At 32.7% G+C, this 288,358-nt stretch overlaps 11 protein-coding genes and 7 long non-coding RNA genes across 26 annotated transcripts in view; 4 read left to right on the top strand and 14 right to left on the bottom strand.

The window, feature by feature from the left end:
* Positions 1-996: 996 nt before the first annotated feature.
* LOC117685622 (uncharacterized) lies at positions 997-4,460 on the top strand. Its single transcript, XM_034460069.2, has 2 exons — positions 997-1,480; positions 1,880-4,460. The coding sequence occupies exons 1-2, from the start codon at positions 1,058-1,060 to the stop codon at positions 2,546-2,548; spliced, it is 1,092 nt and encodes a 363-aa protein (XP_034315960.2). The 5' UTR covers positions 997-1,057; the 3' UTR covers positions 2,549-4,460.
* A 4,384-nt stretch (positions 4,461-8,844) lies between these two features.
* Positions 8,845-31,632, bottom strand: LOC105345717 (fibropellin-3). The gene is made up of 7 exons (XM_034464355.2): positions 31,518-31,632; positions 24,189-24,255; positions 22,757-22,870; positions 12,894-13,004; positions 12,527-12,640; positions 11,041-11,154; positions 8,845-9,580 (listed from the first exon to the last, which is right to left on the bottom strand). Exons 1-7 carry the CDS (start codon positions 31,539-31,541, stop codon positions 9,285-9,287), a joined length of 840 nt encoding a protein of 279 aa, XP_034320246.2. The 5' UTR covers positions 31,542-31,632; the 3' UTR covers positions 8,845-9,284.
* Positions 31,633-45,121: 13,489 nt separating this feature from the next.
* Positions 45,122-56,076, bottom strand: LOC105345668 (receptor-type tyrosine-protein phosphatase epsilon). Of its 2 annotated transcripts, none has more exons than XM_066065898.1 (22): positions 55,675-56,076; positions 54,814-54,979; positions 54,034-54,276; positions 53,065-53,171; positions 52,784-52,866; positions 52,583-52,632; positions 52,186-52,475; positions 51,630-51,717; positions 51,334-51,398; positions 51,198-51,234; positions 50,070-50,167; positions 49,865-49,993; positions 49,435-49,583; positions 49,051-49,186; positions 48,690-48,836; positions 48,437-48,518; positions 47,489-47,562; positions 47,131-47,265; positions 46,926-47,045; positions 46,691-46,836; positions 46,208-46,343; positions 45,122-45,520 (listed from the first exon to the last, which is right to left on the bottom strand). In XM_066065898.1, the coding sequence occupies exons 2-22, from the start codon at positions 54,857-54,859 to the stop codon at positions 45,416-45,418; spliced, it is 2,466 nt and encodes an 821-aa protein (XP_065921970.1). In that variant the 5' UTR covers positions 54,860-54,979; positions 55,675-56,076; the 3' UTR covers positions 45,122-45,415. The 2 variants fall into 2 exon arrangements, with proteins under 2 accessions (XP_065921970.1, XP_065921965.1); XM_066065893.1 differs by having other exon boundaries at positions 54,740-54,979; positions 55,675-56,075.
* Positions 56,077-56,318: 242 nt separating this feature from the next.
* On the bottom strand, positions 56,319-69,933 carry LOC105333420 (receptor-type tyrosine-protein phosphatase epsilon). Its single transcript, XM_066065889.1, has 24 exons — positions 69,915-69,933; positions 69,224-69,295; positions 68,608-68,838; positions 67,904-68,155; positions 67,629-67,766; positions 65,598-65,713; positions 65,080-65,192; positions 64,663-64,739; positions 63,105-63,409; positions 62,653-62,740; positions 62,456-62,520; positions 62,321-62,357; positions 62,136-62,233; positions 61,914-62,045; positions 60,075-60,223; positions 59,391-59,526; positions 59,020-59,163; positions 58,756-58,843; positions 58,534-58,607; positions 58,316-58,450; positions 58,061-58,180; positions 57,613-57,758; positions 57,128-57,263; positions 56,319-56,926 (listed from the first exon to the last, which is right to left on the bottom strand). The coding sequence occupies exons 1-24, from the start codon at positions 69,916-69,918 to the stop codon at positions 56,870-56,872; spliced, it is 2,913 nt and encodes a 970-aa protein (XP_065921961.1). The 5' UTR covers positions 69,919-69,933; the 3' UTR covers positions 56,319-56,869.
* A 24,134-nt stretch (positions 69,934-94,067) lies between these two features.
* Positions 94,068-100,751, bottom strand: LOC136269970 (uncharacterized). The gene is made up of 5 exons (XR_010707586.1): positions 100,633-100,751; positions 98,495-98,566; positions 96,955-97,182; positions 96,252-96,503; positions 94,068-96,114 (listed from the first exon to the last, which is right to left on the bottom strand). It is a non-coding gene; the product is annotated as an uncharacterized lncRNA (long non-coding RNA).
* Positions 100,752-110,456: 9,705 nt separating this feature from the next.
* LOC136274165 (uncharacterized) lies at positions 110,457-113,114 on the bottom strand. Its single transcript, XR_010712480.1, has 2 exons — positions 113,048-113,114; positions 110,457-110,529 (listed from the first exon to the last, which is right to left on the bottom strand). It is a non-coding gene; the product is annotated as an uncharacterized lncRNA (long non-coding RNA).
* A 9,954-nt stretch (positions 113,115-123,068) lies between these two features.
* Positions 123,069-130,902, bottom strand: LOC109620907 (uncharacterized). Its single transcript, XR_010707556.1, has 6 exons — positions 129,507-130,902; positions 128,996-129,140; positions 124,804-125,023; positions 124,180-124,372; positions 123,862-123,930; positions 123,069-123,739 (listed from the first exon to the last, which is right to left on the bottom strand). It is a non-coding gene; the product is annotated as an uncharacterized lncRNA (long non-coding RNA).
* Positions 130,903-134,066: 3,164 nt separating this feature from the next.
* LOC117687581 (uncharacterized) lies at positions 134,067-146,096 on the bottom strand. The gene is made up of 5 exons (XM_034464354.2): positions 145,960-146,096; positions 143,530-143,760; positions 142,301-142,555; positions 141,393-141,527; positions 134,067-141,064 (listed from the first exon to the last, which is right to left on the bottom strand). The coding sequence occupies exons 1-5, from the start codon at positions 146,033-146,035 to the stop codon at positions 140,907-140,909; spliced, it is 855 nt and encodes a 284-aa protein (XP_034320245.2). The 5' UTR covers positions 146,036-146,096; the 3' UTR covers positions 134,067-140,906.
* Positions 146,097-154,565: 8,469 nt separating this feature from the next.
* Positions 154,566-158,088, top strand: LOC117687124 (uncharacterized). The gene is made up of 2 exons (XR_010707580.1): positions 154,566-155,252; positions 156,535-158,088. It is a non-coding gene; the product is annotated as an uncharacterized lncRNA (long non-coding RNA).
* A 1,985-nt stretch (positions 158,089-160,073) lies between these two features.
* On the bottom strand, positions 160,074-162,565 carry LOC109618836 (hypothetical protein). The gene is made up of 4 exons (XM_066065913.1): positions 161,626-162,565; positions 161,253-161,512; positions 160,957-161,084; positions 160,074-160,659 (listed from the first exon to the last, which is right to left on the bottom strand). Exons 1-4 carry the CDS (start codon positions 162,563-162,565, stop codon positions 160,074-160,076), a joined length of 1,914 nt encoding a protein of 637 aa, XP_065921985.1.
* On the top strand, positions 160,369-163,721 carry LOC117686413 (uncharacterized). Its single transcript, XR_010707590.1, has 3 exons — positions 160,369-160,501; positions 161,316-161,937; positions 162,143-163,721. It is a non-coding gene; the product is annotated as an uncharacterized lncRNA (long non-coding RNA).
* A 9,250-nt stretch (positions 163,722-172,971) lies between these two features.
* Positions 172,972-216,323, bottom strand: LOC105345670 (uncharacterized). Of its 4 annotated transcripts, none has more exons than XM_066065866.1 (10): positions 215,805-216,323; positions 189,245-189,466; positions 187,803-188,057; positions 180,491-180,628; positions 179,496-179,633; positions 178,315-178,421; positions 177,896-177,993; positions 177,721-177,776; positions 175,567-175,619; positions 172,972-175,468 (listed from the first exon to the last, which is right to left on the bottom strand). In XM_066065866.1, the coding sequence occupies exons 1-10, from the start codon at positions 215,914-215,916 to the stop codon at positions 175,439-175,441; spliced, it is 1,209 nt and encodes a 402-aa protein (XP_065921938.1). In that variant the 5' UTR covers positions 215,917-216,323; the 3' UTR covers positions 172,972-175,438. The 4 variants fall into 4 exon arrangements, 3 of the variants coding, with proteins under 3 accessions (XP_065921938.1, XP_065921933.1, XP_065921944.1); XM_066065861.1 differs by lacking the exon at positions 215,805-216,323 and adding an exon at positions 214,972-215,741; XR_010707558.1 differs by lacking the exon at positions 215,805-216,323 and adding an exon at positions 214,972-215,737 and having other exon boundaries at positions 175,430-175,468; positions 177,721-178,017.
* An 18,333-nt stretch (positions 216,324-234,656) lies between these two features.
* LOC117687586 (receptor-type tyrosine-protein phosphatase T-like) lies at positions 234,657-252,564 on the bottom strand. 4 transcript variants are annotated; one of them, XM_066066009.1, is made up of 21 exons: positions 252,253-252,564; positions 251,304-251,543; positions 250,588-250,830; positions 249,181-249,560; positions 248,978-249,039; positions 248,576-248,865; positions 248,011-248,098; positions 247,716-247,780; positions 247,588-247,624; positions 246,483-246,580; positions 246,278-246,406; positions 245,848-245,996; positions 245,465-245,600; positions 243,508-243,654; positions 243,256-243,337; positions 242,307-242,380; positions 241,949-242,083; positions 241,743-241,862; positions 241,509-241,654; positions 236,041-236,176; positions 234,662-235,357 (listed from the first exon to the last, which is right to left on the bottom strand). In XM_066066009.1, exons 13-21 carry the CDS (start codon positions 245,525-245,527, stop codon positions 235,307-235,309), a joined length of 954 nt encoding a protein of 317 aa, XP_065922081.1. In that variant the 5' UTR covers positions 245,528-245,600; positions 245,848-245,996; positions 246,278-246,406; positions 246,483-246,580; positions 247,588-247,624; positions 247,716-247,780; positions 248,011-248,098; positions 248,576-248,865; positions 248,978-249,039; positions 249,181-249,560; positions 250,588-250,830; positions 251,304-251,543; positions 252,253-252,564; the 3' UTR covers positions 234,662-235,306. The 4 variants fall into 4 exon arrangements, with proteins under 4 accessions (XP_065922089.1, XP_065922081.1, XP_034320248.2 ...); XM_066066017.1 differs by lacking the exon at positions 241,949-242,083 and having other exon boundaries at positions 234,657-235,357; XM_034464357.2 differs by lacking the exon at positions 245,465-245,600 and having other exon boundaries at positions 234,663-235,357.
* On the bottom strand, positions 239,884-241,498 carry LOC136269975 (uncharacterized). The gene is made up of 2 exons (XR_010707597.1): positions 240,750-241,498; positions 239,884-240,593 (listed from the first exon to the last, which is right to left on the bottom strand). It is a non-coding gene; the product is annotated as an uncharacterized lncRNA (long non-coding RNA).
* A 245-nt stretch (positions 252,565-252,809) lies between the features above and the next one.
* LOC105344922 (receptor-type tyrosine-protein phosphatase T) lies at positions 252,810-269,456 on the bottom strand. 2 transcript variants are annotated; one of them, XM_066066005.1, is made up of 23 exons: positions 269,402-269,456; positions 267,058-267,121; positions 266,595-266,822; positions 266,174-266,305; positions 265,881-266,018; positions 264,871-264,988; positions 264,356-264,429; positions 263,308-263,609; positions 261,622-261,709; positions 260,854-260,918; positions 260,712-260,748; positions 260,527-260,624; positions 260,293-260,424; positions 259,373-259,521; positions 255,992-256,127; positions 255,638-255,784; positions 255,378-255,465; positions 255,163-255,236; positions 254,944-255,078; positions 254,696-254,815; positions 254,262-254,407; positions 253,629-253,764; positions 252,810-253,447 (listed from the first exon to the last, which is right to left on the bottom strand). In XM_066066005.1, the coding sequence occupies exons 1-23, from the start codon at positions 269,402-269,404 to the stop codon at positions 253,391-253,393; spliced, it is 2,667 nt and encodes an 888-aa protein (XP_065922077.1). In that variant the 5' UTR covers positions 269,405-269,456; the 3' UTR covers positions 252,810-253,390. The 2 variants fall into 2 exon arrangements, with proteins under 2 accessions (XP_065922077.1, XP_065922073.1); XM_066066001.1 differs by having other exon boundaries at positions 266,174-266,425.
* Positions 269,457-274,402: 4,946 nt separating this feature from the next.
* On the top strand, positions 274,403-277,123 carry LOC117688478 (uncharacterized). Its single transcript, XM_066066028.1, has 5 exons — positions 274,403-274,620; positions 276,084-276,188; positions 276,313-276,378; positions 276,519-276,585; positions 276,909-277,123. Exons 1-5 carry the CDS (start codon positions 274,410-274,412, stop codon positions 277,078-277,080), a joined length of 621 nt encoding a protein of 206 aa, XP_065922100.1. The 5' UTR covers positions 274,403-274,409; the 3' UTR covers positions 277,081-277,123.
* Positions 277,124-277,825: 702 nt separating this feature from the next.
* LOC136269976 (uncharacterized) lies at positions 277,826-281,131 on the bottom strand. Its single transcript, XR_010707598.1, has 4 exons — positions 280,860-281,131; positions 280,395-280,665; positions 278,960-279,030; positions 277,826-278,044 (listed from the first exon to the last, which is right to left on the bottom strand). It is a non-coding gene; the product is annotated as an uncharacterized lncRNA (long non-coding RNA).
* A 6,499-nt stretch (positions 281,132-287,630) lies between these two features.
* LOC117688688 (chitin synthase chs-2) overlaps positions 287,631-288,358 on the bottom strand; it is a 21,572-nt gene continuing 20,844 nt past the window's right edge. Inside the window, exon 19 of the mRNA XM_066066032.1 lies at positions 287,631-287,861. Coding sequence (XP_065922104.1) covers positions 287,654-287,861 — 208 coding nt within the window. The 3' untranslated portion in view covers positions 287,631-287,653. The remainder of the gene's footprint in view (positions 287,862-288,358) is intronic.

Below are 288,358 nucleotides of genomic sequence, written 5' to 3' on the forward strand. Positions count from 1 at the left end.
TCCACCAAAAATATCCCGACTACGTCTGTCAAAGGAGAAAATTCATCACTTTATTGAATTCATTTCTGCTCCATGTTATCTTCAAGTTGTTGGATTTGGATCAAAAAACTTGAAGTTATCCTCAGGCCTTACAGTGAAAGTTCCAAAGATGATTAGAACAATGATAGCTTCTCGACTTATTACAGCATATGAAAACTACTGCAAGGAGAATTCTCTAATTTCTCCATCCAGGGCAACTCTTTACAAAATTATCTAGGCATGTGCAGCCTCCCAGCTTCAATCTCTTCATGGTTTGGACAACTTTGTTAATGATGGTCTAGAGGGCATCGATACCTTGAAGAGGATTGTGTCAAATCTTGCACTGCCAGAGATTAGAATATCTGAACTTAAAGGGAAGATTGACACTTTGAAGCTGCATCTAAAGAGTGGGTTTAGAAGTCACATCAGACCTGAAAAGAACTGTGCTCAACACTGTATACAATATGCATTGTCGGAAGAAGAGTGCCAGCATGCTCACACTGGTACCTGTGAGTCTTGTGACATCATGTACAGTGTTAGAACCGAAATTCATACCGTAATAGAGAGTACAAATTTTCCAAGCATCCAAGAAAGGGAAGAAGTTAAACATGACTTTGGGGTGTCAGCAGAGAAAGTTTGGGCGTGGAGGGATCATTTAATCAGGAATGTTAATCAGGACTTGTGTAAAAGGAACATTCTCCAAAACTTGAAGTCACATGAGGTGTTGATAATTGCCGATTGGGCCATGAAGTACTTGCCCCAGACTTTCCGTGAGACACAGAGTGAGTGGTTTGGGAAGCAGGGCATCAGTACGCACATGATTTGTGTTGTTATCTGTCACCCACATTCAGATGACATTGACAACAATAACAAGTTTGACATCATTTCTATGATTCATCTCGTTGAAGAAGGAAAGCAGGAATGGGTTTTGGTGAGTCAGATCTTTGGTGATGCTTTCCAGACCTTAAAGTCTCTTCATCCACATCTTAGGGATGCATACATTAGATCAGATAATGCTGGATGCTATCATGCATTGCCAATGCTGTCCTACCTGTGGAAATTCCGTGATGAGCTGCCATTATCTATAAAGGAGTACAATTTTAGCGAAGCTCAATCAGGCAAGGACCTGTGTGACTCTAGGACTGGAACATGCAGACTTCACATGCTGAACTATGTGAATGAAGGTAATGACATCCTCAATGCTAAACAGATGAAGTTGGCACTTGAAAGTCATGGTGGCATCAGAAACACCTACATCTCAGTATTAGATCTCTTAGCTGAACCCCAAACACCAGTGCTTTCTGGACAGCTCAAATCCTTCCAAATATCTCAGCATAACAATTTTATTTTTCAAAATGATGGAATGATGGCATATAAAGCATATGGCCTTAGAGGAAAGCTTATTTCAGCAGAAGATATGACTAGAATTTCAGAAAAGTTGTTATTGAAAGATGAGAACTTGGTAAGTACATTGTGATTATTTCAATCATTTTACAGTTATGAATGATGGATTGCATCAAAATGACACATTTTGTCAAATTGCAGCATATTAGACTACATATTGTTACTAATAGTAGTCTAATATGCACAGCTTAAACATTTCTAGAAAAATATATATCAGTGTTAGTAATTAGGGTGAACTCAGTAACTTAAAAACTGTTTATAGGATGTGCCATTGCAAAATAGCTTTAGAATTTTACTCAGGAAATTGCGTTTACATGTTTATTTGATTCTTTTAACAAATATTGTCAAATTTTAAGAATACAAAACATATTTTTAATACCTGGGGTATATGTTTATTTCCGAGTGTAGGTATAATTATCAAGTTTATAAATTACTATATGCATTTGGTATTCTTCAGGTCTTCTCTGGAGTGAAACAGCCAGACCCAAAGCCAACTACCATTCAAGGAGTTAAACAACAGGACCATTTTCCTTGCATTGATCCAGACTGCATCAAAGTATTTAGGAAAGAGAACCAACTTGTCCAACACCTTTCTGTCGGTCAGCATGTCTATGATGAACAGCAGTTGGACACCCTTGAGGACAGGAGTAAAAGGCTTTGGTCAGCACAGTGCAGTGAACTTCGACTTAATCAACAAATTCTCTCATCTGTCCCAGTGGTTTTTGAACAACCAACAAATTTCTGTGAAAGCCATGGCTACGCTCTAAAACGAAGAAAAAAGACATCCCGCTTTTCTGGAAAGGTGAGAAATTACCTCACTGCCTTGTTCAGAAATGGAGAAGAGACGGGGAAAAAACCAAGTCCACACACAGCTTCTAGACAAATGCGATCTGAAACAGATGGAGAGGGAAACAGAGTGTTTTCTCCAGATGAATGGCTCTCTCCTCAACAGATTAGAAGCTTCTTTGGAAACTTATGTTTGAAAAAGCAGAAAGTATCCAACATAGTTAAAGGCGAGGAAAGTGCAGAAAATGATGAAGATCTTCAAAATGTAATCAGTGATCTTGTTGCCGTTGAACGTAGCCAAGTATTATCCAGTATTGTCTCTGAACTGACACTTGGTTAAGAACAATTTCATATAGGAAATACTCTTTCACTTTGAATGTGAGGGTGATTACTTCTGATATCTGTTTTTCTTGAAATGGTATCCAATTTCCTGATACTGTCACACTGGTGTAAATGTATGTATACATGTTGATACTTTTAGTATTGATGTATAGAAAATCAGAATTTGTCTTTTTAGTTAAGTTTTTGTTCAAACTCTTGCCAGCTAGAATTTCAATTTAAAGTTTCCAATGAAGTATCACAGGCACTTGATGATATTATTTGGTTAATTGTGATACATGCATGAATTGATGATGTTAGTCCTCTAATAGCACTATATGTTTATGAATGATGTAAGTCGTCTAATAGTGCTACAGGTATAAATTGATTATGTTAGACCTCTAATAGACAAACATGTAATAAATATTTATCAATTGAGGATGTAAGCTAGATAATAACACTTCATTAATGTTTTTATGATAAATTTTGTCTAACGTCACTTGTATGAATGGATGATGTTATTTGGCCAATAGTGTTACATGTATGAATGTTGGTTAGGAGGTCTACATGTATGAATTGATAATTTTGTTTGTCCAATAGTGCTACAAGAATGAATTGATAATGTAAGTTTGATAAAAACTTGATGTTGTCAGTTCTTTAATAGCATTTCATGTATGAATAATGATGTTAGTCCTCTATTAACACTACATGTACATGAATTGATAATGTTTGGACTAATAGCTCTACAGGTATGAATTGATTATGTTATTTGGCTAATAGGGCTACATGTATCAATTAAGGATGTATGCTAGATAATGGCATTTTATGAATGATTTGATGATAAAAGTTATTTCATAGCACTTGTGTGAATGGATGATGTTACTTGACTAGCTTATTGTGCTATATGTTTGAATTGATGATGTTTTTAGACTAATGGTGCTACATGTATGAATTGATGAGGTTATTTGGCTAACAGCGCTACAACAATTGGTGATGTTATTTGGCCAATAGTGAAACGTACATACATAAATTAATGTTCATAGTTGTCTAAAATTGCTACATGTTTAAATTGATGATGTTATTTGGCAAATAGTGCTTCATGTATGAATTGATGTTGTTTGGTTATTAGTGCTACATGTATGAATCAATGATGTTATTTAGCTATTAGTGCAACATGTATGATGATAATAGTTGTCTAATAGCACTACATGTACGAATTGATGATTTTATTTGACTAATAGATAAGTGCTACATGTGTGAATTGATGTTTTTTGGTTATTAATGCTAATACATGTAGTTGTCTAATAGTGTTACATGTATGAATTGATTATAGATGTCTAAAAAGGCTACATGTATGAATTAATGATTTTATTTTACTAATAGCACTACATGTATGAATGGATGTTGTTATTTGGCCAATAGTGATACATGTATTAATTGATAATAGTTGTCCAATAGCGCTACATGTATAAATTGATGATTTTATTTGACTAATAGCATTACATGTATTATTGATGTTGTTATTTGGCTAATAGGGACACATGTATTAATTGGTGATGATAGCTTTCTTAATTTAAATTAATTGAACATCTCTATCTATTATTCTTAAGTAACTGAATAATGAATATTTCAATTCACAAATTTGGTATTTTTTATTCTGAAATTGAAATTCTCTATCTGATATATTCATTGAAGGTTGAAATTTGTCTCTATTGCATATTTTATTGCATAGCTTTGTAAAGAATGGCTAGTCATATTTCATGTAAATAACTGGTCAGGAGTAATTTGGTCTTTGTTTTTGCTCCATTTGAAGCAAAGGCTCATTTCAAGTATTTCTTGTAAACGAGTGTTACATGTAGGCATTTTTGTTTTCATATCAGGTGGTTATATTACTTTTTAACATTCATTACTGTACCAAATAATCCATGAATATTAAACAGGTTATATATTAAGTTAAAAGATTGTTATTTGTTGTGTTTTTCTCAAATATCATATGCATCTTATCAATATACTAATGTTGTAAACTTTGCTTAAAAATATATGATAATAAGAATCGTTTTATATGTACACTCATTAAAATTTGAATACATGTAACATGAAATCCATTGTTATTGTACAGTTTTATGTCAAAGTGGATACTTATATAAATTAAGGTGGTATGGAACATCTGTCAATATTGTTATGGATTAATGTATGTTATAATTCAAATAGTTCCATCGGTTTAGAATTTTCAAATTTTACAATATTTAACTGGAAAATAGCTTTTAAAAATATTTGGAGAGGTAAAAATTGTAAAAGCCCAAGCAGGATTTGAACTCATGACTTGCAGATTCGTAGTAAACCCTCTAACTCACTGCGCTACCCTGTTAAGTGACAATATCGGGAAGGAAACTACTTAATATATAATTACACATCATTTTATTGTTTATTTCGATAAACAATATGTAACAACATGGAAGTGTCCCAAACCACCTTAAGGATAATATCTCTTGTAATAGGATAGTGCCATTCATAAATTGAGAAACCAATCTTTAAATTATGAAAGTTAATATTTGTCATTATCGAACAACATTCATAATGAAAACATATAATCACATACCAGTAAGTTTTCCGAGAAATTTATTTATGGGTGAAACACATTCTTGATAACAAATTATAGATACATTTCAGCACAAGGCTTATAATTGCATGAGTGAATTAAGAAAATAATTCAAACAAGACAGGGGCAATATTATTTAGAACCATTTACAATAATAGAGCTCTTTTTCCTGGACAAAATGATATATGACATGTATATACAATACTCAACAGATTCAAATTGTATTGGATTGCAAGTTCTACCTTAATGGTCCAAGTTTCCTTTCAATTGCACCCCCCCCCCCCCTCCCCCCCCCCCCCATCCCAAAATGACTGAGGGCAATCCATAGTAATAATGAGTGTTTAATTTTTAATAGTTGTTTTATTTGGCGAGAAAATCTAAATAATTATGTAAGAGCATTTTACCTACTTTAAGTGTTAGTGCACCATGTCCCCCCCCCCCCCCCCCCCCGATATTTCCACTGAATTTCATTTGCAACCAAATTCCATCAAACAGATTAAAGACAAGTGAAGACTCTTTATGTTGACAAAATATAATATTAATTGATGCGTTTCTTGGGCAGTTATGCTGGTTTTAGTGCAAATAGGTCAATTTTGGTAAAATTTCAGTATTTTCATGAAGTTAAGGCCCTCATATCTTTGTGTATTGTGTTTAGAAATTTAAATTCATATTATTTAGAATTACTATGGGTTTTCACAATGTGAATAAATTAGTTTCATTCAATTGCAGTGTGTAATATTTCCAATAAATTAAAAAGAATTGCATACTGTCTGATTTCTCAAAAGTTCTATAAATAGAACAAGGGAAAACCCAAGTGCCATCCGTTTCCATGGTTACTGATGTAATGAAATCAAAATCCTTCTCATCATAATCAAGTTAGGTTATCATGAGTATTTGTGCCAAGTCTCATGAAATTTCGATATACTTCCATTGATAGCCATTTGCATGGTTCTACCGTAGACTGCCTCTTCAGCTGGTTATAATGTTTTTTGAAAAGGAACGTAAGAAACAATCAATATATAGGAAGGCTGATTTTATCTTATTATTTTGTGCAAATGTTATACTATTTATTGCAGATCATTTTAGTAAAAGTTGCAAAGCGAAATTAAGAACTTTAACAGTACATGATGTTTTGCCTTCATTGAAAATAAGAAAACTGATGATATACTTTTTGTCGCATTAAACTTCAGATCTGTTTGGATGAACAGAAATATATCTGAGTGAAAATCACAAGGTAAACCTGAGCGAACTTAAATGATAATTGAATGGTCTGGAATCCTAAAGGTTGCCATTCAGTAACATTTTAGACTAAATTGTTGTAAGAGTTTTATCCTGTAAGTTATTAGAAAATGTTGCGCTAAAAAAATTAAAATGAAAAAAAAACATTAGAGCAGACAAGAACAGTTTTATTACCACAAAAATTTGTTTATAAGAGTACAAATAGCATTTAGAATTAACAATATTGTAGTGCATTGTTAAAACATTCTTAAGAATATCGGCATAGAGTAGGCTCGATATCCTGTTCCATATGTTGTTAAATAGTACCCATTACATCTAGCAAAAACTTGCCATACACGTGTATATTGTTTATAACAGTATGATTGAATCTACCTTGTCTTCAACGTGTTTACCTGAAAAGGTTCTGAGAGATAATGATGCATCTTTTAAGTACGATTCTTTAACCATCAGGTTCAAATAACAACATTGAAAATGTATTATATTTCAATAAAGCAAAGACTACACACAGTCTATAACCATGTGTATATGGAAACAGGATTATTCTATAGTTTAAACCCGAGAATAATGATACTTGAAATAAGAAGCAATTGATTCAGGAGTTTAACACTGAACTGATCATAAATCATGTATAGGTGGGATATAATTTAATGATTCTGAAATTTACAATATCTTGGTAACTTGACTTTTTTTTTACTTTGTTTCATTCATTATGAACGCGTGCAATTATTGTTTAACATAAGACATGTTAAAGCAATTGTTGTACTTTTTGACCTGGTTAACGTGCAGATATAGCCAATTGTAATAAACATGTTTTTTTTAAAATCTGGCTTATCTTGAAAATACTCAATTTTTCGCAAAATATTTGTATTTAATTCTGGGTAATAGCATTCAAGAAAAAAAGATACAAATTAAAATTGGCCATTCTCTTCTCCTTTTGTTTTCTTTCTCCTATCTTTTTTCTCCTCCTGTACGTCCCTATATCACCATTCTTATTATGAACGTACCTAAGTATCTACAGAACACATATTCTGACATTTTTGATGCCCAAAATAGAGTAAGCAATGCACCATTTTAAAAATGATTATGTGAAATGCGACCTATAGTTAATTAGTTGCAAAAAAAAAAAATTGGACTTTTTTGATTTTGCATGTAATTAAACTTTGATGTATGAAATTCCTTTCCAATTCAAGTAAAAATAACATGGGAGACATAGATCATTAAGAAATGAACTCAATGTCTACCCAAGTTATACTCGTATAACCTGGGTTGGGGCAATTTACGCTTTATAATCCGCGAAGCGGATTATAAAAAAGCGTAAATTGCTCCAACCCAGGTTATACGAGTATAACTTGGGTAGATATTGAGTTCATTCCTTATAATTTAATTTTCTGGAATTTGCTGTACAAATTGAGTCCGTTTTACTTTTAAAAATGATATAAATCTGTTTAAAATTCAAACGTAACGTCAAGTGAATTAGTACGTTGGTGCATTGTGACGTGTCTTGTGACGTGCAAACCAGGTTATACAAATTTAACTAAATTTTTCTATCCAATCAAATGCCGCGTTACAACCATAATTAAATTATTAATTAATAATGGAAGGGGTAAAGTGTTAAATTTAATCCCTGTAGACTTTTAGCTTTGCCCAAAATCTGAAAACCTTTAAAATACACTAGAGCAATTAGGTAGATTTTTTTTCTCTCTCAGCTAGTCAACTATTTCTGTACAAATCAATCTCGAAATAAAAGGTGGAAAAATGTGCCTAATTTGCTTTCAAATGTAACTTTTGAAATATGCAAACGTTCAGTTGGCCTTTCCCATTATAAACTGATGTTGTTTACATTCTGTGAACTTGCTAAGTATTTCATAATGTTACCCGTATTTACATGTACCACCTGTGGCACACTGAACACAATTCAAAGGAAGTATAACATAAACTTTTATTAGAGCGAATACATGCTTTTGAACGGGACTTTATTTGTTGTTTAGTTTTCCCCTGAACCATCTGAATTTGGCGATAAACAACGCCACATGACGTTAACGAGTTATGTCCGATCTGCTTATTTTATTCATATGCATATCCTCTATTGTACCGAGATTCCAAGTCCATCCATTCTGTTCATACATTGAAAGGACTTGGTCGCAAACCAGAACTAATTAATTTTACTGCTACAGGATCTACACAATTATCGATAATGTGTCAATTATTGCAATAAAACACGATCTAATCTCTAAACATTTTTCTTCACTCTCAATTTTAAATGATCAAAATTATGTTAGATTTTCAATCATTTTTTGCATAATAAGGGATCGCTGGTGTATGTAAAATAATATCATAAACTACATCGTTTTATTAATTAAATAAAATGATTTATAATACAATGCTATGGAGGAGCCGATTTTTTAAAGATATTAATCAAAAACACAACAACACATACTGCAAAGGTTATTTATTTAAAATAGGTTACAATATAGTTTGGATTATTTTTCTATGATATCACTTACATAGTCGCATATCATTGCTACAACTACTTTTGAAATCTGAAAATGATGTACAGATAAGGATTTTTAAAGCAATAAAAGCTTAATTTCTAGATTTTTATTTTTGCTATAAAATCTGGCTTTCGGATATTTTGTTTTTTTATTAATCCGATTTGAATGAATCATTTAATCATATAATAAGAAGGAAATACATTGTTAAACAATTGTTTCACAAGACGACATTAATGTACATGTAGTTTGGCTTACATGAGGGCCTCTTATTAGCTTTTCAACAGAAAAATGATAAAACAAAGTTATCAAATCATTTTTGTCGTTTTAGTTAATATAATGTCACAATTGACATTTCCGACCTAGAAATTACAGTTTATATTGCTTTTAAAAAGAGTCTATATTATTGGCCTGTATCAGATGTTCCACTGCTATACTACAACGCATGTAAACCTCACTTCTAGATACTTAGCCGTGCCAGGACAAGGATTTCCACCGAGGGCATTGCTATTAACTGCTATACTGCATCTTGCGTTTCCATCACATTTACCCCTGACAACCGCATCTGACTGTGTGGATATGCACGGTGGCTTTGTTTTCCGTTCTGAATCAGGACAAACAGCGCTGCCTTCTGTTCTGCCCCAGAGGGCTTTCTCGATTTTAATTACACCAGCTGGGCAATGCAGTTCCATCCTTCCTAGCCGACACACGATGACAGTTTCAATTACTAAAAAAAGGAAAAGGACTCAACCATAGACTTAAACACATTTTGTTTTCTATTTATACTCCTATTTTTGGTAAATAAATGGCTATTGTTTTTTAATGCTTACCATAAAACAATAATGACCTTATCTGGACTAGTTCATAAAAAAGTAGCTTGATTACAAAAGGTTTACTCTAAATATCTACGAAATAAATGTTTTACTCGTCTTCAAATTTAACACTTTAGAGAAACAAATCTATTTGTTGAGAATAAAATTCCAATAGTGTACATCATTCTGTTCTATTATGGCAACGTTTTACAATTTTATTTCTCTAAATCCTTACGATAATTTATTTTTATGTGTAGTAGAACTCGACAGGAATATATTCTGATTTTGAACTTAGATATCTTTAAGAGAAAACAATTTAATAAAGTTACTTCATATTGTTATTTATTCCGTTTTGTAACTTCACAAGCCAATTCCAATTTTAAAACTTTTCATTTTCTCTAAAAAAAATAATTGCACTGTGGCCTAATAGTTTTGTTTAGCTAGTGTCAAGTTTTAGATTCTAAAAGAAGCTGATTTATAATTTATACATCAGGAAAATAAATATAGAAATGTTGGAATATGACACTAATTTAAAAAAAAGTAATTTGTTTGTGTGACAGAACTATGGATTATGGCGACATCTGAAATGTTATAATTGGTTAAATTATGATGTGATTTTTTTTACTTTTCCGATATTAGCTAGACATATATTATGTCCTATTACTTCCTATTCATAGGATGTTCGACCACTTAATATTAAACAGGGTGCCGAGAGACATATGTTTTATCATCTTAGTTCACTGGTTTCATTTCAATTTCTCCATTGCTTTGGTGTAGTATTAATCATCGATTCTTACAGTGGTTGGTCGGACATTTTGATACTGAAATCAAATTTCCACCTAATATTAATATGTGAAATGAATTTATGAATATGAAAATGTATTTGAAAAAAAAATATCGGCCCTTTTTTATGATCAAAACACCTACATGTAATAAAAACCTAATAATAACTACCCCCTTAAATTTCTTTTCCGAAAAAAAATAAAATAAAAATTGAAATCCTAATTGAAATCAACTTATGTTCTCTATAAAAAAAACAAAAAACACACAAACAAATCATAAGGTTATAAAATATAATATAAATAGTTTATACTTTCAGGGCCACCAATTTTGTTTGATTATATATTAATATAACGGACAATAAACGCACCAGTCCAATATCAGTGTATACAAGTACATGTAATTATCCATTATACGTGTATAAACTCCCTCCAGACCAAATGAAAAATGTTGATTTAATGTGAAACAAAGTGTCATGAATTGATATCAAAGGAAAATACTATTTACTGCAGTCTTACAGAGTTCTCCTTCTAACTGAGATCAATATAGTGTTTATTTAGCAACGAAAACCAATTCTTTTTAAACAACGACTTACCGACTTCGCACAACGTCCCTGTCCATCCAACATTACACGAACAAGTGAAAGATCCGTCATTGTTATTACAACTACCTCCGTTTTTACATGGATTAGTATCACATTCGTTGATATCTTAAAGGTAAAATAATTTAAAAGAAAAAGGTTAGAGAAAAAAAAAATGTTATAAAACTGATATATTTTTGTAAAAGATATTGATATTGTCATACAGAAAACATTGTTACTGCTTTCCGTAAAAAGAATAAATTCAAAAGGAAAAAAAAAGTTTTTGGATTGCTTAGAATTAATACACGAAATCGACATGCTTGCAGTTTAAAAGAAAGTTATACTTGGTAAAAAAAAGCAACAACAATCCGTTTTGGTTTATTTTTGAAGAACCTTTTTTTGGGGGAAGGGGGTAGAAATGATAACAAAACCTGCCTTATATTAAACACTTCAAAAATATAACTTTGAACAATAAATCTTTTATATATGCACACCTTCCTTTAAAAGACATTCATGCATACAATTGAATATATAGAAAAATAGTTTGACACACTTTACCTTTATCGATCGTTCATAAACATAATAAAAAAAGTTTACATTAAGGAGTCTCGGGGAAAAATGTTTCAAACTTACGGTTTCCTTTAAAAAAAAATCCAGAGAAAACTCAATTTATGAGTAAACTATGTGCCAAATAAAACAAGTTAATTGACCGGATAGTTTATCTGTTTACCGCGCTTAGATTCAAGTCGTACGTCCGTATAATCCCCGATTTTTTTTTATATAGGATTATATAGGAAAAAGGGGGTTTTTCATATTCAATTTCATGTGTAAAAAATAACAAACATGCAATTTTCTTTTGATTTTTTTAGTGATGGAGGGTTCAGGTATACGTAAACTTTTTGCCAAATTAAAACGAAATTGACCAGATAGTGTTTATGCAATCCGCCCTCATAATTTGGACCTATAAACGTGTATTGTCAGCCATTTTACAGACAGAATTGTATAAAATTAAAGGATGTTTAGTAATCAAATTTTAATTATTTGTAATAGACAAAAAAATAATTTTCCACTTACACAGAACATGAAAAGATCGCGCAAATGTTTTTATTTTGCAAATTATATTTTCAATTTTCATTATTGACGCTGCAATAAAAAATGGACGACTTTTATTTTTGTTAATTGTTACGTCAGAGTCTCAACTGACGTCATCGTTAGACGTTGACTCCGACGTGGATAACGTCGATTTTGAAGAAGCTGCGAAATGATTAAAATACTTCGATACATTTCTTTTTAGGATTCATTTCACTACAAATAATTCTTATGATAAGTAATTTTATTTAATCAAAACGTAACATAATAACCTGTATATTTGATCATTTCACTCTGCATTTGCGTCAAACGACAGTAACGCGCAACATTCTGCGCAAAAGGCGCAACATTTTAAACCCGCGACCGACATTAAAAAAAGAGGCATTTTCAGTTCAAGCTAATTTTCATGTACCTTGATCACAGAGAGAACCTGTCCATCCCGGATTACATGTACAGGTAAATGATCCACGTGTGTTGGTACATGTAGCTCCGTTCTTGCATGGATTTGGCTTGCATTCGTCAACATCTTTAAATAAAGACAGTACATGTACCATGAACAACTTGTATATTTGTGAGATAATTATTCTGTTTAAAATAACACGTTTTGTTATCAATCGTATTTTATTCATTTATGAATTTTAGATGATTTTCTCTGCTTGCCGAGTTTGTTATGTTAGATGACTTATTGTTGTGTAATATAAAAATTGCATATACCAAGAAAAAACTTGTAATTTTTTTAACTTTATAATCCATTAGTACATGTGTTAAGCTTAACTTACCGTGTTCACAGTAAGTGCCCGTTAATCCCGCTGGACATGTGCACTTGTACGAAGCATCCGTGTTCGTGCAGGAACCTAACCCACAAGGTGAATTGACGCATTCGTCTATATCTGCCAAAATAAAGGGTTAATAACATGTTTATTATGCTTCTGCATATTTTGCTATATAATTTGCTTTTTTATCAAGATAACGTTTAGTGGGAACGTGTTTATATGCCATTTACCCACGGTGAATAGTCAATATTTTTTTTGATCGGCAGCAAATAATTTCCTTCGGAGCTCCTCTACAGTTATCAAAGTGACAGCGTAAAATGTCAAGTCCGTTAATTTTAGCTTGTTTACTAGCAACAAGCTCAGCATAGCAAACAATTTTAATGACAATGTTGGTAATAACAGCTTTTTGAACCTCCTGGAAAGCAGCTATTTCACGCATTTTTGCCGCCCCATCGCAACTTCTCGGGCCTTTCTGGCAAACTCGGAAAAACACCTCGAATGTATTATCATCACCGGATGTTAGAATTTTATACAAAATGGAGTCGCTTCCCACTTAAACAAGTATCGGCTAGACAGCCTTGTATGTCGCTTCTGTGGTATATTTTAGGGTATATTATTGACAATGAAGTCTAACTCACATTTCAACAGATCGTAAAATGTGTTAAATTTATATAAAGTTTTAGAAAAATAAGGGGGGGGGGGGGGTTGTTGTTGTTGTTGTTATGGAAGCCTAGATAATACATTCGAGGTGTTTTTCCGAACTTGCCGGAAAGAGCCGAAAAATTGCGATTGTTTTGCTGTCTTGATTTATATGGAAGGCCAAAGAGATCATTATTCTGTCTATGTAATTATGTTTTTGTGTTTTTTAAATGTTATTCGTTTAATGTAAAAATGATCATTTTTAACTCTGTTACATGTATAGAGTCTCCGAACATTGTATATCACCATTTGTAAATCGTCATTTGAAAGTTTTTTCGTGTTTTAATGAATTGGTAATACATAATCCGCTCGATGCAAGTTTGCCATTAGTACTTCGTCATCGTGATATGCAATTCTAGATTTGTAAGGTAATTAACCAGTATGAAGACCAAGTCTTATTTTATGGGAAACGGACAACAGAACCAAGGTATTATATTAACATGTACCTACGATGAATTATACCTGTTATAATGAATTGCTTGCCTATATAAAGATTCCTTTTACATTTTTTTTTCAGTAGTAGTACAAATTAATGAGAAAGAGTGAAAAGAAGATCAGAAACAATGCATGTTAAGAACAATTCAATCAGCATCTTAATACATAGTTATTCGTTTTATAAGCGAATAATGAAAACTTTTCCTGGTGGAGGGGTTACGAAAAGTAATCTAAGTTTTCCGTATGATTTTTTGGAATTATTTGGCTTTGTAACTTTGATACAAATAATTTTTTTTAGGGGAGGATGCCCCTACCTGATCCCCTATCTTTGGAAACCCTAAATATTAAGTATTGTCTCTGATATTTAACTACTCCAATTATAACAGACCATGTTTATGAACAGTCAATGTATATAAATTATAAGAGAAATGCAATGCAATGATATAAACATGACTTAAATATTCAAATGTAATTTTTTTTTATTCTACGCTAAAATTTGTCGACTTGCTAGCTAACAAAGATTAGCAAATCATTCCTAACCATGATTCTGAAACTCAGAACTGCATTAACAACAATTAAGTGTACTAAATTATCAAATATTTTGCAGAAATACATGTATCTCCAATGTATTGCAGGTAACTGTATGTAATAACATTTCGAAAAATTAGCTGAAAGCTGAAAGCTCAAGTGAGCTATTCTGATCACATCTTGTCCGTCGTCCGTCTGTCCGTCCGTCCGTCTGTCTGTCTGTCCGTCTGTAAACTTATCACATTTTGAACTTCTTCTCTAAAACCACTTAACCAAATTCAACCACATTTGGCTCAAGCATTCTTATGGAAAGATGAATATAAATTGTAGAAATGAAAGAAAAGTTTTCATTGAAAGCGGAGAAAACCCCAAAACTGTAAAAAAAAAAAAAGAAAAAAAAAAAGGGGGGGGGTTACATTTTAAAATATCTTCTTCTCAAGAACTACTGAGGCAATTTCAACGTAATTTAGCATGAATAATCCTTATGGAAAGGAAAATATAAATTGCAAAATCATGGTCTAATTCTGTTACAAATCTGAGTTATTACGAAAATAATAAGAAAGAAACGGCGTGTTTCAATCAATTTATAGCATCCATGAGTCTTGGTAAAATGGGTAGGCATGACCGGGCCAGGGCAAAACAACAGATTGACAGTTATTAATCTGCCAATCTTATTAAAATTTCAAGATATGTACTGACCCGTATATTTGTATTCGCTGTAAATATTGCTGCAAAATAATGCGTAATTGGAGTTGACGATTGCCGATCTGCCCCGGCTTTTATTTTACCCCGTCCCGGGTTTACTTAAGAGAGATTGTTATAGATAAGTTTAGAAATCTTCGATTTTAAACTTTTAATGTAACAGGTTATCCATTCAAAATTTACAAGCTGCTATAAGAACTTTTTTCTCTCAAATTAACTATGCAATTTAGTTTGTAACAAAAAAAAAGGAAATAACCAAACAAACAAACGGAGATGATTTCATGTGACAAAAATGTTAATCCTCTTGACACTAGTCATTGATATATTCTTTACTTAATCTTCAGGCAAATTAAATAATTGTTGGACAATAGAAGTGTGAAATTACGTAAAAGCTAGATGTGTGAATGTTTATTTTTCTGGCATTTCATTACCATCTCTTTGTCATAAAAAAAATAGCAATGCCTGTCAAAAAATAGGTGTAAGAGTACTAGGAGAGAGTGTTTTAAGATCTGGAAGAAAACGGTTGGGCTAACTGTGCTGGAACTCGTGAAAGTTGGGTAGTATTTATAGTAGAAAGCCGAGTGGCATGCTACCGGGCTAACCGCATATTCATGGAAAATTTGCGATAGGAACTTTTACATCTAAAATTCATTGGTGAAATTTGTATATATGATTAACGGGTCGATCTGACAATGATGAATTTGTTTGTTACGCAACAGTTCGTGTACGAAGGGAATCTCTGAAACATGCAAAATACATTGGTGCCGATTTTGTGAAGTAAACTGAGGCTTAATATTTCAATGCGTTGACAGTTTTCACATATGACGGTGGTGTAAGCTTGTTGTGATTTTCGTTTCGTTTTCATTTATGCTTTACGTATTAAATCAAACAGAGACTTCGGTAAATCAAACAGTTTACCTGCGCAAATTAAGCAACATCTGATGTATTAAGAGAGAACTAGAATGCAATTCATTCAGGCTATCGGTAATTCGGCATTATCTTTTGCGTAATGATAGAATAATGCAATATGTTTTGTTGAGATGCTCGGCATTTTCTCGAGTTTATTCAGTTTAAATAGAGTTTCATATCGCTGACGGAAATATGTAGGTATATACATGTATATGATTCATTTTGAAAAATAAAGTGTGTTCTTTATATGTTATAGTGCATGTCTCTTGTGTTTAATTGTTTACTATTTACGTACCATATTTGAGTGTTAAGCTTCGAATTATAAGCAAGATACAGAAATTTGCTCACAATTCTATGTTTGATTCATTGTTTTCCATTTTAAATGCCGAATAGGAATTACCAAGTTAAAAATATTAAGCTGAATGTGATAAACTCATGTGAACAAAATATGACTCAAACCTAGCGATATTTTGAGCTCATCTTGCTTATAATTCTACGATTGAAATTTTGGTTCATCATTAGAAATTCTATATGAATTAGAGTATGTTAAATACATGTATACAAAAAAATTAAAGAATGATATGCTGTTTATAACTACTCTCTGGGGCTCCGTCTTATACAATGAATAATGTGAAATGTGCGTAAATAAAAACGACATCGTTAAAACAATTGCCATAGTTCTGACACATTTCTGTTGCGGGGTGAAAAGAATTATCGCTATTTCTAAGAAAATATTACAGCAGAAAATTATCCTGGTTTGTAGCCATGTTTTTTTTTTTTTGAATAATAATGAAAAAAATGGGTGGGCTATAGTAAATTAGAGTGATGTACCTGTCAATACGGGAACATTGATTTTTATAGCTCCCTAACATGTCACGTGACAACATTTTTTCATTCCAGTGTATTTATCAGTGAAGTGTGAGTAAAGCTATAAAAGTCACGAGTTTACGCGGGGTAAACAACAGTCATTTAATTATAATGGAGGTCATCACCCTCCACAAAAACAAGGGAGAAAGAAGCGACTGCAACAACTATAGAGGCATCTCCCTCTTAAGCATAGTCGCCAAAGTGTTGGCTCGAGTGATCTTGATTAGATTGCAGAAGCTGGCTGATCATGTATACCCAGAGTCACAGTGCGGCTTTCGCTCAAAGAGGTCTACGATCGACATGATCTTCTCTCTTAGGCAGCTTCAAGAAAAAATGCAGAGAACAACAGATGCCGCTATATATCTCCTTCATTGACCTGACCAAAGCGTTCGACCTAGTCAGTAGAGATGGACTCTTCAAGATCCTCCCGAAAATTGGATGCCCTCCAAAATTACTGAGCCTAGTGACATCATTCCACGTGGATATGAAGGGGACAGTACAGTTCAACGGTAGTTACATGTACTCGGAGCCATTCAACATCAATAGCGGTGTCAAACAAGGCTGTGTCCTCGCTCCCACGCTGTTTAGTATCTTTTTTGTCATGCTCCTCAAACATGCATTTGGTGCATTGTTGCAACCACTATTGAAATAAAACCACTATTGAAATAAATTATTTCAATAATGGTTGGGAATGCATTTCATTAGAAAAATCACTTTGCAACCACTATTGAAATAAAACCACTATTGAAATAAATTATTTCAATACTGGTTGGGAATGTATTTCATTTGAAAAATCACTTTACAACTACTATTGAAATACATCCACTATTAAAATAAAATATTTAAATAGTGTTCAGGGATGTATTCCATTTTGAAAATCAATTTACAGACACTGTTGAAGTACAACTACAACTAAAAGGTGTTTTTTCAATCGTAGTTTAGAATGAATTTCTTTATTAATATTTCTTTGAAAATTTATATTTTTTTCTTTAGATTTCCATTTTCTACAAACATATCATGTCCTATGATATTATTGTGAACATCTTTTAAATTGCCAGAGCTTCTATTCAAACTCCCTGTATATTGAATAATTATTTATTGATAAATATTATTATAAATATCACTATTAATATATTTTTTTCAATAGGGGTTGGGGGTGCACTTCACTACGACCACTATTGAAATATATTATTTCAATAGTGGTTAAGGGTGCGATTCATTTCAACCACTATTGAAATAATTTATTTCAATAGTGGTTGTAATGAAATGCATACTTAACCACTATTGAAATAATTTATTTCAATAGTGGTTATAATGAAACGCATATCCAACCACTATTGAAATAATTTATTTCATTCAATATCGGTCTTAATGAAGTACATCCCCAACCATTATTGAAATTATTCATCTTAATAGTGATATTCATTATTACATAAATCTATAATGATATATAAGCTATACATTATTTTTTAAAATACAGGGGTTTAAAATAGAAGTTCTGGCAATTTACAACGTTGTCTTCTAGTAGAAATAATTTACAATTTCCATAAAACATGATATATCTATAGAAAGAGAAAGGTAAAGAAAAAATGTGAAAACAATTCTATATGTTAATCTGCGAGGATGGGTTATTTCTGCACAACAGTGAACATCCTAAAATGATTACATTTATACATAGTCTTCATTACTATTACCGTAAATATGCATGCCATTAGTACCTTAATTGTGTATTTGAATTGTGTTTTAGATAAAAAAAATGTATATGCATGTTTATCTGCGATAATTGGTTATTTACTTCTACACAGCAGTGAAAATTGTAACATAATTGTGTATTTGATATTAAATAGTTTGCAAATATGATATAAAACTTTTTTCTTTCCAAATGTGTTACAAAATAGTGATTACATAGTTATATTTATTAGTAATTCATTCCCATCTACGATTAAAAATAATAAATTGAATAGTAGTTGAACTTTAATGGTGTCTGTAAAGTAGTGTTTATCATGAAATACATCCCCAACCTCTATTAAAATCATTACTTGGTTGTATTTCAATAGTGGTTACAAAGTGATTTTTCTAATGAAATACATTCCCAACCACTATTGAAATAATTAATTTCAATAGTGGTTTTATTTCAATAGTGGTTGCAACAGCGCATCGACTGAAGGAACCTACCTACGTACCAGGTCAGATGGTAATCTGTTCAACCTCTCTCGCTTTAAAGCAAAGACTAAAGTCCGCGATAGACTCATTCGGGACATGTTATTTGCCGACGATGCAGCAGTTGTCACCCACACCCAGGAAGAACTGCAAACGTTGATGAACCGCTTTTCAATGGCCTGTGAGGATTTTGGCTTGACTATTAGCCTAAAGAAAACAAACGTTCTAAGCCAGGATACTTCCACAGCCCCAGCTATAGCCATCGACGACTACCAACTGTACGTCGTCCACCAGTTCACGTACCTGGGATCTACCATTACTGACAACCTTTCCTTGGATGTTGAGCTAGATAAGAGGATTGGAAAGGCTACATCCTCTCTCGCTCGACTTTCAAAAAGAGTTTGGACAAACCCCACACTGAAAACTAGTACCAAAATGACCGTATACAACGCCTGCATAATCAGCACTATGCTGTACGGTAGCGAGTCGTGGACAACGTACTCCAGGCAGGAAAGAAGGCTCAACGCCTTTCATCTGCGATGTCTGCGCCGCATCCTGGGCATTTCATGGCAGGAAAAGGTGCCTAACACCGAAGTCCTGTCTCGGGCGAACCTTTCAAGCATGTTCACTATGCTTCGACAGCACAGGTTACTCTGGCTCGGGCATGTGCGTCGAATGGATGACGGAAGTATTCTCAAGGACATCTTGTATGGAGAATTGAGGTCTGGGAAACAAAGCACCGGGCGCCCACAAATTCGATTCAAGGATGTCGTAAAAAGAGACATGATGGCCCTTGATATTGACGTGCGATCCTGGGAAAACCTAGCAGCAGATCGACCAAGATGGAGGTCCACACTACTTAGACAGATCAAGTCAGGGGAAGAACAGCTTGTGCATGCAACAGAAAACAAACGCGCACAACGAAAGCAGCGCCTAAATCCCGAAAGATCAGAAACCATTCACAGATGTAACTCTTGCGGAAAAGAATGTCTCTCCCGTATAGGACTTTTCAGCCACAAACGTTGCGCTCAGAGAAAAACAAAATAGGATACAATATCCCATGGTCGTCTGCGACCGATGGAGGCCTACTACCTGTCAATACGGTAACATTGATTTTTATAGCTCTTTAACATGTCACGTGACAACATTTTTCATTCCAGTGTATTTATCAGTGAAGTGTGAGTAAAGTTATAAAAGTCACGAGTTTACGCAAGGTAAACAACAGTCATTTAATTATAATGGAGAAGACAAATTAAATTGTTGAATATTTTTAATTTGAGAAATTGAGCGCAATTTTCTTCTTCACATATATACATGTAAGATTTGCTTTATAAAATACAATAACTGTTATATTTCAAAAAAAATACAATAACTAGTAAGTAGTTGAGGAAGAAAATGTACCTATATGCTCTCATATATTTTGATCGCTTTATTAAGTGGGGGAGGGGGGCAGAACGAAATACAGGGAATTAGAAGTTATACTGTATAACAGTGTACCCCTACCAAATATTTAGTTCTATATCTTGCGAAAGATTTACCTTCAAAGGTACAATGTCAAAGATTACGTGTATGCAAAAATAAGTGTAAAATTCGAATACTTTACACTATTTATTTTTTTTGTTATTTTACCGAGGGCCATATGACACAATATCTTTTGATTGCCCATTGTTGCTCAGGTGAGCGATATGACCCCAAGGGCCTCTTGTTTAAACTAAAAATATATGTAAGTTCATGTCTAATTTGTATATCAAATATATATTTATTTACATCACACAATGAGGACCTGGTCCGATTTTGTTTTCTATATTGGCTATCTGTCATACATCCGATTTTTTTGTTGTAATATTCTTAAATATAAACACATATATTTACATTCTACTGTGTTTTTCTATTAAATTATGTGGTCTTCAAATGCCTCTAAATGCAACAAGTAGTCAAAGGTCAAGTTGACGAGTTTTATTATGACGTCACACACGTTGAACGCTGTAAACTGCAACGTCACAAGCGAAAATCAAAGTTCACGATTGTGGCTGTTACTGTGGCTCTTCCATTAATATTAACTTACCCTTAGGATAAGATAGGAATTTTAAGGTATGAATCACATTTGCAGACAAGGCAAGAAGTTAAAAAATGTAAATATAAGCATTAAATCATAATATTTGGAAGTATAGACTCTCATAACTGCAGCGGTGTGCATACAAATTTTCATAACGCGCTAACGCGCGTTACTCAATGTACACGTATGCACACACCGCTTCAGTTATGAGAGTGTATATTTTAAAAAATCATGATTCAATGCTATAGAACGTCTGAACTAAAATAAACATGCATTATGTTTTTATTATATATTTAAACAAATATACATGTAGATCGGGAAAAACGACAGATATATTTAGTTTGAGATATTTGATGTTTTCCTGGAATTTTTTTTTTTGACGATTTAATATTTTACTTGCAATTTGGTTTCTGAAAATTTGCATTGCTTCTATACTGACTTAGAGCATATGAAAAAAAATATAATCTATGTATATATTGGTTTATTATTCCTAATAATTCCTAATTGTTAACTTTGATTTGTTGCCATGTCTACTAATTACAAGTATTTGTAATAAGTAAACGAACTGTCTTTTGTATGATACTATTTTTTAAAGCAAAATTTTGACGAATGCACTTGTTAATTTATCTACACAACGTTTACTGCTGAAAAGTTTCCGTGTCATTGGGTTATGTTTAAAAGTGTTCGAAACAATTCAGTTCCACGTTAAATACCAGTACTTCTCTACTGGCGTGCGACAAGTTCTCTCGAAGTACCATTTCTCGTCAGTTCATTGTTACGCAATGTTTCGTTTATAATTTTATATATTTACATTTGCAAATATCGTTCCTTATATGAAACTATATAATAGCGAAAACGTTCAATTCTGTGTGAACCTTTTCATGACGTCACAATCATCATAGCATGCGCTTATCGCTTGTCGCTCGAATTATTATTATAAACACAAAATCTCGGTAATTTTAACAGTTCTGAACGATTTGTCTTCTTCAAACGTAAATGTAAGTAATAAACAGCAATGTTAAAAAAATTCAACGGGATATGACGTCCATTGATACGTGATCAGCTTTACTGAGAAGCCCTTCGGGCTTCACAAGATTTGATCTCGTGACCAACCAACTTCATATCCCGGTGAACTTTTTAAATTGTTGTTTTTTTAAACGTTGTTAAAATGACGTAACTATGCACCTACGAGAAATGTTACTCGGCGATACCTGGTCGCACACCAGTAGTGTTATTTGAGTCGATCAGGCGAATTAAATGTTAGGTAACTCAAAACTATTCAACATCAACAAACTCTTCCTATCCGACAAGTAATGCTGTTATTTGTATAATGGAATACCCTTTTACTGCCTTTGTGCACCATAGCTATTTGTCCAGTTCGATCTAAAATATATATGTTGCTATCTTGAAAGAAAAAAACAAATTATTATCATCCTCAGCGCCAGCAAATAGGTATACACTATTTGTTATACATGTATAAATTGCATATATAATATTTAGGTATATCACTAACCTTCATCACAATCGTCACCTTTCCAGCCGGCAGGACACTTACAAATGTAACCTCCACGTGTGTATCCACATGGTGCGTCGTTTTCACAAGGGTTACTTTTTTCACAAATGTGTCCTAAAATTTGAGGAGAATATTTTCCAATAAAAAAAGATCAAGGCAACGATTTTTTATGAAGTTATCTTTATTTTGATATTTTAAATTCTGACCACCATATACTGCCAAATGTTCTTTACTTTGTCAATTGAGAAGAATTTTTTTTAATAAAAAATGTTTTATTCAGATATTTTCAATGATGACCATTGTATATATATATATATATATATATATATATATATATATATATATATATATATATATATATATATATATATATATATATATATATATATATATATATATATATATATAATTTAAAAATGATAAATATCCAGAATAAAATACACAACTGCCTGAAGAGCCAGGAATGGCGAAAACGTTTGCGGTTAATAGGATCAATTTGTGATTTTATTCTGGATATTTATCATTTTTAAATTATTTAAAACTGTGCCGATTTATTTTTTGTTGTATTGGGAAATTATATATATATATATATATATATACAGTCATTTCATGCATATCTTTTACAATTAAATGCTATGGTATGGTATGCGATTTTAATGATATGCTATGAGATTTGTATGGTATGCTATGAAATTTGTATGGTATGCTATGAGAAATTGAAATGAAGGGCTTAATGATATGGTATGCTATGCTATGCTATGGTATGCTATGAGATTTGAACAAAAACGCCTCCATACACAGAAGAGTTCAACACATTTCGAAGTGAAATAATAAGAAGCCAAAGTTTACCACAAATCTATCATGTAAACATTTATTTTTTCCAATAAAAACATTTAAAACCCAGTTAAAATAATGTTGTATGCTATGCTATGGTATGCTATGGTATGATATGACGAATGCGATTCTATGAGATTGTGCGCTATGGTATGAGATTCCAATGATATGCTATGAGATTCCAATGCTATGCTATGAGATTTCAATGCTATGGTATGCTATGGTGTATGTTGTTAAAGATATGCTTGAAATGACTGTATATATATATATATATGGACTTTAAAAAGGAAGATGACGTTTGAGTTACAAAAAGAAATCCCATCATATGACATTTCTTAACAAAGTGTTGAAACTTTTGACGAAAATTAATTTGAAAATTTGATTATCAAAGTAATCACTTAACAGGAAGTTGTCGTCCACTTGGAACACAAATGGATCAAAATATATGGCTATATGACATACCTTAACAATGAATGTGTTAACATTTTAACCACTTGAGTTGTATATAAGCAGCGAAATATACCACAGAAAATTTTGTTTCGCACAGACAGACACACAAGGGTAAACAGTATACACATAACGCATGCTTATGAATTACCTATCCCATTATTCTGCTGCTCATTATTTGGTTTGGCTTCAATTGCTGTTGATATGAACAACACAACCTAAATAAAAAACAAAACAAAAATAAACACGATATCACACCTGAGATGTTAAAAATTGTACAGACTGAAAAACGTATATATGCTACAGTTGAACTTCGGTATCTCGAACACCGATATCTCGAATACAATGGATATGCAAAGTGATTTTTAGGTCCCAAAAACTTAAACTTTAAGTATTTTATACTTAATATCTCGAATACTATGGTATATCGAAGTTTTTAACCAGTCCCATCTAGTTCTAGATAACGAGGTTTGACTGTGTATTTATATCATTTAAATTGTACCCCACATGATGAAATACCGTCAATCAGGATAATGAATGTTTACAGAAATGTTTGGAATGATGACCGATTGCCAGAACGATGTCAATCAATAGACTTTACGTTACTGTTGAGAATCAGTTCCCACATCACGTTGACAGGTGCTTCATTTTATGTTTCCTAATGTATTTTCCTCACTTCTCTTTTAAAGAGTATCGTGTGCATTATTTTCATCGAACGATAATTTAATATACATAACGGACTCAGTTTGCATATATCTGTGTAGTTCTTTAAGGCTTCGAGTGTTTTTTTCTTAAGTGTATTTCAGTCAAATTATATCAAATATATATAAAACTAGATACGATCTCGTTACGAGTAACGAGTAGGTCTTCCGTTAAATTTTTTAAACGATTCGATTAAAATATCAATGACATTTCAGAATTCTCCCTCAACCACCTCCTTTTAGATAATGTATACGATTGTCAATATCCTTTAAAATGCTTAACAAAGAGTTTTGCTTTTTAACATACAGCACATTAAAGATTTAATATTTTTATCCCCTAAAATCTCTAATTACGTCATCAATGGGTTTGGAAATGAGTTTTACAAACAGATATTGCTGCTATCAACAACTTTGCTTCTATAATGCATTACAAAATCTTGATCATTTTAAGGTATGAGTAATAGAGTTTAGGAGTCTATTGGCCCCTAATTTAAGGGGCCAGCCCCTTTTTCTTGATTTTATACGAAAGGTCTCATGAATACTAACATTTTTTGTTCTTATATCCATCTAAAATTGTTGATCACTTTTGAGATACAAATGATTGAATATTTTAGGGGCCAGCCCTCTAGATCCTTAATGGGGACAGAAATTCGTCTTTTGATAAGTGGAATCAATTTAAATCATTTTTTCAAACATTTTCTCTTCTATGATGTCTAACAAAATATGTATACTTCTCTAGTTATTTTTCGTCAAAGTTTAAGTACTTTGGCCCCTAAAAATCCCTAATTACGTAATAAATGGGCGTGGCAATGATTTTTTCAAATAGATATTGGTACGATCAACAACTTTGCTTCTATAATGCATTACAAAATCTTAATCGTTTTTAAGTTACTTGTAATAGAGTTTACGAAGGCCTTGGCCCCTAAAAAAAGGGGCCAGCCCCTTTTTCTTGATTTGTGTGAAAAGGTCTTAAGAATACAAATATTTTTTGTTCTTACACCCATGTGAAATTGTTGATCATTTTTGAGATACAAATGATTGAATATTTTAGGGGCCAGCCCTCTAGATCCTTAATGGGGACAGAAATCGTGTTTTGATAAGTGGAATTAATTTAAATCATTTATTCAAACATTTTCTCTTCTATGATGTCTAACAAAATATGTATACTTCTCTAGTTATTTTTCGTCAAAGTTTAAGTACTTTGGCCCCTAAAAATCCCTAATTACGTAATAAAAGGGCGTGGCAAGGATTTTTTCAAATAGATATTGGTACGATCAACAACTTTGCTTCTATAATGCATTACAAAATCTTTATCGTTTTTAAGCAATTCGTAATAGAGTTTATGACTGTCTTGGCCCCTAATTTAAGGGGCCAGCCCCTATTTCTTGATTTTGTTGAAAAGAACTTTTGATTATCTACCACTTTTGTTATATATGTTTTAACAAAATATCAACTCATAAAAAGATACAGATCAAAACGTATGAAAAATTTGATTCGAAATTCGTACCCAATTTTCGAGCCTATGCGAGCTCATAGAAATGGCGCCACTGGCGCAAAAAACTACATTGTGCACAACTTCAACCTATAGTCTACCTATCCTGAAAATTTCATATTCCTATCTCTGATAGTCTCTGAGTTTATGTCTGCACAAAATTAGTCGTAAAAACTTACAAAATCGGCCGTAAATCGGAACCGGAAGTGCCGATTTCAAAATTTAAAAAAACTTCTAGAATTATGACCACTGGCAATCATCTGAGAAAAAATGGTCGAAATCGACCGAATAGTTTTCGAGAAATCGCGTGCACAAAATTTTGTGGAAAAAATGATAATAACTAGATACGATCTCGTTACGAGTAACGAGTAGGTCTTCCGTTCAATTTTTTAAACGATACCATTAAAATATCAAAGAAATTTCAGAATTTCCACTCAACCCCTCCCTTTCAGATAATGTATACGGTTGTCAATATCCTTTCAAATGCTTAACAAAGAGTTTTGCTTTATCACATACAGTACATTAAAGATTTAAGATTTTAGTCCCCTAATATCCCTAATGACGTCATCAGTGGGTGTGGCGATGGGTTTTACAAACTAATATTGTTACGATCAACAACTTTACTTCTATAATGCTTTACAAAATCTTGATCGTTTTTAAGGTATTTGTAAGAGACTTTACGAGTCTCTTGGTTCCTAATTTAAAGGGCCAGCCCCTTTCCCTAGAGTTCATTCAAAAGGTCAAACGAATACTAACATATTTTGTTCTTACATCCACCTAAAATGGTTGTTCATTTCTGAGATAAACTGATTGAATAATTTAGGGGCCAGTCCTTTAGATTTTTAATGGGGACAGACATTGGTGCTTTGATTAATGGAATCGATTAGAATCATCAATGCAAACATTTTCTCTTCTACAATGCTAATCAAAATATTTCTCCTTCTCTAGATATATTGCGTCAAGTTTAAGTACTTTTGCCCCTTAAAAACCCTTATTACGCAATAAATGGGCGTGGCCTTGAATTTTTCTGAGAGATAGTGTTACGATCAACAACTTTGATTGTATAATGCATTAAAAAAATCTTTATTGTTTTTAAGTTATTTGTAATAGAGTTTACGAGTCTCTTGGCCCCTAATTAAAGGGGCCAGCCCCTTTTTCTTGATTTCTTTGAAAAGGTCTAAAGAATACAAACATTTTTTGCTCTTACACCCATCTTAAATTGTTGTTCATTTTTGAGATACAAATGTTTGAATATTTTAGGGGCCAGCCCTGTAGATCCCTAATGGGGACAGACATTGGTGTTTTGATAAGTGGAATCGATTTAAATCATAAATTCAAACATTTTCTCTTCTATGATGATTATCAAAATATGTATCCTTCTCTAGATATATTGCGTCAAAGTTTATGTACTTTGGCCCCTAAAAATTCCTCTTTGCGTAATAAAGGGGCGTGGCCTTGATTTTTTCTGATAAATATTGGTATCATCAACAACTTTGCTTCTATAATTGATAACAATATATTTTTCGTTTTTAAGTTATTTGTAATAGAATTTACGAATGTCTTGGCCCCTAATTAAAGGGGCCAGCCCCTTTTTCTTGATTTCTGTGAAAAGGTCTTAAGAATACAAACATTTTTTGCTCTTGCACCTATCTTAAATTGTTGTTCATTTTTGATACACAAATGTTTGAATATTTTAGGGGCCAGCCCTTTAGATCCCTAATAGGGACAGACATTGGTGTTTTGATAAGTGGAATCGATTTAAATCATTAATGCAAACATTTTCTTCTCTATGATGTCTAACAAAATATGTCTACTTCTCTAGATATATTGCGTCAAAGTTTAAGTGCTTTGGCCCCTTAAAATCCCTTATTACGTAATAAAGGGGCATGGCAATGATATTTTCTTATAGATATTGGTATTATCAACAACTTTGCTTCTATAGTAGATAACAAGATCTTTATCGTTTTTAAGTTATTTGTAATAGAGTTTACGAGTCTCTTGGCCCCTAAAAAAAGGGGCCAGCCCCTTTTTCTTGATTTCGTTGGAAAGAACTTATAATTATCTACTTCTTTTGTTCTATATATCTTTACAAAATATCAACTCATAAAAAGATACAGATCAAAACGTATGAAAATTTTGAATAAAGATTCGTAGCAAATTTTCGTGCCTAGACGAGCTCCAAGAAATAGCGTCACTTGCGTAAAACAACACAATAGTGCACAACTTCAAACTATAGACTACCTATCCTGAAAATTTCATAGTCATATCTCTGATATTTTCTGAGATCAACTCTGCACAAAAAAGGTCGTAAAAATGTGCAAAATGGCCGATAAATCGGTACCGGAAGTGACGACAGGAAAAATCTCAAAAAAATATGAAGTTAATATCAAGTCTCATCTTCTGTAAAAAAAATGGTTGAAATCGGTCGAATAGTTCTCGAGAAATCGCGTGCACAAAATTTGTGGAAAAAAAAAATATTAAGAAGAAATCGTACGAAAACTATAAGGTATTCCGTTGGAAACGGAAGACCTTAATAAGAAACAGTACGAAAACTATAAGGTCTTCCGTTGAAAACGGAAGACCTTAAATATATATTGAAAAATATATTGTTAACCCTGCCATGCACTAGTATATATTCTAAGCCTCTTGATATTAGGGCTTTTTTTCGATGAAGTTTATCCAAATGTTTGAAATATTAAAAAAAATGGAATTTTCAGACTAAGCATAAACATATAACACACCATTCTCAAATGTTATAAACCCTTAAACATGAAAATAAACTGAAAAAAAACCCGGAAGCATTTAAGGGTGTTAAATCCTGCTGTCAAAAGTTTTAATTTCTATAAGTATTTTTTTAAAGTCTACACACATAGCTTAACCAAACTTTAAAACAAAATTTGGGGTCTATATGCTTCATTTGGCAGCACAGTGTATTTAATATCACCTTTCTGCATCAAAAGTGTAGATTGCACTAACATCGCTTGTCCCTCTATATTTTATTATCGGAAAGAAGCAGGGCACCAAATACAGATTTAAACTATTTAAAATAAATATAATTAAAATTATCATAAAGAAAACTGTTACAATTTCTTCATCTAATAGATATTTTGACCTTTTTGCACTGACAACACGCTATTTTTATCCACTACCAATTCAACATGTAATATAATTATGTAAAAGTATCAAACTTTTTCTTAATTTATGATACACTTGTCAGACAAATCTGAAAATTTCAGAAAATAAAACAAAGCGTGTGGGTCTATTATGTAAAATTTGAGATATGGCATGACAAAAGCTGATTTTAGGGAAAAAAATGAAAATAACTTAATGCAAAAAATATCTGGAAATTTCGTTTTCACTGAAAATAAGGACGCTTAAGTGACAGCACAATTAAACAACTATGTTATGAAATATGTAAAATGTTCTTCTTAAAAACATTTCGTCACAAAATATAGTCACAAATTAATCTCCGTAAAAATGCAATTTTCCCGTCTTTTTTTGTTTAAGATAGGTTAATTGGCATTTTAAAATTTGAATTGATGGGTAGAATCAATATATGATGCATAATTTCTAAAATAGAGATGGCCCACAATGACTATCCGAAAACAGAGGAACGAACCTCTTTAAGAGGTATATTTTTGTGACGTTTTAAAACTAAGTCATTTTGATTTAAGACTTTGATTGATGAAAGTCGTCAAATAACCAAATAATTCGGAAATGTTGATTTTTGTAAGGCGTTTCCAGAATGTGACCTTTAGTCATAAGGTCAAATGATGGAGAACTTATTAATGATTATAAGATAAATAATACAACAACTGTGTGTCCAATTTTAGAGCATGTCTAGAGTATGAACTTGTTCTTCGACCTACAATGATGTTGACTTAGGGAACAGAAAAACATGAAAATCAAAGCATATCCTACTCTTAAGTACAGGCAATGCCATGCTCTGTTAAAAGTCGTGTCCCATATACTGCTTGATGGCCAAATTAAAAAAAAAAAGATAACATCCTGTGTAAATGGCAATATTTAAGCTTGGGAGATTTCCTTTTAAATGCTCAACGATGAATATATTATACATAATTTCTTGTGATCTATCATGCATTAGCGATGTAAACTTGATGAATGTCTTCTTGTTATTGTCGCACAAGTATTAACTTTTAAACATCAAACATCTGTTAAAATAGTTTGCAGAAAATTATTTAAATGGTTCTGAATAATAAAAAGGATCAATTGCGTGACCATATTTTGACTAAACAAATCCCCTTGAGAAGGAGAATTCTACATAAAGATATAGTATAATACATTTTTTAGCTTAATTAAATTTACTTTTTTTCACTTAAGATAATAAATGGCTAAAGATATCATGTCAAAACTAAGTCAAATTTGGTAGACATAATGTTGACAATGTAGCTAACCTATTGTAAATAACAGATGATCAATTTAAAAACGCCCTCGATTGACACATATCAAGCAGGAGTACCAGATTTCAGAATGACATTTAATCTTATCGAGACAAACTACTATTTCTTTTTTCATAGTTTGTTTACAATTATGTTTTACATCAGTAAATATGTCTCTTTTTTTTTTTACCGTTTATCGACTTCCAAACATTTTCGGGGATGCTTTTAACAATATTACTTTATTTGTTTCATAAGTTATTAGATGAAAAAGGATTTAACATTTTTTTCTACTTATTTTGAATACAGTAAAAATATTCGAATAGGTATTTTTAATTTATTGCATTTTTCTCGTGATAAATACTAATTATTCTGGACTTGGGTATTTACGCTAAAAAAAAGAATATTACATGATAATTTTTATCTTAAGAATCGTGAAACACCACATCGGATGCAACCAGTTTAATGGTTTGATAATTTTGACATTGCAATTAAAACCCATCAATATAACAATATAGCATGTATTTAGAACTAACGTTTGTAATATTATATTTTGACGTAAGGATATGCCAATAAAAACAATATTTTAGAGACAGATTATCAAAAGATTGCCAATCTACTAAAAATAAGATGAATAAACAATAATATTTAGACAATAATATTTTGGATTAAGTAGGGTAAATATATATATATAAATATATATATATATATATATCCCTAAAAAATGCCACGAACATGTCCACGTTCCTTAAATAAGATGGAACAAACATACATAAATATAAAACATTCAATATAGAGAGTTTCTTAGCCAAAAAAAAATCATAAGAAAACAATTAACAATTATAGACATAATTATATCCATCTAAGAAAAAAACAACAACATATATTACCGTCATCAAATGTAAGAACAACATAGTGGCTGGTAATCGGTCGAAAAACGAATCGAACTAGTTTATAAATATTCCATACCATCTTTTATAAAGAAACTGTCTTTCAATCAAATCGTAATATGTCACGTGGACGGAGTGTTGTTCGCCAATCAAAATCATTCAACACCAAAGATAATTTTCGTAAACGCATGAGGGTTACTTAAAAAATAATGTTACAAAATACACTTCACCTGTTTCTGACGCAAAAGTACAAAAAAATTTCTTCACATACAACAATCTGTGTATATTTAATTCCTTTTCAGACATAACTTCATAGTCAACATATTCAAATTTAAATGATTTTCAAAGCAATTTAGAGTTCTAGATCTGGCAGTATTCGTATTATTTTTATTTCTTCAATGTACTTTTCCGTTCCGGTTTGATTGCAGCAGATATTGAAAAGATGACATTATATTAGTGTGAACCCAAAATTTTTGCCGTGTCATTTAACTCTTAATAAAATTGTTTATCTGTGATCCGGTTAGAAATCATCTGGTTCCTAGAAAATATTAAAACCTATTGTAGCATTACCCTTCAGTTTTAATTGGATGTGACAATTTGGATTAATATTGTCTGATTGTTATTGTTTCGTTTCACTCCGACAATCTACATAAACAGTTTACATAACAAGTCATATTTATATTTTTACTAAAACAGAAGAAGGATTTTTCTCTTTTTTAAATAAGTAAGTTTTAGATTGACTTATTGAACAATTAGCAATCTTTAGTTTAAGCAATGTGTGACAAATTGTTTATTCCCTTTTTTAAAACAATGCTTTATGTATATACGTAGTGGCATTTTTGACTGAACATACACTGCAACCTCTAAGGGTGTTCTTACTTATAAACAATTGTTCTAGCCTTTTACCGGAAATGTTCAACCCACTAAAAGTTGTGCATGAAACGTCATATTTAATAATTTTGTATCTTAAACACAATTAGGACTTTTTCCTTACTTGGGGTCATTTAAAAGAGAATACTAAAAACAATTTTGATACAAGATCATGTGAAATAAAGTCATTTTTAAATATAATTTATATAGATATACAATGTCGTTGTGTTTTCTTATGTTCATCAGAGTGTGTATGTTTATGTTCATCAATAACATTATTGTCAAACTCATATTGTCACTATAAATACATTTCTTTTCATAAGGAAATTCAGTCACATTAAAGTGTGTTTCTTCAGAACTGGTTAAATTAGTCAAACATTGTAGATTCCTTATTACACACAAAGAATTAAGATCCGCGTAATATAGAAAGTAGAAAACTCTTGCAGAGGTGGAAATCTCCGGTGTGGCATTTTCTATGAATTAACGTAAGATTGTAAATATATCATAACAATCTAGGAATTATTTTTGTACATGCTCAATATTAGCGTAGTTCCCGCCATCAAGGAGTCGCTGTATAATTGTAATTGTACTATTCTTGGCGATGCTGATATAAATTGTGTGGAAGATGATATTATTGAAAATTCCCGTGCGTGATTAAAATGTACTAAGATCTTCTCAGAGTAGGGACAGAGTATCATTGGTGTGGCAGCATATATTCGTCATTTTACTATAATTCAATGAGAAACAAAACTAGGGCAATGCCAAATACCATTTTAAAAAAATCTTTGTATATTATATTTCTTCTCAGACATAGATTTAGTGTCAACATACTGAAATTTAAGCGATTTTTAAAGCAATTTACAATTCTATCAATATTCCCAAATTGTGTTTCTTCAATGTACTTTTCCGTTCCGGTTTGATTGCAACAGATATTAAAAAGATGATACTATATTAGAATCAACACAACATTTTTTGCCGTGTCATTTAATTATTAAGGTATGTAGCTCCCGGTCTGAAAACATTCGGATGGACGACCTGGGAGCTATAGTGCCTCCCATTATAAAAAAATCTGCAATTTACGGCTTATAAAAAATGCGCTAGTTTTGGACTGATTAATCTCATTTATTAACACATTCTGTACAAATATTTGGTCAAACAAAATCAACTGACATTTTACTACAGATATCGTTACTTTACTTGCCTCTGATAGTCTTTTAAACACCATGACCAGCCCTGTACATTGAAATGATGCAGTTTTTTTTTACATTTGAAAATGGCGACTCTCGATCTCGACGTGAATTAATAATTTCCAAGGTCAGTTATCATGTCCAAGAGAGATTGTGAGGCAAGTAAAGTGACGAAATTATCAACCCGCTAAAACGTTTTGCCTTGAACTTCATAATTTATCATTTTTATATCTTAAACACAATTAAGACTTTGTCTTCACTTGCGGTCATTTAAAAGAGAATGATGAAAACAACGTTGATGTAATATTACGGCGTTTTGTTTCTATATATTATGTATTGAGATATACAATGTCGTTGTGTTTTCCTTATGTTCATCAGATTGTGACTTTTATGTTTATCAGTAACATTATTGTTACACTTATCTTTTTACTGTAACACATTTTTGGGAGTTGATTTTATTCAAGTCTCCTGTGCAGTTACTCAGACAAACCAAAAGTAAAACAGTGTTTGGACCTCAGCACAAATCATTGCTGCTGACAAGACTTAGTTCTTGAAAATAATTGATTAATTTGATGTTATGTATGCTAAAGTATTGTTTTTCAAGGACATTTACTTATAAATATCTTGAAAATAGTCAGATTTTAAAATGGTACGAACAATTAAAGTATGTTTTTTAGTCGCATGTATTCCTACGTCATTGTTCAATAAAGTCTAATTCAACTCGATGCTCGGCCGTCTCCGTAAATCCTTGTCGGAGATTTACGGTATCAGCTGAGCGTTTGGTTGAACGAGACTATCTGCAGGTGTGTAGCTCCCGGTCTGAAACAAAATTCGGATGGACAAACTGGGAGCTACAGTCCCTTTCATTGTAAAATTCTGCAATTCACGGCGCATATAAAATGCGATAGTTTTGTACTGATTATTATCATTTATGAACACATTCTGTACAGATATTTCGTAAAAAAAAAAATTGGACATTTTACTACAGATATCGTTACTTTACTTGCCTCTGATAGTCTTTTAAACACCATGACCAGCTCTGTAAATTGAAGTGATGCAATTTGTTTACATTTGAAAATGGCGACTCTTGATCTCGGCGTGAATTAATAATTTCCAAGGTCAGTTATCATGTCCAAGAGAGATTGTGAGGCAAGTAAAGTGACGATATCAGTAGTAAATTGCCTGAAGAATTTAATGGTACTTATTGTTTTCGGAGAGTTTGTGTGACAAAATGGTTAATAGGTCCAAAACTAGCGCATTTTTGTTCGCCATAAATTGCAGATATTACTAGGAGAGGCACTGTAGCTCCCAGGTCGTCCATCCAATCTTTTTCAGACCGGGAGCTACAGACCTGCAGCTTGAACTAGACAAGAGTTCAATATTGTTTGGGTCCATATTATTTTCGAGAACTTTTTCTATTACTGATACATAGTTTAATTGAATTAATTTTATCTTTAAATATTATTTAACATGATTCATATGAGAGTCTCTCGACATTCTTTTCGAAAAAGTCCAAACAATCATATTATGTGCGTAATTCAAATTAGAAACTACATGTACTTGTCATGCAAAATAACATATCATTGATTTTAAAATAAATTAATATCGACAAAATTAACTCCCGTCAGTTCATCAGTACTTTGATTTATACATGTATGTTGATTCAATAGCATTTAAGTGTGTTTTTTCAGAACCTCGTAGAATTATCAAATACTGTAGTTTTTTCTTTTAAAAGCGAGGGATTAATATCCGCGTAATATAGTCAGTAGAAAACTCTTGTAGAGTTTAAAATATTCGTTTCTTTTTTCCAAGACAGTCTTAAACTATATTAGAATTATGACAAAGAAATGTTACTCGCAATTTTATATTTTCGCGATTTGATACAACTAATCGGAATTGCAGAAGTACGGACTCGCGTAAAATAAGAAATTAGCAAAATAAATGGTTTTAAAAATTAAATTTATATATTTAATGATTGTTTTATTATTTCTGTAAAGGACATGCAATTGTTTGTCTTAGTGCACTCATTTTATTTGACTTATCATTTCCTCGCTTGATTTTTAAAATTTCTCAGACGGAACATAATAAAATCGTCAAGAGAGGCCAGCAGTGTTTGTGGCACAAATACCATACACCCAGATAGTGTGTTACATTATTAACAAATCATTAGTTGTGATGTTTAAAACAATGCCAATTTTTTTATTATTTCAATGTAAAGAAATCACCTTATTTCTTTTTGAATATCTTTTTTGTTAACTAACTAATGACAACATATCATTACAATCTAGGAATTGTGTTTGTACATGTTCAATATTAGCGTAGTTCCTACCATCAAGGAGTGGCTGTGTAAATGTGGTACTTTTCTTGACTTATGATGACCAAGCTAAGAATACGTGTATGCATTGTGTTAAAGATGATGTTATCGAAGATTCCCATGCGTGATTAAAATATACTAAGATCTAATCAAAGTAGGGACATAATATAATTGTTTTTATTTTACAATTACGTTGAATTATGGGCGTGGACCGTATATTCGTTTTTTTAATATAATTTAATGAGACAAAAATCAGTGCATTGCAAAATATTATTTTTAAAAAAGTCTTTCTATAATACATTTCTTCTCAGACATACTGAAATTTATGCAAATTTTAAAGCAATTTAGAATTATATCAACATTCTAAATTTGTGTTATCTCAATGTACTTTTCCGTTCCGGTCTGATTGCAACAGATATTGAAAAAGAATCCACTGAACATTTTTGGCGTGTTATTTAACTCTTAAAAAAGATTTTTATTCGGTGATCCGGTTCGAAATTACCTGGTTCGAAGAAAATTCATTGTAGCATTACCCTTTAGTTTTATTTGAATGTGACAATTTTGTTTAGATTTGGTCTGATTTTTATTGATAATGGCGTCTTTCGTTTCACTCCGACAATCTACATAAACAGTTTACATAAAGAGTCATAATTTTTTTAACTTAAATAGATCAAGGTTTATTTAAAATTAGAACGTTTTGCATAGACTTATTGAACATGTAGATATCTTTAATTGAACCAATGTTTGACAACTTTTTTATTCCCTTTTAAAAAATAATGATTGAAGTACAAAGGTAGTGGCATTTTTGACTGGAACTACACTACAACCTCTGAGGGTATTCTCACCTATGAACAATTGTTCTAGCCTTTTACCCGAAATTTTAAACCCGCTAAAACGTTTTGCCTTGAACTACATAATTTATGATTTTGTATCTTAAACACAATTAAGACTTCACTTGCAGTCATTTAAAAGAGAATGATAAAAGCAACTTTGATAAACGTTCATGTAATATTAAGGCGTTTTGTTTTTAGATATTATTTTTTTAGATATACAATGTCGTTGTGTTTTCCTTATGTTCATCATATTGTGTACTTTTATGTTTATCAGTAACATTATTGTTACACTTATATTTTCATTGTAACACATTTTTGGGAGTTGATTTTAATCAACTCTCCTGTGCAGTTACTCAGACAAACCGAAAGTGAGACAGTGTTTGGACCTAAGCACAAATCATTGCTGCTGACAAGACTTAGTTCTTGAAAATAATTGATAAATTTGATGTTATGTATGCTAAAGTATTGTTTTTCAAGGACACGTACTTATAAATATCTTGAATAAAGTCAGATTGTAAATGGTACGAACAATTTAAATATGTTTTGTAGTTGCATGTATTCCTACGCCATTGTTCAATATAGTCTAATTCAACTCGACGCTTGACCGTCTCCGTAAATCCTTGTCGGAGATTTACGGTATCAGCTGAACGTTTGGTTGAACGAGACTATCTGCAGGTCTGTAGCTCTCGGTCTGATAAAATTCGGATGGACGACCTGGGAGCTATAGTGCATTTCATAGTACAAATCTGCAATTCACGGCGCGCAAAAAATGCGAAAGTTTTATACTGATAAATCTCATTTATGAACAAATTCTGTACAAATATTTGGTCAAAAAAAATCATCGGACATTTTACTACAGATATCGTTACTTTACTTGCCTCTGATAGTCTTTTAAACACCATCACCATCCCTGTGAATTGAAGTGATGCAGTTTGTTTACATGTGAAAATGGCGACTCTCGATCTCGACGTGAATTAATAATTTCCAAGGTCGGTTACCATGTCCAAGAGAGATAGTGAGGCAAGTAAAGTGACGATTTTAGTAGTAAATTGCCTGAAGAATTTAATGTTACTAATTGTTTTTGCAGAGTTTGTGTGAAAAAATTGTTAATAGGTCCAAAACTAGCGAATTTTTGTTCGCCTTAAATTGCAGTTTTTACTAAGAGACGACTGTAGCCCCCAGGTCGTCCATCCGATTTTTTTCAGACCGGGAGCTACAGACCTGCAGCTAGACGAGACTTAAGTTCAATATTGCTTGGATCCATATTATTTTCGAGAAATATTTCTATTACTGATACATAGTTTAATTGAATTTTTTTTTATCTTTAAATATTATTTAACATGATTCATATGGGGGTGTCTCGACATTCTTGTCGAAAAAGTCCAAAAATTGATATGATAAAAAGGTGCGTTATTCAAATTAGAAACTACATGTACTTGTCATGCAAAATAACATATCATTGATTTTGAAATCAATAAATATCGACAAAATTAACTCCCATCAGTTCATCGGTACTTTGATTTATACATGTATGTTGATTCAATCACATTAAAGTGTGTTTTTTTTTCAGAACTGTGTAAAATTATCAAATACTGTATTCTTTTTTTATTACAAGCGAGGAATTAATATCCGCGTAATATAGCCAGTAGAAAACTCTTATAGAGTTTAAATTCTCCGTTTCTTTTTTCCCAGACAGTCTTAATTTATATTAAATTATAACAAAGAAATGTTACTCGCAATTTCATATTTTCGCGATTTGATACAACTCATCGGAATTGCAAAAGTACGTACTCGCGTAAAATAAGGAATAAGCAAAATAAATGGTTTTAAAAATTAGATTGATACTTTTAATGATTGTTTTATTATTCCTGTGAAGGACATGCAATTGTTTGTCTTAGTGCACTCATTTTATTTGACTTATCATTTCTTCACTTCATTTTAAAAATTTCTCAAACGGAACATACTAAAATCGTCAAGAGAGGCTATAGTAGTGTTTGTGGCACAAATACCATACACCCAGATAGTGTGTTACATTATCAACAAATCATTAGTTGTGATGTTTAAAACAATGCTAGAATTTTTATTATTTCAATGTAAAGAAATCACCTCATTTCTTTTTGAATATCTATTTTGTTAACTAATGACATTCTCTACCAACTAACGTAGGGTTGACAACATATCATAACAATCTAGGAATTGTGTTTGTACATGCTCAATATTAGCTTAATTCCTACCATCAAGGAGTGGCTGTGTAAATGTGGTACTATTATTGACTTATGATGACCAAGCTAAGGATATGCATTGTGTTAAAGATCATATTATTGAAGATTCACATGCGTGATTAAAATGTACTAAGATCTAATCAACGTAGGGACGGAGTATAATTGTTTTTATTTTTCAATTACGTTGAATTATGGGCGTGGAGCGTATATTCTTTATTTTGATATTATTTAATGAGACAAAAATCAGTGCATTGCAAAATATTATTTTTTAAAAAAAGTCTATATTATATTTCTTCTCATACATACTGAATTTTAAGCAATTTTTAAAGCAATTTAGAATTCTGTCAATATTCTAAATTTGTGTTATCTCAATGTACTTTTCTGTTCCGGTCTGATTGCAACATATATTGAAAACATGATATTATATTAGAGTCAACTGAACATTTTTGGCGTGTCATTAAACTCTTAAATGTTTTTTGTATCGGTGATCCGGTTAGAAATCATCTGGTTCGTAGAAAATATTAAAACCCATTGTAGCATACTCTTAAGTTTTAATTGAATTTGACAATTTTTATTACATGTCTGATTTGTATTGATAATGGCGTCTTTCTTTTCACTCCGACAATCTACATAAGCAGTTTACATCAGCAGTTTTACTTAAACATATTTATGTGGTTTTTTTAAATAAGAAAAAAAATACAGAGACTTACTGAACAATTAGCGATCTTTATTTTAACCAATGTTTGACAAATTGTTTATTCCCTTTTTAAAACATTTTTTTTTGTATATAGGTATTGTGGAATTTTTGACTGCTAACTACACTGCAACCTCTGAGGGTATTCTCACCTATACACAATTGTTCTAGCCTTTTACCCGAGATTTTCAACCCGCTAAAACGTTATGACTGGAACTACATATTTTACGATTTCGTATCGTAAACAAAATTAAGGCTTCGTCTTTTAAAAGAGAATGATTAAAACAACCTTGATAATGGATCAGGTAATATAAAGGCAATTCAGGTTTTTTAAAATGATTTATTGAGATATACAAGGTTTTTTTGGAAAATTATAAAAGAAAAGCAACGACTAAACCACGGGAATTGCTTTCGGAGTCAACTGTACGCACTGAAGTGTGAAACAGGCCCGTCTTTTATCTTACCATCTTACTGCCTGTAATTCCTGCCCCTTGTATATTCTGAATATACATGTAGCGTCTGCTTTCAGGGGTATACTTCTGGTCGGGGTTTACACTTTGGGTTTAGTCTTGGTCCACTCTTGTAAAACCGGAGTAGAGCCAGAGTAAACCCAGATAGTAAACCCAGGATTTAGTTGGGGTTTACTTTCTGTTAGGTTTGGTCTGATCGCTAGTGTACATACACGCAGTGTAATTGATGGAGGAGAATGCATACAATATGTACTTATATATTAATACTCATTTACAATGTTTACATTTCGCTGCTTTCCTTGCTTTCTCTAATCCCTCTTAACGACGGAGATGCGATATTTTAACAATTTTCCCACTTTTCGATAGAGCCTTTACTATTCTAAAACATTCGTTGTGCGCCACTTTTAAAGCCCGAAATTTAACAACAAAAACAGGGGAAAAAGTAATGAACGGAAGAATCAACGTTTCGTAGTTGGATACGGGAGTTATTTTACTCATGAGACAGGATAGTTTGATATTTTTACTTTTGCCCCGCACGCGTCGTGAAATAACATTCATATCAGTTTCTTTGGAAGATAAATTTAACGTCTTTTTAAAAACAAATCATCAGCATTGCAAACGATCTGTGTTTCAGTTTTTCGATGAATTAACTTCCTTATATATAATGAGAAAACTATAATGGAAGTGACTTAAATGTTTATATCTTCTTTTTTCAATATTGTTGTTCTTTGTGGAATCAACGGACATTTAAAAAAGAATTTTAGTGTTATGAATGTATAAGAACTTTCATATAATTCAATTTTCACAAAAGTCATCTTAACCCTTTATTAAATTAGATATTAAAGTTAGCGTTATCTCTCTGAAAGTGAGGTATGATATCTAATAACATAAGTATGCATGTAGTAGGTTTTTCATTTGTATAGTGTATAAAAGCGATAACGAAACAATATAATATATAATATTTTCTTTAATCCCTTGAACAAAGTTGACGAATAATTAAACCAATATGGGTCATTGGTCGACTTGTGTTATCTCTCAATACATATGCTGGACTTAACATAGTGTGTTACTTTACTATGATTCATGTGTCATATGATATATATTATATTATGTGAGTATTATATGAAAATATAAAAAAGTTCGATGGTTCAAGCCCTGGTGTTGCCACTTGCTGTGTGGTGTATCCTTGGACAAGGCACTTTATCTACATTTGTCTTAGTCCCCAAAGATAAAATTGGGTCCCGGCTCAGTCTGGAAGTTAATCTGAGATGGACTGGTGTCCCATCTAGAGGAAGTCTATGATTTTCATCCGATTAGTACCACGGAAACCAGGAATAAAATATTGACCCACATTAGTTGGAGAAAGAATGAAATTACTATTATTGTTAATGCAAATACTTCCAACAAGCTTTCTCATCTCTTAACAGAACATAAAATGCTTTGATTGTGCTTTCATACCGCTGAATCGGAAACTTTCTTTTGTTTTAGAAATCATAAATCTGTAACTAATATATTTCTTTCCAAGTTGAAAATTACAATTTACTAATTATCTATAAAAAAAATAAGGCTTAAAAAACCAGAATTTGTACGAGTGTGAAATTAAACCTGGTAGTTGCCGAGACCTAAGCTTTTCCTTCACATAAAATGAATTTAATGGACTTTGCCTCAAGATCGGTGTGCATTTCTGAGTCAATGATAAATTTGTCATATTGTGATTTAATTTTGTATGTATTTAACATTTCTATATATGGGCGTTAAATTCATGTAAATGTAAATATACGAACGTGTATTAAGCATATAGATGTACATGAATGCTAATGTTTATATCTGTAACCTTTCAATCATACAATCTTTTGGATGTGTTAATTTGACATTATGAATGTAAATTATACAATCTCCTTGTTACTCCTTTGAGGACCCTTAATGATCAATAAAGAATTCGATTTAAATTTTGCAGCTTTAAAGAATTATTGATTTTATATGATAAGTAATAATTTTGAAGACTTTTTATAATTTATAAAAAAAAGTAATTGCTTATCAAGATGTCGGATAATTTTGACACTCAGTTTCAAAACAGATTGTACGTGCCTGATGCACGTATAAACAATTTAGAATACATGAGGACTAGGAATATAGCGAGGACATCACTCCAATATTTCCTCAAATGCACGCAAACGCTTTGGATTCCTAAGCGAGGTGGTAGTGGTTGTAGAAGAGACAGATATTTATAACATCGATATTGATTCAAACAAAAAATGCAACATTAATTAAGATCAAGAAATAAATATTTGCACACCATTTTTTTTCTTACAAAAATATACTTTGGTATGTACAGCGTTGGGGGGGGGGGGGTGTAATCAAGCCACACCTTTCCTGGATTTGTTATATACACATATATGCATACATGTACTGAGTATTGATAGTTATACAATAGCTGCCGCAACTTACGTTAAGTTCTCTTAATCTATCACATTTTTGCAAGTCGATAAAGATTGGGAAAAAGAGAAAAGAGCGGACGTAGCGTATATTTAACATAGATAAAACCTACTACATGCATGGATTTAGAGGAGAGAGTCGCACACCCCTGCCAAACAATTTGTTTTCAGAGCCCCCTCCCCCACGGAAAATTTTCTGAATCCGGGCGTCGTCCCGTACAGTAAGTGGGCATTCCACACATGTGTATTCATGGTTAATGCGTTGGTATAATTATTTAGAGCGGATGCCTTCATCATCCAAAAAAATTCACCCAAATAGAGGGTGCTGAAAAATAATTTTGTTGAGAAGGGGGGGGGGGGGGTCCGACCCCCTCCGTCTAGATCTACACATATAATTGCCAATTCTAGGTACATTGGGGTTTTCTTTGGTACATGTATCTATAAAAATATATGTAATGCTAATATACTAAATGTCATATACACACCGCCTCCTGAACATAAAATGTTGTAAACCATTGAGTTAGTGGGCAAAGCAGAGGCATATTCAAGGTGCTTTTGGTAGGGTGGGGTTGGGGTCACTGGTGCTTAAAATGAATTGTATCCGATGCATAGTGTTGATAAAGAAATAAAAAAAGATTAAGCATTTTTGTCTCCTGCGCATTTTTTTTTCTAAATATTGAAGGTGACCTTGACTTTTATGTCAATAAACTGATACGCTTTCTTGTTTTGTTTATTTGGTTGATTGCATAGGGCGGTTTAACAGAAAAGACCCGGTCAAGCTTTACAAAAAGGGATACAAATGAGGTTTGGGTAGTTATTTGAGGGGTAAAAATTCCTAGAGTATTTATTTCTATATTTTGTTGATAAAGGGGCTTATTTCTATATAATTGACATATACCACTTTAGGTGCGAAACTCTGCCCTCAATTTTCACTTTCGATTTAAAAATGCAAAATGAAAGGGACGGTGTCAGAACATGGAATCTCACTCGTATGGAAGGTGAATGATTTCAAAACATTTTTTAAATATGTGCATGAATAAACATTAGGCTGCAAATCTTTTCGTAGTTTATCGGAGTCGCCCGGGATTAGAGAGTATAATTGGACCTACATAAATATAAAAAAAAAAAATAAGAGACAAGTCTTCCAAAATTTTTAGGATCGATCCTAGCTATTCTAATAAATGTTTTATGTAAGTTGTACATTTTTTATTCCACAAAGTCTGTATTGAGTCCTGATAATGTCTCCCCTACATGTAAACGAGTTGAAACAAATTTTAAAAATCCACATAAAACAAACAAAAAATCAGAAATGCAACCAGTATCTGCTTTACCTTTCCTTTACGGATAGAAACATTTTCATTTTCAACTTTGTTTAATATGAATGAATATTTTGCGATATATTTTATTAAAGAGTGAAGAAATAAGTAGACATAACTCTGAAGTTAATGAATTTTAAATTACAATGCCACATGTTAAATAAGGTGTATATTACTAATTTTAGATCTATTATTAATCGTTTCATCCCTAAAAGACAGGACTGTCCCGGGGCCCAATCCTCACCAAATATGAAGGCCCAAATATGAGATACAGTGTGTTAGACGAAATGTCGCATTTTCGCCAGGCTAGCAAAGCCTATTACTGGTCGTGAAAATTATGTCAATGTTTAGGTAAGGTCAGCAAGAAAATTTTTTTTTACTATATAACTGTTTTTCATCAAGTAAAAAGGGAATTTTATATGGAATTTTGAATTAACGTTTATGAGCATGTTTACGGAATTTTTAATAGCGAACCAACCACAAAATTCTATTCGCTATTTGAATAGTAAATAGCGAAAAGCAAATTGATCTCCAACTTTTGAATGCCATAAAAATTTTTTTTTTTAATTTCTGTAATGCCATAAAGTAAAACAAGACAAACATATTTTTCTACAATAACAATACTGCAATCTTGAAACTACAGAAATTTATGTATACGAATATTATCAAAAAGGCACGGTACACTTTTGGAGGTAAATCTTATGATTATTCTTTTTGTTTGTTTCTTTTTTATATTATTATTCAGAAAAAAACATATTTCATATTTATTTTTTAGGTCTCAGTTATTATCGTTTTTTTAAATTATTGTTGTTCATGAAATATAAAAAGATATATCATATTAACAAACCATGTCAACAGCCACTGGTAAATGAATATGATATGTGTGATGGCTGGAGACAATTAACGGAATTTTTATGGAAAAATGTAGTTAAGTGATATATAAGGACTTGGAATGACTCAGATTTATGACGAATGCACATCTTTGCCCCTCATACATTTTAAAAGCATTTCTAAAGCAACTCTAAAAAGAAAAAAAAAACACTAAAAAGATGATGTTTCCTGATAAAACTGCTTACAGTTATATTTCGTTTTTTATTACAGCTTGATGACAGATTGATACTGAGTCATGTCAGTGCCTATAATTACATACAGATATAATGTTTATGTGCATACAAAGATTTTAATGGGAAAAATAAAGACGTTTAATTTATATCATATTTCATAGTTACTGTGGAATCGTTAGAATTCGAGGTGGCTCAATTTTAGAAGAATTAGTTTTCCTACTGAAACTGAAAACTGACGCATCTACGAAATTACATCCCCACGAATAAGGAAAATCTCACAATCCACGGAAATTGACCCCTCGCGAAATTAAATGATTCCACACTATAGTTAATACTGATGAATCATTTTTCAAATGCAAGACTTTTATATGCAGGACCGCAAGTCGTACTGGTACGTTTGAACTACGTGTTTCAAGAGTTTCTCCGCTTTTTGTGAATTCTAAACACACTTTGTATATACGGTTTTAAACATGTGCCGTCACTTGCATTAAGCCTATCTAAGCACACCAGTCCAACGTTCACTATTGTAGTAGGTATTTCCGCTAGTATTTGACTCTATGTATGTCATCAGGGCGTCATGTATCATGGCATATTCTTCCTGTAATTAAAATACATATGATACGATTTACCTTGTTTTTACATTGCAAATAAAAACCAAACTATTTTATTTCATGTTATGCTCGATTTTAGCTCTTGGTAACTTAAAACTGTTCATAATCCTATTTTTGTTAAAGAATATATCGTCAAAGATAACAGAATTCAAGCAAATAATAAAACAATATTGAATTCGTAGGTCCACAAGAAATACAGATTGTTTTCAAAGTGAAGAATAATAGAACAATATAGGTTATCAGGATTAAATATATTGAAAACAAAAACTAATTCAACCACATTTTTTTTTCAAACAATAAGTTAACCAGCTTTTATTCGCGTGCTGTAAATTTTTGCGATGTTTGTGATAGCCTCATCGTCGTGAATATTTTTCGCTGCAAATCAGTCCTTGTTGTATGATTGTTATAACAACACGGGTCTGGATAAGGCTTGGTTGCAAAAATTTGCCGTCGCGAGGCAGTTGTTCGGCTTAAACGCTGAATAAAGTTGCCGTGAACAACAGTTGGAGTACAGAATTCACAGGGTTTTATCTGTTTGCTTCGAGTATGACAAAAAAAATATTTAATAACATAACATTATAATTAAATTGAATAGATATAAACGATTGTTTTTATCTTACATCTACAACATCAGCATTTGTTTACAGAAAAAAATGTATGTTTATGTTGTTTACCAAGGTTGAGCACAGTTCAGGACGTCGTGTCTGTAGGAGTCTGACCACAGAGAACACGTCTATCTCCTCGTCCATTGTCAGTTGTTGTATCAGGTTGTATACAGCACAGAACACACCGCACAGAGCAGCCCCATCTCTAGCAATAAAAAATAGAACATTGCAAATTTAAGGTTATTTTTTAAATATTCATGAGACCAAATATTAGTAAAAAAAGAATCGCCTTAAAAGAATACTGAATGCATTGGAACCTTCATTTAAGAGATAAAAAGTTGACATGACTAAAATAAACACATCGTTTAGATCGTTTGTCGCCTTTGTAACAAAGGCTAAACAGATTAACAAATTATAATGAATCATGGTGCTTTCATGCTTAAAAGAAATGCATGTTAGGCATTAAGATTTGAAAAGAATGTTATTGACACACTTTCAATTATGTATGGATATGGATAACTCTACTAAATTAATATACGTTGCACGCATTACCTGCTGACAACGGTGATAGGGTTGTGCGTTTTAACACTTTGTACAAAAGACACTAAACTAAGAAATTGTGAAGCTGTTTGGGAATAATCCTGTGTGAGGGTCAACCTCGGCTCAATTATTTCAATAGACCATGGTCCATCAGAAGACTAGAAAAAACCGAAAAATGGACTGTTAAGAATTGTCAAAGAATATATGTGTTAACATTAGATTTCATAGAACAATAATACTTATTAACCTCTTCTTTGACAATCTCAATTTCGCTGCGTTTAATTTCCGTTATACGTTCTTTGTATAGTTGAATTGTATAGGGTGTCACAGTTCTATGTTGTGTTGCCGTCGGTAGCCATTCATATGCCTGTTTCATAGAAAAATCAACCCAAAGTTAGTACATGCATTTCATCCGGTCAAAACAAATTTGAAATTCCCCCCAAAACACTTACGAATTCAACATTGCGGAGGGGTTCCATACAGACAACTATATCGGATTCGTAATCAGTAATAAGTCGTATAAAGTCTACAGAATTTCCTGTTGTTTGATAATGGGTGATGATAAAAGCGTTCGAATGGATAAAAGACTAAAGAAAAATGTACATAAAATGTAAACAGAATATCGACTAAAAAGTAAATACATTATGAATAATGTAATGACATGTGGTGATAACAAACACTGTTCAAAATCAAAAGCCTTCAAATGGGTTAATGCCTTAACATGTAAGGGAAAATGAGTTTTTTAAGAAATCGATCTGTATGAAATATTCTTTGCAACTTTTATCGTTTAAATCAAATTAGTAAACTTACCGGCAAGGGTATGGCATTGATGTAGTTTTCACGTTCTGGAACACTTGACGTCAGGAACAAAGCGTATTGGTCAACTAAAACATTTAAATGATATCTCTTAATTTGCATGATTTTTTTTTACTCAGGTGTGTATTTAAAAAAAAGATATTCATGTACATGTACATAAAATATCACCACAATATAGACTAAATACATTGTATACAGATACAGATTAAGCTACACATGCATCTTATGATACATATTTTTCTTAAAATTAAAATTAGAGACATGAAAAGACTACACGTTACAAAAGGTTACAACTCGCGGTATACTTGACTATTTTCTAGAACAAATATTATAGCTAAATTTTTGCTTGAAACCTGGAACTTTGTCCTTTAGACTATAGACTTTCAATCAAAACATGGATGTAAATATCTGTTATTAGACTTAAAAAATACAATAATTAATATCCTCTTAATCTGCGCCTAATGCTTTAGATATGCGACAAATCTGGACGGGGGGTTGCATATAGTTATATCAAAATACGGGTTATCAATACCGAAAAAAGTATTGATATGCATATTAAAAAGGCCTCACTTTTTTACGGTCAGGAAACATGCTGAATATCTACGGCATAATAATTAACATTTACACAGCGTTTATCAGCATGTCATATAATATGAAATTACTACATATATATCCTGTGCAGTCGGGCTTGAAATAACATTATAACTTTTCCTCTCTTTAGCTCTTTGCTGAACTATTCAAGCAAAAGAAAGAGAACTCCAAATGAAAATGTCATTTTAGTTGAATCACTTGAAGGACCAACTACGAGACAAAGGGAAAGAAAAATGATTTAACTGTTTAAAATTAAGTTTCACGCATCAAGCTAAGCATACAAACATATTAAAGTCTTGATGTAATCCATTCGATAATAATTTTAATGCAAAATGGAAAGATTTTACTTACGAGTCCGAATTGACGTAGATGCTTGTGTTAGTGCCATTTTGTAATCGTTTTCTGAATAACAGTGTCGAATTGAAAGAAGCTTCTAAAAATATCAAACCAGAAAACTTCTAAATATGCACATCTTTAAAATCATTGCTAAACAAAGAAACGTGTATCGCTGGTGTCTATTTTTCATGACTGTTCTTGTAAGTTATCAGAATTTAATTAACGAATATACCGGAACATACCGGATACAATTCAATCATTTACAAACCTGAAACTCTTTTTTGACTGTTGAGACAAACGCATGATGATCACGTTTAGCTAATTGTAAAGATTTTTGAAAATTGATTGCTTTTTGGACGCCAACTGGGGCTTTAAACATTTCGTTTAAAGTCAAAAATATTGTCTTGTATTGTTCCTGTAAAAAAAAAAATCCAATTGTAATAACCTTTAAATTTTTATCAAAATAGAAGAATTTGTTTGCTGAAATGGATTATAATACCTTAATATATAACATATATATATATATATATATATATATATATATATATATATATATATATATATATATATATATATATTGATTGATTTGCGTAGACAACATGCAAATAATAAAAAAAAGGTATGTTTACATAAGTCTGGACCATATTTATTCTCTTTTCTCTCATTTTCCTCACGTATTCTGCAATGTTTATTTTGGATTGATATTGACCTTCTTCATTTAAGGCATCGATTGCTATATATGTTCCTGTTCTTCCAATTCCAGCACTAAGATTATTACAAAAAGGATGTTATAAGGAAGTCTGAGAAAATACATAAGTAGTTTGCTATTCTGGACAACAATGACAAATAAAGTTGCCTTTCTCTGTATCTATATGTCATGCAATATTTTTTTATGTTTCGGTTTATTATAAGTGAAAAAAAAAATTAAGAATTAATAAAGTATTGTAATATTCAGTTTTTACACTGCAATGTGTCACATTACTATTTCAATTTCACTGACAATAAGATTTTACCTGCAGTGAACTAAAGTTGGAACCTTATGGCGGGTAATTTTTGTTCTCGTCACGTGGTTATGGAACAATAAAAGACAAAGCGGATCGGGTGTATCGTGATCCGGCCAGGCGGTATAATGATACTGGGTGACAACTCTGTTTTCATTTATCTGAATATCAATTTGATGATTTTAAGTGTTGTATTTTAAAAAGATATCTTAAAATATATTATTAATGAACCGATTTGCTTATTCACTCTGAATAGTTAAAGTTGATCATTACATGTGTTTCGAAAACAATATATGATGGATCAGCTAATCTTTTAAATGATATTTCCAACATCAAATATACAAACTATACAGTGTTGACATAAATAGCACAAAATAAAATAAGGGTATTAATTTGTAGGATTTTATATGAAAAAACAAACAAACAAACAAAAACTACTGACCGTTGTGTGTGTAACATTCAGCTTCCGTATGACGTAATGCGCATAATGCCTTTCATCAACATTTTTTATTGTAAATATGTCAAAATTTGCGTCTACCTCTAATTCTGGCCAATACTTGAAACATTTTGCCTAAGATGAAAGCATGATTAAAAAACTGGAAAAATGTACATTTAAGTAAGTCGACTTAAACAAAAACATTAATCACCTTAGATCCTTCCATGACATTGGTTAACATAACGACCTGCGCCACCCTTTCTTGCCAAACCATGGACCAAAAGTCAGAAACTGTGTTTTTTCGAGGGCCTTAAGAATGAAAAAAAAACAACTAACATTTGTTTATTTAATTGACAGGTTGGTGAAAAAGCGAAAATGTAGCAATAAAACTATACGTAGGGTTCGTGGCCATAAATAGACTTTATTGTTCTTCTTCAGTATAGGAGCATTGCATGAATATGTTGGGAAATGGTCAGCTTTAATATAAAATTTATCGCATTTTCCTTCACTAAATACTTAATAAAAGTTTTAGCTTAACAAATCATATTTTTAAAATTCTAGGTACATTTGATGGGTACATGTATTTTATTGACAATCCAACCACCTTACGGAGGCTTGGGGTCCAAAAAAATGTCTTCAAAATTCACCAAATTTGCAGAAATGTTTCATATAATCTTAATTTACATTTTAATATGAAAGACCACATCACAGTCATCGTTATTTTTTTTCATTTTTTGCATCTGAAAAAATTGCACATTATGTAAAAAGAAAAATTATTAAAAAGATATGAAATATAAATAAAGGCAAAAACATATCAATAACATCACAAAAAATGAACACAATAAGAAAAACTTAACATTATTTGGTTTAAAGAAAAATATCACAATTTCACCAAAAACATATACGTCATACAAATGCAAATATATAAAACAAATTAAAAGTAGCCACAAGATTATTTCCTAATTTTCACATAAAAATAATCAATACATGTGTAATAAGGATTGAGCATTTAAAAAAAATTCGATAGCGAAATTATAAAAAAAAAACAAATAGAAGGAAAATATCATAACAAATATTAGGAGTTTTACAAGTTACCTCCCTTTGAAAAGTTAGAAAATGCTAACAAACAGCTGAAATTATATTTTTGCATCTTGTAACCCTTGGTTTACCATCAATTCAGTCTTTAAATAATGCTTCAATACCATCATATACATTTCTTTCAAAAGACAATTTCAGTACGATGTAAGAATTATAGAACATTAAAGTTAAAATCTTTTTTGTATAGAGATAAAAACGCTTTAAAATGGAAGCCACCCCCAGCCTCGTTAAAACATTTTACCTTGCGTTGCGATGTACACTTTCTCTTGTCTAACTCCCTGTGGAATGAAGAAAAAAATCAAATACAATTTAATATGCGTGTTTTATTATTAATTTTTTTTATTTTCGACTCATGTGCTTTGGAGTACTATACTCACATCAATATAATTAGCGTTAATGTAGTCTGGACAGTTGGCAACCAGTATAATTCTTGAGTGATCATCTAAAAAATTAATGTAATGATAATAACATCGAACAGGTTGCATTTTCATACATGGATATTTAAACATTAGTTCATCCATATTTAATGGTTCATTAACTCATAATATACATTTTTCAATCAAATAAAAATTGCTTTGTATTTTTTATGATATGAGAAAAAAAACCAAGGTATTTGTGTAACTGAAATGTGTTTTTCTTCATGATATAAGTTGTTTGTGAATTTTATACATACAAGCAACAGTGGATTTGAATCTGTTCTTCTTGATATTTTCCGGGCGTTTTCCTATCTCACACGGATATCTTGGTCCGCACAACAAGGTCTATTGTAAATTGTACCAAAATAGTAGCCACTAATTTTAGCTAATCATAAATGCTTTAACATGATTGAATTATTATACAGAAGATTTTCTTTTATGCCCCTTGTTTTCATATATACCACTTCTTTATATTATTCATAAATGATATGTATGATAAAGCTAGATCATATGCAAAAGTCTTGCTGTTTGGTTGTCCAAATTCAGAAGGTTATGTCGAATATAATCTGAATCATGACGTAAGCAAACTATATTTTCCCCAATTTCATCGAATTAATGACAACATCTTCCCCTTCGCCCCTAAAGTAGCATTTCAAAAGATTGGCTGACAAATTCCCGACTACGTTTATATTACCTATTAATTATATTTCCTTTATCTAATATGTGTATATCTTGTTTCATGCATTATTCAAATGTTCTAGGAAGCAAAAATATAAAAGAGAAATGCACAGTAATTATATACATTGTACATACATGATATTCTTTTTTAAAACCATCGTCTTCGTTTTCTGATTTTTCTTCAATCATTTTTTCTAATCTGTTTTCTAAAGTAGTTTCTTTTCGATCAAATTGGTTTTCGTGCATTATGATATACCCAATAATATCAACATCGCTACATGTTAATTTTTCATTCTCTCTCAACATATCCGGCTGATTTTGAAGTTTACTATGTGGTGTGTTTATCGATTCGGATGAATCTTCGTGATCATCTGTTTCCTTATTGTTATCAAATGTAGATAAATTCAGCATTGTGTTTGAAGAAGCTAAAAAAAGATAGAAAAAAGGTATCATATACTTATAGATTTGTGTAATGTCAGATATTTTCACTTCCTGCTTTTCTCCAAATAATCAATGATCTTAATATACTCACTGTATCTAAGAGTAATGTTTGTCATATCAATTACTGCGTGCTTGCTGTTCCTACATTTGTCACCACAATATATTTATTAGGATTTTTGAAGAGCATTAATTTGATATCGATACTAAAAGAATAATACAATGTTAATAAAATATGAGTTTGATTAATTATCTTTGCCTAACAAAACATGATTAATAAGGAAAAAAAATGTACCTTCTATAGAGCATTAAAACGACAAAACCAATGCTTAGAAGAACGGCAACCGTGGTAATTCCAATGGATAATGGAACTGTTTGCTGTGTTTCCGCCCAAAATTGCAAAATATTTACAATTACCTTTATTAAAGCATGTTTATGTAAACAACAATATAATTAAATTTCTCAAAGGGTATATTCAATTTTATGCCAAATTTATATATCACCAGATAACTTCATGAACAAATTCACATATTTTTTCATTCAAAAATATCACACATCATTAAAAAAAAAAAGTACCGTTCGGTAGGAAATACATTTTCCAGTTTCCGGATGACACATTTGATTAACGCAGCTTTCATCACATTTTTGTGTGCAATTGATTCCATAGAAAGTTTTGCTGCAAACTGCAAACAAGGAAATAAATATTCGATAATATAATGTTGATGATGTATAATGACAGAGTTGACAGCTGTATTGGTAAATATTTCTTATGAGATATTTTAAGGATTTTATTATCTATTAAATATGCCTCACCATTCCAATATATTTCAATTTAATATCTATTTTGCATGTAAAGTGTCTAAAAATCTACTGCATTTACAACACCGTAATACACATAGAGTAATTTAACGTTAAATGATGAGTTGTATTATGACGTCACAAACGATGAACGCTGTTAAAGTGTAACGTCATAATTCTATGGCTTTTACACTGGCTCTTCTATTCATTTGAACATACCCATATGATAATACATTCATTTTAAGGTAAAGATCACATTGCAAGTAACGCGCGCTATTGAGTTTATATATATACGCGAATATAATGCGAAAGTAGTGGAAACTATAATCGTATTTAAACATTTCGAATAAGCAATTTCCGGTACAGTGTTCATCATTGTTCACTGAGATAATAATCTATCTATCTATCTATCTATCTATCTATCTATCTATCTATCTATCTATCTATCTATCTATCTATCTATCTATCTATCTATCTATCAATATATCAATATATCTATCCATCTATCTACATGTACCTATTAATTTTCTAATGTCTTTCTTTCTGTTTTAACATCTGCATTTCTTAGTGTATTTGTCTGTTTAACAGCTCAAAGAATCTTTTGAAGACTTAAATTTAATATGAGGAACAGACACCATCCACAAAATGATCATAAATACCTGAAATTAATTTAAGTAGAAACCAAATGACGTTTAAAAGAATATCCTTTATGATGCATTTTCTTAATGAAACGAAGGGAACACTCACCATATACCTCAACCTCACACAACTCGCTGTAAGCAAGACGTGAATTACTGCCTTCTAACAGTATGTCGTTGTAGTAAATTACATATTGTCCATACACAGGGCAGGTTGTGGTGAACACAGCAGGTATGGTATCTTCTGTAAAGCTGTTGTCCTTAAAGCATAAGATCCCCTGCAATCTATCTGTTGTATTAGACACATACACAGAGAATCCCAGAAAATGGTTTGTGAAGGTATTTGAAGAACCTATATCAGAAACAAAATGATATTTTCACTACTAATAAATGAAAAGTTTGGAATTTTGAAATATTAAAAAAAAAGTAAAAAGATTACAAAATGAAAAAAAGTAAGACAAAAAGAAAAACAAACATCCAAACAACTAAATTATAATCTCTCTGACGAAATTTATGAGCTAAAAAAACCTTTAAAAAATTCAGGTGTATCTGTGAATTTTTTTAAATATCAAACTTACGGACCTATGATTCTTTCACAGTGCTAAATGACACATTTTTTTTGTTTCTTATAAATGTCTTTTCTATTTGCGGTTTCTTTATTTTACATATTCCTTCATCGATTTCTTTGTTTATCTTATTTAGTAGATATAGTCATAAAAAAGAGAAAAACAAAGTTTTAAACATTTAATATGTCATTTCATTTTTAATTTGATTATAATCAATTAATCAACCTTACAGTAAAACACTAATTTTACCCCATGTTCTATTATCTGTCATAAAATAGATGGTGATGTGATGAATGCTGTGAACACTTGTTAGGTTCACCCACCAGGTGGCGGTTTGATTGCCATTTGAAAATGAACACTGACCACCATCCCAACTCAGGTCTGATCTTCGACCATCAACAGCGTTTCTGGCGTGGAATTTGTCGTCTGTGCCGTTTTTCGATATGTAAGGGGACTTTTGGTATGCTGGTTTGTTGAGCGCTACATTAACTGCCAAGACATTACATACTCAAAGCGCTGTTATTCCAAAGTGTTAACTAATTTTCGAAAAATATTACATCTAATGACAAATAAGTATTGTATACATGGCTTAAACTAAGAATATATATGAAATACATATGCCGCAAAATTGATCTCTTACATTTATTCGATGCAAATAAAATAAGAAATAATTTTTAAGTTCAAGATTTACTGCAGTAAGTTTAAAAAAAAAAAATTTCTTGTAAATTATAATACTGTCATAAAAATAAGGAAAGCACTAAAAACTCAACCTGTAAGACGTTTCAAAAACAAAATCAGACCAACTGCTAATTAGTCATATTAAAATGTTTTTGACCAACTGTGTTTTAAATTTTGGAAAACATTTCAGCTGACTACATTTGAACCTAGAGTGACATATATTTTATGAACCCCCCTTTCTTTGGATTCTGAGGATTGGGGGATTCATGTAAGTCATCCTAATCGTGAACTTTGAATGTTATTTAATCATATACATCACTTATTTTTAAACGTTGCATCGTGACCCATTATTTGTGTACATGTAACTAGCTGGTCTAACTAATATTTCATGAGAAACTAATCAGAATGTGATCTATACAGTGTAGGCAAAACTATTTCTAAAATATCAAAACACATGCTAAAAACGTGAGTACTGCATTTCAACTTAAATTCGCAATTCAACTTACCATAAGATTGTGCCACTGCAAACTGACAGCAACACACAATAAAGATGTAAATATACCACAGAATATACCCCAAATATAGGAGCATACTAGCTCAATGATCACATATGACCTACGTTCTTCTAAAATCACATAATATAATGAGGGCTTATAAAATCTCCTAATTTAGTTGTTCACCAGGAACTCCGATGAACAAGGAACATTTTTTTTCAATGTTACGCAAAATAAATATTGAGTATAGGCAAAGCCATTTGCAAGCACTAGTGCACGGAAACAGATTAGAACTATTTGATATAATACTTTTTTTTAAAAATATTTAAATGCTTTATTCTATTCGTTTTTTAGACAAGTAAAGTATGAGAATAAAATGTTTGTTAATTAACTATTTAGTAGGTATGATAAGGAAGTTGTTTTTTTTTTAACTAACTTCCTACATAATTGGATATAATTAAAATTGTGACTTAACGTTGGTGTTGTGGTTATTTGCAGAATGTTACCGGAACTGTTTTTCCCGGAAGAGTGCCGTACTACAAATAACATTGAACGGCCCGATCCTTAAATTTACAATTAAAAAAATTTTCTCTCTTCTTTTATTATCAATAAAAATAGCATTGAATAAAAAAATTATTAACATGACAAAAGACAAATAAAACATTAAGTATTTACTACTGGTATATAAATGCATGTGTTAGAATGTTGTTATGATTTTTTTTTATTTTATGTAACTCGAGGAAACAGATTAAAGATGCGGGAATTACATAGTATTTGTTCTGTTTGTACATGTAGCTACAAACAAAGACAAAAAAAAAAGAGTTCATAAAAATATATCAAACTCATTGTAAACACAAATTAACATCTCTCTCGAGTTAATATAAATAATTGCATAAAAAGAGTTCATTACAATAATAAAATAACATGCATGGCTTGATTGCAATAGCACTAAGGTAGGCAACATATTAATAATAAATCATCACCAAAAAAACCCAACAAAAAACAAAAAACAAAACCAAAAAAAAACCCACATGCATTTATCATGAAAACTGGCAAAGTGAAATCAAACTGTTTACTACATATATTAAAAGTTCTTTTGACTTAAATGTTTGTCTAAACAATGTTTTGAAACAAACAATAGCTCTTGGTCTCTGAGTACATGTAACTACTTGTATCAGAAGCACATTACTGGTTGTGTATGGTATGTTCACTTGTTTTTATCTAAAAACTTCATCAAAGAGTCGTGTACCATGATGTACTCTTCCTGCAAGTAATGATTTTTTTTTTAAGTAATGAATTTATGACAGAAACGTGGACTCTTTTTTAATGGTAAACATAATTCATCATAAAGTAATAAATGGTGTAGATACATGTATTGACATTGTTTTTAATGAAATCTTTATCACTTGTAACAAATTATAGGAAAACAGTGAATAAAAATACAACTTGTAACATTCTTATATACCATGGTTGAGCACAATTCCGGACGCCGTGTTTGTAGGAGTCTAACCACAGAGAACACGTCTATCTCCTCGTCCATTGTCAGTTGTTGTATCAGGTTGTATACAGCACAGAACACACCACACAGAGCGGCACCATCCCTTAGAATTAAAGAGAAAATGTAGTTGTAATAATAGTTTTTATTTCATAAGGTCAGCGGATAATGTGACAGAAGCTATAATGATAAGATACCAATAAATTACTGTACAAATAAAAAGTCAGGTCGATTTGATTATTTTTGCATTTGTCACAATGCGGAAAACCTGTTCATCAGACACTTTGTGGAATAATCAATTGTAAAACATACCTTTCTTATTAGATTTATACAGATTTGGCATTTTTTGTGAATACAGAAAAAAGATAATTTTGACGCCATTGGTATACAATTTACTCAATTAGGGATGTGGATAACACTCATCAATTGATTATACATCATATTTCGCGCATTACCTGCTGACGACAGTAACCGGGTTGTCTGTTTTAACGTTCTGTACAAAGGATACTAAACCAAGAATTTGTGATGTCGTCTCAGGATTGTCCTGTGAAAGGACGCCATTTGGTTCAATTATTTCAACCACCCAAACTTCATCACTGGACTGGTAAAAGAAAAATCGGGTATTAATATAAAATAAATAAAAATACCAACACTGAAAAGGCTTGAGGAGCACCAAATTACCAACCAGTTCTACCCTTCAATTTTAGATATGATATGTTTAGCTTCAATATTTTAGTTAGTAAATGAAATTACTAGTATATTAGCAATGCAATTTATTTAAATATCTTCCTTTATGACACAGATATGTTCTCTAGAAAATGTATAAAGTCACAAAGAAAAAAAACCACCACGCAATCAGGCTTTCTTACAAATGTTACAAAAGAAAGAAAAGTTGCATGTTACCTTTTCTTTGGAAATTTCAAGTTTCCTGCATTTAAATCCCGTTGACAATTCTTGTTGTTGTTTAATTGTGTAAGGTGACACAGTTTTAGATTCTGTTGCAGTCGGTAGCCACTCATTTGCCTAATACATACATCAGATAAGTCAATATTTCACCATAAAATCGAATATTATTATTTAATTTCTGGGCAGATGTAACTTTTTGGTAAACGAACAGGGAAACGAAATTAAATAACTGATGTTAAAAAATTTTCTTACGAACTCCACATAGCAAAGAGAATCCATGCAAACAACTACATTAGATTCATAATCGGTAATCAGTCGTATAAAGTCAACAGAATCTCCTGTGGTCGGATAATGGGTGGCGATAAACGCGTTCTGACAGGTTAAAGACTACAAGAGAAAAATAATTGTTTAGTATCATGTTAAAATTCATGTTTGCTAATTTCATTTTTAGGGTTTGTTAAATAACTTACAGGCAAGAATATTGCGTTAATGTAGTTTCCACGTTTTGGAACACTTGAAGGCAAGAACACTACGTATTTGTCAACTAAAGCATAAAAATGGTATCAAATGTACATTTTTAGAAAGCTATTAATAAAACAAAAGAGTAATAATTTATAAATGATGTGAATACTCTTTTTTTATTACATCAAAATAAAAGAACCAGTTTCTTTTTACAAAACAGTTTTACTTACGAGGGAGAATCGACGTTGATAATGATTTGTACTGCAATGCCATTTTGAAATCGATTTCTGAGTACTGATGTCGAATCGACAGAAGCCTCTATAAAACGTTACAGTAACTCGTTTAAGATGTATTGTTTATAAAAAAAAAAAACTCTTATTGTTTAAATAGATAGATGCTGTCATATTCGAATGATTTAAAAAAAAAACTAACTATGATTGTTTGTCGAATTTTTTTTTTTAGCAAAATAACAAAAAGCGTATTTATTTACCCACCTGAAACTCTTCTCGTAATGATGACACATATGCAGGATGATTACTTTTTGCCGATTGTGATTTTAGGTAGTCATTTGCTGTTTGAACGCCAACAGGGGCTTTAAACATCTCGTGCAGAGTCAGAAATATTGTCTTGTATTGTTCCTGTAAGCATAGAATACTGTTTTTAAAAAAAAATAATGAGAAAAAAGTTTCATGGATTAATTTTTTAAAGATCCAAGAAAATAGGTGTATAGATATTGTTTAATATGCTCATAATTTCACACATACACAATATACTTAAGAAGATTTATAACGTTTCTATCCGCAAAGATGTAGAACAGAACAAATGTTTTAAATGATATACACAACAATGAAAAGGTTATGTTTACATAAGTTTGGACCATATTCATTCTCTTTTCTCGCATTTTCCTCACGTATTCTGCAATGTTAATTTTGGATTTCTGTTGGCCCTCTTCGTATAAAGCATCAATCGCTATATAGGTTCCCGTTCTTCCAATTCCAGCACTACATTGATATAAAAAATATAATATTCGATAGAAGTACATTTGGTGCACAAACGTCAAGCACAGAATATAGGTATGTCATTATGTTATTGATTTGAACATATTTTATTGCATTATATGTTGCAATGGGATTGAGCACAAGTTATAAAAACTTAAATCGCCCTCTCCCATTATTCTATTGAATATGTATATAAAAGAAAATAGGTTTCCCTAAAACATTTTTAATACAGACCCTTGTCAATTTGGAGGATATGATTGAATATAGTATGTGCTAAGTTATTGTATTCGTCATATTTGGGCAATTTTAAACAAAACTACACAAACCCGATGAATGGGTTCTATTGAAATCAACTAAGGAGAAAACTTGCAATATTTTGTCAGAGACAGATTATTTGTTACCCAAATCAAAGGAACAAAAGCAAAAAGGGGGCGTTTTCCGAAGAAAACTTTAAATTAAATTAGGTTAGAACTAGGACGTATTTAAAAATGTCAAGCAATTAAGCACATGTGCTGAAAAGATATCTTCGAAATAAATAAAAACAGGAATACCTGCAGTGGACTAAAGTTGGAACTTTTAGCTGGCCTAATTTTGTTCTTGTTACGTGGTTGTGGAACATCAAGAGACAAAGCGGATCGGGTGTACCGTGATCCGGCCAGGCTGTGTAATGATACTGTGTAATTGTTCTACTCTCATTCTGCTAAATATATCAATTAAGACACATATAAACTAGTACATGTAATTACAACATATGCAGACTCATCGCCTTCTTCGGATATGTTCTAAAGAATATCCGCTATATTCAATAAATCTTACATTAAAAATATTTCTGAAAGTAATTGTTTGTATTTTGAATTTTTCATATATATATATATATATATATATATATATATATATATATATATATATATATATATATATATATATATATATATATATATATATAGATTCATAATGAATGGTTCAAAATTTACACCTGATCTTATTATTCATTATACGTTGAAGGTTTAGCAAAAGATTGCATGTATCCAGAATGAGAAACTATCTCTACTTTGCTTCAACAAAACGTCTACATATTTATCTCTACAATTTGGGAATAACTGTTTAAATTGCCTTAAGAACAATTATTATTTAAGAAATAAGGTATCATTTTTGGATGTCTATCGGGATATAGATACGGGTTGGTCACGTGATCAAATCCCATAAAGCCCGAAGGGCTTTATGGAAGATTTGATCACGTACCAACCCGTATCTATATCCCGATAGACATCCAAAAATGATACCTTATTTCTTATATTTACATTTGTTGCAAATTATGACACTAACAATGCTCCATACTTTCTCTTTTGTGATGACCTAGAAAGCCGCTTCGATTAAAATGACGTAACAAAAAATAGTGCATCAATGTTGCAAGCATTTGATTATTGTGATAAATGAATATGACACTACTTTGGAGGAGACAACGCTTTTTTATCATTAAAAAGGGAAACAGAAAAGAAAATTCACTTGTACAATTGAAAAAACTGATTGAAGCTTGGCGGAATAGTACCACATGTGTTGAAGTCGTAGAGCGGTTAGAAATTTAAAAACAAGCGATTGAAAGTTGAGTTAGAGTATATACTTAGGCGTTTTCAGGGGGAAATATATCGCAGAATCAGATTCAAGAGCATAATGATTTCCTCCGACATTATAGAGGAAAGGGATTTTAATTTCGATGATCTTTTTTACGGAACAAATCGGACAGAAAACACAAGGAGTTAAATTTGACCGTGATCCGTGAATGTACGAAAGGTCTGTAATATTGCGTTTGCAATTTTGACCGAGGCTTGTAATAAAATCAGAAATGAATTTTAACTGCTTTAACTCCTTAGACAAATTACGATTGTAATTTTCAAGAACGCCTCGTTACGACGTCGAACCATAAACATTCTGTTTTCATGCCTAACGTTTTATCTAACATGAATCATTTATCCCCACAATTAATGTTATATTTTTTATGAGAATGAATGAATAAAACTTCGTATAACAAAATACAAATACATTTATTTTTATGCCTAAATTATGTTTTCATTACGATATCTAATAGGCTAGGTGTCTTTCAGCACAAGTCGATTAGTTTGTGTACATAGAAAAAGTAGTGACCTATATTATTCATGCGCTACTTTGACCTCTTGACCCATAATGATGTTATGCAGAAATAACAGCGGATTGCTCAAACAGTGTTATATAAGGGAAAACATTTGCAAGTGTAAATATAAAACGTTGACGAACCTATGCCATACTATAAAAAAGTTTATCAGTTTCTCTTTAGTTACTATACAATGAGAGAGTCCCATTTTGAGATATTAAGGTAGTTACAGCCAACGTTATAAGGAAGTTGGTAAACGAACCTCCTCGTTATAAGTCAATCGCAGTTTACGGATGCTATAACAAGCATAGTGTCGCTCTGTATCTGTATGTAATGTGAACATGTCACAGACCATGGTTTCTTCTAAATCTGGCCAATATTGGAAACATTTTGACTATGAAAAAAAAGACAAGTATAAACAACACATCACTTTCATAGTTGATATTTAACAGAAAAAGGCATAAAATGAATAATAACTATTTACCTTTGGTCCTTCCATCAGATTTGTAAGCATGACAATTTGTTCAACATGTTCTTGCCAAACCATTAACCAAAAGTCTCCAACAGTGTTTTGAGTTGGGCCTTTTAAAAAAGATGCCCTTATATTTCACAAGAGAAAATGTTCATTCTATTTTAAGTATACCATTAGTATCAGGAATAAAAATTCACCTTGTGTTGCGATGTAGCAATTTTCTTGGCGAAAACCCTGATAAAGAAGTGATTATGAAACATTTATAAATATACATAGCAGTTTTCAGCATTAATAGAAGTAGTTTATGAGTTTCATTATTATATTATACTTACATCAATATAGTTAGCATTGATGTAGTCTGACTCTTTGTTTGCCAATTTTATCCTTGAATGATCATCTGCAAGTTTCAGTATTAAATAAATATTTTTTTTTTCCTCTTGTGTTATTTTTGTTTACTGTTTAAACATTTTACCATCAATATAGTTCATGTTTATTGATTTTATCTATTTAAAATACAGTTGATACTTACAGGGAAATGTCGTTTTGAATCTGTTCTTTGTGATATTTTCAGGAAGTTTTCCTATCTCACAGGGATACCTCTCGCCATATAATAAAGTCTATAGGTATATATAAAGAAAAAAGAAAATAAGTTTGATCTATATCTGTGTGAAATGTATACATATAAAGATTGAGAAAACAAATTACTCATAGTCTCTTACTATAAATCTAATTCATGATATTCAAACGAAATAACCTGTAACCAAGTTTACTAAAAAGCCATTGGTAGTAGTATTAACATAAACATTGAATGTTGGTATCATTTTTAAGATACATTATTTTGAGATTATGTTTAATTACATACTGGATACTCATTTTACACAATTCTTTGTTGATTTAAAATTTCATATATGTTCTGCATTTAAGCGGTTCTTATGAGTTAAATGCCTTATAGAAGTGCACTATTCTTACACAATTACATACCGAATAATTCTTTTTAAAACAGTCGTCTTCATTCCTTGAGTTTTCCTCAATGATATTTCCCAAGTTATCTACTGCAATATCGGGTATTGGTTTCTCATTTATATACAAATCACCATACGGGTTTTCATCGTGTATTTTTTCATCAATATCGACATCTTCACCACTTAGTTCAATGATCTGGCTAAAGTTCTTTGTACCTTCACCGTGTGTACTAGGTGATTTTGAAAACTCAGGCTGAGCAAGACTATCTTCTATGTCAATGTTTACACTAGTGTGAGACGAATATGACGTGAAGTTTGGAAACGCTTAAAAAATTAAATAGAACGTTTGACGAAACGAGAAGACAAAATATGTTTAGCGTATTTGAAAAAAGCAATGGTTCATTAATATGCTAACTGTGTCTCTACTACACAAAATTTATTCATTATCAGTTCAAAACTGCAAACAAATACATCAAGGTTATTTTAAAAGGAAATATACTGTTACCTTGTTAATGGTTTGTTCGTATTGTAATCTTACTATTACTACCTATTTGGCTTGTTACTGACTGACTACGAAAATATATTGGATTGATCGATTTCATGAATTTATGTAGATTGGCCATACGTGTACATCTCGTGAAATTTAAAGAGTCGAACCATTCAAAACTTTTATTTTCCGTTTTACTTTTAAAATATTCGATACACTCTCTATTCCATTTCAATGTTTTTATTGTACTTATTTTAAAAGTTTTCTCTTTTTCTTCCGTAGTCTAGAGGTTTAGCAAGTTTCTGACGCTGTCATTCTATTTTGCTCGAGAAACAAGTAGATAATGTATTTTTAAAAGCTAACTACCCTAATTTAAAAGTCACTTCCAAGGAAAAACTCCAAACAAAAGAAACGTATACGAAACGCGGTTTCTTATTTTAAAAACGTACAATGTTGAGATAGGTATGTGAAACGTCCGCCATATGAGGAAATATAACATTTCTCCAGCCGGACATAAAAATATTTGGCACACTCGTGTTTTTTTAAATCAATTTAAGTGTGCCATTTTCGTCCGAAGGAAAACAAGTGTACAAAAAGCAGATTCTTATGTAATCTTACACTAACATAAAAGTTACAAGTGTATCATTTTAACTGAAGGTGCACATTAGGCACAATCATTTTAACTGAATTTGCACATTAGGCACAATCGATACTTTTTTTATGATTCAAACTAGGTAAAGTTGATTAGAGACATTCTGATCGTAGTATATGTACGGTTTATTCACAAGATGAAACTCTGCCATTCAGTCAACTGAATGATAACTGAATAGTCTGGAAAGGTGACTGAATGGCATAGTTATGCCATTCAGCCACATTTCAGTTACCTTTCAATCACCTTTTATTTAACTGAATAGCAGAGATTCATCCTGTGATTGATTGCGTATTATTGCGTATCATATCGCATTTTATTGTCTTTTGTTGGAATTGGTGAGGTGCAAGGAAGTGTAGGGCCAAAAATACCAAACGAAATTTTTAAAACCAAATTTCATTTTCATTATATGAATTATTCTCGAAAAAAAAAGACGCTTACTATTCTTCGTTGTTGACTCGGTTATATTATTCTTTCTTCGTTTTGTTTCTTCCTGCTCTCCTTTAGTAGTTTTTATTCTGATATACAGACATAATGAATCATCGATAAGTCTTAAACGTTTGCCAATTGTAAAATATTTGTTTTTATACCCGAGATTCTAGCAGTTAAATTCAATTGCAAAAAAAACCCAACATATTTATTGAATTCCGAATATAGAAAAGTAAAGAATATGGTTGAATAAGTCGATTCTAAATATGGCTCAATAAAAAACAATTCTTTCACAATGTACAAGGAAACATATTTTAAAAGAATGGGGGAGGGGGATTATAAATAATTTACAAATCAGTTAAAATAAGTTGTAATATAGCATGAGATATTAATACCTCTCAACATGCCATTAGCCATGTAAAAACATACCTCTTGTACAGAACTATTCCAACAATGGCGATTATTATAATGATAACTGCCGCTACGATACCACAAGCTATAAAAATAATGGTAGGCCCAATTTTCTCAGCATCGCTAGTTGTCTGTGATGATTGAAAAATAGGGAATAATAATGTTGCTTACTATAGCACAGTTAAATCTATGTAGACATTAAGATCATTGTTTACTTTATATGACTGTTAAAATGATATCAGTTTACGGCATGAAATCAATTAACCATTAGATATTAATACAGCCTGAAACTCGCTGGTTTTTGCTTGATTTTTTGAAGTTTAAATTTCCACACTTATTTGTGTCTCAATTTAGTTTCTGTCAACTATTTGCAGGTTATTTTTTTCGACAATCCAATAATTCCTTGCAGCTTAAATAAAGTTATGAATAAATAAATAAATAAATATATAAATAAATAAATCAATCAATCAATCATTCAATCAATTAATCAATCAAACAAAATAGTTTAAATATACAAATACATAAAATTAAATTACCATGATCGATTTATTGGTTATATTGATTTTTGAAAAGCAGTTTCCGGTTCTTTGATGACAGGACTGGTTTACACAGTCTGTGTCGCATGGATCTGGACAGTCATTGTCTTTGCAATCTGCAAAAAATTGCGTTTCATAGAGAAATGGTTTTAAAACGTAGTTTTTAGATACACAGGTATTAGTTTTAACCAGTTAACTTTAGATTTAATAATTTTTGATCAACGGCTTTGCTAATACAGTAAAACTCGATTATAGCGAAGTCCAAGGAACCAATGGATTTACTTCGTCATATCCGTAATTCGTTATATCCGAATAACGAATTCGTAATAATAAATGTAGCAAATTCACGATATGCATGTTTCTATTGAATTGTAAACCGAAGAATTTATCTGAAAATAAATTCATCCAAACTACTGGCAATTGGTTGTACAAACTTTTTTTAAATGTAAAGGAATTCGTTTTAAAAGTGTTAAATCGTTATTATTCATCCCTTTGGGATTCAAAATCAGTTGACTATATCCGCAAATTCCTTAAATCCGAATTCGTTATAACCGTAAAATGTTGCAAAGATTCTGAAATATTTTACCGGGGACACAAAAACACTTCGCTATATCCGAGATTTCGCTATATCCGTGTTCCTACTAAACGAGTTTTACAGTATGCGTATGAATCTCAGGCTCCGATTAAACTAAAAATGCGTTTGTTGCATATTAAATACACTTTAAAAATATGTTTTAGTCATTCTTATTCAAATTTTAAGAGTAATTTAAAACTTTAAAACGAGTAAAAATAATATTTATTATCTATTTTATATATCATCGGCAGTGCAGGGAGGTCTTTAGAGGTCCTGTGAACAGCCGAATCAAGCTCTTAGAAATAAACATTTGAGACAATACACATCGTTTTGACTAATACAAAGAGGTGAAATTGGTGTGGGTTTAACACTTTTTGCGGTTTAAAGTAGCTCGCTGGTTTGCTGACGTCACAATAGAATTTAACGTAAAGTGTTGTCCGTCAATTGGTCATAGCAAACCCATACATATTCTTCAAATGACAAGTGATTTTTAGAAACATAAAAAAATATATTTCAAAAAGCCTAAAAAAGTTTTTATAAACATTTATAAGTATCAAGTGCTTAAAATTTTAAGAGGTCACATACATTGTTACATTTTCTTTAATAAGGTACATTTGTATGATTGTGCGTTGGATCTCTTCTATTTAAAATCATGTTAAGACAAGAACATAAATTGAATCGTATGCATAAGCTTTGCTTCTTTTACAGTTATAACTTCTGTATTTTCAACCACCGATCTAACTATTAAAATTTGTTTAGCTTTAGCTAATTAATGTATACCATTACAAACTAATTGTGACAATAATTGTGCATTCGACAAAGTCATGATAATGTCTAATTAGTATTCATATGTTCTAATGATGAATAAATAAGTTAGTCTTGTCAATCAACGCCTTTTGTTTTGTTCTCAGACGTAATGGAATGATGACGTCTGGCTAAAATTATAAGGTTTTGCGAAATCTTTACAATCTTTAAAGTTGTTTTTCAAAAAATTGGCCGAAAACACGTTTTGATTACTTTTTATGAATTGATTCAAAATTCTATATTCTGTTATTGTGTTGAGTAAAATTAAGTTCGTCTAAATCGTTTAAAAGTTTGAATCATAGTTCTGAAATGCGTTTTCCGATTAAGATATGCAATTTACTTGAAATGGCTTTGCTTGATTTTATCAGCGACACTGTGTTTGAAACACGATAGTATTATAACGACGCATTTGAATTTCAAATAAATTTTAGAAATGAACATTTGAAACCTATGGATCACGCAGACATATTTTCAGGATAGGTTTTTTCACAATCAGTTCACCCGCGAGCTACCTTAAATTTATGCTTTCCTGATCAGAATGAGAAAAATGTATTGCTGATCTAATAATTACTGAAGACATTCTTCGGATTTTGGAGAGTAATGGCCGCGGCATCTAACTGTAGTATAATAGTGCATCAACCCCGTTTACTTACTCTGGTCACAGAGTGGTCCCTGTAATCCGAGAATACATTTGAGGCAGTGACCTGTGTTAATGTCACATTGTCCCTCCTGACAGTTTTTTGGACATCTATTTTTGCCGATATCTTCGTTGTGTATTGACACATTGCAGCCTAAAACACAAAAACAGAATATAAACAAAATCATGTTATTCAGTTCCTGTCAAATAAGTAGTAACAAGGGTGACAATCCTTAAAAATGACGCATTGTCGTTATTATTAAAACAGGAATTCCCGTGCATTAAGCTTACCGTAAACCTCCACTTCACACAGTTCGTTGTAGGCATACTTTGAGTAGAAACCAGGGTACTTAACATTACGTCTACGCTCATTGTAGTAGATGACGTAGCGTCCGGAAACAGAACAGTTGATGCTTATGTCCTCCAATATCATTTTTTGTTTTGTTTGATTTTCATGGAAACAGAGATGGCCGGTTTCCTTTAAAGTTGTATTGGAAACGTACAAATAAAATCCAGCCATCCTTCTAGCATATTCCGTTGGAACTTCATAAATAAATATGTACGTTCAAAACGAAAAATCGTTAACAAATTAGTCTACTTGAAATATTTACTTTTTGATGCGTTTTAGCTATCTGTTTAGAATCGTTCAAACCCTACACATATTTTTGTTTTACAAAATACTTTTTCTTTGATTATTAGGCACGCACACATGGGTACAGTTTCTATCCAATTCTTGAAATACATGTTAAAAATAAGTATATTGGGGTTAAGTTAAGAAGTTAATATAGTAAGCGAAAGGTAAAATACTTCGACCTGTAATCATAAACTAAAACAAGTATGTTCGTTTAAAAAATAAAATTATCTAGAATTAACACAACATAACAACAATGTATAGAATCATATTATGGTTTACACTAATAAATGCCACTAAATAGACATTATAAACTGGTGATTTAAAGACATATATTTTCTCTTATATAACGATTTATTCATACTTGGCTGGTTATCAGTTGTATAATAGATGTTGATATGGCTGATGCTGAACACATTCCCCAGGTCCACTCTCCAGGTAGCTGTGTATTGATAATTTGCTGACATTGAACATTGATCTCCAGGGAGTGACCGATCAGTGTATAAACCATCCACTGCATTATCACCACTATAGTATCTAGGATCAGGCCAGGGATGTTCTTGCCAGGTAGGTTTACCAAGTGCTATATTTTCTTCTAAGAAAAAGCGTATTATAATGGACACATGGCGGATTCTAAAAACAATAACTCTTTATTCAATGGGTCGTTATACATTTTTGCTTATAAACCAAGAATCCTTGTGTCTTTAATTAATAGCGTTCCTTATATATATACACTCAAGATGTGAGTCAGCAATATATAGTAACATGTATAAGACAAACCAACTATTAAAATTATGATAAACAAGATGAATCTTTGTTTTGTTAGTTGCTATAATGTTAATCAGTTAATGGTGAGTGAAAATCAATGCAAAAATTACTGAAATTGAAAACTGGGCCCGTCTTCCTTACAATAAATTAAATGCAGGCACAAGTATTTACGCACACTGTTTGCATCTGTTTACATGTATCTTTCTACTTACCAGAACTGAAAGCGCGTGTAACGAGTAGCAACACTAGGGCGATCAGGAAGTACATTCTAATACATCTTGAGTCTGAAAATAAATATATTTCATTTATAATAAAATGTTTTGTGTGTTTTTGACAACCTTTATGTTTAAATTTCTACGGATAGTCTATACACTAATATTTTTAAACTAATGCTCTTGCGCAAATCCTTAATTTCCTCTTTTATTTTTTTTGGGGGGGGGGTGTTTCCAATCAATAATTGTTTGGTTTTCCTGATTAGATTCCGAGCATGGACATGATATTGTATTCAATATTCTGAAGAAAAAACATCTGGTCTAAGTAACTGATCATTATTTTACATGCATTTAGGTTGAACCCTTATTTTAGCGGTTTTTAAATGCTTTTTATAATCTTTTTTTAATATATTGGATTGTTGCTTTTTTTTGTTTAGAGCCTTTCTCAGGAGAAATTACAATATTTTAAAAAGTCAAAACGATAAAAGTCATCAGTGCTTTAATATACATGTAGCACATGTAATTTGACGCTAGTTTTGTAGGAGAGAAGGTCTCCTGGTAAGACTTCTAGTAAAATAAATATTTCACTGAACAAAATTTCATTAATTTTTTTTCCGTCCGATCTATGAAAGTTACTTGATCAAACCAAAAATCAATATAAACCAAATATCTGAGAAAGTTATACACTCACACATGAGCAGATATGGTTTCCTGTAAAAGATTGAAATGTATGAAGGAAGTAAAATAATTGTGTATGAATAGACAAATAGATACATAAACTAATCGTGTACGTCTTTACAGAGTGGAACCGTTTGTTCTATTCCCAAGATTGATTTTATTCAACCCGCATCTTATTGTCAAAATCCCACTTTAAAAACCTTTGTGAAATATGTATATAGGTTTATTTTTGGATTTTAAAAACACTTACTTTATTTTTTTCCAAATTAAAAAATCGTAAAGAAATCATATTCGCCCGGACATTGGACTACTCCTATCGAACTCCTGCTTGATCTGTTTATGTGCAGTATATCAAACACCATATTCTGTACATTTTTTCTCCATAAAATTATAAATAAAAAAAGAAATTCTTCCATTTTTTAATGTTCACTAAGTACATGTACTTCTTATGAATAAGTGTAATGTTCTGTATAATACTACGTAGATGCGGGAAACAAACTTCCTGATCTTATACATGTAGGGGTTGTATCTTTATAAACTAAGTACTTCATGTAACTACGAACCAATGGATGAAACCTCTTTCAAAGATATTAACTGAAATAATAAAAAAAAAGTTAAAATTAGTAATTGTAAGTAGAAAGCTTTGCCTCAATTATCTTTGATAACCATCATGAACGATAATCTGCTAACCTAAAAGAAGTAAAAAAGTAAAAAAAAAAAAAAAAAGACACCAGAAAAGAAGATACATGTATATGAGTTTTTATCTGATAGAGAAATATTGCCGATTCATACGCTAGTCTTACAAATGATTCATTTTTTTCGTCATTTGGGGGACCTTTGTAGATTACTTCTTTTCAATCATTAAAGGAGACATGGTTAGGCCAAAATATCAATATATCGAGTATACTTCTACGAACATGTATAAAGTTGGTGTTCCTCCGTTGGGTCAAGTTAGCAATTAACAGTAAAGAATAATGTACGTGCATTTGATGAAAACGTATTGTAATAGATAAAACTGCTTTAATTGGTGGTTCATACAGACTGCATGATCATGCATAAAAATGGCGTGTACTGCTTACTAAGAAGTTCTATAAACTATAGTCATCACTTTTACGACTTCTTATTATAAAAAAAAACCTGTTTATTGCTTACATAAATAAATGGTAAAATCAGAGACCAGTATTTTGATTTCATTTTTCATTGTTTTAAAGAAAAGAAATAGCATTGTTTTATAAACAGGAACTTCATATAGAACAAAAAAGCGTCCGTACACGTTACATAATGTTCAACTCTCAACTCTTTCATTTGTTAAATTAAATATTCAAGAGATAAATTCAGAGTATTGTTATAATACAATGTATGCCTCCTCCAAATATATTCTTCAAACAAACAGTTTTTAATACTTAACGTTCATTTGAACAAGTAGACGACAAAACATCAACAATTCTGGGTTTGGGAAGCATTTACATTTTTGTTCATATCATACATGTATAGTTTATCACCAAGTTATATATAACCAAAAATAAATATAATTTAACCATTAAATAATATAATAAGATCTTACCAAATATTAGAAGTCTCCAAGTTAAAAAATAAGACAACTTTTCTGAACACTTTTATTATTTCTTTGCAGCAACAGGAAGTAATTTTGAGGAGTGACATCTATAATGTAGTGGTAAAATTAATCCCTTAAACAAATCTACTGTTACATGTAACACTTAAGACTGTTTTTTTTTTCATAGGGAAATAAAAAAGGCAATACTTTGATGAAAAAAAAGTTGTAGTTTTTCCCCTGAGCAACTATATTGTTATTCTAAAACACCAAACGACCGAATTACATCTGATTGTTGCTTTATTACTCATATCTAAACAAAAACACCACCTATTATGCCGAATGTATAAATAAAATAATTGTTATGGGAATCCTTTTGTTTGAAGGAAAACAAGATGTTGTTTATGAAATATATTGGAAGTCTATCAAAATCGCAAAATGAGTAGGCGCAGGGTCAGTTGAAAGGTATTAATAAAGCTAAACCTTTTTCAGGCTAAAACGATTTAACTTAATAGTCGAAGCGTTTTTCAGGCTAATTGACCATGCCTTATTCAGGATTTAATTCAGCGTTCCTTATTCAGGAAACCTAAGGTCTTATTCAGAGCTGAGCAAAGCAACGAATCTCTAAAATAAAAATTATCAGCACTTATATAGACAATAATCACGCGACAAACATAAATCGACATCTATAACATCCAACAGTTTACACAATTAAAGGTCGATAATTACAAAACTACATTTGTATTGATAATAAAAGTCTTTGTTGTATTGTTCATAAAAATTGCATCACATAACATTTCATATATCTTATGTTAGCGAGAATCCTTTCCAGTGGGTGTCCTTGACCTTGTGTTTTAAGGAAAAAGTGGATCATATAAAGTAAATTTACGCAATCAAGAGGGAAAGAGGAAGCAAAGCGATCAAGCCCCTTTTTAATCGCGTCATTTTTTTCTTAATATAATTTAACTTACTTAAAAACATACCCCATTTTTGTTATTGGTTAATCAAAAGTTGCACGAAAATCAAATATTATCTCTTTTGATTACGGTTATCTTACCTGACAATTGAAATGTGACGTCGCTGTGAACTTAGAGAATTTCTTAACAATTATAAACATCTTTTAATAGAGTATTAAGCGGCTGCTAATTAATTGTAAAAATGGGCTACGTTCTAATTAACTTTATTTATTGCAATATTTGATCAATGTAAATTGGATTTCAAAAATATCAATCGTAGGGCGGATAAAGTTTTATTCATGATAATCAATTATATACTTATTTCAATAATTTTCAACTTATGAAAAATATTTGTTAAGTGTTCAAGGAAATGAGCTTTTCAATTTGTAAATGTAAGCTGCATGCTTTGAGAGTGCTAGTGTTTGACCTAAGAAAGTAAAAAGTAATTGTACCTCAAAGTTCAACTGTCTATAATTGTTTTTCCATGTAAGTAAACGCCCGCTTTAATCTAAAAATATAAGCTATGAAATAATATAAATACATTGGATCGTTCAAGTAAATGTACTTATCGTACTCTATCTAAAATGGGATATCAAAGGAGAGTGGTTATACACTAGTCTTGTAGTTCTAAAAGCTTCATTACAATTATGCACTCAAGTATCAGCAAGAGAGCGCACACTTTCTAAATGAGTAATTGCCTAATCTTAAAGTGGATCAGATTCAAGCACGGTGAATGGTCTATATGAATCAATAACTTTCTTTTACTAACAGCAGAACCAATCAGGTAAATTAGCCCATGTTTAGAAGTGTGCAGATTGAACCGGACGCAGTGGAAATAAGTTAAACCACCATGATATTTGAAAACATTTAAAGCAAAAAGCAGCGAGGTCATTTACAACACTAATGCGTTAATATTGGTCATGACATTTTAACTTTATATATCAATGCTTGTATGGTTTTTTTTATTGGTTTAAACATCAATACTAATGTGTATTTTTAAGCATGGTTGAAAACATATCATTATATTCGTCATGGTTAAAAAAGTTTTAGCTTGAATTAAAAAGGCAAAAAGGTGTTTTAATTAATTCATCCGAAAAATATAATCTTAAACTAAAATGTGCATCCAGGTTAACAAAATTGTAAGTGTATCAACAATTGATGCTGTAGTACATATTTTAATCTCATTTTCATAAAGTTTAAAAGTACATTTGCTACATGTATGTAATAATCGAGAATGTGTCGTGGTAAAATACAAACCTATTTGCCGTGATCTGTATCATAATTAGTGCGTGTACTTTAGTTATCTACTCTTTATAAGCTATACAACTCTTCTGTTTTAATATTTATTGCCAGAGTCATGTGCGATTGTACGTAAAAGCATTTCTTGATGTACTTAATAAAATTTTGCTCCGAAAATGACTTTCAATTAGTAGCTATTTATACAGAAACCAATCAACTTTTAAAAGCGTGTTATCATTATGAACAAAATGCATGGGAAATATTACCTCTTGATGTTTTTTATATTGATTGAAAATGATCAGTTAAACATTATAAGTAAATTTTCACAGGTTGCTAGTGCCTGTTGTATTTCTGTGACTGAATGTAACAATATTATTGAGTCATTATAGTAAACTTAAACCAAGTTAAGAGAATGAAAATATTCGAATACCAAGCTAGTAAGCTACATACATGGAACCGTTTTTGGGAGAATAAATGAAATGCAATAGACGATACATATGAAGTCTACTATATATAACATTTCCATTTATTAGAAACATTACTTTAATGTATCTATTAAAACTATTCACGATAATGAATTCCATTAGATAGTTACCAATTGATGGAACCGATTGCTCGACACTGCATGTACGTATGAATCAGCGGATCAGGCTCATTATAACAACTTGACATATTTACAATTTGTACAATATTTTAGATATTCTCTACACAATTAAATAAGACATATACTGATCAACAATATTTAAACTGTACTATCTACACACTCATACGTATTTAATAACGTTATTAACGAATTGTTTTTCATCTTTAACCAATAATTGGATAGAATTGTATCCGTTTAAAGAATAACATGAAAAAAAAATAACTTACAGGTCTGAGTCTGTATGCTTAGTCTCTGTTTGAACTTCAATACCACACCTTTCTGGTAAGCAAGAAATACAAAACCGAAATACCAAAAATACCCCCTGTCAAACACTGTCAGAAGTGACCAATACTGATTAATCACAAACCGTAGATATAAAAAATACCTATCTTTAAATGGAATAATCCAAACCACTGAAATAAATAAACAAAACGGGCTTTATAATCATTAAGAATATGGATGTTTAAGTTTACACACACACACATTTGTTAGTAAAAATGCAGCGCAAAGAGTAAAAAATGGACGAAATGAATGAATGAATTACAAAATAATGCTAAAAAAAAAAGTAGGTCAAACTATCACAAACTTCCCCAATAATGAAAGGACGTCCCCGTCATTACAGACGCAGAACTCAAATAGTTATATGTATGATCATAAAAACAATATACCTTCAATTCGCTAAAAATGTCTGAATTGTAACCTAATAAAATATTTCTTTCCAATGACCGACTCGTATATTCTAAAATGTGCTTCAAAATACTCAACTTTTTCCTTCGCCTTCGTGCAAGGTCTTCCACGGCTTCCCTTTCTGGCTGTGTAACCTCTTCTTCTACAACTCTGACTGGTTCCTTGAAATCTCTATTGGAGTTTTTTTGTACCGGTACCTTTACAACTTCGATCTCATAATCTGAATCACTGGTATCTAGATTAACCATATCATTCTGCTGCTTCAATTCTGTGTCTTTTTATTCTGTTTTGTGTCCTTCTGCTGCTTCTCCGCTCTAGGTTTGGGAATGGGTTTTTCCTGAAATTCTGGGTCTAAGCACTCTATTGGCAAAAGAAGGTTCATATGAAGAGTTCGCTTCTTTCCGGTTCCGCTCTCTCTCTTTCCTACATAAACTGGTACTTTTTTGTTTTGCTGGCGCAATACAATGTATGCTTTCTCCTTCCACTTATCAGCAATATTGTTCATACAATCGAATACAACAAACTTTACAAGAACTTTAACTCCTTCATGAAGATAAATTTTCTACAAAAGGAATTTCTAATTGGATATATTGACATAATGCTTTCAAACAGTCATCTGAAATAGAATAAACAGCATTAGTAGGTTCAGTTATTCTGGGAGTCCATCTGCATCGTTGTTCTTATATCCAGGTCTGTATTGAATATCGAAATCAAAATTAGCTAAAGAAGCCAACCAACGATGACCTGCAGAGTATTACTTGGTTGAGGTCAAGACGTAAGTAAGTGGGTTGTTATCCTTCAAGACTTGTAAATGATCCTTAAATGTATCGCATGCTGCCCATTACAATCCTTAGAGTTCAAGTTTGTGGGCAAATTAGGTTTGTGCTGCTTTAGTAAGGCTACTACAGGCGTAGCTGACCACTGTTTTTACATCTCCATGTGTCTGATACAAAACTTTTCCCAGAGCAATCGGGTGTAATCTGCATAGCAATGTATAGGTGGGGTTGCTAATGCTCCCTTCAGTTTGTCAAAAAGTATTCTGTTCCTCCCCATTCCAAAACGTTTCCTCTTTTCTTGCTTGATTTTTTACTCTCTGTTAGTATGGGCATTACCTCTGATAAAGGTCTTGCTATCTCGCTGAAGTTTCTGAGGCATTTTGATAAAACTTAAAAATGTCCTAACTTCCCCCGTAGTTGCAGGTATGAACCAGTTGAGAATTATGTTTGTCTTTTCTGGGTCTGTCTCAATACCTAGCTTAGAAACTACTAGTATATGACCTACATACCTACCCTTCATACCTGAAAGAAAGTACACTATCTTAAGAGATAACTATAACCATCCTGTCCTTAACTTATCAAATACTTGTTGAAAACTATCTAGGTGTTCTTCATGAATTCTTGAGAAGGTGATAACATCATCAAGAAAAATAAAACAGATGTTAAGGTTTAATTATGTAAGAGAGTTTTCCGTAAGTCTTTGGTATGTGTCCAGGCTGTTGGAAAGACCAAAGGGCATCCTATTCCACTCAAAGAAACCCAAGGGGCTAATATACGTTCCTTTTTTAGTTATTGTTTGATCCCCTCCTCTCATATTGTAAATAAAACAAATTGTGAACCCTTTTCTTAAAGTCATTTAAAAAGGCACGCTTTACTGTATATAAAGATAAATCATACCTTGTGTAACAACCGTTTTTAAATAATTCACAAAATAAATAATAAACTATCTTTGAAATCTTGTACATTGCATATGGCCAAGTTTATAAAGATTAATCAGTATTTCAGATTAATGCAGAAACATTAACACATTGGTAAGTAATCAATGTCTTACGTAGTACAGTCATACATACAATAGAAAATAAGTACAACAAATATCATCGTAAAAAATGCTGCCAGTTGCCCAAACCTCTGGTTGCTCATTATGTGCTCAAGGACTGCTTGCTTCACTGTTTACCCAAGTTTATCGTTTCATCGTGTGTGTCATGAATTTCCTTTCGTTGCTGCATCTTCATATAAAATTTGTTACAGCTATGCTGCAATGGTGAGAACTGGTCAGTGATATTTGCTTCGGATAGCCGGCTTTGATATTGTTATGTTTGACATGCGGTCTCAAGTTGTTAATACATGTAAGGATCCTCGACACTCCTTAACTTTTACTTTCTATAACAGTTTGTCACAATATGACGAATTTAACTCACAGTGTAACTCTTTAAGTAATCACAATTGGGTATTCATATCAGAAGCGCAGTGGTGCGACTTCGTTCTACTAACCTGCAGGGCCAGAGATCGAATATCGAAGGGGCTTTTGTTAATTTTTTTTTTATGAAAGCAACACATATTTAAAAAGTTAATTTTTTCCAAAAATTTCACATTTTTTCAACGACAATTCCAAATCAAATGCATGGTTGATTTTCATATCTTGAAGGAATATAACAATCGGACTTGTATTACAAAGTTTTCGAGTGTTGTGGAGGACCCGTAACACTGTCCGTAGTTTTACTGCATTTTTTTTTAAAGAAAATAATTTAGGAGTTGCCTTGCAATGGGACGGCTTTTAATGATACTGGTTCAAAGGAAATGTGTTAAATAATGGTAGAACTAGTTAAATAAATAAAATGTAACCTATTTTACCTTTTTATTGATGTCTAATTCCATATGCATGTCGTTGATATACATACTTTTTAACCAGGTTAATAATTAAACTCTAAACTGATGAAATGAAACATGTTAGCAAACCATCTCCTAACCTGTAAAAACTTAAGTACTCGGTATAAGTTAACACAATGTGAAATATTAGTATCTATTTCACTTTTGTTTATGCTTAGAGATAAGATAAATTTATGATCGGTACAATGTTAAAGTTGCGTAAATTAATTATTGTATCCCGAAGTACAAATGCAATGTCCGAATGCCTATATAATGTCATCTTATCCATTACATTATCCCTTGCATGGTATCTGTTTGAACTTCCAGTTATACTGTTAAACAGTTCGTCCCGATTTTATTGCATACAACAGGATAAATGACTGAATAATGACTGCTGTATCTAACTGTAGTAGAATAGTGCCTCAACCCCGTTTACCTACCCTGGTCACAAAGTGGTCCCTGATACCCGAGAATACATTTGAGGCAGTGACCTGTGTTAATGTCACAGTGTCCTTCATGACAGTTTTTTGGACATCTATTTTTGAAAATCTCTCCGTTGTATATAGACACATTGCAACCTAAAACACAGAAGCAGAATATAAACAAAAATTATGTTATTCAGTTCCTGTTAAATAAGCGGTTATAAAGGTGATGATCTTAAAAAATTGACGTATTCACGTTATTAATAAAATAGTAATTCCCATGCATCAAACTCACCATAAACCTCTACTTCACACAATTCGTTGTAGGCATACCTTGAATAGAACCAAGGATACTTAACATTCCGTCTACGTTCATTGTAGTAGATGACGTAGCGTCCGGAAACAGAACAGTTGATGCTTATGTCCTCCAATATCATTTCTTGTTTTGTTTGATTTTCATGGAAACAGAGATGTCCAGTTTCTTTTGAAGTTGTGTTGGAAACGTACAAATAAAATCCAGCCATCCTTCTAGCATATACCGTTGGAACTTCATAAATAAATATGTACGTTCAAATACAAAAGTATCGTTAACAAATAACAAAAAAAACAAAATTGAAATCAATTTGAAATATTTACTTTTTGATGCCTTTTAGCTATCTGTTTGAAATCGTTTAAACCCTAGACACATTTTTGTTTTACAGAATACTTTTTGTTCGAATATTACGCACGCACAAATGGATACAGTTTCTATTCAATATTTGAATTACATATTAAAAATAAATATATTAAGGTTAAAATAAGAAGTTGACATAATAAGTAAAAGGTAAAATGCTTCGACCTGTAACAATAAACTAAAATAAGGTATGTTCGTTTAAAAAATGAAATTATCTAGAATAAAGAAAACATAACAATAATGTATAGAATTACATTATGGTTTAAACTTATAGAAGATACTAAATATACCTTATAAAGTGGTGATTGATAAAGATATATTTTTCTAATATTAAGATTTAATCATACTTGGGTGATTTTCAGTTCTATAGTATACGTTGATATGGCTGATGCTGAACACATTCCCCAGGTCCACTCTCCACGTAGCTGTGTATTGTTCATTTGCTGACCTTGAACATTGATCTCCAGGGAGTGAACGATCAGTGAATGAACCATCCACTGCATTATCACCACTATAGTATCTGAGATCAGTCCAGGGATGTTCTTGCCAGGTTGGTTTTCCAAGTGCTATGTTTTCTTTTAAGAAAAAGCGTATTATAATGGACACCTTACGGACTCTAAAAACAATAACTCCTTTTTTCAATGTGTCGTTATATGTTTTGGCTTATAAACCAAGACTCATTCTGTCTTGAATTAATATCTTTACTTATATTATTAAACTCAAATGTGAGTCAGCAATTTAGAGTCACATGTTTAAGACAAACCAACTTTAAATATAATTAAACAAGATGTATCTTCGTTTTGTTAGTTTATTTCTGTCTTAGTTTATGGTACATATAATTCATTTTTAATCATTATGTTTTAATTTTTTTTCCATAAATTGTTGAGCTTAAGGACGGCGGACCCAATTCATTTCTACAATAGATTTTTTATTCAAATTTTAATATAATGTTGATCGTTTAATGGCGAGTCAAAATCAATGCAAAAATTACTGAAATTGAAAACTGAACTCTATTTATTTTACAACGATTGATAAGCAAGTTCTACAACTTATATTAATATCACTCGTTGGCACGGATGTTAGCGCGAGGGGTCATTGGTGTGGGAAGAAGCCGGATTACCCGGAGAGAACCCACGTGTCCAAGCTGGCGTCCGCCGTACCTCATCACATACAACCACTGTCGATCACGGGGATCGAACTCGGGTCGCAGCGGTGAAAAGCGTGTGCATTGTCTACTATGCTACTTGGATACATCAAAAATTACATCATCATCGACTTCCTTATTTTATTGGGGGCGTTTCTATAATAAAATTATTTTATCACAAAAAATATGTAAAATACAATATAGTACCAAAAAATAAAAATAAGTGTTTTGGTACGAAATAAGTTGATATAATAGAAGGTAATGGGACATTTCTGGGGTGTTGTATAACAACTGATATTTTAAAAATTCCGCAATAGTATTTTCACTCTAATTAAATTGTAATATTAAGAGGTGAATTAGCTTACCGATGAACAGAAAAAAATTAGGTCTTCGACCTAAATCTGTTCAAGGGTTGTGTCAAAATTCACTGCATGGTTCATTTTTCTTTAGAAATATAATTGAAAAAGGACAAAATTATTTATTGAAGTTACATTAAATGCTACATTGTATATACATAAATATTATTAGGATAAGATATGATTTCAATATCTACCAGATAATAACACTATCATGCCTTTTGGGCATATAAGGATCTATAAACCGTGGAAATATAACGTACAAATATATCACAAACAGAGAAAATTCGAACTATATTTTTCTTAATTTTATAAACTGCCTTTTGGGCATTTTAGGATTTATAAACCGTGGAAATATAACGGACTAATATATTGCAAACAGAGAAAATTCGAACTATTTTTTTTTTAATTTTTCTCCTCTAAAAATATTTCGACATCACAAATAATGTTCAGTGAAATGAAAATTTTAATTTTATTATTTTCTGTTATTCTGATGTACGTAATTACGACAGTCATATTTATAGCATATGCGCCGATTTCTGCGCAGATGTGCAAAATCTTGTAGGATCCGTCGTCCTTAACGATAAATTAAGTGCAGGCACTATGTATTTACGCACACTGTTTTGTATTTATTACACGTATCTATCTACTTACCGGAACCGAAAGCGCGTGTAACGAGCAGCAACACTAGGGCGATCAGGAAATACATTTTAATACATCTTGAGTCTGAAAATGAATATAAAATAAAATGTTTTGTGTTTTTGACAACCTTTATGTTTAAATTTCTACGGATAGTTTATAAAGTAATATTTTTAGACTAATGATCATGTGCGAATCCTTAAATTTCTTTTCGTGGTGGGGTGGTGGTGTTTGCGATGAATAATTGTTTGGTTTTCTAGATTAAATTCAGAGCATAGAAATAATATTGTATTCAAGAATTTGAAGAACAAATATAAGGTCTAATTAACTGATCATTCGTTTACATGTATTTAGGTTGACCACTTAATTTAGCAGGTTTTTTAAATGTTTTAACAATCCTTTTTTAATATATTGGATTGTTGTTTTTTTGTTTTGTTTTTATTCTTTGTTTAGATCTTTTACGGGAAAATTTGCAATATTTTAGAAAGACAAAACGGTAAAAGTCATCAGTGCTTTAAAAATACATTTAGCACATGTAATTACAAGACTGTTCTGTAGAATAGAAGGTCTCCTGGTAAGACTTCTAGTAAAGAAATATATCACTGAACAAAATATCGTTAAATTTTGTTTGGTGCGATCTATGAATGTTTCTTGATCGAACCAAAAATCAACACAAACCAAATATCTGAGATAGTTATACATCACACATGAGCAGAATTGGTCTCCTGTAAAAGATTGAAATTTATAAAGGATGTAAAATAATTCTATATGAATATACAAAAAAAAATACTCCAACAAATCTTGAACGTATTTACAGAGTGGAAAAGTTTGTTCTATTCCCAAGATTGATTTTATTGAACCCGCATGCTATTGTAAAAAAACCACTTTAAAAAGTTTCTTGAACAATGTATACAGGTTTATTTTTGGATTTTAAAAAACATTTTCGTTATTTTTAGCAAATTAAAATCGTGATAAAATCATATTCGCCTTGATATCGGGATACTCCTATCGAACTCCCGCTTGATTCTTTTATCAAACACCATATTTTGAAAAATAAAAAAATACATAAACATGTAAATCAAAAAAAAAAATCCTTTCATTTTTAATGTTCACAAAGTATATGTACTTGTGAATAAGTGTAATGTTCTGTTTAATACTACGTAGATGCGGGAAAAACACTTCCTGATCTTATACATGTAGGAGTTGTATCTTTATAACTAGTTTGTATCGCCTGGTAAACTAAGTACTACGTACGAACCAATGAATGAAACGTCTTTCAAAGATAATACCTGAACTAATCCAAAAGAAGTTAAATCAGTAATTATAATTAAGTAAATCAGTTTTCCCTAAAATTATCGTGGATAACTTTCTTGAACGATGATAGACTAAACCTAAAAGAAGTAAAAAGTAAAAAAAAAAAAGTAAAAAAAAAATAAACCGTAAAAAAATTAAAGAAACCAGAGAAGAAGATACGAGTTTTTATCTTATAAAGAAATATTGATGGTTCATACGTTAGTCGTACAACTAATTCAATGTTTGCCATTTTGCGGACCTCAGTAGATTTCTTCTTTTTAATCATTGAAGGAGACATGGTTAGGCCAAAATATCAATATACCGAGTACACCTCTACGTACATATATAAAGTTGGTGTTCCTCTGTTGGGTCTAGTAAGCGATTGACAGTAAAGAATGATGTACGTGCATTTGATAAAAAAATATTGAAATATATAAATCTGCTTTAATTTTCTGTTCATACAGACTGCATAACCATTCATAAAAATGGCGCAAACTGCGTACTAAGAAGTTCTATGAACTATATTCACCACTTTTACGACTACGTATTATCCAAAAAACAGTTTTTGTTTACATAAATAAATGGTAAATCAGAAAACAGTATTTTGATTTCATTTTTTAAAGAAAGAAATAAGCATTGCTTTATAAGCATGAACTTTCATATAGAAGCAAAAAGCGTCTGTACACGTAGCATAATGATCAACTCTTTCATTTTTTGACATTCAATATGCAAGAGATAAATTCAGAATATTATTATCATGCCCCCCCCCCCCAGATATATTCTTCAAACAAACAGCTTTTTATACATAAGGGTCATTTAAAAACGAAGACGACAATACATCATCAATTCTGGGTTTGGAAATCATTTACATTTTTGTCCATACTCATACATGTATGGTTTATCACCAAGCATATATATACTAGTAACCAGAAATATATATAATTTAACCGTTAAAAAATATAATAAGATCTTACCAAAGAATATGAGTTTCCAAGTTAAGAAATAAGACAACTTGTCTGAACACTTTTTTTTTTCATTGAAGCAACGGGAAGTAATTTTGAGGAGTGACAGCTGTTACACGTAACACATAGACTGTTTATTTCCTTAAGAAAAAAGAGGCAATACTTTGTTTGAAAAGGAAAAAAGTTGGGTTTTTTTTCCATGAGCGAATATACTATTATTCTAGAACAACAAACGACCAACTTATTTAAGATTGTTGTTTTATTACGCATATCTTTACAAAACACCACCTATTATGCTGAATGTATGAAGAAAAGTACTGGATTCGTTTGGTTTGAAGGAAAACAAGATGTTGTTTATGAAATATATATTGAAAGTCTATCAAAATGGCAAAATGCGTCAGTGCAGGGTTATTTGAAAGGTATAAAAATAGCCGAACTCCTTTTCAGGCTACGAAGTTTTAAGTTAATAGACTAAGAGGTTTTCAGGCTAATTGACAATGCCTTATTCAGGATTTAATTCAGCGTTCCTTATTCATGCAATCTTAGCTCTTATTCAGAGCTGAGCAAAGCAACGGAATTCTACAATAAAAATAATCAGCACTTATATATAAAATAGTCACAAACATAAATCTACATCTATAAAATTCCACAATTTACACAATTAAAGGATGATAATTAAATTTACATCGATAAAAAAAGTATCTTTCGGATTGTTTATTAAATAAAGATTCATAACATAAAATTGTATATATCTTATTTTAGCGAGAAACCATTCCATTGGGTGTTCTCGACCTTGTGTTATTGAAACCCAGTAAAACGCAGACAAATTACATTTGTATCTGATAATAGGCTTTCATAGTTTATGTTTTAAGTAATAAGTGGATCATATAAAGTAAATTTACGCAATTAAGAAGGGTGGAGGGAGCAGAGTGACCAAGCCCCTTTTTAATCGCTTATTTTTTTCTTAATATAATCTAACTTACTAAGAACATAAACCATTTTTTATTGGCTGATCAAAACGTCCGCGAAAATCAATTATTATCTCTTTTGATTACGGTCATCTTATCTGACAATTGGAATGTGACGTCGCTGTGAACTTAAAGAATTTCTTAACAATTATAAAGATCTGTTAACAGAGTATTAAGCGGCTCCTAATTAAGTGTAAAAATGCCTATGTTCTAATTAACTTTATTTATTGCAGTACTTAATCAATGTAAATTGGATTTGAAAAATATCCATCTTAGGTCGGATTAAGTTTTGTTCATGATAATCAGTTATATGCTTATTTCAATAATTTTCAAGTTATCAAAAATATTTGAGAAGTGTTAAAAAAAATGAGGTTTTCAATTTGTAAAATTTAGCTGCATGCTTTGAGAGTGTTGGTGTTTGACATAGGAAAGTAAAAAGTAATTGTACCTCAACGCTCAGCTGTCTTTCAATTGTTTTTCCATGTAAGTAAACGCCCGCCTTAATCTAAAAATATTAACTATGAAATAATATAAAAACATTGGATCGTCCAAGTAAATGTACTTATCTTAATTGCTTATTTAAAATGGGATATTAAAGGAGAGTTGTTATACACTAGTCTTGTGTTTCTAAAAGCTTCATTACAATTATGCACTCAAGTATCATAAGAGAGCGCCCGCTTTCTGAATGAATAATTGCCTAATCTTAAAGTGGATCAAATGCAGGCATGGTGAATGGTCTATATGAATCACTAACTTTCTTTTACTAACAGCAGAACCAATCAGGTAAATTAGCCCATGTTTAGAAATGTGCAGTTTGAACCGGACGCAGCGGAAATAAGTTAAACCACCTTGGTATTTGAAACATATAAAGCAAAAAGCAGCGAGGTCATTTACAACGCTAATGCGGTAATATTGGTAATTACATTGTAACTTCATATATGAATGCTTGTATGGGGTTTTTTTTGTTTTTTTTTTTTTTGGTTTAAACATCAATACTGATATGTATTTCTAAGCATGGTTGAAAACATATTATTTGATTTGTCATGGTTAAACAAGTTTTAGCTTGAATTAAAAAATCAACTAGTTTTTGGGTCTGTATCATAATTACTTTAGTTCTCTACTCTTTAATAGCTATACAAATCTTGTGTTTTAATGTTTGCCTGCAGAGTCATGTGAGATTGTACATGAAAGCATTCCTTTTTGTACATAAAATGTTTTGTTTCGAAAATGACTTTCAATTAGTAGCTATTTATAATGAACCCATTGACTCTTAAAGCGTGCTATCGTTATGAACAAAATACATGGACAATTTTACCTCTTGATGTTTTTGATATTGATTGTAAAATAGCAGTTAAACATTATAAGTAAATTTTCACTGGTTGCTAGTGCCTGTTGTATTTCTGTGACTGAATGTAAAAATATGACTGAGTCATTATAGTAAACTTAAAACAAGTTAACAAAATTAAAATATTACAAATTACCAAGTTAGTAAGCTACATATATGGAACCGTTCTTTGGAGAATAAATGAAATGCAATACACGGTACATATGAAGTCTACTATATATAACATTTCCAACTATAAGAAACATTACTCTAATATATCTCATAAAACTATTCACAATAATAAATTTCAACAGATAGTTACCAATTTATGGAACCCAGTGCACGACACTGCCTGTACGTATGAATCAGCGGATCAGGCTCGTTATAACAACTTGACCTATTTACAAAATATTTAAGATATTATCTACACAATTAAATAAGACATATACTGATCAACAATTATTACTTTTTACGTATTCAAAACATGTTATTTATATATTCATACTTATTTCATAACGTTATTAATTTATTTTATTTAATCTTTAACATATAATAGTATAGAATTGGATCTGTTTAAAGAATTATATTCAATAAATATAACTTACAGGTCTAAGTCTGTATGCTTAGTTTCTGTTTGAATTTCAATAACACACCTCTCTGGTTAGAAAGAAATACAAAACCGGAATACAAAAAATACCCCCGTCAAACACTGTCAGAAGTGACCAATACTGACCAATCACAAACCGTATATATAAAAATACCTATCTTTAAATGGAATAATCCAAACCACTGAAATAAATAAACAAAACGGGCTATATTATCATTAAGAATATGGATGTTCAAGTTTACAAACACACATTTGTTAATAAAAATGCAGCGCAAAGAGTGAAAATGGAAGAAATGAATGAATGAATGAATAAAAAACTAATGCTAAAAGTAAAAGTAGGTCAAACAACCACAAACTTCCCCAAGATGTGAAAGTACGTCCTAATCATTACAGACTGAGAACTCAAATAGTTATATGTATGATCATAAAACGTATACCTACATGTCTGAATTGAAACGTAATAAAAATGTTTATTTTCCTTGACCGACTCGTGTATTTTAAAATTTGCTTCAAAATACTCAACGCTTTCCTTCGCCTGTCGCTAATCTGATACAGCTTATAATTGGCAAATCTCTTCGGCAGTCGACTAACTCTTGCAGATTTCCTCAACTTTATTTTAGCATCAGGTTCAGAGCCATCCTTCTTCTCATTTTTGGGTGCAAGGTCTTCCGCAGCTTCCCTTTCTGGCTGTGTATTCTCTTCTTCTACAACTTTGACTGGTTCCTTGAAATCTTTATGGGAGTTTTTTGTACCGTACCTTTACATTTTGGATCTCGTATTCTGTATCACTATCACTGGTATCTAGATCCACCACAGCATTCTGCTTCTCCAACTCTGTGTCATTTTTATTCTGTTTTGTGCCATTCTGCTGCTTCTTCGCTCTTGGTTTGGGAATTGTTTTCTCTTGAAAATCTGGGTCTATGTATCCTTTTGACAATAGGAGGTTCAGATGAAGAGTTTGCTTCGTTCCTGTTCCGTCCCATCTCTTTACTGCATAAACTATTACTTCTTTGTTTGGCTGGCGCAATACAATGTATGCTTTTTCCTCTCACTTATCAGCAATCTTGTGCTTACAATCGAATACAACAACCTTTACAAGAACTTTAACTCCTTCATGAAGATAGATTTTCTACAAAAGAAATTCCTAACTGGATAGATTGACAAAATGCTTTAAAACAGTCATCTAAAATAGAAGAAACAACATTAGTAGGTTCAATTATTCTTGAGAGTCCATCTGTATTGTTGTTCTTATATCCAGGTCTGTATTGAATATCTAAATCAACATTAGCTAAAGAAGCCAACCCACGATGACCTGCAGAGTCTAACTTGGCTGATGTCAAGACGTAAGTTAGTGGGTTGTTATCCTTCAAGACTTAAGTCTTACTCACTAGTAAACAATCCTTAGATTTTTAGCATTCTGCCCATTTCAGTCCAAAGAATTCAAGTTTGTGGGCAATGTAGTTTTGTGCTGCTTGAGTGAAGCTCCTGGCATAGCTGACCACTGTCTTCACACTTCGTTGTGTCTGATATAAAACTTCACACAGAGCAATCTTACATGCACCTGGGTAATGTTCAAATAACATACTGTAATCTGCATAGCCAAGTTTATGTGGAGTTGCTAATGCTCCCTTCAGTCTGTCAAATAATTTTGCTCCTCCTCATTACCCGAAAATTCCTCTTTTCTTCCTTGATTTTGTACTCTCTGTTAGTTTGGGCATAAACTCTTATAAAGGTCTTGCTATCTTGTTGAAGTTTTTGAGGAATTTGTGGTAATTACCGATAAAACAAATCAAAATTAGCTAAAGAAGCCAACCAAAGATGACCTGCAGAGTCTAACTTGGCTGAGGTCAAGACGTAAGTTAGTGGGTTGTTATCCTTCAAGACTTGTCTTACTCACTAGTAAATAATCCTTAGATTTTTAGCATTCTGCCCATTTCAGTCCAAAGAATTCAAGTTTGCGGGTGTAATGAAGAATAATGACCCCCGTAGAATAATGACCGGGGGTCATTTTTCTACGTAGAATAATGACCCCCCTAGCTGAAGAATAACTGGATTTTTCTGAAGAAAAAAAGACCCAGGGGTTATTTTTCTTCATGTTAAACATGAAGAAAAATGACCACCATAAAAAAATGACCCCCTTCCCCTGTAAAGATGAATAGCAATTGGTTACCCCGTATCCAAGATATGACTTTGAAATTGCTTAATTTTTCACTCTGTTCAACTTATTTTAAAGTTATAAACACCGAACTTGTAAATAAATCGCTGTATATAGTTTTTCATATCCGTAGCAAGCACACGCAAAACACTCTGACATTGCCACAAATTGATTGTTAACAGTTACGTTACTTCTCTCGTCGACATACGGCGGAAAATGACGCAAATAAAGAAAAATTCATATTCAATCAGGATATAGTGTGATAATTAACGAACAATAATCATGAAAGAATAATTGTTGTAATGATATACGGTAATATTCATTGATGAATGAATTGTCAATCGAAGAATGATACATGTATATATCTTTATGGAAAAAGACTAAGGGGGCAGGTAACGCAGGAATATGAATACTTCTTATTTACATTTCTTGGGGAAAGTGATTTTTAAAAAGAAGTCATTCTGCGTTAGTTTTTTTTTCTTCTACGTAATACAAGAACATCAATATTCTAAACATTTGTTGTAATGTTGTTTTGCTATCATGATTAGACTTTATTCTTTTAGAGCAAATTTGTGAAGAGTACCTGATTATAGTAAATCTTAATAGATAATAAACACTGATCGATTATGATAAGAAAAGATTGTTTCTAAAAGCGTTGATAACAGGTTAAGGCCCATGTTAGGGGTTTATATCCCGCTTCATTTTGATCACACGATCTTTATTGTATCCAAAGTTACCAATGCTCATACAAACTATTGATGCATTAATCGTCTTGATATTAAATCAACTTACTAAAGTATGCCGAGGATAAAGTAAAATATACTTTCTGTACGAGTACTCTCAGTACGTTGACGATTTTCCTTATTGGCCGTTAACCTCTACTGGCGTAATGGCTGCTGTCAGTGCCTACTAACTTCAGCTTGGTTATAATGCCTAACAGTGAAGTAAACTTTTCATAATTTTTGTTTCATCATTAATTCTGGGTGATGAACTTGTAAACCCAGCAGTTTGTATTGTGAAAATCCTCAATGCATACGTATAATTCATGAACAATATGAAGAATATAGAAGATGCAACGGCGAAGCGCGAAGATGCGAAGACGAAAGTGCTAAGTGGCGAAAGCGAAGAAGTGATACTACTATCGCTTCTTCGCCTTTGCAACTTCGCACTCTCGCCTTCGAATCTTCGCGCTTTCGCCTTTTAGCTCACCGAGACGAAGTCAATGGGAGCATATGCTATACCCCCGGCGTCGGCGTCCGGAGCTGGTTAAAGTTTTAGTTGCAGCTCCTGTATCTAAGCTATTACTTGTCCTCTCTTCACCAAAATTACATGGATGATGCATCTGGACCTACTGAATCTGGTTCCTAATTTTCAGATGCTGGAGTAGGTTAAGGTTTTCGTAGCAGGTTAAAGTTTTTGTTGCAGGTGCCCTTTAATAGCAATATCTAAATTACTGCTGGTCCGTCTTTCACCAAACTTGCATGGATGGTGTGTCTTATGATACTAATGCACCAGACACGCCTGAGTGCTGAATCTGGGCTATAGGTTTCGGATCGTTGAGGAGATTAAGGTTTTATGAGCTGGTTAAAGTTTTTGAAACAGGCGCCCTCTGATGATGAAATCTTAGTTATTACTTGTCCTAACTTCACCAGACTTCCATGGATGGTGCGCCTTGTGATATTGATGCACCTAACAGGCTTGAATGCTGAATCTGGGCCATAGGTTTCGGATGCTGGATAATGTTAAGGTTTTTTGGAACAGGTAACATGTTTAATAGATAATAGTACTATTTCAAACTTGCATACTGATTAAACTGTAATATGAACGAATCGCATAGGTAACTTCGGATGCTGAGCTTGATCTCCATTATTAAGGCTGCTCAAAATATATATCTTAGTTATTGCATGTCCTAACTTCACCTAACCTAAATGGATGGTGTGTCTTATGATACAGATGCACCTGACAGGCTTGAATGCTAAATCAGAGCCGTATGTTGGAGATACTGAAGGAGGTAAAAGTTTTAATTGCTTGTGTCCTCTGACGATGATATCTTAGTTATAACTGGTCCTAACTTCACCAATCGTGCATGGATGGCGCGTCTTATGATACTGATGCACCTGACATGCTTGAATGCTGAATCAGAGCCATAGGTTTATGATTCTTGATGAGGTTTAGTTTTTTGGAACAGGTCACATGTTTTATAGATGATAGCTTACATAGTTGATTTAACTATATTATAAAGAAAACGCAGAGGTTGCTTTGGGAGCAGAGCCTGATCTCCAATATCATGGATGCTAGAGAAATCTCCTACCTCACTCAGACGTGCTTGATAGATAGATGTGGTTGTTGTTAAATGATGTAACATGATTCCTATGATAAAGTATTGTATGATTTGATACACTATTGTTTAATAGGATACAATATATTACCATATGTTATATTGTAAAACGTTATATGATACGATAAAATATTGTATCATTTTTTTGAGATTTTATGATATGATATTGTATCATAATATTGTTATGAATAGTATTGATTTTTATGATACAATATTGTATAATATTATATAGTATTATTCATTCATTATTTAATCACATGATACTATTACATATGATATTGCAATATATAATATTGCATCCTATGATATTATATTGTATATTCTATGATATTGTATCATACACTATTGTATAATATGATATTGGTTTATATGATATAGTATCATAACACATGAAAATGTATTTTATAATATTTTAATATTTATTATTGTATCATATGATACAATGTATATAATATGCTTGTATTTTATAATATTTTACTTTATCCCATGATATTGTTTCATTTGATATGATACAATGTTGTATCAAATTATATTGTATTATATAATACAATATCATAGTATGTATCAAATATGATACAGTATCATACAATACAATATCATACTATAATATTTACTTTTACTTTCTTTCCCCCTATTAAATTGCATTGGTTGATTTGAGTAATGTTTACGCACAAAACAGAAGACCCAATCACCAAATCTGGTGCGTATGAATACATTTAGTATTCCTTCAGTATTTCTCGAAGAACAAGAACTGACTCTTCTCGCGACTTCAAATAGGATAACTACCTGATATTATACTTACGCTGATAAATATTTCATTGATGTAAATATATTTTGACAGTTAAATGAATTCAGTTGATTAATTTCTTAGTTTACCAAGAGTAAATTCATTAAATTAGTAAACAAAAATAAAAATAAAATTGTGTTATTAGAATTTAAAACGCTGTGCACTATTTTTGTCAGCATATTTCGGCTGTTCCAGTGGCCATTCCGTTAATTTCGCATTACTCGTTGAATAAGACAGCTTTTTAAAAAAAATCATATTTGCGGGAAGGAAATACATGTTTAAAAAACGTAAATAAAAGCATTGATTCATTATTTTTTGAAAGATGAGGTCTCATAACTGCAACGATGAGTGCAAACAAATTTTCATACAATTTGTATGCACATACCGTTGCAGTTATGAGACCACATCTTTCAAAAAATAATGATTCAATGCTTAATTAAACAATATGATGTCATATGTTTCAATGTTATAATGTTTTATTGCAATATGATATTGTTTCATATAATACTATATTGTATTATGTTTTATGATATTCTATTATTTGATCAAATACAATTATAATGTATCACACAATACAATGTCATATCAAACATTACAATATCATATCTCACAATTTTTTAAAGGTATTTTATGGTATTATGTGATATATAATGTAAGTATGATAGGATGCATTTTTTATTTTATATTATTGTATTGATTAACATATGAACATATGATTATCATTCACTTTTTTAACAGATGATATACGATATTGTGTCAAAACAGAATCAATGAATATCCAAGATCATAAAGGATGGTTTTCATATAATATGATACAGGTGGTCTCATAAAAGTGATGCCTCTTAAAGGTGATGCTTCGTCTCGGTGAGCTTTGTAATCTGTTCTTACCTATGTTTTATAATTGCGGAGCTCTCCATCGTTTAAAGGGTTCCGAGGCATATTTTGGAATTTTTTTTTTTTTAAATTAATAAAATTAAATTATCCAGCGGAATAGGGTCCAGACTCCCTTTCCCGTTTTACTGCGTAAATTTATTAATATTGAATTTTCCGGGGGCGGACCCCCTCTCCCCCTCTAGATCCATACATGAGTAAAAAGTGTCGCATAATGAAATTAGAATGTTACTGTGATTGGTCCACGGTAAACAGACGGCTGGTAAGTGACAGGAGTCTGGAAGTGCATATGTACACATTATGGCGGACATTAAATTTTGTGTGGAGTAGATAATGATTAGGCATAGCCAGCACTGGGACACATATATGTTACATGTACAAATTCAAATATTTATAAACATTCGTACCTGTATTAAATTCTATGTAATCGACCGAGACTGAATGCAATCAAAAAAGGCGAAGGCGAAAGTGCGAAGATGCGAAGACCAGAGTGCAAAGTTGGGAAGGAGCGATAGTAGAATCGCTCTTTCGCACCTCGCACTTTAGGCATCACATCTTCGCACTTCGTCGTCGCATCTTCGCACTTTTGCTCATTCGCCTTCGCACTATTGCTTTGGCAACTTAGGTCGAAGTGGCCCTATCAGAACACCATAGATATGTAAATGTACAACCATACCCCGATGCAATACGTCAATATCTTGTTCACCCCTGCGAATATTATTGTCATTTAAATTTTGGACCACGTGGTATGATTTGACCCTTTCAGTTTCGCAGTTAAAATCGTGCCTCGTGTTTTTAGTCTATTTCATAGACTCTAGGTACTTGTAGTCAAATATCAAACCTAGAGGTTATTGATTTTAAACTTTATCTTCATTAATTGGTGGATAAAAAGTGTTCTAGAAATAAATGTGACAATAGAAGAAAATAGTTTTTTTTTCTGCTGTTGCAACAACTAACATGATTAGAAGAGACACCCCGAATGGTTTATTTTCGATCCGCGCCTGACCTAGTTATAGCATCAATAGTGAAACAGACTATTCTATTTTATGCAGAATGTTTCATGAAAATGGCTCGATATACTAAGTTTTTATGCAAAACAGACACTCATTATTTTTTTTAAAAACATGGTATTGCACACAACAAGCATCAAGCATGGCGTTGATTTTATTAAGCAACCCAATGTTTATATTTTAACCACTCTTCACGTGGTTGAACACGAACGATAACTCTGTTCTGAATATTATCTTTTAATTTAAATAAACGCTAGGTAGTGAAATGAAACATACATCTTAGACGATTTTCATGTTTTAACATAAATCAAAGCAGGATATGATATGAAAAAAGACCAGTCCTTACGTATTTTGAGAATATTATCCGAACATATATACTTCCGCTCGAAATTTCACAGGAACTGAACAATTCTCGGTGAAGTCTCGTGAACTTTCATTCGAGCACCTCTGGATTTATTATATACTTAGCAACGATAAAGAAAATATTCCGAACACATTCGCAGGGGTGTTGTTATAACGGAAAGATTTTTATTTTCTAAGATATACCCCTTCTTTCACTTTAAGTTTATTTGAATATGAATTATAATTTCTGTTACTTTCTGTAAACTTCAGCAGTAAAAATAACAATAGTGTAAAGACTATTTCACAAATAATAAAAAAATATACTGAAAAACGTTAATCTACAAGAGGGTCATTATTCTACAGGGGTCACTTTTCTTCATGTGGACTATGTTCATTTTTATGAAAATGACACTTATTCTTCAGGCAAAGGGGTCATTTTTCTACGTAGAATAATGACCGGGGGTTCATAATTCTACGTTGAAAAATGACCCCCGGTCATTATTCTACGGGGGCCATCATTCTTCATTACACGGGCAATGTATTTTTGTGCTGCTTTAGTGAAGCTCCTGGCATAGCTGAACACTGTCTTCACACTTCGTTGTGTCTGATATAAAACTTCACACAGAGCAATCTTACATGCACCTGTGTAATGTCCAAATAACATACTGTAATCTGTATAGCCAAGTTTAAGTGGAGTTGCTAATGCTCCCTTCAGTCTGTCAAAAAAAATTATGTTCCTCCTCATTTCCGGAAATTTCCTCTTTTCTTGCTTGACTCTGTATTCTCTGTTAATATGGGCACTAACTCTGATAAAGGTCTTGCTATCTTGCTGAAGTTTTTGAGGAATTTGTGGTAAATACCGAAAAAAAAAACAGAAATAAAAGTTCCTAACTTCCTCCGGAGTTGTAGGAATGAGCCAGTTTAGAATTATGTTTGTCTTCTCTGGGTCTGTCTCAATACCTTGCATAGAAACTACTAGTATATGACCTACATACCTGCCCTTCATACCTGAAAGAAAGTACACTTCTTAGAAGAAAGATTTAACCATCCTGTCCTTAACTTATCAAATACTTGTTGAAAACCATCTAGGTGTTCTTCATAAGTTCTTGAGAAGGGGACAATGCCATCAAGAAAAATAAAACAGATGTTATGGTTCAATTCTCTAAGACAGTCTTCCGTAAATCTTTGGTATGTGTCCAGGCTGTTGGAAAGGCCAAATGGCATCCTATTCCACTCAAAGAAACCCAAGGGGCTAATGTACCTCTTTTAGTTATCTTTTGATCACCTCCTTTCATATTGTAATAATATCAAATTGTGAACTCTTTTCTTAAAGTCATTTAAAAAGGCAAGCTATACCGTATATAAAGATAAATCATATCTTGTGTAACAAACATTTTTAAATAATTCACAAAATAAATAATAAACTATCATTTGAAATCCTGCACATTGCATATGACCAAGTTGATAAAGTTTAATCAATATTTCAGATTAATGCAGAAACAATAACACATTGGTGAATAATCAATTGCCTTACGTAGTACAGTCATACATACACTTGAAAGTAAGTACAACAAATATCATAGTACATTAAAGCTGCCAGTTGCCCAAACCTCTGAGTGCCTCATAATGTGATCAAGGACTGCTTGCTTAACTGTTTACCAAAGTTTATCGTTTCATCGTGTGTGTCATGAATATCCTTTCGTAGCTGCATCTTCATATAAAACTTGTTTCAGCTATGCAGCAATGGTGAGAACTGGTCAGTGATATAATTTGCTTTGTATAGTCGGCTTTGATATTGTTATGTTTGACATGCGGTCTCTAGTTGTTGATACATGTACAGGATCCTCGACACCCCTTGACTTTTACTTTCTATAACAGTTTGTCACAATATGACGAATTTAACTCACAGTGTAACTCTTTAAGTAATCACAATTGGGTATTTATTTCACTAGCGCAGTGGGTGCGACTTCGTTCTACTAACCTGCAGGGCCCGAGATCGAATATCGAAGGGGCTTTTGTTTATTTTTTTTATGAAAGCAACACGTATTTGAAAAGTTAATTTTTTCCAAAAATTTCACGTTTTTTCAACGACAATTTCAAGTCAAATGCATGCTTGAATTACATATCTTGAAGGAATATAACAATCGGACTTGTATTACAAAGTTTTCGAGTGTTGTGGAGGACCCGTAACACTGTTCGTAGTTTTACTGCATGTTAAAGTTGCGTAAATTAATTATTGTATCCCGAAGTACAAATGCAATGTCCGATTGCCTATATAATGTCATCTTATTCATTACATTATCCCTTGCATGGTATCTGTTTGAACGTCCAGTTATACTGTTAAACAGTTCGTCCCGATTTTATTGCATACAAAAGGATAAATGACTGAATAATTACTGCTGTATCTAACTGTAGTAGAATAGTGCCTCAACCCCGTTTACTTACCCTGGTCACAAAGTGGTCCCTGTAATCCGAGAATACATTTGAGGCAGTGGCCTGTGTTAATGTCACAGTGTCCCTTATGACAGTTTTTTGGACATCTATTTTTGAAGATTTCTCCGCTGTGTATAGACACATTGCAGCCTAAAACACAGAAGCAGAATATAAACAAAAATTGTTCTTCAGTTCCTGTCAAATAAGCGGTTATAAAGGTGATGATCTTAAAAAATTGACCTATTCATGTTATTAATAAAACAATAATTCCCATGCATTAAACTCACCATAAACCTCTACTTCACACAAATCGTTGTAGGCATACTTTGAATAGAAATCCGGGTACTTAACATTCGGTATTCGTTCATTGAAGTAGATGACGTAGCGTCCAGAAACAGAACAGTTGATGCTTATGTCCTCTAATATCATGTTTTGTTTTGTTTGATTTTCATGGAAACAGAGATGGCCGTTGTCCTTTGAAGTTGTATTGGAAACGTACAAATAAAATCCAGCCATCCTTCTAGCATATACCGTTGGAACTTCATAAATAAATATGTACGTTCAAATACGAAAAATCGTAAACAAATTAGTCCATTTGAAATATTTACTCTTTGATGCGTTTTAGCTATCTGTTTGAAATCGTTCAAACCCTACACACATTTTTGTTTTACAAAATACCTTTTCTTTGATTATTACGCACGCACACATGGATAAAGTTTCTATCCAATTCTTGAAATACATATTAAAATAAGTATATTGGGGTTCAGATAAGAAGTTAACATAGTAAGCGAAAGGTAATATACTTCGACCTGTAATCATAAACTAAAACAAGTATGTTCGTTTATAAAAAAAAATATCTATAATTAACACAACATAACAACAATGTATAGAATCATATTATGGTTTACACTTATAAATGCCACTAAATAGACATTATGAACTGGTGATTTATAAACATATATTTTCTCTTATATAACGATTTATTCATACTTGGCTGGTTATCAGTTGTATAGTAGATGTTGATATGGCTGATGCTGAACACATTCCCCAGGTCCACTCTCCACGTAGCTGTGTATTGATAATTTGCTGACACTGAACATTGATCTCCAGGGAGTGACCGATTAGTGTATAACCCATCCACTGCATTATCGCCCCTATAGTAATAAGGATCAGGCCAGGGATGTTCTTGCCAGGTAGGTTTACCAAGTGCTATATTTTCTTTTAAGAAAAATCGTATTATAATTGACACATGGCGGACTCTAAAAACAAGAACTCTTTATTCAATGGGTCGTTATATATTTTTGCTTATAAACCAAGAATCCTTGTGTCTTGAATTAATATCGTTACTTACATATATACACTCAAGATGTGAGTCAGCAATATATACTAACATGTAAAAGACAAATCAACCATTAAAATTATGATAAACAAGATGAATCTTTGTTTTGTTAGTTGATACAATGTTAATTATTAAATGGCGAGTGAAAATCAATGCAAAAATTACTGAAATTGAAAACTGAACTTAATTTATCTTTGTTCTAAAGCTTATTTTAATATCTCTCGTTGGCACAGCTGTTAGCGCGAGGGGGTCATTGGTGTTGGAAGAAGCCGGAGTACCCGGAGAGAACCGACGTGTCCAGGCGGGCGTCCGCAATACCCTATCATATACAACCACTGTTAATCACGGCGATCGAACTCGGTTCGCAGCGGTGAAAAGCGTGTGCATTGTCCACTACGCTAATTGGACACCTAAAAAATAACATCATCATCGACTTCCTTATTTTATTGTAGGCGTTTTAATCATAACATTATTTTATCCCAAAAAATATATAAAATAAAAGACATTATAGTACCAAAAAAAAAATAAGTGTTTGGGTACGAAGGTCTTCAGATATCATAGCAAGTGAAGGGAAATTTCAGGGGTGTTGAATAAAAACAGATGTTTTAAAAATTCGGCAATATTATTTTTACTCTAATCAAATTGTGTTATTAAGAGGTCAATTAGCTTACTGATGACCAGAAAAAAATGTAGGTCATCGACCTCAATTTTCGAAGGGTTGTGTCAAAATTCACTGTATGGTTAATTTTTCTTTATAAATATCATTGAAAAGGGACACAATTAATTATTGCCTGACGCTACATTAACTGCTACATGGTATATACAAAAATATTGTTAGGTTAAGATATAAATTCAAATAATACCAGAAAGTTATACTATAAACGGCCTTTTGGGTATTTTAGGATTGATAAACCGTGGACATATAACGGACTAATATATCGCTAACAGAGAAAATTCGAACTACATCACAAATTATGTTCAGTAAAATGAAAATTTTAATTTTATTATTTTCTCTTATTCTGATGTACGTAATTACGACATTCATATTCATACCATACATGTATGCGCGGATTTCTGCGCAGTGGTGCGAAATCTCGAATTGGGTCCGTCGTCCTTAACGATAAATTAAATGCAGGCACAATGCATTTACGCACGCTGTTTGCATCTTTTTACATGTATATATCTACTTACCAGTACCAAAAGCGCGTGTAACGAGCAGCAACACTAGGGCGATCAGGTAGTACATTCTAATACATCTTGAGTCTGAAAATAAACATATTTCATTTATAATAAAATGTTTTGTGTGTATTTGACAACCTTTATGTTTAAATTTCTACCAACAGTTTAAACACTTATATTTTTAGACTAATGCTCATGCGCGAATCTTTAATTTTTATTCCGGGGGGGGGGGGTGAGGGTGGGGGTGGTGGTGTTTCCAATGAATAATGGTTTGGTTTTTTAGATTAGATTCAGAGCATGGAAATGGTATTGTATTCAATATTGTATTTGTTTTTTGTTTAGATCCTTTCAAAGGCGAAATTGCAATATTTTAGGAAGGAAAACGTTAAAAGTCATCAGTGCTTTAAAGATACATGTAGCACATGTAACTAGACGCTAGTTTTGTAGAAAAGGGAAGTCTCCTGGAAAGACATCTAGTAAAAAAAAAATATTCCATGAACACAGTCTCGTTTAATTTTGTCTTGTATGATCTTTGATTTGATCAAACCAAAATCAATACAAACAAAATATCTGAGAAAGTAATACACTTACATATCAGCAGAATTGATCTCCTTTAAAAGATTGAAATGTACGAAGGAAGTAAAATAATTACGTATGAATATAAAAAAAAAATACTCAAACAAATCGTGTACGTCTTTACAGAGTGGAACAGTTTGTTCTTTTCCCAAGATTGATTTTATTTAACCCGCATGTTATTGTCAAAACCTACTTGAAAAAGTTTTGTGAAAAATGTATACATGATTATTTTTGGATTTTCCAAAAAACACGTTATTTTTTAGTAAATTAAAAAAATCGTATTAAAAGCATTCGCCTTAGTATCGGGCTACTCCTATCGAACTCCCGCTTGGTCCTTTTATGTACAGTATATCAAGCACAATTTTTTGTACATTTGTTTTTACATAAAAATATAAATAAAAAAAGAAATCTTTCCATTTTTAATGTTCACAAAGTACATGTACTTCTTGTGAATAAGTGTAATGTTCTGTATAATACTACGTAAATGCGGGAACCAAACTTCCTGATCTTATACTTGTAGGGGCTATATCCTTATAACTGGTTTCTATCGTTTGGTATCTAAATACTACATACGAACCAATGAATGAAATCTCTTTCAAATATATTAACTGAACTAATCAAAAGAAGTTAAAATTAGTAATTGTAAGAAGGAAGCTTTGCCTTAAATCATCTTTAATAACCATCATGAACGATAATCGACTAAACCTAAAAGAAGTAAAAAATGAACAAAAAAAAATTTAAAAAACGCAAAAAAGAAACCAGAAAAGAAGATATGAGTTTTTATCTCATAGAGAAATATTGCCGATTTATACGATAATCTTACAAATAATTCACGTTTTGTCATTTGGGGGACCTTGGTAGATTCATTCTTTTTAATCATTAATAGAGACATAGTTATGCCAAGATATCAATATATCCAGTACATTACTACCTGTATAAAGTTAGTGTTTCTCCGTTGGGTCAGGTTAGCGATTGACAGTAAAGAATAATACACGTGCATTTGATCAAAGCATATTGCAATATATAAAACTGCTTTAATTGGTGGTTCAAACAGACTGCATGACCATTCATAAAAATGGCGCGTACTGCGTACTAAGAAGTTCTATGAACTATATTCACCACTTTTACGACTACGTATTATCCAAAAAACTGTTTGTTGTTTACATATATAAATGGTAAATCCGAAAACAGTATTTTGACTTCTTTTTTTAAAGAAAAAAATAAACATTGTTTTAAAAAATGCACTTTCATATAGAAGGAAAAAGCGTCTGTACACGTAGCATAATGTTCAACTCTTTCATTTTTTGAAATTCAATATGCAAGAGATAAATTCAGAATATTATTATAATATTTCTCCTCCCCCCCCCCTCCCCGATATATTCTTCAAACAAACAGCTTTTTATACATAAAGGTCATTTAAAAATGTAGACGACAATACATCATCAATTCTGAGTTCGGAAATCATTTACATTTTTGTCCATACTCATACATGTATGGTTTATCACCAAGCATATATATACTAGTAACCAGAAATATATATAATTTAACCGTTAAATAATATAATAAGATCTTACCAAAGAATATGAGTTTCCAAGTTAAGAAATAAGACAACTTGTCTGAACACTTTTTTTATTGAAGCAACGGGAAGTAATTTTGAGGAGTGACAGCTGTTACATGCAACACTTAGACTGTTTATTTCCTTAAGAAATAAAAAAAGGCAATACTTTGTTTAAAAAGATGTTGTTTATGAAATATATTGAAAGTCTATAAAAATGACAAAATGCGTCAGCGCAGGGTTATTTTAAGGTATAAAAATAGCCGAACCCTTTTTCAGGCTAAAAGTTTTAAGTGAATAGACTAAGGGTTTTTCAGGCTAATTGACAATGCCTTATTCAGGATTTAATCCAGCGTCCCTTATTCAGGAAATCTTAGCTCTTATTCAGGGCTGAGCAAAGCAACGAAATTCTCAAACAAAAATAATCAGCACTTATATAGACAATAATCACGTGACAAACATAAATCTACATCTATAAAATTCCACAATTTACACAATTAAAGGATGATAATTAAAGAACTACATTTACATTGATAATAAAAGTATATTTTGTATTGTTCATTAAAAAAAAATTCATAACATAAAATTGCATATATCTTATGTTAGCGAGAATCCTTTCCAGTGGGTGTTCTTAACCTTGTGTTATTTAAACCAAGTAAAACGCATACAAATTACAAATGTATCTGATAAAAGGCTATAATAGTTTGTGTTTTAAGTAATAAGTGGATTGTATAAAGTAAAGTTACGCAATTAAGAAGGATGGAGGGAGCAAAGCGACCGAGTCCCTTTTTTAATTGCGTATTTTTTTTTCTTAATATAATTTAACTTACTAAGAACATAACCTATCTTTTATTGGCTGATGAAAACGTCCGCGAAAATCAAATATTATCTCTTTTGATTACGGTTATCTTACCTGACAATTGGAATGTGACGTCGCTGTGAACTTAGAGAATTTCTTAACAATTATAAAGATCTGTTAACAGAGTATTAAGCGGCTGCTAATTAAGTGTAAAAAGGGCTACGTTCTAATTAACTTTATTTATTGCAGTACTTAATCAGTGTCAATTGGATTTCAAAAATATCCATCATAGGTCGGATTAACTTTTATTAATGATAATCAGTTATATATTTATTTCAAAAATTTTCAAGTATCAAAAATATTTGTTGAGTGTTCAGGAAAATGAGCTTTTCAATTTGTAAATTTTAGCTGCATGCTTTGAGAGTGCTAGTGTTTTACCTAAGAAAGTAAAAAGTAATTGTACCGCAAAGCTCAGCTGTCTTTCAAATGTTTTTCCATGTAAGTAAACGCCCGCCTTAATCTAAAAATATTAACTATGAAATGATATAAATACATTGGATCGTTCAAGTAAATGTACTTATCTTAATTGCTTATTTAAATTGGATATTAAAGGAGAGTGGTAATACACTAGTCTTGTGTTTCTTAAAGCTCCATTGCAACTATGCATCATATAAGTATCATAAGAGAGCGCCTGCTTTCTGGATGAATAATTGCCTAATCTTAAAGTGGATCAAATGCAGGCACGGTGAATGGTCTATATGAATCAATAACTTTCTTTTACTAACAGCAGAACCAATCAGGTAAATTAGCCCATGTTTAGAAATGTGCCGTTTGAACCGGACGCAATGAAAATAAGTAAAACCACCTTGATATTTGAAAACATATAAAACAAAAAGCAGCGAGGTCATTTACAACGCTAATGGGTAATACTGGTCATGACATTGTAACTTCATATATCAATGCTTGTATGGTTTTTCTTATTGGTTTAAACATCAATACTAATGTGTATTTTTAAGCATGGTTGAAAACATATCATTATATTCGTCATGGTTAAAAAAGTTTTAGCTTGAATTAAAAAGGCAACTAGTTTTCGGGTGTTTCAATTAATTCATCCGAAAATATAATCTTAAACTATAATTTGCATCGAAGTTAACAACATTGTAAGTGTATAAAGAACTGATGTTGTAGTGCAGACTTTAATCTCGTTTTAGTAAAGTTTAAAAGTACATTTGCCATGTAATAATGGAGAATGTGTGGTGGTAATATACAACTTATTTGACGGTGTCTGTATCATAATTAGTGCGTGTACTTTACTTCTCTACTCTTTATAAGCTATACAAATCTTGTGTTTTAATATTGGCCAGAGTCATGTGAGATTGTATATGAAAGCATTTCTTGTAGTACATAATATTTTTTGTTTCGAAAATGACTTTCATTTAGTAGCTTCTTATAATGAACCCATTGACTTTTAAAAGCGTGCTATCGTTATGAACAAAATGCATGGGAAATATTACCTCTTGATATGTTTGATATTGATTGTAAAATAGCAGTTAAACATTATAAGTAAATTTTTACAGGTTGCTAGTGCCTGTTGTATTTCTGTGACTGAATGTAAAAATATCACTGAGTCATTATAGTAAATGAAATGCAATACACGGTACATATGAAGTCTACTATATATAACATTTCCAACTATTAGAAACATTACTCTAATATATCTAATAAAACTATTCACAATAATGAATTTCAACAGATAGTTACCAATTTATGGAACCCACTGCACGACACTGCCTGTACGTATGAATCAGCGGATCAGGCTTGGTATAACAACTTGACCTATTTACAATATATTTAAGATATTATCTACACAATTAAAGAAGACATATACTGATCAACAATTATTACACTTTACATATTCAAAACATGTTATCTATATATTCATACTTATTTCATAACGTTATTTATATATTTTATTTAATCTTTAACCTATAATAGTATAGAATTGGATCTGTTTAAAGAATTATATTCAACAAAAATAACTTACAGGTCTGAGTCTGTATGCTTAGTTTCTGTTTGAATTTCAATAACACACCTGTCTGGATAGAAAGAAATACAAAACCGGAATACAAAAAAATACCCCCCGTCAAACACTGTCAGAAGTGACCAATACTGACCAATCACAAACCGTAAATATAAATATACCTATCTTTAAATGGAATAATCCAAACTACTAAAATAAATAAACAAAACGGGCTATATAATCATTAAGAATATGGATGTTCAAGTTTACAAACACACATTTGTTAATAAAAATGCAGCGCAAAGAGTGAAAAATGGAAGAAATGAATGAATGAATGAATTACAAAATAATGCTAAAAATAAAAGTAGGCCAAACAACCACAACCTTCCCCAAGATGTGAAAGTCCGTCCCCGTCATTACAGACTGAGAACTCAAATAGTTATATGTATGATCATAAAAAGTATACCTACATGTCTGAATTGAAACGTAATAAAATGTTTATTGTCCTTGACCGACTCGTGTATTCTAAAATTTGCTTCAAAATACTCAACACTTACTTCGCGTGTCGCAAATCTGATACAGCTGATCATTGGCAAATCTCTTCGGCAGTCGTCTAACTCTTGCAGATTTCCTCGACTCTATTTTAGCATTAGGTTCAGAGCCATCCTTCTTCTCATTTTGGGGTGCAAGGTCTTCCGCAGCTTCCCTTTCTGGCTGTGTATCCTCTTCTTCTACAACTTTGACTGGTTCCTTGAAATCTCTATGGGAGTTTTTTGTACCGGTACCTTTACATCTTGGATCTCATATTCTGAATCACTATCACTGGTATCTAGATCCACCACAGCATTCTGCTTCTCCAACTCTGTGTCTTTTTTATTCTGTTTTGTGCCATTCTGCTGCTTCTTCGCTCTTGGTTTGGGAATTGTTTTTCTCTTGAAAATCTGGGTCTATGCATCCTATTGACAATAGGAGTTTCAGATGAAGAGTTCGCTACGTTCATGTTCCGTCCCATCTCTCTACTACATAAACCGGTACTTTTTTGTTTGGCTGGCGCAATACAATGTATGCTTTCTCCTCCCACTTATCAGCATTCGTGTGCTTACAAACGAATACAACAACCTTTACAAGAACTTTAACTCCTTCATGAAGATATATTTTCTACAAAAGAAAATTCTAACTGGATAGATTGACATAATGCTTTCAAACAGCCATCTGAAATAGAGGAAACAACATTAGTATGTTTAATTATTCTGGAGAGTCCATCTGCATTCTTGTTTTTATATCCAGGTCTGTATTGAATATCTAAATCAAAATTAGCTAAAGAAGCCAACCAACGATGATCTGCAGAGTCTAACTTGGCTGAGGTCAAGACGTAAGTTAGTGGGTTGTTATCCTTCAAGACTCAAGTCTTACTCACTAGTAAATAATCCTTAAATTTGTAGCATTCTGCCCATTTCAGTCCAAAGAATTCAAGTTTGCGGGCAAAATAGTTTCGTGCTGCTTTAGTGAAGCTCCTACTGGCATTGCTGACCACTGTCTTCACACTTCGTTGTGTCTGATACAAAACATCACACAAAGCAATCTTGCATGCACCTGTGTAAACTTCAAATAACATACTGTAATCTGCATAGCCAAGTCTAGGTGGTGTTGCTAATGCTCCCTTCAGTCTGTCAAAAAAATTATGTTCCTCCTCATTTCCGGTAATTTCCTCTTTTCTTGCTTTATTTAGTACTCTCTCTTAGTATGGGCATTAACTCTGATAAAGGTCTTGCTATCTTGCTGAAGTTTATGAGGAATTTGTGGTAATTACCGATGAAACCGAAAAAAGTTCCTAACTTCCTCCGGAGTTGTAGGTATGAGCCAGTTTAGAATTCTGTTTGTCTTTTCTGGGTCTGTCTCAATACCTTGCTGAAAAACTATTAGTGTATGACCTACATACATGCCCTTCATACCTGAAAGAAAGTACACTTCTTAGGAGAAAACTTTAACCATCCTGTCCTGAACATATCAAATATTTGTTGAAAATTATCTAGGTGCTCTTCATAAGTTCTTGAGAAGGTGATAATGTCATCAAGAAAAATAAAACAGATGTTAAGGTTCAATTCTCTAAGACAGTCTTCCGTAAGTCTTTGGTATGTGTCCAGGCTGTTGGAAAGGCCAAAAAGCATCCTATTCCACTCACAGAAACCCAAGGGGCTAGTATTAGTTCCTTTTTGTGATCGGCTTCGGCCGATCACTATTGTGTCCATATGAGGCATCCGGTAAATGCTTTCATGTGCGCACACATTCCGCTTGAATAAGTAGTTCTTATAAAAACTTGAAGTTTGGTTTAGTATTTATATAACATCTTACTCAGTTTTATTTCAATTCATTTACCTTAAGAGATGCAAACATACATAAAATACAATTCGACCTGTTAATTCAAGAATGCACATTTTGTCTCACGCGTAAGAATTTCGATCGAAAGTTTCATTCAGTAATGCAGTTGACCTCGATGAACTGACCTCAATCATAAGAAGATGCTCCATGAACTGACCTCGATCTATTTATGTTGCATAATAGTAGCTAGAAAGACGGCTTGATTTGTAAACAATATTACGTTATAATGCGACCTCAATAGCAAGTTATGATGGCATTCAATGTTTTTCAGTCGCATTAAATTAATTTAATACAACTCTTTCTTTGTAAACGTGTTACTGCTCTTTTAGAGCCCTACTCAGTATTCTGAAGAAGAAGATACATTAATTAACATTTAATAATTACGTTAAAAATATAAAACTAGACAAGGAGTTAACGAACGGCTTTCTCCAAATTTATTTCAAAATTAAATTTGTTGACAGTTTATAATGAAGAAATTATGGTGTACAGATTTCAAAATATTCTATATGTTTTAAAAATACAGTACTTTTTAAATTATTTTACATCAAACTGATCATGTAGAATGCTTCTTGCTATCAATATATCATTATTGCCGATCATTCTTTTAAAAGGAATACTTGTTTAGTTATCTTTTGATCCCCTCCTCTCATATTGTAATATCGACAAATTGTGAACACTTTTCTTAAAGTCATTTAAAAAGGCAAGCTATACTGTATAACAAACATTTTTAAATAATTCACAAAATAAATAATAAACTATCATTTGAAATCTTGCACACTGCATATGGCCAAGCTGATAAAGATTAATCAGTATTTCAGATTAATGCCGAAACGTTAACACATTGGTGAGTAATCAATGGCCTTACGTAGTACAGGCATACATACACTTAAAAATAAGTACAACAAATATCATAGTATATTAAACCTGACAGTTACCCAAACCTCTGAGTGCCTCATTACTGCTTGTTTAACTGTTTACCAAAGTTTATCGTTTCATCCTGTGTGTCATTACTTTCCTTTCGTTGCTGCATCTTCATATAAAATTTGTTACAGCTATGCTGCAATGGCGAGAACTGGTCAGTGATATTATTTGCTTCGGATAGTTGATTTTGATATGGTTATGTTTGACATGCAGTCTCAAGCTGTTAAAACATGAAAAGATTCCATGACACCCCTTCACTTTTACTTTTCATAACAGTTTGTCACAATATGACGAATTTAACTCACAGTGTAACTCTTTAAGTAATCTCAATGGGGTATTTATATCAGTAGCGCAGTAGGTGCGACTTCGTTATACTAACCTGCAGGGCCCGAGATCGAATATTGAAGGGGCTTTTGTTCATTTTTTTTATGAAAGCAACACATATTTAAAAAGTAAATTTTTTCCAACAATTTCACATTTTTTCAACGACAATTCAAGTCAAATGCATGCTTGAATTTCATATCTTGAAGGAATATAACAATCGGACTTGTATTACAAAGTTTTCGAGTGTTGTGGAGGACCCGTAACAGTGTTTAACTGCATTTTTAAAAAAAAAAAAATTTAGGAGTTGTCTTGCAATGGGACAGCTTTTAATGATACTGGTTCAAAGGAAATGTGTTAAATAATGGTAGAACTAGTTCAATAAATAAAATGTTAGCTATTTTACCTTTTTATTTATGTCTAATTCCATATGCATGTCATTTTAACCAGGTTAATAATTAAACTCCGAACTGATGAAATGCAACATGTTAGCAAACATCTCCTAACCTGTAAAAACTTAAGTACTCGGTATAACTTAACAAAATGTGAAATATTAGTATCTATTTCACTTTTGTTTATGCTTAGAGATAAGATAAATTTATGATCGGCACAATGTTAAGGTTGCGTAAATTAATTATTGTATCCCGAAGTACAAATGCAATGTCTGAATGCCTATAAAATGTCATCTTATTCATTACATTAATCCTTGCATGGTATCTGTTTCAATGTCCAGTTATACTGTTAAACAGTTCGTCCAGATTTTATTGCATACAAAAGGATAAATGACTGAATAATGACTGCGGCATCTAACTGTAGTAGAATAGTGCCTCAACCCCGTTTACTTACCCTGGTCACAAAGTGGTCCCTGTAATCCGAGAATACATTTGAGGCAGTGACCTGTATTAATGTCACATTGTCCCTCACGACAGTTTTTTGGACATCTATTTTTGAAGATCCCTCCTTTGTGTATAGACACATTGCAGCCTAAAACACAGAAGCAGAATATAAACAAAAATTATGTTATTCAGTTCCTGTCAAATAAGCGGTTATAAAGGTGATTATCTTAAAAATTTGACGTATTCACGTTATTAATAAACAATAATTCCCATGCATTAAGCTTACCATAAACCTCCACTTCACACAGTTCGTTGAAGGCATATTTTGAATAGAAACCAGGGTACTTAACATTCTGTTTACGTTAATTGTAGTAGATGACGTAGCGTCCGGAAACAGAACAGTTGATGCTTATGTCCTCTAATATCATTTCTTGATTTGTTTGATTTTCATGAAAACAGAGATGGCCGGTTTCCTTTGAAGTTGTGTTGGAAACGTACAAATAAAATCCAGCTATCCTTCTAACAAATGCCGTTGGCACTTAATAAATAAATATGTACGTTCAAATACAAAAAAAATGTTAACAAATTAAAACAAACAACTTGAAATCGATTTGAAATATTTATTTTTTATGCTTTTTAGATATCTGTTTGAAATCGTTTAAACCCTACACACATTTTTGTTTTACAAAATACTTTTTGTTCGAATATAATGCACCCACAAATGGATACAGTTTCTATCCAATATTTGAATTACATATTAAAAATAAATATATTAAGGTTAAAATAAGAAGTTGACATAATAAGTAAAAGGTAAAATGCTACGACCTGTAAAAATGAACTAGAAAAAGGTATGTTCGTTTAAAAAATAAAATTATTTAGAATAAACAAAACATAACAATAATGTATAGAATTACATTATGGTTTAAACTTATAGAAGCCACTAAATAGAGATTAAAAGCTTGTGATAAATAAATATATATTTTCTCTTATAAAAAGATTTATTCATACTTGGCAGATTATCAGTCCTGTAGTAGATATTGATATGACTGATGCTGAACACATTCCCCAGGTCCACTCTCCACGTAGCTGTATATTGATAGATTCCTGACACTGAACATTGATTTCCAGGAAGTGAGCGATTCGTGTAAAACCCGTCCACTGCATTATCACCCCTATAGAAATAAGGATCATCCCAGGGATGTTCTTGCCAGGTAGGTTTACGAAGTGCTATATTTTCTTTAAAGAAATAACGCATTACAATGTACACACGGCGGACTTTTAAAACAATAACACTTTAGTCAATGTGGCAGTGTATGCTTTTGCCAATAAACCAATACTCATATTGTCTTGCATGAAATTCTATAATAACACTCATCATGTGAGTCACCAACATATAATATATTGTTACATGTTTAAAGCTCACCAAAAATTAAAATTATGATAAAAAAGATGTATCTTCGTTTTGTTAGTTTATTTTCGTCTGAGTTAATAGAGCATCTATTTTTAATCATTATGTTTTAAATTGTGTTTTTTTCTTAAAAATAAAGCGTAAAGCTTATAGGGGCATGGTCAAGATTTTGGTCAAATTCTTTTCTTATGTTTTCATTATTTACAATGCTTTAGAAATGCATTTCTAATGATCAAATAAAATTTGAGAGTCATTTGAAGAGTTATAAGCAAGAAATATGTAAACAAGGCTCGTGTCCTGTTTTTGTTAACATAGGTTCAATATACCATTATAAAATCTTTTCCCAGCTTATTTGTCTATCTATTTATTTTAAGCATAGATAAGCAGTTTTTTTACATTTAAAACATTCGTTTTAGGTTTAAAACTGAATTTTTAACTTCAACGTTTAAAATGTAGGCAAACGCTTTGTTTACATCGCGAAGAATTTCAAGCCCTGTAACTTGTTCATAACTCCACAAATGACACTCAAATTTCTTTTGCCTATTAAAAATGCCTTTATGCAGCATTGTAAATATTAAAATTGGAAAAATAAGTTTTTACCAAAATCGTGACCATGCCCCTTTAAAGGGACTTGGACACGATTTGACTTAAAATTTTCAAATTTTATTTTTCCATTTTCAACGAATATATTTATAAATATAGAAATTTATAATGATATGTCAAAATTTGAAAGTCAAATATCAAGTTATAAGCAAGATGCAGAGTTCAATATTCTTTGTTTTGTAAACAAAGTTCGAATATCGTCATTTTTACATACGTGTTGTATTTGTGTTAGTTTCACTCAAATGTATCTTTCTTTTGTTGATAATAGTATTTATGAAGATATTAAACAAGTATTTTTTTGTAAACAACTATAAGACTCAAGCTTTGTTTTGATAACAATCAATCCTTACCTCTGTATCTCGCTTGTAACTTGACTTTAACATTCAATATTTTGGTCAATCATTTAATGCATTAAACCATTTTATATATAAAACACACAAAAAAAATGTTTGATCTCAAATCGTGTACAAGTCCCTTAAACGATAAATTGAATGCAAGCACGATGTGTTTTTAGACACACTGTTTTGCATATATATACATGTTAATATGAACTTACCAGTGCCGAAAGCGCATGTTGCGAGCAGCGAAACTATGGCGATGAGGAAATACATTTTAATACATCTTGAATACTAAAAAAAACATATATCATTTATAATGAAATATGTTGTATGTTTTTGACAATTTTATGTTTATATTCCTACTGTTGGTTTTTTTACACAATTTTTTTTTCAGACTAACGCTCATGCCCGAAACTTTAATTTTCTTTCCCCGACATCTTTTCTTGACATCGGACAGCTGTATACAACAACGAATTTGCATTTCATCCTTTTGATGCACAGTATATTTAACCTTGGGTTTATACATTTTTCCACATAAAAATATCTCAAAAAATCACTTTAAAAACGTCCTTCCTTTTTTAATGGTAACAAAGTAAAGCTTCTCACGAATAAGTGTAATGTTCTGTATAATACAACTTGAATTCGTGAAATAAACTTCCTGATCTTATAGCAGTGGTTTCTTAATTGCTGGCTTTTATCATCTCGTGAAACATAGCACTAATTACCAACCAATGAAAGAAATTCATTCATTATATACTATCAGATCTCATACAAATGTAGTTAAAATGAATAATAATAACCAAATAATATTATATCTTAATTTATCATAAATATTTGTCATGAACGACTTAACATTAAAAAAAAAATAAAGAATCAGAAAAGAACATATGAGGTTTACCTTATAAAATTCACTAATTCATATGTAAGTCTTCCAAAAATTAATTGTTTTATCATTTGGTAGCTCTTGATTGATTTGATTTTCTTTTCATCATTTAATAAGATTTGACTCGGCCAAAATATCAATATACCGTGTACACTATAACGTAAATAGTTGGTGTTCTTTTGATGCGTGATGTTGTTGATTGACAGTAAACAATAATTTACGTGTATTTGATCGAATAATATGGAAATTAATAAAACTGCTTTAATTAGTGGTCCATATCTACAGACCTGTATGATCATGCATAAAAAGGCCCACTGCACACTAAGAAGTTCTAAGAACTGCAGTGGTAACAACGTTATTGTTGACAAGCCAATCGTGTTTAATAGTTCGTGTAACGTGGGTGATCGTTCGTGTAACGTGCGGGATCGTGCGTGTATCAGGAAAAATGGTTTGCGTTTTATACCGTGCGTGTTCGTGCGTGATCGTGCGGTTTTTTCGTTTTGTAACTTTTTTTACGGAATGTCAGGATTTATTCTTAAAACAACGACAAGTAGTTTTTGTAAAACAATGTGAATTTTAAACTTATTCTTTAGAAGAATATTGCAATTGTAACATTCATTCTCTCTTTCGTGGTTAAATACATTTATCAAGTATTTCTACAGCTCATTCAATCCTTTGTTCGGTCGAGTTAGTTTTGCATAATGTTATAGTCAGCCTATATCAAGCATCCAGTGTGTCTTGACACATGATTTTAATCATATTAGCAAGAGCGGCACGTTGAATGAAAGCGGTCAAGCTAACCCACTTCCCGTTTTAAACTAAACGATTATCCCAAATTTTTCTTTCAAATGAGAATACGATATGCATTCCTATCTGGTACATTGTGTCAACATTTGTTTGAAATAAAAATAATTTATAGACGCTTTAAAATTAAAAAAAATATAGAATTAAATCAATTATGTACTGTAAATAATGAAAATATTCAATGTGTAAAATCAAAATTCTATGGAACAAGGTAACAAATTTACCTCTATCCCGCATAATCAAATCGTACGTAAGGGAACTGGATTACATAAACAGTCAACTCGTATGTAAATGATTTCGTATAGTTAATGCATTATCTTCATTTTATTTACACTTAAGTTATTATTCGTTATGGAGACATAAAAACAAATTGTGTATAAATCATTTTTTTTTTGTGTGGATGTGTAAATTGTTTACTCGTAAAATATAAAACAGTGCATTGCTACTGTACATGCCGCTTTTCAATAAAACACAAACATAAAGCAATACAAATTAAAGCAATACGTTTTCTTAATTCTAATCTTAAAAATTAATTTTGATTTTGCGTGTTTAATGGTGTAGAATCGTTCGGTTGCGTGTTTTATCGTTTTTGTTCGTGTATCGTGAAAATTCAGTAAGTTAGTGATCGTCCGTGTATCGTGCGTGATCGTTCGTGTATCGTGCGTGATCGTTCGTGTATCAAAAACGTGCGTGTCGTTTGTCAACAATAACGTTGTTACCACTGTAGTTTCTTTATTTTTACAAGTACTTATTAAATCAAGATTTTTTTTTATATAAATTAGCGGCAAATCAGAGACCAGCATTTTAAATTAATATTTCATTTTAATTTTTAAGGGCAAAGAGAGCATTGCTTTAAAAGCATGCGATTTAAAGGCGTCCTTACACATAACATTATAACATAAAAAAACAAACAGCTTCTGATACTTAACGGTCATTGGAAATTGTCACCATATTTGGAACGATACTACATCACGAATTCTGGGTTAAGGCAGCATCAACATATTTGACCATACTGATTTATCTTATGACTTATTATTGTATGGTTTATCACCAAGCAAAAACATAGCCAGAAAAACACCTCATTTAACCATTGGATTATAATCAAAAATTATAAAACCCTACCATCAAATATGAGTTTCCAAGTGAAGAAATAAACAACTTGGCGGAACACTTCTTTTTTTTTCTTTGCAGCAACAAGGAAGTACATTTAAAAAGAACCATTTATTATGAAGTGGTAACATTAAACCATGCATCACACAAATTTACTGTTCACACTAAAACTGTGTTACTCCTAAGGTAATAAAACATGAAATACTTTATAAGAAATGAAGTATGTTTGTTAGTTTTCCATGAACAAATATATTATTCTTCTAGAACAACAAATAATCGATTTGTCAGTTTGTTGTTTTACTACGGGCATCTTTACAAAAAACGATGCCTATTTTGCAGTTAAGCATCCAAATGTATCTTACCCAATAGAGATTTGATACGAAACGAAGTTCAACTGTTAAAAGAATTAGCTTTTCAGTTTGTAATTGTTGCTTGACGTTTTATGAATGGTATTGTTTGACCAGGGATTTTATTAAACAAAAAGCAACTGTACCTCAAACCAAATTTCATTTCAATTGTTTTTGTCGTCAAAGTAAACGCCCGTCTTAATCTTGAAATATTTAACTATGAAATAATATAATTGCATTGGTTCATTCAAGTAAATGTACTTATCATAGTTGTTAATTTGAATGCGATATTAAAGGAGAGTGAGTATATATACTCTAATCTTGTGTTTCTTAAAGCTGCATTATAAGTATGCACTTAAGTATCAGCAATAGTGCGCACAATTTCTAAAGGAATATTTGCTTATTTTTAAAGAGGATGTAATGCAGACACAGTGAATGGTATACATGTATTCATTACTTCTTATTACAACAGCAGAACCATTCATGCAAATTAACCCACATTTAGAAACGTGCTGTTTGAACCAGTGAACAGAAGTAAAATCACCTTGAAGTTTGAAAACGTATCAAAGAAATGGCAGCGAGGTCATTTACAACGCTAATGCGTAAATATTGGTCATGGCATTTCAACTAACCAAAACTGCCATTGTTTTCGTCATTGTTAAAATAGTTCAGCTTAAATCTAACAAGCAAGTCGTTTTGATGTTCAAATGAATTCTTTCGAAAGCTGCTATAGTTATTTTTTTTAATCTATAATGCACATGGAAGTAAATAAAAGTTGTTCTAGCCTGACTAGTTGAAAGCACGCGCAAGTGCAGGCAATAACATTTTTCACATGAATCTCAATGTTCAGATAAAAGCCTGTATTTACAACAAGTAGGAGATAATCCCCTTTCTGACCTCGATGCAATGTATGTTCACGTTTTTTGCGAACATCTTTTATTATACTTAAAAATGAAGACATTTCCAATCAAACATTTGACTTTTTTGAAAGAAAAAATTATAGCTACGTAAATCATCATATTAGTGTCTACTAGTTTAATGGACAGCATACCTCACGGATGAAAGTTTTTTTTCTTAAATATATCGCCTTCTCCAAAACATTTTGCTCGGTCGCACAGTCTTCTCAATTCAAATATATATATTTTTTTTTAATGGGATAAAAATGAAGATTTGAGCGATTTTCAATGTTTGATTTTTTCACTTTGTTGTCAGCTATTGTTCTTTATTATAAAAAAAAAAATAAATTAAGATATTTTCTTGATATATAATAGTAATGGTTGTCTAAATATCCGATGCAAGTATATATTTTCAATATTAAATGTCTTGTAAAGAAAAAATAGTTAAACATATGAAAAAGATCGCGTCTACAGACTCTAATGATTCATATATGTGCAGGAATATTTTTCTTGAAATAAATTATTTTTACTTGTACTCGTACTTATGATTGTGTCACGACAGAGTTAAAGATTTCTTTTATTACAATTCATTAAATTATATACTTTTTTAAATTGATATGTCTAATGTATATCTTATCACACACGAAGAAGAAAAACGAACAATACTGTACTCTTGGTTTTATTAATCAAATATGACAAAATTATAATCAGTTTGATACATTTATTTTAATTTGTAACATTATGATGAAGTTCTTCTTAATTATTCAGAATAGTTGAGTCTCTGCTAGTATTGATATGTTGTTATGAATACTGCACTAAGCTAATTATTTTAATATGATGAACACATGAGGGAGAAAATCTCAAATGCACAAGTTTTCTTGCTAAATCGTGTTTGAATATATATACCAGTGGACAAAACTTGAATTAAACGAAGCATGTAACAGACATGCGATCAATTAACAGTTGAGACCCATTACGTAAGACAATATGCCACAAGGATAATGTTTCAAAATAACATACCTAATTAAAAATAATAACTTAACATATATATGTTTATCTTATACAGATTTACAGGTGCATACAAATTTACTCGTGGTTTTCAATTTAATGATGATGAAAAAAATAGTGAATTAAAAATTAGCTGTACCATTTCAATGATGCAAAAATTATTAAATGTTGAGCATATTTCAAAATCACTGAACACAGGCTCTAAAAAATGCATTGCATATTAAGAACTTATACATGCATTACTTATTATTGCATGAAATATCCTGCTGGTTAAAAGTTTATCGTTGTCCCATCGGTAAAACGTCAAGAAACCTAAAATTCGTGTTATTGTATTGACATTTTACTTCCAGCATGAAAAAACTGTATTTCAAGCAATATTTTCTACCAGATATAAACTATTTTTATGTACCTGGATCACTTTTAAAGATCTCGATTTATTCAAGTAACAATCAACAATTACGATATATACATATTAAGTTATCTGACTTTATTGTTCTTTTTACTTTATGATGTCTATTGTTTACATTTCTTATTTGTGTGCGATTAGCGTGGAATATACATAAAAAATTACATTTCAACATTAAAAAGTATAATTATATAAAGAAAATTGATTATTCATACAAACAGGCAGACATACATTGTATGTAAATATTTTTGTTTCACATCAATAAATACAACTAAAAAGCAACATCTTATAAAAATGTTTCAATTTGATAAATAATTTGCGACTTTTAACAATTTATTTCAGATTGTGGATTTTTGGTCATATTTCAGTCATTGATCTTTGACCTTTAATTATCTTAAATTTTTACCATAGAAATTTCTACGACCGGGTTAAAATTACTACTTGATACCATATCTTCCCCAAAAAAGTACAAATTAGCCGTGAGGTAGGGTGGTACATTTAAATCAAATTGTTGATGGTATTGTCACTCCACTACTACGGGTACATGTATTTATGCTTTTGTAGAGGGTACTTTCTGTACAAGCACGGGTATAGGAGAAATAATAGGAAAGGACGAAATACTCATTTGTATTTACTTTTCTAGCAAAATTTCTTTGATTGTCAAGTTAAACAAAAGTTAAACCACGCATGTACATATGCACACGTGCGTGTGCGCATGCTTGCACAATAAAGCACATAAACGTATACACAAAACACAATAAATTATGCGTTATGAAAGTTTCAAGAAAATTAATATGATTTTTTCTGATCAATTTTTGTAAACGTTAATACATGTAATTGATTAAAAAACAATTAAAAACTATAATATAAAAATATTCTATATAATGGGAAAATATTTACACTCAATTTTTTTAAACTCTGAAATCAAAGCCAGCAAAAACTAAGTAGTTATATATTTCAATATATTACCCCGGTTCCATGTAACAAGATTTGTAAATCTTATAATATATAGGTATTAATTTTTTTACATTTACTAACATACAAGAGTATATTTATTAACGATCGGTTAATTTTTATTTCAGAACTTGCTGGATACTGCTTATCACTTTCTTATTCAACAAACTCTTCGTCAGATGTCTTGCTCTACCAAAATGATTCGGAATTCTGATGTTATTAGCTCTAAAATATCTCATGGGACATCCAAAACTGCCAGGTAGATTGAAACACAGTACAAAATTGTGATCCAACATCAATTAAAGTGGCTATTGGTCAATTATGTTCAGAATATGAAAAGCTTTGCAAGAACAAATTTAAAACTGACGGCAGCAGAAAGTGGAATTCTTGGAAATAGAGTTTGCTCCACCCAAAACAGTTAAGTTCAAATTGCCAGAAGCAACATGTCTGATTAACTCTAGCGGCGATGCCACGTCAACTGCCATATCTATATAAAACTATCTTTGTATTAAAAACTAGAATCTAATTGAGGAAAATACTACTTTAAAGTCCGAGTTATCTGAAACTATACCTAATTTGCAAACCCTGAACATAAAGTCTAAAAGCATATCAAGGAAAAACAGAGTGCTACAAGAAAAACTTGTATCATCAAACAAAACAGTCAAACGCATTAAACGTAGAGAGGATTACTGAAAAACCAAATGAACAAAACAGACAACAAGACAGGAGACAACAACTGACACAACAAAAGAACACTATTAATTATTTATGAACTGCGTGCTGATAATGATCTACAAAGAACGACTCTCGATAGCTTCAAACTGCTTAAAAGGATCAGATCGCTTATCTCATCAAACAGCTACAAGAAGGGGCTGAAACGAGAGTCATCCATCTATTTGACAAGAATGAAGAAGCATTCTCCCATGAACTGCATTTATGTGTGTACTCTCTTCTTGAACACAACATTCCTTCACCGCAAATGGGTAAGTGTATAATTTTCATGAGAATAAGGACATTGATCTACCATGGATGCTTAGTCCTGATTTTCTTTATCATTTAGCAAGACACACATGTACTGGATATACATTTAATTTCTTCCATATTTTTTTCAGGACCAACCATAGAAGCATGTTTAAAGCTGGCTGAAAAAGACACCGATCGACTTCCATCTCCTTCAACTGTGGCAAATATGAACATTCAAAGACTCTGTCTCGTTTAAAGGCAACTACAATATGAACTACCTGAAAAGATAAACACTACTCTACACACTGACGAAGCATCCAAAGTTGGCATCAAGTACGGGGGATTTTCTGTTTGTGATGGAGAAGGTAATTACTTTGCACTAGGACTTCGTGAAATAGCTCCAAAATAAGCCCAGAAAACAATGGATACTTTGAAGGAAATTTTGCAGGATATTGCTGACACCAGAAAAGAAACTCATCCTCAGAGTACTGAAACGAGATTTTATGTAACATTCAATTTACTATGAGTGATCGTGCTGCAACTGAGTTAAAGTTCAATGAGCACTTAGAATGTTACAGAGAGGAGGCCACAGATACGAGAAGATTACAACACCATATATGATTAGGAGAACGAAACAGTCAGTAGACTTAACAATTTATTTTGTGGTCTTCATGGGCTTGTTCATACATGGCAAATGCTGCACACAAAGGATTATACGTTTTCCAAAAGTGATGGATCTGGTTGTTTCCGTTTAAACAAAAGTCAGATATCACAGATGGTTACAACGCCCCTGTGGACTCTTTCTGAGAACAGGGACACAACAAAAGAAGACATGACACAGCAGTATCTCCATCTGTCTTTGTATTTGGTAGGTGCTTGCGAAAACGTCCTTGATATCATGTGAAGAACCTTTCCATCTCTAACAGGATTAGCGTTTCCCGGTGACAAAATTTTCGAATCCTTAACAAAAGAGTCAACATATGATACTGATGTGAAAATCATTCTCGGAGTCATGTTACCACCATCAATTCAAAAAGTAGTGCTCATGTCTACAAAGATCATTTGCCAAATGAGAGATATGAATCATTCATAGAGGAACTCTCACAAGCTACATGTACAAAGAGTGTGGACAAACACAACTCTTATTCGGAGCGACTTTTTGCCTACATGGACCAAATTCTGAAATCAAAACCAAACATATTAACACTGGCTATCGAGGCGTACACTCTCTTCTTAATGAACAATCCCCCATAGGGAAAATATCGAAGTTCCTATTTCAGAATCAAGGAGATCAGTTATTGGTGAAAGGGAACTATCCAGCTGAAGAAAAGAAGAAATACAACGACAGAGAAAGACAAGAGGTAGAGTTCCAAAAAAGAGTTGAAAAAAGGAGGAAAAAAGCAAATACAGCTAGAAAAACAAAGTGATGACATTGTTAACTATGGCTTGTGAAAACCACCCCGAGAATGCAAACTGAAACTGAAAGACCTGAATCGTACATCAGACAAATGTGATGCTTTGTAAGCACAGCTTCGCTACAGTAAAATGGTTTAAAGCAGACTGATCTAGACAAAAAACTCTATTCATTTTCTAAGATAGGCAGCAGTGGAAAAAGACACTCGCATGAACTTATGTCTAATCTGTTGAAAGTTCTAAAATCTGTTTAAATTAATCATCTGGAAATTATTTATGAAAATATAAACTACATTCATTATTCTTTGTTTATATTCGATTTGTAAAATAATTTAAAACGATTAATTTGTGCAAAACTCTTACTATTGTTTTACAGACAATGCATTTAAATACTAGTAGTATGTAGAACATGTATTAGTGGTGGCAAGACCTATTACCATGTACTAAATGAAGTTAGTAAACTGCAGTAAAATGGCGTAGGAATACGTTCAGCAATGTTGATTTGTTTTCCTGCTGAACTTTCTTGGGCAAGGCATAGATTTCTACATGTATGTAGGTCCCAGTATTCCAATTCCAGATAGAAAAAATAATACCATTACTAGATTTAAGATCTTTTATTAAAACGTAAACATCTCATTATCTTTATCATGCTATTTATATTATGCAAACTTCATCACCTTGGTGATCGTATAAATTGAACAAAATTAAACTAAATGTATTTTTTGTTTTATATTTTCCTCCTTTTTATTAAATTTGCCCGGCTTAGGTGACATTTTGCTTAATAATACCCTTTAGGTAAAAACACAAACATATATTTTGTGGCGACTTTTTAACCACCTTTTTAATAACCAAAGGGTACTTCTTTGTGAAATGCAAGCTCCATAATGATGCAAAAAATGCAATAATAGAAAAAAAATATTTAAACTACATGTAATATGTTTTCTGATGTCGACTCTCAACTATGATTATTGAGATTTACTATCGTTCTCAACATGGTCAAACTCGCGGTTTTTTTTCTTTCTCTCAATATTTTCTTAATCTATTAAAGCAATGGTGTGTTAATTAAGTAACAGGAAAACAGTGAAATTTGAATATAATGCTATCAATTAAAAATTTTTTTGTTTGGAAATTCAATCCAAATAGCTCCATTTGGTAACTTTTGTTAATCTGACAAACTACTTTTTTTTCATTTTAGTTTTTAAAAGCAAAAACCGTTTTTAATACTTTTCTGTCTTTTAATCATTGAAACTTGCGACAGAATATACATTATTTACTTATCTACCGTACATGTTCATGTATAATGAATTTATCTTGTTACAATCGCTGCGTTGCGTGTCCAGACATGGTTTTATTTCTGTGTGTATATAAAATTAAAATTGATTATTTGTTAAACCTCAGAAAAACCCTAGAACTAACACAGAATATACTGAGTATACACAAAACAGGTGGGGTTTGTTAAGACGCACGGCTATTTTGTTTTTAAATAGATACTTCGCATATGTAGGTTGAATATATTTGTCAATTGATCACAGCTGATTATATTGCCATGAAGTTAATACAGTTTGTTGGTAAATTATGCTCAATATTGAATAAAGATTTTTTTCTCCTAAATGCCTTCATGGTGGCTTAAAAAAAAGTGGGCATTAAGGACCAATAAGTTGTCCTGGAAGGTGGTTAAAAGGTCGCTTAAAGATAGTCTTCAAGCTGCCTTGAAGCACATTTTAGAAATCTTTACGCTTTCTTTAAGCCCCCTTTAAATGACCTTTAAGTAGCACATATATATGGAACGCCAAATTAACATATATTCAAATATTTGTACCTATCTTCAAATAATTGTACCTCTCTTCAATTCAATTGTACCTATCTTCAATTCAATTGTACCTATCTTCAATTCAATTGTACCTATCTTCAAATTGAATTAGAGATAGGTACAATTCAATTATACTTATCTTTTATTCATTTGAAGATAGGTACAATTGATTTGAAGATAGGTACAAATGCAATGAATTGAAGATAGGTACAATTGAATGAAATATAGGCACAATTGAATTGAACCTATCTTCAATTACTAAGATATTGGCAATAATGAATACTCCCTGTACAGTACGTCATTTCCGTTACGTCACAACTGGCACAAAAATTTATCAGTATCTTCATCTGGTTGCCAAAGGCAAATCTGCTATTATGAAATGCATCATATGAAAATCTAATATTAAAGTGTTTTATCTTCATAAAGAATTGTATATTTAAAATTAAAATGTCTATCTGGGCTTTCTTTACATATTCTAATGAATATTTATATTAAGTATTTATTAACGGCAAATATTAAACCATAAAATGCCAAGTTTGCAAAAAAAAAATTTAAAAAAAAATCTAAAAAAAATTAATTTCTCTGAAAAATGCATAAAAAAATCTTATGAAATAAGGTTTTTCAATGCTGAAACCCTAGTGTTAAAGTGATGTCCTAAAGATCTATAAAAGAAAAATCAGAGGTGACATTACTGCTCAACACCTTTATATATTAATAAATTTACGACAAAAATGGCGCGTGGCCATACGAAGAATGGACCCCCGAACGAAGCGGTTATGGCAACCAGGAAAATACGATGTTGTGTGTTCCTCCCATTTTAAGGACAAGGACTACAAAATCACACTATTAGGTTGGAATATATTTTTTTTCTTAAACGAATATTATGTTTTTATTAGTTATTTGTGATAAAATATTTTTCATGGGATAAATTTTAATCAACTAGGCCTATAATAAACATGGCCATATTTTTGTGAACAAATGCATGTATACTACATGTATGTTTACCAATGTTTACATTGGTGAAAACCGCGAGCAGAGTTATAATTCACCTCAACTGATATTAATTATAAACAATCAATTTAGGACTGTGGATGTTAAATCCTTTATTTGATTATTTTTAAATTCAACTTACTTTGTTCATTTGTTTACATTTTATTTCAGTTATTGTCCTTTTATTTTGGCTTTGTTTGCTTTGTGGTTTGTTATTATTTTTCAGGGCCTCAATTAACAGAATTTTGATGATAAAGAGCTGGATTTCAACTTCCTTGAAAAAATATGATAATCCTTTTGTTCCATGAAACGTAAGATTCCAATTTTAGTTCAGAATTTTATCTTCATTTTGACAAGCTTTTGACATTTCATGGATGTATTCTTGTTCTGTTATTATCACTTATTTTATGAATTATACAGTTCATTTGTTCAAATGAAAAATATTAACTGAATTATATGCAAGAGCTTTAAAATTGAACATAACATTCATTGATATTATGGAGCTCTTTAAGCAGAAAAAACCTTTTTTTTTAATTTAGGTGAACGTCCAAGACTGAATAAAGGAGCAGTGCCTTCGATATTCCAATTTGCCCTTTCTTTATCTAGTAATGATTTCCTGAATGATGAAAGCCCTAGATGTTTAAGGAGGAAAAACAAAGAAGGCATGCTTGTTACCATTGACCGACATGCACCGGTATGTACAGAAGTTCAGAGTGTTGTCGAAGTAAAAGACACTCCCGAGATTCAGAATTCTTCATCAATCGAGACACCTCAGGAAGACCTGCATGGACAGTTTGATCAGAGTGTGCAGTGTGAACTGAAAACATTTGGTAAATTTTCTGTCAAAATTTTGAAAATGACCCGAAGATGATTAAGTATTACACTGGCTTTTGTGATTTTGAACAGTTCATATTTTTTTTCAACTACCTTGGACCTTGTGTTTCTGAACTGTCCCATCAAACAACACTTATGGATCCTAAGGATCAACTTTTCACGGTACTCATGAAGCTGCGACAGGCTAAAGAAGATGAAGATGTAGAGTTAGCTCTATTTTTGGCATATCAGAATATTCTGTGTCATGCAGATTCAATACATGGCTAAACTTTATGTATTACCAACTGAAAGAGTTACGCATATGGCCATCATAATTATATATTAATAATAATTATAAATAATAATAATTATAAACATATTTAGAAACACTTGCAGTACTTAAACTAAGCACTTTAAAACTTATTTTCTCTTTTTCATCAAAAAGTATAACAAATCAAAGAGTAGAAGCAATGAAAGGTCTGAAAAACTTGGTGTAAAATGTTTCAAGTTTTGGAATAAGTGACCCAGTACAGTATTCCTCATCATAATTGATTTTCTCAACAAACAAGTCACTGAATGTGTACACAACAAAGTAACATGATTTCTTTTGACAAATGTGAAGTTGCCCTTGCACTTGATAATAATGATTGCTTGTCCGTTTCAAAATAACTTCGTTTTTCTCATTATAGTCTAAAAATCTGAAATGCTTGCCAGGAAGAATCTTCTTATTTCTTCCTGAATATGGACATTTTACTTCCACAAGACAATCATCATACAACAATGCATCTGGTGTTTCACCTAAAGGGGTTTAGATCTTGAAATGCATACACCAACTGGTTTTGTTTTACAGCTGTATCTTGACTCAAATGACTTCAGTGCCTTTGACTCATAGTTTTTACCATGTGCCAAGGCACTGTTTTGCATAGCTTTGTTAACAGACATCAGATTTTAACATAGTTTTTTGATATTTCTTCATGAAGTAAGCTTGCAGATTTCTCCAAATCTTGAAGCTGTCAGACGCCAGGATCTGTGATGAAACCATAATTTTGATGATGCTTGTTGTCAAGTTTCTTTTTCGATTCTTCCAACATCTGCTTCAGTTACCTATTTAAAGTTTGAAAACAGTGCATTGTTCATATACATATTTATTTTTTTATTTTTATTTTTATTTTTTTAGCTTAGCAAAGATCTTTGATTGTTTGTAAAAAAAAAATATTTTTTTTTACCTTGTTTGCTTCATCTACCTAGTACTCTGTCATTGGAATTCTAGTATAATAATGGTCGACAGCTGCATCCTAAAAATTAAACATTTAAGTAAAATTGGTAAGAATTATAAACATGATGTTTTAATCTTTAGGTATGTATCTGGTAAAGTTTAAGCTTGAGCAATAATCATTGGGACACATTCAAACAAATATAACTTTTGGCCAGTTAAGATTTACTTGGTAATAGGTTTACAAAAAGATGAAAGTGTTTTTTTAACGTGTTCATACAAGGAGCTAGATATAATGCATGTTAAATAAATTACTGTATAACAAACAAACCTGTACATTGGCCTTTCCGAAAGATATCGGAGAGCAATATCTTCTGATGTCATTGAACAGTAGTTGATTAGTAGATTTCTTACATAATCTTGGTAACCTGGCACTTTACGGAATTTTGCAGGACGCGGATCTTCCAAGGACTCATCAGAAGGCCTTTTCCTTGATAGGATACTTTCTGCATCCACTGGTACCCCTAATAAATACAAATCATACATTTATTTCATGTACAGAATGATATTGTTATTTATTGAATTCAGAAGGACTTAACTAATAAAGAGTATTCAGTTGAGCTGCTCTATAAAGTTAAAATGACAATTATACAAATAGATATTGTACCTATGAACTGTGTAAAATTCTCAATAGTATAGGTCACTCAGAACTGATGGAGAAAAAATCAACAGTAAAATTGGAAAGACTATGTTATAAATAATCTTTGGGATACAATACACAAAATAAATATAACTTGGACTTTGGTAGTTAACTTGGATATCTTCCGGTACATTCCTTAGTTAATAGTGTATAATATGTGTCCTTAGTTAATAGTGTATAATATGTGTCCAAATAAAATGAAAATATCCTACTACATGTATATATACCAAACCTATTTTTGTCTATTGTCCTTACCATGATAGGTTGCTTTTGGCTTGTGAAAAAGCTGCAGATTTTCAGTGCAGCTTTTGTCTATTACAACACTTCCTGTTTCTGTAAAATGCTGCAGCATGAGTAACACAGCAGCTAAGAGCTTTCAGCTCCCATGGGGTCCTTTTCCAGCTGGACATTCGCAGTCACAATTCAAGGTATCACCTGGACTTTTGTCCATTTTCAGTTTATAGTTATAAGAAACCTATAAAGAACATTATTGTATACAGATAGTGTCAGATACATTGGTTTTCCATACGAAATAATTCCCTATGGTCTATCAAATTACCCAATTATTTCATGCAGCAATTCTGCAACTTTTTAGAATCTCAATAGATTACTGATATATTATGATAAAGATTTTTTAAAATCAATTTTAGGTCTTTTGAACTTGATGGCATGGAGGTATAGGTCTGTTGGGTGCGTCTTTTTACCCCAATGAACCCCATTGATACCCTAATGATACCCCAATGAACCCCAATGATACCCCAATGAACTTTGAAATACCCAAATGATACTTAGTATGTTCATAATTGATACACTTAATGAATTTTATGTAACAACATGTTACACAAATGAAATGTCAACTACGTGCCGTTTTTTCACCGATTGGGCCATATCTTGTATTTTTATACTTTCATGTTAAATACTGAAATCTGATTGGTTTAAACCCAGTTGGTAATTCGTTTTAATACCCTCAGCTTTAGCAACACATTTGGCAACGGGTAACACAAAAATTGTTACATGTGCGCAAATCTTGCGCGTACGGTTCGCTATAAAATCCACGTCATTTCCATTTAAAGCAGTAAATTTTCTTTAAAACTAAGACATTCAATATAATAAAATAAATAGTGCCTGTTTGGGAGGGTAACTGTAAAAATTGACACCCCTCGAAAACCATTGTCAACCTCCGCTTGGCGTCGGTTGACAATGGTTTTCTCGAGGTGTCAATTTCAACAGTTATCCTTCCAAACAGGAACTATTTATAAAATGGGAAATGATTAGAATTTTTAAAGCTAAAATTTGACTCAAAGATTGTTTGTGACCTGTAATTATGTCCTGATGGGAGCTTTGGTCATTTGTGCTAGTTCAACATAACTTTAAGAAAAAGAGACATATCGATTCTTTTCCTTTAGAGAAAGACTTCAGTTTTGATATTTTCATTTGTGAGCTTACTCGCAGTACCTCTAGTTTCGTAAAAAAAAAAACACCAAACATTATCAATATATGTATACATGTATACATGTATTAAAATATACAAAACATCCCCAATATCAATAACACAAGGCACCTTTAACGTGTCGGGTCTAATGTATAGATAATATTATTCAATAATTAGTAAATTGTTCCACGATTTCGAATACGTCATTACCAATACACCATTTTTCGTTATACTTTGATTTTGCCCTTATTTCTAAAAACTACAATTTTTGATTTTTCAACATTTATACACAAGTTCCAAGTTATGCAATAGTGTGACAATTCATTTAAAAGTAGTTGTAGACCTTCAACAGATTCAGAGAAAAGTACCATGTCATCTGCATACATTAGTACATGTAGAAGCAAATTTAATGATAATAATTCGTGCTGTATGCATCCAGATTTTTAAAAAATCATTTAAAAATCATTTACATATAGATTAAACAAAATTGGAGATAGCACTTCACCTTGCATAAGACCGACATTGTTACAAAAATAATCGCCTAAGCGCCCATTCACGACAACACAAGATTTAACATCATTATATAAAGCTTTAATAACATTTACATAAAACCTTACTACTTTAAGAAACCCTCCTATTTCAAATTTATCCAGTTTAGTTACATGATAACTTCAAATCTATTCAGATTCAAATATTTATTGAAAGTTTTGAACCTGAGAGAGAATTTCGTATTTTTAAAATATTTTTTGTTAATATCTTACGTAGATTTACATACGGTATATGTTACATGTTAATAATATTGTACACTGTTAACTCACTCACTCACACACACACACTCTCTCTCTCTCTCATTTATACATGTACATTCATTCCACAAAATTACCTAAAAGAAACATTCTTTTAAAAATCAGACCTTCTACATATTTTAAACAAGTATTGTATTTTATATATAGAGGATCTGAATTTTTAACAAATTGTTTGTTTAAAATGAATTCTGAATAAATGGAAAGCCCTTATCATCAAAATTGATATTAAAATCTGCTTTTGATTAATCACCCATTATCTCTTCACTTAAATTCCTCATTAATACTTGTAGCAGAGTAATTTTTGGCAATGAATGAATAAATTAGATTAGAAGAAGTCCCGGGGATCTATATACTTGGGGATGGGGGTGGAAAGGGGGGGGGGGGGGCGACCCTGTCTTCAAGCACCCCTATGTCCATTTTTACCTAGTATATTTTTGTATTGTTCACCATTATATGTGCTATAAGACGTATGTCTTTTGCAAAAAAGAAATTGAATTGAACTAGAAAAATTTCACAAGATGCAAAGAAAATTAATATTTACCATACAAATGTACAACAACGATCACATTTGATAAAGTAATTGACAGACAGTAATCAATTAGTAATCGAGAACACAATATTCATTGGGCGATTTTACGTTTTGAATATTCGTAAGAATATTTCTAATATTTCTGCAAGGCAGAGGGTTTTGGTCAACATATTTATCTTGCATGTCGACATACTTGATAGAAAAATAATTTATACAAGGGGCAGAGATATGTACACTGTTAACTCACTCACTCACACACACACACACTATCTCTCTCTCTTTGAACCTTTATAAAAAAATAATATATACAAGGGGCAGAGATATGCCTTGAAATTTCCATCCTACAAATCTCTAGAATCCAGGAGCTTCCAAGGGCGAATCTCTAAATCTTTAAAAATTCTAAATACTTTTATTAAAGATATTTTAAAAAAAAAGTAAAAAATTCGAAGACTTTTCCGTACAAAATTTCTATAACCCAGAAGCTTCCAGCCTCAAAGCGGCCCCAAATCCCCTGCCTTAAACCCCCATGCATGTAATGTTAAAGTACCATCATGTAATGTTAAAGTATCAGCACGTAATGTTAAAGTACCATCATGTAATGTTGAAATATCAGTATGTAATGGTGAAGTATCATCATGTAATGTTGAAGTACCATCATGTAATGTTAAAGTATCATCATATTATGAAGATTACCTATATGAGGCAGTTGAGGCGTTCCATAGGAAAGGGGTGCGCAATAGCAATTGTAGATTGTCGGTGGGGTGTGTATAAATTTTCATGAACGCGGATGTTTAAGGCGAGTTAACAATTGGACTGATACTTTTAACTATGCACACATTTAAGCAAATCTGATGCAAATAAACACTCAATACGCTAGCGTTTTATAATTTCATTTTATACCATGACAGACATCTTCCCAATTCAAGAGTTTCTGATCCGCTCCGCTATATATAAACCGATTTTTGAGAAGGATCAGAAACCCTTGAATTGGGAAGATGCACGGCAGATTGGTAGTTAATACTTATACTTTATTTGTCAACATTGAACGGATTGTGTTCTACGTCTTTACGAATAAATGATGAATGCAGAAAACGGGAAAGTTGAATGGGATAACCCCTCTCTCCCCAATAGCTTTTTAATTTTGCTCCCCAATTGCTTTAAATTCTTATTTGGGACAGTAATAATAAATTATAGAGAAATTTTACCTTGGAACAAATGGTATATATCATCCATTTCAGTGTGGATTTTTTAAAACCCTGCCAGCTCCTCTAAATATTCAGCAATGGTTTGGATTTTTTAATTTAATTTTAAAGAATAGTTTTTAAAAAAAGAATTAGGAAAATTTTCGGTCAAAAATGAACAAAAACAAAATGGAAAAAAAACACCTTGATATCAATTATATACATTTGCGGTGTTTATTCACACGCTTGCGCAGAAGATCTTTTAACTATGCACACATTTAGTTTCATTGGGGTATTAATATTTCAAAGTTCATTAGGGTATCATTGGGGTTCATTGGGATATCATTTGGTATCATAGGGGTATCATTAGGTGTATTTGGGTATCATTGGGGTAACATTGGGGTTCATTGGGGTATCATTGGGTTTCATTGGGGTTCATTGGGGTAAAAAGACGCACCGATATTTACAATATTTTGCTAAGCTTTTATGAAACTGTTACCTTGTTTTTCATTGCTGCCCCGACAATCCCTGTGAAGAATATGCATTGTCTTTAACAGTAACAGAACATTCCTGCCATCTATTCCCTTGAAACATAGCATAACCCTTTGACACTGCCTTGATGTCCTTTGTAAATTGCTTATCACCTGAAAATATTTAAGAAATGTAGACATTTATAAAGCACAGAAATATTACAATGACTTAATTATCACTGTGAACAACAAATTGAATGCCTTTGGGTATACTATTGTGGCATTTTAGGAGGGACAATTTTTGCAGATGTTGTCTTTTCATCAGTGTTAATGAGAAATAGTTTTGTGTATCACAACTGAGTATATAAACTATTGACCATATAAATTAATTAAAAATGATAAATGGTAAAATCAAATCCATTTGTCAAAGATATAATTTAATTTGTGAAAAAGATTTAGGAAATTGAAAAATTCTCGTGATTTTCTAGTAATTACAGGGTAACACCTTGAAGCTTCTCATTCTGTATTTTAACTTGTTACCTGCCATATGGTAATCAAAGTACTGGTCTATTTGTTCCTTTGTTATTTTTGGCAAGAAAACTTTGTGTTCCTTCTGTAACTGCTGATAGCCTGACAATGGCCAGCCAACGGATACAGGGATAGGGACACTTTCTAATGGAGGGGGCTGAAAATATCTGTTCCTGTCATAGGCTTTCAATTTACAAAATTTTAATACCAAACGGTCTCCGAATATTTCTTTTTAACATTACCAATAGTAAAACTCGCCTTAACTTGATGTGTAAATAAATAAACAACATAAAATAGACCTAGATTTAAAACATAGATTTTAGGAAGCGTTTTTAGTTCGTAGGGTTGCATTTGTAGAGAAAATTCGGGGTTGTGTATAAACACAACAAAAGCTACTGCAACAAATTAACGTCTTTATAAGAAATAATTATATTATGATACGTTTTCAATATACAGTATACGTTCTATGGTGACGATATTTATGTTAATTAATGCAAACAAGCAGGTGAAGTCGTTCGTAATGTATATATGTTTACTACAGTGCATGTTGCATGATTGTATCGAACTTGTCGGGATGAAAGAGGAACATAGCCATAACAAACTTGAATAAAAAAAATAATACATTTCAATAAGATCTGTCCTTCTGCCACCAACACTGGCACCCCTTGTCGCCAATTCAGCCCTCAATTTTGCAACGCTCCATGTCAAATATGATCGCGACGCCATACTTGTATAACCGATAGTACATGAGCGCCATTTAACGCATAATGACGTGGGCGAAACCCATTGTACCTATCTTTAAATGAATTTTACCTATCTTCAAATGAATTAAAGATAGGTATAATTCAATTGAACCTATCTTTAATTGAATTGATTAATTCATTTGTACCTAGGTATCAGGGATGGGGTAATTGAAAAAAGTATTTGTAATTGAGTCTAATTAATTACATTTTTCAAAGTAATTGAAAGTAATTTGTAATTGAGTCTGTCTTCAATTACAAGTAATTGAATGTATTTAAATACATTCCAAAAATATTGTGTATTTTCAATTACTTTTCAATTACATCTCAATTACTTTTTTTCCAAGTTTAAAATATTAAAAGGTGTCTTATAATGATAAATAGATTTTATACATGTTTGGCATGGACTTTTGTTTATACAATAATTATATGTCCCATAATGTTTAATATGTTTTTACAGCATAACACACTGCCCAGGGCAATAGGTAAAGATCTAATTTTGTGGAGGTGTGAACTCCTCTAATACCCAAGAACCCCCATTGATTTTAGACTTAAGGGAGTCAACATATCTCATTTTTGTGGCAATTATTATTTATACATTTATGCTGTACTGCCAAAAGTTGTACTTTCTGAAAAACATAGTTTTAATATGTGAATAAAAATTAATTCACTATAGAGAAAATATTATTCAGAACCAAAAATTAACTCAATGGTACTTAATGAATTTAATTTTTAAAAAAATTCTAGAAATTTTCAAGAAATCTGATCTGAACTGAACTATACAACCTTTAAAAACATAACCATACATAAAGCTCTGTATATCTTAATGCTGTTAATATATGTATATGTTCTCAAGATTTAAAAAAATAAAACTAATAAAGTATTTGAAATGTAATTAATTACATTTATCAAAGTAATTGAGAGTAATTAATTACATTTTAAAAAATCAATGTAATTGTAATTGCAAGTAATTGATAAAATTGTCAATGTATTTGAAAGTAATTAATTACTTTTCAAAGTAATTGACCCCAACTCTGCTAGGTATAATTTTTTAGAGATAGGTATAATTATTTACACCTATCTTCAATTCAATTGTACCTATATTCAAATAATTGTACCTACACATAAAGCTACCTTTAAGCTATCTTTAAGGAGAACTTAAAGATGGTCATTCATCCTGTAAATGTACACAAAAACAGGCCACAAGCCTGGTTTACATAGCTCTGTATCTTGCTTATAGTTCTACGACTGACTCTCAAGTTGTTGTTGATCATACGAACTGCATTAATTAAGCCTTGAAAACAATTAACTATAAATTTAAAATTTGACAAAAATCGTTCCATGCCTTCTAATTTATCAACGATTAATAATCTACTGCAAATTCTTTCTTAAAACCATCGTCTTCATATTTTTTGAGTTTTTACCAACAATCTTTTCCAAGTTGTTAATATCAACACCCGTATTTGTTTCGTCTTTCATACATAAATCTTCATAAAGATTTTCCTTGTGAATGCTTTTATTAGTATCAATGTTTTTTATATCAAAGTTTGATATTTTATCATCTTGATTTGATGTGTTACTACAAAAAGGAAATGCATTGTTTTTGTCGTCTTCTATATTTTGACAAATGCGTAAATCATTCTGTTCTGTGTTGTGGGCACCTCCAAAATCTAATCTACAATATTGTAGATATTATTTTTGTTTAGATTGATTCAATCTATTAGCAAAAAAGCATTATCTTAAAAAAATTAAATCATACAAAACCCACTGTTGATTAAAAAATGTGTTGCTACATCAGCAGATAACACGAAAATTGTGATATAATTTATGTATCTTTCATTAATTTTAAAAATCAATGATACTAATGTACTCTGTATATTGATCTTTTATTCTAGTAAATTATAAGTATTTAAATTTCTAAAGACGTTTTCAATAGTAATTTCACTGCCCGTTTCTTTCTAAGATTTTTGTTTTGTTTTAGACTTAATGTATTGATACGTAATCATTGACGTCTTAAATTCAAAGCTTTATAGCAAAATTAAAATATAATGTTACTGATTAAATAAAAAACTCCTGAAATGAGACATGTTGCGCTTCCCTTGAACAATAAAACCCATAACATTCAATTTTGTCAGTGTTGATAATTATTCACAAAAATATATTTTCAAGAAAACATAACCTCTTAAGACATCGTATTTGTCGCTTGGTTTGGTAAATATATTATTATTATTATATTATTATTATATTATAATTATTTTAAGTTCATTTTATTTCATTGTAAAAACTTCCTGCTACAGTGTGCTATATTAATTGATAATCGACAAAAATACACCATAGGCAACAGATTGAAACCAAGGTAATTGTAATTATGAGATGCATTGTACTTATTTTTTCATCACGGAAAAGCAAGGTCTGTCTCTTTACAAATATCGATTTCGTAACAATAAAAACTAGTAACGAAAATTGGTTGGTTTGCGTTAACAATTTTGTGACATTTCTATAAAAAGTGTGTTTTGTTTTCATTTAATGGGTTATTTTCGAATTTTACGCATATCTAACTCACGTCGAGTACAGCACTTACCATTGGAACTGAATTATATTACAAAGGATTTTGATTGCATGGTACAGGGTGACAGATATAGATTAAGTTAGAGATTCAGTTGTAAACGTCAAATATATATGCATTCTACTTTTTAAAGGCTGTTAAATAAAGGCAATCGTATAGGTTAATGTATTCGCACATATAAGAAATTATTAATACTATCCACTTCCCCACACTCTGTAATAGTTAAAGCATTTAAAACACAATCAGTATTTTTCCAGAACATTTGAAAATAATATACATGAAAATGAGTTTCATTCATTTTTGTGTAGTATAGAACAAGAATAAGGTGATCTCGCCCTTTGAAAATGAACGTTTCTGGTCAAGGCGGTGTTTCAATGTAAAGTGTATTAATAAGAGAATATAATTTTTAGTATATACTTACCGGCGCATAGTTACTTACATTGTTATGCACACAAATTCAATATTGCAGTAAGAATGTCCATGTGGCTATAGCAGGTGACATTATCAACAGCTTTATCAGTTCAATGCACGTACATGTTATCAAGCATTATATTTTTCTGGATTTTAAAATCGTTGTAATATTGCTGTACCTACTGTTCATTTAAAGATACTTTGTGAAACCTTTTTCTTTTTTACTAAACTGCATTGGGTCTTCTTCAAGAGGAAGAATGATGATGAGCAACAAAAGCCAAAAGGGAGCTGCAGGGTTGATTCCCTTTCTGACATCCAGGAAAGTCGTTAGAATTGGTACTTGGAACACCAGAGCAATGTAAGAAGCCAGGGGAACAGCACACGTGGCGAATGAGATGAAGCGCTACAACACCTGTCTCTTAGGACTGAGCGAGATGAGGTGGCTGTAGCCGGGACAGATAAGACTAAACACTGGAGAAACGCTGTTGTATTCTGGACACACTGAGGAGGGAGCCCATCACACAGAAGGCGTAGAACTGATGTTATCCATGGAGGCACAAAGAGCTTTTATTGGTCGGGGACCTGTTAACTCCAGGAAAATAACAACAAAGTTCAGCACTAAGAGTAGCAAGATCAATTTGAACATCATCTAATGCTACGCCCCACCGAACGACGCTGATGATGAATAGAAAGATGCATTTTACCAGCAATTACGGACAGTTCTTGATAAAGCAGGGAAGAAAGACATGACAATACTAATGGGCGATTTCAATGCCAAGATTGGAGCCGACAACACTGGCTACAATGAAGTCATGGACACTCAAGGATTGGGCCGCATGAACGAGGATGTTGCTGATCTGGGTCCGCCGCCATAAAACATTCTTAAGTCTGAGAATGTTCTCAAGTCTGAGAATATTTTCAACTCCACAATTCTCAGATTCAGCCCCGCCATAAAAAAGTTGGGCAAAATAAAAATTCTCAAATTCTGTTTTATTCTCAGATATTTGAGTCTACAAAAATGTAGACTTAAGAATATTCTCAAGCAAACAAAATGGCTGTCCTTACAGAAGATTGCATCGAAATCGAAGACGACCTAATGTTTTAGTTCGTCCGAGGGTTTTCAGATATAGAAGTAATCCCTTGGATCAATTGGAGACGATTGAGGAGTTCGAAATCTATCATCCTAATAGATTTTGAAAGACACCATTAATTTCATCGTCAAAGGTGTTTAGGATCAGGTGATCACAGACACCAAGAGGGCTTCACTTCTGCAGGTCTTACTGTGTTTTGTTGCGACTGGGGCCCACCTTCGCCTGATTGTGGACAGTCTCGGAATTTCAGAGTCATCTGTTGGAAGATCCGTCAGAGCTGTTGCTGCCGCCATCGTCGCTGTTTTTGCCAGATCCCAAATCATCTTTCCTGTCGGTGAAGTGGCAACAAAAGTAAAGGAGCTAGGGTTTCAAAAGAGTTGCAGGTGCATGCACACACAATACAAACACTATATCTTGCTTTTTCAAATAAAATTCCTTGTCTCTTACACTGTACATATTCATTCCAATTTTTGATAAATACATTGATTTATATAGATATATCTATATATTTATGCAGTCTCTCTCTCTCTCTCTCTCTCTCTCTCTCTCACAATAAAAATTTAAAATGTTTATAAGTAGGATGAATCATATGAAGTACATGTACTTGTATTTAATAATTTACTTCAGAGAGTGCATCAAGTAAGAGAAAGCTTGAAGAATTGGAAGAAATCAATTTAACTTTAGACAACCAGCGACTAGAGGAAGAGATTCTTAAAATCTAAGAAGAAAAGGAAGTGTTAACTCTGAAAAAAAGTTCTACTCCTCAAAAAACAGAAACTTATTTTGGACATTCAAACTACTTATCTATCTGTTCTAGCTGAAATGTAGGGCAATGCGCATTCATAATAATTTAGTCAACTCTCCGATCTACATACACTCACATGCTAAATGTCGTTAATTTATTCTTTTTTCTTTTAACATTTCATTGAAAACAAATTTAATTTGCAATTTTGACAAACATTTAAATAGGTTTTTGTTAATAGTTATCCTACTTTGGATTGGTATCAAATTTGAGTAACAGAGAGATGTTAAAATACCTTAAGTTTATACATGTATTATTATGACAAAAGTGGAGGTAGTGGGGGGCCACCACCAGTCTTGGGACGCTTCAGCCCATCAAGCTTTTCTTTACCTTCAAAAAGAAAAGATGTGAAACAATAAGAGTCTTTTAATAATAATTCATAGTTATCTATCATTGTCCTTTAAACCTGGAGTGGCTTTTTTTTAACTTTATACATTATATTTTCATGCATAAAAACATTCTTAATTGCCATTTCATTAAATTATTTTAATAAATAATGAAATATATATTGTCAGTTATCCATATCATTGGTATATCGAATACTTAATATGATTTGGTCACTCGATCGATCCAGTTTTATTGGAATTCTATCATTTTTAATTATATGACTTAGGCTTTTTGTAAATAGTAATGTAATACCGGATCATTTGCAGACACCAGATGAGTGTAAAATTTATATATATTTATGTACAGTTTATTGGGTATTCAAAAACTCAAAATATATATGCCCAATAGACTCATAGGTCCAGCATGTGTAAAATTTAACAGTCAAAAATCGCTGAAAGCATCAATTAATCTGCTTAATTTTTCATTCAATTTGTGTAAATAGATTGATAAAAAAGATAAATCATACATTCACCATTAAATACACACATAGACACTTATTTCTTGACTTCACATTGTAATACTTTTTTCTTCACCTCCTCCCATTCCCTTCTTTTAATGTCAAACTGTCTACAATAAAGGAGAGCCTATTAATGTATGCACGCGGAACTATAAATAGAAATGGAAAACACCATTGACCAAACTGTAAAGGAAAAAAAAAACTACGAAATGCATTATGAATCATGTCTTGAGAATTACTCAGCTAAGAATATTCTCAAGTGGCTTTATGGGGGTGATTTTGATAATTTTCTTAGCTGAGAAATTCTCAAGACTTGAGTTGAGAATTTTTCTGAGAATTCTCAAAGTTTTATGGCGGTGGACCCTGTGCTCTCTTAACCAGTTTGCGATTAGACGAAGCTTCTTCTCTCACAAACGGATTCACAAGGCCACATGGAAATCACCAGACCACATAACAGAGAATCAGATCGACCACATCTGCATAAACAAGAAATTCGGTAGAGCATGGAAGGATGTCAGAGTAATGAGATGAGCAGATATTCCATCAGACAACCATCTACTGATGACAGCAGTTAGACTTCGTCTCAAGATGTTCAATAACACAACAAACAAGATGAAAAAATACAATGTCAGTCTCCTCAAGACAAAGGAAGTGAGAACAGCATCCACACCAGCCTGTCTAACAGATTCCATCCATTATAAGATTAGCTAGAAAGCACTGAAACCAACATCACAACTCAGTGGGAGCTTATCATCGAGATGTTGCGAGATGTGAAGAAGTCCTTGGAAGAAAAAAAACTCAGCACAAAGAGTAGATATCTGCAGACACTATGAAGATGTTAGATGTGAGGAAGGACAATAAAGTGGCACTGAATAACAGCAAGACAAGGGCAGCAAAAGCAAAAGCTCAGAAGGAATACATAGCTACAAACAAAGAAGTAAAGAAAAGCATCAGGAAAGTTAAACGTGATCATATTGACAACCTAGCCAAACAAGCTGAAGAGGCAGAAGAACAGGAAAACTTGAGGAAACTTTATGGTCACCAAGGAGCTCTCCAACAAGTTTCAACAGACACACAAGCAATTGAAAGACAAAAATGGGAACCCTCTCACGACAACTGATGAACAACTGAAGAGATGGGTGGAGCTTTTAAATAGACCAGCACATGGAAGACCTCCGGACATACAGCCAGCCGACACTTTTTTCGATCAACTGTGACATTCCAACAAAAACAGAGATCAGGAGGGCAATCAACATGCTCAAGAATGGCTCTTGTCAGTGCCAGGCAAGGTCCTCAACAGGATACTTCTTGAGAGAATGAGCAAGGCAGTCGACCCAAAACTCTGCAATCAGCAGACTGGATTCAGAAGCAACAGATCGTGTGCTAACCAGATAGCTATCCTACGTTTCAAACTTAAACAATCACTGGAGTGGAAATCCTCATTTTATGTCAACTTCATTAATTATGAGAAAACGTTTGACAGTGTGGACATAGAGACTCTCTGCAAGATACTGAGACACTATGCAGTACCCGAGAAAGTTGTCTCCCTAATTTGTATCAAATACCAAGGAAAAATACGGGATCCGCGTTGGCTGTAGTGTACCAAGGCATGAAATGTAGAGTTACCCATGCTGGCCAAATGTCTGACAGTTTCAAAATCAAAACAGGAGTTCATCGAGGATGTTTGCTGTCGCCATTACTCTTCGTCCTAGTTATCGATTGGATTCTGAAGACTGCCACATCAGACAGGAGGATTGGAATACAGTGGACACTTTAGACACAACTTGACGACCTAGACTTTGCTGATGACCTGTCTCTCCTCTCACACAACCACAATAAGATGCAGGACAAGACAGCTCGCCTGGAAACTACATAAACAGGAATTGGACTAAAGATCAACCTGAAGAATACAGAATTGATGAAGATAAACACCACTGCCCTGATACCAGTTATAGTTGGTCATCCATCAAAGAAGTCGAGTCCATAATCTACCTTGGGAGTGTGGTGGGCAGACTGGGTGGCACAGAGTCTGACATCAAGTCAAGAATTTGGAAGGCAAAGACTGCATTTTCCATGCTGAAAAAAATGGTCCTTTAAAAACATCCTCTTTACCACCGAGCTGCGGATCCTTAACTCCAATGTGAAATATATCCTACTATATGGAGTGGAGACCTGGAGGACAACAAAAACATCTAAAATGAAAGAAAGCAGGACAAGAAGCGATAGAAATGCAAATAAGACGTCGGAAGTGGGGCTGGATAGGACACACCTTGAGGAAACTACCATCCAGCATTACACATCAAGCCCTTACCTGGAACCCACAGGGCAAGAGGAAAACGGGACGTCCAAAAAATTCTGAAGGTGAGATGCAGAGGCAGAGCTACAAGTACTAGATATGACCTGGTGCAGTGCCGCCAGAGCAGCCCAGAACCATGTTCGTTGGAGGACTGTTGTTGATGTTACTCGCGGAACGACAGGCCTAAAAAAGGAAGTAAGCACAATGTTAGACTATATTTTTACAAACTCGTAGTGTACAAAATATTTAGTGACGGATAACTTTCCATCAAGTCAGATCACTTACCTGTACTTGCAAAATAAGATCTCAAATGTATTCACCATAACTAAGTTTGCCCAAACTTACACCTCCCAGCATGGCACAAAGCAACATCTGGTTGTACAATACAAAGAGCATTTTCATCCTCAACAATTATGCTGATGAACTAGGACTCTGTGACTGTTGCTATTCCTCAATCCGGTTTCAATCATACACGCGTCCGGGCTGGACTAGAAATGTCAATGAAATACATGTGTATTTTAATTTATCTTCTACACGCATGTCTGCAAATACTTTATTAATTGTGTCATTGTCGTATACTAAATCCTCAATATGGCATATATAACGTCAACGTGTTTGTAAACACAAATTCATGTAGTTTAAAATTGACATTTAATTAATGTGTAAGTTATTGAAATCTTTTAATTAAAAATAAAAAAAAAATACAAGAATTTATTTACATTGATTTCTTTCATATGATTCTCATATGATTACATTTGTGTTATACATGTACATATGGTCTTTAAGGAGTCATATGTTTATTGCTTCATATGATCCACATATGAGTGTTCATATGATTTCCACATGATCTGTCACATCTGATACTCATATGATTAAACTTGTGTAATATACATGTATATGATTTGATACACATATCGTCCACATATGTTTATCATATGAAAGGCAATACATATAAAAATCAAATGTGGCGAAATTGCCTATGGATTATATTGATTTAGTTGAAGAGTAAAATGAGGAAAACTAGGAGAACTTGTTGATGGCATCCATGAATCTCTATGTAACAAACAAATCGAAAATTACAATACCTTATATGATTTTTCAGTGAACGATCTTTTTTTTATCATTGTTGGTTTGTACAATTTATTGTATTTTCAAAAGTTTTCAAACAACGATATTCTTACAGATTACATATTGTTGTTGCGTTTCAAAAACACAACAACACTATAGTTTTTATTATTTCATCTATCATTGAAAATCTACAACGCCATCTGCTGCTTTGTAATGCGTGATGATAAACGGGTAAACTGGCCGGTAAACGACTAAAAAAAGAATGTCTTTATATAAATAAATAGTCTTTATGACTTTATATTATTAGATCTGAAAACAATTAAATATTTGTATTTGCTGAGGTCCAGTATTTTGTTGAATTTTTTTTTAGTGATGGCATACCAAATTTGTGTGATATAAAAAAAGAAATATACAATGATAGTTATGTACTATAGTAAACACTTACAGGGGTGTTTAATCCATAAAAAAGTGTTGAGGACTAAATTTTATTTTGTTTGTTTCAGATTAATGATATTTCCTTTAATAATTCAATTAAGCATCAGCTATATTTGCAAATCATTATTTTCCCCTTTAAATCGATTTCTTAATATAATAAGTTAATATGTTCAAACATGGAAATGTTCATTTCAGTCTGTTCTTCGGGATATTCTCTGGAAGTTTCCTTAGTCTTAGATATATCTTTCTCAACATAACAATCGCTAGGAGGAAACAAATAAACGGCTATTTTTATTCATGTTGTGATCATGTTTTGCTTGATATAAGTACTTCACAAAACATGCACACCTACATTTTCTCTTTATTCTAGTAATTGACATTTTTAAACATTACACGTACAATATATATCATTACCAATGTTCTGAAAAAAAAGTTAAACACAATTAGCCTTTGTTTCTTTTAAGGTGATACATTTTACAGGATCAGAAAACAAGTGATTAGACATGAGGAAAAGTGTTTGACACCAGCGATATTAAACTTACCATGTTGCCTCGTAAGGTCATGTATGAATGAAATTAAAAAATGACGCATTTATGTGCGTTTAAAATTCAAGTTATTTGCATTCAATATCTTGAAATGCGAAACTCAAGTTTGATGTCTTAAAAAAGATGAATATAAAGAAAAAATGAAGAAGAGAAGATGCCCAGAAAAAAGTTCCCTAAAATATGCATTCATTTAAATTAGGTTTATCAACCTCTACAAGGATATGAAGGATCGGCCCTTAAAACGCTAGATATCCTTAAGATATCTTAAGAAAAACCCATAATTTCTCAACACGTCCTTGGAATGATAAGAGCTTTCATTTAACATTTAAAAGAGTGACATCCATATCTAACTTGATTAAAAAAAGTCTAACCCTTCAAAAAGAATCCGTACAGATTCCAAAAAACATGCTTCATTGTCGAATATCCACTCAAGTCTAAGCTCACCTTCTGAAATTCAGCTGGAATATCTTCTCGTTGTTCGCAACGAAATCGCGTCTAGGTTTTCTTTCTTTTAGCAGCCAAAGAGCACGCAATGAAAATTAACCTATTCGTACTTTCAAATTCATTATGAAAAGTTAATTTTTGTTTATTTCATGTTTCTGTTATATTTCTGTCTATTCACATATTAAAACATTTTCCCCATTGATATAAAATATATTTGGTATTGCAGTCAACGAAGATATACAAACAAAACATTGTAAATATTCGATACGGTTCAGAGGAAAGTTCTTACTTTTTTTAACGTCTGTGTCCCTTTCAGCCATGAAGACATCTAGAATCACAAAAACCATCTACAGTGTTACAACCATTACATCTTTTGTTGCATTTGTTGGTACAATTGAAACAAACTATCTATATGTCTATCCATCTATCTGGATCGATTAATTCACCGATAAATCGAATATTCCTCTTTTTCTGTCTTCGTTCTGTTTTAGTGTCGATAAATATCTATCTATCATCACGTCAACTTGTACAAATTCTGTTCAGGGGCACAGTACATGTTTTTTCTCTTAAAAACTAATTTCATTTACAAAGGAGTTGAAAGTCAATATATTCAAACGCACGTGATAAAAAAAAAATATAGGTACTAGATGAATTACCTAATTCACACTGGTGTCCTCTATACTTTGGTTTACAACCCTGACAGATGCCCGTCTCTATGTGACAGTACTGACAGTTAATATCTGGACAGGGAGAGGAACAGTTAATTCCATAGTATCCATTTGTAGGGCATCCTGAAATAATACATTGCAATATCTAGCTTTAAATAAGAAAATTATATAAGAACATAACAACTTTTTAAATTGTTACGCTCGAAAATATATACGATGCATTATTCAAGATATAGACATGTCTTTCTCACAAAACTTTGCTCTTGAATTCCTATGTACTGATAATATATATATATATATATATATATATATATATATATATAAATATATATATATATATATATATATATATATATATATAAATATATATATATATATATATATATATATGTATATGTATCAATACTCTTTAAACTATTTTAACTGCAATTTAAATGTCACATTCATCCTCATTTTAAACCTTGTATAAGTTGACCGTACATGTCAGGCACCTGGTGCTAAACAAAATCATTTTTTGTGTGTGCAAAAATCAGTATTAAAAATGAATAAAACATTTTGTATTTTTGTTATGTTATTAAGTCAAATTATAAACATGTTTGTTTAAAGTCGCTGACATCATTCTAAAAATAAAGAAAAGGTTTATTTTTTCTTCTCTAGTGTTTAGAGGCAATATCAATACAGATAAAACCAGGGTTTTGGGGTACCAAAAAAAAAGAAATATATGTTTGAAAAAGTAGCCTGTTGACCGGTTTAAGCACGATAAGTGTTATTAAGTAAGGTTGAACAAAACCTTGAAATGATAATATCATAATTTTGAAATACGGCTCAGGTGGGATAAAAAATAATAAAAAAAAGATAAATATAGAGATACATCAATGAATAAAGTAAACACTCACCATACACTTCAACCTCGCATAAGTTGATTTGGGTATGTGCAGAATAATCTATTGGGTATGAACCATTCAACAGTCTTTCGTTGTAGTATATGACGTATTGACCAGGTATGGAACAGTTTGTGGTGAACACAGCAGGGATGGTGCGTTTCGTAAAATTGTTGTCTTTGAAACATAAAATTCCCTGTGATATATCAGTTGTATTTGACACATACAAGGAGAATCCCAGAAAAGACGACGTGTATGGATTAGAGAGTCCTGAAATGAACAGCGCAGAAAAAGATTCAGGTACCGTGATAACTATTACACACACACACACACACACACACACACACACACACACACACACACATATATATATATATATATATATATATATATATATATATATATATATATATATATATATATATATATAATCCAAAATGAGTGAAAGGTGATATCACACAGTATAAATAATCAAAAAAGAAAAAGAAAATGAACAGTTCCAAAGTTTCTATTCACTAGCGCTTTCTGGATTTACATCCTTCTTCAGGTGAACGTTTAATGCAATATGCACGCCCATAATATTGTGACAAAGGAACTTGCATGATACAATATAAAGGAATCGAACAGTGTGCTACAACTTTAAGCAAACGTTCACCTGAAGAAGGATGTAAATCCAGAAAGCGCTAGTGAATAGAAACTTTGGAACTGTTCATTTTCTTTTTTGATTTTATATATATATATATATATATATATATATATATATATATATATATATATATATATATATATAAGATGCAAATTAATAGCAATGAAATAATTAAAAACTCAATATAACCTGAAAAACATGCATCAAGTATAACAAATGATTTGCTTATAGTTGTAGCACACTGTTCGATTCCTTTATATTGTATCATGCAAGTTCCTTCGTCACAATATTATGGGCGTGCATATTGCATTAAAACCAATTCAAGTTATATTCAAATTTAAACAAACTAATGTTAATAGGTCAATTAACTTTGACAGTAACTCAAATTCAAAACTTTTAAAACGCTGATTCATTCCACAATGATACGATTTTTAATGATGCAATATGTTAATATGTTCATTTTGATGTATTCGACTCACACCAAAGTGTGCACAGATGTCAACGAGTCTATGTTGCACATTTTGTTTTCCTATAAATTTGTAGGAAAAAACAAACAGAAACCAAACAAACAAACAAGAAGTTCCTAATATGACTTTACCCCATGGAAAATTGCCTGTCATAAAGTAGATGGTGATGTGATGGATGCTGAGGATGTTAGTCAGGTTCACCCACCATGTGGGAGTTTCTTCATAGAATGAATATACACACTGTCCTCCATTCCAGGTCAGATCTGCCTTCAGTCCGTCTACAGCATTGCCTGAGTCATAGGTGTCGTCCCCAGGTATATATGGGAACTTCTGGTATGTCGGTTTATTTAGAGCCACATTAACTGTAAATAAAACACCCCACTGTACACAAACTTGTTATCGGATAGTGATCAAGTAGCAATGTGATATGTTCGTCTATACAGATGCAATATTTAGGTTTGTTATATTCAGTAGTATAATCTCACTATTTATCTCTATATACACGAATAGACAATGATTGTAATATTAGCTCTTCCGAAAAATATTGACATTTCAATATATTTTATATTTATTTGAATTAATCGTTTCTGATTTGTTGATTTGTAAACGGTGACGTAAATAAATCTTCGCGACCCAAAAACAATGATAAATCTCGAAAACGGACAAATCTGTTTGAAGAGTGCAATTAGGGAAAAATACGTTATATCACCAAGTAAGTCGATTTCATTACGTAACTAAAATATTTTTTATAGTATTGTCATTACTTCAGAATGTATACTGTCGAAACATATATGAATCATTTGTGCAGTTGCCTTAGTATCTGTGGATGCGATAGTCCATTTTAGCTAACAAGGCATGTAACACTCTCGCATAAGTAATCCACCTTGTGTTCGACAGTATATAAATAGTTAAAAATTTCAACAAAGAAGAACAAGAACGGTCGACAACAAAGGGGGGGGGGTATTGAAAAACGCTTAAATCTTAAGTTTTCCCCTTTTAAAAATATTTGACTTGAGAAAACTCTACGACCGACAAAAATGTTTGAATAAGTTGAAAACAAGGTTTTCTTTTAGAAAAAAAATAACTTTTCGTGAGGTATGCTTGTCCATTTAACTCGCAAAATAATCCACTATTTCTATCTTCGTCACACCACTTCTTTGGATACTTCATTTATGCTGCTTTTTTTCCGGTCAGACAGTAGAATCCAAAGCTAGAAACATCGTTTTAAGATTACCACATACATAATAGGCTTTCTTTTTAGCACGGACAAAATCTTTTCACACACTCTAAACGATTTATATATCCAAGATGGACGGTAAGACTTACAAGAACACCAGAACTGTCATGAACGAGTGAGTCAAGTATTGAATGACTCATTACTCAACAATGAATTAACGTTCTTTCTCCTGCTGACTTGTAAGCAGCTGACATCATATTAATACCTCAATGTGATCACTTGATAGAAACAACTGAAAATCCTGTTTGTCTACCAAATATGTCCGGAAATATTACAGATGCAACTTAAAAAAAAAATTCCGCCCAATAAAGATGACCATGATAAACATTTATTAACATCATTTTGTTTTGTTTAAAATGATCTTTTATAAACAAAATTGAAAAAGATATACATGGATATAATCAAGTTACGTTTAAATTTGCTTAATGTACATATCATCCCTTTTGGTTAAAAGGGGTAATTTTAAAGAGACAGTACGGCGCATCTTATAAAAAAAACCCGACTAGAAAACAATATCCGAATGGGTTCGGTATTTTTGTACTACTTATGAATGTATAAAATTTTAGAAAATTACGAAGTTCTCCATGAAATAAATCTAATTATTTCATTAAAATTAATAATTACGTATAACCTATCACATATCTACATCGCAACGTGTTACGGGGTTCAGCCTTCTATACTATTATTCATGCATATGTATTGTAAACAAATCACATGCGGGGCTTCTGATGATTCTCCTGGACATGTTTGTTGATAAAGATATGTTTTTTCTACTTCTCTCAGGTAATAATTGTTCAAAATTTTTACATAACCACAATTATTATTTTGTAAGCATGTAATTTTCGTGTGTATCATAGGAGTTTTACAACCTAAATTCATTTGTGTAATTGAGGCCTCTTCAAGGGTTATTTGATATATTTATGTCAGTTCATATTAGAATGAACCGAAATTGGTAAACCATTTACAAATTATCGAGTAAGTGACGATGTGTTCCGTTTAAAAATCCCTCTAACCTCGTATACCATGATGACCGTAGTCGGACGGAGATCTTGTAGTTTTCAGCACGTATCAATTACTGTCAATCAAAGCCCACGTGGTACAAATAAACGATATATGTACGACCCTTTAATTCCCGGAACTTTATATTTACGTTAATTAGGTATGTGAAAGGGATTTTTGTGTACTTCAGCTATTACCATGAACGTTATTTCTTATTTCCTAACGATACAATGGGTAAATCTGAAGTTATTCACACGTGTTTTCAGCTATACTGTCTCTTTAGTATTACTTACTGTGAAGTAAATATTTAAAGAACTGTACATACCGTAGCATTGAGACAACTCTAATACACATAGATATAACAGCAAAGTCAATGAAGTTATTATGGCAGTAGAATACATTTTCACAAGTCATTTGGAGAAGATGTAGACGGCAAACATTCTCTCACATACCATACAAAAATCCCCTTTAATTTTAAACCGGAACTCTCTACATAATCACAAATCATGGAGATTTTACCCCCTTTTTAAATGTAATCTCGACAATTTGTCATAAGTGCATCTTATGCTAACGTGTGTTTTTTCCGTTTTCTTAGAATAAGTCGTATAAAAACAATTGGGGATAAGGAGACACCAAGTGGTTGTTGAAACAATATAAAAATAATTAACACCACAGTAACGCAAGAAAGTTGATTGTATGTATTATGTTTTTGGGCTGTGCCTGTCCAAGCGACTATCCTTGTGAGGTCCTGGAGCTTGTCTGTCTGGTGGGGTAGGAGGGAAAATGCAGAGAATTTACGGTGTGCCGCTAAAGGGGGAGAGGGGGGTATTCCTGCCTGGCTTCCTCAAAACTTATCCTCATTCGTGTTACCGTGTCGGGAAGGCACCATAGCTCTCACGTTAAAGCTTTCAATTCATTACTTTGAACCACATAGGACATATGACAACAATATGTGTTTGATAGATATAGAGCAAAATGCTCAGAGATAGCAAACAGACGCCACAGCACAAAGAAAGTGAATATGTCATTTTTTTTCGAAGTAGTTGTCTCGTGGCTCCAATTTTGCAAAAAGTGTTAGTAACGATTATAAAATCATTACAAAAGAATTAATGAACATTTAGGACATAACTTATTAAACAGCCCTGGTAACAACTCAATGTTTTTACAAATATTTTAAAATTTTATAGATGATAATTTATCTCTTTTCTGATATTTTAATAAAAAAAATATATAAACATATACTGTAAACCAACTTTTATTCATGACAGCTTTATTTTGTGATATACCAGAGATGAACTGGTTCGCATCAGCTTTTATTTACACGATCAAGATGTAGATTATATGGATTATAAAATACCATAGACCTTTGAGGACTGTTTCGCGGCGAGAAGTATTTTCAACAACAGATACATTTCTCGCACACGAATTAACGTTGATTTACAGTTTTGATATGCTAGTTTTTTGATAACAAAACTTAGAATGTTAGCCACTCCGTCTTCAAAGAACTGTAAGCTGTCATTAATCCAAGTTGTAAATTAACATTTAAGTTAAATTGTATGGTTTTAGTTCACCTGAGCTGAAAGCTGTAGTGAACATTTCTGATCACTTTACGTCCGGCGTCCGTCTGTCTGTCCGTCCATCTGTATTTTTTAAAAATATTTTTACTTCCTCTCCAGACCGCTGAGCCAATTTAAACCAAACTTGGTTTAAAGCATTTTTGGATGATGGGGATTCAAGTTCGTTTAAATGAAGCGTCACGCCCTCTTTTAAAGGGAGTTAATTAAGAAGCATTAAAACAGTGTTATTTTTCAAAATCTCGCTCAAAAACCATTTCACCAGAAAAAAATTATTATATGAACCCATCCTCATGTAGTGTCAATTTCATTTTTTTTTTCAGATCATGAAATCCGGGGGTAGGGTTAGGCCACAATGGGGGGGGGGGAGGGGTGTCAAATTTTACGTAGGAATATTTAGAAAAAAATATTCTTCTCAAAAATCGATTGGCCAGGAAAAGCTTCAACTTGTGTGAAAGCATCATCAGGTGGGATATATTTAAGTTTGTTCATCTCATGATCCCCATATGTAGGGTGGGGCTAAAATTCGGGAGTCAAATTTTTACATGAATTTTGTGACAGAAAATTGGAATTCTTTTTATCAAGGATATATTCTACTACATTTCCTTAATATTTCGTATCTATATCCGAAAAGCTGATTTTATTATGACTAGTGTTGCTCAGGTGAGCTATGTGGCCCATGGTCCTCTTGTTTTAAATGTAAATGGTTATTACTGATTTAATAGACTGACTGATGTATTACAAATCATGGATAACTCGTTTCCTCATACCTGTTATACAAAATGATGCCAAGTAAGTTGATAGTTTGATAAACTATTTATTATTTGTCGCATTACAAGTTAAAATGCATTGTCTTACCAAAAAAATCTAATTTATTGCATTCATTCTAAAATTAAAATTATTACTGCATCAGACGATGGCAAATTGAGGAAAAAAAAACCCAATATAACTGTTTTAGAGAACGGTGAATTCTCGGTTTGTGAAAAAAGTTAACCTCCCTTTTTTGTTACTTAACACAAGATTATTTTAGTAAATATTGGACGTAATACTGTCAGTTTATGGTAAACATAAATTTTATATAAATTGCTACATAATGTATAATTGTATTTGTATTGTTTACGGTTTGAAGTTTTTTTTTCACATGTAATTACAATGGTATAAATTCTTTTATTTTAAAGCTGCTTGGTCCGATTTTATATAAAAGTTTATGCACGCTTTTAAAGGATGGTAATGTTCAGTATATGCATAACATAACAATAGACATTGCAGTAGTTTTCCCTGTCAATTAAACCATATTTCAATGAGGAAAAATACGCAAAAAATTTGCCAACAAAACAAACGACATAAAAGGGTACCGCATTATTTCGCCTCACGTTAACTTTCACCCCTAACGACGAGACGGATATGGTTGTATTACGACTTTGTTGTCGCTTTTAAAAAAGGTCGAAGTATTCAGATAAATTACAAATAATACCTTTTGTTCGCTAGTATTTCTGAAGTTTGCTTTTTTTAAAAATTGATGCACAGCATGCAGGTTAAATAAATCCAATCATTTGGGGAACGAAACAACAAGGTTTCTTTTTATAAACATTCACGCGATGCATTTTGGTTTGTTTTTTCGTTTGCCTAAACAGAAATTATTTTGGTGTAAATAGGAGAAAGTCCTCAACATTCTAAGATGAAAGGTTGTGTGGGAACAATGTTGATACTGTAATAACCAAAAAATCGGACCAAGCAGCTTTAAAAAATCAAAGTAAAACAATTTGTTTTTACTCATATTAAGTTTCTGCTGTACCTTAAAAACCTGTTGACCTTCTTTTGTGTTTTGTAATAAAGACTAAAAATTAATGTTTTGATACAATTCACTCTGACTATGTACTCTTCACAAAGGTCTTTAGCATAATATCTAAATAACTGTTACAATACTGAAACACAAAATTTAAGTACCTTAAGACAAAGAATGTTTTTCAAGCATATTGCTCAGAAGTTTTAACCATTCAGCCAGTAAAATTACAAAAAATACTCATTCAAACATAAATGTGAACATTTGTTAATGTTGATCCATGACAGAGCTTTTTATCTGCATAGAATTAGTGATGATCATTTCCTCATAATGGTTACCTGCATAAAATGCGAATTAACATGACTTATCTGCCTGGGTTGGGAGTGTCAATTATTTTCCCCACACAACCCCGTAATATTATAAGCCCGCCTTGTATAATTTCAAATACAAAAATTAATTCATAAAAAAAAACTATGAAAGAAGATCCACATATTTGTCTTCCGCAATTACCTTTTCACAGTAAAAACAGGTTTAAATTTTAAACTTCTGCTCCTTTACTCAGACCGAAATTCTCAGGTGAGCGATGTGGCCCTTGGGCTTTTCGTTTTATATAATTAGCTTATTAAAAGCCTAGGAGACAGCTAATATACATAATAGTACAATGAATACAATATAGTGATACAAGGCGTGTAAATACAGAAAGAACATAGCAGATTGTTAATCTATATACGTTGTAAGGTGGCTCTATACACCACTTTTTGATGACGCAGAACGCAAAAAAGTAAATCTGGAAGCATGCATTTCCGGTAATAGCTGATTTAAGCTGAGGCGTAATGTATGGGGACCGCTCTTTTGAAAAATTTGTTCAATGAATAGATTTGATTTGATATTAGAAAATTCATTACTTACAAGTAATGTGGTATGTGACACCTTCACGTTGTGTGTTATTATTTATCGAAACAACCAATGAAATCAAGTATGATTTTTTAAATAGTTTCTTTCCCATCATCGATATGTTACACTGTTGCACAGTGGGTTAGTGAGTCCACTACAAACCTGTAGGTCATGAGTTCGATTCCCGGTGTGAACAAAAACTTTTTTTACATTTCCAAAATTTTCTGAAAGGTATTTTTGGTTGAATAAGAAAATTCTAAAACGGTGAGAATATTTCAATTATAATATACTTTAATGCACTTTAATATCGATATCTTAAGGGGATGGGAGGGTTGCTTTGCATTTCTCTCAGGTTGGGATACATAAATCCTATTAGCCTAGTCAATTGTCCCCTTTGTTTATGTGACTAAGTTTTGCATTAAAGCGAATATATTCACTTATACAGGCCTATAATGAATATGTATGTATTTATCATTCCAACATTATATTTATGAAATTTTCTTCAACTCAGAAATGAAAAGTCTTCATGGTGTTTGGGCCTTGGGATTTAGGAACGATAACCCTTACCCGAGGAACTTTCATACCAAATAAAAAATAAAATATTTATGTTTATTTGCAATGATTTTCATTCAGTTTTTAATGTCATATTTATTAAGGTCTTCCGCTGGGAACGGAAGACCTTACTATTATTCTGAAAAATATCCAGATTTCTTCTCTTTTGTTTTCCTCTAGACGCCAACTTTGATCCTTAATATCTCGCTCGTTTGTTCACCGATTGTCTTGAAATTTTCAGGTCTGATAACAAGCCGTGCGATGTTGTCGTGGCATATTTTAATTGATGAAAATTCCCATCCAACTTTGATTTATTCCCCTTTAAGTAAAATTGAACGACTTCTTTTGTCCAGAAGGTTTAGCTTTAACGATGACTGGCAGAGTCTCAAAGGTGGGCTGGTTTGGAAGCTGATTCATTGAATTTGTGTGAAGCATATCTCATTAATTATTCAAATGCAAATAAAAGGAGTGGTATAGATGTTGAAACAGAGGTTAGAAAAAAATGCAAAAAATTCGCGCATTTTCCGTTTTAGTTTTCTACCTGATAATAATTTGTTATAAGATATATTTTGAGAGTTCTTGGTCTTACCGAAACCTTTCATTCGGTATAAAGAAAAAGGGGCTGGCCCCTATAAGGCTGTTCTCTTCCACTTCTATATATCTTTTTTTCGGTCGTATTCCCTTGCACTGTGGATTTTAAGATTGTTCAAATCGTTTTTGGATTCAAAATCAAAATGTCTCATGTAGGTTTTCAATTGTTTGTATATTCAATATGCATTTTTTAATGTCTATTCTATTATAAATGTGTTTAATGATAAAAAAAAATTCGAGCGTCAACCACATTGGTTTAAAATTATGTGAATGGATTGTATCAAATATTATGTATGCAGACTATGCTTCTTTTGTTAATGCATCTAGACTAGGGTACTAATAATGGGTCTGAAAACTGATTATACATGAAATACATATATGATAAATTATAAAATATATTTTATTGAAACAGTTATTCTTTGCTTAGGCTTAAAGTATGTACATTGCGAGTATTATTAGATATTTACATTTCTTGATTGCATACGGTCGATACATGTAGGTTATGTTTTCAGCAGCTTAAAACACGAGGGTAAGTATTAGGAAAGAGATTAAAAGAACTCGCTAGAGACATCGTACATACAAGTGGAATGCATTGTCTTAAAATTTCTTTGACAATTACGGCTTTGGATTTCATGATTTTTCTTTTTATTGCTTTCAGCCAATAATAACTAGAGGTACTGTGAGCAAGCTCACTATTGATACCCCCCACTAAGGAAAAATCATTGGGGCAGGCCATTTTCAGAGAGACGGGGATGAAAATCTAAAAAAAATAATTTTATGCGGCCTGAGACAAGCAAGCTTTGTGTCAAATTTTAGCTTCTAATTTTTTTTTATTAATACAAGACATGACACAGCAAGGAATTAAGCTATTTTTAAACAATGAACTTCCTCAATTGACCTTGGGTCAAGGTCATGACACAGCCTCAGGTTAAAAGCAATTTTTATGTGAATTAAAAACTTCCAATCATTTTCCATGAGAAAGATATTGACCGGATATGAATTTTGCACTTTTCTGCCAATGACCTTGACCTTGCTCGAATGACTTGGGTCAACGTCATGACACACCCTCAGGTCTTAAGCAATCTTTATGTTAAGTAAGAACTTCCAATGTTTCTTCATAAGAAAGATATGGACCGGACACGAATTTTGCACAGACAGACGGACGGACGGACAAGGTGATTCCTATATACCGCCCCAAACTTCATTTGCGGGGGGTTTAAAAAGAACATCAAACCAGTACAACAAAATCCTAAAGAATATTGAATATTTCACCAGCAAATAAATGTATCTCGGAAATGAATGATACAAGATATGTCCGTACCATTAATTTAAAGGCCAACGATACAAATGTTCTATATTTTTTTACAGTGTATTTTTGTGCTATAATACTAATTAAAGTAGATCAATAAGTACTTTTTTTTAATTATTTTATTAGTGATTTTATTGTTTGTTGTCATAAATGTTATGTATTGATTCATAGTATTGAACATTTCCTTAATCCTCAATCTTGGCAAAGTTGAAATAAAATGTTTCTCATCATATACGATTTTGATGACATAAAACATGTTTTGGTTATCCTTGAATTCAAACCGAAATGCAATGTAAGTATACCCATTGCATCCAATTTTTTACGATGAAACATATATCTAAGTAAATTTGTCGATATTTTTTTGTCATTTGGTTATATAATATATATGAAATATTTTAAGGAAGTACTTAAGTTACCGGAAACACTTCCTGCTATAATTTAAGCAATTATCGACAAGATTGCACAATCACTAAAAAATGAGAGGAATGAGCATGTAATTAAAAATTATTATGAAATATTCCGTTTTCCATCACGGAGAAATAAGACTTTTACTAGTGTTGCAAATATATACAAGTATCTAGTAACTCTCAAAACTAATAAAGAAAATTGTATGGTTTTTGATCAGTATTTTGTTACTTTTTCTCGTTAGTGTTTTGGTTTTTTTTTTAGGTCACCTGAGTCACTCAGGTGACCTATTGCTATTGGTCGTTGTGCATTAACAACTTTAAATTTTTAGCATCTTGAAAACTACAAGGCCAATTGTTACCAGTTTTGGTGTGAAGGAAGGAGAATTTAAATTATAAAATTATGGCTCTAGCACCATTTGGGCGCCACGGGCGGGGTCAATTATGCAAAAAGACAAAATTTGCAAAAATCTTCTTTTCCGTTCCCACTCATGTGAGGAAATACTGAAAACGTAGTTGTGATGTCCATCAAAATGTTCTTCTTTCCTCTCATACATCTGGGGGTAAAAAACTGAATGCATGTTCATGATGTCCACAGACCCCTCTACCTAAGTTTTGAAATTCATGGCCACTGGGTCAGGGGTTCAGGCTGTGGGGGAGGGGGCATTATGACAATATAGTGTTAATGCATATGATGTTAAAAAAACATTCTTCTTTACTCTCACATCTGTAAGAAAAACTGACATCATAATTATGTTAACAATGAAATCCTTTACTAAAATTGTAAAGAACTCGACCCACAAACCATGAAAAATGGCCTAGTTTTAAATATTGCAAATTTTACCATTATATACTCTCTAGAATATGTGCTTCCTGGAAATGGTTTTCTTTTTTTAATATCTCTCATAGTTTTCTTGTATAACGTCGTTAAATATGGTGTTATAAATTGTCAAGTCGGCTTATTTGCTAAAAAATGATCACGATGCGCAGTGCTGTGTACATGCATATGCATTATTCAGCAAATGATTGAAAAATATGTGTGCAGGAAAATCAAAATAAATAACTGTGTAAATAATTTTGTTTATTGCAATATGCTGCGGTAAAATTACAAATAACAATATGGTTAACATGTAATATCGAGGGTCTTTACAGGGTACATAACCATGGCTGAATAATGCACTAAAAAGCATTTATGATCTCAATTATAACAATAAAAAAATGTTTATTCAGAATGTATGATTAGAAAGCATGAATTGTTTTATCAGTTTTTAAACTCAATTAAATTATTCTAATTATCCTTCTGGATGCTCTTTATTGATACACATGGACCATCTGTGCACAGCAACGAACTGAATCGACACCGCTTCCTGTAAAAACATTGTCGACTCGAATTTACTCGGGTTTTTTTTTTACAACAACATTTGCAGCGATCATCAGTATTCTAGCTACAATTAGAATTAGAAAAGTGTAAGTATTTTAACATTAATATTTCTTATGAAGCTTATAACTAGTAGGCTATTTTTTATGAGCTTAATGCGTGATCAAGTCAGTCGGTGTCGATAAATAAAACAAAACATATGCTGAGTTCATAATCATTATATTATCCATAACCCAGATATAAAAATAACAACAATGGTGTGTATTCAATTGATGTAAATAATATTTGCCAGGAAAGATGAATAAATTAAATCCCAGTAGACCATGGTTGATTAGATTATGAAAATTAATTACAGGAGTAACAGGATATGTATTAACATGCATTTTCCTGACATTACAGTTATTACAATTATATATATATATACAGAGAATTTGATCGAGTAATAAAACATTAAGTACAGGTTCACGTAAGAATCAGGCAATATCGAAATTTTGTGATAAGTGATAAGACGCAAAATAAAACGAAATTTTACCCAGCAAGAAACTGGGATGTTTAGAATGTATATGCCAAATTATTCTGAAATATTCCGTTTCGTTTTTGAATACGGGCCCGATATATTGACAAGGCGCTCAATTTTGACGCCGTGCAAGTCTTAGTAAAATAGCATATATTTTTATCAAATTACTAAAAACAGCAAACCTTACGAGAGAATTTGATTATAAATAGTTACGAAAGTCACTCAGCACAATGATTTCCAATTTTAAAAAGTATTGAAAAGTTTGAGTTTCGAGTTTAAATTGCCGTTAAAATTAGCAAATTCGAGTGAAATCTGGTTGTCTTTCTTGGTTGATTCACAATATCGTCGCTAGATGGCGCCTCGTTGCTACGTACGCTAGTGCGCGAAAATGGAAGTTCGAGAAGACTACACGGTTTCGGGACACTACGCAAACAGTTTCACAAGTCTGTATAAAGCCGATCCAGAATAAACAACTCCAGTGACCCTTTGTAATTGTTGCAGAGACATAACAAGACATCTGCAAGGTTTAAAACTTAGTGATGGCCGACAAACAACCTGCCAACCCAGCCGCGGACAGCGAAGGAAGTGATACCCCAAAGAATCACATTATATACAGGTATATTATTGCTATACATGTTGAATGAAATAAGCTTTTTCAAACAGTGATATAAGTTAACTAACAACTGCAGTGAAGTTCTTGTTTTATTGGCATATTTCACTACATGTATCGGTGATCATACTGGTTTTCCCCGAATCTATTTTTAGAACATCAAAGCGATTGATTTTGGCAATTATCCGGACACTCAAATATAACTGTATACTTTACGAATGTATGCTTTCATCTGTTCATTTACAAGTCTAATTATAAAAGGTGCGTTGTTATAACTTATATTCATATCTTGATTTGAATAAATGTACTGCAGTAGCCTTACACTGCCCTTTGTTTTCAGATACATTGAAAAATGATGTATCCCTACATTTATATTAGAAACTAATATATGTTCATGCCTCAATCAACAATTGAAACAAAACACCAGTCAATCTTGAATGAAAAGTTCCACATTGTAGTTTTTTTTCACAGCTGTTTTCATTGTGGGGTAAAAATAAGGTGGGTTTTTTTCCCTCACTAAACTTGGGGGTATGAACACCTGTCGGTATTGATGTGGATAAAAGTACATGTATATTATAATCAAAACACTTTCACTCTTTTAGAAATTTCTTTTTAACAATATTTGACCGATAATATAATTTCATAAAATAAGGTCATTTCCACCCCCTTAATATATACTGGTAATTCGCTGTGTTCCAGTAGAGATCCCCATCCCTAAATGTACGGGTACATGTAAATTCTTTGATACAGCTCATGATTAGATGGGCGATTACTTTGGTATGCAAATGCCCGGGGGTTATCTCTTATCCCATATTTTTATAATTCATTGGTCAATTCACACGTACCCCACCCTTAACAATTATATTTGTTGCTGGTATTTGAAGATCTATTTAATTTATGTAATGGTTTGGCAAGTATCCCCTGTTGTTTTTCCCTATTCCAAACCATTCAGTGTATCATAAATGGTCATGGGTTTAGATCCTATTGCAGAAGTTCAAATCTTCTTTGATTAATATTCATCTAAGATTACATTGATTTAATTGTGTCTAATAGGGTTCCACAATTGGCCCTACCTTCAATTTTATTAACATAGACCAATCCACCCATAGACCAATCCACCCAACCATCAACTTTCCCTATCTACTGATTCTTTCTTTTCAGACTGGAATAGGAATCAATGTTTTATCTAGGCTTTATTGACATGACTGGTGTATTAATATTTATATGTTGTTTTACATTACATATGACAAGTAACAATATTTCTAGTTTTTAAATCTTTCTATTTCAGGACTCAGAACTTTGACAATCACAGACCCTGTCATAACATCAAACTGGACTGATGAGGCAGAATATATCTTACAGAATGTTTCAACAAGCGAAAAGTCGAAGAATGTGTTGACCCAGCTAGTGCTTAATCTGATTGCACCAGGGCAATCAGAGAAATTAAAACAATTGATTATGTTAGGACCTTAAACAACTCCAACAGATAAAGAGCTTACAAACTACATGTATATGAGGAGATAACTAACATTGAACTTCACACTCAAATTTTTTCAATGTCAAAAAACTATGTTAATATATATAACAGTAATAAGATGTACATGTATAACTAATTTATGTAGAAGATAAGTGCATATATGTATGTCCCTTTCTCACTGATTGTCCATTATACATGTATAGAAAGAATAAAGAAATTTTATATCTCATTACTTCAAGAAAAATTATGTGTAATTAGCATTAAGAAAGACACATTTAGCTGCATGGTTAATAACCAAGGAAGACAGAACAATAACTAATGATTAAGTTAATTGAATTTCTAATATAAAAAAAGAATCTCAGAATGCTATGATATTTATATAATAACAAGTGAAATACTTTGTACTTATCATGATATATCATGATTTCATCTTTAATTACTAATATGTGTATTTATGTAATTACCATGATGGTAGCTACATTATTTGGACTACATACAGTGTTTTCCCCAGAAAATGTTTGATGCATGGGGGGAAATTTGTCAGAGTAGGTGCATGGTGCAGTGTTAAAGGGCCCACACCGGGGCAAAAACACTTCGGGTAAAAATAATATAACCATCTGATGAAATGTACTGCATGATATGCACTATAATTAATGCATTTTCATGAAATTCATATTTTGTATTTATGTAATTACCATGATGGTAGCTACATTTTTGGACTACATATACATGTATATAGGAATATTCTAATAGCATAAATTTGTATACACAGCATTTACCCAATTGCTGCACATTCATATAAATGTATGCACTATTTTTATCCCCCCTTCGAAGAAGGTATGGCATATCACTTTGCTGCTGTGCGTCTCTCTCTCTGTCTGTCTGTTGGTCAGACGGCCAGTCCACCAACAGTTATCATTCATTTTCTTCGCAGGGGTTCCACATTTTGAAATGAAATTTGGTATACAGATTTATCTGAATAAGATCTAGGCAAAGTTATTTTTTGGGTATGATTGAGCAATTTTTGACCTTGGAATTAAAAAAAATTCCAATTATTTGCATTTTCTTCTCAGATGTTTCCAAAGGAGTGGGCATAGTTGTTTCACAAACATGTCTTGTTTGTGTGCAATCGTTCACTTAGGATTTTCTTTTTAAAAAATTGTAAACTTTTAGCCTTTCCAGGGTCCAAATTGAGGGAAAAAAATCAATATGTAATCTATTGGTTGATGTTTGATATAGCCATCTATAGTATGTGTGATACATTTTGACATGTATGGTGTCATGTATATCGAGTTATTCATGTGCAACTTGTTTATTATATGTATGACTGGAAGTCAGTTTAATAAAGTACTTGTTATGGTGTCACACATGTTTTCTACATATGGTTGTTTTTATTAAGTATACTACCTTGTAGTATATTTGAATAAATATCTAAAAATGTATATCTATATCTATATATATAAAGGGAGTGAAAAATGCTTATATGTTTTGTTAAATTCTGGAATATAAAGCATGCCCTTAATGATTAAACTGTATCCAATGCACATTATATAAACTAATACAGGGTTACAATAATTACGCTTACAATAAATTGATGCTTACTGAGGACCCCCCCCCCCCCCCCCATATAGTCTACAAACATATTCTAAATTTATATATCAGATATGAGCCTGTTTTACTGTACATTGTAATAGTATAAAATATATTTATTTTTGATTGGAAAGGCTGGGCTAAGGGTCCACATAAAAAGATAAATTCATTTTAATTGCTTAATATGGTGTACATGGTATTTAACAAATCTGCAGACATCTTTGTTAAAAAAAAGAATTGTGTTATTTCTTTTAAAGTCAACATCCCCAACAACCTCATTTAAAATTACGTAAAAATAATATGAATTCCTAAAAAAAGTACATGTAGGTTCAGGTGTTATTGACCACCGAGACAAACAGTATTGTATATAAGTTTTTTAATGGTTGTACATATTACTCACTATAACCATGATATACAGCAGGTCGGACAGTTTATAATGTTCCTTTTCCCTGTTAGTTATCGTAAGACTTGCTAACTTTGGCTACTTCCATTATTTTTTGACAGACATACTTATATATTGTTTTAAGACTTGTGATACATCATTAAATATTGTTGAAAACTAAACTTTTGATAACTTTATGAACGTATCTTTTAGAAGTCTGAGAAAATTCGGTATAAATTTGAAACAAAATATTTGGTATTCCGATCCCGATCAATAATGATGTACGATCACATTTTCACAGGTAATGGGTTAAAACAATAACATTTACACATCAATGAAATTAAAGTATAATCCTTGTTTTAAAATGAAACTATGAATATGCAATATAATTATAATATTACTCTTAGATACATGTAAAAATGATAAAGATTTTTAAAATTTTGTTAGGAATCCCACATGATTGCTTAGATTATGTAAACCGTCTGTTAATTTTTCAAAACTTTTTATTATGTAAAAAAATATTTCAGAATATCCTTTATTCATTTATTTATAATACACAGTCATATATGTTTGCTGTTTTTTTTAAAAAGAGACATAAAAGTGATCGTTTTTCTCTAATTTTAAAGACTGTATGGCTCATTATTGTCGTGGTTGCCATGGGAACCAATGGGATACTACATCTTTAACATTAGAAAAAAGAAGAGGGCATTGTCTTCTCTTCATACCAACATTTTTGAATAAATGAATTGACACTGAATTTCTGAAAATCCTGTCAGATCCTCATACCATAGTGTTTCATTGTGTTTAAAAACTGTGACAGAGTGGATCTATTTTTAGTAACACAGCTTCACAATTATGCACGATTCACTAAAAATTTTATCATTTTTTGAGAACACTTATATATACTGTTCTCAAAGTAAATTATCATCTCAATATGAAACATATGACTTATCACTGTTTGCCTGATTCTTACGTGAACCTGTACTTAAATTGCTGCAGAAATAATACATTGAATCATTTACATATCAATTGTTTATGCACAATACAATTAATAACTCTCTCTCTCTCATCAATAAAATACATGTATATGCTCTCTCTCTCTCTCTCTATCCACACTCTCTCTTATCAATAAGATACATGCTCATTCTCTCTTCCTGTTTTTCTCTCTCGCTCTCTACACACTCTCTCAAATCAATAAGATATATCTGCTCATTCTCTCTCTCTCTCGCTCTCTCTCTCTCTCTCTCTCTCTCTCTCATCAGTACAGATTAAAGAATTAAACAAAACATTAGTTTCTCAAAGTCAACATACAATGAAAAAATTAAACAGAACTGTACAAGTAAATGTACAACTTAAACTGGACATACTTGTCACACATCTACTCATCTGGTCCACTTTCATCACTTTCGCTGGAGCTGTCAGAGTCATCCACCAGTGTGGCATCATCAACAAACTCTCCCCAGTCTCGCACTCCCAGTTTCTCATTTCTTTGATGGCGAGCATGTCCCAGATACCAAATGATGGCAGCAACATGGGAACACATACCCACAACACGAGCACCAGCCCTGCACTTGCAGTACCAAGCCTTGACTTCACCCTCATCATACTGTATCCACAATAGGTAGGATCTTGATGACACGTGACGACTCTGCAGTTTTACACGAAGAAGGCCTGGCTCCTCTCTGTGGACTTGGATGCTGCAGTCTCCCTCTATATGTTCTTGGGCGTAGGATGGTGATAGACGCAGTTGGTATACACCGCATGTGATGGCTCTAAGTTGTTCCTCATCCATGTTTGGAAAGTCCAGTAAGTCATCAAACTCCTTCCAGCATACTGATCGTCTGTCTAGATGGTTTTCTTCTACATGGTGCTGAAGGGTATTTGCTTGCTTGGAGAGAAAAACCATTTTTGCACCAAGGGCCTGGTCTTCTTCAGTGTCTCCACTAGCAAGGGGTTTTAGGTATCTGAATTAAAGTAAAATGGAAGTGAGTAATGAGTAGATATATCATGTGTGTATTTTATAACTAAACTGTATTTAAAAAAATACAAGACTTCAAAGTTATAAGAAGAAAAATCCCTTATCTATTTGATATAATTGTATTACATAATAGAAATACATGTAGAATTGATACTCAATTTTTAAAAATATTTATTAAAAATTTAAAATCTAGCAAGTTTGAGTTTTGATTTCATAAATAAAAGACCCTGTAGATTTTTATATATTTTTCTTTATATATTTATATTATTTGGTAATAACTTGCCTATTGCAAATGGCACATACAATCCTGACAAAGTCACCAATGTAGGGAATTTGACTGGAAGGTAGGATGTGTCTTAGGTAACGCCATTGCTTGATCCTAGCGTTAGCAGACTCAACAACCCAACGTATCTGTGAAACATAATATGGAACATATAGTCATAATTATTAATAGGTTTTTCTTTTATTACTTAAACATGAATGGTACTATTTAGATTAGTAGGTTATTTACATGCATTAATTTATTTTACAAATATATCTTATATTGAAAGATATATTGATACTAATTATATTCCATACCTTTGTCACTAATCGACTGGTGTTTGCATTTTCTGTCGACATCTGCTTATCTCCTTTGTTCAGGAATGAAGGCATTTTGGCATTAATCCCCATCTGCTCCAGACAGTCCAAGGAATCCCTAAATCCACGATCAACCACAAATACGTCCTCCTCCTGTACCCAGCTCCGAATGTCCTCAAGGTTGCTGTGCATTATGTGGTTAAGGATTGTAGCATCATTGTTTCTAGCAATATAAGGACCCAGTACTGACACAAAGTAACCTATTGTGGATACAATAATCATTGGCTTCACCAGTGGCCGTCCTTTCTGAAGACTGAATGACTGTCGTTGAAACTTGAAATTGCCACTTTTGTGTATATATATATATAAGTACCATCAAGGACAAGTATTGCTGGCTGGGAAACTGTATCACCAAGAATCATCTGGGCCAAAGGTCTTGTGTGCTCCTGAATTATCTGTTCCCTGGTAACATGTCCAAATCCCAGATTTTCGGCTACAAATCCACCATTCATCAGTGCTGTCCGTATTGATTTCACACCTCTATGTACACTGGATTTGGATATGTTGAATAGAGTGGACAGAATTCGATTTGACTCCCCTCCTCTTAATTTCATTAGAAATATGGCTAAGGTTGTCCGCACTGTCCTTACTGGAGTGACCTTCACTTTCCCCTCAACATACTTCAGTAAGTCCTCAAAGGCTGATTTTGGAATTCCAAGCAGACTTTGGTAATCTGTTGAAGCAAGATTCCCGCTGCTATCAAAGTTTAATCTCGTCCTCTCCTTCTTTAAAACCTCATTCCGCAAAAACTTAACTAGTTCTGTGATTCCTGTCTTATAAAACAAAGTAGAATCAGATAAAGGATTGAGATCGTCTATGTTCTGTTGTAGGTGGTTTGGACAGCAGCGAGCTCCAGCAGGGATGATGACCTCTTTAGTGATGAAGATGTGATGTCTTACACCTACTGGAACTACAACCAGCTTTGGACCCTGGCGCTTGCACATGCAGCATGAAGCATGTCCTCTAGATGTGCTGGCAAATGGGAGAGGAATGGATGGAGGACTGAATGGAGGAGCTTCAGTAGATTGTGCTGGAACCTGCTGTACCAGGCCGGGGATACTGGTTTTCTTTTTGATGTGATGCTGGCACATACATCTGCATTTGTTACAGAGGAAGTCACTGTTTGATGGAGTCCTTCCTGTTAATTTGGCAATAAAAGCTCTATTTCTAGACGATATTGTGTGCCTATCCTTCTGTCTTACTCTTTTAGGACAGTTGAAACAGCCATAGTGTTTCTGACCAGAACCTGGCATTTCTGAAATATTTATTTTAATAAAATACAATGTTAAGGGAAAATATAAAAACACACAGTTATGTATTATATTCTGTCTAAAGTCTCTGCTTTCACCACTTTTTTTCTTAATATTTTGATTATCAATCAATCATAATACCTTTTTTAACCAAATTACCAATCGGTCAATTTACTGAAATGAAAAAGTCTTAAACACCCTTCTTCTGTTTAGAGTTTTAATAAACAACCAAAATAAGAAAGTCTACTGGGATTTTGCATAATTGCAAACAAAATGAAGAGTACCCAGATGAGTAAGTTGAAAAAGTGTGCAAGGTGTCCCAAATACTTTGGAATGGAGAAAGATTTAAACATTTTCCATTATTAATTTGTTTTCTTTCATGTTAATTTTTTCAGGTAAAAATAGTGAAGAATCAAATTGTAAATGACAAAATGACAAAATTATAATTTTCCCCTTGTTTCAATTTGTCAGGTATTTGTACTGGTATTATCTTAAAAATTCATAAAAAATGGCTGGAAACTGTAACATGAGACATACTATAAAATGTATACAAGAATATGCTGCAAATCATTTATTAATTTGCAAATTTTATGTAGCTTAACAATAACAAAAAAAATTGAGGGGGGGGGGGGGGGTCACAATATGCTGATATTTTGATATGCTGTGCATTTTCTTTTTTTAATTGATAAACATTTCCTGTTGTCAAGTTCATTTCCACAATATTGAATAAAGGTAATTGTACAGTGTAGTATAAAGAAATTCATTTTCATTGGGTTTTTTTAATATAGTTAATATTTTGGATCCGCACCTGTAACGATAGGCCAATTCGAGTTATTGCCCTTTATTAAAAAAAATAAATAAACAACAAACGAATATATCACATAGAAAATAAGCTATGATTAAAATTAATCAACAACATTTATCTCTATGTGTTCTTTATCTGAAGTAGTCATTTGAGTTTTTTTCTCGTCCTTTTGTATGAGTTTTATTGTCATTTACATGAACAAAAAGCGAAAGAAACTTTTTTTCTTTTTAATATGAAAAGTTCATATATTCTTTTTAACCTTTGTTGGATGTATATAGAATGTATGCTTAGTAATATTGTACTGACGAATTGACAATGGATAAGGAAATAAAGAGCATATTCTACTGTGATAAATCAGAGCGCGTTGGTGTATATCTGTATGAGAGTAGAAGGACGTTTTATAATGAACTTGTACGAAGCACAGAAAATAAACTGTCTGTTATAAAATTATACATGCCTACTATACATGTATACACTCTAGGACTGATATAAACGAAAATGTAAATAAGCCAGGAAGAAAACCGTCATGAATCCCTGGATGCTCAAAATGTGAACAGGGTGACGTGACTTTTCTCTTCTCAAGTTTGTTTAATATATGATATATTTATTTAAAGATTACAGAATTTAATAAAGATTTCAGTAATAGAACACATGATCGATAGAATAATGAAAAAACACTCACCTTCAACTATTATAAATCCAGTAAAAAGGTATGCCCTCTTTCGTGTATTCGTTACACAACGTTATTCTTTTGATCTTGACAGCTTCCAGACGACAACTTTGATGTTGCCGCGAATGTTGTATTTATTTTTTCCAGATATGAGCGCATTGTTTACGGCTTAATATTTTGAATGTAATTTATTCGATTGATGCTATATCTTTATTTTCTGTAATAAAATTGAGCCGTAATGAATGCGCTCTTGGTGAATTTTACGACTGAATTGAGTGAAACTTCAAGATTTTCCCGGAAAATGGTGAACTAGGTGGGGTTTGGGCATTTAGTGTTCATTTGCAAACATCCGGTGAAAGGAAACTAGTGCATATTTTGATTTGGACTCTGATATAGATGGAAAATTTTCCTTCAGAAATGTTCTAAATCTCTGTGTAATTTTTTCAAATTTACTAGGCCAAATGAGGCATATTGTGGACCGAGTTCTTTGATGTCCCATGTATTATGGGTTTTGACTTAAGGTCCCCCTAGGTAGTGGTTCTGACTCTAGGGCAGGGCCAAAATAGTTTTAGTGTTAATGCAATTAATGTTTAAAAAAATCATCTTCTCTTATACTTTTGCTAATACTGAATTAAAAAAGTGACTGCATGCAAAGAATGAAATTAATGCCATCTATTAAAATTTAAAATCTCATATGTCTCTCAATGTAGGGATTTGAATAAAAGGCAGGGCCGAAACACTCCTATAGTGTATAGGGTAAGGATTCCTAAATCAGGGTGTGGCCAAAATGTTCATCTAGTGTTAATGTATACATAATGTTTAATAAAGGTCTACTGAGCAAATACAAACTGACTGCATATTTAGAAAAAAACCATTAAGTTGTCCTCTTTAATAATTTTTCCTGTCACCTACATGTTAGCAAGGGTTATGGCTGGGAGGGGGTTTATATTTGTCTTATTTATTTTGCTCAGGAATTTCAATGAAAGAAATGGGTTAATTCAGAAATTTAGAAAAGAGGGAATTAATCTGTCTATCAAAGTAAAGATATTGTGAAATTTAATAAAGTTATATTCCCTTGCTTCTTCATAATGGAATTAGCTTCCATTGCTTCCTCATAATGGAATTAACAAATTGACTGATTAATAGTAAAGTAACAAGTTGCTGTCCTTTAAAAAGGACTGTTATACGTGGACCATATGCATACCGGTATGTTTCTAACGAAAACGAGAAAGCCTTAAGATTATAAAAGATTTCACCGCCTCTAGCCCCCTTCATTTAACCACTAAATTTGTACGTAGTATAACATATATGTATAGCCCTGACTTTTTATCTCAGAATTTAAAAGGTTCATACACATACTTCTAAAATAATTATGATCTATATTAATGAAGATTGCATGTATAGTATCGGGCTGCATTTGGCGAATTTTACTATTTGCGCACACATTACGCTTCGCACTACTTTGTTTACTATGCAGTGACAGCTTTGTGTTAATTAATATCATATTTAAATGCATTTTTCTTGGGAACTTTTATACAGTGACATAATTATTCAATAATCTATTATATACAGTCACATAATTACTTAATCATACTTAAAGGCTTAAAACATTGTAATCGGGAAGTACTCTAGCCTCGCCTACTATAAAAGTAAGGTTAAGCTACATGTGCATTCAGAAAACAACAACACATATGCTATTTGATGCCTGTTGTAGTTTCGGCATAACATTAACTTATTTCATAATACTGACAGTTCATATCACATGCAGATCATTACTTTGAAATGATTTCTTTGTTTCTGTACTGTTTTCCGACAACTTTACAATATTAGAGAAATTGATAAGCAATAAAGTCCCGTTGTCTAGTCTTTAAGAAATACTAATTTTCATTGAGCACTTCCGTTTGTCCGTTTCCTGTCCCAAGACAACAACCCTTGACTCCTAGAGATCTCAAAAACGGTAATCGAACTTGAACAGACTTGAACAATCAAACTTTGTGGGATGATACACCTATGTATGTAGATCTGTTTACACTACTTTGTTTTGTTCGGCATAACTTCCGGTCATCAGCGGAGGTACATAAAAAGATGCTAACCTATTTATTTTATATATAAGTATATATGCTTACACGTGTCATCAATACGATGTTAACTGATTAAAACTTTTAACTGATTAAAAACAAAACTTACATTGATGAAAGACATTTGATAGATGTGTTTAACGTCTTTCATTTTGTCGGCCGTCACTTCCGGTCCACACCGGAAGGGTTCAAACAAATGACATTGTTTACAAGTTCAACTGTTTTTCTTACACTGTTTTAGTATCCTTGATGAACAGTAATGTACGAGAGAGAAATGTTCAATATATACTTACCTCTATATTTTCATAGAGCAATTCCGTTCATCTGTTTCCAGTCTGGAGACAATCAACTTTGTCTTTTAAGATTTCAAAATTCAACAACCAAAATTTTTAGAATGATTAACATTTGCATACAGATTTGTTACACATGTTTTGCTTGAATCGTCGTAACTTCCTGTCGTCACTGGTAGTAGTTAAAAATGATTTATTTTTTTTTTTGTCTTTTTTACATTTTATTCTTTGACATGGAAGTAGTTTCTCAAAGTAAATATTATATATCTGTATATATTTGATATAAAGGTGTTGAAAGAACGGAAGACCTTCTTGTTGCTATAGCAACAAGAGTCTAGTTATTATTTTTTTCCCTTTTTTTTGTCCTCAAGATTTCTCAGAGATGGTTGGATAGATTTTCTTGATGAAAATTGATAATATCTCGCGGCGTTTTTTTTTTTCACTTTTTCAAAATTCCTTTCCGGTCGTCCGTTTCCTGTCCCGCGTAGGAAAACCTTGTTCCCTCGAGATCTCAGAATCGGCAAACACTTGAACATCTAAACTTTGTTGGATGATAGACCTATATTTGTAGACTATTTTGTTTTGTTCGTTGTAACTTCTGGTCGTCACCGGAAGCACTTCAAAAATAATTATTTTTACGCATAAAATTTCTTTTCTATCAAAAAAACATATCAGTATAAATCTATACATAGGTTATCTATGCAATGTTTGATCAACACGAAATTCTACTTCCGGGGAGATATCTCAATTATCTCAGGTAGCTTTTTTAAAACACATTTTGTACCCACTAGATATCAGAAACTATAAGTAATCAAAGCACGAAACATTAATGGATGATAGACATTCGATTATAGATGTCTTAAACCGGTTTCATTTTGTCTTCCGTCACTTCCGGTCCACATAGGAATAGTTCATCAGTTAAACTTTTTGCCTTTGATATTTGTAGTTAGCTCGATAAAGAATAAATGTACAAAAAGCAAGCATACAAGAAATATTTAATACAATTTACATTTAGCACTTCAGTTTGTCCGTTTCCTGTCCCGAGACAAAAAACCTTATTTCGACGAGATCTCTAAAACGGTAATGACTTGAACAACTAAACTTTGTGGGATGATAGACCTATGTATGTACATGTGTTGACACTATTTTGTTTAATCCGGCGTAACTTCCGGTCGTCACAGGAAGTACACCCAATTTTCATTTTTTTTTAATAATTTGGTTATTTAGCATGGGAGTAAACTTTTAACCATAGAATTACAAAAGATCATCTACACATGGTAAAAAAAATTTAAAAAGTTCTACTTCCGGTGAGACATCTCAAATAACTCCGTTAGCCTTATTTTTTAAAAACAAAGTACCCACAAGATCTCAGAAACTGTGAGAGATCAAGACACAGAACTTAAATGGATAAAGGACATTTGATTGAACATGTGTTTAACAGGTTTCATTTGGTCGTCCGTCACTTCTGGTTCTCACTCGAAGCGTTCAAGCAATAGAAGGGATTGTTTTTTAACTTAAGATTATTTTAAACATTTTACTCAACGTGAGGAACAGTAACGTACCATAGGTAAATGTACTAAAATATCTCCTTTTAATTTCTAAAATAACTTCCGTTTGTTCGTTTCCGGTCCCGAGACAAGAAGCTTTTCTCAAAGAGATTTTATAACTAACAAAAACTTGAACATCCAAACTTTGAGGAAAGACAAAACAATTTATGAAGATATGTTTACTATGGTCTGTATGATACGGTGTAACTTCCGGTCGTCACAGAAAGTACTCAAAAATTGACGTTTTGTGTTTTTTTTTTTTTGTTTTTTTTTTTTTTTTATAATTCCTGTAGAGTTTATATTATATATATTTTCTGTTTACAAGATAAATGGATGTTTTGTACAGATTAATACATGAGGAACGGAAGACCTTTTTGTTGCTATAGAAAAAAGAGTCTAGTTGTCAATATAAATGTTAATTATCATGATATTTGATTCTTTACTTTGCTCGGTTCTGAATAAGAGCTCAAGTTTCCTTAATAAGGAACAAATGAAATCCTGATTAAGGCATGATCAATTAGCCTGAATAAGACTGCAACTATTCAATCTTCAACTTCTTAGCCTGAATAAGGCATCAGCTATTATTATATATTTTTTTTTCCAATTGATTCAATCCTATGCTGACACATTTTTGTTGTTTTCAAATTGACAGACTTCCAATAAATCCCATAAACACAGAAACTTGTTTCACTTCAAGCATAACGAACCTTGTAACAGTACCCTCATTGTACGGTTAAATCCTCCTACAGTTTTCACGATAGGAAGTTGTTCTTTTGCAGATATATTGCACATACATGTATATCAGAGGTGTGCATTTCGCTAGGATTTTGATTTCTGATAATTAGGAAAAACATACCAGCTTTTGAACTTAGTCATTTTGGGGCAAAATATTGCATGTAGGATACCCTCATTGTACGGAAAGCTCCTCCTACAGTTGGAAGTTGGTCTTTTGCAGATTAATCGTACATATACCAGAGATGTGCATATTGCCAGGATTTTAATTTTTGATAATTTATGAAAAATACGAGCTTTTGAACTTAATCATTATTAAGCAAAATATTGCATATAGGGTACCCTCATTGTACGGATAACTCCTACAGTTTTCAAAATATATATTGCTAGTATTTTAATTTCTGATAATGTATAAAAAAAACCAGCTTTTGAACTTACTGAAAATATTGCATATAGGGTATTGAATTTCACTGGATAGGGTAAGTAATAATTATCAATTCAGGGTTGACATGGATTATGGATATATTAATATATATAAATATTGTGTAACATTATATGCATTAACACTATATTGCCATACACCCCCCCCCCCCCCTCCCCGCGGGGCCTGAACCCCTGATCCAGGGGCCATGAATTTCAAAATGATGATAGAGGACTAAGTGACCTTCATAACCATGCATTCAGTTTTTTGTCCACATGAGTGGGAGTAAAGAAGATTTTCTATGATTTAATACTTTTTCACTCTATGGCTATATTGACCCCACCCTAGGTAAAATTTTTATTGATTTATCCATACAAAAGTCTCTCAAGTTCGATCTACGCGGGTATGATAAGGCTACTCTCAGCGATCAAATTCTCCTGATCGATATGACGTCACAATAAGCAATATGATGTCATATTTTACTCAGAAACATGTCGATTTTAACTTTATCTCTGGTTTAAATTATAAAAACTACAGGCATAAAATATCACTAGAAACTCTTCTAACTCAATATAGCTTCGATTTCTCTCTATTGCGTATAATTATCATTGATGACGTCACAAGCATTTTTCATAGAGAAGATCATGTCGGGAGACAAATCATCGGAATGCAGTGCAAACAATGCCGAAATAAGACTTATTTTATACTGATACCTAAGATTTAGATGAGTGTCAGTTAGGATATAATCAGGATAATACAGGCATGGGTATTTTGTTTTATCAGCGAGTGCTTTAAGGTAAGCAGATCGACATTTATATGGCTTGAACATCCTTTCCTCTGTCAATGTGTACAAAGAAAGGCAAAAGTGTAAAACTACCCCGGATATTATGAAAGATGACTTTGGTAAATATCAACGGTATATGACCTAAACTACTAGAAAAGTGCTGCTAGAATCCTGTGCTTCGTTGTTTTAAATGAAAAATACGTAGTATTTTTAATGAAATTATAGAAGTTGAGAGGGTTTCCGATAAATATTTACAATATCTTTTTTATGCGATTAACAATAGGATTCTAGCAGTAATACCACTTAACATGAACTAATTGCCGATCGAATTATAGTAGCAAACATACAAATAAACTTCGGGGTAGTGTAAAACACTTTTTCATTTTTTGTTCAGGTAAAAAAGTGATCTATTTTTAACTGTCACGTGATACCATGGCTCGGCAGCTTCAAAGATCGAGTCGATTCCGAAGTAGAAAAATGATATCTGTGGGAAGACATTCACTTGGTATTAATTGTTAGCACTGTTTTAATAAAAATGAACAGTTTTTAAATTGATCATAATTTTCACGGTCATTAAACTCGGAGTTGCCTTTAACTACCCGCGTATATGAATAAATGTGAAAAATAAGAATGGTCGTATAAGGTTAAGATATCCCAACTTAAGATGTTCCGGAGTTACCGTCGAGCTACATCTTAAGACGTGTCCAAAGTTGGTCTTAGGATGTTCCTAACTTTTTTTTTCCTAAGTCATATCTTAGGAATACACTTAAGTCATATCTTAGGAGAGTTTCGTGAACATGGCTGCTGGTCCCACCTCTATTTTTTTTAGAGGCCTGTGTTTGCTCTGCTTTGAATTTGTATTTCGTTATATGGATTATGGATATAACATTACTTGGGGCAGTTTTCGCTTAAAAAGTGTAAACTGCTCCAAGTTATGTTCAACACGTATAACAATAGGTAGGAATTAAATTTATTTCTCTAAATTTTCCACTATTTAAAGAAGGTTATACGGCCCAATAATTAGTTACAATATTTTAATTTGTACAAAATTAAAACATAGCCTCAGGCGAATTAATACGTTTCGCACGCGCGTCGTATTGTGACGAAGGCAAGTTATGTTATATGATATATATGAATTTGTTTAACCAATGAAATGGGGCGTTACAATTAGAATTAATTATTGCTTTATAATTATACCCCCGCTCCGAAGGAGAGGGGGTATACTGTTTTACCCTTGTGTGTCTGTCTGTCCGTCCGTCTGTCTGTCTGTCTGTCCGTCTGTCCGTCTGTCTGTCCGTCCGTAACAAAAATTTCTGTCGCATTTATCTCAGCAACTATTTATCGCAGATGCTTGAAATTTTAACACAGTGTTTGTTAAGGCATGCCATATCGTGGGATATATTTTTGTACCAATCGGACGTCAACTTCCTGTTAAATGACGACTTTGCTTATTTTTTAACCAAAATTTTCAAACAAATTTTCGTCAAAGATTTCTCAGCAACTGTTTATCGCAGATGCTTGAAATTTTTACACAGTATTTGTATTGGCATGCCATATCGTGGGATATATTTTTGTACCAATCGGACGTCAACTTCCTGTTAAATGACAACTTTGCTTATTTTTTAACCAAAATTTTCAAACAAATTTTCGTCAAAGATTTCTCAGCAACTGTTTATCGCAGATGCTTGAAATTTTTACACAGTATTTGTATAGGCATGCCATATCGTGGGATATATTTTTGTACCAATCAGACGTCAACTTCCTGTTAAATGACTACTTTGTTTATTTTTAGCAAAACTTTTCAAACAAATTTTCGTCAAAGATTTCTCAGCAACTGTTTATCGCAGATGCTTGAAATTTTTACACAGTATTTGTATAGGCATGCCATATCGTGGGATATATTTTTGTACCAATCAGACGTCAACTTCCTGTTAAATGACTACTTTGTTTATTTTTAGCAAAACTTTTCAAACAAATTTCCGTCAAAGAATTCTTAGCAACTGTTTACCGCAGATGCTTGAAATTTTTACACAGTATTTGTATAGGCATGCTATATCGTGGGATATATTTTTGTACCAATCAGACGTCAACTTCCTGTTTAATGACAACTTTGTTTATTTTTAGCAAAACTTTTCAAACAAATTTCTGTCAAAGAATTCTCAGCAACTGTTTATCGCAGATGCTTGAAATTTTTACACAGTATTTGTATAGGCATGCTATATCATGGGATGTATTTTTGTACCAATCGGACGTCAACTTCCTGTTAAATGACGACTTTGTTTATTTTTAGCCAAAATTTTCAAACAAATTTTCCTCAAAGATTTCTCAGCAGCTATTTTTGGAGATGCTTGAAATTTTTACACAGTGTTTGTTTAGGCATGCCATATTGTGGGATATATTTTTGTATCAATCAGACGTCAACTTCCTGTTAAATGAGTACTTTGTTTATTTTAGCCAAAATTTTCAAACAAATTTTCCTCAAAGATTTCTCAGCAGCTATTTATCGCAGATGCTTGAAATTTTAAAACACTATTTGTTTAGGCATGCCATATTGTGGGATATATTTCTGTACCAATCGGATGCCAGCTTTCTGTTAAATGTCGACTTTGCTTATTTTGCATATTCACATCAGAGCGGGGGTATCACTAGTGAGCATTGGCTCACCGATATCTTGTTCGAATTGCATTTACTCTTATGCCCCCTCCCCCTTTTTTTTTTAAATTTATTGGAAATCTGAATTTTAAATGACAATCAACAGACCAGATCTTCTTTTTTTAAATCCATCGTCGTCATTTTCGGAATTTTCCATTGTAACTTTTACCAAATTAATAACAGCAAAACCTAAGATCTATTTTCAAAGAAATAATTTCAATTGGATTCTCCATGTTTATCTTTTCATTGATATCGTTATCGTCATTCTCAAAGAGATTGTTGCCATCATGAAAGTTGACAAGGATAGGATAGGATGCACGGTACATGATTGAAATTCAATTTCATCATATCCTATCCTATCCTTAGCCAATCAGATTTGAGTATAGATTTCAGAGGGATTTTCAGAAACGAAAATTAACGTAACAATGCATTGATTATATCAATTTGTATTACAAGTTAAAGCATTTGATAATATTTGTTGATGCATGATATTTACAAAACGGTGCAGAAAATTGATGGGCCTTAGTCGGCGCTACATGTTTGTCAATTTGTTCGTAAGTATAGAGTTACTGTAGGAATTCGATGTCACACATGATTACTACATAATAAATTTGTTGATTTCATTTAAGTCTACAAAATGTTAAACACTTGATTCATAGACGGACAATGGGACATATAAATAAACTTTTACACAAATACGTTAACAGTCATGCAATCAATCACATCACAATGGAGAGTTTATTCAGAGTCATCGCAATGATCAAACGCAACATCCATCATCTTTTCCAGAAAACAGAGAACGCAATAGGCTAGGTCCATGGCATAGGTCACGCCGTCCTCTCACATCGATCAAGAGGTACCTGCTCATGGATGTCCCATACAATCCCTGCAGGTGAAGTGGTCCCCTAGCATCCGCTTCCACAAAATCGGACTTCTGGCCTGGAACCTGCAAATCTAGACGAGCTGAGGACTCATGCCATTCCCTTCTAAAATGTCCCTGCTGCTTGCAGTTAAGGCAATGATCGTACCACAGATAATGCTTGCCTTTTCCAGATGTATATATCCCACGGTTAGGTGGAGTAACCTTTCTGCAAGAATTACAACCCAGTCCTCGTTACTGACTGTCCACTGAAACAATACGCACTTCCCTTCGACACGGGTTAAGGGCTTGATGGCTAAGCTAAATCTTCACATAGTACACGGCCTCATACAGAGGATGGGGAGGGGGGCTTTCAATCAACATTGTACTCGCTCTCGTGCCCTGACAACTCATTGCAAAGAGCAAAACTGTCTGCTCCTGAAGCACCTCTCCTGGGACTTTTGAGCCTCGAGCCCGCTGTGCAATCTCCATGACACGGTCGCCCCATTGTTCTAATTTCTCCTCTTCTCCTTGGGTCATTGAGTATAACTCCACCTGACACAAAGCTCGAGGTGCTTCCTTACCAAATATCTGGTCAAATCTTATGGAAACTCAATTTCTAATCCCGCGACGAGAGGATGTAGAAAAACTTGAGTGCTGGTTACTCCACTGATACACTAAGAGCCAATAAACTGTCATCTCTCCACCCCTAGTACCTTCCTAAAGTTCTGATTTTGGCCTAAAACAACCCCCACTCTATGCTACCGTTGTACTTTAGACTCTTGGGCTCAGCTTAGATATTCCGCCCTGACCGCCCCGACTACTGCTTTAGGTTGATGCATTTCCAGCCGGCCTCCCTAGTATTCCCAGTGACACATTCTCCCTAACTAATGGGTAAGCTGACATAGCATCACTACCAACTGAAACTCTTAAAGGTTCAGGAGTACTAAAGGTGACATTGCACCCCACCTGGTTATCGGGTTGATCTCTACTGTACCCCTGCCAAAGGGACAAGTGTAAGTAGGTATGGGGTTCCAGAGAGCTTCGAAATAGAGTGCATAGCTTCATCCCCCCCCCCCCCCCCCCCCGTGGGATGGCGGACTTCATATTTGATATGGCCCCATCATACAAAGATTCCCCCAAGGGCACCACACTTACTCTAACAAACATGTTCCCTGACGTTGCTGTCTGAAGCGTGACATACTCATCCGCCTCTGGATTTCCATGGGAGAACTACCAGACTACGACTGGTGTGACAATAGTGTAACAAGGAACACTTGCTACACTCCTAATAACTCTTGCTGTGACCACAGTGTTACTAGAATGAGAAGCTATACAATTGTTGTCCTCCCTGGGATTAAATCCTGAGAGCAGGTTTGTATCCCTAGCTGCACTGTCACCATTAACCCCCTCGGTGAGGGACATTTCTACCTCCCCAGAAAATGAACTGTACTCTGGTGGCCTAATTGGAGATAAAGAAAAAGCTGGTCAACCATGTCCGTCGTTAATCCCTCCCAGGCAAATGTATCCCTCCCTTGGGCCCCTGCAAAGCCATCCTTCTAAACTACCTTGCTCCCCGGAACACCCATGCCACTCATGAACCAGGAGCTCTGCATACCCTGACTAAATAATTCTAGCTTCCCCTCCATTGTCTCAATATACAAACAACGACAATGCACTCCCCTACTACAATAAAAACATAACATGAAATTAAAACCAACCACATTTTCAAAATTTGCCGAACCGTGTGATGTCTCTTAAGCACCACGCCGGTCCCAAAAGACCGCTAATAATATGATTTTAATATACACGAAACAACAACACAAATCACTGGAGTAAACAGGTATATCAAATTATAAGGAAAACGAGATAAAACTGACAAAGCACAGGAATACAAGACACAGCGTGCAATTTGCCTCGGCCTGATAAACGGAGACAACGAACTACATAGCCACCCTGATACCGAACTCGATCCTAATTATCATAAAAAAATACCCCCCATATTCACTACAATAGGATAGGATAGTTTTGTCAACTTTCAAAAGTAGCGATGTATCACCACTTTTATCTGAAAAAAATAATTTTTTATTTGTATTAGCTTTCTCGAATTAAACAATTGCCAATTGATACAAACAAAACAAACTGATCAATGCTTAAAGTGAATACCGGTGTCATCATCCTGCTCATTGTCATCTCTCGTCCTTGTTTTACTCTTCCGTCTGCAAAAAAAATCAAAGTACTTAAGTACTGACGGGAGTTGATTTTATCGATTATTATTTATCTTAAAATAAACGATATGTTATTTTGCTTGGCAAGGAGTTTATAATCTCTATTTGAATTACGCACATTTTTATAATATGGATTTTCGGACTTTTCCAAATTTCGAGAAAACCTCTTATGAGTCATGTTGTGTAATATTTAAAAATAGAATTGATTTCATCAAACTATGTATCGTTATTCGAAATATTTCAAAAAGTGTATGGATCCAACCAATAATGAACTCGAGTCTCGTTCAACCAGATTCTCGGCTGTCTCCGTTAATCTCCGACAAGTAAGAGTTACCAGGTCACGTGATAGCTTGATGATGCGACCTCTAAATACCAGGTATAGACTGACTCTCTGCTTGTCGGAGATGTACGGAGACAGCCGATGGTTGAACGAGAGTATATTGAGCTCTCACTGGCGTAGGAATACATTCGACTGCAAAAAACGTCTAAATTGTTCGTACTATTTAAAATCTGACTATTTCTTATGTATTTATAAATAAGTTTCCTTTAAAAAAAATGCTTCAGCGTACATTACATCGAATTTATCGATTATTTTCAAGAATTAACTCTTGTCAGCGGTGATGATTTGTGCTTAGGTCCAAACACTGTTTCAGTTTCGGTTTGCCAGCGTAACTGCATAGGAGAGTTGATTAAAATCAACTCCCAAAAATATATCCATTTATTTGTCAAAAATGAAGACAATTCAACGTTATAAATAGAAAAGCAAGTTCGGCAGTTTACGACAAAAGTATCTGTGAAATGAATATGACCTTCTGGGGCTCTAAACTCTCTTGCTCCCCGGAACACACATGCCACTCACGATTCAGGAATTCTGCATATCTGACTAAATTACCCTAGCTTTCCCTTCATTGTCACAAAATAAACAAACTAACGACAATGAACTGCCCTACTACAAAAATAACATAACACGAAATTAAAACCTACCACATTTAAGATTGGCCGAACCGTGTGGTGTCCCCTAAGCACCACACCTGTATAAAAGACCGCTAAAATAACCTGCACGAAGCGCCATTCTTGTGATTTTACTACTGATGAAAACAACAGCAAAATCACGTGAGTAAAAACGTATATTTAAGGATAAGGAAAACAAGATAAAACTGAAAAACCACAAGAATACAAGACACAGCATGCAACTGTACTCGGCCTGATCAATGGACACAACGCATTATCCCGGATCCCTAACTCGATCCCTTTTAACAAAAATACCCCACAAATTCACTACAATAGGATAGGATAGTTCTGTAAACTTTCATAACAACAGCATGTTTTCACCGCTTTTATCTAGATGTTTTATGTAAGTCTCAAAAAAATAACTATTAGTCCCCCGCTCCGAAGGGGAAGGGGGTATACTGTTTTACCCTTGTGTGTATGTTTGTCTGTCCTTCTGTCTGTCTAACCTTCTGTCTGTCTGACCGTAGCAATAAAACTGTTGTTGCATTTTTCTCAGTAAATACTCATCGCAGATGCTTAAAATTTAACACACTATTTGTTAAGGCGTGCTATATGGTGGGATATATTTTTGTACCAATTGAACGTCAACGTCCTGTTAAACGACGACTTTGTTTATTTTTTTAGCCTAAATTTTCAAAGGAATTGTCGTCAAAGATTTATCGGCAACTATTTACTGCAAATGCTTGACATTTGAACACACTATTTGTTTAGGCATGCCATATGATGGGATAAATATTTGTACCAATCGGACTTCATCTTCGTGTTAAATGACGATTTGATTATTTTTAGTCTTAATTTTCAAACAAATTTTCGTCAAAGATTTCTCAGCAACTATTTATCGCAGATGCTTAAAAATTTAACACACTTTTTTGTTTTGGCATGATATAAAGTAGGATGCATTTTTGTTGTAAACTTCTTGTTTAATGTCAGCTTTGCTTATTTTGCATGTTCACATCAAAGCGGGGGTATTACTAGTGATCATTGGGTGAGATATCTCGTTTCATTTGCTTTAGCTTTCTCAAATTAAACAATCGCCAATTGATACCAACAAAACAAATTGATCAATGCTTAAAGTGAATACCCGGTTCGTCGTTCCCGTCACTGCCTTCTGACGGTTTCTTTGTTTTACGTTTCCATCTACAATAGAAAAATCTTCATTTATTTGTGAAAATGAAGACAATTGAACGTTAAGAATAGAAGAATAGAAAAGCAAGTTCGGCAATTTACGAGAACAGTATCTGTTAAATTAATATGACCTCTTGAAACAAAAAATGATGATACAAAAGGATACGGATACAGTGATTATGGCACTCAAAATGACGACTGTAATCTCTGTATATTTGTCATGGTTGGTCTACAAAGATGAAAAGTTTAATGTCTAAAAATGCAATGAATGTGAATTTGTTACATAAGTTATCTGCATTGTTTTGTAAAGAAAAATACAATTTTTTATTGACATGTGCATATACTACTGCAGTAGCATTTTCAAATTCCATAGGAGAAATTCAGTCTTATAACATATATTCATCAATTTCAACCATGCACGCCAAATTTAATAAAAATTTTCAAGTTTTCTTTCAAATTACACGAGTTTTCATATATTAAATTGATAAAATAGAGTGGTATTCATTAACAAAAAATGATGTAAATGTAGAAATAAAATATAAGTCACTACCTTTTCATCATGATTACAAACCCCGGTCACATGATGGCACTTCTGGTGAGTGCAGCTTTTGCTACATTTTAGTGCACAGTTTTTACCATAGAACGTTTCTTTACAATCTGCACAAACGAAAATATCTTTTAAAAACCATATTCTGGTTGTAATCAACTTTTAAAGTTTTATTTCATTTTTACAAAACGTACAGAGTTTTATTAAACAGATTTTCTTTACAGATCTAAATAAAATCAATGCTGTGCAATACCAGTGTAATGTTCAATGATTTCAATCAGATTTCTTAGCCATATTTCATGAAATGTCTAATGAAAATTGTATATTCATTAAATCCAAAATGACGAATATATTATAATTTGTTACGGTTATGGCGGTATATTTTTAGTTAACATGGAAGATAAAGATTAACAATATTGGATGCTCCCTAAAAGTTTCAATTTTGACGCGAGTTGATTGTCTAATACACGTAGTATATTTAATCAACTGAAACAAAGAAGTAACACTTATCTTTACCAACCAAAAAAATCAGAGAAAATGTCATAAAAATATTCTCAAATTTGAAACAGAATTAGCCCTTATTTTTTGTAATTTATATTTTCCTTACCATAAGGATGATTTATGTTAAATTACGTGAAATTTGACTCAGTAGTTTTTGAAAAGAAGATTTTTAAAAATGCACCCCCTTTTTCTAGAGTTTCGAGGTTTTCTCTGCTTTGATAAAGATCGGTCTTTCATATCTGCAATTGATATTTGCCTTCCCTTAATGATGCTTTGTGCCAAATTTGGTTAAAATATGCCAAGAGGTTTTAGAGAAGAAGTTCAAAATGTAAAAAGTGTACAGACGGACAGACAGACGGACGAAGGACAAAATGTGATCAGAATAGCTCACTTGAGCTTTCAGCTCAGGTGAGCTATTAAACTCATTTCATGAAAATTGTATATTCATTAAACATCAAATGACGCATACATTATAATCTGTTATGGTTATGGCAGTATTTTTTTAGTAAACATAGAAGATAAAGATTAACAATGTTGGATACTCGCTAAAAGTTTTTACTTTGAGACGTTTATTCGATTTGATTGTCTGCTACATGTAGTTTATTTAATCAACCGAAACAAAGAAGTGACACTTCTCTTTGCCAACCAAAAAAAATCAGAGAAAATGTCATAAAAATATTCACGTTCAGAACAAAGTGAACCGATGTATCCTGCAGAACAACCATCCGGACAGGATCCGTTTATCTTGTTACACGGAGACTTCCCTCGGCATTCACCACATTTCTGTAGACAGTCAATTCCATAATTCCCTGGGCTACATTCTACATTAATGAAAGAAAATAAACTAGAAACGAGCTCGTAGCATAATAACGAGTAGGTCTTCCGTCGTCGCTGCGTCATACTCGCGATGTAAAACAATACATTTAACATTGCCATAGTGCAATGTAAAATGTAAAGACTATAGACCCATAATAGGGAGGACAAATAATTTCGATATACATAAGATTTTGTTTCACGAAGATTTGTTTGTGAAAAACAATTTCTCTCGCGCCATATGCATGAAAATTAGATGATATGGTGTGTTATTATATTCCTAATAATGCATAAAGCCTAATAAGGCTAATACATGTAACTTTAGTCTTAAAGTGGATGAAAAAAATGTCTTGGATTGAGGGCTCTTGGAGCTTATTTTGTCCCTTTTTATCAATTGTTCGAGGATTGTCTGGAACATGTGTATACACATTTTATCGATTGTTTTTCTTTGCGTAACTCTCATTTAAACTATTTAGCGATGCATGCTTAGAAATGTAATTTATCATGGTCGTCGTATTGAATGTGTAAAAACATATCGATACCATTTCGTTTATTTTTATAGCAGCATCACTTCATTGGTTTCAGCTTAGGTGAGCTATTAAACTCATTTCATGAAAATTGTATATTCATTAAACATCAAATGACGCATACATTATAATCTGTTATGGTTATGGCAGTATTTTTTCAGTAAACATAGAAGATAAAGATTAACAATGTTGGATACTCGCTAAAAGTTTTTACTTTGAGACGTTTATTCGATTTGATTGTCTGCTACATGTAGTTTATTTAATCAACCGAAACAAAGAAGTGACACTTCTCTTTGCCAACCAAAAAAAATCAGAGAAAATGTCATAAAAATATTCACGTTCAGAACAAAGTGAACCGATGTATCCTGCAGAACAACCATCCGGACAGGATCCGTTTATCTTGTTACACGGAGACTTCCCTCGGCATTCACCACATTTCTGTAGACAGTCAATTCCATAATTCCCTGGGCTACATTCTACATTAATGAAAGAAAATAAACTAGAAACGAGCTCGTAGCATAATAACGAGTAGGTCTTCCGTCGTCGCTGCGTCATACTCGCGATGTAAAACAATACATTTAACATTGCCATAGTGCAATGTAAAATGTAAAGACTATAGACCCATAATAGGGAGGACAAATAATTTCGATATACATAAGATTTTGTTTCACGAAGATTTGTTTGTGAAAAACAATTTCTCTCGCGCCATATGCATGAAAATTAGATGATATGGTGTGTTATTATATTCCTAATAATGCATAAAGCCTAATAAGGCTAATACATGTAACTTTAGTCTTAAAGTGGATGAAAAAAATGTCTTGGATTGAGGGCTCTTGGAGCTTATTTTGTCCCTTTTTATCAATTGTTCGAGGATTGTCTGGAACATGTGTATACACATTTTATCGATTGTTTTTCTTTGCGTAACTCTCATTTAAACTATTTAGCGATGCATGCTTAGAAATGTAATTTATCATGGTCGTCGTATTGAATGTGTAAAAACATATCGATACCATTTCGTTTATTTTTATAGCAGCATCACTTCATTGGATCTAAATTGCAAATGCTGTTATGTCTTTTTCGTATTAAAGTATGTATACACATCTGTTGTCTAACTTTTGGATCCCCCCCTCCAAATTTTTCTTAGAACAACATTGTACTAATATTTGTTCATCTTTGCCAACTGGATCGATAAAAAGAACATACCTACTAAATGTACGATACTATATTGGCAAATTAAGATCCTTATAGTTGTCTATAATTTGATTCTCCGCATGTAGTTTTTGCATGTGCAGTTTATTTTGAGAAACTTAATCATCATAATTCTCTACATATAGACAGAATCACATTGAAGACGACATTTACACAGATTGTATGCCCTGTATGAAGGCCAAAAGACAATTTTTTTACGCATACTATTTAACGAAAGCGGCAAGCTGTCTTGTTGTTAATTTTGAATTTACAGGGTGAGTGAAAATACAAAACTTACCACTTGAAAACAGGTGTCATGTTGTAAAGTTTGTATTTACACCTTCCCAGTAAATTCAAAAAGAATTCATGACAGAGCACAAATCAATATTTGGGAAAATACAGTTATATGTAAAGATCGTCAACATTTTTACAGGGGGTTCTTAAGAATAACTATTTTTTTCGGGGAGGAGAAGGACCAAGGACTTTTTTTCCGTAATTTTACAGTGTAGAATTTTCAGAACTCTCCCCATTCTCAAGATCCGCGCATAAAGGTATTGAAAGATAAATTTATGTATTTTGATGTTAACAAAACTATTTGATTTCTTCTTGCCACAGTGTTTCAAATATTCTTTGGAGCTTCGTGGAAAATCTTATTCTGACTATTGTGTTTGGTCAGGTTTTCACAACAAGGAGGATTTTCTTTATTTTCCTAAAAAAGCAAGAAGCGGTCACATTTTTTGTGTTATCATTTTTCAATTCAGTTAATGATTTAATAAAACGAGGTATGAAGTTTCAAGATGCAACTCGCCATTGCTTTATATGAAACGATGGATGGAGAAGAATTAAATTGAACTGGATCATTGTTGAACGGATATCATGCCTCAACTGACTTAGATTGTAAATTTACAACATGACCCAAAATGTTGGCCCAAAGTTGCGTTCCCAGCTAACATTGACACTCAAGTTAGATGTGCCTAGTGTTCATTGGCCCAATCTTGGCCCAACGCTGTTAAGCCAACGCTAACCTTACAACCTACAGCCAATGTTGGCCCAACAAAGTGATGCTATCTGGGTACTGTTTCGGACCACCGTTTCAGACCCTGTTCTGAACCTAGTCCGAACTTATTTATTTCTGAGCCTTTGCTCCCGGTCTATATGATATTGTTAAATTTTTCAAATGGTCCACCCGCAGAATTTTGGGGTCTCGATAATGAAACATAAACCCGTACCTACTATTATCGCTGTATCTCTACTCTCTGATTGAGGTCTTCTCTCCTCTGCGTCTATCAGCAGACTAACAACTATGTGCAGACGCGCTTCCTATTTATACCCTACGTCAATTCTGCTGACTCATCGCAGGGTCATCAAAACGTTTAAGACAATTAACCACACCCAAGGAATAGCTTATTCTCTTTTGTCTTTTTTTATATTAAGAGCTATCATAGTAAGCATCATTTTTTCACATACATGTTATTATTTTAAAAAAGGCTGTAAATTTAAAAAAAAACAATTCACTGATCAGAATAACTCTTATCAACAACACTGTGGGGAAGGTGCAAGAGGCTAATGCACACGAGTCCTGACTCAGTGGGTAATCCCCCCCCTCCCCCCCCCCCCCCCTTCGCCAAATGTCAATTAATAAATCAGCCCCCAAATCTGAAAATGTGAAAGAGCTTCCAGGGAGGTGTTCCAATAAGTAAAACTATATTTACCTGATGCTTTTTCATATGGGCCTTATCTTTGATTATCATAAATATTTGACAAATTTATTGATATACAATTTTTTTAATCAGATGTTAACGTTACAAACAGTAATTCACTGTAGAACATTACAAGATCAAGTTTACTTTTTGTTTACCTCTGCCCTAATAAAATTTCCTCCAAAACATTCCTGTAATCCAAATAATGGTGGCGAAAAGATCACGGAGGATAAATTGGAACAAAGAGTAATTGTAAAGTTTTTCAACTTATTATAAATTGGTTTTAGAAGATTCAACTAGTGATCCAAGATAGTGTAATATTCTGGAAGGACAGATGAAGACTGATGATTTACAGGACTTTGTTGAACGTTAATTGTGCATGATTTCATCAGAACAGCAATAATTTAGGAATAACCCCATTGTTTATGCAGACCCAGCAGAAGCTGTCCGATATGGTGGAAATCAAATTTTGAACTTCCAAACAGACATAATATTTCATTGAAGAAGGGGGAAAATTTCATCAATACTGTGTCACAGCTATATTCTAGATCCAATACCCACCTGAATGAAAGTTGTATTTTTAACTAAAATCTGAGATCTGTGACAAAGGTTCTCAATCTGATCACCTATGTTCATAATTTAATACTGCTAGAGCCTGTGACCTGGTAGGCCACCTGCGTTAATAGATAAGGGAACTTGACTCTGTCAGTGTGAAGCTGCAGGACTGACTCTCCATCGGTACACAAGTGTGCGTTCTTTCTCTGTGTTTATGATTACCAAAGTGATAATAGAGTAATAAAATAATAACAAGGATCACTTTGTCTTATTCAATTTTGAGGTAAGACAAGCTGTCCGCCATTTACTGTGCGTCTATAGCAATAAACATTTCCGTTAGAGATGTAAACAAAAAGCCGATTGCACATCTGTCAATCAAATCCGAGGAAATTTGAATTTCTGGTTCACTTTAAAATTTAAAATGAGAATTTCTATGTAGTAAAGCACCATTAATAATTATTTTACTATCTAGAGATGCCTTTCAGTTTACTTAAGTTGCATGACAAAATTTAATTTATAGTTTTTGCTGAAGTGTAAATTCAGATATTTCTTTTCTAAAGTGGAAGAAAATTGAAATTTCCTCCATTTTCCTCATTGGCTGCTATTTATACCCTAGACCCGGTCTTTAAAATTGTACGATAATTCACGCACCGTAGGATAGAATTAACGCACGATAGAATAGTATTCACGCACGATACGATAGGATAGGAATGTAAAAAATAACGTTGCGGGAAATGTTCTGAAACTTTCTTTATTATATAGATGGCATTAGTACTGTTAAACGAGAAAATATGGCGCACTACAAATTTTAGCGCCTTTGACGCAAATGCCTCTGAGCGCTAAAATTAATAGTGCGCCAACGATTTTCCATATGTAGTAAATTTCTTCAAGTTGCAAAACAATAACGTCAGTCCATTTTTAATGCTATATAGAAGTGATCGTATACGTAATATAAGATGCAGTCGATTCTGTTTGTTTAAACAATTACACAGGTAAACGGTATGGGTTATCGGGTACAAGTGCCTAAACATGGATTTAATAATTTAATTTTAATTGCTTTTTATATCTCTCATTAGCACCTTGAAAATTGGGTTCTCCCCATGCCACTTCCATTTAACGCCTCGAGGTGAAAATGTGATTAAGCGTGGCGATCGTTAACGCTGACAATACATGGTTGATCATTATTTCTTTGATCTCTGATTAGTGGATATAAAGATAACAAGACGGTACCTCTTTTTGTGTTATTTTAATGTAAAATAACTGTAAAAAAGATTCGCTCATGGTGATCGAAACTAATGGTAAATGTAGCATTCAATTTCACTTTTAGTTTCGGGACTCTTCTAGTGTTATCCAAGTCGACACGTTAAATTGAATGTCCGATAACTCAAATTTGTTTACCAACAAAATTACATATCATCGCCAATAAATGAAGTTTTCATATCTATCTACTGACGATTTACACAAAAGTAAGTGTATTGTTTCAGCGACAGTTTACTGTGCATGGGAGATAAACGTCTGAGTCGTTGTGTTCACGTGCTTGAGTGAACACAAAACTAAATTTGGGCGTGATCGATTATCAAACAAGAACATTTTTGTTTCCTTTTTTAAAGAAAGGTGACGTGCGTTAAAATATAATTGCGCCAATGTACTAGCACTTGCGTTTGCGCTAAAATACGTATGCGCCAAATTTTCTCGTTTTACAGTAATGACATTTTATGTCATTTATAATTGTTATGAAGCTATGGATGTAATTTTTTGTCCGTTATGAGTGATTTATTAAATTTCCAAATACCTTTTCCTTTTCACAAATTCATTTATTTTGTTTTGGGATAAGAAAGAGGAATAATCTGATGTTCTCATGTTTAATACTGGTGACATCGTTTGTGATGGTTCCGAAATTATGAAGAAGTCTAGTCTAGCTTGCTTTATAGGTTTTTTTCCCTCCAAGTGTATCTCTTCAAAAAGGACAATGTTCTCGGAAGACATCTTTAAGGTTAAGTGTGTCAATTAGCTTCAGTTCTGGCTCTAGGATTATCAAGATTTTGGTAATTCATAGAATCAAAATCTTTATCTAATATAAAGATGAAATCCCTCCTAAAATAATGTGATGTGACTTATATACGTCATCAATTTTTCTATCCACTTCTGAATAAAAGTTTGGCCTGTCATTATTGGGACAAATTATATGTAGGAATGGTATATATTAAATTTCTACATTTAGTATGAAGTATTTTCCTGAGTCATCTTGTATTACATTTAAGGACTTAAATTTACAATTATTATTCACAAAAGTTTCAACTCCTGAAGAATTTGATTTAAAAGAACTAAAAACTATTTTATAAACCCATAGCGTTTTAACCATTTTTTTTTTCATTTTGTTTAGTAAAATGGGTATCTTGTAGCATACATGTATAAATATTACAGTTCTTTGATATAAGATTGTTTAAACATCCTTTTGCTTATTTACATCCCCCGGGTCTTGGCATTTACTGTAAGAAGTTTAAGAAGGTTTTCTTTTATTCTTTCATCCATGATAGGTAAAAAATGAAACAAGTAAATAAGATACCCGCCCCCAAAAATAAGAAAACAAGAGGTCAATGGGCCACATAGCTCACCTGAGCAACAATTGACTTAATTCTAATCAAATTAGCTTTACAGTATCAAAAATATCTTGACAACTAAGTACAGTAGATCTTGCTAAAAAAAAATTGAAAAACTGCCAATTTTTATCCACTTCTTTTTTTTTTTTGGTAAATACCAAGCCCCTTTTGTTGTTACGTGTAAACCTCCTTTTCTTTATTCCTATATAACCCCCCCCCCCCATTTCGTGGCCCCACTTTTCTCTAGGGAATCATGGTTTCATCAAACTTAAATCTGCATAACCTGTGCGTTCACACTAAGTACTGAGTTTTGGACCGAAAACTTTCCCAGAATATTTTTAAAGATTTTCTCTATATATTTCTATGTAAAAATTCAAACCACCATCACAGCCACGCCCTACCCCCATGGACTGTGATTTTGCAAACTGGAATTTACACTACCCGAGGATGCCTCTACACAAGTTTGAGCTTTTCTGGCCATATAGTTTTTATAAAGAAGACTTTTAAAGATTTTCTCTATATATTCCTACGTAAAAATTCACCCCCATTGTGGCCTCACCCTACCCCTGTACTATTATTTAAACAAACTTTAATCTATACGATCCGGGGATGCTTCCACTCAAATTTGGGCTTTCCTGACCTAATAATTTTGAGAAGATGATTTTTAAAGATTTTCTCTATATTTAAAAATTTATCTTTGTGGCCCCACCATACCCCCAGGGACCATGATTTGAACAAACTATAATCTGCATTATCTGAGGTGGTTACACGCCAATTTGAGCTTTCTTGGCCAAATAGTTTTTAAAAGAATTTTTTAAAAAGATTTTCTCTATATATTCCTGTATAAAAATATAACCCTTAATTGTGGATCCATTCTACCCTCAGGGACCGTGACCTGAGGGAACTTAAAACTACACTATCTGAGGATGCTTCCACTCAAATTTGAGCTTTCCTGGCCTTATAGTTTTTGAGAAGAAGATTTTTTTTAATATATTCCTATGTAAAACTTGATCCCCCCATTGTGGCACCTCCCTACCCCCGGGGACCATTATTTGAACAAACTTTAAACTACACTACCTGAGGATGCCTCCACACAAGTTTAAGCTTTTCAGGCCGAATAGTTTTTGAGAAGAAGATTTTTGAAAAATACCAACATATGTTCAATAATTCCCAATTATCTCCCCTTAAAAGAAGGCGTGGCCCTTCAATTGAACAAACTTGAATTCCCTGCACCTAGTGGTGCTTTGTGCCCAATTTGTTTGATATCTGCCCAGTGGTTCTTGAGAAGAAGATGAAAATGTGAAAAGTTTACAACAACGACGACGACAACGACAGACAACGACAGACAACGGACAAATTGTGATCAGAAAAGCTCACTTGATCATTTGGCTCAGGTAAGCTAAAAATTCAAACTATTCTTTAAAAAAGATGTAAAAATAAATGAAGAAATTGATGCATGAAAAAAAACACCAAAGCATGGTAAAATCAAGCTTCGGTATTTGCAAGAGCAGAATATACCAACAAATATAAATATTAATTTGATATCAATACTAACATAAACTAACAAAAAAAATGGAAAAAAAGAGGTAAAAAACTAAAACAATTACCGTATACTTCAACCTCGCATAGGTTGTTCTGGACAAATGGAGAATAATTCTTATGATATGAACCATTCATCAGTCTCTCGTTGTAGTATATAACGTATTGACAAGGCATGGAACAGGTTGTGTTAAACACAGCAGGGATTGTACGTGTAGAAAATTTTCTGTCTTTGAAACATAATATTCCTTGTGACATATCCGTAGTATTTGACACATACAACGAGAATCCCAGAAAAGACGACGTGTATGGATTAGAGGGTCCTAAAATGAACAGTGCAAAAGAAGATTGAAGTACCGTGATAACTTTAACACATTATATATATATATATATATATATATATATATATATATATATATATATATATATATATATATAGTCTGGTAGTAGAAATAGTGATCGAAAAATCTTCACAATCTAGGTTACCGAAGCGTTTAAGCAAAAATAGTGCTCACCGGAAGTTTAAAATAAATCTTCACCCGCTGATGAAGCAAAAATATATCACACAGGGAGTTTACGCCACACGTATGAGATAAAACAATTTATTACATACTTATAAATACAGTTTTTTTGCATATGTGATACAAATGGCATTAACATCGAAACACGTATCGGCCTCCGGGCCTGATACAGGTTATCAGCCCTCTAGGGCTGATACATATCCGTATCTTACCCCCTTGCGGAACTCCTCTGCCTTGATTTCGTTTTGGCATTTGAGCATGTTTACAGATAAAAAATAAAACATTTGTTACAGTGGGTACCGGTTACAGTCGACATTGTCAAGTGCAGTTGAAAACTTTAAAATGCTAGTTAATGTTTTGGAGCAGTTAATTTCAAAAGCTGAGGAAATTCCGGTTTTGTAGCTACATGAAAGGTTAACAAAAAATTACATCTCACATTTTTATTTGAAACATGTACAGACTACTCTCATATAATATATAAAATCAATTTAATGAAGATTATGTTTTTTTTTAATTTTATCTCTAAGTATGTAAGTAATATAATAATAGATACACTCTTTCCATATCACAGTATCCAGTATTCCAGTATCATCCCGAGATTCCAATATAAGCCGAAGGGCCGAAGGCCGAATGCCCTCGAGCTGATATTATGTTATTATTCTCTATATATAAACATAATATGTCACACAGTGTTTATGCATTGGTTTTAATTAGAAACCACCTATGCATTAGTTAAATCTACTTTGACGAAGAAATCACAATTTATAATTCATTTTAACTGTACAAAAAAGGGAACTATCATAAAAAAACATTTCGGTGTGTTCGACTGTTTAAATGTTCCAACACAAATATCATTTCTCTTGGACATTTGTGTTTGTAAACGCATTTGTTCTACTTATTTATTTGTACAAAAGAAAAACAAGGAAAGAAACAAATCTGTTATGATATGCACCCAAAAAAATTCAAGAAGACGTTTTTAAAATGAATACCCCATTCAGTATTGTCTGTCATAAAGTAGATGGTGATGTGGTGGATGCTGTGAATGCTCGTCAGGTTCACCCACCAGGTGGCAGTTGTTTTGGGATCTGATAATACACACTGTCCTCCATTCCAGGTCAGATCTGTCTTCAGTCCGTCTACAGCATTGCTTGAGGTGTCGCCTGATTTATATGGGAACTGCTGGTATGTTGGCTTGTTAAGAGCCACATTCACTGCAAAGAAAGGTGCACAATGATCACAGAACACAACTCTTCGGATAATGTTTAATTCATTGTGCCTTAGCAAAACAAAATCACCGATTATATGATATGACACGTTTTACAAATGATTACACTTTTTGTAAATATGGGACAGAAAAGGGAGAATGGAAACCTTATTTTTAGGATGATAAATATATTTTTGACGTCGATGATTACGAAAAGAAATTAGCGTTTGAAAGAGATTTCATTAAAATTATGTTCTATTCCAAAGCTTGAATAATATATTGTATTATCTGTATCGACGACAAACGGACAAACGGAGTTTATATATCCACTATTTATAATATGAGCAAAATAGTGTAGACGATTTAATTTAAAGGTAGAATTAATATTCCGCTAAAAATTATATGCAAAAGTTACTGTTATAGTTTATTGTGTTTTATAAGCATAGGAAAAGATTTACTTTTGCAAATGAAACATCCGCAAACGTGTTATAAAGGACGAATAGTGCAAATGCTTTTCGAAGGAATGATTTGGCGTGGTTTTGGCCATCGTCGTCAATGGCATGTCGAATGTAGTATGCCCTTTTAGTATATCATTTGAGAGATATGAAATTGGGCATTAGGATTTCTTTTTCGAATGACAATCTTATATAGAGTACCGAAAAATGTATTTAACTTATTCAATACACATTATTTGTTTAAAGGAAAAAAAAGATGATTTTTATGAAGAAAAAAAAAAGAAAACTGAAAGAAATAAATAATATAAACTTTGACTAGGTGAACTCTGCTTTACATGCGCTCACATACATAACGAAAAACAATGTACTGCGTATGGAGATTATTCACAAATTCACAGATGTCGAACTTATCTTGCATGCCAAAAATTTTACACAATATTTAGAAAAATTAAAGCTCAATAATGTGCCAAATATGAAAGATAATCTATGTTAAATCCATTCAAATGTGCTTATCAAAAATTATTGCGGAACATCTTAATGACATATCAATGTCATTGCCAAAATTTACAAATATCATACGCTTTTTTGCCATAAAAACTTTAGAACCAAAGCATAAAGTTTTTTTTTGTCGACACTAGAATCGGGCAAAGCACCACTTAAGATTGTTATGTAAACAGTCAATCCTGTAACGAGCTATTTCAATATTAGAACCCCTCTTCAACCTCTTCTGTCATCGTCAGCAACTTATCAGCAATTGAAGTCAATAAGAAGATAAAATAATACCCCCTAGCGAAGACAAAAAATGCCAACAAGTATTTAGAACAATTTTCTATCAAATAAAACCGATAATAATTTTAATATATGTACAATTCAAAGTCTGATCACTAACTTGTTAACCACAGCATAGCCGACAATGTAGTTTTCTTTGGTATAATAACATGTCACGTATTTAAAAACTATAAGTTCGATATCAAGTTGGTGTGTTCTCCGAACGCCTACTATTCAATTAAAAATAATAATTGGTCAAGGCAATTATGGGGCCCTCTAAGGGAACACAGGTAGACTTTACCTGTATATACTTTGAGCCACAGGTAGAATTTATCTGTATATACTTTGGTTCACAGGTAGACGACATTGTCTTGGTTTTAATTTAAAAAATAAAAAAAAATGCAATAAATAGTGCTAATGGCTGCATGTACCTGACATTAAATTAAAAATACCAGATTTTTTTTAATAACCTAAATGTTTCAGTGAAATAAAATAATCATTAAATATTATTCTAAAAAAAATTGAAATTAAATATCTTTCTTCATCTTTAAATTTACATCTTGGACCACGGACCAATAACAACTTAGAAGCATGGCACGGGAAGCTGAAGCGGATGGCCCTACACGCGCACCCAAACATCTACACTGTCATCAAGATCTTCAAGGACATCCAGAATGGCAAAGAAATTCTACAGATCCAGAAACAAGCAGGAGGAAAAATTCGTCAACCGACAAAGAAGTACGCGAACATCAAGAGGAGACTGCAGACCCTGAAGGAGCGATACCTAGACGGGATCATCAACCTTATGACCTACGCAGATTCAGCATCGGAACTTCTTCATTTAGGACATTGACATAGTGAAAGTGAAAGGACATTAAGACAGACTCCGTGCCCATATTAATATCTGTGAAAATATTGTATATATACTGGTATGAATTATATTTTTTAAAACTTTATGTCATTTTTAATTGTTATTTATGTTTTAGACAACCATGTATTTATGAGTTTGTTATAAAACAGTGCTATGTGTCAAAATAAAAAGAAAATTGTACATAAAATGTTATGTAATTGAAAAACATTATTTTATTGTTTTAAATTATATGTAGTGCTAATAAATTAAATAAATATATTAAAATTGATTCAATGTTTTCTTTTTATTTATGCAACAATTTTAATTATAAAGACATTCAAAATTTAACAAAAATGACAAACTGTTATATTATTTTTCATTCAAGGAAACACAGGTAAAGTCTACCTGTGCCCCTTTAGAAGGCCCCATAATTGCCCAGTATAATTGGATAATGATAATTGGGCAGTAGGCGTTCGGAGAATCAGCCATCAAGTTTTAGTGTCCGCCTCGACAACAATTATTTCCCTCCACTTAGCCTCGAGATATAGTTACTGCCTGATGGGAAAATAACTTGATATCATTCTCACAGCCAGTAAATATGTATGTATTACGTAAATTTTTGTGCATTTAGTTTCTATGTAAAATTATGACGATAAACATACTATTTTATCTAATCGTAAAACAGTGTCTGTGGTATTTGTCTATGGTGAAAAGACATAAACTTTTCACCGTCAACATTCGATTTCCTTCGTTAAATTAATATCGGAACATTTTTGCGTTATCCAAGTTGCTACATTAAATTAAATGTCCGATAACTCGAAATTTGTTAACCATCGCCTACAAATAAAATTTTGATCGGTATCATCGGTATAATAACACTTATTTACTGACTATTTGAACAATAGCTACGCCTTTAAAAATAGTTGCTGTGGAGGGGGACAATAAAGACAATAAATATGTATTATGTATCAATTTTAAAGTCTTACTTATTTTGACAAAATCATGCTCATTATACCCGTACTTTCTAAAGAAAGTTCGGGTATATTGTTGTTACCCTGTTCTGTCCGTCCGGCCGTTTGTCCGTCCGTCCGTCTGCCACGTTTTACTCTCTCAAACTGATCTTACATCTTATAAATCAGCAAACTGAACTCTTGGAGTTTGATTTAGGGTGTCATGTTGTTTTGTAAAAATGCTTCAAAAATCTCTGCTAGTTCTGGGAGTCACAAAAAACCTTCCTCCTCGAACTCCTCCTACATTTTCAATAATAGACAAGTCATTTCTTGGAATATGTTTTGGAGTGTCCTATAGATGCACACTAAGGTTTCAGAAATTTTAATTTTGTCCTTGGGATCATTTGGTGGATGAAAAATGACTCCTTTTTAAAAAAAAAAAAAAATCTGCAACAAAAAATAACAAAAAAAAAAAAAAGGATGATTCCTCTTACAACTTTTGTAGTACCTACGCCATCTCTTGGAATATGAAAGGAGCTGTCCTATAGATATCCAATAAGATTTGAAAAATTTTGATTTCATCCAGATAGACAAACAATAGCAAAACATTGACGTTTATCACTCAAAAAAACTTACATCCCAGAACCCCTCTTATGATTTAATGAATAGACACATCATATCTTGGGATTGATGTGCAATGTGTGGATCTAGAGATTGGGGGATCCCCCCTCCAAAACTGCAATTATAAAATTGCCAAATATGCCCCCGGAAAACTCATATAACTGCCCCCCCCCCCCCCCCGAAAAAAAAAAACACTGGATCCGCGCATTAATCCCTCCCAACAATTTTTTTGTGTCTCTATTTACAAATCCTTTTATTTGATATCATAAAAAATGGGCCGACCACTAAAATAAGGGGCCAAAATGGCTCTAAAGTCTTTTTATAACTCTTTACTGAAAAATAATGTGATATTATTTATAGAAGCAAAAATGTTCATTGTACAGCTGTTTATCTATACAGTACCTTACCTAAGTTATATGTTACGTATTTAAGGGTTTTAAGGGGCCAGAAGTCCAAAACTCTGATTATCAGTATCTAGGAAAGGAACAATGTTTTGAAAAGCATTGTAGAAGGAAATTTGCTCAAAATAATGTTCTTAACAATATGATTCCTTTAAATTTTTCGTTGGTAGCCCCGGTTAGGAGTTGAAGCACAGTTGTTCGGATATATTGAGAACATCTAACAATTCGTGAACACTTTTTAAACAAAATATGTTTATATATGCGAGACCTTCCATATCAAAAAGGAGCTGACCCCTCAAATTAGGGGCCAGTAGGGCTACAAAGTTTTTATTATAATAGCTTTTTTTGAGCGATAATTTGTAATTCATTAATTCATCATAAAAAAACCAAAAAAAAAAAAACAAGAACTTATTATGAGTATTCCAAAACTGAAATTCGTTTTAAAATCGGACGATGCATAACAGATATATAGTGGTTTGAAATAGCTTTTCGGAAATTTTGATTCCGCTTTCTTGGTTAAGATATAGGTCATGTTAAAAATGAAACTAACTCGTGCCTAAAATAATTCGATAATTTTTAAGCCATTCTTAAAGACATTCAGATTTGTATTTGCTAAGTTGTTCTTGAAATTGATACGGTTTTTGTTAATTTGTACTATCATTCGGATTTTATTAACTCGTACAAAGAATAATTCGATTTTTTTTTCTTTTTGTTTTAGTTACTCGTGTTCATTGGTTTAAGAACTCTGCTTCTTAAAAGAGCTTCTAGCTTTACTTTCGACATTAACGGAAGGCCCACTCGTTGCTTTGCAACGAGCTTTGCTCAAGTTTTTTTCTTTTCTGGGTTTTTTCTTGCCACTGCACGCGATATCTCCGAAATAGCTCAACTGATTTACACGAAATTTTCAGATCTTAGTAACTATGTTCTGAACCGTATCGAAATTTGTTGGGTGATGATGTCATTTCCGTTTTTGAGATATTGGCATTTTAAGGATTATTAAGGGGTTGGTTTGTCCAAGAGTGTTCTCATAAACTTCAAACGATATCGATTTTAAAATTTCAGGGATGATAGACAAAAGATTGTTTATCTCTGAACAAAAGCATTAATATTTGCCTAGCACAAGAAACGCCGGAGCTCGGTAGAACTTGAAAATTGAGATAAAAAAGCGCTGTAATTTTGCTTGGTTTTCTTAGTTTATCTTTTTATCGCAAATATTTTGTTAATAAAATGTAGAAGAAAAATATTTTTATTTACGGGATCTTTTATTTGACATCAAGAAAAAGGGACTGGCCCCTAAGATAAGGGACCTAGAACCCTTGAAATATTTCACTTTATAACTCAAAAGCGTGTAGCATTATTTTAATACTTTTCTATTTTTTATTTCATTTTATTCAGTAGATTAGTGTGTTTTCATTATTTCATGTGTATCCATTAGCTTAGATTAATTACTTTGTTAATCCTGACTGTGAACAGGTCATGGGGAGCAGTTAATTGCATTAGGAGGAGAGTGTTAGATAATAGATAGTGTGGGGAGCAAGGGGAGTAGTGATTTATAGTCTTTAGATTTATAGTCTGACCTTAGAAAGTTCATGGGGAGTAAAGGAGGAGTGAGAGGAGTAATTGGGTATATATAGCCGGGATAATTAGAGAGAGTGAAAGAAGTGAGAGTAGAAATGTTTTGATTGTTTAATTGGATTTTATTACCTTTCATTCATTTACACGTATTTTGGATTTATTATGTGATTTTCATTTGGATTATATTTTATTCTACTTTTGGATTTTAAATAAACATTTGTATCTTTTTGAATTGCGTTTATCTCACTACCAGGATATTATATAAAGATTTACCTTACGCTACCAAACATAAGGAAATTATTAAAGTGGATTAATATATAAAGCTCGGAAACGCTACAAATGGTGGCAGCGGTGGGATAAAACAATGTGATTATCCTATGGATTCAGTGATTCGTTGGATTTATTTGTAAATATTTTATTGTGAACTACAATGGATGACAATGGATTTAAATTTGCAAAAGTGATGGATTACAGTGATTCTGGAGAATTAATATTCATTGGATTTATTCGTGTGGATCATCGAAAAGAGTGTCCGAATTGTTTTGCTATGTTTTTGAAAATGGAAAATCGTCATAAAATCTTTGCGGACAATGGAAAAATTATTAGTGAATTCTACAGATGTCCGTTTTGTAAGTGCAGGATCAAGGCACACAGTGAGTAAACAGAGAAATATTTCGATTGGAATTTTGTGATGTGTTTTGTGAAAACGTCTGTGTTGAAAAATGGATGAAACTTCTTATTCTTTAATGGATATGGAAATGACAAATTGTGTCAGAACTCCGAAAAGAAGGACACCAGGATTATTTTCTAATTCAGGAAATACAAGTGTGAAACGAAGATTGGAGGATTCATTCGAGGATGAAAATTTGCAACATAGGAAACCTGAGGAGGAGGATTTAACAAACTCAAAATGGAATTTCTCTGTGTTAATATGGATTCTACTATTGACCATTGGATGTGTTTTTGTTCTTGGATTGTATCATTATTTTCCGGGATATATGTTTCTGTGCTTGACCAAGGAATTTCTTATTTCCTTTGGAATTGTTACCGTGTGTGCGTTGTTAATAAATGTGATTACGAAAATTTCTACAAATCCAAACAAACCGATAACTACACCAGAAATCTATGGCAATGGAAAAGAACGCAATCTTGGAACACCTTATTCAGGAACTACGCATCAAATTAATGTCAAGCGTACTTTTAAAGGAGATGGAAATGAAATTTGGAGTGAATTCATCCGATATTTTGAAAATGTTGCTGTTCTTAATAACTGGAATTTGGATCACAGAAGACGGATTTTATTTACAACTTTCAGAGGCCAAGCTGAAACATATGCTTATGGATTACCAGAGGAACAGAGAAATGATTATGAAGAACTTGTTAAAGCAATGGACAACAGGTTTGGACATAAGGCAATGAAAGAGAGTTATGTTGCTGAGGCAAAACTTAGAAGGAAGAAAGAAGGTGAATCGTATAGAGATTTTGCCCAATGTCTGGAGGATTTGTATCGACGTGCACATCCTGAGAGCAGAGAGTATGTTCAAGAATGTAGTCTAAAAACATTTCTTGATAACTGTAGTGAAATGGAAAATTTTAGACTTGCAGTTAGACGAACTCGTCCTAAAACTCTACAAGAAGCAGTAACCGCAGCAATGCAAGAGGATTGCATACGGATCAGTGAGAAACAAAACAAAGATCCTAGAATTTTCACAAAGCCTAGAGTTTTCCAGGTTAGCCAATGGAATGATGGAAATAACTATATTGACAACAAAAGATCAGGTGTGAAGAAGACATGTTATAGATGTAATTCTACACAACATCTTATTAGGAATTGTCCTGTCAACAGTAATTTGAAAACAGGCAGTGCAGTGGAAGGAGGCACACGATTTGATAAAAAACAGTTAAACAGCGGGAGACCGAGGCAGTAGGCCGTGCGTTGGTCGCTGATATGAATAGGCCTAGTACAGAACCAATCACTCACAATAATTTGCAAGTAGTTAATAACAGGGCTCATGATGAGGAACCGTGCAATTCTGATTATACGGCGGGAAAGCTCAATGAAAGTAAATATTGTGATGTTGAGAGGAAAACAGAGGTATGTGAAATTTTAATTCCAGGAAGAAAGGAATTTTTGATTAATGGTTTGATTCAGGGAACACCGTTAACATGGAAGATTGACACTGGAGCAAGGAAAACATTTATCACGGAGGAAACGTTTTATAGAATTCCTGTGGATAATAGACCTGTACTAGAGCAAGTGAAAAGTAAATTTTTATCAGCTGATGGACGTAAACTGAAAATTTTGGGAACTGCTAAAATGATTCTTACTTTGAAGGACATTGATATTGAATTTCGTGTATTTGTTGGAGGAGTCACACATGATTTATTAGGAGAAGATTTTATTGTGAAGTTCAAATGTAATTGGAATTATGAACTTTGTGCTTTGAGTTTGGCTTATAATCAAGAAGAAGGCGCATATGTAAATGAAGTTTGTCCAACAAGAAAAATTTATAATTTGGATTCTGTTTCTATTCCTGGAAGACATGAAATTGTTGTGAGATCTGTGCTTAAGAATGCAAATGGAGAAATTGGAATTCCAATGCCGTTGACAGTTTTTGTGAATTCGTATAAACTAGGAGTTGCGAGAACACTTATCGATGCAAAGAATACAGAATTGTACATTCGTCTCTATAATCCAGGAGATCGTGAAATTACTGTACCGAGAAATACTGAAATTGCATTGTTTGTGCCAGTGACATATGTGAGTCAACCATTTTGTGACAATGGTGATGTTGTAGCAGCAATTAGCAAGAGAGTTACTCAAGAACTACCAGAGTATTTAAAACCAGTCTATGAAAATGGGATTGTGAATTTAAATTCCCAGGAGTCTGAAAAGTTTAAGGAATTTCTCTACGAAAGGAGAAATGTGTTTGCTGACCCAGATGGAGTTTTGCAGAGAACTAGTGTTGGTGAGCATAGGATTAAGTTGAGTGATGGAATGCCGTTCAAGGAGGCGCCGCGGAGAGTTCCACTATTTAAAAGAGAGATTCTAGATCAAGAAATAGGGAAATTACTTGATCAGGGAATAATTGAGAAATCCAGCAGTCCATGGTCGTCGCAACTTGTTCTTGTACAAAAGAAGGATAAAAGTTGGCGAGTGTGCGTGGATTATCGTAGATTGAATGCAAAGACGATAAAGGATGCATATCCGATTCCTAGGATAGATGATAACCTGGATGCGTTGGCTGGATCAGTTTGGTTTTCGTCATTGGATTTGAATATGGCGTATCACCAAGTGCCTATGTCAAATGAGGACAAGGAGAAAACTGCCTTTGCTACACCAAGAGGAGGGTTATACCAATACAATGTTATGCCCTTTGGATTATGTAATGCTCCAGCGACTTTTCAGAGAATTATTGAGAGAACATTAAGTGGACTACAGTGGAATGTGGCTGTACTTTATCTAGATGATATAATTGTGTATGGGAAGAGTTTTGATGAGCATTTGGAGAATTTGAAAAAGGTGTTAGATAGACTGGATGGAGCTAATTTGAGGCTTAAGGCAAAGAAATGTTCATTTTTTAAGAAAGAAGTGTCATTTCTCGGATATGTTGTTTCTGAGACAGGAATCAAGACAGACCCTGCTAAAACTGAATCAATTGAAAAGATACCAACACCAAACAATGTCACAGAATTACGAAGTTTTCTTGGATTAGTATCTTATTATAGGAAATATATAAAGGATTTTGCCAGTATTGCAAAATGTTTGCACTCTCTAACGAGCAAAAACAACAAATGGATATGGACAGAGGAGTGTGATCGAGCTTTTGAAGAACTAAAGAAGAAATTACAAAATGCGCCAATTTTAGGATATCCAGATATTAATGATGGAAGTTTTATTCTAGACACAGATGCAAGTAATGAGGCCATAGGATGTGTTCTTTCACAAATTCAGAATGGAAGAGAAAAAGTTATAGCTTATGGAAGTAGAACGTTGAGCTCCGCTGAGAAAAACTATTGTGTAACCCGAAAGGAAATGTTGGCAGTGATTTACTTTGTGAAATATTATAAACATTATTTGTTAGGAAGAGAATTTATCCTGAGAACGGATCACGGATCGTTAACTTGGCTTCATAAATTCAAAGAACCAGATGGACAAATATGCCGATGGTTACAACAATTAGGACCATATAACTTTACAATCATTCATCGGGCAGGAAAACAACATGCAAATGCTGATGCACTTTCAAGATTACCCAAAGAAGGATCAACTGAGGGAATGTGTAAACAGTGTAAAGAAAATCATAAAGATTATGATGGTGATTTTGTAACACGTGTGAAAGATCTGCGGGAAAATTCAAATGAGACCAAAATGACGAACGACATCATATGTGATATTTTTCAGCTATTCAATGTGACAAATGAAGAGAAAATTGATTCTGAGCCTGAGGAAGTAACAACTAAAAAAAGAAAACAAAATCGTCCACGTCGCGCAAAACAACGAGAAATACCTGATTTACAACTTACTTATGAGGAAATCCGAAAACAACAAGAAAATGACACAGGAATTGGACCTATTCTTCAATTATTTGAAAAATATGGATCTGAAAATAAACCACCTACTAGTGAAGTGACAAATTTTGACCCCGAGTGCAAATTTTGGTACAACAGATGGGAAATATTGGAGATATATCAACGTGTTTTGTGTATCAAGTGGGTTGAAATTGAAAATGTGAAATTAAGGATTTGTACACCAAAGAATATGCGTGACGTAGTGATGTGGTACCTACATGATTCGCCAGTTTCTGGACATCTTGGAATTCAGAGGATTATTCGAAAAATGAATCAAAGTTCGTATTATTGGCCAAAAATTCGCGAATATGTGACCGATTATGTGAAATCATGTCATGTGTGTGAAGAAAGGAAAAACCCACAACGAAAAAAACGAAGTGCTATGGAATCATTTATAACTGGAGGACGTTGGGAAAGAATTGCAGCAGACATCGCTGGACCGTTTCCAAAATCTGAGAGTGGAAATGTGTATATTCTTGTGGTAGCAGATTACTTTACCAAATTTGTGGAAATATTTCCGATTCCAAATATGGAAGCCGAAACTGTAGCCAATGTTATATTCAAAGGATGGATTAAACGTTATGGATGCCCTTATGCTTTGCATACAGATCAAGGCCGACAATTCGAAAGTCAACTTTTTCAAAACTTGTGTTCATTACTTGGAATCCATAAAACCCGTACAACTCCGTTTCACCCAAGATCAGATGGAATGGTAGAAAGGTTGAACCGCACAATAAAGGATATGCTGTCAAAATATATTTCATTACATCAGAATGATTGGGACAAATTCATTGATGGAATTTCAATGGCTTACAACAGTACAGTGCATGAAACAACTGGAATAAGTCCGTTCAGAATGTTATATGGATCAGAAATGGTGATGCCTGTGAATTTATTCTGTGATCAGGATAACAGTGTCATTAGTGATCAAATCAACTACCATAAATATGTCCGTGAGTTAAAACATGAATTAGAACAGTGTCATGAAGTTGCGAGGGAAGAAACAAAGAAAAACAGCCAAAATCAGAAGAGGTGTTACGATCTTAATGTGAAAAAAATTAAGTATTGTGTTGGTGATACTGTGTGTCGTTTCCAACCACAACAGATACTAGGAACAAAACTTAAATTGGCAAGAAATTGGAGTGGACCGTGGATAGTGACTAAAAAACTTAGTGATGTGTTATACAGGATTCAACATTCTATTTATTCTAAACCTGTTGTGATTCATGCAGACAATCTGAAACCATTGCAAGTGAATAAAACTGTGTATTTGAAACTTCAGCGTATAATTCGCCAGTGTCCGGAAGGTGATTCTGATGTCATTATTCCAAATTTATATCCCAGTGATGAAGTGGCAGGAGAGAACAATGAAGACCATTCAGACATTAGTGAAAATTCTGAGAGCAAAACCACCTTGCCAGATACAGATAAGATGCAGAAATTACCGTTAGAGAGGAGCAGGGAGGAGAATGATGGACATTTGTCACCACCAAAACAGATGGAACAAAAGAAGACAAGACATGGCAGAATTATAAAAACCCCAACCCGATTCAGAACATAAACATTTGGATATGTACCTACAGAGATGTTCCAATGTTTTGACTGTAACATAACTTATAAATACAAAAGGAATTTACAGAGACATTTAGAAGAACGTCATTTTTCGACAAAGAAAATTTTCAACTGTGATATTTGTGGAAGAATTTTCACCAGGAATTCTAATCTTAAAAGACATTTCTTTAATCAACATAGTTTAACAGAAATTTTAGACGATTTAGAAGAGTTTCCCATTGAAACAGGATTAGTTGTAAATTCAACCATGGACTATACCATCAACAGTGCAATTTATGAGGACATTTCGTCTGATGAAGAATCATTTGAGGAGGATTTATTTCTTAACAAAAACAACGCTGAAGAATTTGTTTCCGAGTGTGAGGAAACATCCAACATTCCAACTTCAGAAATTCCAACACCCGAAAGTTCAACACCAGAAATTCCAACACCCGAAAGTTCAACACCAGAAATTCCAACACCCGAAAGTTCAACACCAGAAATTCAAACATCCGAAAAGAAAAATTCGATGACCATTCAATTAATTAAGAAAACAGTGTCATATGAAGACGGAAGAACTGAAGTTGTGAAAGAAATTAACTTTTCTTACACCGAAGAAATGAGGGAAGTTTCTCCATATGAAGTATTTTCGAACTTTTTAAACGATTTTATGGATGAATCGTAGACGAGCCAATTGTGATTTCTGACCCCATAAACTAATTCCGTAACAGGTTTTTTTTATTTGCTTAACCTGACGACTTACCATGGAGTGACTTCTGTAAATAAACTGTAAACATAATGTGAAGAAAACCAAAAATTATGAACTGTAAATATTTGTTCTTATAATGTTTTCGTAGCATTGTTAGATTTTTTTTTCTTTTATTCTTGCTTATTTTATAAATGTATTATTTTTGTTTTTGATTTTTACATATTTTTGTATGTTGATTTTATGTTTGAAAGGCATATTTTATTCATGCGTATCATTTTTTAATTTGCATTTTTCTATTTTGAACGGTGTGCAAAATCTAAGTAGGGGGAAATGTAGCATTATTTTAATACTTTTCTATTTTTTATTTCATTTTATTCAGTAGATTAGTGTGTTTTCATTATTTCATGTGTATCCATTAGCTTAGATTAATTACTTTGTTAATCCTGACTGTGAACAGGTCATGGGGAGCAGTTAATTGCATTAGGAGGAGAGTGTTAGATAATAGATAGTGTGGGGAGCAAGGGGAGTAGTGATTTATAGTCTTTAGATTTATAGCCTGACCTTAGAAAGTTCATGGGGAGTAAAGGAGGAGTGAGAGGAGTAATTGGGTATATATAGCCGGGATAATTAGAGAGAGTGAAAGAAGTGAGAGTAGAAATGTTTTGATTGTTTAATTGGATTTTATTACCTTTCATTCATTTACACGTATTTTGGATTTATTATGTGATTTTCATTTGGATTATATTTTATTCTACTTTTGGATTTTAAATAAACATTTGTATCTTTTTGAATTGCGTTTATCTCACTACCAGGATATTATATAAAGATTTACCTTACGCTACCAAACATAAGGAAATTATTAAAGTGGATTAATATATAAAGCTCGGAAACGCTACAAGCGGTTTAGATTTCGATATGGCTGTCGATGCAAAAGTTGTTCATTATGATCTTCTTAATGTCGGAAGAATACTATCTTGTTTGGGTATTGCGGGATCTGAGAGTAAAAAGCTAGACTTGTTACCATGTATTTGTGTTTTGTGTGGCAAATAACGGGGTACTTCTGCGTATTAGCTTATTATTGACATAAAGGGCACCAGTTTACATACAGAAAGTGTTTAAACATTTTAGTTATTTTCTAGTGAAACACTTTAAGAATAAAGCAACTGCTTCTGTGCAATGCATTTGAGTCGCATTTAAAATCTACGCAGCACTGTTAAGGTTGCATATGCTTAAATAACTAAGAAAAATATCATAAAAACGAACTACGAATGTTATGGTCGTATTAATCCAATTTTGCTTACAACTTTTTCTAAAATACTATTATCTTAACTCTAGTGACCCATGTGTTACGACACACATGTGCATTTAGAGTAATCACGTGCCTATCACGTGACACCGATATTTATACACATTTTACTATGTCACACATATTTTTCAATATCGCAAGGGCATACCCCCGTTGCACATTCATTAGTTTTGCATGTATAATTTAAATGTGATCTCAAAAAATCACTACTGCTTTATTGGAATCGAGTTAATTACAACGCTATATCCAAAAATACATTCGACTATCCAAATTTTACTATTTACTGGGGTATCACGTCATTTTTCATCAACGAATAAGACAAATCCGGAGAATAAAACAAAGCAGCAGCACTTTTCCGTTACCTCAAAACCGTCTTGATCACTGTGTAAAATATCAAAAGTATCCATGCAGGTTATGTCCTTGCGAAAGTGCGTTGAAGATGATATACATGTATTTTCCTTAACTCAACCCCGTTTTCAAACGCAATGCCGATCTAGATTTCGGCTAAAGGAAATAATTCTGTAGATATATAGTGTTGGGGGAAATATGAATTAAATTATGAGCATTTTGCGATATTTTCCCTTAGTTGTTCTGCTGGAGGCAAAATTGTAACTTAAGTATAAATAAATATCATACATTTATAAATTTCAAGTGACAGCGTAGGTCAGTAATTCATCAACAAAAAAAGACATGAGATAACTACGACATGTATTACTTCTTTCTATTCCATGCGCGGATCCAGAAAGGGTTTTTTTTCCGGGGGGGGGGGGGGGTCCAATAGTTATTGAGTTTGCCAGGAAAGGGGGTCCAGGGTATAATTTTGGTAATTTTGTATTGTAATTTAAAGAAATTGAATTTTGCAAGGGGGGGGGGGGCTTGACTCCTTTAGCTGCCCCCCCCCCCCCTTAGATCCGTGCATGAATTCAGCGACAATCAACAAGCCATGCATTTCTTTTATTTTATTTTTTACCTTCTTTGACAATTAAATCAATACTTGGTGAATGAAATATATTTAAAAACACATTCTTCATCAAATTTGCTGTTTATTTTTTTGGAAGTATTCCTCAACAAATTGATGTTTATTTTAAAGAAAGCACAAGAACAAAACTCTTACCCCCACCCCCTACCTGATGAACAAATACTCAAACAACAATACATGAACTATGTAAATTCCTAGATTTTGAGTGTTGATTACAACAACAAATACATAGATTTTCAAACATTTATTATTAATTTTTCAAGGGAATATTGAAGAAATTACTCATAGTCAGGAAACTGTTAACAAATAAATCATGGTTTAAATAAATAATATTTGCATATTAAGATTAATTTTGACTGTTTAGGTTTTAAATATGATTGTTAATAATTAAAACAAAAAACAAGAGTTGTAAAATCCTTAGCTCAGATTCAACATATAAATACTAAGATTAGGTTTGTATTTTTATAATTAACATATATAATAATGTTAATATTTCTGTTAGGAGGTTATAAATGCACATAATTGCTTTTCTTGCACAAAATCATGTTTGACGGGTAGTTATTGGGGGTTTCAGCCACCCCCCCCTTTTTTTGTTGATTGATATGTAATGTAGCAAGGGAGATAACTCCAGCGTGGAAGTCCGGAATACGGGGTGATGGGTTTTAACTCTTATATCTGCTGAAACCCGCCAAATAAATGTAACAACAGAATTCTCCTCTTCTTGTTTTTAGCATCAGGACTGGGGTAACATTTTGGGGGCTCGTCCGGGATCCCATGATGTCGGAAAACATAACAGAGGAGATGCTGGAGGTGCGAGCAAAGCTAATGATGGCGCCATTAGAAGTCCTGGCAGAAATTCTGAAGGAATTTGGGGAGCCAGTGGATTCTGCGAAGGGGCGTTTCAAGGTGGCGATGCAAGCCGACAGATTTTTTATGAAGGAAATGGAGGGTGACCAAGCACAAACAACATTGTTAGCTGTGAAATTTGCATTAGAGAGTCCTGGCACATCAACAGACAAAACCGTGAAAATAGAAGCCTCTAATGAACCAGCAAGTACAAAGACTGAAAGTACATCAGCAGTGAAATTACATAAGGATTTTAAGATCAGTGGGCAAGTGGATTGCAAATCAGGGATTTCGTATACCAGCTTAATTAGACAGATTGAAACTGGTAAACAGAAGGGATACTCGGATGTGGACATAATAGATGGTGTAATAAAGGCAGTAGTCCCATCGTCAAGCCTGCGCAGCTACTTAGACGGAAGGCCAGACATAAATTTGGCAACCCTTAGAAGCATCCTTAGGGGACACTATGCAGAAAAGAATGCAACCGAATTGTACAGTGAATTGGCTAGTGCCACACAAAATCCAAAGGAAACTCCGAACGATTTTCTCCTGAGGGTTATGGATCTACGTAACCGAATCCTTTTTGCATCACAGGAGGATAGCCATGAACTCAAATACAGTCCAGAACTGGTGGCTGGACTCTTTAGACGGACCGTTTACACTGGACTAAGAGATACAACACTGCGTCATGAGATGAAAGCACATTTGGACAATGTGAAAATAACAGATGCAACGTTAATGCATGAACTGAACCAAATTACCATACAAGAGAGTGAAAGACATAACAAACTGCAAGCCAAACATTCAGTGTCTCAAATCAATTCTAACTCAGTGGAAATCAATGCTGTGAAAGAGGAAGTAAAGAATGATCTTGCCAGTGAAATTAAGTCACTAAGGATCGAAATGACAGCATTGAAGAAGATGGTTGAACAATCTCCGAACACAGCAAAGGCTCAACCAACACCTTCACGAAGCGGACCACGATCCTGTACAGATTGCCAGTCTGTCGGCAAGCGTTGCAATCATTGTTGGAACTGCGGTGGATCTGGACATCGTCGACAGGAGTGTCCAAGCAAGAAGTTCAAGCTCTCGGGAAACAGCAGCGGGTCGACCTAGAGGGACAAAGGGCGGCCCAACAAGAAAGTTGTCCCAACAACCGTCTAGAGCATCACCACAAATTTGAAAAATATGAAGTAAAGGAAATAAAACGAAAAGTTAATAACATTGGGCCTAACCTTGTCAAACTTGTTAGTAAACCATGTCATGTATGTTTATTTTTGAATGAGAAACCTGTAAAAGTGTTATGGGATACAGGGGCTCAAGTCTCCCTTATGAGCAAGTCATGGATTGGTAATCATTTTCCTGAATTGTATATGCATGTAAAGAATGTTGAAGACTTTTTGCAGTTAAAAGATGTTTCATTAGTGTCTGCATCTGGTTCAGATATACCTGTTGAAGGTGTTGTAACTGTTATGATGAAATTGTCAGAACATTGTAATGCTGTTCAGGTGCCTTTCCTTGTCACTAGTGTATCGAGCAATGAACCAATATTGGGATACAATGTCATACAACATTTATTACAAACTGTCCATAGTAATAATGCAATTGATCTGCTCAGACTTACTCTTCCTGCAGCCAATGAAGCACAAGTCAACGCACTCTACAAAGAACTCAAAGACAATGAAGATGAAACGCTTGGTACGGTAAAAGTAGGACGTCGGAATATTGTCGTCCCACAGCAGTCATCCATAGTCGTTAGTGTACCATTCAAAGGCAGACAACTCCAGCCTGGTTGTGAGGCTCTTTTCGTCCCATCTCACCAACTCGATGCATTGGGAATATCAACTCAGGAAATGCTTGTGGAGGTAAAGCCAAACCACGCCGGACGTGTGAAATTACTGTTGTGTAATCCTTCCAAAAATGACTCTGTCTTGTCTAAAGGTACTTTGTTAGGACGTTTTGAAAAGATTTGTTCATCCATTCCCTTTGGAATAGCAGGCTCGAGTAGCGACCATGTTCAGACCACAGTAAACCAAGTGAGTGCTGAGAACGATGGGAAGTGGGATCCACCTGTTGATCTAACAGATTCCCCCCTAAATACAGAACAGAAAAGAAGAGTGGAGAGTTTATTAAGGGAGGAATGCAAAGCATTTACAGTCAATGATGACGACATTGGATGTGCTATTGATTTAGAGCTTGGATTGGAGTTGATGGATAAGGCGCCAGTACATAGTTCTTACATGGCCGTCCCTAGACCTCTCTACCAAGAAGTCAAGGACTATATATCCAACTTACTGCAAAAGCACTGGATTCGCCGATCAACTTCACCATATTCCAGTCCAATTGTTTGTGTGAGAAAGAAAGATGGATCACTCCGCCTATGTGTAGACTTTCGGAAGTTGAATGCCAAAACTGTCCAGAACCAGCACCCAATTCCACGAGTCCAGGATGCTCTTGATTCTTTGGGTGGAAGTCAATGGTTTTCTCTTCTTGATCAAAGCAAAGCATATCATCAGGGTTTTGTTAAGGAAGAGAGTCGGAAGTATACGTCGTTTGTGACCCCATGGGGACAGTACGAGTGGAATAGAATCCCATTTGGACTCACTGGTGCTCCAGGAATTTTCCAAGCCTACATGAATGAAGCTCTTGAGGGATTGAGGGACAAATGTTGTCTACCATATTTGGATGATATACTGGTTTACAGTAATTCATTTGAATCCCATTTGAATGACTTGAAGTGCGTGTTGACTCGTATAAGGGAAAAGGGTTTGAAACTGAAACCTAGTAAATGCCACCTGTTTCAAAAGCAGATACGTTACCTAGGTCACCTAGTCACCACGCAAGGACATACTGTAGACCCTACAGACCAAGAGGCAGTAATAAAGTTGAAGGATCAGAGACCTAAAACAGTTGGAGATGTAAGAAAAATAATGGGTTTTATTGGTTATTACAGGAGTTATATACCCAACTTCTCTCGCAGAGCTAGACCCATTTATGATTTGTTGAGGAATGAGAACGTCCCAACTCAATCAAATAAAAAACAGAAGAAAATGAAGTCACAGACATCCGGACAGAAGGGGTCATCAGTGCACATTACTTGGACGAATCAACATCAGAACATCTTGGAAGAGCTCATTGACATCCTACTCCACCCACCAGTGATGACATACCCTGACTTTGATAGACCATACACTCTACATATTGATGCATCACAAATGGGCTTGGGAGCGATTCTCTACCAGAAGCAGGACCATGGAAAGTTAGCAGTAGTCGCATACGCATCCAGGACGTTGACGCCTGCTGAACAGAACTACCATCTTCACTCAGGGAAATTAGAATTCCTCGCACTCAAGTGGGCCGTCACTGAACGATTTCGTGATTATTTATATTACGCTCCTCACTTCGAAGTGTACAGTGACTATAACCCTTTACGGTATATTTTTACGGCCCCAAAGTTGGATGCTACTAGATTAAGGTGGGTGTCCATGTTGGCAGATTTTCGATTTCACATCCATTATAAGCCAGGTGTGAGAAACTGTGACGCCGATGGACTCAGCCGCATGCCACTTGATGTATCTCAGTTTACCGAAAGGTGTTCTCCAGATACAATTGATGCCATTGTGTCAGCAGTGAGACTAGATGAGCCTACCTGTAGCAGCATTAGCACACCTGTCAAGGAGGCTGAAGCAGTAGAAGAGCAGTTGATTCAGGGGGCATCCCTACCTATCATTGACAACAATACTCTGGCAAAGGAACAGCGCAATGATGAAGACATAGGTACAGTCCTACTCTGGGTTCAGAAGGGGGAAAAACCTACCAAGCAAGTAACAAAGGGATGGAGCCCAGCTGCAAAGTGCCTACTGCGTGAATGGGCCAAATTGAAAGTAGAGAATGGACTGTTGAGAAGAGAAATTTCATACCCACGAGAGGGAATAATTCAACAGGTAGTGCTACCGAAATGTTTTCGGAAACTAGTTCTGAAGCATTTACATAATGATTTAGGACATTTAGGAGCTGCAAGAGTGTTGAGCTGTGTGAGGGATCGGTTCTATTGGGCTCATATGAGTTCCGAGATAGAGCGGTATGTTACTCAGGAGTGTCAGTGCATCAAGGACAAAAAGCCTCATGTCCAACGCAAAGCAGCACTGCAGCCAATTACCAGCACTTGTCCGTTAGAACTTGTGTCAATTGATTTTCTCCATTTAGAGCGCTGCAAGGGTGGTTTTGAGTATATACTTGTTGTGATGGACCATTATACCCGCTTTGCACAGGTGTATGCTACAAGGAACAAGTCGGGAAAAACTGCTGCAGAGAAGGTCTTCAACGTCTTTGTGCTAAAATTTGGGATGCCAAGCAGATTACACCATGATCAAGGACGTGAATTTGAGAACAGATTTTTCTTTGAGATGCAAAGAATTTGTGGGGTCAAAGGCTCTCGTACCACACCGTACCACCCACAGGGGAATGGACAAGTGGAACGCTTTAATAGGACGCTATTACAGATGTTGAGGACTTTAGAGCCATCTTGGAAACTGGATTGGAAATCACATCTGAATAAAGTTGTTAATGCCTACAACTGCACGAAGAATGAAACCACAGGTTATTCACCATTCTTTCTAATGTTTGGGCGACACCCCACATTACCCATTGACTTGGTATTTCCAGACCTGCAACAGCCGACTAGAAAACAGACCTATTCCCAATATGTGGCTCAGTGGAGAGACCGCATGGAAGAGGTTAACAAATTGGCATCGCAACAAGCAGGAAGAATGACTGAAAAGGGAAAACAACAACATGACAAAGGACTTTTGAGTGCACGGTTACATCCAGGAGACCACGTCTTAGTGAAGAACCTTTTAGAGAAGGGAGGTCCTGGAAAGTTAAGATCATTCTGGGAGCAGGATATATATGTTGTTGTGAAGCAGGTGAATGAGGAGACACCAGTTTATGAAGTGAGGAAGAGGTCCGGACAGGGTGAAATAAGGCGACTTCACAGGAACCTGCTCAGACAGTGCAACGCTCTACCAATAGAGTCCATGGATAACGACAGGAAATCCTGCAGACCAAAGAAACCCAGCAAACAAGACGTCCCAGTCTATGACGCTGACAGTAGTTCCTCAGATTCTGATGGATTCATTGAGATTACTGAAATCCCTCTAAATCCGAATGCCACACCATTCACTCCGCAGCAGTGCAGTACAGGAAGTGACTCTTCAGATTCAGTTGTTGAAGTGAGGAATCCTACAGACAACCCCGTGGAACCTGTGTTGATTTCACACAGTTCAGCGGATAGTTTCCAGTCAGCTCATAGTTCAAGTGGTCTGGATGGTGGGGAAGATCCATATTTGCATGACGAACTAGTGGAAACAAATACCCCAGGTAACAGCGGCTCCAGTGGAACCGAAGACCACAGGTACAGACCAAGAAGAGCAACTAAAGTTCCCAGGAAACTCACATATGACCAACTGGGAAAACCATCGTTTGTACAAACCCTAAAAGTGGACTGCGAGATATTTGTGTAAAGTTGTGTTTTTATTTTTCTGTTTATTCAGAGACTGCACTTTGTGATGATAAAGACTGTTCAAGTAGTATTTACTACTATCAGTGTGTTTTAAAGAATTAACATGGTGATGAAAGAGACTGTTTTAAGTAGTATGTACTACTCTGAATTGTAACCTCAGTGTTTTAGTTTCATATCTTTGTTTCTTTAAAGTCTCCGTTTGCAATTTGGCCAATTGTAAACATATTTGGTGTGTAGACTAGAACATATGTTACAAATTGAATGACATAGGTCAGTTGAATAATTGTGATTTTGATTGTCATGACAACAAATTTGATTTTCAGTGTTTTATTTTGTAAATGTCGGGGCGACATTCAGTTTTGAAGGGGAGTGTGTGACGGGTAGTTATTGGGGGTTTCAGCCACCCCCCCCCCCTTTTTTGTTGATTGATATGTAATGTAGCAAGGGAGATAACTCCAGCGTGGAAGTCCGGAATACGGGGTGATGGGTTTTAACTCTTATATCTGCTGAAACCCGCCAAATAAATGTAACAACAGAATTCTCCTCTTCTTGTTTTTAGCATCAGGACTGGGGTAACACATGCCGATGGTCTCCACATAGGAAAAGCTGGGTAACAGGCAGGAACATAGGGAGGTAGAACCAGTCAATTCACCACTTGATGCAGATGGTCTCACGCATAAGCCTACAAAGTTTAACATAACATTATATAAATAGTGCCTGTTTGGGAGAGTAACAGTTGAAATTGACACCCCGATGAAACCATTGTCAACCGACGCGAAGCGAGTGTAAACTCTCACAGCAAGTTTAATTAAATTTCAGGCAGAATGAAAACGCACAAATACATGCAGGGTAGTCTCCACCCACATAATATAATTAATTTTTAAAACTTACCAAAAACATGTTGAATGCATTTGGATAAATGCAACATGGGGGCTGAAGCAGTTGATTGTAATGAGACACTGGAGCATACAGTATATGGAAACCCTCGTAGCCAAAATGCTCAGCCGAGGGTAACAACTCCTCGAAGAGCCTGATACCCTAGAGAAGATGCCAACACTTCTCTTATCTGAACCCACTATGTTTTACGCCGTTCTAGTTCTCTGCCGAGCTGTAGCTAACGATATAGGATACCTCCACCCCTCTCTCTGTTGTAAACGTAACCGCTACCTAAGTGATCAACACTTTAACTCACAGAGAGTACTCACAGACAAGAGTTTCAGAGAGACATTCACAGCGTATAACTACATAGTCAATCTCGCCCAAACACACTCGGAAGAGCATTATATAAATAAACCGCTCTAAACAGTAAGTTGGTGTTTAGTTTCATCCATGCCATATTTTGAATAAATAATACTACCGGTATTATACAGAAACCTCTGTTATCTCTAAATATAAGTATATATATACAATGATTATAAGGGTAAAGAAGATCAAATAATATACTAATGATTCGAGAGAATTAACAAGCATTTAATGATGTAAATCAATATAACTAAGGGAGGTAACTCTATAACAAAAATGCGTGCCTCGCTACAGTAGTATAGGAGTCTACAAATGAAGTACATGTTTAAGCTACGGCGTAAATGAAATCATCAAATTACGAGTTATTTAGACTTGAGCTCAAATTTTAATTAACGATACAAGTAATAGTTGATCAGTATGCAGTCTTTGAGGCTGGCGATCAGCTTATAAAGGTGTGAAAGACAAAAAATAGCACTTCATATTTTGAAACCTCAAAGCTATCACTCTTTTTCTTTCTAGGTTATGTATTCCGGCCAATTGAAACAAATAAAGTCAAAATTTTACAGTGCACTACATAAAAGCTTTTGAATCGGCATAGCCGTGTTTACTCCGTGTTTTGACTGACCCCTGTCATTGAAAGCAATGTGTATGGTTATTGCATAATAATGCGAGTTGAATGAAGGTGATGACAATCTAGTTGTAGCTATTAACAATGTAATGCTACCTAACAATCTAGGATATTTGTATTGCTTTGAAAAATGTTTTACGGTAATTGTCTGCAAGGACAGTCAACGCAACCGACAAATAATTTCATTTAAAACTTGTTCTGATAAATTAAACATGTTAAAAAAATTAATTAACCTGATCATGTTGATATTAAGTCAGCAAAACAGTACAATTTTAGAGATAATAACTCTCACAAAAATTAACATTTGTTACATTAAAAGTTTAAAATTTATCAATTTAAACTTAACTATAAGTTATGATTAACATGAATTTATAATTCATGATATTTTTGATTTTATATTTTGGATTAATTCTAATATTCAATTAGGATTTTCCTCATGTATGAGTAAATTTTATTTTATTTTAGTTTAATAATATCTACTATTTCGCACAATTTCCTTTAAGTATTTTTCGGAAATTCTCTTTGTTAGCTAATTCATTCGCACATCTTTTGTAAACTTAGGATGACATTCCCAGCTGTTAGATACTAAGAAAACATTCTTATTTCGGTTTCTTTGGAGGTAAATTCCTTTGCGCTTTTGGCTTGACACTTCGAAATTCCACATAGATAAACTTATTTATTTCATTTCGGCCTCATATAAAAACTTATTTACTTTGTTTCGACTTCGAGTTAATCCTGTCTTTGTTACAGGCCTTCTCCGCGGAAATACGAGTAATTGTTATAACACCTTCTTTGGCTCAGCTAATAGTGTCAAGCATCAAAGAAATTTTGCCGAAATTGGGCGTAAACCTTTTTAAAACAAGTTACCTGATTGGTCAAAATTAAAGTCCGTAGATTGACCGCAATGGTAGGTGACTTTAACAAAGTCACATTCCATCTTGCGGCAATCAAATAAAGACAGTTTTAAATTTAATTTACGGATTTTATTTTGATTCAATAAGGTAAGCTTGAAATTATTGTTTTATTCTTTTTATTATTTAAGATGACTTTTATTTAAGGTTTTTATTACTTATTTTTAAATTAAGGATATTTTTGAAATAGTTTTTAATACCTTAATCCAATTAATTAGATAGTTTTTAAATTTCTTTCATGACTTTAATGTTAAATTGTTATTCGCTAAAAATTGCCTGCCTTAATTAAATAACTTTGTAATCTTTTTAATCTACACTTTAAATTATGCTTATTGCGTATTAATTTCTACTTTAAAATTTATTCTCTTAAAGATGTAACTTTTCGGCCATTTAAACTTTACCGCGCCTTGCTAGATAGAACTCTTCTGCGCGAGGAGATAAATAAGTTATCGTAAACAAAAACGAAAATAGAAATTTTATCCGCTAAATTCTAAAACAGGTTAAAATCTTAGTAATTATTTTATTCTTTCGATAATTCATTTTCGATCCATCACGTTATTACAAAGGAAACATTTCATATGCTTGATCTTGTTTTGATTTCTTTTTATGTCTATATATTGTTTATCTGTTTATTGTGTTTCGGAACTTTTGTTATTTCTTTGATTCTATAACATGCTTTTATTATTTGTGTATTTCATTTATTTTCTTTAACACATTCCATCTTGCGGCAATCAAATAAAGACAGTTTTAAATTTAATTTACGGATTTTATTTTGATTCAATCAGGTGCTGTGGAAGCAAGTTTCTTGCATTTAGACACAGGTTGATCCTTGAGCTAATTTCCCCAAACAATTAGTCACGACGGTGAAAACCAGTGTGTGACACATTTATTTAATTATTTTTTTTTTATTCTAGACCATAATTTTACATATACTGGTAATATAAGTAATTATGAAACACTGTTATATTGAAATAAATTCTAAATAAATATTAAGGTTCTTTAATTTCAATGTAAACAAGCTGAGCAGGGACATTTTTATTTGAAGTCGCATGGATCAGCAGTCAGAAGTGATACTTTAGAGCAATTTGTCAGAGTAAAAATGGTTTCTTTTAATTAATTGATAAACATGCAAAAAACAAAATATATTGATCATATACCAGTCCATGTAAATATACCAACACAGTCTAACACAGTGGCACTACTTATCCTCTACATTGATACATATATGGTGTCGCTGATAAATAATCAATGTGGAACTGGAAGGTTGTGCATTCAGGTAAAATGTTATGTCTGGTGGGGAAAAGTTGATAAATCGCCGTTGACATTTTTTGTCCAAGACGTTTTCAACAAGTGGGATTTAAAAACTCTAAAAAATATTCTTTAAAATAATAAATTATATGCAAATAAAGTATTGATATATTATCCTTTGTGTAAAAAAATGATATGCTAGTGCGTCGTTAAGTAATAAAACTTCGTAATTATTTACAACATGTGGTCTTGGGAAAACACATCTCGGTCCGTACATCACTTCGTCATTTTTGAGGTTACAGCACACACTAAGGACTGCGTTTACATTCTTTATCATACTGTTTGCGTTAGTTTACGAAATGATTTGTCCAATACTTACCATATCTCCTGCATAGTTCGACATCCACAGGCATAGTATCAATCCACAACATCTCGGCGCACATGTTTACATCCATGCTTGCCATTTTGCTAGCGGCTAAAAATAGTCGACGCGTCACAGATCGATACAAGCGTCGGGAGGGAGCGGATCGGAACCAAACGACAATTAATGTTTTCATTAAAAATAAGTAAATAATGATCATTATTGCACAATGAAGGGTTTGATATTTGATTTAACTCTCTTCAACAAGAAATTAAATCCAAAAACTAATCAACTACCATTAATATATGTTATGTACGTTAAATCACATATCTAATGAATATTCATGAGTTCAAAGTTGATCAAAATAAGCCCCGCCTCCAAATTCTAGCCATAACAGTACTGCGTAGCTGGATTCGGAACTGTTTATAAGAACAATTACGTATCCGATCCCTTGCCCGCAGCCGAGAAAATAGGTCGCGGCTGGACTAGCGAGCAGTCTACCGTTATTAAATACTCAAGATTTGCGTTGCTGTAATGCTCACATGGGCTTATTTATTTAGCTGCTTACACAAAGAATAGTAAATGAGACCAGATAATACCTTTACCTACCAAATGATAAGAAAGCAATAGTTAATCCAATGTTCCTAAAAAGTAAACAGTGATAAATATTTACCATTTTGTTTTGTATAAAATGTTTTTTTAGACACAATTGAGGAATAAAAAGATGTACATGAAGTGAACGCACATAATCAGGCTACTTTTAAAGTTGCCACATTGCATTATGTTTCTTTAAAAGGAGTCACTTCATTAAATACTTACTGTGAAGTTAACCTTTAAATAATCGTACATACCATAGCAATAGCACAATTCCAGGACACATAAGTACAACATCAATGTCAGTGAGGTCTTTTTGGCAGTAGAATGCAATTTCATCTCGCAACTTTTCATCCAAAATAAATCCATTTATTTTCAAACTGGAACTTTACTCAGACAAAAATTAAGCAGATTTGTTTTCCTTTTCAGTGAATCAACACTAGAGCGGCTAATGCTTAAGTGTTCTTTCCGGGATGATAAATACGGAGATCGTCAAACATCGGCCTATCAGATAATATAAAGATGACTCTATATCACAAGTTTATCGTCTAGAATATACACAGGCTAATAACTGATTTCCTCCTACACTGTACAACCGTCTGCTTCAGTATTCCCGTCACTTCCTCAAAATGGGATATTTTTTTTAGATAGATAGCTTACACTACTGAATTCAGAATCCACTGATATTCCCAAATATTGACTGACATTGTCTGACATCCACTGTACATTGACTGTACCTCACTGTACAGTTCACTGACTTCCACTGTACCCCACTGTTTCCCACTGTACATTTCTACTGAACAGCACTGTATTCCACTGTACACCACTGTACAGTCCTACTGACTTCCACTGTACCCCACTGTACGCCACTGTACCGGGCACTGACCAGCACTGTACCCCACTGTACGCCACTGTACCGGGCACTGACCAGCACTGTACCCCACTGTACGGCACTGTACTATTAATTTGAGAGAAAAATCAGATTTTGAAATCTTCAGTATATTTTTTTTCTTCGATAATTATTTTTGTTATGCTGTATATAGCATTATCATTATGTATACAGATAACTTGACAGAAGAATGCAACAGGTCGTTAAATTTATTTAATACGTTTTCTTTATTAATAAATGTCTATTGTTATTGAATGTTACGATCATAAAATTATGATAATTTCCCTAGCTATAAGGTGGAAGTATTGAATTTTACATGTTGAATCTGATTATTAAAAAAGTACATGTCATTATGATCATTCTGCCAGTCATTCGAAAATACCCCCCCCCCCACCAGCAAGGTTACATAACCTCGTTTAAATGATCGGGTTGTTGATTCTCTGTGTCTCATAAGCTGTGTTTTAGCCATTAGAAACAGTCAATTAAACACAGAATCCACAAAATATATCCATGCTTGTTTTTTTTTTTTTTTGTACACATGTTCAAATATCATGACTGCCCGCTTGATTACACAGGTACATTGTGAAGATAGCGTGCGAGTTTCTAGCTCATTTGTTAATTGATTTCTTTTGATTAAAATATCTAAATATACATTGCAAATGTCAGGTTTTAATTTTACTAAATAACACCTACTGTAGAATACATTATAAATTTTAAACATAATCAGTGACATATTAAGCGGTATTTAGCTGTATCATTAATTTCAGCAAAAAGTATAAGGAAGATTTAAATCAAGGAAGGTTGTAACATGTTGTAATATGCGTAGCTGTACAGTTTTCTTAATATATGATTTACTTTTAAATGTTTAAGAAATAAGATATATAAAATGCCCTACGCTACACACTTTTTTGTATAATGAGAGAGAGAGAGAGAGATATTACAGGTAAATCACTTTCTGACAATATTGTATTTGTGTCATTTGCAAGCGTACAAAAGTTCGCAATACAATCTATGTTGGAAGTGACGGTTGTGATGCCGTAAGGGGATTTTAACGTGCTTATACCTTTCTGACTTGGGGCCTCACGTTTTAGCACTAGAAAATTCATGAGAGAGAGAGAGAGCCATTTATCAGAAATCGATTAGAATAATAAGAAATTGATTGTCTATTAATCTGCTTCTTTTACATATCGATTATTTTTCTTTATGTCTTACGTTTATTTTTGCCAACCAACTCCGTGGTTTTAGACCCCCCCCCCCCTTTTCTTCCCGAATCCACTTGATACCCCTTGCAGTACTGTGTTATGTCGAAACGATTCATGTTAAGCAATCGGTTATAAAAATTAATGCATTTTTTTTAAATTTTGACCTCGATGTGTAATCACTATTAAATAGATATAAACAGTGGGACGGACAACTTCGGAATGGACATTTTTCCGGCGTTGCGCACCCCTTTCCATACACACTATTGACCAAAGTTTAGTACCAAATGGTGGGGTTTTTTATTCTAAATAAATTTATGGAAAAAAAATTGAAACATTTTTAGATAGTTTTTTAGATATTTGAACTTAAAAGTTCCAACCCCATGGGATTTAAGTTTGGAAAAAATACCCCACAGAAAACCCCATGCAAACCCCATGGGGTTTTGCAATAAACCCCATGGGACAGAAAACCCCATGAAAATAATGTGGGGTTTAAAAACCCACTTTTTTCTTAAATAACAGTTTAGGGTTTTTAATCCCATAAAATAGATGTCATGGGATTTATTATCCCACATATTCATGGGGTATTTTATCCCATTTGTTCATTATATAAAATTACTAAAATATTTTACCAATCTATTAAAATACCAGTACTCACAGTGCAGACAGTATGGGGTGACGTTAACTAAACCAATCCAAGCAAATAAATCAGATTCTCAATGATAAGTTACTCGAGACTGATTTATTCATGTTTGCATTAGTTTAATGACTCTAGATTTTCTCTTGCTTTGAATTATAATCCACAGATGTTGGTAATGTCTTCCAAAAATGCTTTTTTTTCAAATGAAAAGTGTCAGCATCAGAGGTATGCCCTGTCATCCTTTAATTTGCCTAAAAATATGTCATGAAAACTATGTAAATTATGTTTAAAATTTATAACTAATTCAAAATAAGTATTGCCCTGCTTATTATAAAACTCTTTAAAATCTGACAGGTTGTAAATATTTATCAATACTGAACTGTATTGTATGTACCAATGTTATATGATCCACTAATAAAGGCATAAATTTACGGTTTATGCAATCACAAAGATTACATATAATGTTTAAACTTCTGTTAAATATCATAGCATATTAAAACAGTTTAAATCTATGGTCTCACTATTTCGAGAAAATTCGGGACACAGATATTTCGATTAGAGCAGTCGATCTTTCGTGAATTTTAAGTATAATGCCGTTTAATGAACTCGAAAATCCTATTAGTTATTTAACATCCTGAACACCGTATTATTATATAGATTATTCATCTAACTATAAACATGATGAATTCAGTGTCAATGGTGGTGGGGGGGGGGAGGGGGGTTGGGGGTTGGGGAGGGGAGGGGCGTTATAACAATATTAAATGCAGTACTAATAAATAAAGTATGCAAAATGTTTTATATCATTATACTATTAGTAAAACCAATAATTATAAAATTCTTAATTTAACAGGAGATAACAAGGTGGTTATCAAGGTATATATGTAATACTTTTCGACGGATAGTTTCAGCTTGTGTACATGTTTTCTCATTAGGGGGTGGGGGTACTTGATGAAAAGTCGTGTTGTTTTTTTTTTCCGTAGAATGTTTTAGTGTAAGAGTATAAATTTTGTTATAATGTCCAGGATGATAAAAAAGTAGATACCATGGCTATAGTACATCAGAAGCACGTGACAAAATCAGTGCGTTTAAATATTCTGTAGAAGCCTCTCACAATAATTATTTTGTTTTTAAATTAATTCATAGCATGTATACCGGTAAGTACCTCTTATCTATTTCTTTCCCACTCTTCCCATTGTATAGGACTTATCTCAAGCGAGCAAAAGCTGGAATTTTATTTAAAATCGAATTTCCCATTGCAATTAATTTGGCAAGTATATATAATGGATAACCTTTATACAAAATAAACCAGTGCTTGAAATACATAGTCATGGAGAACAAATCATGCAGTCTTTGAAATGATTTTAAAGCTTTATCATGAGAATACTTGGAGGGATTTCCACACCGGCAATAATAACAGAGTCTAAGACCGACAAAAAGGCATCACTAAATCTAAGTCAAAGGATGAGGCCCATTGCACATTTGAATCGTTTAATTTATTCCCACGATTTCATAATAAACTGAACAAGACCAAGCCCTGTGTATACATGTACTTTGTATTCACTGTCCAAATTTCAACACGTGTATACACATCATCGGAACGCTGTTTATACTTGATTTTATGTTGTCAAATTTGTATCGAGACGAGAAGTAACTGTTAGTAGATTTATATTATTTTAATTTTTGTGGCATTTTACAGAAAGAAAATTTGGAGAAAAATCATTGCCGGCCGTGAGATCCGAACCCACGACCCTTGGGTCCGTAGGCCAATGCGCTACCATATGCGCCACGGCGCTCATTAGTTTCCACTGATGTAATTAAATATTTGAACGATATCAAAGAGGGCCATTAACTGATTACGGAAAAATAATAAATAAATGGTGTTTCTTTGACTAAGATATTTTAAAATCTCATTACCTATTTTTATACTCACCAGATCTGATTTAGTATTCAATAATCGTTTCTCGTTTAATTACCCTGGGCGTCGGAAGGTATTCATACCCGTGCGGCAAATTTTATCGATAACAGCGGGGGGGGGGGGGGTCGAGATTAAACCTAATTTGACTCCAAATAATGATATATTCTACGACGTGTCCAATGATTTTTACATTTATGTTATATATCATTGTTACATATTTACTACTATCAGAACCAACGCAAAATCATTGTACTTGATCTGTGTTTCCATTTGACGACATTTAATTTAATCAGTTTATATTAATGTATGATCATTTACTTGTTAGTCTCTGTTGCACATCCAGAACGTCTAATATTTGCCGAAAAAACTTTGAAATATACTGTTTGTTATATTTATCCTTCCAGTATTTATATTAGAATGCAGAAATAATTCATTACTGATAAATGTATTAAGTTGTTTAAGATTTATAAAGATATTTTTTCTACAGTAACTTTCACTACAATGCACAATGTTTGATATGTTTATTCGATCATTGTTACAGTAATATTCTCCGATTATTGGTAATGGCTTGCATCTTGTTATAAATCATAAAAGCTAGAGAACGTATTTTCTTTACTTTTATTTTATTAATGCCCTGTTAATTGTGACCACACGCCAGAAACACTTCACCGCTCAATTGAACACAGATCGCTGTTATCATCGCCGCTGCAATAAACTGGTCAACAGTGATACATCTTTGCAGAAAAAATCCGACGAAAGTCATTAAATAGATGATTAACATAACATATCCTTTAACCATTCAATTATTGCTCTTTAAATCTAAGTCCCAACGCATTGCCTTGTTTGTTCCTGCTGACACGTGCACAGCTCGATCGGACAACTGCTCTCACGTGTCGTGTGTATGTACCTTTGCTCTGTTGAACAATAGGGTGGTATAATTGGTATACACAGAACGTACCCGTTACAAAGACACGTAAGAATTCTTAGTTAATTGCAAGGTCTGTGAAAGAACAATAGGTGCTAATGAGGTATACACAGTGTGTCTGCTTGGTTCATATCAGGCCAGCCCACTCTCATCTAAGTTACAAAAACACCCAAAGCTACATAGTAATTAAATTATAAATTTTAACAATATAAGAGGACAAATGTAAAATTATTAAAACACACATGCTGCATTTTCCTTAATTTGGGAAGGGTTTATGGATTTTTTTTAACTCTCATATTCTTATTTAGCCGTAACGTACAAACACCAAATTTTGCAGATTAATTTCACCCAGGTCCACTTTTCAATGATAGAAAATCTTACATTATTAGACTATTTATTCTTTTTTTATCTAAAGTTGAACAATCCAATACATTTGTATAAAATAAAGTGATCACAACAGCTTTAAAGTATGTTTACTTCAAATCCAAATTGTTCCTTGAGAGAGAGAGAGAGTAGTTGTTGAACATGAGTTAGTAATTGATTGACAGCTTTATATAATCTATATACAGTCAAATTTGAGTAAGTCTATTAAGAAGATAGAAGAAAAAGCCAAGTTTCCCATCTCTTATAGAAATCATCTAATCTGCAATTTTTTGTAGCAATATATTTTAGAGTCGATAAATGTCTTTCAATATCTATTATTAATTCATAAATTGATAGTATTTCCTTAAGACATCTTTTCCAATAGATATGGGATTTCATAATCAAGAAGATAGAATAAATGTTTGTAGAAATAGGCTCAGGGTGTAGCCCGAAAATAAAAGTTATTCTAATCTTATATGCCAAAATATCTGCACACAGTAGGAATAAATAGGGGAAGATTGGGTCGCCTTGGCACAGACATCCTCTGCTATGTTTGAAAAATTTTGAAAGGTTTCCAGCTTGTGTGACTGATGATTCTATATTACATTGACAAGTAGATATCTAAGATTGAATGGATGCTCCAAAGTTGAAAAAATCTTAACATTTGTGAATAAATTTCCATGAAACAGTATCAAATGCTTTAAAAAAAAAAAAAGAAATCAATTATGAATAATACACTAGAAATGCCCCCCCCCCCATATGTTGCATAAGATCATATATCAGCTTAGTATTTTCACCAATATATCTTCCTGGAATGAAACCTGTTTGATCGAAACTAATAATTATATCAAGCATATTTTTAATTCTCTGAGCATTACACTCATAACTTATTTTATAAGCAATGTTTAGAAGTGTTATTGGTCTCCAATTGTTTAAATACCATCTTTTGGGATACAGGTAATTATTCCTTGTTTCTGTAAGACTAAGAGTTCCCGAACTTTGCATGTATACCCATATAAAAAATATGGCAAATAATAAGAGTCCAGGCAGTGATGGATTTACAGCAGAATTCTATAAAGTTTTTTGGAACAAGATAGGACATTTTGTGGTTTAAAAACAAAATGCCCAGTATCTTGTTCCAAATTTTTTTATAGAATTCTGTTGTAAATCCATCACTGCCTCACAGGACTCTTATTATTTGCCATATTTTTTACAACTGTTGTAGCTTTTTTAAAGGAAATTTCACCTTCTAAGGAGTCTCTTTGTTTATTATTATTAAGTGTTTTATTTCAATGTATGTTAAAATTTTATTTCGATTATAGATAATGTTTTCATTTTTATTTTATAAATTCTTATAAAAACTTTTTAATTTCATTCATTCGGATTCATTCAGAATTTCCCTTTGGTTTGTAATTTCTTACAAATTATCAAGTTCTCATGTGTCGTGTGTATATAGTGCTTGCTCTGTTGATTGTAGCATTAGGAGAACAATAGGGTGGTTTATAGGTATACACAGAATGTGCCCATTACAAAGACTTGTAAGATTTCTTAGTTAATTGCAAGGTCTGTGAAAGAACAATAGGTGCTAATGAGGTATACACAGTGTGTCTCCTTGGTTCATCTCAGGCCGGCTCAGCACTCTCATCTTCTAAGTTACAAAAACACACAGGGCTATACATTCTAGTAATTAAATTATTCATTCAAACACATTATTAGAAGAGAAATGTAAAATTGCTAAAACATACATGCTGCATTTTCCTTAATTTGGGAAGGGTTTATGGATTTTTTTTTAAACTTTCATACTCTTATTTAGAATGTTTTGACATAATATATATGTACAAACACCAAATTTTGCATATTAATTTCACCTAGGTTCACTTTTCAATGATAGAAACTCTTACAGTATTAGAATATTGGACTATTTAATCTCTAATTAAATGTACAATGTATCTATACATGACTTGTACATATTCTGGGTACATACATGTATTTACATGGATGTCAAGTTTCATTTATATCAATTTCATCCTGGTCTCAATCAATTTAATTCAATTTTTATACATCCTGAAAAAATTATCATGATATGCAAAAAAATAACATTGTTTCTTCAATGAAGTGTTTCTAAAAATACGCAAACCCATCGGCATTTCTTGAATCTCCTAAAACAATGTCCATGCAGTCTTTGATAAATGCCATCATACAATGCATTATTTTGTAGTAATGAGGTTAATTCTTAAAATTATTGATATTTTCATAATCTCATTATTAATCAAGCTCTGTAACTTGATACATTAATATGTTATCCTATTGGGAATGCATAACATTAAACTAAACAAGTCAAAATTTCAAAAGTCTATAAACTCGGTCAGCTATAACTAACTACATGTAATTTGCATGTATCTCTGGTATTCATTGAGAGCTCAGATGATAAGTCTTATTTGGGTCACACAAAATTGTAGATCATAATTAACACATAATTTTTGCAATAAAACAAATACTGCTATATGCTACTATGCCAGATAATCAGTAACCTAATGGCGAATTTGGATTGTACATGTAAATGTCAAGGAGGAGAAAAATACATTCAATGACTTAGTGGCTAATTTTCTTATCAATCTTTTTGTATTAGTGAAGATCAATTAATTAAGGTTCTAATATTTTTTTAAATATGAAGATTGAGATAACAATTATTTGCTCTAATTAATATTTATATTGACAATCAGGGAAAATGAGCTGCCAATGCACTAGCGGTATTAGAAGTTCTTGATCAGTTATCAGTTGTATTCGATACCTTATTACCGTACACCTCATAATATTTATCCAAGAATAAGGGTTGTCTGCCGCAATCTACATTTACCTATATATTATGTAGAACTAGTTAAACTTTTTAAATACATGTATAATTTTATCACATACATGCATATTGAGATACAATCTATGTTAATTTTCTAAATACAACTGAGACAGTTTTTTTGTCGATTAAAGAAATATGTCAATTAGATATATACATGTAGTGGATATAGTGTATTTCTTACATGTGGGGCGGGGTTGTTAAAAATTGTTAAAATTGTTCTGCATGCAAAGGTAAACTTAATCCTGACTCTTGAGATTTTCAAATGATTATACACTAACTAGAGGAGCCCAATCTCAATTTGTTTTCTAAAAATTTTACCTTTCTTACTGGCCAGCATGCACAAGCCCCTAGTAACTGCTGGAAGCAACTGTACTTGGGATATTGTCTACCCATGCAAAAAATTATCAATTATTGGGGGGACCCATACATTCTCTTTTTCAAGCACAAATCAAAAAGTGAAAATTTTGGCAACATTGTTACAGTAGCATTTTCTTAATCTATTCGATAAAATAAACAACCAATATTAAAGTGTCATTATATGAACAATGGACATGTGCTCCACTCCCCAACAAATGATTGCAATAATCATTCTGACTATACTCCTAAAATAACCATTCAAATGTCTGGTTTCCCCCCTCCTTTTTCATAAATTAGACAGGTCTTTCAGACAAAACTATAAATTTATGCACTGCCATCTTTGACATTAAGTCTAAGAGTTTATTTCTCACAAAAACACTTTATAATCAGTCTGAATCAACGCTAAGGCTGTGCAATTTTAAGTAGAAATTTTCAAATTTAATCTTATTTTATTGAAAAATAAAAAAGTTAATTCTGTTTTAGTAACATCCCCATTCCCGGCTAAACCAATCACCTTGTACCGGGTAATAACAGTTTCTGTAAATTGCTTTTAAGATTAATTATGACCACTTTTAATTCAAAAGCCATCTTTATTACAACCAGTTACATCAAGAACTCTGTACATTTAAACGATGTAAACACATTGACTTTCCCCTTTGAATAAAATGTTTCATGTTATATTTTATCCCTTGTCTAAGTCAACACAACAGTCATAGCTGCAAGATGAATTAAAAGTTTACCAGTACTTTGGATCATAATGAACTTAATATAAGTCATTAGGGACCTACATATCGCATACCAATTTCAATAGGAGCCATCTCTCTAACTAATGCTAGTCACTAAAAACTATTTTATGACTTTTTGCAACACAACATAAGCCTGAAAGTAGAGCAATTCTCCATTTCACCAAATAATTGACAGGTACCGTACAAATAATCTGAAACAGTCCCTTGCTACCTTTCACTTTCACTAACTTTCTATAAAAAAGAGTTTTGTATAATACATTATGTAATAAGAAAGAATATGCAGTTCTAAAAAAAGTAAACCCCATAATGCCACTTCCATTGAGGTTTAAGAAAAAATATAACCATTTAAGTGATCCCACTATCTCCACTTCACTTAATCATCTTTCTATAAGTATATAAACATGCACAGATTCATGGGGTTTAGATTTCCTTCAGTAAAACATTTTTACTAAATAATCATTAAGAAGTCAATTGCTCTTCAGTCTCCTCTAATAAGAAACCTTAATTATTCAATACTACAAGTATCTTCATGATATTATCATGATAAAATCATAACATCACATAGAAATACCCTTACATGTATACCCTCCCCCTATCTTTTGATTTTCATGAAGTGCAGCTAGATGTTAAAAACCTTTCACATATAGGATCATAAAACCTATGGCAATTTCCTCGTGTCAATTCTCCCACACACATTTGAAAACAATTGTCATAGAAACTAAAAATTGACCTTTAGATTTGTAGCATTTTACATGTATATATTTATATATAGCCACAGACAAAGAGACATTCCATCCCGCATATGATATTTCTTGATTCGATCCATGAAAAAGTGAGCTTAATTAAACACTCAATTTTAGTGAATATCTTATATATACTTATAGCTATATGGGGTTTCTACTCTCTTGTCAACCATGCTAAAGCAATAAGACCTACATGTATAGCTACCAGTGTGATGCATGCTTTTAAGTAAAATAAGATTAATATACAGCTGGATAGCTGCATGGTGATAATAGAATTTCATGGGAAAATGTTCAAATTTTACTTATATGTTTTTCTACATGTATATTAAATAAATATTCCAAATATAAATATTTTTTGTTCATTTTGAAAATAATTTTCAAAGCAGATGTTATTTTTAAAGTCAAAGATACATTTACATATTCTACATGTTAACTGAAGGATGAGGTGATTTTCAACACATACGTACTAGATGTATCTAACATTATTCAAATATAACTTTTGGACAGAAGAAGCAACAGAGCAAACATGGGTTTTTTCACATTTTGTTTTCTATGATAACTTTGTTTGTCTACATGTCAACTTAATTTCAAAAATATTTTTTTACTGTAACAGAAACAAACACTTGTGCTAGGGTCATACACTTGTGCTAGGGTCATAGACCCCTTCACGGTAACTGATGACTGCTCTTTTGCAGGGCAAAATGATATTATTTGGCGAAACATGACGTACCACTGAATCTCTAGGCAGGTGCTCTACCAACTGAGCTATCTGGCGCTGGTATTTGAACAGGCCTGACCATCACATTCCTCCCCCTTAAATGATCTTCGCCCTTGAAGATCAACCCAGACTCTTCCCCTGGCAGGAGTTAACCTGTCAGTTCCAGGTGTTGGTCACGGCACCAAATGTAACAGGATGGAAGAAATAATGATGGCTGTGATTCGAACACGGGCCCCCTAATTCTCTAGTCAGATGCTCTACCAACTGAGCTATTTCGCCCTCGGTATTCGAACTGGTCTGCATGACCATCACAAGTACTTAAACTTCACCATAATTGATCATATTTCCCTGCAAGAGAGCAGTACCACTCTTACAGTAAAGGGGTCCATGAGGTTTATTGAAACCCTATTCCAATTAAGTTAATGCATTTCATAAATTGTAATTACTTAGAATAACAGTTTAATGATCATTCCTGCTGTTAATCAACTGCACTTATTATAACTTGATGAAAGTTTACTGATCTATTATTTTCATTTAGTATAATTTTCATAAAAATATGGATTTTTGGCAGTTATGATTTGTATTCATATCAAACTGAAACATTTTTTTTTTAAATTGCTGCCATATAACATGTATAATTCATATTAGTTTACTTATTAAATTTATCCTCATTATTGACATATAAAAACCAAGACAATAAAATCAGTATATCATATAATAAATCAAAAAATGGAAAGGGATAAACCTTATTTACTTATGTAATATATATAACATTTGCTATATTAATTCCAGGTTATATGACATGTTGCAATCATAAAGTTTTGGTTTTTTAATGATGCAAAAAAATCAGTCTAATGAGTCTAAATATGTTCGATCAACATTCAGGGATGTATTCATCATTAGGGATCAAACCCATGAAGACCAGTAGAAGTAATAGGGGGGGGGGGGTGGGGGGGGGAGCAGGGGTGAATTCCTAGGGAGGGAGGATGAAAAACAATTTTAAGGGGTATTTAGCACATTAAGGGGAAGGTGTGTGGGGTGTCTTTAGGTATCTTAATTGGGGTTTTTTCTTTCTTTAACTTGGAAATGCATGCACTTACACTGGGAAGTGTATGAAATAGGGTTTGCCAGAAATTAGCAATGTTAAGTTGCTAGCTAGCTCTCAGAGAAGTTCAAACAGTTTGCAGTTACTACTATAAGATATACACATTTAAAATGTCATGTTAAATGTCAACATACACTTGCCTCGGAAGTATATATCTTCACCACGCTTCGCACTTGTGTATACAACAGAGTTTATGACCACTGTTCACTGATGCAGCCGTTGTACAATATATTCACCATTACACTGCAGTACTGTACTCCAATATATGGTCGAGGATACACCTGTACACTAATGTAAAAAAAAAAACGATATTTTTTCTGGGACACCAATCGTCACCGCTGTTCCGCCGGCCTTATAACAATGTTCTGATCTATTTCTAGAATATTTTAAAATATTTTTTTTTAAATGAAATAACTTCAAAACAGACAGTATCGTGTATTAGCTTCCCCAGTTGCATGTTCTGATTTTAGTCAACACCTGTCATAGTCTTGAAAGCGCTTACTGTTACGTTATTATCAGTCTGGAAAGAACAATATGAAACAAACACGATGCAACATTTGAACAAGATTCTCATAGTGACAGTCACAGTGTTTGGACTGAATCATGCATTTGTAAATTGTTTCTCGTGTAAATAATTTTCCGAGAATCTAATTTTCGATGCCGTGAATCAGTTCACTAAACATCACCTTCAAAGAATTCATTTGCTGTAAGTACAAAATAAGGGATTGTAGATTTTTGCGTGCGAAACTTGCTATCGTAGTCATTATATACTCATAATATCACGAGTTCAACACAGAACCCCAGACAGTATATATGTGTTGTAGATTGATATTGAATAGGCTAACTGGTCCAGTTTTATTTTGCTGTTTGTGATTTTTTCCTAATCGTTTTGCTGTTGAAATATTTTCACTTTTAAAACTTCATTGCCAGCAAAATTTTTGATTGGAACATTACAGACTACATGTAATACGTCCTAGCTGTCCAAAATCCTGATAAATACCACATCTTGCCATTGCAATGTGAAAGTCACAATTAATTTAGGATAACTTATGAAATTAATTAATAAGTAGACTTTGTGAGAATACATGAAGAGATACTTTCCAACAATTGACATTAGGTTAGTTAAGTTTTCACATGGGCTGCTATATATTTTCCTTGATTTTTAATGCTAATTTTAAGCATAAACTAGCTAATATGGAAATATTACACAGATTTATTCAAACAACCAAAAATTAAAATCACTTGCAACCTGGTCTGTCACAAAGAGATCCATCATACATTTGATGAGTAAATTCAACTTTATTTGAAAATTGCCTAGTAAAAATTTGTAAGGTATATCAACTATGCAATCGGCCTTATATCAGACATTAAGCAGATTCTATTACTTCATTTCAGATTAATATTTTGTGGGTTTTTTTCCCCCCATTATCATTACTTTAGTAAATATGGGGGAAAAAACCCAACATTAGCATTAAATATGGGGATAAAAACCCCATCTGATTTTTTTCGGGAATGGTGGGGTTTTTTTCCCCATAAAAAACTTCATGGGGTTTCTTGCCCCATGGGGTTTATTGCAAAACCCCATGGGGTTTGCATGGGATTTTCTGTGGGGTATTTTTTCCAAACTAAAATCCCATGGGGTTGGAACTTTTAAGTTCAAATATCTAAAAAACTATCTAAAAATGTTTCAATTTTTTTTCCATAAATTTATTTAGAGTAAAAAACCCCACCATTTTGTACTAAACTTTGGTCGATATTGTGAATGGAAAGGGGTGCGCAACGCCGGAAAAATGTCCATTCCGAAGTTGTCCGTCCCACTGTTTATAATAAATCCCACTTTTGTGCAAACATTACATGAAACTAGTCCTACATGTGAGTAAATTATAATAATCTTTTAAGACAGATTTTAAATGATTATGATCCCAATGCAACCGGCAACCATAATGATTTTTTTAAACAAAAGTGAAAATTCAGATTTTTTGTTTTAACAGTGTATTTCCCCGACGTTTACATCTATTTATTCCTAGGCCCTAACACATATACACAGGTGGTCAGTTTTCACACCTTCACACAGTCACCCGGCCGTGTGTATAGTCTGAGCCTTTCTGTTGGTTCCGGGTTTTTCGTTTTTCCCAGACAGACAACAGATTTTTTTCTGTAGACATACACAAAGAAGGAGACAGTACACTGTCGATATAAAATATTACTTTTTAGCGTTGACTTTCAACCATTAAGAATTTTTAAGACAATCATTGAAAAACGAACTTCAAATCATTTGAATCCATGGACATTATCCCGAAACTAAAGATACTTTAATTTTTTTAATGCCAATACGTAGATTTAGCCGCTGTCAACATTACTACATGTTACTGCTAGTACTTTATTTAAATACTAAAATATTCGTACGTTAGCGTGGGAGCTTCGTCAAAAGCAGAAAAGAGAGAGAGAGAGAGAGAGAGAGAGAGAGAGAGAGAGAGAGAGAGAGAGATTTTATAGAAGATTTGAAATATTTGCTATGATACAATATACTGGTTTAAGTAAATGAAGAAAAAAAACAGAAGAAAAAACGAGAGATCGTTTTAAAGGCCGAACTTTTTTACCAGGTGGTAAATCTCAGGTGAGGGCGGGGCTTAATTTCTAGAGGTGTTAAAGCCTCCGGGGCTGGAAGTCTACCTGCGAACGTGAACGCTGCTAATCACTATACACATGAAGCAAATATTACACAAGATATAAATAATTAGTCAGAATTCATCATAGTTTGAATATCTTTTTGTTTTAATGACCATACGAAGCGATTTTATACGGAAATGTCGTCCGAGCACGTGTGTAAAGCACAATTAAAAAAAATCAGTAAACTAATTCTGCTTTAAAGATTTAACTCAATTCATTGTGTTTAGTACTTGACATTGTTTAAGACGTTAATTTTAACAAATATAATTGTATAAGAAAACCATACGATCAGTAAAAATATTCACTTGAATGTAAAGGCAGCCATTATACGATGACAACTAATGGAGTTCGTTTTCCATGGAGTGACGTTTTCGTGCAACAAGTTCCAATTGAGTGTATAATTAGTATATACAGCTTTAATAGTTCATAAGTTTGTTTTAAAAAAGAAAATTGTGTATGCATGTTTTGGGTTGCATGCTCAATCATCGTCGTGAAATTTATTAGGTCATATACATTCAACATGATTAAAAATAAATTGCGTATTTTCAATTACTGAATAATAAAACTATTTTTCTCATTTATCCGATCCTTACACAATTGACCTATTATGGAAAGAGAAAATAAACACGTTTGCCTATTAATTAAAGTGTCGCTTATAATTGAAGAGATGCTAAAATTAAATTGTGATGCAGCAAAAATATCGCGCGCGCGGGGAGGGGGAAGGGGGCTTATGTATGCCTTCCTGACTTTGGAGGAGAATAGTTACAACATGAGAGAGAGAGAGAGAGAGAGAGAGAGAGAGAGAGGGAAGGAAGGGGTATATTTTTTTTCTTATTAAAACTGTTACTACATGTATATCATGGCAACATTCTTAGCTGTGCAAGAGAAGATACATGTAGATGTATTACATGTGTTGATAATGAACAGTGTTCAAATTCAAAAGTATATAATTAAAAGTACCGTAATAGGGTGAAATATTATTTGAACACTGTTCGTTATCACCATATTTCATTTTTAATTAAACACAATACTTATTTTGATATCAGCGACTGTTGGGGGGGGGGGGGTAGAGGATTTATAAATGTTTAACATGTTTAATATCCGACTTGATTTAAATAATAAAAAAACGCATCTAAAATGATTAATATAAGGAGTATTTCGTTTATTTATACATGTTATGTTTTTAGAAAAATATATTTCAAATGGATTTAATAATCCATAAGACCACAAATACCCGTATAAGGGAATTACATATTATCTTGAACAAGGTGTCAGACTGACAATTTACAAGGTTGTATATTGGGACATTCACACCTTTTGATCTACTGAAAGTATGTATACTATACACAGATACTGACTCGCTGATCTTCCTCTGAAGTAAAACTTCAAAGACATTTTAAAGTCCAGAGCAGTTATCTTCTCTCTTTTGAAAAAAAAAGTCAGTATGTTGAGCAATATGATGGAATTTTTTATCGTTAAAAAAGTTGTCCCTCCACCATATGTTACATTAAAGTTTTAAAATTCAGATAATTTAAAACTATCTATAAATTGTAATTCATAGTTTAAATTTCTTAATTTTAAAACTTTAATGTAACATATATACTAATATTTATTTGACAAATATTGAATATTGATTAAATGAAATTCATTGTAAAAAAAATCAACTAGATATTTAGTTACTAAAACATTGATTTTGAAATGTATAAAAATAAGTTCCCCCTTTTTATTGAATAAGTTGTTATAGTTTGTATGATAATTGGATTCCATGTTTTTAGATAAATACATGCGTGGATCGGCGGATTGGGGGGGGGGGTCAGAGGACAATTTACTTTTTTTAAATCTTACATAGTACAGTCAGTACCCTGTACAGTGGTGTACAGTGGGGTACAGTGCTGGTCAGTGCCCCGTACAGTGGTGTACAGTGAGGTACAGTGCTGGTCAGTGGGTAGGTACAGTGCTGGTCAGTGGAGTACAGTGGCTCGGTAGAGTGGGGTACAGTGGGATACAGTGTGGTACAGTAGCTCTGTACAGCGGGTGTACAGTGGATTAACAGTAGGGTACAGTGGTTATACAGTAGATGTCAGACAATGTCAGTCAAATTTTGGGAATATCAGTGGATTTTGAATTCAGTAGTGTTATAAAAAAATCATTCATTTAACGAGGTCCGAGCTAGTTCGAGTTTTCGATCTCATTGCGCAGCTCGAATGGTTTCCGATTGGCGTTTAGCTCTCGCTTTCGTAATATGTAGAATAGATGGAGTTTAATTTAAACGTAAATAATTACTTTCTTTTAAACTTAAAATAAATTAATTTTGCATATTTAAGCAGTTTAACCTAGTTTGACACAACGAATTAATTTACGACTTCTTGTCACTTTACGGCATTGTTTACGTTGACACCAGACGACTGTCAGGCAGGCCGTCGAAGATGGTTAACAGAACGGAAAAGGAAGGTTTTTAAAATCGACACAGGTTGCACGTTATAATCAGCAATTGAAAAATTTACACAAATCAAGTGAAGAATGTGACCAACTCGTAAATCTTGATACGTTTGTGCCTTTGTTTGATACTCAATCTACTCCTGCTGCGGGCAGCACTTTAGATGATCATTCGTATATACAGTCAGCAGGTTCGTTTGATGAAATTAATGAAGCATTTTTTAGTGGAAAATTAAGAGCTTTAGACTTTACTAGATATGAGGAAGATCTGCAAGCATTGTTCAACAACAGGAAATGCGTGGATTGCGCAAATGTGACATTGAAGTTCAAGGATGCTGTAGGAGTTTTACCAGCTGGTATTTGTGGGCACTTGGTGATAAGGTGTTACAACTGTCTTCGGTTTGTACAAGTTGTCATGGGAAAAACACATTCATCATGAATGATGTAATTTCTAAGTACTTGTTTTATTATCGTCCGGAAATTTTAGAGGCATGCAATCTTAACTAACCCTCTTAGACGGCCCTTTATGTACTTATAAACCACTTAAGAAGTACGTCGTTTTTTAATAATTGTGAAATGTAAGTAACGCTGATGTTTGCTCTGTAAAATATTTTGCAGAGTGATTAGAGAAAAAGGCTTACTTGCCCTTTATTAAATGTAATTATTTATATGAATTGAAATGCAAAACATGCGTCAACCACATTAAATTTCAACTATTTACCCCAGCATTTTCAATGAACAATATAAATTGACTAAATGTGTCGTTGCATATATATGCAGTGCCTCATACTTACGTGGGGGTTAGTGCACATATTAGACAATTTCTATGGCATAAAACCCTCTCTCCTAAAAAGTCAAAATTAACAAATTTCTACACTTTTGAGAAGTTGGTGTTTTTGTTAATTTATCCGACCCGACTATACCCCCCCCCCACCCCTATATGAATTGATATTTGCACACATAAAATAATAAAATCAGGGGTATTCAGAAGAGTCTAGATTAAGGGTTTAGCCTCCAGAATGAAGCATGAGACTCCCTGACAATTACATTTACGGGCTATGGTACTCAGTTGATCGTCACGCTCTTTAGACTTCTTGTTTTATTTACGGTTTTATGAATTTGAAGAACAAATAAAACAAACAAAAAGTCATGTTTGTGTGCGATAAGGGAGGCAATTGTTTACAACACCTACAGAGAAAATTATTTCACTTCTTTCGTGCTTCTTATAAAACCGAATTGTGTACAAATCAATGATTGACGATGTTTTTGTTTACTTTAAATCCATTAAGTGATGTTTTATTTTTAAATTTGTGAATATGTGGACATAAAGTTATATAATATGCCTCACTACTTTTTTTTCATCTATTTTTTCATAATTATTTCAATTATGACTTTATAGAAACAAAAAAACTGTTTTGTTGTAAAATGAAAACTTAATTTACAAGGTATGATTTAGTTATTTACTAAAACTACATATATTGATGTCTATGAGAATAATAAAAACAACAAAAATACACTTCTTAAAGTAAATTCAAAATATATATCGATTGGTTTACTTTTTCAAGATTTCTTTGGCATTTTCAGGTGCTTTTTTTTAAACGTAATTCATATTTATCAAGCCATGTTATGCAATGCATGCTAAGCTTTATGCCTGAAAATGATAAACGAAATTTTTATCAATAAAATGTATTTATGTACAATAAAGACTTGTAATGAAAGAAAAAATTATGACAGATGTAAATCTCTGTCGCCCAAACAATTTAACAGCATTGTTTTATCGAGAACATACTAGAATTATATATCACAATAAACCAATTACTATTTCTTTGTTGTTTATTTCATCTTGATCAAATACTTAAACTTAGTCATGCCAGTTCTAAATTACAATCATGTACAGTGTTTAGTGCATGAGAAGATTTCAATTGGAAACGTATTTCGTTATATATCAAGCATGTAAGTAATAATCTTATGTTTTCAACAATGATGAATCATTTCTTAAAATACAGGGCGATTAAACAAAGAAACATAAATCTTACTGGTAAATTGTAACTACATGTTTCAAAGAGTGCCTTTGCTTACTGTAGAATTCTAAATTCTTTATATGTGTGGTTTTAAACACGTGTCATCACTTGCATTTAGCTTATCTAAACATATCAGTCACACGTTAACTATGGTATTGTAGTTGGTATTTTCACTTGTTTAAGATTCTATGTATGTCATCAAGGCATTATGTATCATGGTATATTCTTCCTGTAATTGAAATACATATGGTACGATTAACTTTGTCTTTACCTTGAAAATAAAAACCAAACTTTTATTTCATTTTATGTACAATCTTAGCTCTCCGCTACTTAAAACTGTTCATATACTTATTTTTGTTTAAGTATATATCGTCAAATGTACCTGAATTCAAGCAAAGAATAAAACAATTTTTAATTCGTAGGTCCACAAGAAATACAGATTATTAAAAGTGAAGAATAAAAGAAAAATATAGATTGTCAGGATTAAAGATATTGAAAACAAAAACTAATTCAACCACAATTTTTTCAAACATTTACTGTAAACCAACTTTTATTTACGTGCCATCAATTTTCGCGAGGTTGGTGAGAGTCTCAACGTCGCGAGTATGTCTCTCTGTGAACCAGTCCTTGTTGTATTGTTGTATAACAACACGGGTCTAGATATGGCTTTGATGTGAAAATTTGCCGTCTCAAGGCAGTTTTTGGGGTTAAACGCTGAATAAAGTTGCAGTGAACAACAGTTGCAGTACAGAATTCACAGAGTTTTATCAGTTTGCTCCGAGTATGACAAAAAGAATATTTTATAACATAACATTATAATCAAATTGAATAGATATAAACGATTGTTTTTATCTTACATCTACAACATCATCATTTGTTTACAGAAAAAAAATGTATGTTAATGTTGTTTACCAAGGTTGAGCACAGTTCAGGGCGTCGTGTTTGTAGGAGTCTGACCACAGAGAACACGTCTATCTCCTCGTCAATTGTCAGTTGTTGTATCACGTTGTATACAGCACAGAACACACCGCACAGAGCAGCCCCATCTCTAGCAATGAAAAAATACAACATTGCAAATTTAAGGTTATTTTTTAAATATTCATGAGATCAAATATTTGTATAGTAGTCAGAATTGCCTTTAAAGAATACTGAATGCATCGGAACCTTCATTTAAGATATAAAAAGTTGACATGACTAAAATAAACACATCGTTTAGATCGTTTGTCGCCTTTGTAACTGAGGCTAAACAGATTTACAAATCATAATGAATCATGGTGTTTTCATGCTTACAAGAAATGCATGTTAGGCATTAAGATTTGAAAAGGATGTTAATGACACACTTTTGATTATGTATTCCGGATTTTCGTAATGAAAGCTTGCTAGAGTTGTCGTTCATGCGGGACGGTATACCTACTTCTGGTTTAATAGTAAACAATGGGGAAAGACTATTGTTGCATCTTTAATTGTCATAATTATAGTGGTAGAGTCGGCAAATTTGACAAGAAAGTGACTTTACATAAACTTCCTAAAGAACAGTATATACGAAGAGCGTGGATAAGAGCAATCAGCCGAAAAAACTGGAAACCGACCTCCTACACTCGTGTCTGCTCTGATCACTTCAGGGACGGTATAGGACCAAACTCAGTTGATCGAAACAAAATACCCACAGAAAATTTGCTACAAAGAGGAATCATAACCCATCAAAATAAAAGGCAGCCACGGACGAGGCAGTCCCATCGATGCATTGCAACATCATTCGTAAAAGACATATGCTACATGTAGATCATACTTGTTAAATACTGTCAAAACTTACTTGATTTTATTATTTCATAGTACATGTACGGGGTCAAGAATCAAAATGAAATGGCAGCTAATGCATGTTTTAAGACTTTAATGAATAATACAATTCCAAACTAGTTCTGTAACAATTAATCCAAGGTTATAAATTTATTAAATTATCTCAGTGACCTTTTTATTGACCTTTGAATTCCCGCTATATAGTTAGGTAGTTTTAAAAACACACGCATATTGTACTTATTTAATGTATGTAGTATAAGTGTGCAACGATAAGATTGAATGCGAGTAAAATGGAATTAATTGATAAAGGGGTTAAGCATGTTGATCATGTGGCCTATTAGCAGCTGGTTAGTGATCAACTGGTCTAATGATCAATGTATTGATATAAATATGATGTTATTATTATCAATGTTTTTGTTTTATTTATGGTAAACTGTGTGATATTTGATGCCCTTGTATTTATACCATTGGATGTTTTCTTAATTTTTGTTATGTTTTGTTTTCAATATAAAGAAACTGAAAATAATCACATGTACAGCTGACTAATAAGTATGCTTAATATTAATTTCTATATAATTACAGGTATGTTCTAAACAAGGAGAACATCATGCCAGAGTCCTCAGCAAACATTGCCAGTTTTTCACAAACCATTCAGACCTGTTATCACCCTGATGTCTCGGATTCAAGTTTATACCATGTATCAACTTCTGCATCCAGCTTCAACAAGTCTACACAAATATACAGCCAGTCTGTTTCTGTTGGTGTAGGGGTTGTGATGCCAGAGATAACTATAGAAAACATTAAATGTTCAAATAAAATGATCATGTTCTACACCGGTCTTCCTGATTTTAAAACATTCCAAGCTTTGTTTGACACTTTAATTGAACATGGTGCTGATAAATTGTGCACAGAATCTGTTGGTGAAATGAACATTGTCAGTTAAGGGAGAAAACGCAAGTTACGGCGTGTTGATGAGTTTTTGTTAGTTTTGATGAGATTGAGGCTGGGATTATTGGTCAAAGACTTAGAATTTCGCTTTAAAATCTCCTCAAGTACAGTATCAAAGATTTTTAATTCATGGATTTTGTTTATGTGAGAGTGTATGCAATCAATCATTACTCTACCAGAATTAAATGTTTTGCAGTTACGAGTTCCAAAGTGTTTCGAGAAGTTTTCAGATACCAGGATTGTGCTCGACTGTACTGAGGTTTTCATTCAGTCTCCATCGTCATTAGAAAATAAACTATTAACTTATTCAAACTATAAATATCATGATACATTTAAAGCTCTTGTAGGGGTCAGTATGACTGGTGCAGTAGTTTTTGTTTCAAGACTGTGGCCGGGCTCCACTTCAGATGTGGAAATAACTAGAAAAAGCGGTTTGTTTAAGGAGCTGAACAATGGAGATGCAGTTATGGTGGATAAAGGCTTCACTCATATCCAATCAGACATGAAAGCCATTGGGGTAAAGCTCTACTGTCCTCCATTCAAGTCCAAAATTCAGTTAAGCAAGGGAGAAGTGGAAACCACAAGAAGGATTGTTTCAGCAAGAATTCATGTTGAGAGAAAAATTGAGCAGATAAAAAATTTCCGAATTTTGCAAGGTGTCATGCCTTTAGATGTCAGTGATTTTGCTGATCACATTTTTTTTTGTGTACAGCAATGACAAATTTACTTCCTCCACATGTAACATAGTAAAACCAAACTTTTTAAGATATACTAGTAGCCATAATTATATTTTAAAATCTGCATGTTCTAGTATCACCATAAGGCTAAACTGATTTTTTAAAGAAAAATTATGAATTTTTGGATCTACATTAAAATGATGTAAAGTAACACTTTCATTTACCAGTACTTTAAATTTAATTGAAACACACATTTGTTTCATATCCATGGTTGTATATTATTGTTTTATTTATGTAATTTATTTATGTAATGTTCTGTAATTATGTTGAAACTACAGTATGTCAAACTAAATAAAGAAAGACTCAGTGTATTCCTAATGTCAGATTTTTATTATTCCTTGCGGTTAACAATAACAAGAGAATATTATATTGTGCAGCAGGATATAAAAGTGAACAAAATATTTCCTGACAATTAAAAAATAACTACTGCTTAAGGTGGCTGATCACTACACCTTGAAAAGGGTTTACAAATTAGGATAAAAATAACTTGATTATGATAGATATGATGATGTTTAAGAATTATATACATGTATGTCAATTTGCCAAAAAAATATGCAATTTTTGAGAAAATAAAAAGATATGATTCCAAACAAATATGATTCAGTCAATACAAACAAAAGCCCATGGCAGATTTGAACTCATGATCTGCGGTTTAAAAGGCCAATACTTTAACCCGTAAGCTATGATCACATTAAACAAATTTAATGGATATAAACAATTTTATCAAAACATTGAAATCACCATATGCATGAATAAAATACTAACTAATGCAAATGATTCCAATATCTTATGCTTGAATCTGACAATTAGAAATACATGTATGTATAAATTTAATCTAGCTGCATATTTTGGGAACATTTTCACTGACATAGAACTCTGAAAGCTTTTGCAACAGACTTTCCCAAAACACACTGTCAAATTGAACTGTTATAATAACAAAGTCTACAACTGTATACAGTACAAAGTCACACTTCTGCATTTTACAAATCCTCATTAGGCCCTGAATTTGGGTATAATACCTGTGGTTCTTCTTCAGCTGAATTTCATTATTATCATCTAAAAAGCAACAGAATTCTTTATCTTTACAAGCATCATGCAATGATTTTTTTCTCCATTTGTAGGGGCACTTAATTTCTACTAAATAAAGGTCAGAATTGAAGCGAACTACGCCATCTGGGCTTGCACCTATGCAAGGATTTTCAGTACAGAGCATTAGGCCCATATCAGACACATGTACTATTTTACCTTCTTTCAATATTTTATAAGCCTTATATCTTTTCTTAGCCATTGGTTCTTGTTTTCTGTCCCATGCTACAGCACTATTGTCAAATGATTTGCTTTCACCCAAAACTTTATGAACGATATTATCTGGTTTTGTTGTGTCTTTTTTTGTTTTAATATCATGAAATATGGAAGCAGTAACCCGGCCAGTCCGTGCTGCCACCCATAGGGGTTTATCATGCTGACCTTTGGTTCTAACTTCAATTTCATCTATGATGCTTTTGTTGCATGATGATAAAAAACTGTGGAAATCTGACACAGACATATTTTCTGTTTTCACTGTATTTACAATATCTATATACCTATCAGAATCATAGATAATATGTTTAATTGTTTCTACCTCTACAAAGTTTGAAATATTTAAATCACTTGCAACATCAACACAATGACATACATCTTGCACTGGAGGAATTATGTCAAATAATGCGGCTCTTGAATCATTTCCCAGTTTTGAACCCAAAGAGTTTCTGAAAGATACAGTTTCTACATGATAGTTTACAGTTTTCTTTTCTTTCACAGTTAAAGTATTTTCATACTTTATTCGTTTGAAACTTATATCTGTGATGGGCCTGGATTTTTTTTTTCTTTTACTCGGCTGATTCCACTGGCATGGTACATGGCATATCTTCTAACTCATCTATGGATGGCTTCCCCTCGAGTGCAAAAAGAAGGCCGGCGATGTGTGTACATCCCTCTCCACAACTGAAATATAAACACATTTATATAAATAAAACAAAAAGTAACAGAAACATTTTCAGTACAACACACTATACAGTGATTATTTTCCTTAAAATTAATAGTAGAATGGATATACATTCGATGATACTTGTTGATTTGTTTTTGTTGCTCAATGCTTACCCTGCAGGACAGGTACAGTTGGCTTTTACAACTTGAAAAGGTTCCTCCTTCGATACCAACAGCCATTGCTCAAACAACCCTTTATGCATAGATGGATAACATTTTGAACGTATATAGCACATCTGGCATGTGTCACTTATTTCGTTGATCATAATTTTGTGGATATAGCCTTCCTTATAAAAGTTGAGTCCCCGGATATACTGCCTGTAACACTGCATCTTACCAGAATCCTCCGTCCTGTGGCTACTGTAAAGGAGGTATTTCTCTATGTCATTGATAGTCACCTTGGGATAACTGCAAGACTCTCCTGATCAACCAGATTTTAAGTCCGATATGATAGGAACGTTGTCTGCACATAAGAACGGGGGTACACCTGCATGTTCTTCAGCAGCAAGTTGATCAGTTGGGTTATTTTGGTCGCATCGCGATTGTATACTGTCAACAACACGCTGGGCAAGTGTCAGTTTGCTACCACTTATTTTCAAGTGATTTAACCTTAGATAATTCTGTATTTCTGTTTTTGTGAAATTAAGAACATCTTCCACAGTTGTTTTAGGTAATAAAGGCAACGATCCCGTAGACGAAATAATCGAATTCATCACGGGTAGGATAATTAAAAAATTCAGTGGCTTGTTACTTGTAAACCGGATGTAAATAATACCTTCCCGCAAGAATGACAAATCTTGCGGAACTAGAATTACGAAAAGACGGAATGGATATGGATAACTCTACTAATTGAAGATACGTTACATGCATTACCTGCAGACAACGGTGATAGGATTGTGCGTTTTAAGACTTTGTACACAAGAAACTAAACTAAGAATTTGTGAAGCTGTTTGGGAATAATCCTGTGTGAGGGTCAACATCGGCTCAACTATTTCAATAGACCACGGTCCATCAGAAGACTAGAAAAAAATGAGAATGGACTGTTAAGAATTTTCAAAGAATATATGTGTTAACATTAGATTTCAAAGAACAAAAATACTTATTCACCTCTTCTTTGACAATATCAATTTCGCTGCGTTTAATTTCCGTTATACGTTCTTGATATAGTTGAATTGTGTAGGGTGTCACAGTTCTGTGTTTTGTTGCCGTAGGTAGCCATTCATATGCCTGTTTCACAGAAAAAACAACCTAAAGTTAGTACATGCATTTCATCCGGTCTAAAACAAATTTGAAATTCCCCCCAAAACACTTACGAATTCAACATTGCTGAGGGGTTCCATACAGACAACTATATCGGATTCGTAATCAGTAATAAGTCGTATAAAGTCAACATAATTTCCTATTGTCTGATAATGGGTGATGATGAAAGCGTTCGAATGTGTAAAAGACTAAAGAAAATTGTACATAAAATGTAAACAGATTATCGACTAAAAGTAAATGCATTATGTATAATGTATATGACATGTGATGATAACAAAAACTGTTCAAAATCAAAAGCATTCAAATGGGTTAATGCCTTAACATGTAAGGGAAAGTGAGTCTTGTAAGAAATCGATCTGTATGAAATAATCTTAAAAACTTTTATAGTTTAAATCAAATTAGTAAACTTACCGGTAAGGATATGGCATTGATGTAATTTTCACGTTCTGGAACACTTGACGTCAGGAACAAAGCGTATTGGTCACCTAAAACATATAAATGATATCTCTTAATTTGCATGATTTTTTTACTCAGTTGTGGATTTAAAAAAAAAAAGATATTCATGTACATGTACATAAAATATCAACGCAATATTGAGTAAAAAAGTGAATACATTATAGAAACAGATATAAGTTTAGATACCCATGCATCTTATGATACATATTTTTCTTAAAATCAAAATTAGACACATGAAAAAACTACACAATACAAAAGGTTAAAACTCGCGGTAAGCTTGACTTTTTTTCTAGAACAAATATTATAGCTGAATGTTTGCTTGACACCTGAAACTTTGTCCTTTAAACTATAGACTTTCAATCAAAACATGGATGTATGTTTTCAGACTTTAATAATACAATAATTTATATCCTCTTAATCTGCGCCTAATACTTCAGATATGCGACATATCTTGACGGGGGGTTGCATATAGTTATATCAAAATACGAGTTATCAATACCGAAAATAGTACTGATATGCATATTGAAAAGGCCTCACTCTTTCACGGTTAGGAAACATGCTAAATATCTACGGCATGATAATAAACATTTACACCACGTTTATCATCAAGTCATATAGTATGAAATATATATATCCAGTGCAGTCGGGCTTGAATTAATATTATAACTTTTTCTCTCTTTGGCTCTTTGCTGAATTTTTCAAGCAAAAGAAAGATAACTCCAAATGAAAACGTCATTTTAGTTGAATCAGTTGAAGGACCAACTACGAGACAAAGGGAAGGAAAAATGATATAACTTTTAAAAAATTAAGTTTCACGCATCAAGCTAAGCATACAAGCATAGTAAAGTCTTGGTGCAATCCATTCGGTAATAATTATAATGCGAAATGGAAAGATTTTACTTACGAGCGCGAATTGACGTAGATGCTTGTGTTAGTGCCATTTTGTAATCGTTTTCTGAGTAACAGTGTCGAATTGAAAGAAGCTTCTAAAAATATCAAACCAGAACACCTCTCAACATGCACATCTTTAAAATCATTGCTTAACAAAGAAATGTTTATCGCTGTTGCTATTTTTCATTACTGTTTTTGAAAGTTATCAGAATTTGATTAACGAATATACCGGAACATACCGGATACAATTCAATCATTTACAAACCTGAAACTCTGTTTTCACTGTTGAGATAAACCCATGATGATCACGTTTAGCTAATTGTAATGATTTTTGATAATCGATTGCTGTTTGGACGCCAACTGGGTCCTTAAACATTTCGTTTAAAGTCAAAAATATTGTCTTGTATTGTTCCTGTAAAAAAATATCCAATTTAAATAACCTTTAAATTTGTTATCAAAATAGAAAAAAAATGTTTGCTGAAATGGATTATAATACCTTTATATATATATTTTTAAAACAAAATTGTATATGTTGGGGAAACGGGGGTGACTTTATATCAAAGACATGTTTTAAATTTGTCACTGATCAGGAGAGAAACTAACGACCCTGTAGCAATGCATTTTTATACTGACGAACACACAGTTGAGGATTATTCTGTAATAGGTATCGAAAAATTGTACAAAGATGAAACTTACAGAAAATTCAGAGAAAATTTGTGGAAGAAAAAATTAAATACTTATATACCTTTTGGTATAAACAAAAGGGAACATTATTGTCTTTAGACTACATTATTACTGGTTTGTATAGACATTTCCTTTATTTTATGTCCCGTTATCTATACATTTTTCATTTATTACTTGTTTATGTAATATGTTTTACGGTGCTACCGTTCTGGCGAGCGCAGCAAGAATTACACATACTGTACCTTGAATCATTGTCAAATTATACTTTTATTTACGGTAGGTATCAACGAACGTCAAAAATTTTTTGAGAGAGTATTGCTCTACAATAAGTATGCCAAATGTACTAATTTTAATGGTTATGATACATACAGCGCAACCCCCTACCCAGAAAGAGAGAGAGAGAGAGAGAGAGAGAGAGAGAGAGAGAGAGAGAGAGAGCGAGCGAGCGAGCCCGGTACCTGTTTGTAGGTGTGTAATTTCCCACTTTTAAATTAAATGGTATGACTATATGCAATATCTGCATAATTTTTTTACCTTTTTGTTTTTTTTAATTTTATTCCTTTTTAATTAGTTCAAAATGTCCTATTGTTTATTTCCTCCCTACTCATATACTTACCTGCCTACTGCACGGTACATGCATGCACAATTACTTTAAAAATGGATCGATATGACAGTAAAGTATGCCTCTTGCTAGTATATATATATAAAATCTCTATATTAAAAAAAGATTAAAAACAAATCATATGTTAATGAGGCAGGTATCGCAGACTATACTGAAATAGCCAGTACACTCATTACAGATGTTTGATCCACCTCTAAATTTATCGCGGGAAATATAGCGCGAGTGCACTGTGACGTCATCCATGACTTTGTTCGTCTTTGTTTACGTTTCTTGACTCAATACGAAGGTATGGAAGCATGTAACAAATCTTTTGAGTCTCGCCAAAGCATATGCGGTACTCAAAACGTGTCTTCAAACATTAAGTCACCGTAAATTACGAGTTATAAGTCGGCCATTTTTGGCATAGCACCACGGGTGTAAACATTAGAGAGCATTATGGGACGTAGACAAAAAATTTTGTTTGATGAACTGTAGGTTTAGCTCGTTCATTTTCCCGCGCACACTGGTTCTTAGAGCTCGCTTCGCTAGCCGGCGCTGCGCGCCGGCGAGCTGCGCTCGCTACTAATTACGGCTATCACTGTGCTTTCTATAGATTCTCACCTTTATTTCATATGTTTTTGGCGCAATATTGTTGTATGACGTCACTTGCCAAACTGTATTCATATTGTGACGTCATAGTATATGTTCTACGTTGTGTTGCTATAGACAATAAACACCGACTGATGAAGACCGATAACACGGTCGAAATATTTTGAAACAGTGTTTTAAAAGTTTTTTATTATTCATTGAAAAAGAGACTTTGGATATATATATATATATATATATATATATTAACAAACTTTTATCGCGAATATGCAGGGCATACATTGATTTGCGTAGACAACATGTAAATAATAATAAAAAAAGTTATGTTTACATAAGTCTGGACCATATTAATTCTCTTTTCTCTCATTTTTCTCACGTATTCTGCAATGTTCATTTTGGATTGATATTGACCTTCTTCATATAAGGCATCGATTGCTATATATGTTCCTGTTCTTCCAATTCCAGCACTAAGATTATTACAAAAAGGATGTTATAAGGAAGTCTGAGGAAAAACATAAGTAGTTTGCTTTTCTGGACAACAATGACAAATAAAGTTGCCTTTCTCTGTATCTATATGTCAAGCAATATTTTTTTATGTTTCGGTTTATTATAAGTGAAAAAAAAATAAAGAATAAATAAAGTATTGTAATATTCAGTTTTTATACTGCAATGTGTCACATTACTATTTCAGTTTCACTGACAATAAGATTTTACCTGCAGTGAACTCAAGTTGGAACCTTATGGCGGGTAATTTTTGTTCTCGTCACGTGGTTATGGAGCAATAAAAGACAAAGCGGATCGGGTGTATCGTGATCCGGCCAGGCGGTGTAATGATACTGGGTGACACCTCTGTTTTCATTTATCTGAATATAAATTTGATGATTTTAAGTGTTCTATCTTAAAAAGATATCTTAAAATATATTATCAATGAACCGATTTGCTTATTACTCTGAGTAATTAAAAGTTGATCATTACATGTGTTTCGAGAACAATATATGATGGATCAGTTAATCTTTTAAATGATATTTCCAACAACAAATATACAAACTATACAATGTTTACATCAATAGCACAAAATAAAATCAGGGTATACATTTGTAGGATTTTATATGAAAAAACAAACAAACAAACAAAAACTACTGACCGTTGTGTGAGTAACATTCAGCTTCCGTATGACGTAATACGCATAATGCCTTTCAGCAACGGTTTTTATTGTAAATATGTCAAACTTTGCGTCTGCCTCTAATTCTGGCCAATACTTGAAACATTTTTCCTAAGATTAAAGCATGATTAAAAAAATTGAAAAATGTACATTTAAGTAAGTCGACTTAAACAAATACATTTATCACCTTAGATCATTCCATGACATTGGTTAACATAACGACCTGCGCCACCCTTTCCTGCCAAAGCATGGTCCAAAAGTCAGATACTGTGTTTTTACGAGGGCCTTAAGAATGAAAAAAAAACAACAAACATTGGTAAATTGACAGGTTGGTGAAAGAGCGAAAATGTAGCAATACAACTATACGTAGGGTTCGTGGCCATATATAGACTTTATTGTTCCTCTTCAGTAGAGGAGCATTGCATGAATATGTTGGAAAATGGTCAGCTTTAATATAAAATTTATCGCATTTCCCTCTACTAAATAAAAGTTTTAGCTTAACAAATCATATTTTTTAAAAACTTAGGTACAATTGATGGGTGCATGCATTTTGTTGACAATCCAACCACCTTAAGGAGGCTTGGGGTCCAAAAAATGTCTTCAAAATTCACCAAATTTGCAGAAATGTTTCATATAATCTTAATTTACATTTTAATATGAAAGACCACATCATCGTTAATTTTTTTTCATTTTTTTGCATCTGAAGAAATTGCACATAATGTAAAAACAAATTATTAAAAATATATGAAATATAAATAAAGGCAAAAAACATATCAATAACATCGCAAAAAATAAACACAATAAGAAAAACTTAACATTATGTGGTTTAAAGAAAAATATCACAATTTCACCAAAAAATATATATGTCATACAAATGCAAATATGTAAAACAAAATAGAAGTAGCCACACGATTATTTCATAATTATAACATTATAATAATCAATACATGTGTAATAAGGATTAAGCATTTAAAAAAATCGATGGCGAAAAAAAGAAACAAATAGAAGGAAAATATCATAACAAATATTAGGAGTTTTACAAGTTACCTCCCTTTGAAAAGCGGAAAAAACAACTGAAATGATATTTTTGCATCTTGTAACCCTTTGTTTACCATCAATTCAATCTTTAAATAATGCTTCACTACCATCATATACCATCATATAAATTTCTTTCAAAAGACAATTTCAGTGCGATGTAAGAATTATAGAACATTTAAGTGAAAATCTTTTTTGTATATAGATAAAAACGCTTTAAAATGGCAGCCACCCCCAGCCTCGTTAAAACATCTTACCTTGCGTTGCAATGTACACTTTCTCTTGTCTAACTCCCTTTGCAATGAAGAAAAAATTCAAATACGATTAAATATGCGTGTTTTATTATTAAAAATATTTTTATTTTCGACTCATGTACTATACTCACATCAATATAATTAGCGTTAATGTAGTCTGGACATTTGGCAACCAGTATAACTCTTGAGTGATCATCTAAAAAATTCATGCAATGATAATAACATCCAACAAGTTGCATTTTCATATATGGATATTTAAACATTAGCTCATCCATATTTAATGGTTCAGTAACTCAAAATATACATTTATCAATCAAATAAAAATTGCTTTGTATTTTTGATGATATGAGAAAAAAAACAAGGTATTTGTGTTACTGAAATGTGTTTTTCTTCATGATATAAGTTGTTTGTGAATTTTATACATACAAGCAATAGTGGATTTGAATCTGTTCTTCTTGATATTTTCCGGGCGTTTTCCTATCTCACACGGATAATTTGGTCCGCACAACAAGGTCTATTGTAAATTGTAACCAATTAGTAGCAATTATTTTCAGCTAATCATAAATGCTTTAACATGAATGAATTATTATACAGAAGATTTTCTTTTATGCCCCTTGTTTACATATATACCACTTCTTTATATTATTCATAAATTATATGTATGATAAAGCTAGATCATAAGTAAAAGTCTTGTTGTTTTGTTTTCCAAATTCAGAAGTCTATGTCGAATATAATCTGAATTATTATGTACATGTGTATGCAACATATATTTTCCCAAATATCATCGAATTAATGACAACATCATCCCCTTTGCCCCTAAAGTAGCATTTCCAAAAATAGGCTGGCAAATTCCTGCCTACGTTTATATAACCTATTAATTATATTTCCTTCATCTAATATTTATATATCTTGTTTCATGCATTATTCAAAATGTTCTAGGTAGCAAAAATATAAAAGAGAAATACACAGTAATTGTATACATTTTACATACATGATATTCTTTTTTAAAACCATCGTCTTCGTTTTCCGATTTTTCTTTAATCATTTTTTCTAATCTGTTTTCTAAAGTAGTTTCTTTTCGATCCAATTGGTTTTCGTGCATTATGATATACCCATTTATATCAACATCGCTACATGTTAATTTTTCATTCTCTCTCAACATATCCGGCTGATTTTGAAGTTTACTATGTGGAGTGTTTATCAATTCGGATAAATCCTCGTGATCTTCAGTTTCCTTATTTTTATCAAATGTGGATAAATTCAGCATTGTGTTTGGAGAGGCTACCAAAAAAAAAAGAGAAAAAAATGTATCATATACTTATAGATTCGAGTAATTTCATATATTTTTACTCGCTGCTTTTCTCCAACTAATCAACGATCTTAATATACTCACTGCATCTAAGAGTACTGTTTGTCAAATCAATTACTCCGTGCTTGTTGTTCCTACATTTGTCACTACAATATATTAATTAGGATTTTGTATAAAAAGCATTAATTTGACATCGAAACTAAATGAATAATACAATGATATTACACTTTGAATTTGATTTATTATCTTTGCCTAACAAAACATCATTAATAAGCAAAAAAATGTACCTTCTAAAGAGCATTAAGACGACAAAACCAATGCTTATAAGAACAGCAACCGTAGTTATTCCAACGGATAATGGAACCATTTGCCGTGTTTCCGCCCAAAATTGCAATTTTTTTTAAATTAAGCATGTTTATGTAAACAACAATATAATAGTTAAATTTTTCAAAGAGTATATTTCATTTTATGCCAAATTTATATATTACCAGATAACTTCATTGAAAAAAAAATCACATATTTTTTCATTCCAAAATAGCGCACGATATTAAAAAAAGTACCGTTCTGTAGGAAATACATTTTCCAGTTTCCGGATGACACATTTGATTAACGGAACTTTCATCACATTTTTGTGTGCAATTGATTCCATAGAAAGTTTTCCTGCAAACTGCAAACAAGGAAATAAATATTTGATAAAATAATGTTGATGATGTATAATGACAGAGTTGACAGCTGTATTGGTAAATATTTCTTATGAGATATTTTAAGGATTTTATTATCTATAAAATATGCCTCACCATGCCAATATATTTCAATTCAATATCTATTTTGCATGCAAAGTGTCTAAAAATCTACTGCATTTACCACACCGTAATACACATAGAGTAATTTAACGTTAAACGATGAGTTGTATTATGACGTCACAAACGATGAACGCTGTTAAAGTGTAACGTCAAAAACGAAAATCAGAAGTAATTTTTATGGCTTTTACATGTACAGTGGCTCTTCCATTCATTTGAACATACCCACATGATAATACATTCATTTTAAGGTATACATCACATTGCAAGTAACGCGCGCTATGGAGTTTATATATATACGCGAATATAATGCGGAAGTAGTGGAAACTATAATTGTATTTAAACATTTCGAATAAGCAATTTCCGGTACAGTGTTCATCATTGTTCCATGAGATAATTACATGTACCACAACAATTAAATGATGTACAAGAAAAAGAATAGAAGTACATACACTGTTTATATACGTAATGAGATCTTATTTAAAAGGTTCAGATTGCGTTTTGAAAGGGTTGTACAATTCGATGAAAGTCGATCAAGGTCGATTAAAGTCGATTAATCTATCTATCTATCTATCTATCTATCTATCTATCTATCTATCTATCTATCTATCTATCTATCTATCAATCAATATATCTATCCATCTATCTACATGTACCTATTAATTTTATAATGTCTGTCTTTCTGTTTTAACATCTGCATTTCTTAGTGTATTTGTCTGTTTAACAGCTCAAAGAATCTTTGGAAGACTTTAATTTGATATGAGGAACAGACACCATCCACATAATGATCATAAATACCTGAAATTAATTTAAGTAGGAACCAAATGACGTTTAAAAGAATATCCTTTATGATGCATTTTATTATTTACTTAATGAAACGAAGGGAACACTCACCATATACCTCAACCTCACACAGATCGCTGTAAGCAAGACGTGAATTACTGCCTTCTAACAGTATGTCGTTGTAGTAAATGACATATTGTCCATACACAGGGCAGGTTGTGGTGAACACAGCAGGTATGGTATCTTCTGTAAAGCTGTTGTCCTTAAAGCATAAGATTCCCTGCAATCTATCTGTTGTATTAGACACATACACAGAGAATCCCAGAAAATGGTTTGTGAAGGTATTTGAAGAACCTATATCAGAAAAAAATGATAGTTTTACTACTAATAAAGGAAAATTTTTGGAATTTTAAAATATTAAAAGAAAAAAGTAAAAAGGTTAGAAATGAAAAAAAAGTAAGAAAAAGCGAAAAAAAAAACACCCAAACAACTAAATTATAATCTCTCTGACGAAATTTATGATCTAAAATTTTTTTTAAAAAATTCAGGTATATCTGTGATTTTTTTTAAATATCAAACTAACGGACCTATGAATCTTACACAGAGCTAAATGACACTTTTTTTTTGTTTTTGTTTCTTATAAATGTCTTTTCTATTTGCGGTTTCTTTATTTTACATATTCCTTCATCGATTTCTTTGTTTATCTTATTCAGTAGATATAGTCATAAAAAAGAAAAAAAACAAAGTTTTAAACATTTAATATGTCATTTCATTTTTAATTTGATTATAATCAATTAATCAACCTTACAGTAAAACAGTAAGTTTACCCCATGTTCTTTTATCTGTCATAAAATAGATGGTGATGTGATGAATGCTGTGAACACTTGTTAGGTTCACCCACCAGGTGTCGGTTTGATTGCCATTTGAAAATGAACACTGACCACCATCCCAACTCAGGTCTGATCTTCGACCATCAACAGCGTTTCTGGCGTGGAATTTGTCGTCTGTGCCTTTTTTCGATATGTAAGGGAACTTTTGGTATGCTGGTTTGTTGAGCGCAATATTAACTGTCAAAACATTACATACTCAAAGCGCTATTATTCCAAAGTGTGAACTAATTTTCGAAAAATATTACATCTAATGACAAATAATTATTTAATACATGGGTTAAACTAAGAATATATATGAAATACATATGCTGCAAAATTGATCTCATACATTTATTAGATGAAAATAAAATAGGAAATAATTTTTAAGTTCAAGATTTACTGCAGTAAGTTAAAAAAAAATCTCTTGTAAAATATAACACTGTACATAAAAATAAGGAAAGCACTACAAACTCAACTTGTAAGAAGTTTCAAAAACAAAATTTAGACCAACTGCTACTTCATTATATTAAAATGTGTTTGATCAACTGTGTTTTAAATTTTTCTAACGTTGCAGAGATAAATTTTGAAAAACATTACCGCTGACTACATTTGAACTTAGAGTGACATATATTTTATGAACCCCCCTTTCTTTGGATTCTGAGGTTTGGGGGATTCATGTCAGTCATCCTAATCATGAACTTTGATTGCTATTTAATCATATACATCACTTATTTTTAAACGTTGCATCGTGACCCATTATTTATGTACATGTAACTAGCTGGTCCAACTAATATTTCATGAGAAAATACTCAGAATGTGATCTATACGCAAACCTATTTTTACAAAATAAAAACATGCTAAAAATGTGAGTATTGCGTTTCAACTTGAAATTTGCAATTGAACTTACCATAAGATTGTGCCACTGCAAACTGACAGCAACACACAGTAAAAATGTAAATATACCACAGAATATACCCAAAATATGGGAGCATACTTGCTGAATGATCATATATGACCTACGTTCTTCTAAATACACATAATATAATGAGGGCATATACAATCTCCTAATTTAGTTGTTCACCAGGAACTCCGATGAACAAGGAACATTTTTTTTTCAATGTTACGCAAAATAAATATTGAGTATAGGCAAATCCATTTGCAAGCAATAGTGCACGCAAACAGATTCGAACCATTAGAACTTATTATTATAATACTTTTCTATTTGTTCTTTAGACAAGTAAAATATGAGAATTAATTGTTTGTTAAATAAGTATTGAGTAGGTATGATAAGGAAGTGTATTTTTTTAACAAACTTCGTAACTAATTGGATATAATTAAAATTGTGACTTAACGTTGGTGTTGTGGTTATTTGCAGAATGTTACCGGAACTGTTTTTCCCGGAAGAGTGCCGTACTACAAATAACATTGAACGGCCCCATCCTTAAATTTGCAAAACAAGTGGTTTTTTTTTCTTTTATTATCAATAAAAATAGCATTGACTTAAAAAAAATAATAACAAGACAAAAGAAAAATAAAACATTAAGTATTTACTACAAGTATATAAATGCATGTGTAAGAATGTTGTTATGATGTTTTTTTATGTAACTCGAAGAAACAGATTAAAGAAGCAGACATGGAATAGTATTTGTTCTGTTTGTACATGTAGCCACAAAAAACGACCACAAAAGAAGTGTTCATAAAAATATATCAAACACTTTCTAATAAAAAATTAACAGCTCTCTCGAGTTAAATAAATAATTACATAAAAAGAGTTCAATAATAATAATAAAATAATAACATGCATGGCTTGATTGCGTTACCATTATAGTAGACAATCTATTAATAATGAATTAAAAAAAACCCACATGCATTAATCACGAAAACTAGCAAAGTGAAATCGAACTTTTGCTACATATATTAAAAGGTTTTTTTTTTTGCCTTAAATGTTTGTCTTAACAATGTTTTGAAACAAACAATAGCTCTTGGTCTCTGAGTACATGTAACTACATGTATCAGTAGCACATTACTGGTTGTGTATGGTATGTTCACTTGTTTTTATCTAAAAATTTCATCAAAGCGTTGTGTACCATGATGTACTCCTCCTGTAAGTAAATGAATTTAGGACAGAAACGTTGACTCTTTTTTAAGGTTAAACGTAATTCATCATAAAGTAATAAATTGTGTAGATACATGTATCAACATTATTTCTAATGAAATCCTTACCGTGTGTACCAATTATAAGAAAACAATGAATAAAAATACAACTTGTAGCATTCTTATTACCAAGGTTGAGCACAGTTCAGGGCGTCGTGTTTGTAGGAGTCTGACCACAGAGAACACGTCTATCTCCTCGTCCATTGTCAGTTGTTGTATCAGGTTGTATACAGCACAGAAGACACCACATAGAGCAGCACCATCCCTTAGAATAAAAGAGAACATGCAATTGTAATTATAGTTTTTATTTCATAAGATCAGCAATGTTCCGGATATGGTGACAGAAGCTATATTAATAAGATACCAAAAAATTACTGTACAAATAAAAAGCCACATCGGTCGGATTATTTTTGCATTTGTAACCATAAGGAAATCCTGTTCATCAGACACTTTGTTGAATAATCAATTCTAAAGCATACCTTTCCCATTAGATTTATACAGATTTGGCATTTTTGATGAATACAGATAAAGAAAAGATATCACAGCATGAAGCTCTGCCAATCAGTCAACTGAATGTTAACTGAATAGTCTGGAAAGGTGACTGAATTGCATAACTATGCCATTCAGTCACCTTTCAGTTACCTTTCAGTTGACTGAATGGAAGAGTTTCATATTTCATTGACGCAATTGATATACAATTTACTCAATTAGGGATGTGGATAACACACATCAACACATTATACATCATATTTCGAGCACTACCTGCTGACGACAGTGACCGGGTTGTCTGTTTTAACGTTCTGTACATAGGATACTAAACCAAGAATTTGTGATGTCGTCTGTGGATTGTCCTGTGAAAGGATGCTATTTGGCTCAATTATGTCAACCACCCAAACTTCATCACTTGACTGTTAAAAGAAAATAGTGGGTATTGATATAAAATATCTTAAGATAACCACACTGAGAAGGCTAGAGGAGCACCGATTCCCCTTTCAATTTTATATATGATATGTTTAGCTTCAATATTTTAGCAAGTAAATGAAATTAGTATTATATTAGCATTGCAATTTAAATATCTTCCTCTATGACAAAGATATGTGCTTCATCAGAATATGTATAAAGTCACAAAGAAATGAAACCCACGCAATCAGGCCTTTTTACAAATGTTACAAAAAGAAAGAAAATTCGCATGTAACCTTCTCTTTTGAAATCTCAAGTTTACTGCATTTAAATCCCGTTGACAATTCTTGTTGTTGTTTAATCTTGTAGGGTGACACAGTCTTGGATTCTGTTACAGTCGGTAGCCACTCATTTGCCTAAAAAACACAACAGTATAATCAATAGTTGGCCACAGATTCGAATATGATTATTTAATTTCTGGGCAGATGTAACTTTTAGGTAAACGAAACCAAATTAAATAACTGATGTTGTAAAATTTTCTTACGAACTCCACATGGCAGAGAGGATCCATACAAACAACTACTTTAGATTCATAATCGGTAATCAGTCGTATAAAGTCTATAGAATCTCCTGTGGTCGGATAATGGGTGGCGATAAACGCGTTCTGACAGGTTAAAGACTACAAGAGAAAACATAACTGTTAAGTATCATATTGAAATTTAAGTTTGCTAATTTCATTTTTAAAGTTAGTAAAATAACTTACGGGCAAGAATATTGCGTTAATGTAGTTTCCACGTTTTGGAACACTTGAAGGCAAGAACACAACGTACTTGTCAACTAAAGCATAAAAATGGTATCAAGTGTACATTTTTTGAAAGCGATAAATAAAACAACAGAGTAATAATTTATAAATGATGTGATTACTCTTTCTTTTTATTTACATCAAAATAAAAGAATTTACAAAACAATTTTTCTTACGGGGGAGAATCGACGTTGAAACTGATTTGTACTGCAATGCCATTTTGAAATCGTATTCTGAGTACTGATGTCGAATCGACAGAAGCCTCTATAAAATATTACAGAAACTCGTTTAAGATGTATTGCTTTTCAAAAACTCTTACTGTTTAAATAGATAGATCTGTTTTTTTCGAAAGATTTTCAAAAGTAACTATGATTGTTAGTTAAAAAATTCTCATTTTTTTTTGCAAAATAACAAATAAGCGTATTTATTCACCCACCTGAAACTCTTTTCGTAATGATGACACATATGCAGGATGCTTATTGTTTGCCGATTGTGATTTAAGAAAGAACTCATTTGCTGTTTGAACGCCAACAGGGGCTTTAAACATTTCGTGCAGAGTCACAAATATTGTCTTGTATTGTTCCTGTAAGCACAGTATACTGTTTTGAAAAAAAAATAATGAGAAAAAAAGTTTCATATACTTCTTTTTAAAGATCACAGAAAATAGGTATTGTTTAATATGCTCATAATTGCACACATACAACATATTTAAGAAGATTTATAACGTTTCTAACCGCCAAAATGTTTTAAATGATATACATGTATACAACAATGACAAGGTTATGTTTACATAAGTTTGGACCATATTCATTCTCTTTTCTCGCATTTTCCTCACGCATTCTGCAATGTTAATTTTAGATTTTTGTTTGCCTTCTTCGTATAAAGCATCAATCGCAATATAGGTTCCCGTTCTTCCAATTCCAGCACTACATTGATATATATATAAAAAATAATCGATATGAGTATATTTGGTACGCAAACGTCAAGCACAGAATATAGATATGTCATAGTGTTATTGAATATGTTAATAAAAGAAAAAAGTTTGTTTCAAACATTTTTCATACAGACCCTTGTCAATTTTGAGGATAAGATTGCATATAATATGTGTTGTTTTCTTCATATTTGGGCAATTTGAAACAAAACTACAAAAACCTAATAAATGGGTTCTATTGAAATCGATTAAGGAGAAAACTTTCAATATTTTGTCATAGACAGATTATTTTTTACCCAAATCAAAGGAACAACAAGAGGCCCATGGGCCACATCGCTCACCTGAGGAACAATAGGTATGATAAAATCAGCTTAATGGAGTCATAATACAAACTATTTGGACAATGTACAATAATACATGTAGATCCTGTATAAATAAAATCCATTTTCCCCTGGATATTCTTATGTTTATAATCATTAGTCCCCTTTCTGACAGGATGATTTTATAGTCATATCATATGTTGAGTATTGCAGTTCTCAAAAAGATTCTTAACAATAGTTTATATATCGGATATAAACGTACATCAAACTCTGAACCTTCTCGTGAGGCCAAAGAATTGTCCTGGGGCCAAAGTCTTAATAATTATAAAGAATCATCTGGCTGATTAGTTTCTGAGAAGATTTTTAAAGATTTACCCTATATAATCCTTTGTTAAACTTTGACCCCCCATTGTGGCCCCACCCTACCCCTGAGGATCATGATTTTCACAACCTTGAATCTACACAACCTGAGGATGCTTTCACACAAGTTTCAGCTTTCCTGGCTGATTAGATTTTGAGAAGAAGATTTTTAAATATTTACTCTGTTTATTCCTATGTAAAACATCGACCTCCCATTGTGGCCCAAAACCTACCCCCAGGGGTCATGATTTTCACAAATTTGAATCTACACTACTTGAGGATGCTTCCACACAAGTGCCAGCTTTCCAAGCTAATTAGTTTCTGAGAAGAAGATTTTTAAAGATTTACTCTATATAATCATATGTTAAACTTCGATCCCCCATTGTGGCCCCAACCTACCCCCAGAGGTTATTATTTTCACAACTTTGAATCTACACTACCTGAGGATGCTTCCACACAAGTTTCAGCTTTGCCGGCTGATTAGTTTCTGAGAAGAAGATTTTTAAAGATTTACTCTATATATTCATATGTTAAACTTCGATCCCCCATTGTGGCCCCACCCTACCCCCGGGGGTCACGATTTTCACAACTTTGAATTTACACTACCTGAGGATGCATCCACACAAGTGTCAGCTTTCCTGGCTGATTTGTTTCTGAGAAGCAGATTTTTAAAGATATACTGTATATATTCCTATGTAAAACTTCGATCCCCCATTGTGGCCCCACCCTACCCCAGGTGGTCATGATTTTTATAACTATGAATCTACACTACCTGAGGATGCATCCACACAAGTGTCAGCTTTCCTCTGGCTGATTAGTTTCTGAGAAGAAGATTTTTAAAGATATACTGTATATATTCCTATGTAAAACTTCGACCCCCCCCCCCCCCATTGTGGCCCCACCCTCAGGTGAGCTAAAAAGATTAAGTTTACAATACAATAAGTTGTTAAAGTTGGTTTCTGGAAGAACAGACTTTGAACATTTTCTTAATAAATATTGACAATTTTTTTACTTTTTTAATCTTTAGTTTTTAAGATCTGTGTACAAACATAAAATTGTGAGCAAATCTTTGTATCTTGCTTACAATTCGAAGCTTAACACTCAAATATGGCTAGTAAATAGAAATTGTAAACAATTAAACACAAGAAACATGCACTATAACAAATAAAGAACGCAATTTATTTTTTCAAAATGAATCATATATATATATATATACATGTATATACCTACATATTTCCGTCAGCGATATCAAACTCTATTTAAACTGAATAAACTCGAGAAAATGTCGAGCATCTCAACAAAATCTATTGCATTAATCTACCATTACGCAAAAGAAAATGCCGAATTACCGATAGAAGGAATTGTATTTCAGTACCCCTACATCAGATTTTGCTTAATTTGCGCAGGTAAACAGTTAACTGTTTGATTTACCGAAGTATCTGTTTGAATTGATACGTAAAAATCACGAAATACCTGTAGACGATAGTTTCCAGGTTTAAAAGCGTAAATAATGAAAACGAAACGAAAATCCGAACAAGCTAATACCAACACACTTGTTTGATCCTTGTTGGAACAATTAGAAAATTAATTAATAAACAATAAAAACAGAGGGAAATGCACTTTAGTACGTTGCTAATGCATCAGATTTTATCATTTTCGCAGGTAAACATTTACCGAAGTCTATATTCCAAATACAAGGCGATTGTTTCCCAAGTTAAAAAGCAAAATGAAACGAAAAAATGAAAACAAGCTAAAACCACCATCACAAGTGAAAATGACAACGCGTTGAAATATTTAACCTCAATTTACTTCACAATAATCGGCACCAATGTTATTTCCATGTTTCATAGATTATATTCGCACGTGAACTGTTGCACAACAAACTGCCAGCCTCAAACAAAGAACCTCGTTTTCGAGATGCGGTAGACTGGCGATGCCTGTCATAAGACCAGTCTATCGCAATGAATTGCCAGTCTACGATATATGGAATAACGAGCCATTCTTTATAAGTATTTTCGCAATTATCTCAAATTTGGAACAGAAATCGCCTATAATTTTTGCAATTTATATTTTCCTTTCCCTAAGGATGATTTATGCTAAATTACGTTAAGATTAACTCGGTGGTTCTTGAGAAGAAGATTTTTAAAAATGCACCCCCCTTTTTCTACAGTTTCAAGGTTTTCTCCGCTTTGAATACAGATCGGACTTTTATTTCTGCAATTTATATTCGCCCTCCCATAAGGGTGCTTTGTGCCAAATTTGGTTGAAATTGGATAAGAGGTTTAAGAGAAGAAGTTCAAAATGTAAAAAGTTTACAGACGGACAGACGGACAGACAGACGGACGGACAGACGGACGACGGACAAAATGTGATCAGAATAGCTCACTTGAGCTTTCAGCTCAGGTGAGCTAAAAAGCAAAAGGGGAGCGTTTTCAGAAGAAAACTTTGAATTTTTCCATACTATTGAATGCACGTCGTTAGAACAATGACGTATTTATACATGTCACGCAATTAAGCAAATGTGCTGAAAAGATATCTTCGAAATTAAAACGGGAATTACCTGCAGTGGACTAAAGTAGGAACCTTTAACTGGCTTAATTTCGTTCTTGTCACGTGGTTGTGGAACATCAAGAGACAAAGCGGATTGGGTGTACCGTGATCCGGCCAGGCGGTGTAATGATACTGTGTGATTGTTCTACACTCATTCCCCTGAATATATTGATTTAAAAATCGTCATCTTAATTTCAAATGTTTAGAAAGATATTTAGAGATTAAAAAGTCTTTATTCCTCAGCAATGTTTGAAAAATCTTACTTAATATCCGAAAAAAATGGTTCGTATTACGAACATTTGCATTTACATTATAGTTCATTGAATCGTGCAAAATAAACATTTCATTTCGTTTTTCAGCTAAGCAGTTGATTTAGCATTTAACGTAATAGTATCTGTCATGAATGAAGAACCATCGTCGCTTCAACGGGACGTTTTAGACTAATTTCATATTCTAAATAACTTAAACAAAAATGTAAATATAGGGGAATCAGTATATCGATAAGTTTTCTTTGCATTGTGAAAATAGCTTAGAGATTGATTCCTTATTTGATACAATTTTTTTTCGATTGCTTTTGTCATTTGCAATAAAAGACATATCTCATCTCAATATTGGTGTTTGAATCATTTTCTTTACTCACAAAAACTTCGCTGCGGTGAGTTTTCGCAGCATGAGAAAACATTAATAATTACTTTTTTAATCGCCAGAATAAAGAGAATAAAGATTATTTCTGCTATTGTGTTATCAACGTTGAATAAACATATAACATTACCGCTTTAACAATATTTGAAAATATTGTTGAAAATACCGAACCTTACAATGGTTTTATTTATGCCGATATTCTCTATTTGTTTCTATGGAAAGAAAACACCCTTTTAGAGATACGATTGTATATATACAGATACAGTCAAAGTTTTAAGAAAATCAAACCTGTTTAATATTCGTCAATCGCAGTACACGGATGCTGTAACAAGCGTAGTGTCGTTCTCTATCTGTATGTAATGTTAACATGTCACAGGCCATGGCTTCTTCTAAATCTGGCCAATACTGGTAACATTTTTTCTACAAAATTAAAAGTCATTTTAAAGAAAATAATTACTTTTACAGTTAGTAGTGCATGAAGAAAAACAGAAAGAAAGGGAAATAGTTAATGCCACTTATTACCTTTGACCCTTCAATGAGATTCGTGAGCATGACAATTTGTTCTACATGTTCTTGCCAAACCATTAACCAAAAGTCTCCAACCGTGTTTTGAGTTGGGCCTGTTAAAAAGATATACTTACATTTCACAAGAAAATTAAATTTATAATTTATGAAATAATATTAAGATAATAGTCATAAATAATTACCTTGTGTTGCGATGTAGCGATTTTCTTGGTAAATACCCTTTGAAACGCAGAACGAGCTTTGAAACATTTATAGGTAAAGCAAACTGTGTTTCATTAGATTGATTTTGGCGATTATTAGATTTCATTACTTAATCACACTTACGTCAATATAATTTGCATTGATGTAGTCCGACTCTTTGTTTACCAGTTTTACTCTTGAATGGTCATCTAAAAGGTTCATTGTTTGATCAATAATGAAAGGACTATGTGCAGTATGGTCAAATATCTGCCCCCTATTTCAACCAATTTTTAAATAGTGTCGTATAAAAATAAAATCTTCAAAAATCATTGCATGAAGGATGCCTATAACTTTAATCTTGATTTTAGTCATCATTGCTCATTCACTTTTTATCTATGACGTCACCAAAATGACATATTTCCCGCAAATTTGCAAACAAATGAAAATATTCTCATTTTTGCTGTATATTTTGCATTCGGAAGTATAGAGCGCAGGTCTGCTCAAGTGCGATTTTAACATATTTTTCTCCTCAGATAGTTATACACATTATACTAAAAAATTGTACTTGAGCAAGCCTGCGCTCGATGTTTCCCAGTCGAAAAACCATCGGAAAACACCCATATTTTGTTAAAAAAACACATCAATTTATCAAAATAATGCAATCTTCATGACGTCGTTTCTACTTTATGACGTCACTGTGGGGATAACCTTTAACACCTTTATTTCCAATATGATTTTAACTATCTTTCACCTTATTTTTAAAGCTCTTTCTAAAACTTTGACTTTGGGGGCAAAAAATGCATAAAACCGCACTTAGTCCTTTCTTTCATTGTTAGTTTGTTCTTTTTAGTTAATTGACAATTTAGTTTATGTATTTTGATGTTATCTATTTAAAAGACAGTTTATACTTACATGGAAATGTCGTTTTGAATCTGTTCTTTGTGAGATTTTCAGGAAGTTTACCGATATCACAGGGATACCTCTCGCCGTATAATAAAGTCTGGTATGTATTTATATATATATAAGCACAAACATTGCAATAACTCTCAAATTGACATGTACCTGCCCATAGTGAATGATATAGATATTTGTTTTCCCTTGGACTGAAATGTCACATTTTCATTGGTTTAAACGTAGCACGTGATTGCCTCATATATCTCTATATTTGTTCTGTGAGAAATAATATTAGGCAATATGGCCGTCATTGGTCGACGCTTCGCTTACTCATTTCGACATTTCATAGTATTTAATACATAAACCGCATGCCGTAAGTTCTTAAAGTATTTGGAGTAGTTGCCCTTTGAAATTCTTTAAAATTAGAGTAGTTGCCCTTAGAATATTGACGTCACATTGTTTTGTCTGGAGCAGAACAAAATGGCAGCGTCAAAATTTGCTCAAATCTCTGCAGAGGAAAGGGAGAAAACATTTAAAACTGAATAGCAACAAAACATTGTAAGTAAACATGGGTGAAGCAAGGATTTTTAAAGAATATTTGAAAGGTGAGATTGAAAATTTTGAAGAGTTTAAATGAGTTAAATTGGACGAGATGTTAGGCATCTTGTATACCAGTATACATAGCTTTACGTATTTGTGAATAAATATGTCGGTTGATAGTCCTCGGGAAAACAAAACACTTATTAGGTAAGTTACTGACTCACTACGGAAATATATTGGGTTGATCAATCTCATAGACGGCTCGGCTTCGCCTCGCCATCTATGAGATTGATCAAACCAATATATTTCCGTAGTGAGTCAGTAACTAACCTAATAAGTAATAATATAAGGCAGAAAAATTCACTTTTGTTGGAGCTCGACCTTCCGCCCCGACCGAGGCTTGAACTCACGACCTCTGGAACCCATTCTCCTAGCAGTGACTAGCATTCACTATGGGCAGGTACATGTCAATTTCAGAGTTATTGCAATATTTGTGCTTATTGTATATGTTTGTATCTGTGCAATGTGTATCGTTCCGATCCTCTACAAATTGCCGTTTAACTGTATTCCACCTGTATCTCAAGCTACTGTGTAGTGCGCGGCCAGCGTGCTAGGTTCTGTTCGTTATCGAAAGCAAGATTTTTTGTCTTGCCTAGATAGCCGAGTGGGGAGCGCGGTTGCCGCTCACTGCTAGGAGAATGGGTTCCAGAGGTCGTGAGTTCAAGCCTCGGTCGGGGTGGAAGGTGGAGCTCCAACAAAAGTGAATTTCTCTGTGCTATATATATATATATATATATATATATATATATATATATATATATATATATATATATATATAAAGGTTGCCCTGTGTCTGATTACATATGTGTATATAAAAAAATCAAATGACTCCAAGTCACTATGAATTTAAATCATAATATTCAAACAAAGTTTTTTGTAACCAAGCTTAAAAAAGCAATAGCTAGCAAAATTTATTTAAACACTGATTATTATTATTATTAATTTTAAGACACTTATTCAGAAATAAATGATCGTGTGTTTCATTAAGAACTGGATATTCATTATAAACATATATATATAATGCGTTTGCATGATGTAAATTCTGCGTTTCTGTAGTTTTTATGAATTTAATTGCATTTACAAGTGCAATGTGCATTTACATACCGAATAATTCTTCTTAAACTCGTCATCTTCATTTTTTGAATTCTCCTCAATTACATTTCCCAAGTTAGCTACTGCAATATCAGGGATTGGTTTTTCATTTACATACAAATCTCCATACGGGTTTTCCTCGTGTATTTTTTCGTCGATATCGACATCGTCATCTATTTTCTTGCTCTGGCTAACTTTCTGTGTTTGTTCAACGTCTTTGCTAAATGATTTGGAAAACCCTGGCTGAGCAAGACCATCTTCTATGTCAATTTTAAGACATGTGATAGACGAATGAAGCCTTGATTTTGGAAAACCTTAAAAAAATATATAATTATGCATTTTAAAAAAGACAACTATTAACGATATTTTTCAAATCTGAATGCTTTAATTTCTAATTGAACGTGCGTGTAGAAGGCGGATGTTGGCTTTGTGAGAATTTGTAAGCACAAATATACATGTATCTAATCATTATTATATATTTTATTCCGTTAATTTGAATTTGCGTCTTGAGCATTAAAACTTTTTTTTAAAATTCAAAATAAAAGATTTGAAGGCAACAAAATCATATGTAAGTCTGATTTTATGAAACCTTTGAAATATGTTTGTGAAAAATAGACAATTTATAATGATCTGATAATAAAAGAGTTACATGAAAAGTCATAACCAATTGTATACAGATCTCATGATTGTAAATTAACATTGCTATACAGAAAAATAAGGGGGGAATTAAAACCAATCAAGCTCTTTGTTTCTATTCGTTGTTTTATTTTATTACAATTTTATTGTATTCTTTTTCTTTTTGTGTAAAGTTACCTTTTTTTAAAGGATAATGGAGTTGTAATCTCAAATTGTAAAAATACAATTGAAAACATTTTGTTTTTACTTACTGATTTAAATGACAACATCAAATAAATCTAGTGAGGAAAAATATAGGTGATTTATAAAAGTTGTATATGCCCTTTGATTTGATAATTTAATTGGATTCTTCATACTTGTCGGCAGAAATGTTTAACTCGGAAAAGATAAATTTCTCTAGTAAAAAAACCGCAAGTTTTCCTACCTTTCGGTCTTGTTATCGTCAAACTTTCCTCTTTGCGTTTTGTTTCCTCATTGTTTCCCTTGGTACTTTTAGTCCTTTTATACATATAAAACTCATTCCAATACATTATAACATTTGCCAAATATAGGATATTTTTCTTTAATCTCGATACTACTGTATTTTTATTTATGTTTTAATAAAAAAACAAAAAGTTTTACTTATGCATTTTCATTAAATCAAAAAAAAATATCAGGTACACTGTAGTTTCATAAAACAGCTTCGGCCTCAGAAAGTTTGAATGTCTTAGTTTCCTTGTGACATTTTTATGTTGTTTAAGGTAGAATTATTATTGCCTAAAACATAGAAGGCTACTTGTAAATTCAAAATTGTATTTAAATAACACGTGAATTAAATGTTTAAAAGCCATACACCAAACAAACATTAATAGTATACAATCATGCATTAAGTAAAAATATCAGAGCAAATTTTAATTATTTTTCTTTTCCTCAACTGCTTTGAATCAAGTCAATACATACCTTTTGTACACGATTGTTACAGTAACAGTGGTTATTAATATGATGAAAGAGGCGACAATCCCGCCAATTATAAGAATAAATGCAGATCCGGTGGTTTTATCGTCTTTGATAGTATGAGCTGGTTTTTAAAGAAGAACATAGTAACCTAAGTACACACTCACTGAAGTACTCTAACCAGTTTGTTTTAATAAATCGTATATATAAATAAATAAATGCATGTTGAATGGCAACTTAAGAAATTAATGCACTTAATCCGTTGATTACATTATTACATATTTTAATCAAACCTAAGGTATATCTTCAGAGCTAACCTGATTTTTATTTATAGGAGTATCAATAGCGTTTGAGTAATTAACGCTCGCATATTATATTACGGGGTTTTTATTTTCTAATGCCAACTGTAGCAACCCAGCATATAGGAAAATGTATTAGGTTGATTTTTGATAGACATCGAATAATTTGGGTTTTGCAAAATATTGTATAAATTAAGGCCGTTCGACATTTACGATGGCATTATATTTCAATATATTCAAATGTAACATAGGTAACATTTAACTGTTTGACAGTACATGAGGTCGCATTGCAGATTTAGGGATATTCTTTTAGTGAAGTTTGTCTTCTTTTTTGAATGTGATTTCGATTGATGATATCAAATGAAATCAACTTTTCGAAAACTTAATTTGTTTTACAACGCTTTATGAACTTTTTTAACAACGATTGATAAACGAGTTCTTTATCTTATATTAATATCTCTCGTTGGTACAGATGTTATTGCGAGTGGTCATTGATGTGGGAGGAAGCCGAAGTACCCGGTGAGAACCCACGTGTCCAAGCGAGAGACCGCCATACCCTACCACATACAATCACTGTCGATCAAGGGTATCAAACGCGGGTCGCAGCGGTAAGAAGCGAGTGTATTGCCCACTGGGAAACTTGGACATCCAAATTAAATTAATGGCTTCACGAGTTTTAATGTTAGGACTAATTTTGCAAATATTCTGTTTACATACTTTTGTAACAGTTTTGTCCCTGATATCCTGGAATACAGTTGAGACAGTGGCCTGTGTTGATGTCACATTTTCCTTCCTTGCAGTTCACTGGACACATCAATGTACAGTTCTTCCCATAGACTCCAGAATCGATGCAGCCTAATATAAGTTAGAGATCTTACTGTAACAGTTTAGAGGATGTTTGAAAATACCAAGACACTAATAATGATTATTAATTTGACTATTTTTAAAAAAGATGTTTCTACAAAAAACTATTTTTTTTAAATATTGACAATGATCTCCGCCAATCTTACCATAGACTTCAACTTCACAGAGTTCATTGTATGCAAACGGCGAATAGAAATTGGGATATCCTTCATCCGGTCTCCGTTCGTTGTAGTAAATGACGTAGCGTCCATAGACAGAACAGTTAATTTTCTGGTCTTCTGATAACATGCCATGAATAGTGCTATTATCATGAAAACAGAGATGGCCATCTTCCTTTGAAGTTGTTTTAGAAACGTACAAATAAAATCCTGCCATTCTTGATTTGTGTACTGTTGGCTCTTTATATAGAATATATAAGTATTTGATTGGAATTATTTTTATCAAGCTCGTGTTTGACGTATCATTATGTCCTTTATTTGTTTATTGATACGTTTAACTTTCCTCTACGATTTGTTATCAAGTTACATGTGTATTGTAAATTTTACGATACATAATTTTAAGTCATACCTGGTTTATTATCAGTCCTATAGTAAATATCGATGTGACTGATGCTGACCACACTACCAAGGTCGACTCTCCATGTAGCGGTGCTTTTGTTATTGGCTGATGTTGTACATTGACCTCCTGTTATCGATCGATCAGAGTACAAACCGTCAACAGCATTATTACCATGATAGTATCTGTCGTCTGGCCAAGGATGTTCTTGCCAAGTAGGTTTGCCAAGTGCAATATTCTCTTCAAGCATAAGCCACATATACGTAGTGCAGAATACCATGAAATATTTGAATACACATTCAACGTATTTATATGTGTTTTCAATGATTTAACTAGTTTTCTGCTGTCTTACTAAGTATCTATTTATGACAATTTTATTTAAAACAAGTAATACGTACATGTTTGATTTATGCATTAAATAAAACATGCCAAGAGCCAAAAATATAATAAACATTAATATATAAAATTTACTTACCAAAGCAAAAAGCACGCGCTGCTTGCAGCAACACACAAAAGTTGAACATGTGCATCGTTTGAATCTAAAAACAAATGTGACTTAATTATTAATTACCAAGTATAATCATTTAACATGACGGGAGAAAGTTGTTATCTTCTTTGTTTACGCCTTTTTGTTATAAGTGTTCCTTCTGACCAAAGAACTATAGAATGCATTAAAAATATAATAAAAATAAACTTAGACTTTGTTTTTTTTCTTTTTTGACCACCTGATTAACGATTTCACTTGAATCTTCTGACGGACTTGGGTAACTTAAAATGTTAATGCAACCCAGTAAACTCACTCATGTGATATTCCTTTTTTTAAATGTGTAAAGGAGATATCTGTTGTAATGATTTGTTGATATTTTTTAAACGAATACTGAATAGATGTTCCTGGTTGAAAATACGTAACAATCAGATCGGCACTATATATTTATTGGCGCATTGATACTTGAGTTCTATGACGCCGCTTGTATATAAGCCAATAGAGGTGAGCTGACAGCAATGAGGCTACGTCGCTGATAGCTATGCGCCTCAAAAATGAATTAAGTGTGTATTTATTGGCGCATTGATACTTGAGTTCTATGACGCCGCTTGTATATAAGCCAAGAGAAGTGAGCTGACAGCAATGAGGCTACATCGCTGATAGCGATGCTCCTCAAAAATGAAATAAGTGTGTATTTTTGACGACGAAATAAGAGTACCCATTAACATGTTTCTTACACATATTCTACTGAAAACAAACTTCCTTATTATACAACTTGTTCTATTCAATGATGTCTTTTTTTATGGAAAAGACGCATACCTACCCAACTTATGAAAGAGACCAGAAAGTAATATATAATTATTAGAAAAATATATCGATGATTGACATTTTATATAATTATACTATTTGAAATAAAAAAAAAGAAGTTTATAATACAAACAAAATCACCAATATTTAGTGGGGTTTTTTTTCTTTCCACGCACGGATAGATTTTTTTTTTTTTATTTTGTAGATGTTATTCGAAAAATGTCGGCTCATTTCATAATTAAATGAGGGACACTTATGCGAACAAATAAATTACCGAGAGCATATATACATAAAATCAAAGTATTGTAGTACTAACGGGAGTTGATTTTATCTTTAATAATTAACTATAAAATCAATGATATGTTATTTTGTATGGCAAGTAGTTTTAAATCTGTGTTTGAATTACGTACATTTTTATAATATAAATTCTCGGACAACCGACAAAAAAAATCGAGAAAACCTATACAAATACGGTTGTGATAATATTTAAAGAGAGAATTAATTCCATCAAATAATGTATCAGTAATCGAAATATTTCTGAAAATTGTATGGATCCAAGCATGATCAAACTCTTGTCTCGTTAAACCAGATGACCGGCTGTCTCCGTTAATCTCCGACAAACAAGAGAGACTATCTTCTTGTCGGAAATTTACGGAGACAGCCGAGTGTCTGGGTGAATACTATGACGTAGGAATACATTCGACTACAAAAAATATCCGAATTGTTCGTACTATTTAAAATCGGACTATTTTCAATGTATTCGTAATACGTTTTTTCGAAAGAAAAAAAAACAATGGTTCAGCATACATTACAGTAAAATCGCTTATTTTTTCAAGACCTAAGTAATGATTCGTGCTTAGGTCCAAACACTGTTTCACTTTCGGTTTGCCAGAGTAACTGCATAGGAGAGTTGATTAAAATCAACTCCCAAAAAATAAGTCTTTAAATTAATGTTCTCGACCAACAGTTACAATAAATCAAGTAAATTTGATCAATTAATATTGGAAAAATAGGAAAATGCTTTACTTGGTGACGCAGGCTGCATATTGACATCTTTGAGAAAAGATACACAGCACACCAATGATTAATGACCAGTTTTGATTCTTTTAACTCCGCTTAAATAACCAAAGGCTTTAATTGTAAGTATAAATCATTGACTAATAATAATTTTGTTACTTTTCTGATTTATCTAGCGTTATGAAAAAATGTTAATCTTGCCACTTGATATTGTAAGAGAAAAATTACAAATATGTGCTATATCAGAACTTTCCTAAATGTAGCGTTATTAAATCAAGCAGTCAATGAAACGAATAGGCCAATAGAGAATGGTGCGACAATTTAAACGATAACACATAATACAGAAACGATGCAAGTTGGTATCTTATTTTGTTCCTATATAAAAATGAATTTGCAAGTATAAGGTAAAACAATAAGATTTAAGCGTATCATTACCGTACATATAAATGGTAAGACTTGCAATCTATTCATTGAATTATATAACAAACAATATATATCCTATAAATCTTACCATTATATATAGGTCTCCATTTTAAGAATCAAGACCAGTTGGCTGATATCTTCTTTTTAAATGCAACAAGGAAGTTTATTTGAAGAGAGACTTTTATAATATAGTCGTCTTATTGAAACCCTAAAATAACTTCAACGTGGACACTAATAGTTAAATTAAGAAAGAATGTAGGCTCTTTAGATAAATACATGCACATGAAAAAAAATAAAGCACATTAACATCAACACTTTTGCGTTGTTTCATATTTAAGGAATAATGGTAAAATGTTTGTTAACAGAACAACAATATTTTTTTTTTTCTGTTTTCAAAGTCGGTTTAGGTTTTGGCGTGTTCCTAATTCAAATATAAAAGTTAGGGATAAAAAAAAATCGATTCCAAGAATTTAGAGTACCATTTAGGTACCAATTTGCATCCGTTTTTAATTTAGCACTCAAAAAAAGGGGTTAAACAACCAACCCCATTCGTTCCGCATTGGGGCGGCATCCGCTGCTTGGGTCTCGGGTACCAGCGCACATGATATCGCTAGCAAAGGGACATGGGAGTTTGTGAATTTTTTCGAGGAGACTGACGAAGTTGCGTATGACGTCACAGATTTGGTTGAGGTTACTTATATCCAAAAGGCCAAAGAGCCTGAGTACACTGATAATACTTAATTCATGGCAAGATCCATTTGAATCTTGAAACAAGCTTATTTGCCCTTTGATAAATGAATTTAACTCTGAATGGTTAAAACCTATTAACAAAGTTACCATAGTAAATGTTATTAAAGGCAAATAAGAATTTAGGTACAAGTAAAAGTAAATGTATTATATGACAAGGACTAATGAATTTATTATTTTTGATATTCTTTCATTCACAGTAGCAAACATAAAACCACTTCGCAAAAATTATATAGATTATAAATACCATATACAATACACAGTTAAACATGAGGTCAAACATGAAAAAACAAATTCTCTTTTATTTGAAAAAAAAAATTATTTCAGTTGCTGTTTTAAGTCAAAATTAATCGTTGATTGTGAGTTATATGGAACGAGTTAAAAGACATACAAAAATGTAAGGCGTTAATAGTTTGGGTTCTCGTTAACTTTGTGTATTGCAATAATTAATGAAAATCAATTGAATATCAAAAACATTGACCGTAGTTTGGACGGAAACATTGTCAAACATGTTTCATGAATCTGACTTTCATTCACAAAAAAACAATCATTTACTTTTTTTCAATATTTTTCAAGTTATCAAACACAGTTGTTTAGTGTTTGACAAAATGAGCTTGTCAATGTGTACATTTCTGCTGGATTTTTCCAAAAATGACAGTGTTTGACCTTTGTTATTTAACAAAGTAAATGTAGCCGATTGCTCAGTTGTAATTCAAATGTTTTTTTTCATCTGTGTAAACTAAAACATAATTCTGAAATATAAACCATGAAATGATATAATTACATTGGGTCTTTTTAGAACGTGTACTTATCTTAATTGCTTATTTAAGTGCGACATCAAAAGAGAGAGTATATACTCCTGTGTTTTCCTAAGGCTCATTACACTTATCCTTTAAGTATCAACTGAAGTGTGTAGCGCTTCTGAATAAACATTTGCTTAATCTTTAAGAGGATGAAATGCATGCACGACGATTTGTATATTTGTTACTTCCTTTTACAACAGCTGAAACAATAATGCGAAATAACTGACGTTTAGCAACATGCAATTAAAACCTGGACTCAGTAGAAATAAGTGAACAACTTTAATATTTTAAATTATATCAATTAAAATGCAATGACGTCATTAAAAATCTAAATGCGTTAATGCTGGTCATAATTTTCTATCAATGCATAATATTTTGGTTTAAACAGCAATAAAAATATGGAAATTTTTAGCATGACTAATACAATTGAATTCATCAGGGTTAAACAGTTTTAGCTTGATTTTGAATTGCGAGTAGCTTTTGCATGTTTAGAAACAATTCTTTCGAAAACAATAAAACAAAATTTAAATGTACTGAGAACTGATTTTCTAATGCATACTTTTACAGTGCTGCTATCCTGAAAGTTGACAAGGATAGGATAGGAAAGGATGCAGGATGCACGATACATGATAGAAATATAAAAGTTAAGTTCAATCCTATCCTATCCTATCCTATCTTATCGCATCCAATCAAATTCGAGTATAAATTTCAAAGTCATTTTGCGAAACGAAAATTTGCGTAACAATGTATTTTCAATGTCAATTTTATAAGTTTTACAAGTTAAACCATTTAAGAATAATTATTATATCAAGAACGCGGTGCATAACATTGATGCGCGCTAAAATGTCGGCGTTACATCTTTGTCGATGTCAAGTACGGAGTTACTGCGAGAATTCGATGGAATATTTGGCAACGTCAGAAAGAGATGTCTGTATTTACTTCATTCAGACACGAAGCTTCGGGGGGGGGGGGGGGGCAGGGGGGAGGGCGCAGCAACATTTTTTTTTTAATATACATATAAGAAATTGAATTATCATGGAGTTGGCCCCCCACTTTTTTGGGAGTATGTAAAAAATTGCTATGAAAATAAGGAAATGAGGAGTGAAATTGAAGTTATATACTACGCCATATCCTCCGTTTCAGACCCTATTCTGAACCTAGTCCGAACTTATTTATTTCTGAGCCTATGCTCCCGGACTATATGATTTTGTCTATTGTTTCAAATGGTCCACCCGCAGTATTTTGGGGACCCGCTAATGAATCATAAACCATACCTACTATATTCGCTGTAACTCTGTTCTCTGAATGAGGTCTTCTCTCCTCTGTGTCTATTAGCAGACTAACCACTTTGCGTAAACGCGCTTCCTATTTATACCCTTCGTCAATTCTGCTGACTCATCGCAGGGTCATCAAAACGTTTGAGACAGTTACCACACCCGAGGAATAGCTTATAATTGATAATATTTGATTGACCCTGATTGCTCTATTTACATAATCAAAGGAATTTTCATTACACAACCAATTCGGCATCTTAAAAGATAAACATGTATACAAGAAACAGATATTGCTTCACGTTTCATATAATTTCTTCGATGCCCAATAAGGTGGCAGGGAATAGTTTCGAAGGAAAGACCCGTCAACATTTTGAAATAAAGGGAGAACCTGAGGTTTGGCTGGTTATTTGAGGGGTATAAATTGCTAGAATATTTATTGCATTCATTTTGTGGATAGAGGAGCTCATGTCAATTTCATTGATATATGACACTTTCATACTGGTAGCACTTTTTATCAGATATGGAATGAAAATGCGAAACTGTGGCCAAAATTTTCACTTTCGGTTTTGTGCTTGAAAAGTATGGTGGGTTCAGAACACGAAATGTCACTCGAAAAGAAGGTGATTGACCCCCCCCCCCCATCGATTGGTGATTATTTGCATGGGTATGGCAGTTGCTCGTGACTGGAGCGTGGTTCTGGACCCGTGAAAATGTGAAAAAAAGGGCAATTTGTCAGAAAATGTTGAGACCTTCCCTGGCAATTCTATATAGTGCTATATGTAAGTTGTACTTGTTTTATTCTGATATGTTTAAAAATTCTAAAGAGTCGGGACCATGTGTCCCCTGCATGCAAACCAATTTTAGCAAATTTAAAAATCCACTAAAAAAATAAATCCCATATATGAGCACTATCTGCCTCATATTTCCTCAACCAAAAAAACTATCCTCTGCCACCTTCAAGAAAACGTCAAATTTTTACTACGCTTGAAATTAAACAATATGGGAAAAGAAAAGATGTTCAATGTGTGTAAAATGGGAAATTGGCTGATTTTTTTATGAATGCGCAACCCTGTGATGAGATTTAGGGGCCAAAAACAGGGGGTTTTCCTTAGAAAAAGTGGAACTTTTTAGCGTTTTGGGTTTGTCCTTATTTTAAAACCCTTTATAGGCATATTATTCTTTTTGATATAAGATGCAGGGTTGAATTTGGATTAACTGAATAATATTATACCATTTTCTTTAAATTTTCTTGAAATTGATAGCCATGCAGTTTTATGAACTTAGTTTTGATAAGAAATTGCTAAATATTGTTCTTTCTCAAGCTAAAACAGACAAAAAGTAGCTTTTATGGCTAAATATATATTTTGCATGTGCTACATGTAAATACATGTAATTACATGTAATTCTAAAATGTTAATATCTGCATTTTAAGTCATTATAAACAATTTTAAAATGTCTGATTGTCAAAAAAGCACCCCCACCCTTCTTTTTTCTTCACCAAAAACTAGCCTTTATTTCACATTTCTATTGATAAAATCTCATAGATACACAAACTTGCTCCCATTTAAAACAAAACACATATGTCTGGTTTCTTCTTGATTGAAAATATATCAAGAAAAATTGAATTTATGTGCATTTTTTAACCATTTGTCATTTGCATGTATTCCAACATCATGATGGGGCTGCGGTCATGATGTTCAAATTTGGTATTTCTTTATGTGTAAAACATGTATTTCAATCTTTTAAACAAATAAATCTAGATCTTTTACTATTGGTTAAAGAATAAACAGAGAAATAAGGTTTCATCATCATCGGTTCAGCATATTTGGGATATGACTCCTTGGGTTAGATGCCTGGGGCCGGTTTTTCGAAAGGTTGTTAAATTTAACACAGTGTTTAGGATAACGACTTGTTAAACCCTAATCAAGTGATTAGCTAACGCAGTGGTTAAATTCTGTTGATCAAAAGCAATTTAACGCAATGGTTAGCTAACACTGTGTTAACTGAGTTAACCACTTGCTAACCACTTGGTTACCCATAATGCATTTGTACTTCCTATGTAAACATGGAGGCTTTAGATGTCTGCTCCAAGCCCAAGAGGGCAAAGAGTCAAAATTTTAGTATTATGCAGATGAACATCATTCATAATGAGGTGAAAGCTAACCCTGTTTTGGAGAGTAAGTTCTCTAATGTTATTACAAAAAAAAAAAAACAAGCTATTTGGTTGAATATAACTGGAAAGGTCAATGCTGTTGGCAATACAAAAAGAACAATGAATGAAGTGAGGGACAAATGGCGAAACATGTGTAGGGATGCCAAGCAGAAATTCGCAGAGCATCGGAGGGAGGCAAAAAGGACCGGAGGGGGGCCACCTCCTACACCCTTATCACAGACGGTTACAGAGACTGTTGATATGTACAAAGACTGCAGCTCTTTTATGGGAATTCCTGGAGGAATGGAGACCTTCATTTCCAGTGAGACAGGTGTGATATTAAATAACTTATACATGACACATGAAAAAAAATTATGAAAAACAAAAGTTTGATTGTAAATAACCCCTATCTCTGATATAAATCAACCAATTTAATCACTTGTCTACCTTTATCCAATGAAAATTACACAAACTGATCTGATTCAGAAATGAAACATGATTAACATCATCACAAATAAAAAAAAATAAACAATCACTTTAATATCCATCGTCGTATATGTTTGCCTATTGCGCTATAAAATGAATATGTGAAAGTAGAAAAATCTCGTCTGCTAACGCTTTCAAAACCGCTCCATTTATAGGCGATTCAACTGAATTCAATATTAAGTAATTGATTTCTTTCAACAATATCAACCATATGAAGTTAAAAGAAGTGTTTAAGCTGATGTATATAATTATTTTGCAATTCAATTTTGATTGCACAGCAGAACTAAAATGTTTATATTAAGAACAACCTTGACCCTTTTGACACACTTTTTAAAACGAAAGAAGATGCATTTTAAAACTAAATTGTAAGGAAGACTGTCACAATAGCTCCACCTTCACGTTTACTACCTATAGTACGTACTCAAAAGACTCTTAATGAATAGTGTAGAGATACACATTACCTTTCAGTAGTTCTTAATATCAAACATAAATTCCCATCATCACGCATGGCGCCATGTACGTTTCCCGCAATGTAGGTGCGTTTGATTGCATTGACGCATAAAAGAATGGCAGAGTATGTACTAAAATAGATTTCTTTGCAATTGATTCTTTTAAATAAAACAGTTTTGTCTCATCAAAACTCTGTAGCAAAGAGTATTCATCATTATAGTTAAGGGCCCCCCCCCCCCCCCCCCTATTATCATGGAAAAGGCTTAGGTGTGTTTTGAGTACACCGCAAATATGAGAACTGAACACACGCCTAGATAACTCGTTCCTAATATATAGTCCAATCTACGATATTTTTGACACACATTGATTTTGCAATTATTCATTTCATGCATGTCAACACACACAGACGATATGTGCGATGAAGAGAGAGAGAGAGGAAGAGAGAGAGAGAGAGAGAGAGAGAGAGAGAGAGAGAGAGAGAGAGAGAGAGAGAGAGAGAGAGAGAGAGAGAGAGAGACTTTTGCGGATCTCAAATTTTTACCACCACCCCCCCCCCCCCCTGGAAAATTCATATTATGGCAAATTTATATATACCTCAGATCCCACCATCCTCGAAATTTTGCTGGATCACATGCGTAAAATAATTGGGGGGGGGGGGGGGAGGGGGGTAAAATACAAGCTTTTTAATCCAATGTGTAACCCACATTTACATGGCCCAAACACCATATCCATTTTTTTTTTGAGTGGGAGTTATTACAATACATATGACATAATAGGTTGCTTTTATTTATCAGAATTTAAAACTTGTTATGCATGTATAATTTTCATTATTAAAACAACTATAATGTTTTTGAATAGATATGACAGCTAGGTGTGATGATTCACAGACACCTTCATTTGGGTTAACCATCATAGAAGTGCCTGCAGAAGAGTTAAGCAACTCCTCCAAAGTCAGCAATCAATGTATGTAACATTTTGTTATAAAACATGTACTTGATAATGAATTACTCTACAGAATTAACCACTGATTATAAATAATCATTATCACATTTATGGTATACATTTCTTAATTATATTTTTTTCATAGCATCATCTGATTATGTTTCCGTCTCTCAAAGACCAATAAGTCCTGCCACTGGTTGTAGTAATGCAAGTATGTGATAATGTGCATTCTATTCATCCAAAATTAACAGATAAGCAAATTATAATTAAGAATTTGTGGATTGTTATCATGCATTGAATTTCTAAATTTCAATATATATCAATTACATTTATCTGTTTAATAAATTACAGCACCGCCTGTAATGACTGACACTACTAGTTGCAAAAGAAACAGTACAGACAAGTCCAAGCAAGAGAAGTAAGCTGCAATAATCAAAATGTATTCATTTCACAACATATATGCAACAAATGTATTATGTCAGTTATACACTTTAAAATATAAATTTGTTAATGAGTACAATAATATTATCTCATAAAACATAAATTATATATAACATAACAAATAAATAACAATGAGGATATATGTACCATATATATAATTTAGTTTGTTCTCTCTCTCTCTCTCTTTCTCTCTCTCTCTCTCATAACACCAAAAAAGCTAATAGTTTTATATGCAACATAAGACAAATATTCAAAATAACAAGATACATGATACATGTATAACCACTACTATCTTTGTAGGGCAAAGCCTAAGAAGAAATCTGCAGAGGATGTGTATGCGCTACAATGTGCTGTCCTAGAGAAAGAACTGGAAAAGAACAATCTGCAGATTGAATTCCTAAATATTCTACTTAGAAAGGCAAAGAGAGAAGAGGAACTTACTGTTACTGATTTGTTTTCTTCGCTGTTGTAACTTTGATGAAGTTGATTATTTAAGTAGCCTGTTAACTGTTATTGTTATTTACCGTTATGTATGTGTGTGTGTCTGTATGCCTGTGTGTGTCTGTCTGCCTGTGTGTGTTTGTGTCTGTCTGCCTGTGTGTGTCTGTCTGCCTGTGTGTGTCTGTCTGTCTGTGTGTGTCTGTTTGTCTGCCTGTGTGTGTGAGCTTGTCTGCCTGTGTGTGTGTCTGTCTTCCTGTGTATGTCTGTCTGTCTGCCTGTGTGTGTATGTAGTGAAATCATTTTGATTATTTACCACCGTTAAAATAGTTAATCAAATTATGAAATGTGTAGTTATCTGACTATTGTTTGTTATGATAATTTAAATCTTCCTAAAAAGATTATACAGAGATTTAGGCTCTAGTGAAATAGTGTCTTGCGACATAGTCTCTGATGGCCCTGCCATCTTGCTGTCCTTGGTAGGGCACCTGCTGGGGCTGGTTGTCCTCTACATCTGCCTCCTCCGCCTCTTCTGGCTCACCAAGAGCAATGCAGATATTGTGCAATACAGCACAGGCAATGACAATTCTGCAAACTCTAAATGGTTTCATGTGTACCTAAATTGCAACAAAGAATATATAGAGAGAGAGAGAGAGAGAGAGAGAGAGAGCATAAGAAGTAAGTTTTCATTAAATTAGACAGCATATCTATTTTAATCTATATACATGCTTTAAATCTTAATTTAAAATCAGATATACAATTCTAAGGATAATTAACTCTGAATGTAGGACGTGGGATCTTCTTTTAAGACGTCCAAATGCTCTTTCAATTTGACTTCTTGTCTGTCCATGGGCTCTATTGAAACGCTCTTGTGCATCATCCTGGGGATTTGGGTACGTTGTCAATAGGAATGGGCGGCAGGCATAGCCACTGTCCCCGAGGAGAACACCATGCTCAAAGCCCCTAGCTTGGTCTCCCTCCTCCATATATGTCCTTACCTGTTGAATCAATGCTTTGAACATATTACCGGTATACCATGAAAAAGTGAACTACCTATTTTAGAACAGATAGGCAGTTCTTTATAAGCATGGAAGTTTTCAAATTATAGAACAGTTCTTAAACAGTTCAAAGCAGTTGGGGTTTTAATGGCAGGTCAAATTTCTTAGCAGTATTTGAAGTATATAAGAAATTATAGATTAATACTGTCACACCTCACACTGGGGACTTGCATCATTCTAGAATTCATTTCCAACCAGTTACAAATCTGGGTCACTGGTCGCTGCCAAATAAACTGACCATGCATGCACTCAGAAAATGCACATGCAGAGTAGATTCAAGTTGGCTTATATAATCAATCCACTGACTCAGTTTCATTTGCTTAATCAATCCACTGACTCAGTTTCATTTGGAATTAAATGGTATACTGTATATGTATATTATTTGTGTTATAATTTATTCTTGTACACTTATTTATTTAATGCTGTCTATATAGTGGAATCCAACTGCTAAGAAAAGTATATGGAGAGCTAAGGAACTGCCAAGAAAATTTGTACATAACAAAAACTGGTACTGCTAATAAATGGAACTGTCAGAAACTGTCCTCCACTTTGGCATGGGATTTATATAATTTATACTGTTGCACATACATTGTGAGAAATAAATTTAATGGTTTTTAGTTATTAGGGTGGGCATAGAAAATAAAATGCATAAAAATTAAGTCTTTTAAAATTAAATTATGAAAATATATAATAATCAATTATTAACTACTAACAACTATTCCTATATTCTACCAATAATGTTCAGAACACACCATAATGAGGAATATATATTTTGGATCATATCAAAATTACATGAATGACACATGCATGCACAATTATAATAGTATGATCATGCAGAATAATTTATGAATATACCTGTGATGTTCTAAATATGTGAACATCGTGAACAGATCCAGGCCATGAAGCATTGATATTTGTAAATCTTCCTGTAACATATTTCTTTTTCATTAATTTATGAATACATGTACTTGCAAGTAAATCAATTAACATCTTTTTGTATAAATATATATATATAAATTTAAAATTTCATAAGCTATATATATATATATATATATATTTGTTTTCCCTTGGACTGAAAGGTCACACTTTCATTGGTTTAAACATAGCACGTGATTGCCTCATATATCTCTATATTTGTTCGGTGAGAAATAATATTAGGCAATATGGCCGTCTTTGGCCGACGCTTCGCTTACTCATTCCGACATTTCATAGTATTTAATAATACATAAACTTCTTAAAGTATTTGGAGTAGTTGCCCTTTGAAATTCTTTAAAATTAGAGTAGTTGCCCTTAGAATATTGACGTCACATTGTTTTGTCTGGAGCAGAACAAAATGGCAGCGTTGAAATTTGCTCAAATCTCTGCTGAGGAAAGAGAGAAAAGATTTAAAATTGAATAGCAACAAAACATTGTAAGTAAACATGAGTGAAGCAAAGATTTTTAAAGAGTATTTGAATGAGTTTAAATGGGTTTAATTGGACGAAATGTTAGGCATCCTGTACATGGCTTTGCGTAGATCATCGCTATTTCAGTATTTGTAAATAAATATGTCGCTTGATAGTCCTCGGGAAAACAAAACACTTATTAGGTTTGTTACTGACTCACTACGGAAATATATTGGGCTGATCAATCTCATAGACGGCTCGGCTTCGCCTCGCCATCTATGAGATTGATCAACCCCATATATTTCTGTAGTGAGTCAGTAACAAACCTAATAAGTAATAATAATAATAATAATAATATATATATATATATATATATATATATATATATATATATATATATATATATATATATATATAAAAGCTGCTGTCTACTGGCTTTCATGTCTGTACATATTTGATTATATAATTTATTGCAATGACAGTGAATTAATTAATAGAAGAATGCATAAAAAAGTGTTTATAAAATAAGAGTTGGATTATTTTATAAAGAGTACTATGGGCACTGTGACTTATAATGAATTTTCACCTGCTGTAGCTTATTTTTACATTATAAATATTGGTGTTCCACGGTTTCAGTACATTGCCCGTTTTCATAGGTCTACCACTGCATTTCACAAAGGCGAATAAATCTTTCATTCTATAATATATTTGATAAAAAAAAAAACCTGCAAAAGTGGTAATATACCCTTCGTTTATTTTTTATGTTGGTTTTATTAATTCATTCACAAAACTAAACAGAACTATTAAAAATGAGTCGAAAAAATGATATTTTACACTAGAAAAAGTGAAACGTTTTAAAGTGATGTAAGGGGTATTGCATACAAGGTCAAGGCCCATTTATTTACCATCGTGATCGCAGACTGCTTGCAAATTGATGCTGTGGAAGCCTTTCCTATTAACATATGCATTTTCATCTGTTGATGGTGCTACAATTCGGACATGTGTTCCATCGATGCACCCGATTACATTTGGAAATCGGGGCCTGCAGATAAAAACCATTCTTGATGGCAGCCCTTGCGCCTGATGTTACTGGCCACTTGATGAACTGCCCGGCCCTTGCAACGATAGCATCCGTCACATCCTTGACAGTTTTGGATACGGTGCTCTTCTCAAATCCTAAGATTTTCAAAGGTGGGGGAGTTCGAACTAAGAATTTAAGTGAGACTATGTTGAATATACTTTAGATTAAAATATCCCCATAGCTTTCGGTCAAGCTATTGCACGATAAGCAGAAGAGTATTATAACTCACAGTAATTAAGACAAAGAATTTAATATTAATTGAATTTTTTTACCAATTAAGTGTACATACCTAAAGTGTCCCCAATAACTTGTAGAAAACTCCCACTACTATAAAACCTTAACGCTATTAGTATTTGATGTGGGACTGATATGGCATGGCTTCTTCTTGTTGGCCTCTGAAGATCATTTTCCAACAATTCTGTTAAAAAATTTAGCCCCCGCCTACCAAATCTATATCGTTTCCGCAATTCTTCATCTGACCAGCCTTGAAGAGGGTCAACAGCTGCTCGAAAGCTTCTTTTTTTGTCTTGAGGTGGCTGAAGTGCCAAGCGAACGGCCATTTTGAAACAGGGTTGGCCGGGAAATACCAGTGCTGGGAATTACCGGTGGTAAATACCGGTATTTCCCGTCCCGGTCAATACTACTGTTTTTCACTAATGTGGGAAATACTGGGAAATACTGGGAAATACAAATTTTTAATCTTTATTTCTTTAATTTTTTCAATGCAAAATGTATGTTTATGATAAAAGATATTAACAATAAGCATCAAAAACCAATTTATCCACTTTCCCATTTCACTGCCAGTTTATGAATCTTAAATTCACCAATCACCTATTCTCAAAGACTTCTATAGCTGCTAAAGTACAAATTTTAGTCCAGCTTTTTGAACCTCAAGTTTTCTGTTTTACAGATTTATAATTCAAAGTACAAAATAAACTGTTATAATTACTGTAGGTGTTACAAGTAACAATTAAATAATCACACATGTTGTTATAATAAATGACACTTGACAGTTTTGTGCTCCTGTTTAGGGGAGATATATACTATGAGTGGGGCTGATTGGCTTCTTCTTAGGTGTGTTGCATACTGAGGTAGTGACACAGTCACACTTTATTTTTCACAATTTTCTTGCACCATTTTCACATTCACCAAATAACCAGAAAATGGAACTTTTGATATCATGTTTATGATAACTGTATAGATTCACCTATACCTGACTAGTCTTAAAAACAAAATAACAATGTTGTCAATGAATGAACCATGTTCGGAGTATTCATAAGAAGATAACCAATGCATTACTGGGCAGTCAAAACTTGTTAAAATCAAAGAACATTTATAAAATGTCAAAAAGCTGACAAGGTGTACTATTGTCTACATCCCTACAGATTTGATTAAGACTAATGTCTAAGTATGAAGTACTATAATTTGTAGTTGTACTTTATTTTCCACCATTTCCCGGGAAATACCAGTAATTCTCGGGAATTACCAGTATTTCCCACCGTCCTGGGAAATATGAGTATTTCCCGCTTTTTTGCCAACCCTGTTTTGAAATCACTGCGTTAGTAGTTAACCATTGTGTTAAATCTTTAACCAAGGTACTGGGGTGGATTAAAGTTAACACAGAGTTAACACATGGTTAAACCCTAACCCACTTTCGAAAAACACTTAACCATTTCGTTAACTTTAACACCGAGTTTAACACAGAGTTAACACGGTGTTAGAGTTAACCACCTTTCGAAAAACCGGGCCCTGATTGCCATTTTCTAGGTACCTGTCCCTTATGAAAAGATGAAAGTGAAGGTTTTGTGTTTCAAATAAGTTGCTTTTATGTTCCAATAGAGTTTTTAAACCTGTTAATACCATTTAGAAACAAAAAGGTTGATTGCAAGGAGGAATAGTGTGTTTTTTTCTTATTCCCATTTGCAGGGGGATAGGTGATACATATGAGTTGAATTCTCCTATATGTTGTAACTAAATGTGAATATTTCAATGTTTTTACATCAGATTTGGATAAAGGTTTCTTGTTATAACTGATTTTGAAAGAAAAAATGTCTTTTGGATTGAAAGAAGTCATGATATATCTTGGAAACCTTACAGAAAAAGGTTAAGGTGAATCAGCCGGGAAAGGTGATAATACTTAAACAGCTATTACTTTTTTTTTATTTTTCAATGAAATCAGACCAAATTTGGAAAGTTTTACTCAGAATTGCAGGAACTTTCTGATTTTAAAGTGTTTTGGTAAGAGAGAAACAAACTCTAAAAGTTAAAGGTGGCAGGGGATAGTTTCAAAGGAAAGACCTGAAATTTTTTTTTGAAATAAAGGGCAAACCTGGGGTTTTGCTGGTTATTTGAGGGGTATAAATTGCTAGAATATTTATTGCATGTATTTTGTGGATAGAGGAGCTCATGTCAATTTCATTGATATATGACACTTAAATACTGGTAGCACTTTTCATCAGATATGGAATGAAAATGCGAAACTGTGGCCAAAATTTTCGTGGATTTGTGCTTGAAAAGTAGGGTGGGTTCAGAACACGAAATGTCACTCGAAAAGAAAGTGATTGACCCCCATCGATTGGTGATTATTTGCATGGTTATACATAAATCTACCAATCCTATGGTAGTTTTTTGGCAGTTGCTCGGGACTGGAGCGTGGTTCTGGACCCGTAAAAATGTGAAAAAAGGGCAATTTTTCAGAAAATTTGAGACCGTCCCTGGCTATTATTTATAGTGCTATATGTAAGTTGTACTTGTTTTATTCTTAAATGTTTAAAAATTCTCAAGAGTCGGGACCATGTGTTCCCTGTATGCAAACCAATTTTAGCAAATTTAAAAATCCCCTGAGAAATTAAATCTTATATATGAGCACTATCTGCCTAACATTTCCTCGACCAAAAAAACTATCCCAGTGGCGTAGCTACCTTTTAATTTACTGTATTCAAAAAAAGGAAGGGGTCTGGGGGCCGCTTTGAGGCCTCCAGCGGGTCCAGGGCAGAGCCCTGGTGGGGGCTCAGGGGGCGAAGCCCCCGGAAGCTCCTGGATTTTTTGTTATTTGAATGACAAAACAGCCTTAAAAATATGAAATTTTTAAGTATTATGATTCCAATAAATATGAACAAAAGTTGCTGAATTCCGAGACAAACATTATTTACCTGGTACTCTTCGAATATTTTCTTTAAAATTTCTCTTGAATTTTAGGTTTTAGCTTTTAGATTTACAGGCTTTTGATAATGAGATTTTGTCTCAAAATGTTCCAATTTTACATACTGTATGTGTAAGGGAAATGTTGAATTTTAAAAGAATGTGTAATTATATATGAAACACTGATACCCCAGCGGAAACCAACTGCATATGACTAAAGATAATAGGCGTTTTGAAACAGATTTATTATTCAATCCGTAACTTGCTTACCTAAATGACAAATTTTTCATCAAGTTTATCACAATGTATTGTGACTTTGTCAAAATTTTAATCACCCGACGGCCGACTTTAAATTACATGTAAGTATAGACTGACAGAATACAATTACGGACAAACACTCAAAACTAAGTATGGAATGACGGTATTTTCCGGAATCGTAGTAATTGCATGGTATACGATGAGAACTGCGCTATGAATACTAAATATGCAGATTATAATGCAGTGTAGTCTCAATACGATTTGTTTACACGCAACCAATAGGAAACTCAAATCATAAGACCTATATATGCTTTGCAAAATTTTGTGTATTCATTTGCGTTTTTGCGTAAAGGGCGCTACGCCACTGTATCCCCTGCCACCTAACAGGGACGCGTATTTCTGTCCGATATTAACCTGAACATATTGAATTAATAAATGTTAGCTAGCTATTAATGCTTAAGAATTTATACATTAAAAATAATTCAGAGTGGTTTTAACTATAAACGGTATAAACTTCCGAAAGGAATTATTCATTTCCAGATCGTGTTTACATTTATCGCCGAACGAATCGCTCGAGTAATGATAATTACGCTCAGTTATATGTGATAAGAAAATAATTTGATAACAATATGTGACTTAACAGTTCCTCAATAAGTGCATCGAAGTTATTTATCTGTTTTTTATGCATGACTATAATAAAATCAACAAGGGCACCGCTAAGCGGAGCATCCCCTCGCGACATGAGTAATTGTGTGTAGGGATGCATTATTTAGCAATATATAGTTATGTTAATGAGAAGACCACATTCTACTAACCCTCCATTACTGCAAAAACTACATTTTCTTTACCTGTACTAGATCTAAATCCAAAAAATATCAAGTTGTTGATTTGAACTGCTTACTTTCACTTTGGTTTCAAAGAAGTGAAGCGGAAGATTGATAACTCTTACTCAGAAATTTCGATTGATAACTCGTATACAAAATTGATTATGACATTGATTTAATGAAATAATAATTTGTAATAGTATTAATGGTTTTGAAAGGCACATGCATTTTTTATGTTATTTTACAGAAGTGTGCAATCTATGATAAATATTTTTTAGTTTTGAACGAATTTTGTCATAAGGTATGCCCCCCCTCCTTTACAATGGTGTAATTGTATCTAAGTTTTTGCATAAAAATTTGACCAATTAATATGACATTGCATTTGTTATAATCTTTTTCAATGAGGCATATTTGTGCAAAGGTTGAGGAAATTCTATTGGAAGATTTTTTATAAATTTACTAGAAAATTGAAATGGAGTGCACACACACACATACACACATACACACACATACATACGAACACACACACGCACGGTAGCGATGCTATATCCCCTTCGCAACAAGGGGATAAAAATGGAATCGCTTACCTGTTTGTTTACGTTATTGTGTCCATTCCGCGTACGATTTAATTTTACCGTAGCATAGGTAAGTAAGTAATATCCCGCTCGAAGAATATTCGGTTTTAAGATTTAATTATTCATTTTGAGTGCTATATTAATTGATAAAATCATTTAATTCTTCAATTTTGGTTCATTTAACTTGTATTCCTAAATTTTGAAGGTATGGGATAGCATAGGATAGAGCTTATTTGCAGGATAGGATGCAGGATACAGGATACAGGATAGGATATGATAGTTTTGTCAACTTTCACAATAGCAACACTGTATCTCATATCTACTAATACATGTTATTAAAAAAAACGGAAATATGTCAAAGTAAGATAAAAACTTTATTGTCATAATAACCGCATACAACTTTAGTTTAATATCGCTTAAAGCTGCAACATGAAAGAAAAAATATCGTAGGATGGAAAAAGCTTCATTAAATTTCTTTAATAAATTGTATACTACTTCAGCCAACCTGCTATTTTCTTGTACATTGTATCATGTATCTGAAACCCATAAAGTTCCTTTGGTAAATATAAGGAAGAAGGCAAAATTAAGTTTATTTTTTCGTAGCATGGATGATATGTCTGTCAACAAAGTTACAAACTTCAAAAGATATCCAAGTGTTTTTGTATATTTTTAAAGCTGGCATGATTTTATAGATACGCTTTATTTCCCTTTCATCTCCTACTACCGCCATATTAGTTGATTTCTATTGTTCTGCTCATCGCTACACACCCCCAATAGAAGGCCGAGAGCACTATTCATGATTTACCACATTCAGGTATTTCGTTCGTTCACCAGAACACGTTACACTGGAAGGAAAGCTTTGAATGAACGTGCCTTGAACAAAAATAATATGACAACCACTACACTGGTAAAGAATGTCCAAAAAACACGAATCAAAACAGACTGAAATCCAGGTACACATATTTAAAAAATGCTCCATCATTGTAGAACGCTTTCCAGTGCCGTACAGTTTTACTATCGCACATGCGCAAATCACCCTCCCTAGCAGATCGTGCAGCGACAGCATGGGCGTTAGAAAACGGAGTGCTTCTTAAAAACTGATGAACGTTACGTTGTTCATGTATTCTTGGATTTACTATTATTACTTATCTACTGTGTTGGATGTAGTGCAGCCGGGGTCTACGATAAGATGCAGATGTTGTGCACTCTGAATGAACGACACGCGTGTTCGATGTGCATGCGAAGTAAGACAGCACAGCACTGTATGTGCAAGATATTTTGGATACATTTGGATTTCTTTCTAAGAATAAACCCTCTTTTATTTCTTATTCATTGTAGTTTTCTCTATTCACTTTTACATGTACAAGTATATTGTGTGGTTCTATTGTCTAGACGTCCGTGTAACCTGTATAACAATAACACTTCGACATACGAATAGATAGATACAAAGATAAAAAGAAACACACTGTTATTTTTCACATAATGCCCGATAATAAATAACGTGAAATTACAGCCCACCATAAATGCGTATGCATTTATATTCTATCCCCAAAAAACCAAAAAGCATTAGCTACAAATACGAATTATTTTTATGATTCATGACGTTTACACATTAAATGAAGGTCAGTATTATATGTTGCTTGCCTCGGAATTTACAACTTCATGTACGTGAACAAATGATTAACACTAACAATTAAAATCATATACTGCAGATCCAATAATCTGAAAAAAAAATCATAAAATGTATACAATTTTCAAAGTCTATGTAGTATTCCAATTTAAAGTTCAAATCATATAGTGTAAAACCAGTGATTGAAAAAAATGAACTTGTCAGGACAATGATCTTGACAGTGAGCACACGGCGGGTGCAACCGGTCGACAGGGGATAATTTCCTGATCCCAACTGTATCGGTTTACATGTCCGTGTTGTTCTTTCAATTTGTATTGGCTTTATAATGACAATTTTTGAGATGGTGAACAGTTATTGTCATATTTCATCATAGCTGATATATTTACCACATTTTCTTTGAACAGATTGATCGCTTTGCTAATGTTTATCACTGTTATCACTAATAAGTCTACTTACAACATTAACTTTTTCTTTTTAATCATCAGGCACTTTATTAAACACGTAGTCACCATTACAACATTATATATATATGTACATTTTCAAAACAGTCAAAGTCATTCTAACAATGATAGATATGATAAATTTCAGGATGGAAATAGAAATATAACCCCCCCCCCCCCCCCCCCAAAAAAAAACAAAGAGAGAAAAAAACAGTTTATATGACTATGTGCCTACGCTTTGGCCTCTGCTTAAGATTGCTAGTTCGTTCAGGTTGGTGAGAAGAATTTTCTTCCATTTGTGTTCCATTGTCCGGTTGCTGGTTTTGTATGTCATCCTGTTTATTCTTAGATTTGTCATTTGAATTTCTTTTAAAAGGATTCGGCAGTTCTGCTCTAGCCACCAGATGTATGAAGGTACCCAAGCTACAAAACAGATTATCATCTTAATGATTTCAATTAGATCAGCAACCTAAAGTGAACTGTCATGTATTTATAAATAGATTCCCATTACAGAGAAATCATGTTAACCTAAACACATCTGTGATAAAACAAATCATGAAATTAAATCTATAGTTGAAAAATTGATATATATTTGAGCTAGAATTTTGTCTTTACCATATGATAAATCTGGTATTAGATAACCATTGGTACTGAAAAGGAAATGAAAGAATCTGAACTATAAGCGTGCGGATATTTTCCGCAATTTTATCATTTACCATGAAAAAATTGCCCAACTTGTAAAACCTTAAAGGCCCGATATCATTCGATTACCTTATGTTTAATATGTGAGCTTTGTTTGTTTTCATAGAAATCGTCATTATAAAGTTACTGTTCAGTAACTTGAAGTAGAATATACCCAATTATCTTTGCATCGCCGACAAAAACAAGCTTGTTTTGGCATACCAAAACATATTGAGTGA

Source organism: Magallana gigas, chromosome 1 (genome assembly GCF_963853765.1).
Source record: "Magallana gigas chromosome 1, xbMagGiga1.1, whole genome shotgun sequence".
In the NCBI taxonomy this organism is placed as follows: domain Eukaryota; kingdom Metazoa; phylum Mollusca; class Bivalvia; order Ostreida; family Ostreidae; genus Magallana; species Magallana gigas.

What these genes read in the sequence shown, in the direction of transcription:
- LOC109618836 (XM_066065913.1), bottom strand. Translation starts at nt 162,565, where the DNA reads ATGCCAGGTTCTGGTCAGAAACACTATGGCTGTTTCAACTGTCCTAAA. An exon ending in AGCAATACTTGTCCTTGATG is followed by an intron (nt 161,513 to 161,625) that starts GTACTTATATAT and finishes TATCCACAATAG; the next exon opens with GTTACTTTGTGTCAGTACTG. An exon ending in GTATGTGCCATTTGCAATAG is followed by an intron (nt 160,660 to 160,956) that starts GCAAGTTATTAC and finishes ACTTTAATTCAG; the next exon opens with ATACCTAAAACCCCTTGCTA.
- LOC117687581 (XM_034464354.2), bottom strand. Translation starts at nt 146,035, where the DNA reads ATGTATTCTACTGCCATAATAACTTCATTGACTTTGCTGTTATATCTA. An exon ending in ATGCGAGGTTGAAGTGTATG is followed by an intron (nt 141,528 to 142,300) that starts GTGAGTGTTTAC and finishes GTATTATTTCAG; the next exon opens with GATGCCCTACAAATGGATAC. An exon ending in AGGACACCAGTGTGAATTAG is followed by an intron (nt 141,065 to 141,392) that starts GTAATTCATCTA and finishes TTGTGATTCTAG; the next exon opens with ATGTCTTCATGGCTGAAAGG.
- LOC117685622 (XM_034460069.2), top strand. Translation starts at nt 1,058, where the DNA reads ATGCTGTCCTACCTGTGGAAATTCCGTGATGAGCTGCCATTATCTATA. An exon ending in TATTGAAAGATGAGAACTTG is followed by an intron (nt 1,481 to 1,879) that starts GTAAGTACATTG and finishes GGTATTCTTCAG; the next exon opens with GTCTTCTCTGGAGTGAAACA.
- LOC105345670 (XM_066065861.1), bottom strand. Translation starts at nt 215,173, where the DNA reads ATGATCATTATTTACTTATTTTTAATGAAAACATTAATTGTCGTTTGG. An exon ending in ATCATTTTTTGTTTCAAGAG is followed by an intron (nt 177,777 to 177,895) that starts GTCATATTAATT and finishes TTTCTATTGTAG; the next exon opens with ATGGAAACGTAAAACAAAGA. An exon ending in TGACGGGAACGACGAACCGG is followed by an intron (nt 175,620 to 177,720) that starts GTATTCACTTTA and finishes TTTTTTTTGCAG; the next exon opens with ACGGAAGAGTAAAACAAGGA.
- LOC105345668 (XM_066065893.1), bottom strand. Translation starts at nt 55,759, where the DNA reads ATGCTCCTATATTTGGGGTATATTCTGTGGTATATTTACATCTTTATT. An exon ending in GTGTGAGGTTGAGGTATATG is followed by an intron (nt 53,172 to 54,033) that starts GTGAGTGTTCCC and finishes CCTTGTTTGCAG; the next exon opens with TTTGCAGCAAAACTTTCTAT. An exon ending in AGTGTACATCGCAACGCAAG is followed by an intron (nt 50,168 to 51,197) that starts GTAAAATGTTTT and finishes TTCATTCTTAAG; the next exon opens with GCCCTCGAAAAAACACAGTT.
- LOC105344922 (XM_066066001.1), bottom strand. An exon ending in AGTTTAAGAAGAATTATTCG is followed by an intron (nt 261,710 to 263,307) that starts GTATGTAAATGC and finishes AATACATACCAG; the next exon opens with ACTTTATTATACGGCGAGAG. An exon ending in CCTACTTTAGTCCACTGCAG is followed by an intron (nt 256,128 to 259,372) that starts GTAATTCCCGTT and finishes ATATCAATGTAG; the next exon opens with TGCTGGAATTGGAAGAACGG.
- LOC105345717 (XM_034464355.2), bottom strand. Translation starts at nt 31,541, where the DNA reads ATGTTGTTCTTACATTTGATGACG. An exon ending in AGGTGACGATTGTGATGAAG is followed by an intron (nt 13,005 to 22,756) that starts GTTAGTGATATA and finishes TTATTTTGGCAG; the next exon opens with ATATAGACGAATGCGTCAAT. An exon ending in GGGCACTTACTGTGAACACG is followed by an intron (nt 12,641 to 12,893) that starts GTAAGTTAAGCT and finishes CTTTATTTAAAG; the next exon opens with ATGTTGACGAATGCAAGCCA.
- LOC117688478 (XM_066066028.1), top strand. Translation starts at nt 274,410, where the DNA reads ATGAATGAAGTGAGGGACAAATGGCGAAACATGTGTAGGGATGCCAAG. An exon ending in CTTCATTTCCAGTGAGACAG is followed by an intron (nt 274,621 to 276,083) that starts GTGTGATATTAA and finishes GTTTTTGAATAG; the next exon opens with ATATGACAGCTAGGTGTGAT. An exon ending in GACAAGTCCAAGCAAGAGAA is followed by an intron (nt 276,586 to 276,908) that starts GTAAGCTGCAAT and finishes CTATCTTTGTAG; the next exon opens with GGCAAAGCCTAAGAAGAAAT.
- LOC117687586 (XM_066066009.1), bottom strand. Translation starts at nt 245,527, where the DNA reads ATGAACATTGCAGAATACGTGAGAAAAATGAGAGAAAAGAGAATTAAT. An exon ending in CCCTCAGCAATGTTGAATTC is followed by an intron (nt 241,863 to 241,948) that starts GTAAGTGTTTTG and finishes TCTGTGAAACAG; the next exon opens with GCATATGAATGGCTACCTAC. An exon ending in TTGATATTGTCAAAGAAGAG is followed by an intron (nt 241,655 to 241,742) that starts GTGAATAAGTAT and finishes ATTTTTTTCTAG; the next exon opens with TCTTCTGATGGACCGTGGTC.
- LOC105333420 (XM_066065889.1), bottom strand. An exon ending in GGGACCACTCTGTGACCAGA is followed by an intron (nt 65,714 to 67,628) that starts GTAAGTAAACGG and finishes AATTTTTTGCAG; the next exon opens with ATTGCAAAGACAATGACTGT. An exon ending in TTGAAATTTCCAAAGAAAAG is followed by an intron (nt 57,759 to 58,060) that starts GTAACATGCAAC and finishes TTCTTTTACCAG; the next exon opens with TCCAGTGATGAAGTTTGGGT.